This window comes from Pristiophorus japonicus, chromosome 12 (genome assembly GCF_044704955.1).
Source record: "Pristiophorus japonicus isolate sPriJap1 chromosome 12, sPriJap1.hap1, whole genome shotgun sequence".
NCBI lineage: Eukaryota > Metazoa > Chordata > Chondrichthyes > Pristiophoridae > Pristiophorus > Pristiophorus japonicus.
Window position 1 is genome coordinate 75,297,689 of NC_091988.1, and position 288,358 is coordinate 75,586,046.

The 288,358-nt window shown below is 46.9% G+C and overlaps 5 protein-coding genes across 7 annotated transcripts in view; 2 read left to right on the forward strand and 3 right to left on the reverse strand.

The window, feature by feature from the left end:
• LOC139276781 (monoglyceride lipase-like) overlaps positions 1-46,415 on the reverse strand; it is a 104,078-nt gene extending 57,663 nt beyond the window's left edge. Inside the window, exons 1-4 of the mRNA XM_070894785.1 lie at positions 46,298-46,415; positions 45,946-46,060; positions 23,355-23,461; positions 2,996-3,132 (exon numbers count right to left, since the gene is read on the reverse strand). Of these exons, the coding sequence (XP_070750886.1) occupies positions 2,996-3,132; positions 23,355-23,461; positions 45,946-46,060; positions 46,298-46,415 (477 nt within the window). The remainder of the gene's footprint in view (positions 1-2,995; positions 3,133-23,354; positions 23,462-45,945; positions 46,061-46,297) is intronic.
• Positions 46,416-65,462: 19,047 nt separating this feature from the next.
• LOC139277340 (monoglyceride lipase-like) lies at positions 65,463-138,837 on the reverse strand. 2 transcript variants are annotated; one of them, XM_070895685.1, is made up of 8 exons: positions 138,644-138,837; positions 138,308-138,454; positions 122,058-122,164; positions 115,927-116,063; positions 103,245-103,355; positions 99,707-99,796; positions 85,934-86,149; positions 65,463-66,396 (listed from the first exon to the last, which is right to left on the reverse strand). In XM_070895685.1, the coding sequence occupies exons 1-8, from the start codon at positions 138,688-138,690 to the stop codon at positions 66,262-66,264; spliced, it is 990 nt and encodes a 329-aa protein (XP_070751786.1). In that variant the 5' UTR covers positions 138,691-138,837; the 3' UTR covers positions 65,463-66,261. The 2 variants fall into 2 exon arrangements, with proteins under 2 accessions (XP_070751786.1, XP_070751787.1); XM_070895686.1 differs by lacking the exon at positions 103,245-103,355.
• On the reverse strand, positions 109,219-110,514 carry LOC139277341 (uncharacterized). The gene is made up of 2 exons (XM_070895688.1): positions 110,446-110,514; positions 109,219-110,159 (listed from the first exon to the last, which is right to left on the reverse strand). Exons 1-2 carry the CDS (start codon positions 110,501-110,503, stop codon positions 109,465-109,467), a joined length of 753 nt encoding a protein of 250 aa, XP_070751789.1. The 5' UTR covers positions 110,504-110,514; the 3' UTR covers positions 109,219-109,464.
• Positions 138,838-139,710: 873 nt separating the features above from the next.
• Positions 139,711-141,013, forward strand: LOC139276782 (GATA zinc finger domain-containing protein 14-like). The gene is made up of 2 exons (XM_070894786.1): positions 139,711-140,634; positions 140,735-141,013. The coding sequence occupies exons 1-2, from the start codon at positions 139,711-139,713 to the stop codon at positions 141,011-141,013; spliced, it is 1,203 nt and encodes a 400-aa protein (XP_070750887.1).
• A 4,011-nt stretch (positions 141,014-145,024) lies between these two features.
• LOC139277342 (monoglyceride lipase-like) lies at positions 145,025-208,905 on the forward strand. Of its 2 annotated transcripts, none has more exons than XM_070895690.1 (7): positions 145,025-145,231; positions 172,331-172,437; positions 185,988-186,124; positions 193,851-193,961; positions 195,940-196,029; positions 198,458-198,646; positions 208,016-208,905. In XM_070895690.1, the coding sequence occupies exons 1-7, from the start codon at positions 145,065-145,067 to the stop codon at positions 208,112-208,114; spliced, it is 900 nt and encodes a 299-aa protein (XP_070751791.1). In that variant the 5' UTR covers positions 145,025-145,064; the 3' UTR covers positions 208,115-208,905. The 2 variants fall into 2 exon arrangements, with proteins under 2 accessions (XP_070751791.1, XP_070751790.1); XM_070895689.1 differs by having other exon boundaries at positions 145,029-145,231; positions 198,458-198,673.
• Positions 208,906-288,358: the final 79,453 nt, after the last annotated feature.

Here is a 288,358-nt window from a genome sequence, read left to right on the forward strand (position 1 = left end):
AGGGGTAAGCTTAGGACCGAGATGAGGAGAAACTTCTTCACCCAGAGAGTGGTGAACCTGTGGAATTCTCTACCACAGAAAGTTGTTGAGGCCAATTCACTAAATATATTCAAAAAGGAGTTAGATGTAGTCCTTACTACTAGGGGGATCAAGGGCTATGGCGAGAAAGCAGGAATGGGGTACTGAAGTTGCATGTTCAGCCATGAACTCATTGAATGGCGGTGCAGGCTCAAAGGGCCGAATGCACCTATTTTCTATGTTTCTATGTTTCTATGTTTCAGTACTCAAGCTGTGGCCTAACTAATGTTGTATACAGTTCGAGCATAACTTCCCTGCTCTTATAAGGACTAAACGGTGGCACAATTGTAGAACAGTGGAGGACTTCTAAGGAGCTCTTTCATAGTGCGCAACAAATATATATTCCAGTGAAAAAGAAGGGCGGCAAGAGAAGAGATAACCAGCCGTGGATAACCAAGGAAATAAAGGAAAGTATCAAATCAAAGACCAATGCGTATAAGGTGGCCAAGGTTAGTGGGAAACTAGAGGATTGGGAAAATTTTAAGCAACAGCAAAGAATGACTAAAAAAGCAATAAAGAAAGGGAAGATAGATTACGAAGGTAAACTTGCGCAAAACATAAAAACAGATAGTAAAAGCTTTTACAGATATATAAAACGGAAAAGAGTGACTAAAGTAAATGTTGGTCCCTTAGAAGATGAAAAGGGGGATTTAATAATGGGAAATGTGGAAATGGTTGAGACCTTAAACAACTATTTTGCTTCCGTCTTCACAGTGGAAGACACAAAAACCATGCCAAAAATTGCTGGTCATAGGAATGTGGGAAGGGAGGACCTTGAGATGATCACTATCACTAGGGAGGTAGTGCTGGACAGACTAATGGGACTGAAGGTAGACAAGTCCCCTGGTCCTGATGAAATGCATCCCAGGGTATTAAAAGAGATGGCGGAAGTTATAGCAGATGCATTTGTTATAATCTACCAAAATTCTCTGGACTCTGGGGAGGTACCAGCGGATTGGAGAGCAGCTAATGTAACGCCTCTGTTTAAAAAGGACGGCAGGCAAAAGGCAGGTAACTATAGGCCGGTTAGTTTAACATCTATAGTGGGGAAAATGCTTGAAACTATCATTAAGGAAGAAATAGTGGGACATCTGGATAGGAATAGTGCAATCAAGCAGATGCAGCATGGATTCATGAAAGGGAAATCATGTTTAACTAACTTACTGGAATTCTTTGAGGATATAACGAGCATGGTGGATAGAGGTGTACCGATGGATGTGGTGTATTTAGATTTCCAAAAGGCATTCGATAAGGTGCCACACAAAAGGTTACTGCAGAAGATAAAGGTACGCGGAGTCAGAGGAAATGTATTAGCATGGATAGAGAATTGGCTGGCGAACAGAAAGCAGAGAGTCGGGATAAATGGGTTCTTTTCCGGTTGGAAATCAGTGGTTAGTGGTGTGCCACAGGGATCAGTGCTGGGACCACAACTGTTTACAATATACATAGATGACCTAGAAGAGGGGACAGAGTGTAGTGCAACAAAATTTGCAGATGACACTAAGATTAGTGGGAAAGCGGGTTGTGTAGAGGACTCAGAGAGGCTGCAAGGAGATTTGGATAGGTTAAGCGAATGGACTAAGGTTTGGCAGATGGAATACAATGTCGGAAAGTGTGAGGTCATCCACCTTGGGAAAAAAAACAGTAAAAGGGAATATTATTTGAATGGGGAGAAATTACAACATGCTGTGGTGCAGAGGGACCTGGGGGTCCTTGTGCATGAATCCCAAAAGGTTAGTTTGCAGGTGCAGCAGGTAATCAGGAAGGCAAATGGAATGTTGGCCTTCATTGCGAAAGGGATGGAGTACAAAAGCAGGGAGGTGTTGCTGCAACTGTATAAGGTATTGGTAAGGCCGTACCTGGAGTACTGCGTGCAGTTTTGGTCACCTTACTTAAGGAAGGATATACTAGCTTTGGAAGGGGTACAGAGACGATTCACTAGGCTGATTCAAGAAATGAGGGGGTTACCTTATGATGATAGATTGAGTAGACTGGGTCTTTACTCCTTGGAGTTCAGAAGGATGAGGGGTGATCTTATAGAAACATTTAAAATCATGAAAGGGATAGACAAGATAGAGGCAGAGAGGTTGTTTCCATTGGTGGGGGAGACTAGAACTAGGGGGCACAGCCTCAAAATACGGAGGAGCCAATTTAAAACCGAGTTGAGAAAGAATTTCTTCTCCCAGAGGGTTGTGAATCTGTGGAATTCTCTGCCCAAGGAAGCAGTTGAGGCTGGCTCATTGAATGTTTTCAAGTCAAAGATAGATAGATTTTTAAGCAATAAGGGAATTAAGGGTTACGGGGAGAGGGCGGGTAAGTGGAGCTGAGTCCACGACCAGATCAGCCATGATCTTATTGAATGGCGGAGCAGGCTCGAGGGGCTAGATGGCCTACTCCTGTTCCTAATTCTTATGTTCTTAAGTTCTTATATTCTATACCTCGGCTAATAAAGGAAAGCATTCCATATGCCTTTTTTAACTACCTTATCGACCTGTCCAGCTATCTTTAAGGATCTCTAGACATGCACTCCGAGGTCCCTATGGACCTCCTCTGCATTAACTACATCCCACAATTTGGTGTCATCTGCAAATTTTGAAATTGTACTTCCAGTTCCCGAGTCTAAATCATTCAAGTAGTGTATGCACCTGTGAGGATGCTCACAGGTTTAGTGGCTTAGCCAGTCACGTGATGTTCACAAGACTCAATAAAACCCCAGCCCATTGGGTTCGGGGGATCCACGATGAGGCAGGTGGTTGTGAGCCTGGTGGATGAACTGGTAATGTGTAGTGTGATTGTTAAACCTTTGCTAATATACCAACTAGTTCTTAATAGCAATGTGCTGCTATGAATTCTTAAGTAGAGAACCCATGAAGAAAATACATTACAGTTCATTATTTTGTTCCGTTGGGTCACTTACCATAGAATGTGCTAAAATGAAAACCTTTAGGCCTGGGTGACTTTTCGTCATCATGTCAAAGTGCTGCAGGCAGTCCCGGACATATACTTTGAAACCAGACACAGCCATGCGCTTGCCTTCACTCTGTCCATGGCCAACTGCGTAAGGAGGGAAAATGAGAATGGATAGAGGCATTAAACAATGGGGTGGAGAGATCCCTCAAAAGCTCGGGGGTCGAAATTCCATTTCTACCGCCACCGGTTACCGCGCGCGGTAGGTGGCTAATGGGCGGCAAATGCCTACAGTAAGCGCCGTTATTGCTGCGCAGAAATTCAGTCAGCTCTTTGGCAGACGCGGCAAGAGCTAATGCTGCGCCGGCTAACGCCACTCCCGTGGTGGTGCCATCCAGCATGTGGCGCCTCCTTGGCGCTTCGATCACCATATTTAGTTTGAACGTCAGCCTTCCCGGCAGGCGTTCTTACAACCTGGAATCAGTGGTGAGTAAACAGCGGAACTCGGGCGGAATCGGTCGGAGAGCAAGGGAAGTTTTTTCTTTCTTTATTTCTTCATTTTTTCATTAGTTGTACCAATGGGGAAGGTTGTGTGTGCGGGTCGGAGAAGTTTGAGGGTTTTTTTTCCTTTCTTCCATTTTCTTCCCATTTTCCAGCTAGCATGGTGGCAGCCTCCCAATGCGAAGGTCAGTCGGCCTGCTGAGCTCCCGCCCGAGGATGAGTGTGCAAAGCCACTTTTTAGTGCCGCTCTCTCATCTTTGGGCGTTAAAACTGAATTTGGCAGTTGGAGCCTGCACCTACACCCATAAAATCAGCACTCAGGCGGTGATACCGCCTCAAAAATGACGGTAGTGGATTCCAACCCCTCGGTGAGGAGGACAGAGCAGGACGGTGATCAGGTCACTCTTCTTGGCTGGGGTAGTGTTGGGGAAGCCGCTGCAACGAGTCCTGTGTTCATGAGGAGACGATCAGCTAGGGTCGCCTCTCCTGATCGATATTGGTGATACCCTGCTGAAAATGCGGACATTGGGAAGATAAACTTGTGCTTTTACAGCGCCTCATCATAAATCTGAAAATCACCTTAAAGCACGTCATGACAATCAATGACTCGAAGCATGGGAAGCTATCATAATGTAAAGGAAGGAAGACTTATAAAGTATGTGCAGCACCGAATCAGGCCATTCGGCCCAACAGAGTCATGCACTCTTGGCTATAAGTCAGAAGATCATGGGTTCAAGACCCACTCCGGAGAACTGAGCACATGCCCGCATTCTCCACTATTCTTTTATGTTTCTATAGTCCTTACTACTAGGGGAATCAAGGGGTATGGTGAGAAAGCAGGAATAGGGTACTGAAGTTGCATGTTCAGCCATGAACTCATTGAATGGCGGTGCAGGCTAGAAGGGCCGAATGGCCTACTCCTGCACCTATTTTCTATGTTTCTATGTTTCTATGTTTCTATAACCTAGGCTGACATGCATTCATTTCTACAGCGCCTCCCATCACCTCAAGACATCCCAAAGCTCTTTACAGCCAATGACATATTTTTGAAGTGTAGCCACTGATGTAGTGGAGGAAATGCAGCAGCCAATTTGCGCACAGCAAGCTCCCACAAACAACAATGTGATAATGATCATCTGTTTTTTAGTGCTGTCAGTTGAGGGATGAATATTGGAACAGAACACCGGGGAGAATTCCCCTGCTCTTCTTCCAATTGTGCCACTTACACCCACCTGACAGGACAAACCAGGGTCACCATCTCCAGTTGGGCTTTTCCTGTAGGTTTCATCACGTAACCTCCCACTTCAAACTGCCCGCACCCACCATCTTCAATCTTTTTGTAACCAATAAATATAAGTGTTCAAACTAAATGAATAAAAAACAATATTTTTTAGTCCCCTCTATGATTTTTTTCCTAGTTTGCTTGCATAAGAACATAAGAAATAGGAGCAGGAGTAGGCCATTTGGCCCCTCGAGCCTGCTGCGCCATTCAATAAGGTCATGGCTGATCTGATCTTGGACTCAACTCCACTTCCCCGCCTACTCCCCATAACCTTTGACTCCTTTATCATTCAAAAATCTGTCTATCTCCACCTTAAATATATTCAATGACCCAGCCTCCACAGCTCTCTGGGGCAGCATCGTACTGGAGATTAATCTTCAATTTCTGGAGACCCAAGGGCAATCCTAGAGAATTGGCAAGACAGGACCTCAGCTTAGCGTCTCATGCGAAAGACGGCACCACCTACAGTGCAGCACTCCCACAGCACAGGTAGTGTTGGCCTACATTTTGTGCACAACTCTCTGGAGTGCGACTTGACCCACAACCCTGTATCTCAGAGGCTAGAGTGCCAACCAGGCTGTGCCTTCAGCTGCCTGGGCTCTAAACTCTGGAATTCCTTCCCTAAACCTCTCCGCCTCTCTACCTTGCTCTTGCCTCCTTTAAGACGCTCCTTGAAACCTTTTGACCAAGCTTTTGGTCACCTGTCCAAATATCTCATGAGGCTTTGTGTCAAATTTTGTTGGACAGCGCTCCTGTGAAGCGCCTGGGGCTGTTTTACTATGTTAAATGTGCTGTACCAGTGCAAGTTGTTTTTGTTATTGTTGAAGTCTCACTCTAGAAACTTGAGCACAAAACCTAGGCTGACACTCCCAGGGCAGTAGTGGGGGAGCGCTGCACTGACAGAGGTGCCGTCTTTCAGAGGAGATGTTAAACTGAGGCCCCATCTGTCCTCCTAGGTGGATGTAAAAGATCCTGTGGCACAACGCTGCCTATGCTTCCAAAAGAAAAGCACTTCATTGGCTGCAAAACGTTTTGCGATGTCCTGAGGTCGTGATACAGGGCTCTGGTGAGACCACACCTGGAGTACTGCGTACAGTTTTGGTCTCCTTACTTAAGGAAGGATATTCTTACATTGGAGGCAGTTCAGAGAAGGTTCACTAGGTTGATTCCTGAGATGAATCGTTTGTCTAATGAAGAAAGATTGAGCAGGTTGGGCCTATAATCATTGGAGTTTAGAAGAATGAGAGGTGATCTTATTGAAACGTATAAGATTCTGAGGGGGCTTGACAGGGTAGATGCAGAGAAGTTTCCCCTTGTGGGGGAATCTAGAATGAGGGGACATAGTTTCAGAATAAGGGGTCGCCCATTTAAAATAGAAATGAGGAGCAATTTCTTCTCTCAGAGGGTCGTGAATCTGTGAAATTCTCTACCCCAGAGAGCTGTGGAGGCTGCGTCATTGAATATATTTAAGACGGAGATAGACAGATTTTTGAACGATAGGGGAGTTAAGGGTTATGGGGAGTGGGCAGGGAAGTGGAGATGAGGACAAGATCAGATCAGCCATGATCTTATTGAATGGAGGAGCGGGCTCAACGGGCTAAATAGCCTACTCCTGTTCCTATTTCTTATGTTCTTATGTTATTTAAATGCAAGCTTTTTCTGTCAGGTGAGGATGAGATCGGGTTCTGCTGCGATGCCCTACACGGTTAATTGTCTGCCGTCACTCACATGTCTCGACTCAGATGCAAAGAGCAGAGCCCTGGCAAGGATCAGCACCTTCAGGCTGCAGAGGTGCCCACTACCCACGCTCAGCCAACAGGGTCCCGAAGGTAAGCTCCCTTGGATTGGTTCAGGTCTCCAGCCAATGGGAAGACCTGTTGCTGCCAGTATCAGGAGGGTTTAGCGCTGTACAAAAACTGGTGAGGGGAGATGAGGAGAAATGTTTCTTATGCAGCGTGTTATTGTGATCTTGAACGCGCTACCTGAAAGGGCGTTCGAAACAGCTTCATTTTCAAAAGGGAATTGGATGTAGGGTTTAAAAGGAAACAGTTGCAGGGCTATGGGCCACATTCTTCCCGACTCTGCTGTCCTTGTCCTAACTCGCACCAAGTCCTGCTTACCCATCACCCATGTGCTCGCTGACCTACATTGGCTCCCGATTAAGCAATGTCTCGATTTCAAAATTCTCATCCTTGTTTTCAAATTCCTCCATGGCCTCGCCCCTCCCTATCTCTGTAATCTCCTCCATAGAAACATAGAACCATAGAAAATAGGTGCAGGAGTAGGCCATTCAGCCCTTCGAGCCTGCACCACCATTCAATAAGATCATGGCTGATCATTCACCTCAGTACCCCTTTCCTGCTTTCGTTCCATACCCCTTGATCCCCTTAGCCGTAAGGGCCATATCTAACTCCCTCTTGAATATATCCAATGAACTGGTATCAACAACTCTCTGCGGTAGGGAATTCCACAGGTTAACAACTCTCTGAGTGAAGAAGCTTTTCCTCATCTCAGTCCCAAATGGCCTACCCCATATCCTAAGACTGTGTCCCTTGGTTCTGGACTTCCCCATCATTGGGAACATTCTTTCCGCATCTATCCTGTCCAGTCCTGTCAGAATCTTATAAGTTTCTATGAGATTCCCTCTCATCCTTCTAAACTCCAGTGTATAAAGGCCCAGTTGACCCAGTCTCTCCTCATATGTCAGTCCCGCCATCCCTGGAATCAGTCTGGTGAACCTTCGCTGCACTCCCTCAATAGCAAGAACGTCCTTCCTCAGATTAGGAGACCAAAACTGAACACAATATTCCAGGTGAGGCCTCACCAAGGCCCTGTACAACTGCAGTAAGACCGCCCTGCTCCTATACTCAAATCCCCTAGCTATGAAGGCCAACATACCATTTGCCTTCTTCACCACTTGCTGTACCTGCATGCCCACTTTCAATGACTGATGAACCATAACACCCAGGTCTCGTTGCACCTCCCCCTTTCCTAATCTGCCGCCATTCAGATAATATTCTGCCTTTGTGTTTTTTCCCCCAAAGTGGATAACCTCACATTTATCCACATTATACTGCATCTGCCATGCATTTTCCCACTCACCTAACCTGTCCAAGTCACCCTGCAGCCTTTTATTTGTTTTACTGGTCCGCCATTTCTTTGTTCCCCATTATAAATTCACCTGAATCTGACTGCAAGAGGCCTACGTTTGTTTTCACTGATCATTTTCTCTTCACATATCTATAGAAGCTTTTGCAGTCAGTTTTTATGTTCCCAGCAAGCTTCCTCTCATACTCTATTTTCCCCCTCTTAATTAAACCCTTTGTCTTCCTCTGCTGTATTACAAAATTCTCCCAGTCCTCAGGTTTGCTGCTTTTTCTGGCCAATTTATATGCCTCTTCCTTGGATTTAACACTACGCATAATTTCCCTTGTTAGCTACGGTTGAACCACCTTCCCCGTTTTATTTTTACTCCAGACCCACAACCCCCCGAGATGTCTGCGCTCCTCCAATTCTGGCCTCGTGAGCATTCCTGATTATAATCGCTCAACCATTGGTGGCCGTGCCTTCTTTTGCCGAGGCCCTAAGCTCTGGTATTCCCTCCCTAAACCTCTCCGACTCTCTAATGCTCTTTCCTCCTTCAAGATGTTCCTTAAAACCTACCACTTTGACCAACTTTTGGTCACTTGCCCTAATTTCTCTTTATGCGGCTCGGTGTCAAATTTTTTCTCTGATAATACTCCTGTGAAGTACCTTGGGATATTTTGCTTTGTTAAAAGTGCTATATAAATACAAGTTGTTGTTGTTGTGGCAAATGAGGTCCACTACTTCCGTTGAAGGATTCTTTTCTCCTTTGGTTCTGCAGTTTTCTTTCATCGTTCCTGTTTTCATTGAATCATTGTCTGTCCTAACCCATCCTTTCCCAGGGCCCTAATGTAGTGGGACTCCTCACCTCCCTCAGTCACCCCTTCCTTCTCCAATCAACACTTCGTGGAAAGCCTTTCAGCAACCCAAGCTTGCATCACCTAATTAGCATCACTTGATTAGTTTTCTGCACAACTCTTCTCAACCTTGCTAGTGTCCAGCACTGTGGATCTTTCAATAAATGATCAGCCTCTTCCTAACAGGGACTATGGGCCACTTCAGTCAGATGTACTTCTCCTTTAAGCATATTTGAGCTGTATCCAGGGTCTACTTTGTGAACGTCACACATCATGGATCTTGTCCAATGTTTAGATAGTTGCGTCTATTTGTATATAAAGTCTCTGCTGAAACATTTTCCTGTCTTGTAACCCAATAGTCGATGATAAAATGCACATTCCAGCGGAGACCCATCCTCCTCTCATGTCAGTAGCAGAAATCCAGGCTTATTTTCTCATCGACAGCCATTGAGGCTAATTGTAGCTGACCGGACTGCGATCAATAACACAGCACAACAGACCTCTCTAATCTTTACGGCTACTCATTGGAACCAACTTTGGTGCCCGTGAGGGATTGTTACAGTCAACTCTCTGGTCTTATGTTACTGGCACACATTGCTATTGAGGGAGTGCAGCGAAGGTTCACCAGACTGATTCCCGGGATGGCGGGACTGACCTATCAAGAAAGACTGGATCAACTGGGCTTGTATTCACTGGAGTTCAGAAGAATGAGAGGGGACCTCATAGAAACATATAAAATTCTGACGGGGTTAGACAGGTTAGATGCAGGAAGAATGTTCCCAATGTTGGGGAAGTCCAGAACCAGGGGTCACAGTCTAAGGATAAGGGGTAAGCCATTTAGGACCGAGATGCGGAGGAACTTCTTCACCCAGAGAGTGGTGAACCTGTGGAATTCTCTACCACAGAAAGTTGTTGAGGCCAATTCACTAAATATATTCAAAAAGGAGTTAGATGAGGTCCTTACTGCTAGGGGGATCAAGGGGTATGGTGAGAAAGCAGGAATGGGGTACTGAAGTTGAATGTTCAGCCATGAACTCATTGAATGGCGGTGCAGGCTAGAAGGGCCGAATGGCCTACTCCTGCACCTATTTTCTATGTTTCTATGTTTCTATGACCTTTGAGCAACATGACACTGTGGTCTGTGTCCGCCTCATCATCTCCACCTTGCATTAATATAGTGCCTTTAACATAGGGAATGATCTTATGAGGGTTGACTAAAAGCTTGGTCAAGAGGTAGGTGTTAAGGAAGAGAGAGAGAGAGTTGGGGAGGTTTAGGGGGACAATTCCAGAGCTCCATGCCTAGACAGCTGAAGGCACGGCCCTCAGTGATAGGACAAAGGGAATGGGGAAGGTGCAGGATGCCAGAATTGGAGGGACGCAGAGTCCTCGGAGGGCTGTAGGGCTGGAAGAGGTCACAGTGAAAGGATTTGAATATGAGGATAAGAATTCTAAATAGGTGTTGGGGGAAGCAGCGGCCAATGCAAGTCAGCAGGGACAATGGGTGAACGGGACTTGGTGCGGGAGTTAGAAATAGAGGAATATTCACAGTATCAACAAACATTTACATAGCATTTACAGAACAGAAACATTTGGCTCAACATTTGGGTCTGTGCCAGTGCTTGTGCTGCACATGAACCTCCTCCCACCCTACTTCATCTCACCCCATCAACACGTCCCTCTATTCCTTTCTCCTTCATGCGCTTGTTTAGCGTCTCCTTTAAATGTATCTGTGCTATTCGCCTCAACCACTCCCTGTGGCAGCGAGTTCCACATTTTCACGCTTGTTTGATAAACAAAAGGGCTTGGTGGTATCTGATGTGAGCGCGAGAGCTGAACGAGACCATAGCTGGGATAAACGACGCGGCAGGCCCAAGCGCCGAGACAGCGGACCAGTGAGGGACCAGAACTGGGATAAAGGAATCAACTCAAAACATGTAAAATTTGAAAGAGTGACGTCAGAGTAAAAAACCTAAAGCTATATCAGCACAAGGGAAGGAGCTGATTGGTGAGTGTTTTTTTTAAGTTTTAAGTTTATTTCTTCTAAGTTAGTTCTTAGTCTATTAAGTAGAGGCATGGCAGAGCAGCGCAGTCCCGCGGAGTGAGCATCTAGTACCATGTGGGAACTACAGGATGTTTCCCGTGTCCCGGTCAACCACGTGTGCAGGAAGTGTCATCAGCTGGAGGAGCTCGAGCTCCGGGTTTCGGAACTTGAGCAGCAGTTGGAGGAGCTCGAGCTCCGGGTTTCGGAACTTGAGCAGCAGCTGGAGTCACTATGGTGCACCCGCGAAGCTGAGAGCGTCGTGGATAGCATGTTTCAGAAGGTGGTCATCCCCAAGCTTAAGAGTGTGCTGGCAAAGAAGGAATGGGTGACTGTCAGGCTGACAAGGAGGACCAGGCTGTTAGGGCAGGAATTCCCTGAGTGCATGTCGCCCATTAACGGTTTTTAGTTCTGGATACTGGTGAGGGTGCTGGTTCCTCTGGGATGTGCAGCCAGAACCAAGTCCACAGCACCATGGGTGGCTCAGCTGTACAGGGGGAGAGGGGGATGAAGAAGAGTGGGAGAGCAATAATGGAATTCGATAGTCAGGGGAGCAGACAGGCGTTTCTGTGGCCGCAGACGTGACTCCAGAATGGTATGTTGTCTCCCTGGTGCCAGGGTCAAGGATGTCACTGAGCAGCTGCAGAATATTCTGAGGGGAGAGGGTGAACAGTCTGAGGTCGTGGTTCATATCAGTATCAATGACAAAGGTAGAAAGAGAGATGAGGTCTTGCAGGCAGATTTTAGGGAGCTAGAAGAGAGATTAAAAAGCAGGACCTCAAAGGTAGTAATCTCCGGATTACTCCTGGTGTCACGGGCTAGTGAGTACAGAAAAATAGGAGGATAAAACAGATGATTGCATGACTGGAAGGATGGTGCAGGAGGGAGGGCTTTAGATTCCTGAGACATTGGAACCATTTCTGGGGGAGGTAGAACCTGTACAAGCCGGACGGGTTGCACCTCAATAGAGCCGGTACCAATAGCCTCGTGGGGGGTTGCTAGTACTGTTGGGGAGGGTTTAAATTAGCTTGGCGGGGGGATGGGAACCTGAGAATAGATTCAGTAGGGAAAGAAGCAATCCTGGAATTGGAAAGCAGAAAAGTAGAAAGTAAATTTGGAACACAGAGGAAACATGGACTAGAAAATAGACAACAAGGACGTTTGACAATGCAAATAGGATAAGGAATAAGGCGGATGATCTGAGAGAATAGATAGACACGTGGAAGTACAATATTATAGCTATTACAGAGACATGGCTGAAAGAGGGGCAATTTGGCAACTCAATATTCCTGGTTATAGGTTTTTCAGTTGGGATAGAGAGGGTGGTAAAAAAGAAGGGGGGTATTGATTAAAGAAACAATTACAGCTGTGAGGAGGGATGATATGTTGGAAGCATCATCAAATGAGGCCCCATGGGTCAAATTGAAGAACAAAAAAGGGACGATCACACTGTTGGGAGTGTACTATCGATCCCCAAACAGTCAGAGGGAGATAGAAGAGCAAATATGTGGGTAAATTTCTGAGAAGTGCAAAAACTATAGGGCAGTAATAGTAGAGGATTTAAATTACCCTAATATTAACTGGGATAAAATTAGTGTGGAAAGTATAGAGGATGCAGAATTCCTAAAATGCATTCAGTAGAACTTTTTTTAGCCAGTATGTAGCAAGCCCAACAAGGGAGAGGGCAGTTCTGGATTTAGTTTTAGGGAATGAAGCTGGCCAGGTAGAAGGGGTATCATTGGGAGAGCATTTAGGTGCTAGTGGTCATAATTCAGTTAGATTTAGGATAGTTATGGAAAAGGACAAAGATAGACCAGTAATAAAAGTTCTCAACTGGGGAAAAGCCTATTTTGCTAAGCTGAGAGGTGATTTAGCCAAAATGAACTGGAAACAGCTACTTTAAGGTAAATCAGTGTCAGAGCAGTGGGAGGCATTCAAGGAGGAGATCCTGAGTGTTCAGAGCAAGTATATTCCCTTAAGAAAAAAGGGTGGTGCTAACAAATCTAGAGCCATCTGGATGTTAAGTGACATACAGCGTAGGATAAAGAAAAAAAGGTAGTCTTATGGCAGATACTGAAGGCACAATACTGCAGAAACTCTAGAGGAATATAGAAAGTGCAGGGGTGCAATTAAAAAGGAAATTAGGAAAGCAAAGATGGAGCATGAGAACATTTTGGCAAGTAAAATCCAGGAAAATCCAAAGATATTTTATAAATGCATTAAGAACAAGAGGATAACTAAAGAAAGAGTAGGGCCTATTAGGGACCATAAAGGTACTGTATGTGTGGAGGAAGAAGATGTGGGTATGGTTCTTAATGAATACTTTGCTTCTGTTTTCACAAAAGAGAGGGACGATGCAGACATTGCAATCAGGGAGGAGGAGTGTGAAATATTAGATGAAATAGACATAATGAGAGAGGAAGTATTAAGGTGTTTAGCAGCTTTGAAAGTGGATAAATCCCCAAGCCCGGATGAAATGTATCTCAGGCTGTTAAGAGAAGCAAAAGAGGAAATAGCAGAGGCTCTAACCATCATTTTCCAATGCTCTTTGGTTACAGATGTGGCACTGGAGGACTGCTAACATAAGAACACAAGAACATAAGATATAGGAGCAGGAGTAGGCCATTTGGCCCCTCGAGCCTGCTCTGCCTTTCAATAAGATCATGGTTGATCTGATCATGGACTCAGCTCCACTTCCCTGCCCGCTCCCCATAACCCTTTACTCCCTTATCACTCAGAAATCTGTCTATCTCTGCCTTAAATATATTCAATGACCCAGCCTCCACAGCTCTCTGGGGCAGAGAATTCCATAGATTTACAACCCTCTGAGAGGAGAAATTTCTCCTTATCTCAGTTTTAAATGGGCGGCCCCTTATTCTGAGACTATGTCCTCTAGTTTTAGTTTCCCCTATGAGTGAAAATATCCTCTCTGCATCCACCTTGTCGAGCCCCCTCATTATCTTATAAGTTTCAATATTACCTCTCATTCTTCTGAACTCCAATATGTATAGATCCAACCTACTTAATTTATCCTCATAAGTCAACCCCCTCATCTCCAGAATCAACCTAGTGAACCTTCTCTGAACAGCCTTCAATGCAAGTATATCCTTCCTTTAATACAGAGACCTAAACTGTATGCAGAAGTCCAGGCGGTACTGTTGTTTAAAAAGGGAGAAAGGGATAGACCGAATAATTATAGGCCAGTCAGCCTAACCTCGGTGGTGGGAAAATTATTGGAAAAAATTCTGAGGAACAGGATAAATCTTCATTTAGAAAGACACGGATTAATTAAGGACAGTCAGCATAGATCTGTTAAAGGAAGGTCATGTCTGACTAACTGATTGAATTTTTAAAGGAGGTAACCAGGAGGCTCAATGAGGGTAGTGCGTTTGATGTAATGTATATGGATTTTAGCAAAGCTTTTGATAAGGTCCCACTGGTCATGAAAGTAAAAGTCCATGGGATCCATGGCAAAATGGCAAGTTGTATCCAAAATTGGCTCAGAGGCAGGAAGCAAAGGGTAATGGTCGATGGGTGTTTTTGTGACTGGAAGGATGTTTCCAGTGGGGTTCCGCAGAGCTCAGTACAATGGCAAATGGAATTCAATCCTGACAAGTGTGAGGTAATGCATTTGGTGAGGGCTAACAAGGCAAGGGAATAAACATTAAATGGTAGGACACTGAGAAGTGTAAAGGAACAAAGAGACCTTGGAGTGCATGTCCACAGATCCCTGAAGGTAGCAGGCCAGGTAGATAAGTTGGTTAAGAAGGCATATGGAATACTTGCCTTCATTAGCCAAGGCATAGAATACAAGAGCAGGGAGGTTATGCTTGAACTGTATAAAACATTAGTTAGGCCACAGCTAGAGTGCTGTGTACAGTTCTGGTCACCGCATTACAAGAAAGATGTGATTGCACTACAGAGGGTACAGAGGAGATTTACCACGATGCTGCCTGGACTGGAGAATTTTAGCTGTGAGGAAAGATTGGATAGGCTGGGTTTGTTTTCTTTGGAACAGAGGAGGCTGAGGGGTGACATTATTGATGTATATAAAATTATGAGGGGCCTGGATAGAGTAGATAGGAAGGACCTATTTCCTTTAGCAGAGGGGTCAAGAACCAGAGGGCATAGATTTAAAGCAATTGGTAGGAGGTTTAGAGGGGATTTGAGGGGAATTTCCTTCACCCAGAGGGTGGTGGGGGTCTGGAACTCACTGCCTGAAAGGGTGGTAGAGGCAGAAACCCTCACCACATTTTAAAAGAACTTAGATGCGCACTTAGATGTGCCGTAACCTTCAGGGCTACGGACTAAGAGCTGGAAGTGGGATTAGGCTAGATAGCTCTTTGTCGGCCGGCGCGGACATGATGGGCCGAAATGGCCTCCTTCCATGCTGTAAACGTCTATGATTCTATGGTATTAGAAAGGCTGGCTGTACTTAAAGTAGATAATCACCAGGAACGGATGGGATGCATCCTAGGATGCTGAGGGAATTGAGGGCGGAAATCGCAGAGGTACTGGCCATAATATTCCAATCTTCCATCGATACAGGGCTGGTGCCAGAGGACTGGAGAATTGCAAATGTTACACCATTGTTTAAAAAATGGTGCAATGATAAACCCAGTAACTACAGGCAAGTTAGTTCAACCTCGGTAGTGGGGAAGCTTTTAGAAACAGTGATCAGTGACAAATTAAGTCACTTGGATAGGTGCGGATTAATTAAGGAAAGCCAGCATGGATTTGTTAATGGAAATCGTGTTTAATCCTGGGCTTCATAAATAGAGGTATAGGGGCCTATTTTCATCAAGGTCTCCACCCGTCCAAGTGCCACCCAATGTGCCACCGATAACCGCCGAGGTACCGGACGGTACTTTGGGCGGGATATTCAGGAAGAAAGTCCTTCGAAGGTCGGCGGGTGGCAAATAGAAGACGTATGCCGCCAATCTGGGCGGCAGCGGGCGGGAGGTCGCATTCTCGGTGGCAAGGTGCTTGCCGCCCAAGTGCCGCCGAGGATGGAGTTGGGCCCACGGAGGGTCGAAGACCTGAAAAAAAAAACAACAGCAAAAAATAAAAAAAGTATCCGAAAACCTTCAGGGACCCCATGCAGGTAAGTCGCTGATGAAAAAAGTATTAAAATGTTCACTTACCTTTTTTTCAGGTTCTTCATACTTACCGTCAGGGACAGGCCAGCCTCTAGCCAGCGGTTCTGCCGCCGAGTCCCGGCGAGTCAAGCCCACAGCAATCTGGGAGCTCGGCGGGCGGGAGCTCAGTTGCGCCACTCAGCCGTCCGCTGACGTCAGTGGGCGGTTCCCGGCAGCTCTCCCCTCCCGCCTGCTCCAGAAAGTGGCACTGGGCAGATCTTTTCGAAGAATGTCGGCGGCAGCGGGTGCTGTGGTGCTGAAAATCAGCCCCATAAAGTGCAAAAGCGTGGAACTTATGATGAACCTGTATAAAACACTGGTTCAGTCCCAGCTGGAGTATTGTGTCTAATTCTGGGCACCGCACTTTAGGAAGGATGTGAAGGCCTTAGAGAGGATGCAGAAAAGATTTACCAGAATGATTCCAGGGATGAGGGACTTCAGTTACATGGATATACTGGAGAAGCTGAGGTAGTTCACCTTAGAGCAGAGAAGTTTGAGAGGGGATTTGATAGCTGTGTTCAAAATCATGAGGGGTCTGGACAGAGTAGATCGAGAGAAACTGTTCCCATTGGCGGAAGGGTCAAGAACCAGAGGACTCAGACTTAAGGTGATTGGCAAAGAACCAAAGACAACATAAGAAATAACTTTTTCACACAGCGAGTGGTTAGGATCTGGAATGCACTGCCTGAGAGGGTGGTGGAGGCAGACTCAATCACTTCTTTAAAGAGGGAGTTGGATAAGCACCTGAAAGAAAAAGATAGCAGGGCTATGGGGAACGGGCGAGGCAGTGGGACTAGCTGAAGTGCTCTTGCAGAGAGCCGGCATGGTCTCGAAAGGCCGAATGGCCTTCTTCCAGCTGTAATCATTCTGTGATTCTATGTAAATAGGTATCTGTATAATTGTCCACTAAGTAAGTCTGACATAACATTGTAACTGTAGCTCTAACCTCAGTCTGTGTCTTGGGATAGGGCTGGAGTCCTCGAAATGGAAATTGTGCATCCAGGCATTTGATAAAGAAAGCGAGAACTTGCATTTCTATAGCGCCTATCCCAAAATGCTTTACAACCAATGAAGTACTATTAAAACGTAATCACTTTTGTAATGTAGGAAATACTGCAGCCAATGTGCGCACAGCAAGGTTCCACAAACAGCAAATTGATAATGACCAGATAATCTGTTGTTGTTATGTTGATTGAGAGACAAATATTGGCCAGGACACCGGGGATAACTCCCTTGCAGTTCTTTGAAATAGCACCATGGGATCTTCTACATCCATCTGATGGGGCAGACAGGGCTCGATTTAACGTCTCGTCCGAAAGAGGTCACCTGCGACAGTGCAGCATTCCCTCAATACTGTGCTGGCAGTGTCAGCCTAGATGATACATTCAAGTTGAACCCCCAACTTTCTGGCTCAGAGGTGAGAGTGCTGCCATTGTGACAAGGCTGACACCCCCCACACAGGGGACTGCTGTATCTCATCGGTCCACCCTGCAGCCAATACTCTTCACAGGGGTCCGAGGCACTCTGTAACTGCCTGCCCTCTCCCACAGACTTGAGCCTTGTCAAAGACTCACCCTCCCCAACCTGCCCTTACATTCAATGAACCCACGCCCTGGCCCATACACGGGATGTTCATCTGTAAGACATCTAACACCGTGTGGGGGTAGGGAGCGGTGGGGGGGAGGGGCGATTCCCTATGCGTCCTGGTTGTAATAGAGCTCCCCCGAGTGGACTACTGCTCCACTTAGTGGACGACTGATGTACTAGAACTACTGGTGTAAATAATAATGGATCATGATGCAAGGTCACATGATGACAGGGTTTCTGTAGAGCCATCTTGTGTAGTGTGCTGTGTTAGTGATGTCGTAAAGATATATCACATTGGCAACAGAGCAAAGGATTTCTGGATTCCCTAGCTGAAATTTTTGTTGCTGGATGTTCCTGCCAACCAACAGAGAGACTTTGAGAGGTTCTTTGTTTTGCAGAATGACTTTATCAATGAGTTTATGATTTTACCACACATTGCACAGAGGGAACACACTAGAAAGTGATGTTAAAATGCATGTTAAAGTGAAGGATCCACAAATGGTAGAACTGATCTGTGCGACATCAAGTGGCTCACACATGCTAAGCCCAATAATTGTTTAACCCACTTGGGGAAGGGGGAGGTTTTGGGTCAGATGTCTGATTTACACCCAGCCTGATTTTACGTTCCATTGGAGCTGCCTTTCTGCATCTCCGAGTAATCGCCAGAATGGGAATTGACGACATCTGCGATTGGTTTGTTTGTTTAGCTTTTTAGCCACAAATGCTGTGCCATGTCAGCTGTGGCTCAGTGAGTAGCACACTCGCCTCTGAGCCAGAAGGTTGTGGGTTCGCGTCCCACTCCAGGGACTTGAGCACAAAAATCTAGGCTGACACTCCCAGTGCAGTGCTGAGGGAGCGCTGCACTGTTGGAGGTGCGGTCTTTCGCATGAGGTGTTAAACCGAGGTCCTGTTTGCCACTCTCAAGTGGCTATAATAGATCCCATGGCACTATTTCGAAGAAGAGCAGGGAGTTATCCCTGGTGTCCTGGTCAATATTCATCCCTCAATCAACATAATAAAAAAACATGTTATCTGGTCATTATCACATTGCTGTTTATGGGAGCTTGCTATGCGCAAATTAGCTGCCGTGTTTCCCACATTACAACAGTGACTACACGCCAAAAGTATTTCATTGGCTATAAAGCACTTTGAGAATACGGTGGTCATGAAAGGTGCTATATAAATGCAAGTCTTTCTTTTATGTGAATACAGTGAGAAACAGAAATGGGATAAAGAATATCTTAAGAGTGTTTGGGAACTTTATGTACTGATCATTGTACTTTAGTATTATTACTCGAGTCATTCCTGCACTCTACTGACCTCCTATTTCTCCTCAGCTCTAAATGAGCCCATGAAGCAAATACATTACATTGGCTTACATAACAACACTGATTAAACTTCAAAAGTAATTCATTTCTTGTGGCTTTTTTTGGAGTGCCCTGAGGACATAATTTGCCTATTTACTTTCTTTCTTACTGCATCCTGAATGGATTGAAATCAAGACCTCAGCCTCCATCTCCTAACCCAACTGATTGTTGCCCACTACCTCAACACTGCAGCTCTCCTCACCTCCCTCTGTCCTCTCTTCCTCCTACAATCTACAGGTTTTCAAAACTTTTTTTCCTGCTTTATCTTCTTTTCCGCCCTACTCTTGCATCCTCCGTGGAGTCCCTATACCTGGGGCCTTGGTTAAAGGATACTCAACAATAAAAGTCGAGTTAGTCCGAGAACTGTGTTAGGCTGGTTGTGAGGATGTGGAACACACAGCCCGAGAAGGCTATTGCTGTGAAGTCAATTGACAGGTTTAAGACAGAGATGGACACTTACTTTCCTCCACCATCTGGAACGGGGTTACCCGCATGGCTATGCATCAGTGGTGTGTCCTAGCAGGCTGACCATCCCCCGGCCTGCGAGCACCATCGGAGCAGACTGGGGAGCCGAAAGAGCAGTATGGCAGCATACCATGCCAGGGAGCAGTACATGCTGGAGCAGGAGAGCAACGGCAGTGAAGAGGGTGACTGGATTGGACATCACCAAGGTCCAGGTCTGTGACTGGAGCATGGGCAGGTATAGCAGGAGCGGCGAGGCCAGGGCGAAGGAACAGCGAGAGATTGCAGAGGGATGTGATCAGGGCTCAGGAGAGGCGTGAATTCGGGGCCAGGGGCCCAGGGGTAGCACAGGCCAGCCTGTTAGGTATGGAAGAGCTCCACAAGACTGTGAGCTAAAACTGATGTGACCTTCGTCTCTTTAATACAACTTTAATACAACTCCAGAGTGCCTAAGCAGCATGGCAGACAACCTTTTATACTCCCTTGCACGAGGTGTGCAGGTGACCCTTGGGCCTCCAACAATTGTGCCCTCTGATGGAAGTCTTACACAGTTACAATGTTTACATACATAACACAGCCCACACTTTGATATATGTGCACACTAGGCCCATGCAGCAGAGCTGGTCTCCAGTTGTCCTGGTTTACGCTTGCCACTGGACCAAGACCTAGCTCTGTCAAGCCCGTGTAGCGGCTGCTGTGCAACGGTCACCACATGTTAAAAAAATCCACGCACAGGCATCTTCCACCCTTCAAGTTTTAATTCGGGACCTGGAATATCAGGTCCTTCATCGAAACGCCTGTGAACTTTCTGACAGGGAAGCAAGTCATCTTTGTTTCGAGGGACTGACTATGATGATGATGATAATGGACACTTACTTTGAAAGTAAGGAACATGAGGAAAAGGCAGTCAATTTGGATCAAAAAGATAGAGTTGCTATGGCTATCAATAATGGCGGAGCAGGCTCAATAGGATGAACCTATTCTTGTTCCTGTGCTGCTACAACATCTTCTGTGAGCAAGCTGTTATGTATGCAACACCTTGTAACCAGCATTCTACCGCCACCAGAGGGCGTATCTGTTGGAATCCCAAGGGATCCCAGCATCCCTTGGGAACACTGCATAAAAGCAGGCCTCCCATGCTGTGCCAGCACTCTGGAGTCAGAATAAAAAGACTAAGGTCACACTTAAGTCTTGAGTACTCAGTCACATTGCCTTATTTGGGACATAACAACTGCCGACGAGTAATAGATAATGAACCATCATGCAAAAATGAAGAGAACTGTTGGTATCTTGGAGAAATTCCCAGAAGGTGATGATTGGGAAGCCTTCGTAGAATGACTCGACCAATACTTCGTGGCCAACGAACTGGAAGGGAATGAGAACGCTGCCAAATGAAGGGCGATCCTACTCACCGTCTGCAGGGCAACAACCCTATGGCCTCATGAAGAATCTTCTAGCTCCGGTGAAACCAACAACCAAATCGTATGAAGAACTGTGTACGCTGGTCCAGGAACACCTAAATCCGAAGGAGAGTGTTCTGATGGCAAGGTATCAATTTTATACATATCAACGGTCTGAAGGCCAGGAAGTGGCGGGCTACGTCGCCGAACTAAGGCATCTTGCAGGACATTGCGAATTCGGTGGATACCTGGAGCAAATGCTAAGAGACTTTTTTGTGCTTGACATTGGCCATGAGGTTATCCTTCGCAAACTATTGACTGTTGAAACACCGAACCTGAGCAAAGCCATAACGATAGCCCAGGCATTTATGTCCACCAGCGATAACACCAAACAAATTTTGAGGCATAAAGATGTTTTGGCAAGTACTGTACACAAAGTAACGTCGTTTTCAGGCAGGAATGCATATGGCAGAATGTAGCTACACGACCTCAGATGACCCAGAGTCAAGTGTGAATGCGAGACAATTAACACCTTGTTGGCACTGCGGAGGTGATCATCGAGCCCATCAATGCCGCTTCAAACACTATGCGTGCAAAGGCTGCGGAACAATGGGACATATCCAGCGAATGTGCAGACGAGCTGCAAACCCTGTAAACTACCATGTTACAGAGGAAGACTGATCCATGGCGGATCAAACTGAACTAGAGACTCGAACCGAGGAGACAGAAGTGTACGGGGTACACACCTTCACCACGAAATGTCCACCAATCGTTAAAAGTTGAACTGAACGGAATTCCAGTATCCATGGAATTGGACATGGGTGCGAGTCAGTCCATCATGTGCAAAAAGGCCTTCGAGAGGCTGTGGTACAACAAGGCACAAAGGCCCAAGCTGAACCCTATTCGTACCAGCTAAGAACTTACACTAAAGAGCTGATCCCTGTACTTGGCAGTGCAGCAGTAAAAGTCACCTATGATGGAGCGGTGCGCGAATTACCACTATGGATTGTACCAGGAGATGGTCCCATACTGTTCGGCAGAAGCTGGCTGGGAAAAATCCGCTGGAACTGGGATGACATCCGAGCGCTTTCATCCGTCGACGATGCCTCATGTGCCCAGGTTTTGCCTATGAAAGGCAGGGAAACGTTCATACACGAACTACACAGTACCCACCCAGGCATAGTAATGATGAAAGCTATAGCCAGATCCCATTTGTGGTGGCCCGGCATCGACTCAGATTTGGAGTCTTGCATGCGCCAATGCAACACTTGCTCTCAACTGAGCAATGCACCCAGGGAAGTTTGTGGTCATGGCCCTCCAAACCGTTACTTTGCTGGCCCATTTCTAGGCAAAATGTTTTTGGTTGTTGTGGATGCTTATTCAAAATGGAATGAAAGCACATACACCGCCACCATCGAAGGCCTGCGAGCCATGTTTGCCACACATGGCCTGCCAGATGTCCTTGTCAGCAACAATGGGCCGTGCTTCACCAGTGCTGAATTCAAAGAATTCATGACGCGCAATGGGATCAAGCATGTCACATCTGCCCCGTTCAAGCCCACACCTAATGGCCAGGTAGAACGGGCAGCCCAAACCATCAAGCAAAGCTTGAAACACATGTCGGAAGGTTCCCTGCAGATCCGTCTGTCCCGAGTCCTGCTCAGCTACCGCACAAGACCCCACTCGCTCACCGGGGTTCCCCTGCCAAACTACTCATGAAAAGGGCACTCAAAACAAGGCTCTCTCTAGTCCACCCTGATCTTCATTATCATGTCGAGGACAGACAGCATCAACAAAGCATGTACCATCATCGTGCAAATTTGTCACGTGATATTGAAGTCAATGGCCCTGTATTTGTACTCACCTATGGCCATTGTCCCAAATGGCTTCCTGGCACTGTCGTAGCCAAAGAAGGGAGTAGGGTATTTGAGGTCAAACTTGCAAATGGACTAACTTGCAGAAAGCATTTGGATCAAACCAAACTGCGATTCACAGATAGCCACGAGCAACCTGAAGAGGACATAACCAACTTTTGACCCTCCAATACACACACAAGTGGCAACCAACATCATGGTTGGCCACGAAGCTGAACCCATCATCCCCAGCAGCCCAGCAGTAGCCCAGCGAAGGTCCAACCAACTCACCTGCACCTTTGTTTGTACCGAGACGATCGACTAGGGAGCAGATTGTCTCACCCTGTAAATAAGTGTACTATTGACTTTGGGGGGAAGTGATGTTATGTATGCAACACCTCGTAACCAGCATTCTGCTGTCACCAAGGGCGCATCTGTTGGAGTCCCAAGGGATCACAGCATCCCTTGGGAGCACTGCATAATAGCAGGCCTCCCATGCTGTGCCAGCACTCTGGAGTCAGAATAAAAAGACTAAGGTCACACTTACTCAAGACTACAGTACTCAGTCACATTGCTTTATTTGAGACATAACACAAGCCATGCCATGTTTTGTTTGTGATTCATTAAACATTTTGTGACAGATCAATTTGAGTAAAGTGTGTGTTCAGGGATTCATGGTTGAGGAAGAAGGTGAAATCGACAGTAAAAGACTGCATATTGGAGTGATTGTTTTTTGTGTACGGCAGTCTCTCGCTTTCAAAAGAAAGTGCTGCAATTAAACATCTGCAGACAGTACTTACTGTGATCATGCGTAAATACGAACAGGGATTGATTCACGAGCATCTTAGCAACTTCCATGTAGCGGCCGCTGTGTTCTGCTGTACCATGTAGTATCAGCGCTAGAGCCCTGGAAGAATTTGGTGGAAGAAGAATTGAGCAGTGGAACAGCAAGCATCATCTTCACCATAATACAAGTCACGCTAAAACTCTGTCATTCAACAATGATTTCACTGCCGTAATATCGCCAGTCCCCATCCCTGCCTCAGCCCATCCGGTGCTGAAATCCTCTTCCATTCTTTTGTTACCATTATTCCAAGTCCCATTTGCCCATCACCCCTGTGCTCACTGGCCAACCTTGGCTTTCTGTCCAGCAATGCCTCAAATATAAAATTCTCAACCTTGTGTTCAAATCCCTACATGGCTTCACCCCCTCCCTAGATCTGTAAATTCTTTCAGCTCAACGACCCCCCACAAACTCGGCGTTCCTCCAATTCTGGCCTCTTGTGCATCCCCTGATTTCCTTTGCCCCACCATTGGTGGCCGTGCCTTCAGCTGTCTTGGGCCTAAGCTCTGGAATTGGCTTCCTAAACTCTCCGCCTTGCTACCTCTTTCTCTTCCCCTAAGATGCTCCTTAGAACCGACCTCATTACCTGTCCTAATATCTCCTTATGTGCCTTGCGTCAAATTTTGTTTGATATTCTCTCCTGTGATGCACCCTATTCCAGTACAGCTACAATAATGTGGAAAACTGCCCATGTATGTCCTGTCCACAAGAAGCAGTTCAAATCCAATCTGACCAATTACCGCCCCATCAGTCTACTCTCAATGATCAGCAAAGTGATGGAAGGTGTTGTCGACAGTGCTATCAAGCAGCACTTTCTTACCAATAACCTGCTCACCTATGCCTAGTTTGGGTTCTGCCAGGGCCACTCGGCTCCAGACCTCATTACAGTCTTGGTCAAAAGAGCTGAATTCCAGAGGTGAGGTGAGAGTGACTACCCTCGACATCAGGGCAGCATTTGACCGAGTGTAACATCAAGGAGCCCTAGTAAAACTGAAGTCAATGGGAATCAAGGGGAAAGCTCTCCACTGGCTGGCTTCACACCAAGCACAAAGGAAGATGGTTGTGGTTGTTAGAGGTCAATCATCCCAGTTCCAGAACATCACTGCAGGAGTCCCTCAGGGCAGTGACCTAGGCCCAACCATCTTCAGCTGCTTCATCAATGACCTTGCCTCCATCGTAAGGTCAGAAGTGGGAATGCTTCCTCAGATAATGAAGCAGTCCATGCCTGCTTGCAGCCAGACCTGGACAACATTTAGGCTTGGGCTGATAAGTGGCAAGTAATATTCACGCCACAGGAGTACCAGGCAATGACTATCTCCAACAAGCAAGAGTCTAAGCACCCTGCCTTGACATTCAATGGCATTGCCATCGGCAAAACCCCCATCATCATCATTCTGGGGGGCCACCATTGACCAGAAACTTAACTGGACCAACCACATAAATACTGTGGCAAAAACAGCAGATCAGAGGCTGGGTATTCTGTGGCGAGTGTCTAACCTCCTGACTCTCCAAAGCCTTTCCACCATCTACAAGGCACAAGTCAGGAATGTGATGAAATACTCTCCACTTGCCTGGATGAGTGTAGCTCCAACAGCATTCAAGAAACTCAACACTATCCAGGACAAAGCAGCTCGCTTGATTGCTGCAGTGTGTACCATCTACAAGATGCATTGCAGCACATCGCCAAGGCTTCTTCGACAGCACCTCGCAAACCCGCAACCTCTACCACCTAGAAGGACAAGGGCAGCAGGTGCATGGGGACACTCCCACCTCCAAGTTCCCCTCCAAGTCACACACCATCCTGACTTGGAAATATATCGGCCGTTCCTTCATAGTCGCTGGGTCAAATCCTGGAACTCTCTCCCTAACAGCACTAGGGGAGCACCCCTTCACCACACGGACTGCAGCGGTTCAAGAAGAAGGCTCACCACCCCCTTCTCAAGGGTCAATTAGGAATGGGCAATAAATACCGGCCTTGCCAGCAATGCCCACATAACATAAACAAATAGAAACATAGAAACTTAGAAACTTAGAAAATAGGTGCAGGAGTAGGCCATTCGGCTCTTCGAGCCTGCACCACCATTCAATAAGATCATAGCTGATCATTCACCTCAGAACCCCTTTCCTGTTTTCTCTCTGTTGTGTTCCTAACACAGATAAGACTGCACATAGGGAGGTTAAAGTAACAGTGACCTCAGTCTTTAATAAGACACTCCAGAGTGAGTAACAGGCCTTAGGGGCCGGCTTGTATACAGTGCTCCCAAGGGATGCTGGGATCCCTTGGGACTTCAGGGGATGCGCTCCCTGGTGGCGGAACATGGGAGTGCATGCTTTACAGATACACAACATTACTCCCCCGCAAAGTCAAAGTGAAAACTATTTACAAGGTGAGGCGGTCGGGAGCCTTTCTTTCCCTGGTGGACCGCCTCGGTATAAATGTCTGTTCTGGTGTGTTGGCTGTGCCCTCGTTGGGCTAGCGTGTTGTTGGCCCTGCAGGGCTGCTGGGTGAGCCTGGCCTTGCTGGGCTGTTGGGCGTGATGGGTTCAATTTCCTGGTTCGGCGTGGTGTTGTTGATCCTTTGGGCATGTGTTGTGGGCTCGAAAAAGGTGGTGTCTGCTGTGGGTTGTTCAGGGCAGTCTGTGAACCGCAGCCTCGTTTGGTCCAGGTGCTTTCTGCAAATTTGTCCATTGTCTAGTTTGACTACAAACACCCTACTCCCTTCTTTAGCTATCACTGTGCTCGCGATCCACTTGGGATCATGTCCATAGTTTAGCACATACACAGAGTCATTCAGATCAATTTCCCGTGACACAGTGGCGCGACCATTGTTTACATTTTGTTGCTGCCGCCTGCTCTCTACCTGATCATGCAGGATGGGGTGAACCAGCGAGAGTCTGGTTTTAAGTGTCCTTTTCACGAGTAGCTCAGCCGGGGCACCCATGTGAGTGAGTGAGGTCTCGTGCGGTAGCTGAGCAGTACCCGGGACAGGCGGGTTTGGAGTGAGCCTTCTGTGACTCGTTTGAGGCTCTGTTTGATTGTTTGTACTGCCTGCTCTGCCTGCCCATTGGAGGCTGGTTTAAACGGGGCCGAGGTGACATGTTTGATCCCATTGCGGGTCATGAATTCTTTAAATTCGGCACTGGTGAAAAATGATAAATCACCTGTCATGGCCCGCCAGATTAGGACTTGGACCAGCCAAGATACTCCGCTGTCCCTAGTAAAAAAACTGTGTACTGCATGGGAGCTGGGCCAGCATCCCCATTGAAATGCAAGAGCTAAAGCAAAAGGACGAGCTGTCCATTCAGGCAGACTGCCTGTTGTGGGGTAACTGCGTAGTGCTACCCAAAAAGGGCAGGAAGATGTTCATCGCGGATCTCCACAGCACACACCCGGGTATAGTAATGATGAAAGCGATAGCCAGATCCCACGTGTGGTGGCCCGGTATCGACTCTGACTTAGAGTCCTGTGTACGGCAATGCAGCGTATGTGCTCAGTTGAGCAACGCCTACCCAGAGAGACACCACTAAGTTTATGGTCCTGGCTCTCCAGACCATGGTCAAGGATCCATGTCGACTATACGGCCCGTTTCTTGGTAAAATGTTCTTGGTGGTGGTGCCCGTTGTCACTGACCAGTATGTCAGGCAGGCCATGGGTGGCAAACATGGCCCTCATGCTTTCAATGGTGGCAGTGGCAGTGCTTCCCGACATTATTTCACATTCAATCCATTTTGAAAAAGCATCCACCACCACCAGGAACATTTTACCGAGAAACAGTTTTTTACTAGGGACAGCGGAGGATCTTGGTTGGTCCAAGTCCTAATCTGGCAGGTCGTGACAGGTGGTTTATCATTTTCAACGCTTCCATGACCATCAATAAGTCTGCGGGCTGCGCCACCATCAACAAGTTTGCAGGCTGCGCCATTTCCACCCCCGTGATGGGCAGTGATAAGCTCTTTGATGTACGTTCTCAGTTTTGTGTGGATGGGGCTCAGGGCTGGTCTGAGTGCCTTGTAGCACCGTAGTCTCTCAAACATCTTTTTACTCATGATGGATTGGCTAGCGCCAGTGTCCAGTTCCATGGCTACGGGTAAGCCATTCACTTTTACGTTTAGCATAATAGGTGGACATTTCGTCGAAAATATTTGCACCCCATGTACTTCAGCATATGCCTCCTCTCTCTGAGGCTCGAAATTGCTTTGGTCCACCATGGACCGATCTTCCTCTGCCACGTGGTGGTTAGCAGGTTTTGCAGAGCTCGTTGGAGGTGCCCCATTGTTCCACATCTCTTGCAAACATACCCTTTGAAGCGGCATGAATAGGCTGAATGGAAGCCTCCACAACGCCAACAAGGTGTGAATTGCCTTGCATTCATCCTTTGTTGGGGACTCTGAGTCATCTGGGTCACCTGAGGCCTGCTGGCAATTGCAGACTCGTGGTTTCTGCCCTGTACATTTCTGCTCGCAAACACAGTTCAAGTTAATTTATGAACATTGCTCGCACTTGTGTGCTGAGAGATTTGTTTGGTGTTATCACTGGTGGACATAAATGCCTGTGCTGTCGCAATGGCCTTACTGAGGGTCGGTGTCTCTACAGTCAAAAGTTTTCGTAGGATGGTCTCGTGGCCAATGCCTAGTACAAAAAAATCTGAGCATTTGCTCCAGGTAGCCATCAAACTCACATTGTCCTGCAAGTCGCCTTAGTTTGGCGACGTAGCTCGCCACTTCCTGACCTTCAGATCGCTGGTACGTATAGAACCGATACCTCGCCATCAGCACGCTCTCCCTCGGGTTAAGATGCTCCCGAACCAGTGTGCACAGCTCCTCATATGACTTATCTGAGGGTTTCACCAGAGCCAGAAGATTCTTCATGAGGCTGTAGGTTGTGTCCCGCAGACCGTGAGGAGGATCGCTCTCCTTTTTGCAGCACTTCCTTCTCCATCCAGTTTGTTGGCTACAAAGTACTAGTCTAACCATTCGACATAGGCTTCCCAGTCCTCACGCTCCGAGAACTTCTGCAGGATGCCCACAGTTTGCTGCATCTTTGCGTTGGATTCGGGTACTCGTCGTCAGTTGTTGTGTTCCTAACACAGATGAGACTGCACACAGGGAGGTTAAAGTAACAGTGACCTCAGTCTTTATTGAGACACTCCAGAGTGAGTAACAGGCCTTTGGGGCCGGCTTATATACAGTGCTCCCAAGTGATGCGCTCCCTGGTGGCGGAACATGGGAGTGCATGCTTTACAGATACACAACACTCTCCATACCCCTTGATCCCTTTAGCCGTAATTGCCATATCTAACTCCCATTTAAATATATCTAACGAACTGGCATCAACAACTTTCTGTGGTAGAGAATTCCACAGGTTAACAACTCTCTGAGTGAAGAAATTTCTTCTCATCTCAGTCCTAAATGGCTTACCCTTTATCCTTAGACGTGACCCCTGGTTCTGGACTTCCCCAACATCGGGAACATTCTTCCTGCATCTAACCTGTCCAATCCTGTCAGAATTTTATATGTTTCTATCAGATCCCCTCTCATTCTTCTAAACTCCAGTGAATACAGGCCCAGTTGATCCAGTCTCTCCTCATATATCAGTCCAGCCATGCCGGGAGTCAGTCTGGTGAACCTTCGCTGCACTCCCTCAAGAGCAAGAATGTCCTTTCTCAGATTAGGAGACCAAAACTGAACACAATATTCCAGGTGAGGCCTCACCAAGGCCCTGTACAACAAGACCTTCCTGCTCCTATAGTCAAATCCCCTAGCTATGAACGGCAACATGCCATTTGCCTTCTTCACCGCATGCTGTACCTGGATGCCAAATTTCAATGACTGATGTACCTTGACAACCAGGTCTTGTTGCATCTCCCCTTTTCATAATCTGCCGCCAATGAGATAATATTCTGCCTTCATGTTTTTGCCACCAATGTGGATAACCTCACATTTATCCACATTATACTGCATCTGCCATCCATTTGCCCACTCACCTAACCTGTCCAATTCACCCTGCAACCTCTTAGCATCCTCCTCACAGCTCACACCACCACCCAGCTTAGTGTCATCTGCAAACTTGGAGATATTACACTCAATTCCTTCCTCTAAATCATATATATTGTAAATAGCTGGGGTTCCAGCACTGAGCCCTGCGGCACCCCACTAGTCATTTCCTGCCATTCTGAAAAGGATCCGTTTATCCCGACTCTCTGCTTCCTTTCTGCCAACCAGTTCTCTATCCACGTCAGTATATTACCCCAATATCATGTGCTTTAATTTTGCACACTAATCTCTTGTGTGGGACCTTTCCAACAGCCTTTTGAAAGTCCAAATACACCACATCCACTGGTTCTCCCTTGTCCACTCTAATAGTTACATTCTCAAAAAACTCTAGAAGATTTGTCAAGCATGATTTCCCTTTCATAAATCCATGCTGACTTGGACCGATCCTGTCACTATTTTCAAAATGCGCTGCTATTTCATCTTTAATAATTGATTCCAACATTTTCCACACTACTGATGTCAGGCTAACCTAACCAGTCTGTAATTCCCCGTTTTCTCTCTCCCTCTTTTAAAAAGTGGTGTTACATTAGCTACCCTCCAGTCCAGAGTCGATAGACTGTTGGAAAATGATCACCAATGCATCCACTATTTCTAGGGCCACTTCCTTAAGTACTCTGGGATGCAGACTATCAGGCCCGGGGGATTTATCGGCCTTCAATCCCATCAATTTCCCTAAAACAATTTCCTGACTAATAAGGATTTCCTTCAGTTCCTCCTTCTCGCTAGACCCTCAGTCCCTTAGTATTTCCGGAAGGTTATTTGTGTCTTCCTTCGTGAAGACAGAACCAAAGTATTTGTTCAATTGGGCTGCCATTTCTTTGTTCCCCATTATAAATTCACCTGATTCTGACTGCAAGGGACCTACATTTGTCTTCACTAATCTTTTTCTCTTCACATATATATAGAAGATTTTGCAGTCAGTTTTTATGTTCCCATCAAGCTTCCTCTCATACTCTATTTTCCCCTTCCTAATTAAACCCTTTGTCTTCCTCTGCTGAATTCTACATTTCTCCCAGTCCTCAAGTTTGCTGCTTTTTCTGGCCAATTTATATGCCTCTTACTTGGATTTAACACTATCCTTAATTTCCCTTGTTAGCCACGGTTAAGCCACCTTCCCTGTTTTATTTTTACTCCAGACAGGGATGTACAATTGTTGAAGTGCATCCATGCGATCGTGAAATGTTTGCCATTGCCTATCCACCTTTAAGTATCATTCGTTAAAAATTACGTTAAGGACACCATATCAATGCAAGGTGTTGTGATGTAATCAGCTGGTGATTATCAGTCTAGGTGGTCCCTGCGTTTGTTTGCACCCAGTCTGATCCACTGAGAGTGTCAGCCTGGATTTCTTGCTCAAGTCTCTGCCACACTTCAGCACATTATATGTACAGGTATGTTATATTACAAGGCTTTCTTAGAAACTGTCCAAAATACACATGTAGCAAGGTGCTTGCTAAAGAGAGCGTGTTTCACAATGTTTCTCTGTTGGTGAGAAATATACATGAGCAACAACTTGTACTGATATTCGCATCTTTTATGTAGTAAAATGACCCAAGCTGGTTTGCAGTGTGGGGGCACCACGCAGGCGATGGGGGTAGAGTCAGGGACGGTGCTGAAGGAGCGGCTGAACAGTTACTTTTCGAGGAGATTTTGAAGATGATAAGAGATGAAACAATGTGGCATTAGGAGCATTTCTTTAAAGTTGATAATAGGATCACTATAAATGATGCAGAAATCCTCAGTCACCCTGATTCTTGTTGTTTAGCCCAAGGTAAGAAGTGGGAACCTCAGCAGATTCTCAATTGCAACCCCACTATTTTAAGGCAGAAGAACGAGAGTCTGGGGAAGGAGGGAAAGGGCAGAGGGAGGGAAATAGAGCATGAGAAACAGACAGAGGGACAGAGAAAAAGAGACAGAGAGCCCGACAGAGGGACAGAGAGAGGGACAGAGAAACAGATAGAGGGATAGAGAGAAATGGACAGAGGGAGGGTGTTATGTATACAATAAATGTTTAAACTGAGTACTGATTAACTAAGCAAGTTACAACCTTGCTTCTGCTTTATTTCGGCCCAAAGTGCCTGACACACAAAATGGCTGGCCTTTTATACGAGCAGCGCCATCTGGCCAGAATGTGCAGAAAGCCCATAGTGAGGCTAGTTTATGAGGCAGAGGAACCAGACGAGAGGTCTGCAAGGCAGGGTGATGCTTGGGGCAAAGCCATGAACGCTGAAGTCCAGCAGGTTCATGTGGCAGAGGTCCACAGCTCGTATACCAAAACGCCACCTATGATGATGAAAGTTCTATTAAATGGCATCCCGGTACGCATGGAGCTAGACCCAGGAGCCAACCAGTCACTTATGAGTGCCCAACAATTTGAAAAACTATGGCCACTCAAAGCTAACTGGAATGCATTGACACGCAGTTATGGACGTACACCAGAGAGATCATCCCAGTACTAGGCAGTGCAAACTTGGTGGTCATACACAATGGTTCGGAGAACCGGCTGCCACTCTGGATTGTCCCGGGGAATGGTCCCGCGCTCTTGGGGAGGAGCTGGTTAGCCGAGATGAACTGGAAATGGGGTGATGTGCATGCCATTTCATCTGTGGAACGAAGTTCATGCTCACAGGTCCTACAGAAATTCGAGCCACATTTTCAACCAGGTGTCGGGACTTTTAAGGGCACCAAAGTAGTGATATGCATCACCCCGGAAGCCAGACCAGTGCACCATAAAGCCAGAGCCGTGCCGTATGTGATGCGTGAGAGAATTGAGAGTGAGTTGGACAGGCTGCTAAGAGAGGGCATAATTTCGCCTGTTGAATTCAGTGACTGGGCAAGCCCTATCGTTCCTGTCCTTAAAGCAGATGGCTCGGTCAGGATTTGTGGCGACGACAAGGCCACCATCAACCGAGTGTCACTACAGCACCAATATCCGCTTCCGAGAGCGGAGGATCTTTTTGCCAGGCTGGCAGGTGGCAAGCTGTTCATCAAGTTGGACCTCACTTCGGTCTACATGACTCAGGAACTGGCTGAAGAATCCAAGCTTCTGACCACCATCACACGCATAAGGGGCTATTCGTTTACAACAGATGTCTGTTTGGCATTCGCTCAGCGGCCGCTATCTTCCAGAGGAACATGGAAATCTTGTTTAAATCCATCCCTGGAACAATCGTATTCCAAGATAACATCCTAATCACGGGTCGAGAAACCGAGGAACACTTCCACAACCTGGAGGAGGTGCTACGCTGACTGGACCGGGTAGGCTTGCGACTAAAGAAGACCAGGTGTGTGTTTTTGGCCCCAGAGGTTGAGTTTTTGGGCAGGAGGGTTGCCGCAGACGGGATCTGGCCTACCGAATCCAAAACAGAGGCCGATCCATCATGCGCCCAAGCCCGGCAATACATCAGAGTTGCGGTCATTTCTGGGACTATTGAACTACTTTGGGAACTTTCTGCCGAACTTAAGCACATTGTTGGAGCCACTGCACATGCTCCTGCGTAAGGGTTGTGAATGGTTTAGAAGGGATTGTCAAGAACGGGCTTTCAATCGGGCGTGGAATCTGCTTTGTTCTAACAAGCTGTTGACCTTGTACAACCCCTGTAAGAAACTGTTTTTAACGTGTGATGCATCATCCAATGGGGTTGGGTGCGTGTTACAGCAGAGTAATGATGAGGGCCAACTCCAACCTGTGGCTTATGCCTCCAGGTCACTCTCCCAGGCAGAACGGGGATATGGGATGGTTGAAAAGGAAGCACTCGCGTGTGTCTACGGGGTGAAAAAGATGCACCAATACCTTTTCGGCAGAAGGTTTGAGTTAGAAACGGACCACAAACCGTTAACATCCCTGTTGTCTGACAGCAAGGCTGTCAATGCCAATGCATCAGCTCGCATTCAGCAGTGGGCCCTTATGCTGGCTGCTTATGACTACACCATACGGCACCGGCCAGGCACCGAAAATTGCGCTGACGCGCTCAGCAGGCTCCCACTGGCGACCACCGAGGGGGCGTCGGAGCAAAGTGCAGAGATGGTCATGGCCGTTGAGGCTTTCGACACTGCAGGCTCCCCCATCACAGCCCGCCAGATCAAAATCTGGACCAACAGAGATCCCCTCCTATCCCTGATAAAGAAATGTATCCTGACCGGGGTTTGGGCGCCCACACACGGAGCGTGCCCCGAGGAGGTCAGACCGTTTCACAGACGGATGGACGAGTTCTCCATCCAAGCCGACTGCCTGCTATGGGGCAGCCGGGTAGTCATGCTCCAGAAAGGAAGGGAAGCATTCATCAGGGAACTCCACAGCGAGCACCCAGGCATCGTGCTAATGAAGGCCATGGCCCGGTCACATGTATGGTGGCCGGGAATTGATTCAGACCTGGAACACTGGGTTCGCAGATGCACGACATGTGCTCAGCTGGGAAATGACCCCAGGGAGGCCCCACTCAGCCCATGGCCCTGGCCCACCATGCCATGGTCATGTATTCACATAGACTACGCGGGCCCGTGCATGGGAAAAATTTTAATGATTGTTGTCGATGCATACTCGAAATGGATTGAGTGCATCATATTGAATTCGTGCATGACATCTACCACTGTGGAGAGTCTGCGTACGGTCTTTGCGACCCACGGCTTGCTGGACACCCTGGTTAGCGACAACGGCCCGTGTTTCACTAGCTATGAATTCCAGGAATTTATGTCGGGTAATGGTATCAAACACGTCAGGACAGCACCGTTCAAGCCGGCTTCCAATGGCCAGTTGGAACGTGCGGTTCAAATCATAAAACAGGGCATGCTCCAGATTCAAGGACCCTCCCTTCAGTACCGCCTATCGTGCCTCCTGCTGGCCTATAGGTCCCGGCCGCATTCACTCACGGGATTCCTGCCCGCGGAACTACTCATGAAACGCATGCTTAAAACGCGGCTGACCCTCATTCATCCAGCCCTGTCAGACATTGTTGAGAGCAAGCGCCAGTCCCAAATCGAGTGCCATGATCGCAACTCAGTGGGGCGATGCATAGAAATCGATGACCCTGTATTCATTCTCAATCATGCTTTGGGACCCAAGTGGCTTGTGGGTACTGTAATTCGCAAAGAGGGGAATATGGTCATAGTGGTCAGTCTTAACAATGGGCAGATATGCCGCAAACATCTGGACCAAGTAAAGAAAAGGTTCAGCGTGGACACTGAGGAACCTGAGGAACATCATGAGATGTCACCCACACCACTGCCAGTGAATGAGCAACAAGGACATTCACCAGCATGCACTGTCCCTGCGGCCAGCCCGGACAGGCCGGAATCACCTCAGGCAACAGAGACGCATGCCAAGGCCCAACCACCAGAGCCCCAACTGCGGCGCTCCACGAGAGCGTGTCGACCGCCTGAAAGACTCAATCTTTGACCCAAAGACGTTGTGGGGAGGTGATGTCATGTTTGTAACCTTCACATAACTGTAACCTTTATGTAACAACACTGTACACTGTATACACCTGAGTAATGCACACCTTGACCACAGGGGGTGAACTTGTGGGAGACACTCCTCACCTGGTCATCCAGTTATATAAAGGGAGGTCCCACGCAGGGTCAGCACTTCTTGATCCTGGGAATAAAGGTTCAGGTCACGTAGTGACTTTGTCTGCAGTACATGCCTCGTGTGATTCTATAGTAAGGTGTAAGGACACCACACCTTCACTCTCAAAAGCATCCATGATTAACATTAAATCTGCCAGTTGTAGTGTGTCGCAGCTCGCTTGCTCATCTGCAGACACTTGCGCTGGAGATGCTCCACTCTCAGACAGCCTTTGCAACTATATTGCTTAAATCAGTTGCTGGTGCCGATGATTTCCCCCATAATGCCAACATGGCGAAGTCAGATACATTCCCGCTGGTGGACTTTGGGCAGCCACAGGTTTCGCGAACTCAACCGGATAGGCCCTGTCATGTGTCGGTCTGCTGAACGGCGACTCATTCGCGAACGCAGCCGGATAGGCGCTCCCATGTGCCGCTCTGCCGAACACCGAATCAATCACATTTACAGTACTTGCCGAGGTTCAGTTCTTCACCGATATTTGCTTTAAACTCCTGTCCGTCATCATACATGATTGAGCGATCTGGATGGCCCCTTTGTAAATCCAACTCCTCCACCGTCAGAAGTTTGGGCAGGATCACCTCGTGTTTGATACCGATAACAAAGAAGTCCCGCAGCATGTCTGATAACACCGTCCCGAACTTGCACGGTCCCGCTAAACGTCTCAGGTCAGCAACGAATTCCGCCACGCTCTGGCCCTCCAATCGAACGTGTGTGTAAAACCTGTATCTCGAGATGATGATGCCATCGTCTGGCTTGAGGTGCTCCCACACCAATGTACACAATTCCTCGTACGTTTTCTCTGTTGGATCACTAGGCATGAGTAGATTCTTTATCAGACCGTAGATCTTTGAACCGCACACAGTGAGGAACACGGCCCGGCACCGATCTGCATCGTCGACCCCCTTCATTTTGTTGGCCAAGAAGTCATGGTTCAAACGGCTCACAAAGTCTGCCCAATTTTCTCCCTCCACAAATCGCTCTAAAAATCTAATCATGCTTATTTTGCAAAGGTTCTTGTATTCTCATTGCCAAATGTTATGTAAGCAATAAAGATTCAAACTGAGTACTGTTTAACTAAGCAAGGTACAACCTTGCTTCTGCTTTATTTCAGCCCAAATTGCCTGACTCACAAAATGGCTGGCCTTTTATACCAGAGCAGCACTATGTGCGTGCTGCTCAGTGGCCCCCAACAATGTCACCATCTGGTGGCTACAAACAGGATGAGTGCAGCTCCAACAGCATTCAAGAAGCTCGACACTATCCAGGACAAAGCAGCTTGCTTGATTGGCACTCCATCCACTACCTTAAACATTCACTCCCTCTACCACCGGCGTACCGTGGCTGCAGTGTGTACCATCTACAAGATGCTTTGCAGCAACTCGCCAAGGCTTCTTCGACAGCACCTCCCAAACCTGCGACCTCTACCACCTAGAAAGACAAGGGCAGCAGGTGCATGGGAACACTCCCACCTCCAAGTTCCTCTCCAAATCACACACCATCCTGACTTGGAAATATATCGACTGTTCCTTCATCGTCGCTGGGTCAAATCATGGAACTCCCTCCCTAACAGCACTGTGGGAGCACCTTCACCACACGGACTGCAGCAGTTCAAGAAGGCGGCTTAGCACCCCATTCTCAAGGGGCAATTAGGGATGGGCAATAAATGCTGGTCTTGCCAGTGATGCCCACATACCGTAAACGAATATAAATTACGTTAAGGACACCATATCAATGCAAGGTGTTGTGATGTAATCAGCTGGTGATTAACAGTCCAGGTGGTCCCTGTGTTTGTTTGCACCCAGTCTGATCCACTGAGAGTGTCAGCCTGAATTTCTTGCTCAAGTCTCTGCCACACCTCAGCACATTATATGTACAGGTATGTTACATTACAAGGCTTTCTTAGAAACTGTCCAAAATACACATGTAGCAAGGTGCTTGCTAAAGAGAGCGTGTTTCACAATGTTTCTCTGTTGGTGAGAAATATACATGAGCAACAACTTGAACTGATATTCGCATCTTTTATGTAGTAAAATGACCCAAGCTGGTTTGCAGTGTGGGGGCACCATGCAGGCGATGGGGGTAGAGTCAGGGACGGTGCTGAGGGAGCGGCTGAACAGTTACTTTTCGAGGAGATTTTGAAGATGATGAGAGATGAAACAATGTGGCGTGAAATGCTGCAGAAATCCTCAGTCACCCTGATTCTTGTTGTTCAGCCCAAGGCAAGAAGTGGGAACCTCAGCCAGATTCTCAATTGCAACCCCACTATTTTAAGGCAGAAGAACAAGAGATCTGGGGAAGGGGGGAAAGGGCAGAGGGAGGGAAAAAGAGCATGAGAAACAGACAGAGGGACAGAGAAAGAGACAGAGAAAGAGACAGAGGGACAGCGAGAGGACAGAGAAACAGACAGAGGGACAGAGAGAGGACAGAGGGACAGACAGAGGAACAGAGAGAGAGAGACAGAAATAAATAGACAGAGGGACAGACAGAGGGACAGAGAGAGGACAGAGAGACAGGCAGAGGGACAGACAGAGGAACAGAGAGAGAGAGACAGAAATAAATAGACAGAGGGACAGACAGAGGGACAGAGAGAGGGACAGAGATAAATAGACAGAGAAACAGAGAGAGGGACAGAGAGAGGACAGAAAAACAGACAGAGGGACAGAGAGGGGGACAGAGAGAAATGGACAGAGAGAAATCTGAGACAGACATGAGAGAATCAGAGAGACACACGTTAGACAGAGTGAAACAGGAAAGACAGAAAGAGGCAGAGACAGAGAAAGAAAAACACTTAGGGAAACATGAGAGACAGAAACAGAAGCAACAGAAAGAGTCAGAGGCAGAGAGAGACTCGGAAACAGAAAGAGAGACAGAGAGAAACACAATAAACAGAGAAAAGGAAAGACACAGAGAGGCAAAGAATGTGAGAGAAAGACACACACGGATATTAGGGAAACCCGAGGGAAGCAGAAACACGGGAGGCAAAAATAATCAAAGAGAAGAGAGAAACACTATGACCGTTTTAGAGAACCAGGGATAGAGAAAAAGGGAAGGAGAAATAATCACCAGAGAAATAGAAAGAAAGAGACAGGGATATATCAGTGGCAGAAACAATGAAAGAAAAGCCATTGTTGCAGAAATGAGACCAACTTCGAAAAGTACTTCATTGGCTGTAGAGAGCTTTGGGACATCCTGAGGTCATAAAAGGTGCTATAGAAATGCAAGTTCTTTCCTTACTTTCCTTTCCTTTATCCTAGCATAGACTGATGGTCGAACTGAAGACATTCTTGGTCTAGGCGGCTCAGAGATGGTAGGGCCAACCTTCGGAGTACATGTTGTGTTGGGGAGCCTATCGCAGGTGCACTGCCCACGATCTCCCAATATCCACAGGCAGAGGCCCAGCCTTCATCCACCAGTGCAACATCCCCAGGAAATTACCCCACAGCCAGCAAGGAGACAATTTTTTTTTGTTTTTAAATAGTATTTTTTAAGATGTTTGAAACTTTGCTTTCCCTCTGGATCATGGAAACTCAACATTCCTCCCCACTTTGTGCCCTTCAGGAAATGCTTGGTATTGTGTTCCTAACACAGATGAGGCTGCACACAGGGAGGTTAAAGTAACAGTGACCTCAGTCTTTAATAAGACACTCCAGCCTTAGGGGCTGGCTTATATACAGTGCTCCCAAGGGATGCTGGGATCCCTTGGAACTTCAGGGGATGAGCTCCCTGGTGGCAGAACATGGGAGTGCATGCTTTACAGATACACAACACTTGGCACAGCACTCTATTGGCCTACCCACTCTCACATACTTTATGGGCCAACGTGGCATTCTTGAACCGCCTGAAACAATCTTGCAGCAACTTCCAGATCACTTCACTGCATTCTTTACAGTGAAGGACGGGAAATCGTATTCCATCCTTTAAAGTCGTATCTCCCACAATCGGCTCATTACTGGGGGCAGCAGTACTGACACTAACGAGACTGTGGACCCGACAAACCCACAATCCTACTCCGACATCGTAACAACAGCCAAACTCAGCAAGTGTTAGCCATGGCTCAATGAGCGGCTCTCTCGCCTCAGAGTCAGAAGATCAAGGGTTCAAGTCGCACTCCAGAGACGAGAGCGCAAAATCTAGGCTGGCACTCCCAGCTTGGTGCTGAGGGAGCGCTGCACAGTCAGAGGTGCCATCTTTTGAATGAGACGATAAACCGAGGCCCTGCCTGCCCTCTTAAGTTTTGAAGAACAGCGAACATTTATCCTTCAAGTAACATCACTAAAACCGATGATCTGCTCATTGTCATACTGCTGTTTGTGGGACCTTGCTGTGTACAAATTATTGGCCGTATTTCCTACATCACAACAGTAACCGCACTTTATTGGCTGAAAACAGTTGTGAAATGCAAGTTGCTACTTCACCGGTGTTAAGAACAGTCATCGTCAGTCACTCTGACATCTCAGTTACTGTATTGCTGCACCTGTCCAGCCCCAATCCACTCAAATCAAGGCGGTCCGAGCTTCCAAACCCAGTCTGTGTTGATTCAGCTCAGCTCAGCCTGGATGGGAACACCACAATTGGTATTGATATCACTGGGTTGGGGGGGTGGGGGGGTACGGAGGCGGGGGGGTGGGGGGGGCGCAATTAACCAGCTCCCACTCCTGATCGCTAATCAGTGAATCTGCTAGAAAGTGTGTGGGTAAACATTGGAATGATATAGCACAGAAAGAGGCCATTTAGCCCATCGCGCCTGTGCCGGCTCTTTGAAAGAGCCATCCAATTTACATAACAACATAAGAAATAGGAGCAGGGATAGACCATACGGCCCCTCGAGCCTGCTCTGTCACTTAATACAATCATGGCTGATCCAATCATGGACTCAGGTCCACTTTCCTGCCATCTCCCCATAACCCTTTAATCCCTTATCAGTTAAGAAACTGTCTATCTCTGCCTTAAATTTATTCAATGTTCCGGCTTCCACAGCTCTCTGAGGCAGTGAATTCCACAGATTTACAACCCTCTTAGAGAAGAAATTCCTTCTCATCTCAGTTTTAAATGGGCGGTCCCTTATTCTAAGATTATGCCCCCTAGTTCTAGTCTCCCCTATCAGTGGAAACATCCTCTCTGCGTCCACCTTGTCAAGCCCCCTCATATTTTTATACGTTTCAATAAGATCACCTCTCATTCTGCTGAATTCCAATGAGAAGAGGCCCAACCTCTTCAACCTTTCTTCATCTCTGGAATCAACCTAATGAAAATTCTCTGAGCTGCCTCCAAAGCAAGTATATCCTTTCGTAAATATGGAAACCAAAACTCTACGCAGTATTCCAGGTGTGGCCTCACCAATACCTTGTACAACTGTAGCAAGACTTCCCTGATTATATGCTCCATCCCCTTTGCAATAAAGGCCAAGATTCCAGTGGCCTTCCTGATCAATTGCTGTACCTGCATATTAACCTTCTGTGTTTCATGCACAAGTACCCCCAGGTCCCGTTGTACTGCAGCACTTTGCAATTTTTATCCATTTAAATAATAACTTGCTCTTTGATTTTTTTCTGCCAAAGTGCATGACCTCACATTTTCCAACATTATACGCCATCTGCCAAATTTTTACCCACTCACTTAGCCTGTCGATGTCCTTTTGCAGATTTTTTGTGTCCTCCTCACACATTGCTTTTCCTCCCATCTTTGTATCATCAGCAAACTTGGCTACATTACACTTGGTCCTTTCTTCCAAGTCATTAATATAGATTGTAAATAGTTGGGGTCCCAGCACTGATCCCTGCGGCACCCCACTAGTTACTGATTGCCAGCCCAAGAATTAACCATTTATCCTGACTCTCTGCTTTCTGTTAGTTAGCCAATCCTTTATCCTTGTTAATATATTACCCCCAACCCCGTGAACTTCTTTCTTGTGCAGTCACCTTTTATGTGGCATCTTGTCAAATGCCTTCTGGAAGTCCAAATACACCATATTCACTGGTTCTCCTTTATCCACCCTGTTCATTACATCCTCAAAGAATTCCAGCAAATTTGTCAAACATGACTTCCCCTTTATAAATCCATGCTGACTCTGCTTGACCGAATTATGCTTTTCCAAATGTCCTGCTACTGCTTCTTTAATAATGGACTCCAACATTTTCCCAACCACAGATGTTAGTTAGGCTAACTGGTCTATAGTTACCTGCTTTTTGTCTGCCTCCTTTTTTAAATAGGAGCATTACTTTTGCAGTTTTCCAATCTGCTGGAACCTCCCCAGAATCCAGGGAATTTTGGTAAATTACAAGCAATGCATCCACTATCCCTGCAGCTACTTCTCTTAAGACCCTAGGATGCAAGCCATCAGGTCGAGGGGATTTATCTGCCTTTATCCCATTATCTTACTGAGTACCACCTCCTTAGTGATTGTGGTTGTGTTAAGTTCCTCCGCCCCTATAGCCCTTTGACTATCCGCTGTTGGGATAGTGTTTGTGTCCTCTACCGTAAAGACTGATACAAAATATTTATTCAGAGTTTCTGTCATCTCCATGTTCCCCAGTACTAATTCTCCGGTCTCGTCCTCTAAGGGACCAACATTTACTTTAGCCACTCTTTTCCTTTTTATATACGTATAGAAACTCTTGCCATCTGTTTTTATATTTCATGCTAGTTTACTTTCATAGTCTATCTTCCCTTTCTTAATCATTTTTTTTGTCATTCTTTGCTGGCTTTTAAAAGCTTCCCAATCTTCTGTCCTCGCACTAGTTTTGGCCAGTTTGTATGCCATTGTTTTTAATTGGATACTGTCCTTTATTTCTTTAGTTAGCCACGGATGGCTATCTTTTCTTTTACACCCTTTTCTCCTCACTGGAATATATTTTTCTTCAGAGTTGTGAAATATCTCCTTAAATGTACACCACTGTTCATCAACCGTCCTACACTTTAACCAGTCCACTTTAGCCAACTCTGCCCTCATACCTTCATAATCTCCTTTATTTAAGCTTAGTACGCTGGTTTGAGATCCAACCTTCTTACCCTCCATCTGAATTTGAAATTCAACCATGCTATGATAACTCATTCCAAGGGGATCCTTTACTAGGAGATTCTTTATTAATCCTGTCTCATTACACAGGACCAGATCCAAGATAGCCTGCCCCTTGGTTGGTTCCGTTACATACTGCTCAAGGAACCCATCCCTTATGCACTCTATGAATTCTTCCTCAAGACTATCCTGACCAATTTGATTTGTCCAATCAATATGGAGGTTAAAATCACCCATGATTATTGCTGTTCCCTTTTTGCAAGCCCCCACTATTTCCTGGCTTATACGCCGACCAACAGAGTTGCTACTGTTAGGGTGTCTATAGACTACGCCCACCAGTGACTTTTTCCCCTTATTATTCCTTATCTCCACCCAAACTGTTTTAACATCCTGATCATTTGAGCCAATATCGTTTCTCACTATTACAGTGATTCCATCCTTTATCAATAGAGCTACTCCACCTCCTTTTCCTTTCTGTCTGTCCTTCCAGATTGTCAAATACCCCTGAATATTTAATTCCCAGTCCTGGCCACCAATTTAGTCCCATTCGATGTTTCCTTTAAGCTGCGCAGCCGGCTTGCCAGCTTTTCAATGTGAAAAACTACACATGTGCAGTACTTTGAACTGGTCGCGCACCCCTAAAAAAAGATGGAACATTGGTCCCAGTCCCCGCTCTTTCCCCACAGCCATGCAAATATTTCCCTGCAAGTATATATCCAGTTCCCTTTTGAATGTGACTATTGAATCTGTTTCCACTGCCCTTTCAGGCAACGCATTCCAGATCACAACAACTCGCTGCATAAAAAATATCCTCATCTCCCCTCTGTTTTCTTTTTGTCAATTATCTTAAATCTGTGTCCTCTGGTTACTGACCCTCCTATCAGTGGAAACAGTTTGTCCCAATCCACTCTATTGGAACTCCTCAAAATGATCTATTTTCTTCATTGCACTTCTAATTTCCTACATTTTAACAGTGACTACATTTCCAAAGTACTCCATTGGCTGTAAAGTACTTTGGAACATACTGAGGTTGTGAAAGGCGCTATATAAATGCAAATTGTTTTATACAGGAAATATGCAGATGGCTACAATGGTGAAAAATTGAGGGAGAGGAAGAATCATTAAAGAACTATATACCTCGCCCTGACACCCTTTGTGCAAAGTAATTTAATGCCAGTGAAATATCTGACTGTATAATGAGCGAGGCATGAATCGTTCATCCTTCTTACTGATTATCCCACCATGTTTTGCTCGGGGGACAAAGAGATTTATGTTCAATGTCAGCCACTCTTAATCGGATAAGCAGGATCTGCCTGTCAGGCACTCTCAGTTTATACAAAATAATTTTATAACGTTGCAAAAACACGCTTTAAAGTTAGTCCAAATAATTCATGGTTAAATGATAACTTAAAAATCATAGCCGCAATATATCTGCCTTTTATAATTTAAGCTGCTATTATCAACTGCCGGCTGTAGTTCATTGGGTAGCACCCTCACCTCTGAGTCAGAAAGTTGTGGGTTCAAATCCCACTCCAGGAACTTGAGCACAATAACCTAGGCTGACACTGCAGTGCTGAGAAAGTGCTGTCTTTTGGATGAGATGTTAAACCGAGGCCCCGTCTGCTCTCTCAAGTGGGCATAAAAGATGGGGAGTTATTTACATTTTTAAACCTCAATCAACATTACGAAAAAAACAGATTATCTGAGCATTATCACATTGCTGTTTGTCAGAGCTTGCTGGGATCAAAATTGGCTGCTATGTTTCCTACATCATCATAGGCAGTCCCTCGGAATCGAGGAAGACATGCTTCCACTCCAAAAATGAGTCCTTATGTGGCTGAACAGTCCAATGCGAGAACCACAGTCTCTGTCACAGGTGGGACATGTTTGCCGCATGCTCTTTCCGCTGCCTGAGCTTGATTTCTGCATGCTCTCGGTGATTGGCGCCCTCCCAGATGCACTTCCTCCACTTAGGGCGCTCTTTGGCCAGGGACTCCCAGGTGTCAGTGGGGATGTTGCACTTTATCAGGGAGGCTTTGAGGGTGTCCTTGTAATGTTTCTTCTGCCCACCTTTGGCTCATTTGCCTTGAAGGAGTTCCGAGTAGAGCGATTGCTTTGGGAGTCTTGTGTCCGGCATGCAAACAATGTGGCCTGACCAGCGGAGCTGATCAAGTGTGGTCAGTGCTTCAATGCTGGGGATGTTGGCCTGGTCGAGGACACTAGTGTTGGTGCGTCTGTCTTCCCAGGGGATTTGTAGGATCTTGCAGAGACATCATTGGTGGTATTTCTCCAGCAACTTGAGGTGTCTACTGTACATAGTCCATGTCTCTGAGCCATGCAGGAGGGCGGCTATTCCTACAGCTCTATAGACCATGAGCTTGATGGCAGATTTGAGGGCCTGGTCTTCAAACACTCTTTTCCTCAGGCGGCCGAAGGCTGCACTGGCGCACTGGAGGCGGTGTTGAATCTCATTGGCAATGTCTGCTCTAGTTGATAAGAGGCTCCCGAGGTATGGGAAATGGTCCACGTTGACCAGGGCAGTGCCGTGGATCTTGATGACTGGGTGGCGGGGGGGGGGGGGGGGGGAGGGGCAGTGCTGTGCGGCGGGGACAGGTTGGTGGAGGACCTTTGTCTTATGGATGTTTAGCATAAGGCCCATGCTTTCGTACGTCTCAGTAAGTATGTTGACTATGACTTGGAGTTCAGCCTCTGTATGTGCACAGACGCAGGCGTCATCCGTGTACTGTAGCTCGACGACAGAGGTTGGGGTGGTCTTGGACCTGGCCTGGAGACGGCGAAGGTTGAACAGGTTCCCACTGGTTCTGTAGTTTAGTTCCACTCCAGTGGGAAGCTTGTTGACTGTGAGGTGGAGCATGGCAGCGAGGAAGATTGAGAAGAGGGTTGGAGCGATGACGCAGCCCTGTTTGACCCCGGTCTGGACGTGGATTGGGTCTGTAATGGGCCCGTTGATAAGGATCACGGCCTGCATGTCGTGGAGAATGGTGACAAACTTTTGGGGGCATCCGAAACGGAGGAAGATGTTCATAGACCCTCGCGATTGACTGTGTCAAAGGCCTTTGTAAGGTCAAAGAAGGCCATGTATAAGGGCTGGTGCTGTTCCCTGCATTTTTCCTGCAGCTATCGTGCTGTAAAAATCATGTCCGCTGCATGTTGGCTGTTGTGTTTCCTACATTACAACAGTGACTATATTTCAAAATTGGCTGTAAAGTGCTTTGGAATGACTGAGGGTTGTAAAAGGCGCTATAGAAATGCATTTTTTTTCTTTAAAAGGTTGTTTAACAACTGGCCAGGAGTCTAGAACCAGGGGGTCCCAGTCTGCAGATAAGGGGTTGGCCATTTAGGACTGAGAGGAGGGGAAATTTCTTCACTCAGAGGGTGGTGAATCTTTGGAATTATCTACCCCAGAGAGCTGTGGAGGCTCAGTGGTTGAGTATATTCAAGACACAGATCGATAGATTTTTGGATATCAAGTGATATGGGGATAGTGCAGGAAAATAGAGTTGAGGTAGAAGATCAGCCATGATCTGATTGAATGGCGAAGAAGGCTGGAGGGGCCGACTGGCCTCCTTCTATTCCTAATTCTTATGTTCTTATGTAAGAAGGAGATAACACACGCTCGGTGGGGATTTGCAACGTCGCCTGATACCCGAGAATGTTGCTCCGCAGTCTGATCAGTTTCAGTCCTGCTCCACTTGCTCCCAACTCTTTCCTCCCCTTTTTAAACTGGCGGACTGGGATGAAATTGACACGGGTCAACTATATCTTCACAATACATGATGGGGGAAAACTCACTCAACAACCGAGTGAGTGCCCTTAAGTTTGACCAGAACCAAAAAGCCTTTTCCTGTATATTTAATAATAAGGTAAAGCTAACCTGGGCGGCGTTTTAGGTTCCCAGTATCTGCAGAATAAGTAATTCCCATCTGCATTGACAAAGTGCGGCAGGTCCTTGTAAAACACGCCTTGAGGAGTCACTCGGTTTTCGGGCACTGCACAGCAACAGCAGCAGCAACCTCTCGCACACATGTCATTAAAAGAGATCAAACAAGTCAAAAAGTTACATATTGGTTGTTGGAGTTTTTGCTTAGAAGTAGAAAAGTCAACTTTGTAGCCATAATAACCTCGTGGAGACGCGCCCTTTGCTACAGTGACACATCTTTCAGGCCATGTGTGCAACACACGCGCCACAGAAGACGTTTGAAATGGAAATAGAACACAGCACAGACCTTGAATCAATACACGTAACGGATCGCGAAGCAATCGCAGAACACATGGGAACTCTTCTATCGGGTTCAGGACTTGCTGCTGTGCCAGGTCGCTTATCCCGCTCGCATCACATTTCATTTTCTATCTTGCTGCGATTTCTTTTCACATTTCTTTCTCAGGAAGTCTATACTGGCCTTGGAGAGGCTGCACACCAGAACCACACCACGAGCTAAAAGGGTTCAATTACGACGACAGGTTGCACAGAGTAGGCTTGTATTCCCTTGAATGCAGAAGATTAAGGGTTGATCTAATGTTTAAGATGAATAAAGGATTTGACAGGGTAGGTAGAAAGATTTGGATTGATATAGTGCCTTTCACGACCACCATATGACCCAAAGCGCTTTGCACCCAATGAAGTACTTTTGAAGTGTAGTCATTGTTGTAATTTCGGAAACGCAGCAGCCAATTTGTGCACAGCAAGCTCCCACAAACAGCAATGTGATAATGACCAGATAATCTGTTTTTGATATTTTGATTCAAAAGGACACTGGGGATAACTCCCCTGCTGGACAGGGTAGATGCAGAGAGGATGCTTTCACTCATGGGGGAATCTAGAACTGGGGGACATAGTTTAAGCATAAGGGGTCACCCATTTAGAACTGAGATGAGGAGGAATTTCTTCTCTCAGAGGGGCGTAAATCTGTGGAATTCTCTGCCCCAGAGAGCTGTGGAGATGGGGGTCATTGAATATATTTAAGGCGGAGATAGACAGATTTTGGACAGATAAGGGAGTGAAGGGTTATGGGGGAGCCCGCAGGGAAGTGGAGCTGAGTCCATGATCAGATCAGCCATGATCTTATTAAATGACGGAGCAGGCTCGAGGGGCCAAATTACCTACTCCTGCTCCTATTTCTTATGCTCTTCTTCGGAATAGTGCCACAGGATCTTTTACGTCCACCTGAGAGAGCAGATGGGCCCTCGATTTGACGTCTCATCTGAAAGACGGCACCTCCGACAGTGCAGCACTCCCTAGGTACTACACTGGAGTGTTAAACTGATATCTGTGATTAAGTGGTACTTGAACCCACAGCTTTGTGCATCAGAGGCAAACAAATACTGTCCACTGAGCCATGCTTTAAATTATTAGAAAAGGCTGGTTCATATGGTGTCTAATCACACAAAAAACATTCAAAATGCTTCATTATAATGATAAACTTTCAACATTGCATTGACTTATTGTAAGGCCAAAAGTGGCAGCTATAACAACATATATCGAAGAACCAGCAGGGAAAAATGAGAACATTCATTTTACACAGCGAGTTGGAATGCACTGTCTGAAAGGTTGGTGAAAGCAGATTCAATAATAACTCTCAAAAGGGAATCAGATATATACTTAAAAAGTGAAAGATTGCAGGACTATGGGGAAGGAGCACAGGAGTGGGACCAATTGGACAACTCTTTCAAAGAGCCGGCACGATGGGGGCTGAATAGCCTCCTGTAAGAGTCTGATTCTTGATTCTATCTCCGTAACATCTCCCTTCTCTGCCCTGCCTTAGCTCATCCGCTGCTGAAGCCCTCATTCATGCTTTTGTCACCTCTAGACTTGTCTATTCCAACGCTCTCCTGGCCGGCCTCCCAGCTTCCACCCTCCATAAACTTGAACTCATCCAAAACTATGCTGCCTATATCCTAACTCGCACCAAGTCCTGTTCGGTCATCACCCACCGCTCCCCCCACACCCCCCCTCATGCTCACTGCCCTACATTGGCTCACAGCCAGGCAATGTCTCAATTTTGAATTTCTCATCCTGGTTTTCAAATGCCTCCATGGCCTCGCCCGTCCCATGCTTTGTAATCTCCTCCAGCCCCACAATGTCCCGAGATCTTTGCACTCCTCTATAATATAGAGCTCCCCCTAGTGGACTACTGCTCCACCAAAGGAAATACTGCGGTAATGCAAATCCTGATGTACAACAATAAAAGGGTCACAAGTCACATGATGACAAGTTCTCTGTAGAGCCATCTTTTGTGCAGTGTGTTTGATGTAGTAAGGAATATGTCATATTGGCGATGTAGGATAGGATAATTGGATACCCTAGCTGAAGTTTTTGTTGGTGAATGATCCTGCCAACCAACAGAGCGACTTTGAGAGGTTCTTTGTTTTGCAGCACAGTTAAATTTCCAAGGTAAATTACAAGCACAGTTGGCTGAACTGAAGAGTCCAGATGGCCGTGCCAATGGGAATAATAGGGTGCTTGGGTGAGTTCCATCATGATTGAGAGACTTTCGGACGTATGTGGAGCGGCTAGAAATGTTTTTCACCACAAATAGTGTTGTCGAAGTCCCCGATGATGGGTGGTGTTAGAAAGAAGACGGGCTATTTTCTTGACTGAATCATGCCCCGAGGGTATGAACCCCTGAAAAATTTGCTGGTTCCCGTCAAGCCAGAGCATGCCACTGACGGATATTCTAACCAAGTTTGAACAGCTCTTCGAGGCCTGCCAGCTTATTGGAGCCTGCCAGCTCTCCTGGGTCCCTTGCACACTGATTGGCTGACTGACTTAACTGACAGTTGGTCCAACCAATCGGCGTACAAACGTGCTTACCCCAGCAACAACACTTAAAGGCGCAATCCACCTAAACAGGTGACCTCCCCTCATCCGGCAAAATCCCTTGTTTGGGACAGGCCAGGTACGAGGGTGCTGGATAAGGGAGCTTCAACCTGTATTACAAGTAGAGTACCAGTAGCAAATCCTACATCAGATGAACAAGTCCAAGAGAAAGTCAGAATTTAAATATAAGTCTGAGTCAGGCAGACAAACAGTCTGAAGTTGTAGAGAATCCAAATGTAGATTAAGGGCATCTCTTGGAGGAAAACTCTCCTTAGGCTCAACCTAGAATGAGTCTAAGTTCTGCACAAGTTTGGAAAGTTCTGATCGAGAGCGAAGGTATCCTCTTCGAAACAGAAAGCCAGTGTGCAGGGGTACAAAGAAGGCTTCTCTCCTTCTAAGGTGGACTAACTGATATATTTAATCGATACCTGCCCGTCAGTTGGGGTAAAAGGAGGCTTCTCTCCCTCAAAGTGGACTAACCGATATAGTTAATCGACACCTCGCCCAGCTCCCACTGTATAAAGAACACGGAAGTAAACAAACGAAACCTCAGATTTACCAGTTTTATTACGAGCAATGCACGGGAAGGTTCAGCCTAAAACCTCGGAAATACAAGAGGTTTCAAGTACAATTTATACAGGTTTTGGAGAGGAGCACCCTCCTACAAAATCCTTGATAGGTCAAATTCTATCAGCAAAGTTACATTGATTTGTCGACTCTTATCAAACTGTCTCATAGAAACATAGAAACATAGAAAATAGGTGCAGGAGTAGGCCATTCAGCCCTTCGAGCCTGCACCGCCATTCAATAAGATCATGGCTGATCATTCCCTCAGTATCCCTTTCCTGCTTTCCCTCCATACCCTTGATCTCTTTAGCCACAAGGGCCACATCTAACTCCCTCTTGAATATATCCAATGAACTGGCATCAACAACTCTCAGCGGCAGGGAATTCCACAGGTTAACAACTTTCTGAGTGAAGAAGTTTCTCCTCATCTCAGTCCTAAATGGCCTACTCCTTATCCTAAGACTATGTCCCCTGGTTCGGGACTTTCCCAACATCGGGAACATTCATCCCGCATCTAACCTGTCCAGTCCTGTCAGAATCTTATATATTTCTATGAGATCCCCTCACATCCTTCTAAACTCCAGTGAATAAAGGTCCAGTTCATCCAGTCTCTCCTCATATGTCAGTCCAGCCATCCCTGGAATCAGTCTGGTGAACCTTCACTGCACTCCCTCAATAGCAAGAATGTCCTTCCTCAGATTAGGAGACCAAAACTGAACACAATATTCCAGGTGAGGCCTCACCAAGCCCCTGTACAATTGCAGTAAGACCTCCCTGCTCCTATACTCAAATCCCCTAGCTATGAAGGCCAATATACCATTTGCCTTCTTCACCGCCTGCTGTACCTGCATGCCAACTTTCAATGACTGATGAACCATGACACCCAGGTCTCGTTGCACCTCCCCTTTTCCTAATCTACCGCCATTCAGATAATATTTTGCCCCCAAAATGGATAACCTCACATTTATCCACATTCTACTGCATCTGCCATGCATTTGCCCACTCACCTAACCTGTCGAAGTCACCCTGCAGCCTTTTAGCATCCTCCTCACAGCTCACACCGCCACCCAGTTTAGTGTTATCTGCAAACTTGGAGATATTACACTCAATTCCTGCATTTAAATCGTTAATGTATATTGTAAACCCTGCGGCACTCCACTAATCACTGCCTGCCATTCTGAAAAGGACCCGTTTATCCCGACTCTCTGCTTCCTGTCTGCCAACCAGTTCTCTATCCACGTCAGTACATTACTCCCAATACCATGTGCTTTGATTTTGCACACCAATCTCTTGTGCGGGACCTTGTCAAAAGCCTTTTGAAACTTCAAATACACCACATCCATTGGTTCTCCCTTGTCCACTCTACTAGTTACCTCCTCAAAAAATTCCAGAAGATTCGTCAAGCACAAATTTCCCCTTCATAAATCCATGCTGACTTGGACCGATCCTGTCACTGCTTTCCAAATGCGCTGTTATTTCATCCTTAATGATTGATTCCAACATTTTCCCCACTACTGGTGTCAGGCTAACCAGTCTATAATTACCCGTTTTCTCTCTCCCTTCTTTTTAAAAAAGTGGTGTTACATTAGCTACCCTCCAGTCCATAGGAACTGATCCAGAGTCGATAGACTGTTGGAAAATGATCACCAATGCATCCGCTATTTCTTTGGCCACTTTCTTAAGTACTCTGGGATGTAGAATATCAGGCCCCAGGGATTTATCGGCCTTCAATCCCATCAATTCCCCTAACACAATTTCCCGCCTAATAAGGATATCCTTCGGTTCCTCTTTCTCACTAGGCCCACTGTCCCCTCGTACATTCGGAAAGTTATTTGTGTCTTCCTTCGTGAAGACAGAACCGAAGTATTTGTTCAATTGGTCTGCCATTTCTTTGTTCCCCATTATAAATTCACCTGAATCCGACTGCAAGGGACTTACGTTTGTCTTCACTGATCTTTTTCTCTTCACATATTTATAGAAGCTTTTGCAGTCAGTTTTTATGTTCCCTGCAAGCTTCCTCTCGTACTCTCTTTTCCCCCTCTTAATTAAACCTTTAGTCCTCCTCTGTTGAATTCTAAATTTCTCCCAGTCCTCAGGTTTGTTGCTTTTTCTAGCCAATTTATATGCCTCTTCCTTGGTTTTAACACTATCCTTAATTTCCCTTGTTAGCCACAGTTGAGCCACCTTCCCCGTTTTATTTTTACTCCAGACAGGGATGTACAATTGCTGAAGTTCATCCATGTGATCTTTAAATGTTTACCATTGCTTATCCATCATCAACCCTTTACGTATCCTTTGCCAGTCTATTCTAGGCAATTCTCGCCTCATACCGTCAAAGTTACCTTTCCTTAAGTTCAGGACCCTAGTTTCCGAATTAACTGTGTCACTCTCCATCTTCATAAAGAATTCTACCATATTATGGTCACTCTTCTCCAAGGGGCCTCGCACAACAAGATTGATAATTAGACCCTTCTCATTACACAATACCCAGTCTAGGATGGCCAGCCCTCTAGTTGGTTCCTCGACATATTGGTCTGGAAAACCATCCCTAATACACTCCAGGAAATCCTCCTCCACCGCATTGCTACCAGTTTGGTTAGCCCAATCAATATGTAGATTAAAGTTGCCCATGATAACTGCTGTACCTTTATTGCACACCCCTTATTTCTTGTTTGATGCTGTCCCCAACCTCACTACTACTGTTTGGTGGTCTGTACACAACTCCCACTGCCCTTTGGTATTCCGCAGCTCCACCCATACCGATTCCACATCATCCAGGCTAATGTCCCTCCTTACTATTGCATTCATTTCCTCTTTAACCAGCAACGCCACCCCGCCTCCTTTTCCACTCTGTCTATCCTTCCTAAATGCGTGGTATATGCAATTGCCCATCTTTTATGGTGTGTTTCCATGACTTGCACTTTACCACAGTATAATAGACACCTAAACTGGCTTCCTTATTTCTTCCTCAGAGACTTCTGATCAACAACTATTGATTTTGCTATTTATGAGGTTACAGATTCAGTTTAATGCATTATACATTTATGCTATACCTACATAAGCAAGTGTTACATACATAGGCAATTATACACACCCCGCTAATACTGTTAAGTTCACTACCTTCAGCATAATTCTGACCACCTATTTGCAACTCTTACAATTTATCCCTTACAATTCTCCCTCAATAGCCCTTGGATATATGCCCAAGTTAGGCCATTTCCCAATTAATACTCATGGGTGAGCTTCCAGGGTTGTCCTTTCGCTTGGGTAGCGCTACTTCCCGAGCTGCAGGATCTACCTGTTGGCTTTCCCATCAAGGTTATATGAAGTAAGTCCTTTCTGCCGGACTGTCCGATTTCCCTTTATTCAATGTTTTAACTATAGTACGGGCTAGGGCCTGCCTCATACGTCAGTTACATCTTTTTACATGATAATACTGGCAAGATGAATTCCCTTGCACTACAACCAGTACATTTAGTCCAGCATTGTTCATGTATAAGTCCTTTTTAGCCCAATTTTCTCGGTGTTCGAATTATGCCCCGCCTGAGGTATGCTCTGTTTCTTCTATCTTTCCTCCACTTGGGGTCTTCTCTATTCTGACAAATTTATGCCCCACCTGGGGTATCCTCAAATGTTGTCGAATGGTGTCCAATTCAGTCGAGTTTGCTCCTCTTTCAGTTCGAGTATCAGTTTTCCTTGTGGTCCGATGGCCTTCACATAACCATCTCAGGTAATGTCCATTATTGTCCCATCGATCTTTCCTCCTTAAGCTCAGGGGTTATAATAAACCCGTTTATATCTGTCTCGTCAAGCAGAGTAACGCAGAAGTCAATATCCATAATGGTGCATGAGCTGTTCCTTTCTTCATTTCAGTTGCCGTGGTGCTCACACATCAATCTCCATTTCCTCGTGGAACAGCGATAATTTAGTCCTGTGTCAGGGAGTTGATACTCAAGGTGCACCCGTCCACTTGGTTATATCCACAGTCATCTTTCATCATTCGTAGTGGATTTCAACATAAAGCAACTTGATTATTTTTCTAACAATCATCTATGTTGAGACTCTTAGTACAGTTGTTCTCTTCAGTTACATTTCTGGTTTGTCATGGTACCGCACGCGAGTTTGATTTCATATTTATCCTACATTGTTTGGTATAGAGGATCTCCCTTTGTCACATCATACTGTGGTATAGTTAATACAAAACCTATTATATTTAAATATCCAGTTACACATCTGGCCTTTGGGACCCAAGCATGACTGTTTCTCCGCACCTCGCAGGCATGAGTCATGTTTTTGTCCAAGGTCCAGTTGGTAAATACATCAAGTGTTATCCAATCCGGCACCTTTCCATTCTGAAGCTGCTCTAGGTTATGTTGTATTCCATTGAGCAACCATGCTCCATATCCTGTACATACTAGTTCTGTCTGTATGGTTTTACTTAAGTTCCGTTCTGCTCTATTCATCGAATTTATAGTTCTGGCGTGGTATCACAATGTGGGCCACATGTAATAATTCCCTTTCTGTGCCATTACCCAGTTGTGCCAATATCTTTTCATTATCCTCATCCCTTTCCAGCAACCCCTGTAAGGTTCGTGTTAGGGTGTTAACTCGATTATCTATTGTGTGTAGGTCTATAGTGTTTACCGTCGCAACTCCCTCCGCGTATCCCGCTGCGTATCCTGTCGTGTATCCCACTGCGTACCATTTCTAGTATCCATCTTTTTCCCTGGTCCCATTTTTTACCTGACCCTCTTTCCACATTAAACTTCGTGGTTTTTGATTCAGGGCCTTTAAGTGCTCGCAGGATCAGGTTTCTATACAGGCTTATAGTGTTTAACCCGCAGAAGTTGGGGGTGGTTATAGTGTTTAAATTTAGGAATACAGTAATCATTCGTTGACATACCCCAAAGTGTATCTTATCCTTGATCTGCCTTATCAATCCCCCTTTTGCCCCAGCGTTCGTAGTTGGACACGTTTGTGGTGCTGGGGGGTGTGATGTTCGGGGCCCTGGTAGTGCTCACTGTTGCTAAAGTAGTGGGTGGGTCCGTGTTGGTGGGTCTATCTCAGGAGATATCCCTCCACCACCATTCATAGATGTTGAGTGAAACCTGCACCCACTTCCCCCGGGTACAGTATCTCTGTCCCTCCTGATTATAAAACACACCGTGGACTTATTCCCACTAAATATTGGTCCCGTATTACTGGCCCATCTCCAATGTTGTTTTGTTTCCTCGTTACGTTGTTTTATGCCTGTTATTTAAGTCTACTGTTGCTCCGTGCATCACCATCAGTGTTTTTGATTCTTTTTAAACATATGTCGCCCGAGTCCCTGTAATACAGGCCTTGCCGTCCCTCAGCCTGTTGTCCTTGATATGAGGCTGCATCACCCCACGTTGTTTCCACGAGCATTAGAGTCCTGCAAAAAAAATATTTCCTGGTCGTCACTGGTTAGTTAATGACCATGTTTTTTTTAACTGGATCCAGTGTTTCCACTTGCCGATACCCCTTGTAACTACCATTATTATCTGATAGGGTCCGGTCCATTTGGGTGCCAGCCTGGACCTCTCTGGGGTAATCTCCTGACTGCCTATTTGGGGTGTTGGGACCTTCTGTTCCTTAGTGTTGTTCTCTAAGTCCTTGATTTGCTAATCTCTAGTCTGTGTCTTTAAATCATGTAACTGCTTACAGAGTTCCATTATAAATTTCAGTACCCTGTCTTTTTTTTAGTTCAAAGGGTGTCAGTCCTGTCGTCTGACTAGGGATTGCCTTGAGCTTCATTAGAACTCGGGGTATCCTGTCTACCCATCCCTTTCCAGTCTCTTTGATATGGGATATTTTTGCCTGATCCCTAGTAAAGCGCAGGCCCGTTTCATTATCTTCCCTGTGAAGTGTGTACCTTGATTTAAGTCTACTGTAGTGGCACTCTTTCTTCTGCTAGGATCCTGGCCACGGTTTCTGCTGAACAATTTTTAGTGGCGAAAGCCTCTACCCACTTCGTAAACTGGTCTATTACTTCTAGGCAGTATGTCTTCCCTTTGTTGCTGGGTAACGGTCCAGTAAAATCTATCTGCAAGTTTTTCCAGTGTCCTTTCGGTCAGGGCTGATGTCCCATTCTGACCTTTACTTTCCCCCCTGGGTTGTATTTTGCGCATATCACGCACCTTCTACAGTGGTCCTCTATATCTCTACCCATTTCCTTCCACCACCAGCATCTGGACATCAAGCTTATCATGTTGGTTCTACCTGTATAAATTTACCTGTGGTATAAATGTAATAGGCTCCCTTGGATGCATTCCGGGGCCACCACATTCCCATTATTTCTTCCATATCCCGTCAGTCCCTTGTTGGGCCCCTCTTTGCTTCCATCCCTCCTTTTCCTGTGGAGTGGCTTCTCCCTGTACCTTAAGCATGTTTACTTCCTCAGGCCCGATTGTACATACTCAGACTTGGGCTTCCCGGGCCAGTGTACCTGTCTCTGCCACTCGCTTGGCTGCTTCATCTGCCCATGCTTTCCCCTGTTGATGTTGATCGCACACTCTTGGGGTAGGAGGGAGGCTTCCACTAATCTTTTAACAATCTCCTCATGTTTAATCGGCCCTCATCCCGAGGTCATGTATCCCCATCTGCTCCAGGCTATCATATAATCATGCACTTCTCCAAAAGCATATCGACTGTGTATAGATGTTTACTCCGTTTCCCCTAGCCAGCCTCAGAGCTTCAGTGAGAGCCACTAATTCAGCCACTTGAGCTGATTGACCGCCTTCAAACCATCCTTTCCTTTTGAACTGTCCACTGCTATCTACCATGGCCCATCCGGGGTGTCCCATATAGCGCCGAGACCCATCTACATATAGATCCATGTCTGCCTTCTCAAGCCTGACTACTTCCCTCGTCTTCTCCTGTTGGGCTACACTGATGCTCCCTTCCATGCGTAATTGTTACCGTCCCGTTGGGGGAGTAAGAGCATGCTTCCCACCTTGCCCTTCGCGCGTCGGAGACTGTTTTTAGCCTTCCCGTGTTAAGCAATTCTATTAAGATATGCTGCGTATGTGTCCCGACATTATGATGGCCCTGGCCTATGCCTGTCCCCCTATAATGATCTTTACTGTGGTGGGTATAGATGTGGAAGGGCCTAATCTGGTCGGTTAATCCCAGGGCTGGAGCACTTGTGAGAGCTTGTTTTAACCTTACAACCACAATCTCCTGATCTCGTAGTTGAATAGCCCTAGTACTTGCCTGACCCCTTTCACGGTTCCTGGCCTGGGCATTGATCGAATTGCTTCCTTTCTGTCCTTAGGCATCTGTCATGTATCCTAGATGTTACTTCGCTCCTTCCCACCTGCACCTTTCTGGAATTTATTTTTAATCCTGCACTCTGTATAGCTCCTAGCAGTGTAGTTGAAGCTAGTACGTGTTGTTGTTCTGTGCTGGAGGCAATAAAGATATCATCCACATACTGCAAAAGGTTGCTCCCTTATTTGCCTGTTGGAGACCTCGCCTTCCTGCGCCTCTTCCCTTATTGCAGCTAAAACATCAGGCGAACTGCGCAGGGGTGTGTCTCCTCCCTCTTCGTCTCTGCTGCTATATTTAATGTCTTCTCCCTTTGTTTTGACTTTAACTCTTCTACATGTTCTGTCCATTCCAAAGTTTCATTATAATCATCTCCTATCTTAAATCCTAACTTAATTATCTTTTGATGTGCCTCTCCTAGTTCGTCTTTAAACATTTTCAAGAAGGCTGCATCATTTTTGTCGGGGTCATCAGCCCCAGAGTGGTTTTTGTATTCAATCCACTTTCATTCCCCATACTCCCCTACCCTTTTGCCTGCCTTTTGAGTCACAGTATTCTACTCCAATCTTTTGTCAGAATTCTGTGTTTTACTATTTTGCTTTAGGGGTTGGTAACTTATTCAATAGAATTTGTCTCTCCTGTGGGCTGAGGGGTACCTCCTGTGTGGTAATGTGGGCTGCTCTACGTCCGTTGATGGGAATGGTGGTAGTGGTTATCGGTGCCGCTGATAAACAGCCATTATCATGTGCCGGGGGCCACTCTACTCCGCACTCATTATCCCAGTCTGGTTTACTGTTAGGTTGGGTTTGTGGATTGCACTTACCCATCGTTGGGTACATTAGCTCTATTACCGTAGGTGATGGTGCTATGGCTGTGCACTGCACTATCCGTCTGGTCCTGTCTTTATCTTGTCCAGCTTATTTATCTCAGCTTCTAACTCTTGAATTTGTTTTGTTTGAGTATCTATCTGTCCGCTGTAGCAGGCAAGTATTATTACATAGGCTTTCTTCATTTTAATTTTATTCTGACTATCCCACCATTTCCTCTGTTAGGCGAGTCTTCTTTCTTTTATTAAGAAATCCAAATTAATAATGTCCAGTATAAAACAGCTGTCAAATGAAAGGGTTAACTCCTTTATAGGTTTGTAAGAAGGCTTGACTTTATTACGTGACTTTGTGTAATCATCCAAAAATTTTTCCCCAAGTCTTTGTGCTTTCAAAACTTGGTTAGAAATTAGGAATCCGTTAAAACAGCAGAAATCATTAGTAAAGTTGTCATAATAAAACCTTCTCATCGGGAAAGACAGCTTTTTAGATTAAACTCCAATTTCTCTAAACTTCCAATTCAAATACTTGCCAAAGATTTTTTCATTGATTTAAAACGAGACCACACATTTTTAATAGCTATTTTGTTTACTGAAATCCAATTTTCACACAGGCTATTTACATTCTAGCATTTCATTTTTACGGTCCCGTTCACTGAGCAAATCTTGTGTTTTTTTTCTCTCGGCACAAATCTAAACTTCCGTGCCAGTTCCATCTTTTTTAAGAATTCTCTAATTCCCAGTTTTTTCCTTCCTTTGCTGAGTTCGCATAACTTAGATTTTTTTTTCCCCTTTTGAATCCGAACTTAATACATTTTTGATGACCTTCCTCTAGTCCATAGTTAAACATCTTTGTTTCTCTTTCTCGGCACAAAACTTCTGTGTTGGGTTTAACTCATAAGTTTTTATATTTAAACCAATATCTTTTTCACAGCAATTTAAATCTCCTTTCTTCAAATTAGGTTTTGTATTTTGATGATCTTCCTCCAGTCCATTTTCCTAAACATCTTTGTTTCTCTTTCTAGCAATTGCAGCTTTCAAGGTCGCATTTTTATCTTTTGATAAAAACATGCTGTTCTTTGTAAATTCAATTTAAATCTCCTTTTCTTTTATCGCAAACACTTTTTTCCCAATTAGACATTCAGTTTTTCTCAGCTAGCATATATACCCGGGACCTTTTTGGGCCACATTCCAGAGACCCCTCTTGGTCTTCACTTTATCCAGTTTCCTAAACATCCTGGGGTCCCGCCCCCCTTTTTAGGTTGTATTCCTTCTTGTTTGTGCTGCGCATGATCAATACCGGCTTCTCCGTGTTATTACTGGGTCACGCTTCGGGACATACAACTTATTTTTCCTCTAACTGGGATCGTCTCTCCCTTAGGTTGTATTACTTCTTTTTCAGGCAATACACCTATTCCCAACCTTGGTTTCCATCCTTCTGTGGTTCTCCATAACTTGTCCTACAGTTTACCCCTTCTAAATCTTTATACAGATTACCTCCTTCCCCGTCAATGCTACAGCTGCAGGTGGTACAAAATCATACTCACTGCCATTCAGCTGTCATATCATCCAGGTCGGCGGGTCTGCATCCTGCCAACGATACCAAATGTAGGTGTACAAAGGAGGCTTCTCTCCTTCTAAGGTGGACGAATTGATATAGTTAATCGACACCTGCCCATCAGTTGGGGTAAAAGGAGGCTTCTCTCCCACAAAGTGGACTAACTGATATAGTTAATCGACACCTTGCCCAGCTCCCACTGTATAACGATCACGGAAGTAAACAAACGAAACCTCAGGTTTACCGATTTTATTACAAGCAATGCAGGGGAAGGTTCAGCCTAAAACCTGCGAACTACAAGAGGTTTCAAGTACAATTTATACAGGTTTTGGAGAGGAGCACCCTCCTACAAAATCCTCGATAGGTCTAATTCTATCAGCAAAGTTACATTGATTTGTCGACTCTTATCAAACTGTCTCTAAGTGGTATATGCAATTGCCCATCTTCTATGGTGTTGTTCCATGACTTGCACTTTACCACAGTATAATAGACGCCTAAACTGGCTTCCTTATCTCTTCCTCAGAGACTTCTGATCAACAACTGCTGATTTTGCTGTTTAAGTATTACAGAGGTTATGAATTCAGTTTAATGCGTTATACATTTGTACTATACCTACATAAGCAAGTGTTACATACATAGGCAATTATACAGACCCTCCTAATACTGATAAGTTCACTACCTTCAGCATAATTCTGACCACCTATTTGCAATCCCTTACACAGTGGTTAAATTTGATTTGTAAATATGGAAAAATAAGTTCATAGCTTTTGTTGTGTGCACCATGCAAGTTATGTATAATGATTATTTTGTTATAATTACTTCTTCATTAGACGGGAGAAGTGTAATATAGAGCTCCCCCTAGTGGACTACTGCTCCACCTAGTGGACTACTGTGGTAATTCAACTCCTGATGTATTACAATAAAAGGGTCATGTGTCACATGATGACAAGTTCTCTGCAAAGCCATCTTGTGTGTAGTATGTTTGTGATGTCGTAAGGAATATATCACAACCTCCAATTCTGGCCACTTGCGCGTCCCCGATTTTAATCGCTCCATTGGCGGTTGTGCCTTCAGCTGCCTCGGTCTAAGCTCTGGTATTCCCTCCCTAAACCTGTCCACCTCTCTACCTTTCTTTCCTCCTTTAAGATGCTCCTTTTTTTGGTCATCTTCCCTAATATCTTCTTATGTGAGGCACCTTGCGACATTTTACTACGTCAAATGCACTAATGAGTTTTTCTCCTGGCTGGAGAGTCTAGAACCAGGGGTCACAGTCTCAGGATAAGGTGTCAACTTTAGGACTGAGAAATTTCCTCACTCAGAGGGTTGGGAATCTTTGGAATTCTCTAACCCAGAGGGCTGTGGATGTTCAGTCATTGAGTATATTCAAGACTCGTGTCTGTGCACACTTGGAGGTCGAACTTCAAATTATCATCAACACCTTCACCAAAGCGTGCAAGAGTATGGGCCTCACACTAAACATCCGTAAGACAAAGGTCCTCACCAACCTGCCCCTGCCACACAGTACTGCTCCACAATTATCAAAATCTATGATTTTACAACAAGGACCATTTTCCATACCTTATGACTCGAACGGTCAACAAGGACAGATGTCAATGACAAAGTTCAACACCATCTCCAGTGTACCAGTGCAGCCTTTGGTCGCCTGAGGAAGAGACTAGGACCTCAAACTGGGCACCAAGCTCATGGTCTACAGAGCAGTGGTGATACCCGCCCTCCTATATGCTTCAGAGACATGGACCATGTACAGCAGGCACTGGAGAAGTACCATCAAAGATCCTGCACCAACATCAATGTTCTCGATCAGGCCAATATCCTCAGCATCAAAATATTGATTACGCTCGATCAGCTTTGGTGGATGGGCCACATCGTCCGCATGCCCGATACGAGACTCTCAAAACAAACGTTCTACTCGAAGCTCCGACATGGCAAGAGAGCTTCGGGGGGGGCAGAGGAAACGCTTCAAGGACACCTTCAAAGCCTCCTTGAAAAAGTGCAACATCACCATCGACACCTGGGAATCCCTGGCCCAAGACCGCTCAAAGTGGAGGAGAAGCATCCGGGAAGGTGCCAAACACCTCGAGTCTCTTCGCTGGGAGCACGCGGAAGCCAAGCGCAAACAGCGGAAGGAGCGCACGCTAACCCAAGCATCCCACCCACCCGTCCCTCCAACCACCGTCTGCCCCACCTATGACAGAGGCTGTAGGTCCTGTATTTGACTTTTCAGTCACCTGAGAACTCATTTTAGTGTAGAAACAAGTCATCCTCAACTCTGAGGGATTGCCTAAAAAAAGAAGATATTCAAGACTGAGATTGATAAATTTTTGGAAACTAAGGCAATTAAGAGATATGGGGATTGGGCGGGAAAGTGGAGTTGAGTTCAAAGATCAGCCATGGTCTTATTGAATGGTGGAGCAGGCTCGATGGCCCTATGACCTTCTGCTGCGCCTAATTCTTATGTTCTTAGATATATAAATGCAAGTTGTGTTGTATGATTCTATGAACTCATGATTCTGAGTTCACTAGCCTCCTGTTCTCCCTTAATCTCTCCCTCCATGTAAACTTCCTAACTCACGCTCAGCCCTTCGACTTTGCCATCTCTCGGGGCCTCGCTACTCCCATCGTGTCAATCGCAGATAAGGCCATCTCTGACCACTTTGTCGTATCGCTCCCCACCCACATCCCCCTTTCAGCTGCCTCCCCACCTCCCTCGCTCTACCTCCTTTTGTATCCGCCCCTGGAAAAAAACTCTCTCTTGACTCTCTTACAACTGCACTTATCAACTCCCAACTGTCTAGCCTTTGGCCCTCCATCCATGACATCTCTGCAGCTACTGATCTGCTCAATCGCACTCTCACCACCACCTTTGATGCCCTAGTCCCTGTTAAAATAATTACTCTCTCTCACCCTCGCCATTCCCCCCGGTATATCCCTGAGCTTCACTCCCCTAAGTCCAAGAAACGCAGACTTGAACGGATATGGTGGACAACTGGTTTAGCCATTCACCGCCAGATCTGGCTTGACCACATAAAACATTATCGGGTCCTGCTCTTGTCTGCCAAAAATCACTCATTATTCCAGAAACATTCTGGAATGTAAAGATAAACCTTGGCTTCTATTCTCCACTGCAAACTGCCTTTTTAAACCCCTCCCCCCAGACTCCATCCTCACCTCTGACAATAAGTCGGAGGAGCTCATGGACTTCTTTGTCTCCAAGATTGAGACCATTCTCTATCTCTTCCCTTCTTTCCCCAATGGGCCAAACTTCCTCCAAGGATCCCCCCTGCCCTAGCCCTGACCTCACATCTTTCTCCAGTTTCTCTCCGATCTCCCATCATGACCTTTCCAAGCTCATCCTGTCCATTAGACCCACTTCCTGCTCCTTTGACCCTATTCCCACCAAACTGCTGACCACCCAACTTCCTTTCCTGGCTCCTATGTTAGCTGACATTGTTAATAGTTCTCTTTCCTCAGGCACTGTCCCCTCTCCCTCAAATCTGCCATCATCACACCTCTCCTCAAAAAATCAACCCTCGATCTCTCCGTCTCTGCAAACTATCATCCCATCTCCAACCTCCCTTTCCTCACCAAAGTCCTTGAATGTGTTGTCACCTCCCAAATCCATGCCATCTTTTCCGCAATTCCATGTTTGAATCCCTCCAATCTGGTTTCCGCGCCTGCTACAGTACTGAAACGGCTCTCGTCAAAGTCATAAATGACATCCTTTGTGACAAAGGCAAATTATCCCTCCTTGTCCTCCTTGACTTTTCTGTAGCCTTTGACACAGTTGACTACTCTATCCTTCTCCAACGCCTCTCTACTGTCGTCCAGCTAGGTGGGACTGCACTCGCTGGTTCCATTCTTATCTATCTAATCATAGCCAGAGAATCACCTGCAACGGCTTCTCTTCCCGGCCCCGCATCATTGCCTCTGGTGTCCCCCAAGGATCTATCCTTGGCCCCCTCCTATTTCTCATCTACATGGTGCCCCTTGGCGATATCATCCGGAAACACAGAGTCAGTTTCCACATGTACACTGATGACACCCAGCTCTATCTCACCACCACTTCTCTCGACCCCTCCTTGGTCTCATAATTGTCAGACTGCTTGTCCGACATCCAGTACTGGATAAGCAGAAATTTTCTCCAATTGAATATTCAGTCCCCATCACAAACTCCGTTCCCTAAACACTGACTCCATCCCTCCCCCCAACTCCTGTCTGAGGCTGAACCAGAATGTTTGCAACTTTGGTGTCGTATTTGACTCTGAAATGAGCTTCCGACCACGTATTCGCCGCATAAATTAGACCGCCTATTTCCACCTCCGTAACATCGTCCACCTCTGTTTCAGCTCATCCGCTGAAACCCTCACCCATGCCTTCATTACCTCTAGACTTGACTATTCCAACACACTCCTGGCTAGCCTCTCACATTCTAAACTATCCAAAACTCAGCTGCCCATGTCCTAACTCGCACCAAGTCCCATTCACTCATCACTCCTGTGCTCGCTGACCTACATTGGCTTCGGTTAAGCAATGCCTCGATTTCAAAATTCTCATCCTTATTTTCAAATCACTTCATGGCCTCGGCCCTCCCTATCTCTGTAATCTCCTCCAGCACCACAACCCCTCGAGATGTCTGCGTTCCTCTAATTCTGCCCTCCTGAGGATCCCTGATTATAATCGCATTGGTGGCCGTGCCTTCTGTTGCCTAGGCTACAAGTTCTGGAACTCCCTGCCTTAACTTCACCGCCTCGCTACCTCTCTTTCCTCCTTTAAGATGCTCCTTAAAACATACCTCATTGACCAAGATTTTGGACACTTGCGCTAATTTCTACTTATGCGGCTCGGTGTCAAATGTCTATTGCATAATACTCCTGTGAAGCGCCTTGGGACGTCTCACTATGTTAAAGGTGCTATATAAATACAAGTTGTTGTTGTTGTTGTTGTGTTGGTAAGTGTAGGTAATCAAATGTAATGTTATTTTAGGGTTATAAAACAGGGGTAGCAAGTCCATTTTCGAAAGATACCAGCAGGTAAAGAAAGTCTTGTTTAAGAGAAGTGGTTCTGAGGTAAACAATTGCAAACTGTTTACATAGATAGTCTGTTTTCAAAGGGTTTGGGTAATAGATACGTCACACAGTTTAATCTATGATATTTTACTTGGTTGTAGTCAAAGTATGGTGTATGAAGGATCATGGTTTTCGACAGTTTGTCAGAGTATACCTGAAAGATACAGAAACCGAAAAAGTCACTCTCTGTATATAGTTAAAGGCTGATCACTTTTACTGTGTATCAATAAAGTCTGTTCAGTATACTCCCTGTGCTTACTCGAAACGTGTTGTTGTGAACCAGAGGAGAAAGGGGGTTGACTGCTTAATAGGGCAGTGGCAGCAGATTCAACAGTAACTTTCAAAAGAGAATTGGATAAATACTTGTAAAGAAAGGCTTGAATTTCCACAGCACCTTTCCTGACCACCGGATGTCTCAAAGCGCTTTACAGCCAATGAAGTACTTTTGGAGTGCAGTCATTGTTGTAGTGTAGGAAACGCGGCAGCCAATTTGCGCACAGCAAACTCCCACAAACAGCAATGTGCTAATGAGCAGATCATCTGTTTTTGTTATGTTGGTTGGGGGATAAATATTGGCCCAGGACACCAGGGAGAACTCCCCTGCTCTTGTTTGAAATAGTGCCATGGGATTTTTCACATCTGCCTGAGACAGGGCCTCGGTTTAATCTCTCACCTGAAAGACGGCACCTCCGACAGTGCAGCACTCCCTCAGCCCTGCACTGGGAGCGTCAGCCTGGATTTATGAGCTCAAGTCTCTGGAATGGGACTTGAACTCACAACCTTCTGACTCAGATGCAGAGAATGCTACCCACTGAGCCACAGGTGACACTGTGAGGAAAGGGCCAGGGAATAGGACTAATGGGATAGCTCTTTCAAAGAGCTGTTGGGCTACACAGCCTCCTCCTGTGCAGTGTGATTCTATTCTAACTGAGGAGGGCAGCAGCATTCAAATCTTAGTCGAGACCCAGATTCAGATGTAGGGACCCCCTGAGTGAGAGCTGCTGAGCCATCAAGAGGACCAGATGTAAAAGCGTGGCAAAATGTTTTTTAAAAGCATAAACCTGATCCACAAATTGAGCAGGAAGAGAATTGGGCAGCAATTTTTCCCTTGTTCTTCCTCCATCGTCACCACCATCGCTCACCTCCAGCAGATCAACAGACTGCTCAACTCCTCAGTGATGTTTGGTGCTGGGGCCACTTCCTTTGATAGTCTCAGCAGAGTGCGAGGGAGCTCTGCAGTCTCACATACCAAAGTGTTGGGGTGAGGTACTCCAATAGAAGCTTGGCTGATGAGAGTCTACCACGTGCAAGTAGCAAGAGAGAAAGACAGAAAGAAAGGAAGGCCTAACTTGCATTTATATAGCGCTTTTCTTCAGGCTATCCCAAAGCCAATGAAATACATTGGGAGTGTAGTCGCTGTTGTAATGTAGGAAACGCAGCAGTCAATTTGAGCACAGCAAGCTCACACAGACAGCAATGTGATAATGACCAGATAATCTGATTTAGTGATGTTGGTTGAGGGATAAATATTGGCCAGGACACCGGGGATAACTCCCCTGCTCTTCTTCAAAGTTGTGCCGTGGGATCTTTTACATCCACCTGAGGGAGCAGACGGGGCCTCAGTACTGCACTGGTGTGTCAGCCTAGATTTTTATCTCTGGAGTGGGTCTAAGAAGTGACCATTGTTTGGATGTGAACCTACTCTTGCCCTTTATTGCACTCCCAATCCATCCACTGTGACATGTAATTCCAATGCTGGGGGAGCCTGCGACTACAGTGCTGTCCCTTGGATCGGGGTAAGAAAAGACGGCTTGTGTTAGTGAGCAGCAGATTGGGACAAAGAAACGTCGATTGAGATCAGGAAAAGTGTTTCTCCACACACAGAAACAATGGGTGCACAAGGAAGGAAATAAATCTATTCACGGCTTTCAATGGCTCTTTATTAAAAAAAAGGTTTAATTTTGTTAATTAGATGGTTTGTAATTGGTTTTACTCCCCCCCCCCCCCCCTCCTCCTCCTCTCTACAACTCATTCAACCCCAATATAAATTAATAAAGTTTCTGCATAACATTTTCCGTTTGTTCTGGTAGCCTGTCGTTGAACCAATTTTCAATCAATGTGAACATTTCACGAACAATAATAGGTGACTCTTTGTGGAGTTGGTGGTAACAATTCATGAAGACCTGGAAGAAATTCAGAAGGGAAAGATTTAAAACTGAGATTAGAAGGAATTTCTTCTCACAGAGGGTTGTAAATCTGTGGAATTCGCGGCCTCAGAGAGCTGTGGAAGCTGGGACATTGAATACATTTAAGACAGAAATAGACAGTTTCTTAAACGATAAGGGGATAAAAGGTTATGGGGAGCGGGCAGGGAAGTGGACCTGAGTCCACGATCGGATCAGCCATGATCATATTGAATGGCGGAGCAGGATCGAGGGCCACATGGCCTACTCCTGTTCCTATTTCTTGTGTTCTTATGACTGATTAAATAGCAGCACTGACAGACTGACAGTGATAGAGTGCATTATCACGCCTCAGAAACATCGCATTGGTGCTCCACATACAATGAATCACTTTTGTGGTGAAAAACAAAATAAAGACTTACATTTCTATAGCACCTTTCACAACGTGGGGACGTCCAAAGCGCTAAACAGACAATGAAGTACTTTTTGAAGTGCAGTCAGTGTTGTAATTTAGGAAACGCGACAGCTAATTTGCGCACAGCAAGCTCCCACAAACAGCAATGTGATATTGACCAAATCATTTGTTCTGGTTGTTGGTTGAGGGAGGAATATTGGGCCAGCACATGGAGGAGAACTCCCTTGTTCTTCTTCAGAATGGTGCCATGGGATCCACCTGAGAAGGCAGATGGGGCCTCCGTTTAACGTCTCATCTGAAAGACGGCACCTCTCTCAGTGCAGGGCTCCCTCAACACTGCGTGTCAGCTTAGGTGATGTGCTCAAGTGTCTGCAGTGGGATTTGGATGGACTGATTTCTGTCACTTAATATGTTAAACAACAAAAGAAACACGTGAATGTGGCAGGAATTCTATCGGAAAATGTAATATCTTAATGGTACTCCGCACAACAGGAACTGATACTTGGTGCCAGATCAGGAGGAGATTTGGTCTCTGGTGGGTTAAGTTAATGACTATTTACTAATTAAGACGTATTCGCTACTTGTTGGTGAGGGCTGGGGTTTTTATCCCTCAGACTGGAGCACAGAAGCAGACAGAAATGGATTACTCCGATTTTTTCAGGGAATGCTGTAATTGTTCCTCCCTACGTTTTCCTCTGCTGTTCCCCCAGGTGACGATTCTTCACTCACTGCTCCCCCCACATAGTGATCGGACTGAAATCAGAGGCTCCATAAGTTGGAGAGGTGGAATATTATTTCCACACAGCACCCACCTCCCTCCCACAACTCAACCCACTTTTCTCCCTCCTTTGCTGAAGGCACTGAATCTTGGTGGGGTAGAGTGCCTGATAGGAAGACGAGGAGGCCAATCAGCCCCTTGAGCATAGCTGATCTGTACCTTAACCCCATCTTCCCGCCTCGGTTCTATATATCTCTTCATACCCTTGCCTAACAAAAATCTATCAATCTCAGTTTTCAAATTTTCAGTTGACCCCCAGCTTCAACAGTTTTTTGGAGGAGAGAGTTCCAGATTTTCACTGCCCTTTGTGTGAAGAAGTGATTCCTGACATCACTGCTGAACGGCCTGGCTCTAATTTTAAGGTTATGCCCCCCACCCCTGCTCTCCACTCTCCCACCAGATAAAATAATTTCTCGCTATCGACCCGATCAAATCCTTTAATCATTGCAAACAGTTCAATTTGCTCACCAGTTAATATTCTAAACTCGAAGCAGGTGGTGAAGAAGGCAAATGGCATGAGGATTTGAGTATAGGAGCAAGGAGGTCTTACTGCAGTTGTACAGGGCCTTGGTGAGGCCACACCTGGAGTATTGTGCACAGTTTTGGTCTCCTAAGCTGAGGAAAGACATTCTTGCTATTGAGGGAGTGCAGTGAAGGTTTACCAGACTGATTCCTGGGATGGCAGGACAGACATATGAAGAAAGACTGGATCGACTTGGCTTATATTCACTGGAATTTAGAAGAATGAGAGGGGATCTCATAGAAACATAACATTCTGATGGGATTGGACAGGTTAGATGCAGGAAGAATGTTCCTGATGTTGAGGAAGTCCAGAAACAGGAGTCACAGTCTAAGGATAAGGAGCGAGCCATTTAGGACCGAGATGAAGAGAAACTTCTTCACTCAGAGAATTGTGAACCTGAATTCTGTGGAATTTTCTAGCACAGAAAGTTGTTGAGGCCAGTTCGTTAGATATATTCAAAAGGGAGTTAGATGTGACCCTTACGGCTAAAGGGATTAAGGGGTATGGAGCGAAATCAGGAATGGGGTACTAAAGTTGCATGATCAGCAGAATGGTGGTGTGGGCTCGAAGGGCCGAATGGCCTAATTCTGCACCTATTTTCTATGTTTCTATGTGTTATGTCTTGAATAAAGCAATGTAACTGAGTACTGTAGACGTGAGTAAATGTGACCTTAGTATCTTTATTCTAACTCCAGAGTGCTGGTGCAGCATGGGAGGCCTGCTTATATACAGTGCTCCCAAGTGATGCTGGGATCCCTTGGGACTCCAACAGATATGCCCTCTGGTGGCAGTAGTGTGCAGGTTACATGGGTTTGCATACATAACAGCACTCCCCCCTCCCCCCCAAAGTCAATAGTACACTTATTTACAGGGTGAGACGATCTGGGGCTTTCTGCTCCCTAGTCAATCGTTTCGGTACAAATGCAGGTTCAGGTGAGCTGATTGGTTCTTCGCTGGGCTGCTGCGCAACTGGCCTTGCTGGGCTGCTGGGGATGATGAGTTCAGCTTCGTGGTCAACCGTGATGTCAGTTGCCACTTGTGTGTGTGTCGGAGGGTTGAAGTTGGTGGTGTTCTCTTTAGGTTGCTCGTGGCTGTCTGTGAATCACAGTTTGGTTTGGTCCAAATGCTTTCTGCAAGTTAGTCCATTTGTGAGTTTGACCTGAAACACCCTACTCTCTACTTTGGATATGACAGTGCCAGCAAGCCATTTGGGACCATGTCCATGGTTGAGTACAAATAAAGGGTCATTGACTTCAATATCGCATGATAAATTTGCACGATCATGGTACATGTTTTGTTGATGCCGCCTGCCCTCGATGTGATCATGGAGATCAGGGTGGACTAGAGAGAGCCTTGTTTTGAGCGCCCTTTTCATGAGCAGCTCGGCTGGGGGAACCCCGGTGAACGAGTGGGGTTTTGTGTGGTAGCTGAACAGGACTCGGGACAGGCGGGACTGCAGGGACCTTCCGACACACATTTCAAGCTTTGCTTGATGGTTTGGACTGCCCGTTCTGCCTGGCCGTTAGATGTGGGCTTGAACGGGGCAGATGTGACGTGCTTGATCCCATTGCGGGTCGTGAATTCCTTGAATTCAGCACTGGTGAAGCACGGCCCATTGTCGCTGAAAAGGACATCAAGGTAGGCCATGCGTGGCAAACATGGCTCGTAGGCTTTCGATGGTGGTAGTGGACGTGCTTACAGACATTATTACATACTCAATCCATTTTGAATAAGTGTCTACAACAACCAAAAACATTTTGCGTAGAAACGGGCCAGTGAAGTCAACGTGGATCCTAGACCATGGTTTGGAGGGCCATGACCACAAACTTAGCGGTGCCTCCCTGGGCAAGACTCCAAATCTGAGTCAATGCCAGGCCACCACACATGGGATCTGGCTATAGCTTTCATCATTACTATGCCTGGGTGGGTACTGTGTAGGTCGCGTATAAACGTTTCCCTGCCTTTCTTCGGCTAAACCATGCGATTACCCCACAAAAGACAGTCCGCCTGTATGGATATTTCGTCTTTGCGCCGCTGGATCGGCTTCATCTCTTCATGCATTTCCGCTGAGACGCTGAACCAGCTCCCATGGAGGACACAGTTTTTTTTACAAGGGACAGTAAAGGATCCTGGCTGATCAAGGTCCTGATCTGGCGGGCTCTAACGGGTGACTTTTCGTTTTCAAATGCATCCATTACCAAGAGCAAGTCTGCAGGCTGTGTCATTTCCACCCCGGTGGTGGGCAATGGTAGCCGACTAAGGGCATCAGTGCAGTTCTCTGTGCCTGGCCTGTGGTGAATTACATAGTTATATGCAGACAACATGAGTGCCCATCTTTGGATGCAAGCAGAGGCATTGGTATTAATACCTTTGCTCTCTGAGAATGGTGATATGAGCGGCTTACGGTCAGTTTCTAGCTTGAACTTAAGCTCAAACAGATACTGGTGCATTTTTTTTACCCCGTAAACGCATGCCAGAGCTTCTTTTTCAATCATGCTGTAGGCCCTTTCGGTCTTGGACAAGCTCCTGGATGCATATGCGACCAGTTGCAATGTTCCCGATTCGTTTGCTTGTTGTAACACAGACCCGACCCCATATGAAGACGCATCACAAGCTAACACTAAATGTTTACAAGGATCATACAGGACAAGCAGTTTGTTGGAACATAACAGATTTCAGGCTTTCGCAAAAGCAGTCTCTTGTGATTTCCTCCATACCCAGTCATCTCCCTTGCGTAGCAACACATGTAGAGGTTCTAGCAAGGTGCTTAACCCGGGTAGGAAATTACCAAAATAATTGAGAAGTCCCAGGAACGACCGCAGCTCCGTCATGTTCTGTGGTCTTGGTGCGTTCTTGATGGCCTCCATCTTGGCATCGATGGGTCCGATGCTGTCTGCCGCGATTCTTTTCCTGAAGAACTCGACCTCTGGCACCAGGAAAACACACTTCAAGCACTTCAACCTGAGTCCCACACAATCTAGCCAACTTAGAACCTCTTCCAGGTTCTTCAAGTGTTCGATGGTGTCCCGACCTGTGATCAATATGTCATCCTGGAAAACCACGGTGCCGGGAACCGACTTTAGCAGACTCTCCATGTTCCTTTGAAAAATAGCCGCGGCCGATCGAATCCCAAATGGGCATCTATTGTAGATGAACAGACCTTTGTGTGTGTTGATGCAGGTGAGGCCTTTCGAAGATTCCGCCAGCTCCTGCGTCATGTAGGCCGAGGTCAGGTCCAACTTGGTGAACGTCTTCCCTCCTGCCACGTCGCAAATAAGTCATCTGCCTTAGGTAGTGGGTACTGGTCCTGCAGCGAAAAACGGTTAATCATTACTTTATAGTCCCCACAAATTCTGACCGTGCCATCGCCCTTGAGAACCGGAACAATCGGACTGGCCCACTCGTTGAACTCAACCAGCGTGATGATGCCCTCTCGTTGCAGCCTGCTAGCTCGATCTCCACTTTCTCTCGCATCATATATGGCACCGCCCTTGCCTTGTGGTGGATCGATTGTGTACCGGGAATCAAGTGGATCTGCACCTTTGCCCCTGAGAAACGTCCGATGCCTGGCTAAAACAACGATGGAAACTTGCTTAGAACCTGGGCACAAGAGGCATCGTCGACGGATGAAAGCACTCGGATGTCGTCCTAGTTCCAGCTGATTTTTCCCAGCCAGCTTCTGCCGAACAGTGTGGGGCTGTCTCCTGGTACAATCCATAGTGGTAGTTTGTGCACTGTTCCGTCATAGGAGACTTTTACTGCTACATTGCCAATTACAGGGATCAGCTCTTTAGTATAATTTCTCAGCTTGGTATGAATAGGGCTCAGCTTGGGCCTGTGTGCCTTGTTGCACCACAGCCTCTCGAAGGCCTTTTTGCTCATGATGGATTGACTCGCATCATGTCCAATTCCATGGATACTGGAATTCCATTCAGTTCAAATTTTAACATGATCGGTGGACATTTCATGGTGAAAGTGTGTACCCCGTACACTTCTACCTCCTCGGTTTGAGTCTCTAGTTCAGTTTGATCCGCCATGGATCGGTCTTCCTCTGCAACGTGGTGGTTTGCAGGGGTTACAGCTCATCTGCACATTTGCTGGAGGTATCCCATTGTTCCACAGCCTCTGCACGCATAGTGTTTGAAGCAGCATTGATGGGCTTGATAATCACCTATGCAGTGCCAATAAGGTCAATTGCCTCGCACTAACGCTTGATGACGGACTCTGAGTCATCTGAGGTTCTGCCATATGCATTCCTGCCTTAAAATAACGTTACTTTGTGTACAGTACTTGCCAAAACATCTTTATGCTGCAAAATTTGTTTGGTGTTATCGCTGGTGGACATAAATGCCTGGGCTATCGTTATGGCTTTGCTCAGGTTCGGTGTTTCAACAGTCAATAGTTTGCGAAGGATAACCTCATGGCCAATGCCAAGCACAAAAAAGTCTCTTAGCATTTGCTCCAGGAATCCATTGAATTCGCAATGTCCTGCAAGGCGCCTTAGTTTGGCGACGTAGCTCGCCACTTCCAGGCCTTCAGACCGTTGACATGTATAAAATCAATACCTTGCCATCAGAACGCTTTCCTTCGGATTTAGGTGCTCCCGGACCAGCGTACACAGTTCTTCATATGATTTTGTTGTTGGTTTCACCGGAGCAAGAAGATTCTTCATGATTCTTCATGTTGCCCCACAGACGGTGAGGAGGATCGCCCTTCGTTTGACAGCAGTCACACTCCCTTCCAGCTCATTGGCCACGAAGTATTGGTTGAGTCGCTCCACAAAGGCCTCCCAATCATCCCCTTCTGAGAATTTCTCCAGGATGCCAACAGTTCTCTGCATTTTCGCGTGATGGTCTCGTTATCTTGCCGCCAGTTGTTATGTCTTGAATAAAGCAATGTAGCTGAGTACTGTAGACGTGAGTAAGTGTGACCTTAATCTCTTTATTCTAACTCCAGAGGGCTGGTACAGCATGGGAGGCCTGCTGATATACAGTGCTCCCAAGGGATGCTGGGATCCCTTGGGACTCCAACAGATACGCCCTCTGGTGGCGGTAGTGTGCAGGTTACATAGGGTTGCATACATAACACTATGGGGCCAAGTTTCGGCCTGAGTTGCTCCTGTTTTTTTGGAGCAACTGGTTTAGAATGGAGTATCTTAGAAATTTGAATTCTCGGCATTTAGTTTGCTCCAGTTCTAGTCAGTTAGAACAGTTTCACTTTGGAACAGAATTATTTTTTCAAAAGGGGGCATGTCCGGCCACTTACGCCTGTTTTCAAAGTTTAGGCAGTGAAAACTTACTCCAAACTAACTTAGAATGGAGTAAGTGAATATTTTTGTACGTTCGAAAAAACCTTGTCTACACTTTAGAAAATCAGGCATAGGTTACAAATTAGGCGTAGGGAATGGGGGGGGGGCGTTTAAAGGGAAGTTTACAAACATTAAACACTTCAGTTTTACAAATAAAGAGCCATCATCAATAATAAATGATAAATACATCAATAAATCAACCAATAAATCAATCAAAAAAAATAATTTTAAAAAAATCAATAAATAAAACATTTTCTACTTACCGACTGCAGCACCAGGAGTCCTCCAACAGCGTGCTTGGACGGCCCCCCCAGTGTGTCTCTATCTCTCTGTCTGTCTGTGTGTGTGTCTCTCACTCTCTGTCTGTCAGTGTCTGTGTTTCTGACAGCGAGGAGAGGGGGAGAAGGGGGGTGGGAGGGGGAGGTGGAGAAGCGGGGTGGGGGTGGGGGGAGGGAGGAGGAGGAGGGGTGGTGGGGGGCTGGGGAGAGTGGGGTGGAGGAGCAGGAGGAGGGGGGTGAGGGGGAGGAGGAGGAGGAGGAGGGGGGTGGAGGAGGATAGGAGGGGCGAGGAGAAAGGGAGGAGGAGAAGGGGGGAGGAGAAGGGGGGGAGAGGGGAGGAGAAGGGGGGAGGGGGGGAAAGGGGGGGAAAGGGGAGGAGAAGGGAGAGAGGATGACGGGAGGGAAGGAGAGAGGATGGAGGGAGGGAAGGAGAGAGGAGGGAGGGAGGGAGGGAGAAAGGGAGGGAGGGAGGGAGAGAGGGAGGGAGAGAAGGAGAGAGGAGGGAGGGAGGGAAGGCGAGAGGAGGGAGGGAGGGAAGGAGAGAGGAGGGAGGGAAGGAGAGAGGAGGGAGGGAGGGAAGGAGAGAGGAGGAAGGGAGGGAAGGAGAGAGGAGGAAGGGAGGGAAGGAGAGAGGAGGGAGGGAAGGAGAGAGGAGGGAGGGATGGAAGGAGAGAGGAGGGAAGGAGAGAGGATGAAGGGAGGGAAGGTAAGAGGAGGGAAGGAGGGAAGGAAAGAGGAGGGAGGGAAGGAGGGAGGGAGGGAATGAGGGCGGGAAGGAGGGAGGGAGGGGAGGAAGGGGGGGAGGGCGAGGGGGGAGGGAGGGGGAGGGAGGGGGAGGGAGGGAAGGAGAGAAGGGAGGGAAGGAGAGAGGAGGGGAGGAGGGGGGGAAGGAGGGAAGGAGTGGGGGAGGGGGCAGAGGGGGCAGGAGGGGGGTAGAAGGGAGAGAGGATGGAGGGAGGGAAGGAGAGAGGAGGGAGGGAGGGAAGGAGGGAGGGAAGGAGAGAGTAGGGAAGGAGGGAGGGAGGAGGGAGGGAGGGAGGGAGGGAGGGGGGGAAGGGAGAGAAGGAGGCTGAACGGCCGAGCCCAAGACTTCGGGCTGGATTTACAGGTAGGTGGCGTCGGGTCTCGGGGGGGGGGGGTCGCGGAGGTCCTGGGGGGGGGGGAGGTGGGGGAAGAGTCGCGGAGGTCGGGGAGGGGGAAGAATCGCGGAGGTCCGGGGGGGGGGGGCGCGGAGGTCGGGTCGCCGGGGGGGGGGGCGGGGGTCGGGTCGCCGGGGGCAGGGGGAAGCAGAGGTTGAGTCTCCTGTGGGGCGGGCGGTGAGAGCGGGGGTCGGGTTGGGTCCGAGGAGCCTTATCCACGCAGCCCCAGTGAGGCCATTCGGCCAGGGCTAGGGGCTGTGTGCTTCAGGCCCCCGCCACAGTTTTGGGCTACTGCACAAGCGCGCCTGTGCAGAGATCCCGGCACTGTTTTCAGTGCAGGGACTTGGCTCCGCCCCCCACAGCTCGTGCTGCGCCGCGCCCAGCTCCAGAGGACCTGCAGGGAGCCGGAGAATAGGTACGTTTTTTTTAGGCGCACTTTGTGGTGCGAAAAACGGGCGTCCAGGTCTGGGCTGCGCCATTTTAGGCACGGCCCGAAACTTGGGCCCTATGTTTCTATGAATACAAGCCTAGTCACTGCCACCTCTCCTCATAATTTAATGTTTTTAGTTCCGGTATCATTCTGGTCAATCACAGAATCACAGAAATTTACTGCATGGAAGGAGGCTATTTTGGCCCATTGTGTCCTACAAAGAGCTATCCAGCCTAATCCCATTTTCCAGCTCTTGGTCCGTAGCCCTGTAGGTTACGGCACTTCAAGTGCATATCCAAATACTTTTAAAAATGTGGTGAGGATTTCTACCTCTACCATCCTTTCAGGCAGTGAGTTCCAGACCTCCAGCACTCTCTGGGTGAAGAAATTTCCCCTCAAATCCCCTCTAAACCTCCTACCAATTACTTTAAATCTGTGCCCCCTAGTTGTTAACCTCTCTGCTAGGGGAAATAGGTCCTTCCTATCCACTCTATCTAGGCCCCTCATAATTTTATACACCTCAATAAGGTTTCACATCAGCCTCCTCTGTTCCAAACTTAGCCTACCCAATCTTTTCTCATATCTAAAATTTTCCAGTCCAAGCAACATCTTCATAAATCTCCTCTCTACCCTCTCTAGTGCAATCACAACTTTCCTGTAATGTGGTGACCAGAACTGCACGCAGTACTCCAGCTGTGGCCTAACTAGTGTTTTATACAGTTCAAGTATAACCTCCCTGCTCTTGTATTCTATGCCTCGGCTAAAAAGGCAAGTATTCCGTATGCCTTCTTAACCACCTTATCTATCTGACCTGCTACTTTCTGGGATCTGTGGACATGGAATCTGGGCTGCACCCACTCCAAGGCCAATATATCCTTCCTGAGGTGCGGTGTCCAGAACTGAATGTAGTTCCCTAAACTGAATGGCTCAGTACCACACTGAACTCTCCCACTGAAACACTGGAGGAGCAATAAGGGGTGGTTTATTTAAAATGGAGATATGCGCAAGTACAGACCCATCACTTAGAATGTCTAGGTTGTAAATTGGCAGTCGTTTAGATCAGCCAAAGCACGATGGCCATTCGCCATTTGCATTAACACCAATTTCAAAGTTGCCAGTTATAGCATCTGAAGAGCTCCATTTATTTCGGGCAGAAACAGCTGTGCTTATTCACCTGTGAAGTTGTGCCGAAAATTCCGGCCTCACCAAATCCATACGAAGTGCGCACGAACCTGTCGATGCCTTGCAAAAGCCGGTTTTCGGGGTGCGATTCACATGCGCCGAAAACCGACTTTTCCGATCTGTCAAGGTTTCTCTTGACAGGTGCTCCACATCCCTGGGAGAAGGACATCCACGCGGGAGAGATTGGGCAATTTACCCAACTCATGACCAGCGAATGTCCTTAAAACTTTTACGCCTGGTAAAAGCAGCCATATAGCTTACTTTTACCAGCGTAAGAGTTTTAAAACATATAAAAATTAAATGTAATCATACATTTTTATGTTAAAAACCCTGTCCATTAAGTTGTGCTTACTCACCTGTGTATATGAGTGAAGAACACAGGTAAAGCTGTTGCATGTTTGTAATAATGTATTCATGTTTAACAAAATTAACACCACCTTCAACTTGCATTTATATAGCACCTTTCACATAGTTAAAACGTCCCAAGGCAATTCAAGCCATTTTTTTTACAAGAGCATTATTGGACAAAATTTGACACCGAGCCACATAAGGAAATGTTTGGACAGGTGACCCAAAGCTTGGTTGAAGAAGTAGATTTTAAAATGCAACTTATAGGAGGAGAGCGAGGCAGAGAGGCTGAGGAAGGAAATTCCAGAGCTTTGAGTCGAGGCAGCTGAAGGCACGGCCACCAATGGTGTGGCAAAGGAAATTGGGGATCTGCAAGAGGCCGGAATTGGAGGAGTGCAGAGACCTCGGGTGGGTTGTCAGACTAGAAAAGGTTACAGATAAAGGGAGGTGGAGAGGCCATGGAGGGATTTGAAAACAAGGATGAAAATGTTACCATTGAGGTATTGATGGACTGGGAGCCAATGTAGGTCAGTGAGCACAGGGGGTGATGGGTGAGCAGGACTTGGTGCGAGTTAGGACACGGGCAGCGAGCACAGTGGGTGATAGGTGAGCGGGACTTGGTGAGAGTTAGGACATGGGCAGCGAGCACAGCGGGTGATGGGTGAGCAGGACTTGGTGCAATATTTATTGGCTTTATTAAGATGGGTGAAGTGGCACCTTGCACAAAATGCATTGTCTTTTATACAGTTCATTGGGAGAAGCTGAACTAAGCACCAAAAACTGAAGGACAAATCAGGCATGTGCTTTACCTTGGGGAGAAATTCTTGTCGCATTTTTCTAACTGCTTTTATAGAATCATACAATGGTTACAGCATAGAGGGAGGTCATTTGGCCCGTTGTGCCCATGCCAACTCTTTGCAAGAGCACCTCAGCTAGTCCCAATCCCCACCCTACCTTCTACATCAGTGAGAGACTTAAGAGTTATGTGGATAGACTGGAGAAGCTGGGGTTATTCTCCTTGGAACAGAGAAGGTTGAGAGGAGATTTGATAGAGGTGTTCAAAATCATGAGGGGTCTGGACAGAGTAGATAGAGAGAAACTGTTCCCATTGGTGGAAGGGTCGAGAACCAGAGGACACAGATTTAAGGGGATTGGCAGAAGAACCAAAGGCGACATGAGGAAAAAGTTTTTTATGCAGCGAGTGGTTAGGATCTGGAATGCACCGCCTGAGAGGGTGGTGGTGGCAGAAAGCCACGATCGAATCCGCCTTCTGCAATATCTCAGCATGCCACACATTGCTGCATTAGACATAGAAACATAGAAACATAGAAAATAGCTGCAGGAGTAGGCCATTCGGCCCTTCGAGCCTGCATCACCATTCAATATGATCATGGCTGATCATGCAACTTCAGTACCCCACTCCTGCCTTCTCTCCATATTGCAGCAAGAATTTCTCCCCAAGGTAATGCACATGCCTGATCCCTTTAGCCATAAGGGCCACATCTAACTCCCTTTTGAATATATCCAACGAACTGGAATCAACAACTTTCTGTGGTAGAGAATTCCACAGGTTCACAATTCTCTGGGTGAAAAAGTTTCTCCTCATCTCGGTCCTATATGGCTTACCCCTTATCCTTAGACTGTGACCCCTGGTTCTGGACTTCCCCAACATCGGGAACATTCTTGCTGCATCTAACCTGTCCAATCCCGTCAGAATTTTATATGTTTCTTTGAGATCCCCTCTCATTCTTCTAAATTCCAGTGAATACAAGCCTAGTCGATCCAGTTTTTCTTCATATGTCAGCCCTGCCATCCCGGGAATCAGTCTGGTGAACCTTCGCTGCACTCCCTCAATAGCAGGAACGTCCTTCCTCAGATTAGGAGACCAAAACTGCACACAGTACTCAAGGTGTGGCCTCACCAAGGCCCTGTACAACTGCAACAAGACCTCCTTGCTCCTATCCTCAAATCCCCTCGCTATGAAGGCCAGCATGCCATTTGCTTTCTTAACTGCTTGCTGTACCTGCATGCCTACTTTCAATGACTGATGTACCATGACACCCAGGTCTCGTTGCATCTCCCCTTTTACTAATCTGTCACCATTCAGATAACAATCTGCCTTCCTGTTTTTGCCACCAAAGTGGATAGCCTCACACTTATCCACATTATACTGCATCTGTCATGCATTTGTCCACTCACCTAACCTGTCCAAGTCACCCTGCAGCCTCTTTGCATCCTCCTCACAGCTCACACTGCCACCCAACTTAGTGTCATCTGCAAACTTGGAGATATTACATTCAATTCCCTCGTCTAAATCATTAACATATATTGTAAATAGCTGGGGTCACAGCACTGAATCTTGCGGTACCCCACTAGTCACTGCCTGCCATTCTGAAAAGGACCCGTTTATTCCTACTCTTTGCTTCCTGTCTCCCAACCAATTCTCTATCCACGTCAATACATTACCCCCAATCTCATGTGCCTTAATCTTGCACACTAACCTCTTGTGTGGGACCTTGTCAAAAGCCTTTTGAAAGTCCAAATACACCACATCCACTCATTCTCCCTGGTTCACTCTACCAGTTACATCTTCAAAAAATTCTAGAAGATTTGTCAAGCATGATTTCCTTTTCGTAAATCCATGTTGACTTGGACCGATCCTGTCACTGTTTTCCAAATGCGCTGCTATTACATCTATAATAATTGATTCCAGCATTTTTCCCACTACCGGTGTCAGGCTAACCGATCTATAATTTCCTGTTTTTTCTCTCCCTCCTTTTTTAAAAAGTAGGGTTACATTAGTTACCCTCCAATCCATAGGAACTGATCCAGATTCCATAGAACGTTGGAAAATGGCCACCAATGCATCTACTATTTCTATGGCCACTTAATACTCTGGGATGCAGACTATCAGGCCCTGGGTATTTATCGGCCTTCAATTCCATCAATTTCCCGAACACTATTTCCTGACTAATAAAGATTTCACTCAGTTCTCTCAGTTCCTCCTTCTCGCTAGAACCTCGGTCCCCTCGTATTTTCGGGAGGTTATTTGTGTCTTCCTTAGTGAAGACAGAACCAAAGTATTTGTTCAATTGGCCTGCCATTTATTTGTTCCCCATTATGAATTCACCTGATTCTGACTGCAAGGGACCTACATTAGTCTTCGCTAATCTTTTTTCTCTTTACATATCTATAGATGCTTTGCAGTCAGTTTTTATGTTCCCTGCAAGCTTACTCTCATATTCTATTTTCCCCCTCCTAATTAAACCTTTAATCCTCCTCTGCTGGATTCTAAATTTCTCCCAGTCCTCAGGTTTGCTGTTTTTTCTGGCCAATTTATATGGATCTCCCTTGGATTTAACACTATCCCTAATTTCCCTTGTTAGCCACGGTTGAGCCACCTGGCAGGTCACTGAAGCCCCGTAAGCACGTAGGATGGACTTTATCAGCTTCCCTCTGACCACAGAGGCTCAGACTGACAGGGCTCTAGGATTCTACCGAATTGCTAACTGCCCAAGGTGCAGGGAGAAATACATTGTACGCACATTGCCATGCAGGCACCTTCTCAGGACACAACCAAAAAGTATTTCACTCCCTGAAGGTTCATCTTGTTGTTGACCACAACCAGATAATTATGGCAGTGAATGCCAAATTTCCGGGCAGCATCGATCAGGCTCACATCCTGCGTCAGAGCGCTATATCTGAAATGTTTACCAGTCAGCCACAAGGTCAATGCTGGATGCTTGGTGACAAACTATGTGGCCTAGCCACCTGGCTGATGACCCCCCCTGCGTGACACCAACGCCGAGGCCAAGAAGCGATACAACCAGAGCCACAGAGACACTCGCAATATGGTCCAGAAAACCTTTGGTGTACTTAAGCAGCGCTTTCGGTGCCTGGAGCATTCAGGAGGGGAGCTACAATACAACCCTGATCAGGTAGCTCAATTCGTGGTCGTGTGCTCCATGCTGCACAACTTGGCTATCAGGAGGGGGCAAGAATTGCCAGAAGGGACTGATGATCCACATCAGGAGAAAGAGGAAGAGGAGGACGAGGGGCTGGACGCTGACCTAGGGCCAGACAATCAGGCTGACAATGCAATATTGCCTATGCCCCCCTCCAGACCATGGGAAAAGGCCCATGGTGGCTACATAGCTGCAAGACTCTTACATCAGCAGCTCATAAATGAGCGCTTTGCTTGAAAGAACGTTGCTGTTATTGACAAAGCTGAAACACTGCTGTGTGTGTAGCTCAGGCATCAATGGTGGGCATCACCTAGGTGCCAGTTAAAGTTTAAGTTGATTGAAGTTAAGTTTAATTATATTCTTTCATGTTAAAGAATCACCAGTGTGTAACGGCCCAGCTATCTGAGACAATGCGCAACAAGGTTATGTTAAATAAAAAACATTTAATACTACCATTGGTCTGAAATCATAAGTATAACGGTCAAAAACACCCCACCCCCACCCCACCGCACAACACTTTTTAGAACATTGACATCAATCAAATGGTCAACATGTTCAGCAACACCGAACACAAATGCAAACCAACAGGGTGATCCCCTCCCTCCATACCTTACAACAAATTACATACACAGAGATGGAGATATAACAAAGCCATCACCTGCGGACATGCACCTCACTTTCCTTCCTCCCTCCCCTTCTTCTCCCCGCCTCTACCCCTTCCCCTCCTTGTTCCACGCCGCCTGGCTGAGGCGCTCCTCAGGCAGTGCCTCATTGGGGAGGTTGAAGGCAGAGCCGGTGGTTGCACGGATACGGGAGCGGGTAATACTGAGGTGGGAACATTCTTGGATCCAGAAGCAGGATCTTGGTCCTGCCTCTCATGTGTCATTGGCACTGGGGGTGCGGAACCTAGGGGTGGAGTGCCGCGCTCCGGGACCACTGGGAGGCCTGGCCAACAGTGTTCCTGGCTATCGCCTCCAGGGCCTCCGTCATCCGCGGAACGTACTCCGTCATGGTGCCGGAGATGCTGGCCAGCTGTTGGGCTATGCCCCCCCAATGCCTGTAGGTCTGGTGACCTATGTCAACAGTCCTCCTGGACAACTCTACCATGTCGCCCCTCTCATCTGGCACTTGTGGAGCAGACCTGCCCTGTCCACGAAACCTTTGCAGGGTCGGCGCCATCCTGGGGTGCCCTATGGCGAGGCACTTGGGCCCGGTACCTCCAGAGTGGAGGTAGGAATGGCCGGAGAAGCACTAGATGGCCTTGGGGTCGAATGCCTTCTGGAGCCTGGCGATGCAGGCTCCTCAAAGTCTACGCTGTCATCTATTGACAGCAGATTGACAGGTGAGAATCGGAGCTCCTCAGCACAAGATGGAGGATCATCTGGCGAGGCCGGCCCCTCGCCCCCACCTTCTGGGCTTGGCGGTCTTGCCTTGGGATGCGCTGCTGGCTGAGCTGCAAAACACAAATGAGGTTATTAGAGGAGAAGGGGGTGCTAGGGTGAATCCAGCGCTACACACAGCATATGCACGACAAAAGCACCACTGCTATCAAAATAATCACGGCCATCACATTTCATGACCGTCAACACATTCTGCATTGCAATGATTCTTATGAGGCCAACATTATTTAGAGGACGCTTTTAACAATCATCTATCATATATTATTGTTCGGATATGAGTGAGTGTGGCATCTATTGACTTCACATCACGCAATGCTGTATACTTTACTCACGTGGCATCACTTCAGGGTCTGCAGCTGCCTGTATGGCTGTCCGGGGGTGGGTCCCCACTATTGAGAGCATCTGCTCCTCGATCTCAGTGATGTCGCTGATGACTGGTGGCCCCCACCCGTTCGCCTCTTCTCGGCCCTATTCTTCGATAGCTTCTTCTGTAAAAGGTAACAGGGCGACTTGGCATGAGATCATTGCATGATATCACTGCTAGGTACTGTCACAGAGACTAATACAACACATAACCGACAGATATAATCATGATTATTATGATAATGATCATTCTTTACCTAAAGACGTACACCGTGACTGCAGGCTTTGAGTACAACATTCCCGGTAAAAGTGAAAGACCTCACAATTGATTATAGTCACTCATGACTCTTACAAATCAAATTATTTAAATATATAAGTACATGTAAATAAATGTAATACTTACTCTGGTCGAACTGACAAGGCCATTCCATTGCTTGCGGCATTGGTTGCCCTCACGCACCTCATTGGTCGCCGACGAGACCACCTCAGCTATCTCGACCCATATCTTCTTGTAAGCCTTTGGGGTGGGCTTCGCACGCCCTCCCTGGGTCAAATCACCCCAGTGTGACTTGACCTCCTGCATGAAGGAGCATTTGTTCCTCTCCCAGCTCACTGCTCTCACCAGGGTCAGTCTCCACAGTGTGCTGTGTCACCTCCTCCACTCCCTCCATTATAGGCACCAAATTCAAGAAAAGATCTGGCTGGTAACAGCTAACTTTTTTCGCACAATTTGCTATAAAGCTCAAAACTCTCCTTCCTACCTCCCAAAGCAGCCAAACAAGCACCCACACCACACCCACACATGCCTTTACTTCCTCTCTGCTCCCTCTCTCTCTGTCTCCTCTTATGCGCATGTAATGATGACCCTTGGCCTCATGAATCGTGGGAAATGAGTGTTGCCATGCCGTTGCTAAGGACGGCAACACTTTACGGCAGAAGGTCAGAGAGATTTAAAGCTAACGACCATTTCAGATTGATCGTGGTAACGCCCAATTTTTAAAATGGAAACTAGGGGCTTTGAAAACAGGCGACAATCCGGCGAACCCATATTTACCGCCCACGTCGGAAATAGGCGATCTGCTTGTAAGTGGAAAATCTAGCCCCATATACCTGTAGAAACTCATTGTTTTTAGATTTCTTGCTAGTTTACTCTCATAAACTATCTTCTCTATTATTTTTTTAGTCGTCCATTACTGGTTTCTAAAAATTTCTCAATCCTCTGGCCTTCCACTATTCTTTGCAACATTGTATACCTTTGTTTTCAATTTGATACCATCCTTTACTTCTTTAGTTAGCCACGGATGGTTCATCCTTCTCTTAGAGTCATTCTTTCTCACTGGAATATATCTTCGCTGAGATTTATGAAATATCTCCTTAAATGTTTGCCACTGCTCATCTACCGTCTTACCCTTCAGTCTATCTTCTCAGTCCACTTTAGCCAACACTGCCTTCATACCTTTGCAATTGCCTTTATTTAAGTTCAGGACACTAGTTTGAGACCTAGTTTTCTCACCCTCGAGAGGATCCTTTACCATGAGATCATTAAGAAATCCAGTCTCATTACACATTACCAGATCTAAAATAGTCTGCTCCCTAGTTGATTCCACAACATATTGTACTAGGAAACCATCCTGAATACATTCTAAGAACTCTTCCTCAAGGCTACCTTTGCCAATTTGATTTGTTCATGCACACCCTTTAGAATTGTACCCTTTACTTTATATTGCCTTTCCTCGTTCTCCCTACCAAAATGTATCACTTTGCACTTTTCTGTGTTAAATTTCATCTGCCATGTATCTGCCCATTCCATCACCCTGTTTAGTCCTCTTGAAGTCTATCACTATTCTCCTCACTGTTCACTATACTTCCAAGCTTTGTGTCATCTGCAAATTGTGAAATTGTGCACTGTACAGCCAAATCTAAGACATTAATATATATCAAGAAAAGCAGTGGACCTAGTACCAATCCCTAGAGATCTTCCTCCAGTCCCAAAAACAACTGTTTACCGCTACTCTCTATTTCCTGTTACTTAGCCAATTTTGTATCCATGCTGCCACTGTCCCTTTTATTCCATGGGCTTCAACTTTGCTGACAAGCTTATTATGTGACACTTTATCAATTGCCTTTTGGAAATCCATGTACAACACATCAATCCTCTCTGTTAACTCAGGAAAAAACTTAATCAAGTTAGTTAAACGCGATTTGCCTTTAACAAATCTGTGCTGGCTTTCCTTAATTAATCCACACTTGTCCAAGTGACAGTTAATTTTGTCCCTGATTATCATTTCTAAAAGCTTTCCCACTACCAAGGTTAAACTGACTAGCCTGTACTTGCTGGGTTTAACCTTACACCCTTTTTTAAACTAGGGTGTAACATTAGCAATTCTCCAGTCCTCTGGCGCCACCCCCGTAACCAAGGACGATTGGAAGATTATGGCCAGTACCTCTGCAATTTCCACCTTTACTTCCCTCAGCATCTTCGGATGCATTCCATCTGGTCCTGGTGACTTATCTGCTTTAAGTACAGCAAACCTTTTTAGTTCCTCGTCTTTATCAATTTTTGTCTCATCCAGTATCTCAACTACCCATTCTTTCACAATGACTTTGGCAAAATGCTCTACCTTGGTGAAGACAGATGAAAAGTACTCATTTAGTACCTCAGCCATACCCTCCGCCTCCATGCGTAGGTCTTCTTTTTGGTCCCTAATCGGCCCCACCCCTCCTCTTATGACCCATTTATTATTTATTTGCCTTTTGAAGACTTTTGGATTCTCTCTTATGTTAGTGGCCATTCTATTCTCATACCCTCTCTTTGCCCCTCTTATTTCTTTTTTCACTCCACCTCTGAACTTTCTATATTCAGCCTGGTTCTCACTTTGACATCCTTTTTTATGTTCAAACTTTGCTGAGGAATGAAGTGAACGAGTAAAGAATTGATGGGATGGATTCTATACCCACCATATAAGTGAACCGTGCCAGCAGGGGGCTGTGGGGACGCTGCAGGTGAGGGAAGGAACGAAGCGGGGTCGCATTGACCGGCTGTCTGGTGTCGGCTATCAGCAGGGGACCCCAAGGCTGGCCGGCACTGGGTCACTAACACCATCCACGGACTGGGCATACGTCATACCGGCGTCACGCATAATGGGTTAATGGCATTCGTGCTGGGGAACAGAATATGTTGAATACATTTAAGGTGGAGATAAACAGATTTTTGAGCGATAAGGGAATAAAGGGTTATGAGGAGCGGGCGGGGAAGTTGAGTTGAGCCACGATCTTATTAAATGGCGGAGCAGGCTCAAGGGGCCAAATGGTCTCCTCCGGCTCCTATTTTATATGTTCTTATGTTCTTATAAATGGACTGTAAAGAAGACCCCAGTTTAACTTGGACTCCTAGGGAAAAAGCATAACCTTGAATTCCTTGTCCATGCTGGCTGCAATGTTGAAGATGAGGTAGGAGCCCATAATATCACACACTTTGTCTTCTTCACTGTGTAAAATCAGCATCGGTGTGAGGATGGTGGGTAGCACTTTCTCCACATTGATCACCGCATTTAACACGGCTGCAGCGAATCTCACCCTCACGGGTCCATGGTAGTTGAGAGGGTCATTGATGTAGTCCAGCACCTGCATGAACCAATACAAGTTACATCACACATTGGGAGCTTCAACAGAGGCACAATAAAACAGAGAGCAAGGGTTAAGGGCAGCTACTCAGACCGGTCAAAGGTGGGACATGGTCCTCCTCAGGGATCGGAGTCGGGACCACCGTGGTTCACAATTTACATTTACGATTTGGATTCGGGAATCGGAAGTAAATTTTTAAATTTGAAGATAACACCAAATTCTGGAGGTGTAGTTGGCACAAAGGAAGAATGCGAGAAAATACAGGAACACATTAATAAGCTTGCTGGTTGGGCATTTAATTGGCCAATTAATTTCAATATAGATAAATGTGAGGTGGTGCATTTTGGTAGGAAAAGAAAGGAGGTTAGAATAAAAATAAGAAATAATCAGGATAATACCACAGGTAACGATAGAGAGATGGCAGAAATAAGAACATAAGAAATAGGAGCAGGCCCCTCGAGCCTGCTCCACCATTTAATAAGATCATGGCTGATGATCTGATCATGGACTCAGCTCCACTTCCCCGCCGGCTCCCCATAACCCTTGAGTCCCTTATCATTCAAAAATCTGTCAATCTCCATCTTAAATATATTCAATAACCCAACCTCCACAGCTCTCTGGGGTAGAGAATTCCACAGATTCACGACCCGCTGATGGAAGAAATTCCTCTTCATAAGAACATAAGAACATAAGAACATAAGAAATAGGAGCAGGAGTAGGCCATACGGATCCTTGAGCCTGCTTTACCATTTAATACGATCATGGATAATCCAATCATGGACTCAGGTCCACTTCCCTGCCCGCTCCCCATAACCCCTTATTCCCTTATCGGTTAAAAAACTGTCTATCTCTGTCTTAAATTTATTCAATGACACAGCTTCCATAGCTCTCTGAGGCAGCGAATTCCACAGATTTACAACCCTTTGAGAGAAGAAATTTCTCCTCATCTCAGTTTTAAATGGGCGGCCCCTTATTCTAAGATTATGTCCCCTAGTTCTAGTCTCCCCCATCAGTGGAAACATCCTCTCTGCATCCACCTTGTCAAGCCCCCTCATAATCTTCTACATTTCGATAAGATCACCTCTCAATCTTCTGAATTCCAATGAGTAGAGGCCCAACCTACTCAACCTTTCCTCATAAGTCAACCCCTCATCCCCGGAATCAACCTAGTGAACCTTCTCTGAACTGCCTCCAAAGCAAATTTATCCCTTCGGAAATATGGAAACCAAAACTGCATGCAGTATTTCAAGTGTGGCCTCACCAATACTCTGTATAACTGCAGCAAGACTTCCCTGCTTTTATACTCCATCCCCTTTGCAATAAAGGCCAAGATTCCATTGGTCTTCCTGATCACTTGCAGTACCTGCATACTAACCTTTTGTGCACAAGTACACCCAGGTCCCGCTGTACTGTAGCACTTTGCAATCTTTTTCCATTTAAATAATAACTTGCTCTTTGATTATTTTCTGCCAAAGTGCATGACCTCACACTTTCTAACATTATACCCCATCTGCCAAATTTTTACCCCCTCACTTAGCCTGTCTATACCCTTTTGCAGATTTTTTGTGTCCTCCTCACACATTGCTTTTCCTACCATCGTTGTATTGTCAGCAAACTTGGCTATGTTATACTCAGTCCCTTCTTCCAAGTCATTAATATAGATTGTAAATAGTTGGGGTCCCAGCACTGATCCCTGCAGCACTCCCCTAGTTACTGATTGCCAACCCAAGAATGAACCATTTATCCCGACTCTCTGTTTTCTTTTTGTTAGCCAATCCTCTATCCATGCTAATATATTATCCCCAACCTCGTGAACTTTTATCTTGTGCAATAACCTTTTATGTGGCACCTTGTCAAATGTCTTCTGGAAGTCCAAATACATCACATCCACTGGTTCCCCATTATCCACCCTGTTTGTTACATCCTCAAAGAATTGCAGCAAATTTGTCAAACATGACTTCCCCTTTATAAATGCATGCTGACTTTACCTGACCGAATTATGCTTATCTAAATGTCCTGTTACTGCTTCTTTAATAATAGACTCCCACATTTTTCCAACCACAGATGTTAGGCTAACTGGTCTATACTTTCCTGCTTTTTGTCTGCCTCCCTTTTTAAATAGGGGTGTGACATTTTCAGTTTTCCAATCTGCTGGGACCTCCCCAGAATCCAGGAATTTTGGCAAATTGCAACCGGTGCATCCACTATCCCTGCTGCTACTTCTCTTAAGACCCTGGGATGCAAGTCATCAAGTCCAGGGGATGTATCCACCTTTTGTCCTATTATCCTACTGAGTACCACCTCCATAGTGATTGTGATTGTGTTAAGTTCCTCCCCCGCTATAGTCCCTTGATTACCCACTGTTGGGATATTGTTAGTATCCTCTACCGTAAAGACTGATACTGTCATGTATTCAACTATCATTGTAATCCATGTATAAACTGATCTAAATTGTACACCATGAGAACACTGACCACTACGTGGTGAACTTGTGGGAGACACTCCTAACCTAGACTTTCAGGTATAAAAGGGGAAGCTCCACCCATCTTCTCCACTTTAGTGCTGGCAAATAAAGGTTACAGGTCACAGAGTGACCTTCTCTCTAGTATGGCCCTCATGTGCATTTGTACTGTATAGTAAGGACATATTATTGGCGAGGAGAAACTGGGATTTAAACCATGCGAGCATGGCCACTAGCAGCAAAGATGAGAGGTACTGTGTTGGTGATGATGGGGACGATTTTATTGAGAGACTACAGCAAAGTTTCGTCACTAAGGAATGGCTGGGACAAGATTCGGCCGACAAACGCAGGGCTCATCTCCTGACGGTTTGTGGATCCAGGACATACTCCCTGATGAAGGACCTTCTAGCGCCAGAGAAGCTGGCAGACAAGACTTTTGAAGAGCTCAGTAAGTTGATCGGGGAACACTTTAAACCGGCGAGCAGCATGCACATGGCGAGACACCGGTTTTACACGCACAGGCGGCGAGAAGGGCAAAGCATTCCAGACTTCGTGGCAGACCTCCGGCGACTGGCGAGCCTATGTAAATTCCGAGTAGTCATGCCCCAGATGGGCAGAGAGGTGTTCATCCGAGAACTCCACAATGAGCACTCGGGCATTGTCATGATGAAGGCAATTGCCAGGTCACACATTTAGTGGCCAGGGATAGATGCAGACCTGGAACTTTGTGTTCACAGGTGCAACACGTGTGCCCAGCTGGGCAATGTGCCCAGGGAAGCCCCCCTTAGCCCCTGGTCCTGGCCCGGCAAGCCATGGTCACGCATCCATGTGGACTATGCAGGTCCTTTCATGGGAAAAATGTTTTTAGTTGTAGTAGATGCCTACTCCAAATGGATCGACTGTGACATTCTCAATTCAAGCACATCCTCTGCCACGGTAGAAAGTCTACGGGCAATGTTCGCCGCCCATGGTCTACCGGATGTCTTGGTCAGCAACAATGGCCCGTGCTTTACAAGCATTGAATTCCAGGACTTCATGGCAGGAAATGGTATCAACCATGTCAGAACAGCACCATTCAAGCCGGCCTTAAACGGCCAGGCGGAACGAGCAGTGCAGATATTCAAACAGGGGATGCTCAGAATCCAAGGCGGTTCCCTACAAAGCCGCTTATCACGCCTCCTGTTGGCCAATAGATCACGACCACACTCGCTCACAGGTGTTCCACCCGCAGAGCTGCTAATGAAAAGGACGCTCAAAACCAGGTTATCCCTTATACACCCCACCATGAAAGAAATTGTTGAGAGCAGGCGCCGGTCAGAATGTGACTACCATGACGGGAATGTGAGGGCGCGATGTATTGATGTCAATGACCCTGTCTTTGTCCTCAACTACGCTGCAGGGCCCAAATGGCTTACAGGCACTGTGATTGCCAAGAGGGGAATAGGATTCTGGTAGTTAAACTTACCAATGGACAAATCTGCAGCAAACACGTGGATCAAACAAAAAGGAGGTTCAGCAACCCCATAGAAGAAGCAGAGGAAGAACACGATGTTGCATTCAATCCACCACAGGTGATCGAACACCGGAACCAAGTGGAGGAGAGCCCAGTCACTGTGGGCAGTCCGGACAGGCCTGAGGCACCGCAAACAGCAGACACTCAGGCCAGTGCCCAACAACCAGAGCCCCAACTCAGGCACTCTACAAGGGAGCGTAAACCACCAGAGAGACTTAACCTGTGATCCCAATAAGACTTTGGGGGGAGGTGATGTCATGTATTCAACTGTCATTGTAATCCATGTATAAACTGACCTTAGTTGTACACCGTGAGAACACTGACCACTAGGTGGTGAACTTGTGGGAGACACTCCTAACCTGGACTTTCAGGTATAAAAGGGGAATCCCCACCCATCTTCTCCACTTCAGTGCTGGCAAATAAAGGTTACTGGTCACAGAGTGATCTTCTCTCTAGTATGGACCTCGTGTGCATTTGTACTGTATCGTAAGGACATATTAGATACAAAATATTTGTTCAGAGTTTCTGCCATTTCCATGTTCCCCATTTTAAAAGCTTCCCAATCTTCTGTCCTCCCAATAGTTTTGGCCACTTTGTATGCCCTTATTTTTAATTGGATACTGTCCTTTATTTCTTTTGTTAGCAACAGATGGCTATCTTTTCTCTTATACCCTTTCCTCCTCACTGGAATATATTTTTCTTGAGAGTTGTAAAATATATCCTTAAATGTACACCACTGTTCATCAACCGTCCTACACTTTAATCTATTTTGCCGGTCCACTTTAGACAACTCTGCCCTCATACCTTCATAGCCTTCTTTATTTATGTACACTGTTTAGAGACCCAGCTTTCTCACCCTCCATCTGAATTTGAAATTCAATCATGCTATGATCACTCCGTTTTAAATGGGCGACCCCTTATTCTGAAACTATGACCCCTAGTTCTAGATTCCCCCTTGAGGGGAAACATCGTCTCTGCATCTACCCTGTCAAGCGCCCTCATAACCTTATAAGTTTCAATAAGATCACCTATCATTCTTCTAAACTCCAATGAGTATAGGCCCAACCTACTCAATCTTTTTTCATAAGACAACCAATGCAATTACTGTATATCTCTCCTGAAATAAGGAGATCAAAACTGTATGCCGTACTCCAGGTGTGATCTCGCCAACAATAATTATTTTACGTCAGTATTTACTTGGGAGATAGAACAGGTGGACATGACATTGGATGATGAGATTAGTAATGAGATAAGTACAATAAAATAAAATGAGGGGAAACGTTCGACTCTGGAATTTAGTGAAAAATCCCCTCTTAACAAGCTCAGTTGCTGTTAATGGCAGAATCTTCATTAATACTCCTGATGGCAGGAAGCAAAGTTTGGGCAACCGTGGACTTATGCAACTTAAGCTTGGTGTCACATATTCGCTGCTTCCCCTCATCGTCCCTCCGACCCCTCTCAAAGCTGGTGGTCCGGTGGTGGTGTCCTAAAGGTGGTCCTTGGCCCATCCTTCCTCACTCTGTATCCACACCCTGCTGGCTGTCTGATTTCATATCAGCTGTGGGGAGCTTGCACTGAAGTTAGGAGCAAAAGATGCCATTTGAGTACAACATGCTGGAGGAGTTTGTTCAAATTCATTCCCGGGATGTGGGTGTTGCTGGCAAGGCTGGCCTTTATTGCCCATCCCTAATTGCCCTCGAGAAGGTTGGTGGTGGCCTTCTTGAACCGCTGCAGCCCCGTGTGGTAAAGGTGCTTCCACAGTGCTGTTAGGGAGGGTGTTCATGGATTTTGACCAAGCGACGATGAAGGAACAGCCAATACATGTCCCAGTCGGGATGGTGTGCGACTGGGAGGGGAATGTGGAGGTAACGATGTTCCCACGCACCTGCTGCCCTCGTCCTTCTACCTGGAGGAAGTGGCGGGTTTGGGAGGAGCTGTCGCGTGGAGCACCAGTTGACAGTGGGAGCTGATAGAAATCTACAGTATGGTGCTGCTGGATCCATTATTTTGGATAAAGTTGCTTTGTTAGGAGGGAGAATATAACGCGCGTATAAGAGGACCCTGCCCACACTTCTAAGTATTGGTCATGGTAGAATAGTTTGTTTTGTTCTTCACAGTAGAGGAGGAGGATACAATACCACAGGGGAGACAGGAGATTAATAAAGGGGAGAAAATTACAGGGAACATTAGAAACAGATACTGGGATGGATAAAATAATGAGATTGAAGTTCTGGAAATCTCCAGTGAGATCATTGCTAGAATCGATCATGAGGGACAGAATAAGAGAACACGAGGAAAGGTATGAATTGATTTGGGAGAGTCAGCATGGTCCTATACAGGGTACATTGTGCTTAACTAACCCACAGAGCTCCTGGACAGATTGAGGATAAAGATGCCCTCTGCATTGATTTTGAGAAGGCATTTGACATGGTTCTGTATGAATTTATGATCACATGAAATTGGAAGCAGCACGATGGAGAAAGTGGTTGGGAGGTAGAAGGTAGAAAGTTGGGATAAAGGGAACATCCTTTGGTTGGCAGATAGATAATAAAAGAGATTTAGGTGTCCAGGTAACTATGTCATTAAATGTTAACTCTTAGGTACAAAAATGAATCAAAAAGGGCTCAAGGAGTGCTGGGCCTTACAAGAAGTGTTAGATATAAAGGCAGGAAAGTGCCATTGCATTTATACAGAGCAGGAAGCTCAGCTCATTTTGAATACGTGGGTAATTTGTACAATTTAGCACTCCTGGTGCAGACCTTTCCATGGCTGGAGAACCAGCTGGGAGTTTGGGTGCCAAGGTCAATGGCCCTAATTCACGGCCTATACACCATCGTCTGCCTCTGAGGAAGGATATACCGGCCTTGGAGAAAGCCCATTCCGGCTTTGTGAGGACACTAGCTGGGATGAAAGTACTACGATGAGAGACTGGCTAAATTTCGGTTCGAGATTAAAGGGTAATCTGGTTGAGTTGTTTAAATTAATGAAGTCAATTCACAGGAGAGAGAGAGTGGAGAGCACCAGTTCAAACTGTCACAGGACAGGAGAGTGGAGAGCACCAGTTCCAACTGTCATAGGACGAGAGAGTGGAGAGCACCAGTTCCAACTGTCATAGGACGGGAGAGTGGAGAGCACCAGTTCCAACTGTCATAGGATGGGAGAGTGGAGAGCACCAGTTCAAACATTCACAGGACGGGAGAGTGGAGAGCACCAGTTCCAACTGTCATAGGACGGGAGAATGGAGAGCACCAGTTCAAACTGTCACAGGACGGGAGAGTGGAGAGCACCAGTTCCCACTGTCACAGGACAGAGAGTGGAGAGCACCAATTCCAACTGTCACAGGAGAGAGAGTGGAGAGCACCAGTTCAATCTGTCACAGGACGGGTGAGTGGAGAGCACCAGTTCCCACTGTCACAGGACAGAGAGTGGAGAGCACCAGTTCCAACTGTCACAGGAGAGAGAGTGGAGAGCACCAGTTCCCACTGTCACAGGACAGAGAGTGGAGAGCACCAGTTCCCACTGTCACAGGAGAGAGAGTGGAGAGCACCAGTTCCAACAGTCACAGGACGGGAGAGTGGAGAGCACCAGTTCCAACAGTCACAGGACGGGAGAGTGGAGAGCACCAGTTCCAACTGTCACAGGACGGGAGAGTGGAGAGCACCAGTTCCAACTGTCACAGGACGGGAGAGTGGAGAGCACCAGTTCCCACTGTCACAGGACGGGAGAGTGGAGAGCACCAGTTCCCACTGTCACAGGACGGGAGAGTGGAGAGCACCAGTTCCAACAGTCACAGGACGGGAGAGTGGAGAGCACCAGTTCAAACTGTCACAGGACGGGAGAGTGGAGAGCACCAGTTCCAACAGTCACAGGACGGGAGAGTGGAGAGCACCAGTTCCAACAGTCACAGGACGGGAGAGTGGGGAGCACCAGTTCCAACTGTCACAGGACGGGAGAGTGGAGAGCACCAGTTCCAACTGTCACAGGACGGGAGAGTGGAGAGCACCAGTTCCAACAGTCACAGGACGGGAGAGTGGAGAGCACCAGTTCCAACTGTCACAGGACGGGAGAGTGGAGAGCACCAGTTCCAACTGTCACAGGACGGGAGAGTGGAGAGCACCAGTTCCAACAGTCACAGGACGGGAGAGTGGAGAGCACCAGTTCCAACAGTCACAGGACGGGAGAGTGGAGAGCACCAGTTCCAACTGTCACAGGACGGGAGAGTGGAGAGCACCAGTTCCAACAGTCACAGGACGGGAGAGTGGAGAGCACCAGTTCCCACTGTCACAGGACGGGAGAGTGGAGAGCACCAGTTCTCACTGTCACAGGACGGGAGAGTGGAGAGCACCAGATCCAACAGTCACAGGACGGGAGAGTGGAGAGCACCAGTTCCCACTGTCACAGGACAGAGAGTGGAGAGCACCAGTTCCAACTGTCACAGGACGGGAGAGTGGAGAGCACCAGTTCCAACTGTCACAGGACGGGAGAGTGGCGAGCACCAGTTCGAACAGTCACAGGACGGGAGAGTGGAGAGCACCAGTTCCAACTGTCACAGGACGGGAGAGTGGAGAGCACCAGTTCCCACTGTCACAGGACGGGAGAGTGGAGAGCACCAGTTCCCACTGTCACAGGACGGGAGAGTGGAGAGCACCAGTTCCCACTGTCACAGGAGCATCCAGTCGGGCCCCGGTAACTGCCCCCAAAGGAAGTGGAGTGTGGGAAATTGCACTCCGCTTCCATTGAGGGCTGGTAAGGCCAATTCTGCGGCGGGAGCAGGACTTCCACGGTGGGGGCTAAAATGCCCTGCCCCAGAAGGTTACCGCCCCCAAGGTGCGAGCCTGTGCGGGGAGGCAGAGGGAAGTTGAGGGGAGACGGGGGCGGGGGATGGAGAGGAGAGTGGTGGAGGTGGGGGGCGGAGAAACCCAGGGCGGGGGACAGGAGGGGCCACATTGCAGCGGAGGTCTGGGGGGGCGGAGTGTGTTGGAGGGGCAGGCCTGGGGGCTCTGTGCCTCGGTGCGGGGAGTGTTCACAGTGGGGTGGACGGGTTGACTGCACAGATGGCGGTTGGTGGATGTGGTGTGGTTGGCGTCGCGGGGGCCTGGCTCCGGGGTGGCCGGGGCTCGGGGCTCGACATCCGGGGGCTGTTCGGCATTTGGGAAGGATTCTGACGGGACAAAGCGGGTTGGGTGCGGGGGGAGTGTTCCCGGTGTTGGGTGGATCCGGAGGCGGGGGGGTGGCACGCTCTTGGGATGGGGCGTGGGCTGTTCGGAGCTGGGATTGGAAGAGACTTCTTCACTTGGGAGTTGTTGGCCTGTGGGGTTCCCTGCCGCGGAGAGTTGTTGATGTCAGTTCAATGGATGTGTTCGGGAGGGAGTTGGATGTGGTCCTTGCGGCTGGGGAGATCGGGGGGGTGTGGAGGGGGCGTGGGGGGGAGGTGCTGGGGTGGGTGATCAGCCATGATCTTGTTGAATGGCGGTGCAGGCTCGAAGAGCCAAATAGCCTACTCCTGGGTAAATAGGAGCAACTCTTTGATAGAAAATACAGAACAAGTGCCCATGAATGTAGAATTTGATTTAAGATGAGCAAATTAAAAGTGAATGCAGGAAAATCTTCACGCAAAGGTTCTGAGAATGTCGAGCTTACTATCCCAGAAGGCCATAGATACAGAATCAATTGTGATGTTTAAAATAGAGAGAGACGCTTACTGTGGGACAAAGGCGACTAGGGGATGTGGACAGAAGGCAGAGAATTTCGATTACATAGAAACATAGAAAATAGGTGCAGGAGTAGACCATTCGGCCCTTCGAGCCTGCACCACCATTCAATATGATCATGGTTAATCATGCAACTTCAGTACCCCATTCCTGTTTTCTCTCCATACATCTTGATCCCTTTAGCCGTAATGGTCACATCTAACTCCCTTTTGAATATATCTAACGAACTGGCCTCAACAACTCTCTGCGGTAGAGAATTCCACAAGTTCACAATTCTCTGAGTGAAGAAGTTTCTCTTTATCTCGGTTCTAAATGGCTTACCCCTTATCCTTAGACTGTGATCCCTGGTTCTGGACTTTCCCAACATCGGGAACATTCTTCCTCCATCTAACTTGTATAATCCCGTCAGAATTTTATATGTTTCTATGAGAACCCCTCTCATTCTTCTAAATTCCAGTGAATATAAGCCTAGTCGATCCAATCTTTCTTCATATGTCAGTCCTGTCATCCCGGGAATCAGTCTGGTGAACATTTGCTGCACTCCCTCAATAGCAAGAATGTCCTTCCTCAGATTAGGAGACCAAAACTGTAAATAATATTCAAGGTGTAGCCTCACCAAGGCCCTGTTCAATTGCAGTAAGAACTCCCTGCTCTTATACTCAAATCCTCTAGCTATGAATGCCCACATGCTATTTGCCTTCTTCACCGCCTGCTGTACCTGCATGCCAACTTTCAGTGACTGATGTACCATGATACCCAGCTTTCGTTGCACCTTCCCTTTTCCTAATCTGTCACCATTCAGATAATATTCTGCCTTCCTGTTTTTGCCACCAAAATGGATAACCTCACATTTATCTACATTATACTGCATCTGCCATACGTTTGCCCACTCACCTAACCTGTCCAAGTCACCCTGCAGCCTCTTAGCATCCTCCTCACAGCTCACACTGCCACCCAGCTTAGTGTCATCTGCAAACTTGGAGATATTACATTCAATTCCTTCGTCTAAATCATTAATGTATATTGTAAATAGCTGGGGTCCTGAACCTTGCAGTACCCCACTAGTGACTGCCTGCCATTCTGAAAAGGTCACATTTATTCTTACTCTGTGCTTCCTGTCTGCCAACCAGTTCTCTATCCACGTCAGTACATTACCCCAATACCATGTGCTTTAATTTTGCACACTAATCTCTTGTGTGGGACCTTGTCAAAAGCCTTTTGAAAGTCCAAATACACCACATCCACTGGTTCGCCCTTGTCCACTCTAATAGTTACATTCTCAAAAAGCTCTAGAAGATTTGTCAAGCAGGATTTCCCTTTCATAAATCCATGCTGACTTGGACCGATGCTCTCACTGCTTTCCAAATGCGCTGCTATTTCATCTTTAATAATTGATTCCATCATTTTCCACACTACCGATGTCAGGCTAACCGGTCTATAATTTCCTGTTTTCTCTCTCCCTCTTTTTTTAAAAAGTGGGGTTACATTAGCTACCCTTCAATCCATAGGAACTGATCCAGAGTCTATAGAATGTTGGAAAATGACCACCAATGCATCCACTATTTCTAGGGCCATTTCCTTAAGGATTCTGGGATGCAGACTATCAGGCCCTGGGGATTTAATGCCCTTCAATCCCATCAATTTCCCTAACACAATTTCCTGACTAATAAGGATTTCCTTCAGTTCCTCCTTCTCGCTAGACCCTTGGTCCTCTATTATTTTCGGGAGGTTATTCATGTCTTCCTTAGTGAAGACAGAACCAAAGTATTTGTTTAATTGGTTGCCATTTCCTTGTTACCCATTATGAACTCACCTGATTCTGACTGCAAGGGACCTACATTAGTCTTCACTAATCTTTTTCTCTTCATATTTCTATTGAAGCTTTTGCAGTCAGTTTTTATGTTCCCTGCAAGCTTACTCTTGTACTCTATTTTCTCCCTCCTAATAACCCTTAGTCCTCCTCTGCTGGATTCTAAATTTCTCCCAGTCCTCAGGTTTGCTACTTTTTCTGGCCAATTTATATGCCTCTTCCTTGGATTTAACACTATCCCTAATTACCCTTGTTAACCACAGTTGAGCCACCTTCCACTTTTTAGTTTTATTCCAGACAGGGATGTACAATTGTTGTAGTTCATCCATGTGATCTTTAAATATCTGGCATTGCCTATCCGTCAGCCCTTTAAGTATCATTCACCAGTCTATCCTAGCCAATTCGCGACTCATACCATCAAAGTTACCTTTCTTTAAGTTCAGGACCCTAGTCTCTGAATTAACTGTGTCACTCTCCATCTTAATGAAGAATTCTACCATATTATGGTCGCTCTTCCCCAAGGGGCCTCGCATGACCAGATTGCTAATTAATCCTCTCTTATTACACTAGACCCAATCTAGGATGGCCTGCTCTCTAGTTGGTTCCTCGAGATATTGGTCTAGAAAACCATCCCTTATACACTCCAGGAAATCCTCCTCCACAGTACTGCTACCAGTCTGGTTGGCCCAATCTATATGTAGGTTAAGGTCACCCAGGATAACTGCTGTACCCTTATTGCATGCATCCCTAATTTCCTGTGTGATGCCATCCCCAACCTCCCTACTAGTTTGCTGGTCTGTACACAACTCCCACTAACATTTTCTGCCCTTTGGTGTTTCGCAGCTCTACCCATATAGATTCCACATCATCCAAGTTAATGTCCTTCCTTACTATTGTTAATCTCTTCTTTAACCAGTAAAGCTACCCCACCTCCTTTTCCTTCCTGTCTATCCTTCCTGAATATTGAATACCCCTGGATGTTGAGTTCCCAGCCTTGGTTATCTTGGAGCCATGTCTCCGTAATCCCAATTACATCATATCTGTTAAGAGCTATCTGCGCAGTTAATACGTCCACCTTATTACGAATGCTTCTCGCATTGAGACTCAGAGCCTTCAGGTTTGTTTTTTAACATTCTTTGTCCTTTTAGAATTATGTTGCAATGTGGCCCTTTTTGATTTTGCCCTTGATTTCTCTGCCCTCCACTCTTGTTTTTCTCCTTCCCACCTTTTGCTACTGCCCCCTTTTTACTTCCCTCTGCCTCCCTGCATAGATTCCCATCCCCCTGCCATATTAGTTTAAACCCTCCCAACAGCACTAGCAAACATTCCGGTCCTGCCAGGTGCAGACCCTCCGGTTTATACTCATCCCACCTCCCCAAGAACCGGTTCCAATGTCCCAGGAATTTGAATCCCTCCTCCTTGCACCACTCCTCATGCCACATATTCATCTGAGCTATCCTGCTATTCCTACTCTGACTAGCACGTGGCACTGGTAGCAATCCTGAGATTACTACCTTTGAGGTCCTACTTTTTAATTTAACCCTAGCTCCCTAAATTCAGCTTGTAGGACCTCATCCCGTTTTTTACCTATATTGTTGGTACCTATATGCACCACGACAGCTGGCTGTTCACCCTCCCCCTCCAGAATGCCCTGCAGCAGCTCTGAGGCATCCTTGACCCTTGCACTGGGAGGCAACATACCATCCTGGAGTCTCATTTGCGGCCACAGAAACATCTACCTATTCCCCTTACAATAGAATCCCCTATCACTGTAGCTCTCCCAGGTTTAGAAAGATGAAGAGCTGCCATGGCCAACAAAATGGTAGGCTCGATGGGTCAAATGGACATTTCTGGATTAATTACCAATGTAACTTAGTTGAGAGAAAATTAGCCTCTGCTTAATAGACACAATGTAGTGGATTAAGTGAGGGAGGCCATCAAAGTGCCTCTTGCCGGTTCATGCTGTGTCGGTGAGGAGTTCATGAACTCAATCAAGTCTTCATGCAAAATCCATTAAATTCTTTATTCAAATTGGAGAATGAAAAATTTACTGCAAACCCACCTCATTTTCTTCTTTTGTTAACAAATATGGATCCAAGTGTCCCAATGCTACATTAGGCAGAAGGCGATAGAACACTCTGGCAATGAACACCTGCAGTGGAGAAAGCAAAGCAAGTCTGGGTAAGTCTATGTCCTTGTTTGGATCCATGCTTCATCAATCACTGGAAGGATGCCATTGTCCTTGAGCAATCGAAATGAACGTTAAAGGGCACACCTGGAACACTGTGAGCAGTTCTGGGCACCACATCTTAGAAAGGATATATTGGAGAGAGTGCAGCATAGGCTTACCAGAAAGGTGCCCTGATTCCTGTTGTTAAATTATGAGGAGAGATTACACAAATTAATCCCTGGAATGTAGATGGTTAGGGGGTTATTTGAACAAAGTTTTCAAGATATTAAAGAGAACCGGTAGGCTAGATAGAGAGAAACTATTTCAACCGGTTGGGGATTCTAGGACTAGGGGGCATAGTCTAAAAATTAGAGCCAGGCCTTTCAAGAGTGAAATTAGGAAACACTTCTACAAACAATGGATGGCAGAAGTTTGGAACTCTCTTCTGCAAACAGCAGTTGATGCTAGATCAATATGTTAATTTTAAATCTGAGATTGATAGATAATCTGTTTATTTGTGATGTTGGTTGAGGGATAAATACTTACCAGGACACTGGGGATAACTCCCCTGCTCTTCTTCAAAATAGTGCCAAAGGATTCTTTGACGTCCGCCTGAGAGAGCAGACAGGGCCTCGGTTTAACGTCTCATCCGAAAGACAGAACCTCCGACAGTGCAGCGCTCCCTCAGTACTGCACTGGAAGTGTCAGCCGAGATTTTGTGCTCAAGTCTCTGGAGTGGGTCTTGAACCCACAACCTTCTGACTCAGAGGCAAGAGAGAAGAAATAGTAATTAAGCCCAGCTCATTATGATATCCAGCTCCTTTTTAGAACCTGTTCTGTCCTTCATACTCAAAACCCACATCGTTCTATTCTTTGTTGAATCGGCAATTGCCTCAGCTTCAGTCTGTAGATGGATGACACACAAAATGTGGTAAAAGATTGCAACTCACTTCTGAAAACAGCTGGATGATTCTGGGTCAATTGGTCATTTTAAATCTGAGAGTGATAGATTTTTGTTGACTAAAGGTGTTAAGGGATGTGGGGCAAAGGCGGGTATATGGAGTTAGGTCACAGATCAGCCATGATCCCATTGAATGGCGGAACAGGCTCACGGGGCCGAACGGTCTATTCCTGTTCCTATGTTCCTGCAAATTTGAGAGCCTGGTTCAGAGCGCGTATCAGGAACTCAGGCATGAAGGTTATTGACCCTCATAGGACTCCCCATCCATTGGATGAAAATTCCTGGGCGAGACCCTTGACTTCTACAGTTAAATTCCTGATACGCACTTGCCACTAGCTCCAGCTGTAACTCAGGAGATCAAATTCACAGAGCAAGAAACAAGTTAGATTTTGGGATATATCAAAATACCATTGGAAGTTACAATTTAAAAAAAAATTGTTCCTGGGATGTGGGCGTTTCTGGCAAGGCCAACATTTATTGCCCATCCCTACTTGCACTTGTGAAGGTGGTGGTGAGCTGCCTTCTTGAACCGCTGCAGTCTGTGTGGTGAAGGTGCTCCCGCAGTGCTGTATTGACCCTGGAACTCCCTCCCTAATAGCACTGGGAGACATGAGTTCAAAGACCTGAGTAGCCTTTTATTATCAGTGACTTTTCTTTGAGGACAAGTTAATAAAGGTAGGCCTTGCTTTTGTTTAGAAAAGAGGAGAGTTTGAGGGTACAAGGACAACTGATAAAAGTCGACAAGGGCAAATTGATTCAAGTGCCAGTGGGGGTATGTACTTAAAAGTGAGAAAGTTAAGAGTGTGAAGAGAAGTCCGACAGAACTTCTTCATCCAAAGGGACATAGATTTATGGAATAGGGCGACAGGGTAGACCAATGTGTCAGCGAGGCTGAGGTAGTGGCCAAGGCAACACTGACAACACACACAGCTTGTCAATCCAAATCTCACTTTAGAATTCTGGCACATGATCTCAGCTGTCACACCTCATTCAATACTGAGCGAGTGGATGAGGCACAAAACTGAGTCCTCGTCTGCCCGTTCAGGTAGATGTTTAAGATCTCTTTGTGGTTTTCAAAGAAGAATAGGGGAGTTCACCCAGTGTCCTGGCCAAATTCCTCCCTCAACTATTATCCACACCCTGCCCCACCAAAAAACATGCTAACTGATCATTCATTTCATTGCTGTTTGTGAGGACATGTTCAAATGACTGGACGAGTAATGCAGAGGCCAGGACTAATAATCCTGAGAACGTGAGTTCAAATCCCACCATGAACATTTCAATTCAGTTTATAAAAACCTGGAAATAAAAATCCGGTCTCATTCATAGAATCATAGAAGTTTACAGCACGGAAGGAGGCCATTCGGCCCATCTTGCCCGTGCCGGCATGACAAGCAGCTATCCAGTCTAATCCTACTTTTCAGCTCTCAGTACGTAGCCCTGTAGATTACGGCACTTCAAGTGCACATCCAAGTACTTTTTAAATGGGGTGAGGGTTTCTGCCTCTACCACCCTTTCAGGCAGTGAGTTCCAGACCCCTACCACCCTCATTGAAAGTAATCACAGAGCTGGCGGATTGTGGTAAAAACCCACCTGGTTCACTGATGTCCTTTAGGGAAGGGAACCTGCTGTCCTTACCCATCCTGGTCTACATGCGACTCCAGTCCCACACCAATGTGCTTGATTCTTAACTTCCCCCCTGAAGTGGCCTGGCAAGCCACTCAGTTGTATCAAACCGCTGCACCACATGGATTGCAATGGTTCAAGAAGACCCATCACCAGCACCTTCTCAGGGCAACTGGGGACGGGCAATAAATGCCGGCCTTGTCAGTGACGCACGAATCCCTAAAATGAATGGCCTGAAAATTGCGGCCTCTCTGGGTGTGTACGATGTACGCACGCACCCGAAGAGATCTCGCAAATGCCAGATCTCGACGCGTGTTTTGCATGCACCGAGAACCGGCTTTTGCAATGTCAAAATGTGAACGCTGCCAGTGGGGAAGGGAGGGAGACGGGACCTGGGTTCCCGACGGATTTTTGCCGCCGTCCGCCCACCTTGCTGCCGATCGCCGGGACAGTCTGGGGCAAGTTGTAGGTGGAGCAGTGGTGGACTTTGAGTGGAGCGAGGGAAGGCACCAATGCCCCAGCCCTTGTTTTATTTTAAAGACACGCTCATGTCATGACTTAGAAAAAAAGAATCTCTTTCTCTTCAAGACTTTTCTGCAGCGGGGTTGCGAGGTGTGATATGGACCGGCGCACTGAAGAGAAAGCCACCTCTCGCTGCCCGTCTCCTGGGTGAAGAGCAGCTGCTTGTCCAGGGTTCCCTTTGGGTGCCGGTGGAACAGAATCCCACCCATAATTGGGGCCTTCAGGAACGGGGAATTTGAAATTGGTGAAACTGTGCCCGGGGGCAGGAGAATTCTTTCAATAGACAATTCAGGGCATTTGAAGAGTCTGCTGTGCTTTTACCTTCACAGGCGTTGCGGCCTCGGGATTCATTAACAGCAAGGGTGCCATAAAAATTACCCCAGCAATGTCTTCTGGTCTCTCGTCTATTATATAGATTGCTATCAATCCTCCCTGAAAGGCAAGAGGAGATAGAGTTAAGATAGCAGCGCGGTTAGGCAAAGCCCTTATTAAGCTCAGGTGGAGATATTATAGCTCAGTGGGCGAAGGTACTGCTCAATGTAGTGCAAGGCCACACAGGTCGGAAGGGGACAGCTGTGATTCCTGGTCCGTACTGGGACAATCTTGGCCAGAAGTGAGGGGGTTGACTTAGGAAGATAGGTTGAGTAGGTTGGGCCTATATTCATTGAAGTTGAGAAGAATGAGAGGTGATCTTATCGAAATATATAAGATAATGAGCGGGCTCGCTCGACAAGGTGGATGCAGAGAGGACATTTCCACTCATAGGGGAATCTAAAACTAGGGGGCATAGTCTCAGAATAAGCGGCCGCCCATTTAAAACTGAGATGAGGAGGAAGAGAGTTGTCAATCTATGGAATGCTCTGCCCCAGAGAGCTGTGGAGGCTGGGTCATTGAATATATTTAAGGTGGAGACAGGCAGTTTCTTAACCAATAAGGGAATAAAGGGTTATGGGGAGTGGGCAGGGAAGTGGAGCTGAGTCCATGATCAGATCAGCCATGATCGTATTAAATGGCGGAGCAGAATAAAGGACCAAATGGCCTACTCCTGCTCCTATTTCTTATGTTTTTATGTATCTAACCTGTGCTGTATCTGCCCTGCGAGTATTTGTTGGGACAGTATAGAGGGAGTTTTATTCTGTATCTAACCTGTGCTGTACCTGCCCTGGGAGTGTTTGATGGGACAGTATAGAGGGAGTTTTACTCTGTATCTAACCCGTGCTGTCCCTGCCCTGGGAGTGTTTGATGGGATAGTGTAGAGGGAACTTTACTCTGTATCTAACCCATGCTGTACCTTCTCAGGGAATGATTGATGCTGACAATAACTTTTCAAAATGGAACATGTTCCATTTCACAGAATTAACAGCCCCCAACTTGATGAACACAAAATTGATGTGAAAAAAAATTAACCATCTGAGCTCGTGTGTGAATTAAAAGCAGAATATGGGTGTAACTTGGGAATAAAACATAACACAAGAATTAGGAGCAGGAGTCGGCCATTCAGCCCCTCAAGCCTGCTCTGCAATTCAATAAGATCATGGCTGATCTTCCACCTCAACTCCACTTTCCTGCACTATCCCCATATCCCTTGATTCCCTTAATATTCAAAAATTTGTGTACAAGGACACCCAGGTCCCTCTGAACACCAACATTTTGCAATCTCTCACCATTTAAAAAATACACTGTTTTTCTATTTTTCCTACCAAAGTGGATAACTTCACATTTATCCACATTATATTCCATTTGCCATGTTCTTGCCCACTCACTTAGTCTGTCTATATCCCCTTAAAGTCTCTTTGGATCTTATACACAATTTACATTCCCACCAAGCATTGTATCATCAGCAAACCTGAATATATTACATTTGGTCCCCTCATCCAAATCATTGATATAGATTGTGAGTAGCTGAGATCCAAGCTCTGATACCTGCGGTACCCCACTAGTTACAGGCTGCCAACCCGAAAATGACCCGTTTATTCCTACTCTCTGTTTTCTAACCGTTAACCAATCTTCAATCCATGCTGGTATATTACTCCCAATCCCATGAGCCCCAATTTTGTTTAATAACCTCTTGTGTGGCACCTTATCGAATTCCTTCTGAAAATCCAAATACACCACATCCACTGATTCTCCCTTATCTATTCTGCTAGTTCGAACCTCAAAAAACTCTAACGGATTTGTCATACATGATTTCCCTTTCATAAATCCGTGTTGACTCTGCCCAATCCTATTATGACTTCTAAGTGCCCTGTTACCACATCTTTAATAATAGATTCTAGCATTTTCCCTACTACTGCTATAAGACTAACTGGTCTGTACTTCCCCATTTTCTCTCTCCCTCCTTTCTTAAATAGGGGGTTACATTTTCTACCTTCCAATCCAGGGGAACCATTCTAGAATCTATGGAATTTTGGAAGATGACAACCAATGCATCCACTATCTCTATAGCCACCTCTTTCAAATCCCTAGGATATAGGCCATCAGGTCTTGGAGATTTATTGGCTTTCAGTCCCATTCATTTCTCCAGTACTTTTTTTTTACCAATACTCATTTCTTTCAGTTCCTCATTCTCGTTAGACCCTTGGTTCTCCACTATTTCCGGGAGGTTTTTTGCTTCTTCTTCCGTGAAGACAGACACAAAGTATTTTTTTTAATTCTCTGACAATTCCTTATTTCCCATTATAATTTCGCGAATCTTTTCCTTTTTCCATATATATAGAAGCTTTTACAGTCTGTTTTTATGTCTCTTGCTAGTTTAATCTCGTATTTTATTTTCCCTTTCTGTATCAAAACCGACTCTCCTCTCCCAAGGAACCTCGCTGACTCTCCATCCCTCAGCTCTTACTGTTTCTATCGACTGTATCCTTTCAGTAATTGGGACCCTGCTGAGTCGGCATTGTATCGTTCTACATTGATTTGTTTTCTTTCCCCCCCCCGAGACAAAGTGTTGCTCTTCAACATGGACGAGCTGGGCATTTCAAACAGAACTCCAGCCTGAGCACAGCCACTTCAGTTGATTATATTCTGAAGCCTCTCTGTCCTGGGAGAGTGACCTGCATGTGACACTCTCCCACTGCCAACCCCCCCACCCTTTCCCTTACAATCAGGCACCAGTCCCGCTGGGCTCCACTTGCACTCCTCGTGCGGACTCAATGTTTGAAAACCTCGGCTCTACATCAGCGATTCTCACTAACTGTTTGTTCAAACCAGTAACTTGCTCCCGGGCCACTTCCAGTAATGATGCGTGGGTCTGTGGCCTGCAACTCTCCCACACAGTGAATTCCTGATCTTAACCATGTCCCAGTGATTAAAGAAAGACTTGCATTTATACAGCGCCTTTTGCCAACAGTGACTACACTTTAAAAGCACTTCATTGGCTGTAAAGCATTTTGGAACGTCGTGAGATCATGAAAGGCGCTTTATAAATGTAAGTCTTTCTTTGCTTCCTCTTTTTCCAGGCCTGTTTATTTCGGGGCCATAAATCTAAGATAGTTGCCAATAAATCGAATAAGGAACTCAGGAGAATTCAAGAGTGGTTAGAATGTGGAACTTGCTACCACATGGAGTAGTTGAGGTGAATAACATGAGTGCATTTAAGGGGAAGCTGGATGAACACATGAGGGAGAAAGGAATACAAAGACATGGTGATGGGGTGAGATGAAGAAGGATAGGGGCATGGACCAGTTGGGGCAAAAGCCCTGTTTCTGTGCTGTACATTCATAGAATTGTGGAATCATAGAATGGTTACAGCATGGAGGAAGGCCATTCAGCCCGTCGAGCCTGTGCCAGCTCTCTGCGAGAGCACCTCAGCTAGTCCCACTCCCCTGTCCTTTCCCCGTAGCCCTACAAAGTTTTTTCTTTCAGGTACTTATCCAATTCCCTTTTGAAAGCAGTGATTGAGTCTGCCTCCACCACCCTTTCAGGCCATGCATTCCAGATCCTAACCACTCGTTATGTTAACAATTTTTTTCTTATGTCGCCTTTGGTTCTTTTGCCACTTACCTTAAATCTGTATCCTCTGGTTCTCGACCTTCCGCCAATGAGAACAGTTTCTCTCTATCTACTCTGTGCAGGCCCCTCATGATTTTGAACACCGCTATCAAATCTCCTCTTAATCTTCTCTGCTCTAAGGAGAACAACCTCAGCTTCTCCAGTATATCTCCGTAACTGAAGTGCCTCAACCCTGGAATCATTCTCGTAAATTTTTTCTGTATCCTCTCTAAGGCCTTCACATCCTTCCTAAAGTGCGGTGCCCAGAATTGGACACAATACTCCAGTTGAGGCCAAACCAGTGTTTTATACAGGTTCATCATAATTTCCACGCTTTTGTACTCTATACCTCTATTCATGAAGCCCAGGATCCCATGCTTTTTTAACCGCTGTCTCAACCTGCCCTGCCACCTTCAACGATTTGTGTACATATACCCCTAGGTCTCTCTGTTCATGCACATCCTTTAGGATTGAACCCGTTAGTTTATATTGCCTCGCCTCATTTTTTCTACCAAAATGTATCACTTCACACTTTTCTGCATTAAATTTCATCTGCCACGTGTCTGCCCATTCCACCAGCCTGTCTCTGTCGCCTTGAAGTCTACCACTATCCTCCTCACTGTTCGCTATACTTCCAAGTTTTGTGTCATCTGCAAATTTTGAAATTGTGATTGTTCACCCACATCCAAGTCATTAATATATATAAAGAAAAGCAATGGCCCTAGTACTGACCCCTGGGGAACACCACTGTATACCTTCCTCCAGTCCGAAAAACAACCATTCACCACTACTCTCTGTTTCCTGTCCCTGAGACAATTTCGTGTCCAGGCTGCCACTGTCCCGCATTGCCCTCATCAACCCTCTCTGTTACCTCATCAAAAAACTCAATCAAGTTGGTTAAACATGATTTGCCTTTAGCAAATTCATGCTGGCTTTCTTTACTTGTCCAATTGACTGTTAATTTTGTCCCTGATTATTGTTTCTGGGTTTATCTTTACACCCTTTTTGAACAAGGGTGTAACATTTGCAATTCTCCAGTCCTCTGGTACCATCCCTGTTGCTAAGGAGGATTGGAAGATTGTGGCCCGTACCTCTGTGATTTCTTCCTTCACTTCCCTCAGCGGCCCAGGATGCCTCCCATCTGGTCCTGGTAACTTATCTACTTTAATACAGCAAGCCTTTCTAGTACCTCGTCTTTATCAATTCTCATCCCTATCCAGTATCTCCTCTAACTACATAAGTACATAAGTACATAAGTAATAGGAGCAGGAGTATGCCATAAGGCCCCTCGAGCCTGCTCCGCCATTCAATAAGATCATGGCTGATCTGATCATGGACACAGCTCCACTTCTCTGCCCGCTCAAAAATCTGTCTATCTCCGCCTTAAATATATTCAATGGCCCAGCCTCCACAGCTCTCTGGGACAGCGAATTCCACAGATTTGCAACCCGCTGAGAGAAGAAATTTCTCCTCATCTCAGTTTTAAATGGGCGGCCCCTTATTCTAAAACTATGGGCTAGAACCTTCACTTTTTTTGCATGCTTAACGCCCACTTTACCACTGAAATGACGTATAACGCCCATATATCGCCCATTTTGGCACACAATGGAAAGTGGCGGGCTTTTCTCGGAAACTTATTGCCGAGCATTATTTTCCCAATGGGCTTAACGACGAGAAAAAATATTACTGCCCGCCCAACTTTTTTGGGGCGGAATTAGCAGAATGGGCGATTTCAACGCCCATATTATCACCCAGTGTTACTTTCCTCACGGAATTAACGGCGAGATTCAATATTAACGCCCGGTGACTGCTTTTTGTCGTAAAGAGCATATTTACCCAAACTAGTGGCCATGGAGATCGCCCACTGTCAATTTCACCAGCTCGCACACATATCATCCAGAATATCGGCCCGCTCAAAAAACCGCCCACAAAAAAGTGGAACTAACTGGGATGGATGCCAGTGGTGTGGCTGGCATTTGTTAACTCCCACTCTTACGTGAGGAGCTGATATCGGAAAGATTTACCTGAAAGAGCGCTGATGTGAGTGACAACGCTGACACACTGCTGTGTGTGTGCAGCTCAGACATCAATGGTGCCCATCACCTTGGTGCCAGTTAAAGTTTACGTTGATTGATGTTATGTTGTATTTAACCCTTTCATGGTAAGGAATCACCAGTGTGTAATGGTCCAGCTATCTGAGACAATGCGCAACAAGGTTACGTTCAATAACAAAAGTTTAATACCAACATTGGTCTGAAATCATAAGTATCACAGACAATAACACCCAACCCCCGCCAACACCCAACTTTTTCCACCATTGCCATAAATCACATGTTCAACATGTCCACCAACACAGAATACAAAGGCAAAGCAGGAACGTGGTCCCCAGCCCCAATACATTACAACAAATTGCATACATTCAGATGGAGATATAACATAGCCATCATCTGCGCACATGCACCTCACTTTCCTTTCCCCCTCTCCTTCTCCACACCTCTACCCTTTCCCCTCCTCGTTCCACGGCGCCTGGCCGAGGAGCTCCTCAGGCAGTGCCTCATTGGGGGGGTGAAGGCAGATGCGGTGGTTGCACGGGTACGGGAGCAGGAGGTGCCGATGGGGCAACATTCTCTGATGCAGAAGCAAGATCTTGGTCCTTGCTCTCATCTGTCGTTCGCAGGGGTGAGGCGGAACCTAGGAGTGGAGTGCTGCACTCGGGGACCACTGGGAGGCCAGTGGCAGCAGTGTTCCTGGCTATCGCAGCCAGGGACTCCACCATGCATGGAAAGTACTCGGTCATGGTGGCCAGCTGTCGGGATATGCCCCCCAGTGCTTCGATGAGCTGGTCACCAATGTCTGCAGTCCTCCTGGACAACTGTACCATCTCTCCGCTGTCATGTCGCGCTCGTGGAACAGACCTTCCGCGTCCACGAGGCCTCCGCGGGGTCGGCGCCATCCTGGGGACAAATGGGGTGCCCAGTGGAGAGGTGCTTGGGACCGGCACCTCCAGATTGGAGGCGAGAATGACCGGAGGACCACGAGATGGCCTTGGGGTGGAATGGCTTCTGGAGCGTGGCAATGCAGGTTCTTCGAAGTCCGCGCTCTCATCCGTTGAGAACAGACCCAGCGGATTGATGGGCGACAATCGGAACTCCTCAGCACCAGATCTAGTAGGATCGTCCGCCGACTCCTGCCCCGCGCCCCCACCTTCTGGCCTCTGTGTCCTTGCCTGGGGCTGCGCTGCTGGCTGAGCTGCAAGACATAAATGAGGTTATTAGAGGAGAAAGGGGTGCTAGGGTGACAAGGTAAGTCCAGCGCTACACACAGCATATGCACGACAAAAGCACCACTGCGCTCAAAATCATCACAGATGTCACATTTCATGACCATCAACACATTTGCATTCCAATGATTTTCATGAGGCCAGCATTATTTATATGACACTTTTAGAAATCATCTATCATATATGATTGGTCGGATATGAATTGGTGTAGCATCTATTGACTTTAGATCACACAATGGTGAAAGCTTTACTCACGTGGCATCACTTTAGGGGCTGCAGATGTGTCCGTGGCTGTCCGGGTGTGCTTCCCCATGGGTGTGAGCACTCGCTCCTCCATCTCAGTGATGTCACTGGGGACAGGTGGCCCCCCCACCCGTTCGCCTCTGCTGGGACCTCATCATCGATAGTTTCTTCTGTAAAAGATACCAGGACGACATAGCATGAGATCATTGCGTGATATCATTGCTAGGTATTGTCGCAGACACTGATACAAGACATAAACGACAGATGTAATCATGATTATTATGATTATTATCATTCTTTACCGAAAGACGTACACCATGACTGCAGACGTTGAGTAAAACATTCGCGGTCAAAGTGGAAGACCTCACATCTGCTGATAGTCACTCATGACTGTTACAAATCAAATTATATAAATACATAAGTACATGTAAATCAATGTAATGCTTACTCTTGCGGATCCATCGTTTGCAGCATCGATTGCCCTCACGCACCTCGTTGGTCGCCGACGAGACCACCTTTGCTATCTCGGTCCATATCCTCTGGTAGGTCTTTGGGGTGGGCTTCCCACACCCTCCCTGTGTCAAATCACCCCAGCATGACTCGACCTCCTGCAGAAGGGAGGCATTTGCCTCATCCGAGAACCTCCTGGCCTCCAATGTGTTCCTTTCCCACCTCACTACTCTCTCCAGCGTCAGTCTCCATAGCGTGCTGAGATGCCTCCTCGTCTCCCTCCATTATGGGGCAAATTCTGTCAAATATGTGGCTGGTAACAGCTAATTTTTGTTTGCCTACTTGCTAAAGTCTTCCTCCTTCCTCTCAAAGCAGCCACACCACACCCAGACACACCTTAAGTCCCTCTGAGCTCCCTCTCTCTTTGTCTCCTCTTCTGCGCATGTCATGGTGACCCTTGACCTCCAGAATCGTGGGAATCGAGCGTTGCCATGCCGTTGCTAAGGACGGCCACACTTTACAGCAGAAAGCCAGAAAAATTTTACGCTACCGCCCATTTGACTTCGCTCGCGGTAACGTCCATTTTCAAAAATGTAAACTAGCTGTTTTGAGAATGGGCGAGAAGCTGCCGATCTGAAAACCCTTTTTTACCGCCCACGCCGGAAATAATGCCCATTTTTGGGCGATAACCACAAAAGTGGGGGTTCTAGCACTATGTACCCTAGTTTTAGTTCCCCTATGAGTGGAAATATCCTCTCTGCATCCACCTTGTCGAGCCCCCTCATTATCATATAAGTTTCAATAAGATTGTTATGTCTTCAGATGCTCCAGTAATGACTACACAAGACAATGTGTTGTGCTTGAACTGTAATGACCTTAGTCCATTTAATGTAACTCCAGAGTGAGGATCACACCTGGTGACCTGCCTTTTATACTCGGGCTGGCACACCTGTACAGGTAACCTACAAGTCTCCCACTGCGGTGCACTCTAGTGGCACACCTTGTAATAGTACAAGCAGTAACAATGTCGGATACATGACATCACTCTCCCCCAAGTCTTTAGTGCAAATCGCCTTTGCATTGACTGTGCTCTGGGCTTAGTTCTATCTGGTTGACCCTTGGAGGGTCGTTTCCATCTTGGGTGAGTAGGTGGTGTTTCGTTGGCAGTAGATTTGCTGGTGGTTTCTGTTTGTGTGTCCATGACCACTTCATTCTCTCCCCCCCGCCCCCCCCACATACAGATTGTGCCGTTGGCTCATTACATTCATTACATTCAAGTCCAAAAAAAATTTGCATTTACAGTATTGCATTCGTGGTACCGTGGTGAGGTAAGTACATTTGAATGGTGGAATATACCTGGAGTCAGTGCTGGGGCCAGCCCGGTGCGTGAGGACAAACTAGTGCCAGAACTGCTGGATGGTATCCAGGTAGTCTGATGGCAGCACGGTGGGAACCCGGCTGGCTCAAGTTGCCTGCTCTTGGAGCTTTTGTCGTTGCTCCTAGCATCGGGCAGGTTCACCAATGCCTGTGACCTCCCTGTCCTCTCCTTGCGCCCCAGGTCGCTGCTGCTCCCTGAGGAGCAGTCGTCTAGCAGTGTACAGGGAACTGCTGACTCGCTTGCCTGGGCGTAATTTGGATTGGGATCCTGGCTGGTTCCAGTCCCATTTGGGAGACCCATTGTGGGTGACCCTTCGTTCCCGGGTGTAGTCTTGGTGATGATAGGGTCTGGGGGCTGCGCCTTAGTACAGTTTGCTCTTTCAGGCTCGTGGCGTTTGGTGCCATCTGGTGCCTGAAAGGTGGAGCCTATCGGGGGCAGGGTATTGATACCGTTGCCGTTGCCCTCCTGAGATCGCTTGCTCTGCAGCTTGTATATATCAGTTGCTTGTGGCCACACTCCGTGGTGCATCACTCTGGTCCCAGGGACGCAGGCTACAGCATTGGGTAGCTCGCTGAACCTGTGTGCTCCCGATGGATGTTTGCCTGCTGCATTGACTGTATGCAGTTGAAATTCTACATTGCACAACGTTTCATTACTTATTGTACATAACCTGTAGCTCTGATTGCAATCGCGCGACTTTACTTTGCTTATTGCATATACACAACTCTGATCATCAATAACACATTTTACATCTAACTCACAGTTGCTCTTACATTGATTGTGAGTATGGAACTGTCCCTTTAAGAATGGTGAGTTGCAGGCCTCCTTTAAGAGAGCTTTACTATCTTTACCCCAATCCTCTTCTTCGGTTGATGCCACATGTTGCTCCATCAGCGCTGCACTTCGTGGTCTGGCCGCCGCCATCTTTTTCTTCAGCGCCTCACCTCGTGGTTTGGGCGCCATCTTTTTTTCACCAACAATGTCGACTGCTGTGATCCTCCTCTCCCCGGATTCCCCCACTGAAGCTGAGAAGTCGCCTCTGGGTCCGATTCTCTTCCTCCGGAATCCTGCCACTGGAGCCTAGAAGGTGCGTTCGTGTCGTCTCGGCTGGATCACCTCCAGGCAGGCATGCTGAGTGGTCTGTGCCCCGGGTGCTGTGTTGGCCTGCTCTCTGGTGCCGGATCCGACCTCAGGTGAGGGCTTGTTTTGCCTCTGAGTGCAGGGGATGTCGATCGCTAGAGGGATGAAGTCTTCCCAGCTCCAATGGATCTTCTCCATCCACCTTCTTCCGAGTAGCGTTGGTCCATCACCTGCAACAATCCATAGGGGTAACTTGTGCACTGTGCCATCATGGAGTACCTTTACATCCGCACTACCAACGACTGGGATAAGTTCATTGGTGTAGGTGCACAGCTTTGCCTGAGTCGGGACCAACTTGGGTCATTCAGCCTGATTGTCCCATAGTCTCTCAAAGGCTTCTTGATTCATTACTGGGTGGCTCGCCCCCATGTCCACTTCCATGAAGACTGGAACGCCATTTATCTCGACTTCTATCCTCAACGGAGAACATTCGGTGGTGCAGGTAAACATGCCATACACCTCATCGTGGGGCTGAGCTGCCTCTCTGAGTATCGCTTCATAATCCACGCTGGATTCATGGCCATCTGCAGACTCTTCGTCGACACAGTGAGTCATATTTGTTTTACACATTCGCTGGGGGCGGCCCTTTGTGCTGCAGCTTTTGCATACATAGTCTTTAAAATGGCACTGGTGAGCCCTGTGATTTCCTCCACAATGCCAGCATGGTGCTACTCGATTAGCACCCCTCGGCAGACTCGAGGGCCTGTTCTCCCTCCCCTGTTCGACACGTTCTACAGACCAGCCTCTAAAAGGTGCCACTCTGTGCATAGTACTTGCCGGGTTTAAGTCCTGATGATGCATCATCCGCCTAGAGCCGCAGGTCGAGGTCATGAATGCTTGCCTTACGGAGATGGCCTTCTGTAGTGTGACTGTGGTGTCCACAGATATTAGTTTATGAAGAAGGCCCTCATGGCCGATTCCAATGACAAAGATATCTCACAGCACTTCGGTGAGGTGGTCGCCAAAATCACATGGTGCCACCAGCCTCCTGAGGTCTGCAGCATATTTTGCGATCTCCTGGCCTTCGGGCCGTCGGTATGTATAAAACTGGTGTCTGGCTGTGAGGATGCTCTCTTTGGGCTTGAGTTGTTCTTGGATTAGCTTTACAAGCTCCTCGTATGTCTTGGTCGTTGTCTTCCCTGGTGCCATCAAGTCCCTGACAAGGCCATAAACAGTGGGCCCACAACTTATTAGCAGGATAGCTCTGCGCTTATCAGCCAGTGTGGCCGGATTATTGCCTGCCAGGTCGTTTGCTGTGAAGAGATGGTCGAGCCTCTCCACAAAGGCTTCCCTATCATCACCATCGGCGAACTGCTGCAACGTACCAAGAGTAGCCATTTTCACGTGAAGGTCCGTAATCTTGTCGCCAATTGTTATGTCTTCAGATGCTCTAATAATGACTCCACGAGACAGTGTGTTGTGCTTGAACTGTAGTGACCTTAGTCCATTTAATGTAACTCCAGAGTGAGGATCACACCTGGTGGCCTGCCTTTTATACTCGGCCTGGCACACCTGTACAGGCAACCTACAAGTCTCCCACTGTGGTGCTCTCTAGTGGCACACCTTGTAATAGTACAAGCAGTAATCATGTAGAATACATGACAAAGATCACCTCTCATTCTTCTGAACTCCAATGATTTCTACCCCTGACCCACACCTACCTCCTCCTTTACTATGTCCTTGGTGAAGACAGATGCAAAGTACTCATTAATACCTCAGCCATACACTCCATGTGTAGCTCTCCTTTTTGGTCACTAATCGGCCCCACTCCTCCTCTTACTACACGTTCCCACTCCTGATCAGTGGCCAATGAGGTGAGGTGAGGACAGGATTGGGCTCAGGTGTGATACCCACACGGTCGAACAGCTCTCAGATGTCTGAGGGGTGAAATGGGTCAACGCCAGGAGCACGAAACCGGCTGATCGTGAATCGGCCGCCCGTCCCACACCGTAGCCGATCTTTGTTTCCATTGGGTGGGAAGCGACGCAGAGAGGGCTGGCGATTGGGCCCCTGAACGTCTCGGCTCATGTGTACGGCGAGTGAGCAGCCGGCACCCATGGAACTGTACCCTGGAGGAGGAGAGGAGAGAGAATCGAAGGTAGAGGGGATCAGTGATGGCCGGTGTGTCACTCTGCTAGTCTACAGAGCAGCGCCTCGCTCTTTCCGTGACTCCTTGGGAAGGCGGGAGGTGGTGGGTGACGGTGGGCCGGAGGGGGGGGAGGGGGGTGCGGTGGGGGGGAAGAGGTGGCGAGGTGAAGGGATGTAGAAAGAGAATTCCAGACTCTTGGGATGTGGAGGCTGAAGACTCTGCCACTGATGGCGGGGTGGGGTGGGGAACGAGCAGAGGGAATGAACTCCCAGGGGCATAGCTTACAAGGCATAATGTGGTAGAGCTGCTAATGTAGCACTGGAGACAACCTACAAGCAGTTATTTACCTGCCCTCTTCTCATATAGATATATAGAAAAGGTAATAAAATAGAATAATGTGCAAATTCATTCCATTTTGTTCCAACGGGCCACTTACCATGGAATGTGCAAATAGGAAAAGCTTTAGGCATGAGTGATGGGTCTTCACAATGTCAATGTGCTGCAGGCAGTCCCGGACATATACGCTGAAATCAGACACAGCCATCCGCTTGCCTTCACTCTGCCCATGGCCAACTGCGTAAGGAGGGAAAAGAACAATAGATAGAGGCATTAAACAATGGGGTGGAGAGATCTCTCAAAGGCTCAGTGAGGCGTACGGACCAGGAGAGTGCTCAGATCACTCTCCTCAGCTGGGGCTAATGTTGTAAAACTACTGTCACATAAAGAAAGGAAGACTTGCATTTATATAGCGCCTTTCATGACCATCGGACATCTCAAAGCGCTTTACAGCCAATGAGGTCCTTTTTGAAGCGCAGTCACTGTAGTAACATGGAAACTTGGCAGCCAATTTGCTCACAGCAAGCTCCCTCAAACAGCAATGTGATGATGACCAGACAATCTGATTTAGTAAATATTGGCCCAGGACACTGGGGAGAACTCCCCTGCTCTTCTTCAAAATAGTGCTGAGGGATCTTTTACATCCAGCTGAGAGGGCAGATGGGGCCTCAGTTTAACGTACCACCCGAAACACGGCACCTCAGACAGTGCAGCGCTCCCTCAGTACTGCACTGGAGTGTCCGTGAAACTCGAGTGCACAACCTTCTGATGAGGCAAGAGTGCTATCCACTGAGCCACGACTATGTTATCCCTTCATAAACTGATGCTCTAGTTAATCAGAGAAGCTAACCTCAGATCTTATTGTCTGCGATACAAGGCTGGAGGCTCCGATCTAATCGGTATTGGGGAATTTTTTGACACTTTTTAAAAATGTAACTGGGACTTTCCCTTCGTCAGTAACTGGCGGGGATGTGGAATGAGGCATCACATAATATAATTACGTCACTAGCGACCCTGAAGAATTCTGTGCTTTCAAAAGAAAATTGACAAGTATTTGGGTTCCCCCTGTGGGTCATTTCACCGCCGTGGAGAAGTAGCCCGCCCCCAAAGCACAGGAAGATCCCAGGTTCGCTCGCTGGGCATTGCTGAGTCTACCCTTATCAGCTTGGGCGGCAGTTGGGGTGCTCTAAACGGCCTCAGTCCCACCAGAAGTCCTTCTCCAGTGACCCCTGATGGGAGGTGTGTGTTCGTGGACATTGGGGTTGAGTACAGGGTGGGACTTGGTCCTTTCCCAGTCAAGCAGGCCCACAACACTGCCTGTCTGGCCTCACACATGGGGTCGACTCAATTGGAGCCTACGGAACTACACTCGGCAGGAGTCAAGGCCATCTTGGGGCGGGGGAATAAACCTGGGAGCAAAGAGAGGCCCCTCCACCATAACCCTGGAGTTGCTCCTTCAGCCACTTCACACCTGCCCTTTGAAGCTCCCCGCCTAGTTCCCTCTGCCTAGCCACTTTATTCCCAACTGTTAAAATCCTCCTCAAAACACAGCTCCAGACCCCCAGTCATCTCCATGTTACCCTTCCCTTCCCCACAACTTGCTCAGTGTCTAATGTTCTGCCTCCCTGACATCGACAGGCTTTGAGACTTCTTCCTACGTGTATGGAGTACTATAGAAACGGACGCTGTTGTAAAACATAAGAGCCCGGATTTAATGTGTTTTTATTCGTTCCTGGAATGTGGGTGTCGCCGGCATTTATTGCCCATCCCTAACTGCCCTGAGAAGGTGGTGGTGAGCCGCCTTCTTGAACCGCTGCAGTCCGTGTGGTGAAGGTGCTCCCACAGTGCTGTTAGGGAGGGAATTCCAGGATTTGCCCCAGCGACGATAAAGGAACGGCCGATATATTTCCAAGTCAGGATGGTGTGTGACTTGGAGGGGAACTTGGAGGTGGGGGTGTTCCCATGCGCCTGTTGCCCTTGTCCTTCTAGGTGGTAGAGGTCGCAGCTTTGGGAAATGTTGCCAAAGAAGCCTTGGTGATTTGCTGCAGTGCATCTTGTAGATGGTACACACCGCAGCCACGGTGCGCCGGTGGTGGAGGGTGTGAATGGGTGGTGGATGGGGTGCTTGTAGAAAATGGAAAGGATTTGAGGAGTTTGGAGGTGAATACCCAGCCTCTGACGTGCTCTTGTAGCCACAGTATTTATGTGGCTGTTCCAGTTAAGTTTCTGGTCATTGTTGACCCCCCAGGATGTTGATGGTGGGGAATTTGGCAATGGTAATGCCATTGAATGTTAAGGGGCCGTGGTTGAACTCTCTCTTGTTTGTGATAGTCATTTCATAGCACTTATGTAGCGTGAATGTTACTTGTCACTATCAGCCCAAGTCTGAATGTCGTCTAGGTCTTGCTACCTGCTGGCACGGACTGTATCATTATCTGAAGAGTTGTGAATGGAACTGACCACTGTGCAATCATCAGCGAACATCCCCACTTCTGATCTTATGATGGAGGGAAGATCATTGATGATGCAGCTGAAGATAGTTGGGCCTAGGACACTGCCTGAGGAACTCCTGGGACTAAGATAATTAACTTCCAACCACCACAAACATCGTTTTATGTGCTAGGTGTGACTCCAGCCAGTGGAGAGTTTACCCTTTGATTCCCATTGACTTCAGTTTAACTAGGGCTCCTTGATACCACACTCGGTCAAATGCTGTCTTGATGTCAAGGGCAATCACCTCACCTCTGGAATTCAGCTCTCTGTTGTCTATGTTTGGACCAAGGCTGTAATGAGGTCTGGAGCCGAGTGGTGATGGCTGAAACCCAAACTGAGCATCGGTGAGCAGGTTATCGGTGAGTAAGTGCCACTTGATAGCACTGTTGACGACACCTTCCATCACTCTGCTGATGATTGAGAGTAGACTGATGGGGCGATAATTGGCCAGATTGGATTTGCCCTGCTTTTTGTGGACAGGGCATACCTGGGCAGTTTCCCACATTGTCGGAGAGATGCCAGTGTTGTAGTTGCTTTGGGTCACATTCGAGGTGTGCGGGGATCTCCATAGATTCCTCAGCATGAGACCTGGACCAATTTATCTCCCAAGCCTCATTTGCATTTATCTGCACAATCTCCTGCCCGAGCACTCATCCGTGTTTTTGTTCTCTCCAGACTCGACTATTGCAAAGCTCTCCCGTCGGCCCTCCCACCTTTCACCCTCCACAAACTTGAGCTCATCCGAAACTCTAACTTCTATTCTCTGCGTAAAGATTTTTACAGCACAGAAAGAGGCCTTAGGGCCCAGCTTGACTGCACTGACTCCTTGATAGAGTTATCCCATTTGTCTCACTCCCCCTGCTCTTTTCCCCATGGACCTGCCAATTTTTCTTTATCGAGCATATCATTTACTTATCCTTTTCAGGTATATATTCAAATCACTTTTGAATATTTCATCCCTAATCGAGTAAACAACACTGAATGCGTCAAATTAAGTTTTACACTTGATGTTGTTAGCCTGTTCTGACATTATTAAAATAAGTGTGCTTCCCGTTGATAGACCGTACAGAAATTCAGACAGATCTGAGTCGATATTCTGTTTTAAGAGCCCAGGTTATACAGATCAAAGTCAATCCAAGTGCTGAGCTTGCTGGCTGCACATCAGGTACCTGAAAGAACTGAGATTTTATACTGAAATAATAGCTGCCAGGCTGAGCTGTACAGATCGGGAAGATCCCAGTTTGTGCCTGCACTGTGCTCCTTCCCAAGGGACTGCACCTTGAGGTGGTGGGAAGGCCTGAGCATTCCTATGACCCAGCCAGCAGGATAACTCCTGGTCAGGCTGCCCAAGCCAGACAGGTCGACAGGTAGGAGCCAGACTAAAGGCCAGTCTTCCAGCTCTCCTGGTACGGCTTTGCGAGTCAGGCTGATGACCGGCCCACTATCAAAATGGCTCGTTTCAGAAATAACACAGAGAAATCTGCTACACACCTACAGATACACTGGTGGCTCAATGAATAGCACCCTCGCCTCTGAATCAAAAGGTTGTGGGTTCAAGTCCCACTCCAGAGACTTGAGCGCAAAATCTAGGCCAACACTGCAGTGCTGAGGGAATGCTGCATTGTCTGAGCTGCTGCTTCTTGGAGGAAATGTTAAACCGAGGTCCCATCTGCTCTCTGAGGTGAATGTAAAAGATCCCATAGCATAACAGTGACTGCACTTCAGCATAGAAAGTGCTTCATTGGCTGTAAAGCATTTTGGGACATCCTGAGGTTGTGAAAGATGAAAAATATACAAGTTTTTCTGTCAGGTGAAAATGAGATCGGGTTTTGCTGCGATGCCCTACACGGATGATTGTCTGCTGTCACTCACATGTCTCGACCCAGACGCAAAGGGCAGAGCCCCGACAAGGATCAGCACTTTCAGGAGCTGCAAAGACGCAGGCTGCAGAGGTGCCCAGGTGCCCGCTCCCCACACTCAGCCAGCAGGGTCCCGAAGGTAAGCTCTCTTGGATTGATTCAGGCCTCCAGCCAATGGGAAGACCCGTTGCTGCCAGTACCAGGGGGATTTAGTGCAGTATAAAAATTGGTGAGTGGGAGATGAGAATCACAGAAACTTACAGCGCAGGAGGAGGCCATTCAGCCCATCGTCCCCGCGTTTTGTACGGAACCCTGTAAGTTCCTCATCCTCAAGCACTTGTTCAACTTAAAATTATTTATCAAATCAGCTCCCACCACATTTTCAGGTAGAGCGTTCCAGATCCTGACAACTCTGAGTGAAGAAATGTCTCCTCATCTCTCTGGATCGTTTGCAATGATTTTAAATCTAGTTGTTCATCCACCCACCAGAGGGAATTGGTTTTCTCGATCTACTCTATGAAAACCTCTCACCATTTTGAAAAACTCTATTAGTTGACCTATTGACCCACATCCCCCGTAAGTTGCCCTGCCTCCTGCGCGGCCCAGTCAGATTTCTGCGCATGCGCAGCACCCAGTGTAAGAGTCGGTGAACTGCCTGCACGGGATCTCTCCACCTTATTGCCGACTCACTTAACCTGTCTACATCCCTTTACTGTTTCTTTGGGAGCAAAATTGATCCATTTTGTGATGCCCATTAGCGCCTTCAGGGGATGCTAACGGAATGTAAATACTCTTTGCCCAGGGTTGGGGACAGGTGAGGTGGGGTGGGGGGTGCTACCGGCCAGTGCAGCGCCACGCCTCACAGGTAGCGTCCCGCACCAACCCCTTTCCGTCCCGCGGTGGATGTTGCCCCATGAAGCTGGCGCGAGCGGGTGTCAGCGCCAGCTTTGCGGGTCGAGAAGCGGGTCGACATCCGCTCGCGGGGCAGAAGTTAAAGGGGAGGTCGCCAGCTCCCTGCGCTGCCATCTCGCTCGTTTTACTGACTCTCGGTTGTATCGTTTCCTCCCCTAGTGTGGTCCGGGCTACCATCGTGCAGCGCAGCTCTCCGTTTTGGGTACCGGGCTGCAGCCCTGGTACCACGCTGCCCTGGTGGTGAGCAGAGGCCTTGTCGAGTGAGCAGTGGCCCTCCCCTTTGAGCATCCGCGTAGCGCTGGAACCGCCGCTAAAGAAATGGGGCACGCGAGATTGCGCTGCACTTCTTGTGAGGGGCAGTGAGCCCAATTCATCAGCTAGATCGGGGCTTCCACGCCGGGCGCAGGAAGTACTATCCCGAGCAGGTTACCGCCCCCAATCGGGGCACGGGCCAATTGCACCCTCTTTGTGTCCTCACAGCTTACTTTCCCAGCTTGTTTTCTATCATTAGCAAACTTGGATACATTGCATTCAGTCCCTTCATCTAAGTCATTGATATAGATTGTAATTAGCTGAGGTCCAAGCACTGATCCTTCTGGCACCCCACTACTTACAGCCTGCCAACCCGAAAATTACCCGTTTATCCTGACTCTCTGTTTTCTGTCTGTTAAACGGTCCTCTATCCATGCTAATATATTACCCCCAACCCCATGAGCCCTTATCTAAGCCATGTTTTTGTGAACGATCCAGTCCATGTTTTTTTTAGAGGTCCATTCAACGTTTTGTGACAGATCAATTTGGGTAAAATGTGAGTTTAGGAGTTCATGGTTGAGGGAGAAGGTGAAATCAACAGTAAAGAACAACATATTGGAGCAATTGTCTAGTGTGTACGGCAGTCACTTGCCTTCAAAAGAAAGTCTGCAAATAAACACATTCCTGATGTTACGAGCCGGCAGACAGTTCTTACCGTGATCATGCGCAAATACAAACAGGGATTGATTAACGAGCATCTCGACAACTTTCGTGTAGCGGCCGCTGTGTTCTGCTGCACCATGTACTATCATCACTAGAGCCCTGGAAGGATTTGGTGGAAGAAGAATTGAGCAACGGAACAGCAAGCATCATCTTCACCGTAAAACAAGTCACGCTAAAACTCTGTCATTCAACACTGATTTCACAGTCGTAATAGCGCCAGTCCCCACCCCTGCCTCAGCCCATCCGGTGCTGAAACCCTCCTCCATGCTTTTGTTACCTTCATACTTAAATCTCTCTCTCTCACCTCTTTCTCTCTCTGTGTCTCTCATCCTCTGTGTCCCGCTCAGTTTATGAAGGAATCTCTCAGCTGTGCTTTAATTGCTTGGGATAAATGCTGACAGACCTGCTGTGTTTCTCCAGCATTTCCTGTTTTTATTTCAGTTTTTCAGCATTTGCTGTTTATTTTCAATGTTTTTCTCCTCTCTCAGCCTGTAAGCATTGTAAATCGGGGAGATTCCGGGCCAGCCTGCGTAGCCCTGTGACTATTCAGATAACTTTCTGTATGTGTTGTGTGTCTCCAGTGACTTTGATGCAGTGTTGTGGTTTCCTCAAATACCAGAGTGCCCCAGTCAGTTTAAAACCTCAGCTACATTCGGGAAACGAAAACACACAATATTACAAAGGAAAAGTAAACCAAGTTTACTGTCTGGGGGCGGGGGAGATCTAAAATAAGAACAGTTCTGAGGCCCATTGTGTCACAGCTTTTGGCCTTTATCCCAAAGGGACAGATGAGATTCAGTGAGCGGGCGAAGCTGGCAGATGGAGTTCAATGTGGGAAAGTGTGAGGTCGTCCACTTTGGACTCAACAAAGATAGATTACAGTATTTTCTAAATGGTGAGAAGCTGGGAACTGTGGAGGAGCAGAGAGATTGAGGGATCCAAGTACAGAAATCACTTAAAGCTGGTGGACAGGTGAAAAAAATAATTCAAAAGGCTAATGGAAGGTTGACCTTTATCTCGAAGGCTGGAATACCAAGGGGTGGAAATGATGTTACAGTTTTACAAAGCTCTGATCAGACCACATCTGGAGTAACTGCGTTCAGCTCTGGGCACCGTCCCTCAGGAAGGAGATATTGGCCTTGGTGGGGAGCAGCGCTGATTCACCAGAATTATACTGGTCGGGCTATAAAAGAGCTGGAGCGGCATTCCACTTCAACCTCCAGCGTGAGCTGCTCCAAGTGTGCGACGTTTTTGAGATGGGAGACTGGGTGACGTCATCAAAACCCTGGTCGCCGTTTTGGAGCGTGGGCAGGAACATTGGTAGGACCCAGGTACAGAGGAGTGGGAAGGTTGGGGCGGATGAGCGGCGAGTGTTTGTGGCGAGATGCGGTGAATGTTTATGGCGGAGGAGCGGTGAGAGATCGTGGCGGATGTGCGACAGATGAGGTTCGAGAGCCCAGGGGCAGCACGGGCCAACCCACATTGCGATATGTGTGCGCACTAGGTCTGTGCAGCAGAGCAGGTCTCCAGTCATCCTGGTTAACCCTTGCCACTGGATAAAGGCCTAGCTCTGTCAAGCCCGTAGGTGGCTGGTGTGCAATGGTCACCACACGTTAAAAAAATTCACGCACAGGCATCTTCCACCCCCTCAATTGGAGTTCAGGACTGGAACATCGGGTCCTTCATTGAAACACCTGTGAACTCGTGGAAGCAAATCATCCTCGTTAGAGGGACCGCCTATTATGATGACTCAATTATTCCATGTCTCGCTCACCCATCACCCCAGTGCTCACTGGCCAACATTGGCTCCCTGTCCAACAATGCCTCACAAATAAAATTCTCAACCTTGTGTTCAAATCCCTACATGGCCTCACCCCCTCCCTATCTCTGTAACTTCTTTCAGCTCTATGACTCTCCACAAACTCTGTGTTCCTCCAATTCTGGCCTCTTGTGCATCCCCCGATTTTCTTTGCCCTACTATTGGTGGCCGTGCCTTCAGCTGTCTTGGCCCTAAGCTCTGGAATTTTCTCGCTAAACCTCTCCACCTCTCTACCTATCTCTCTTCCTCTACGATGCTCCTTAAAACTTACCTCCTGATCACCTGTCCTCATATCTCCCTCGGTGTCAAATTTTGTCTGATATTTGCTCCTGTGAAGCCCCATGGGATGCTTTGTTACGTTAAAGGCACTATATCAATGCAAGGTGTTGTGATGTAATCAGCTGGTGATTATCGGTCCAGGTCAGGAGTGTGATGGAATACTCTCCACTTGCCTGGATGAATGCAGCTCCAACATTCAAGAAGCTCAGCACCATCCAGGACAAAGCAGCCCGCTTGATTGACAACCCATCCACCACCTTAAACATTCACTCCCTCCACCATCGGCGCACCATGGCTGCAATGTGTACCATCTACAAGATGCACTGCAGCAATTTGCCAAGGCTTCTTTGGCAGTACTTTCCAAATCTGCAACCTTTACCACTTAGAAGGGCAAGGGCAGCAGGCACATGGGAACACCCACACCTGCAAGTGCCCCTCCAAGTCACACACCATCCTGACTTAGAAATATATCGGCCGTTCCTTCATCGTCGCTGGGTCAAAATCCTGGAAGTTCATCCCTACCAGCACTGTGGGAGCACCTTCACCACACGGACTGCAGCAGTTCAAGAAGGTGGCTCACCACCACCTTCATAAGGACAATTAGGGATGGCCAATAAATGCTGGCCTTGCCAGCGACGTCCACATTCCAGGAACGAATAAGAAAAAAGGTGTTTGTTGCATTCGTTCACACCCGATCTGACACAACGATAAGCAGCTTTACCAACTTTTCCGTGTTCGGGGGAGTGGGGAGCAGGAAGTGACGCCTGACTCGTGAGATCGTGGTGTCCTGGCCTCCTGCCTCAGATCGGGTTCCAGCTCTGTAGGCCGAGCCAGATGTTCTGTGCATTTCTCTCGCTTTCTACCACTTCAGAGCCATGGGGCAGTTTGAATCTATTCAAGAGTGACCCATCTAAACCCACTCATACAATGTTTCCTTCATCTCTCTGTAAAGGCAGCGAGAATGAGCCTTGGGAATGAACCCCTGTACATGTGTGCTGGAGCGGAAAGAAAGGATTCCCAGATCCTTCATTTCTTTATATTCCCTGTCAGTCCTCCCTGCCAAGAGAATCTAACAGAAGGAGGCCTTTCAGCCCATTGTGCCTCTGCCTGGTCTTTGAAAGAGCTGTCCAATTAGACCCACTCCCCTGCTCTTTCCTCGTAGCCCTGCAAATTTTTCCTTTTCAAGTATATAGCCAATTCCCTTCTGAAAGTTTCGACTGAATCTGCTCCCACCACGCTTTCAGGCAGCGCAATCCACAATCTTCGGACTCGGCGTGAAAGTGCTCTCACTGAGCCACAGCTGACACAGATGACATTATAGCAAATGACGAAAGTTAACCCACCTAAATGTTAACTCTGTTTCTCTCTGCACAGATGCTGCCTAACCCGCTGAGTATTTCCAGCATTTTCTGTTTTTATTTCAGATTTCCAGCGCCAGGCTGGGCAATGGCACTGCTGTGAGTGGTGATGTGCTTGAATGCAATGTTTTTTAAAACTGGGCAATATTTTCCTCTGTTTCCTAATGTAAGTGAATTGTAGACATGGGGTAAACACCTTTTTATATTCACCCTTATCTTTTGCTGGAATAAATGAATAAAGTATATTTACTCTCTCTTCTCCCTCGCCCTCTTCCTCCCTCTCCTTCCCTCTCCCCCTCTCCCTCTCCCTCCCTCTCTCTCCCCCTCTCTCCCTCCCTGTCCCTCCCTTTCCCTCTCTCCCCCTCTCCCTCCTTCTCCCTCTCCCTCCCTCCCTCCGCAGCCTTAGCTGGTTATAGAAGTGATTAACTGAGTGGTACAGATCCACAGTCTGTGCTGAGTGTTGTATTTGGTCTCCCAGCCCCTGCGGTGGAGGAGTAAAATCTCCCAGGTCTCCCTGTTCCTGGTTACTTCCCTGGAACACCAGCTGGGCGACGTGTGTGTGCACTTTGGGCGAGGACAGAATCCAGGGTCAAGCAGCCTAGTCTCAAAACGTCTGGAAAGACCATGGGCTGGTTACCTCCGGTACATGGCAGGCAAGTAGTTAATGCCTTCGGCGGAGAGAGGGGGGCAGGGAGGGGGAACAAACTTGGCAGGGGAAAGGAGGTAACAGAAAGAATCGAGCTGCTGGATTTGGCTGCTGCCCATGCTGTTAGGGGCCTTGTTTATTGCAGATTACTAAACAAATGTGGACAAACTAATGCTAAGTGCTGTACAGTGTTTGTAATGTACGATACAGAAAGAGCGGATTTGCATTTATATAGCTCCTTTCACGACCTCAGGACATCCCAAAGCGCTTCAAAGCCAATCGAGTACTTTTGAAGTATAGTCACTGTTGTAATGTAGGAAACGCGGCAAGCCAATTTGCGCATAGCAAGATCCCACAAATAGCAATGTGATAAATGGCCAAATAATCACTTAGTGGTGTTGGTTGAAGGATAGATATTGGCCAGGACACTGGGGAGAACTCCCCTGCTTTTCTTCGAAATAGTGCAGTGGGATCTTTACGTCCACCTGAGAGAGCAGACGGGGCCCTGGTTTAAGGTCTCATTTTGTAAAACAGCACCTCCGCCAGTGCAGCACTCCCTCAGTGAACCACTGAGAGCGTCAGCCTGGATTTCGTGCTCAAGTCTCTGCCACACCTCAGTACATTATATGTACAGGTACATTACAAGGCTTTCTCAAAATACACATGTAGCAAGGTGCTTACTAAAGAGAGCATGTTTCACAATGTTTCTCTGTTGGTGAGAAATATACATGAGCAATAACTTGTACTGATAGTCGCACCTTTCATGTAGTAAAATGACCCAAGCCGGTTTGCAGTGTGAGGGCACCACGCAGGCGATGGAGGTAGAGTCAGGGACGGTGCTGAGGGTGCGGCTGAACAGTTACTTTTCGAGGAGATTTTGAAGATGATGAGCAATGAAACAGTGTGGCGTGAATTAGGAACATTTCTTTAAAGTTGATAATAGGATCACTACAAATGCTGCGGAAATCCTCAGTCACCCTGATTCTTGTTGTTTAGCCCAAGGCAGGAAGTGGGAACCTCAGCCAGATTCTCAATTGCAATCCCACTATTTTAAGGCAGAAGAGCGAGAGATCTGGGGAAGGAGGGAAAGGGCAGAGGGAGGGAAAAGAGCATGAGAAACAGACAGAGGGACAGAGAGAAAGGGACAGAGAGAAAGGGACAGACAGAGAGCCAGACAGAGGGACAGAGAGAAATGGACAGGGAGACAGACATGAGAGAATCAGAGACAGAGACACACATTAGACAGAGTGAAACAGGAGATGAAGAAAGAGGCAGAGACAGAGAGAGAAAAACACTCAGACATAGTAGGGAAACCTGAGACAGAAACAGAAGCGGCAGAAAGAGTCAAAGGCAGAGAGAGACTCAGAAACAGAAAGAGAGACAGAGAGAAACACAATAAACAGAGAAATGCAGGAAAGACACAGAGAGGCAAAGAGCGTGAGAGAAAGACACACACGGATATTAGAGAATCAAGAGAGACAGCACGAATTGGAGACAGAAACATGGGAGGCAAAGATAGTCAAAGTCACAGAGAAACACTATGGCGGTTTTAGGGAACCAGGGATAGAGAGAAAGAGAAGGAGAAAGATTCATCAGAGAAATAGAAACAAAGAGACGGGGACATATCAGGAGAGAAAGTCAAGAAGTAGAGATACAAATATAGTGTACAAAATACATTTTCTGTGTTTAGTCACACGCTGCCCTACATATGTTTCTATTTACAACATCAAAACATCAACAGTTTAATTGTTTCCGTACTTTACTCCCACATGTGCAGAGGACTGAAAGTCCTTAAAACAACACTAGGGACTGTGGTTAAAATGAAATTTGTGCAGCACTGAGACCTGTGCCATATTTGACTCGATCCCATCTCCGTACTCTTGGACCCCCCACCCCATAATACCTGATCCCACCCGTATTCTCTGACCCCCCACCCCGTATTCTCTGACCACACCCCCGTAATCCCCAACATCCATCCTGTAATCTCTGACCCCCCCACCTCATAATCCATGACCCCCACCACATAATCTCTGACCATACCCCCGTACTCTCGGACCCCCACCCCGTAATCCCTGACCCCACCCAATTAATTCTCAGTACATAAGAACATAAGAAATAGGAGCAGCAGTAGGCTATTTAGCCCCTTGAGCCTGCTCCACCATTCAATAAGAACATGGCTGATCTGATCTTGGCCTCAACTCCGCTTCCCTGCCCGCACCCTACAACCCTTGACTCCCTTATCATTCAAAACTCTGTCGATCTCCACCTTAAATATATTCAATGACCCAGCCTCCACAGCCCTCTGGGGTAGAGAATTCCACAGATTCACGACCCTCTGAGAGAATAAATTCCTCCTCATCTCTGCTTTAAAGGCCGACTCCTTATTCTGAGACTATGCCCCCTAGGGGGCCAGTATAAATAATTATTTATTATAAAAGCTGTAATACAATTTAACTTAAATCAAAATGACAAGAGGAGCACCCCTGTATAAGATTATAACACATCCCCCAGATCGTGGAGATCAGAGGGCATGTAACAAAAATGCATTTCAGATTTAAACAGGTGACAACAACTGTTGCCCAATGCTTCTTGGTCCTCTATAGTTCATATTTTGAAAGACAATTGCATAACTCCAGTCAGTATTTTTCTCATATTAGATTAAGCAGCTATTTCTGGAGTCGGTTCCCCAACCAGGTTTCAGACTTTGCTCTTTGCTCCTGCATTGTCAGGCTTAGCAGGAACCAGTTATCAACCAAAATCTCTTGGCTTTCAATGCCTGCATTCAATCATGTAAAAATTGCCTACAGTCAGCAACTTCGTTAACAGTTAAAATTTTGATTTGTGGTCAAATTGAACAGTTTCTCAGTCTTTTGGCCTGAATAATTCACCAAATAACTTGCAACCTGTCATTCTATAGTGCTCATAGCGGCCTTTGGCCTTGCCATTCTCATCTTGGGCACTTAATCTCAGTGTCAGCCAGTGGCTCAGTGTCTCTTTGGCCTCTGAGTCAGAAGGTTGTAAGTTCAAGTCCAGAGATTTGAGCACATAAATCTCGGCTGACATTCCCAGTGCAGTGCTAAGGAAGAGCTACACTTTCGGAGATGCTGTCTTTCGGAGGAGACGTTAAACCAAGATCTGCTCTCTCAGGTGGACATAAAAGATCCTACGGGAACTATTTCGAAGAAGAGCAGGGAGCTCTTCCTGGTGTCGTGACCAATATTTATCCCTCAATCAACATCACTAAAAACAGATTATCTGGTTATTATTACATTGCTTTTTGTAGGAGCTTGCTGAGCACAAATTGGCTGCTGCATTTCCTACACCAGTGACTACACTTCAAAATGTAATTCATGGGCTGTAAAGCGCTTTGCGACATCCGGTGGTCATGAAAGGCGCTATATAAAGGCAAGTTTTTCTTTCTGCCTCCCATCTTTGTATATTGTACTTGTACATGAAACAACAAAAGTTAGTATGCAGGTACAGCAAGTAATTAGGAAAGCAAATGGAATTTTGGCCTTTATTTTAAAGGGGATGGAGTGTAAAAGGAAGTCCTGCTCCAACTGTACAGGGCGTTAGTAAGACCACACCTAGATTACTGTATACAGTATTGGTCTCCCTGTGGTCATCCCCTCCAAAACAGATACACCGCCTTGGGTGCTGTTGGGGAGGGCAGCAGCAGCCAAGTTCATGGCACCATGGGTGGCTTTGCTGCACAGGACGGCAGGAAAAAGAGTGGGAGAGCTATAGAGGTAGGGGATTCTATTGTAAGGAGAATAGATAGACGTTTCTGCGGCCGCAATCGAGACTCCAGGATGGTATGTTGCCTCCCTGGTGCAAGGGTCAAGGATGTCTCGGAGCGGCTGCAGGACATTTTGGAGGGGGAGGGTGAACAGCCAGTTGTCGTGGTGCATATAGGTACCAATGATATAGGTAAAAAATGGGATGAGATCCGACAAGCTGAATTTAGGGAGCTAGGAGTTAAATTAAAAAGTAGGACCTCAAAGATAGTAATCTCAGGATTGCTACCAGTGTCACGTGCTAGTCAGAGTAGGAATTGCAGGATAGCTAAGATGAATACGTGGCTTGAGGAGTGGTGCAGGAGGGAGGGATTTAAATTCCTGGGATATTGGAACCGGTTCTGGGGGAGGTGGGACCAGTACAAACCAATGGCAGGACCGGAACCAATGTCCTAGGGGGAGTGTTTGCTAGTGCTGTTGGGGAGGGGTTAAACTAATATGGCAGGGGGGTGGGAACCTAAGCAGAGAGACAGAGGGAAGTAAAATGGGGGCAGAAGCAAAAGATAGAAAGATGAAAAGTAAAAGTGGAGGGCAGAGAAACCCAAGGCAAAAAGCAAAAAGGGCCACATTACAGCAAAATTCTAAAGGGGCAAAGTGTGTTAAAAAGACAAGTCTGAAGGCTCTGTGCCTCAATGCGCGAAGGAGTATTCGTAATAAGATGGACGAATCAATGGCGCAGGCAGCTATTAACGAATATGATATAATAGGGATTACGGACACATGGCTCCAGGGTGACCAAGGCTGGGAACTCAACATCCAGGGGTATTCAACATTCAGGAAGGATAGACAGAAAGGAAAAGGAGGTGGTGCAGCGTTGCTCTTTAAAGAGGAAATTAACACAATAGTAAGGAAGGACATTAGCTTGGATGATGTGGAATCTGTATGGGTGGAGCTGCGGAATACCAAAGGGCAGAAAACATGAGTGGGAGTTGTGTACAGACCATCAAACAGTAGCAGTGAGGTTGGGGACAGCGTGCAATAAAGGTACAGCAGTTATCATGGGTGACTTTAATCTACATATAGATTGGGCTAACCAAACTGGTAGCAATATGGTGGAGGAGGATTTCCTAGAGTGTATTAGGGATGGTTTTCTAGACAATATGTCGAGGAACCATCGAGAGGACTGACCATCCTAGACTGGGTGATGTGTAATGAGAAAGACTAATTAGAAATCCTGTTGTGCAAAGCCCCTTGGGGAAGAGTGACCATAATATGGTAGAATCCATTATTAAGATGGAGAGTGACACAGTTAATTCAGAGATTAGGATCCTGAGCTTAAGGAATCTTGTGTGGCTATACGCCACTTGTCCCTCTAAGAAATTGGCTACAATAGACTGGCGAATGATACTTAAAGGGCTGACCGTGGATAGGCAATGGCAAACATTTAAAGATCACATGGATGAACTTCAACAATTGAACATCCCTGTCTGGAGTAAAAATAAAACGGGGAAGGTGGCTCAACTGTGGCTAACAAGGGAAATTAAGGATAGTGTTAAATCTAAGGAAGAGGCATATAAATTGGCCAGAAAAAGCAGCAAACCTGAGGACTGGGAGAAATTTAGAATTCAGCAGAGGAGGACAAAGAGTTTAATTAGGAGGGGGGAAATAGAGTATGAGAGGAAGCTTGCTGGGAACATAAAAACTGACTGCAAAAGCTTCTATAGATATGTGAAGAGAAAAAGATTAGTGAAGACAAACATAGGTCCCTTGCAGTCAGAATCAGGTAAATTTATAATGGGGAACAAAGAAATGGCAGACCAATTGAACAAATACTTTGGTTCTGTCTTCACGAAGGAAGACACAAATAACCTTCGCAAATACTAGGGGACCGAGAGTCTAATGAGAAGGAGGAACCGAAGGAAATCCTTATTAGTCAGGAAATTATGTTAGTGAAATTGATGAGATTCCCAGGGCCTGATAGTCTGCATCCCAAAGTACTTAAGGAAGTGGTCCTCGAGATAATGGATGCATTGGTGATCATTTTCCAACAGTCTATCGACTCTGGATCAGTTCCTATGGACTGGTGGGTAGCTAATGTAACACCACTTTTAAAAAAGAGAGAGAAAACAGGGAATTACAGACTGGTTAGCCTGACATCAGTAGTGGGGAAAATGTTGGAATCAATTATTAAAGATGAAATAGCAGCGCATTTGGAAAGCAGTGACAGGATCGGTCCGAGTCAGCATGGATTTATGAAAGGGAAATCATGCTTGTCAAATCTTCTAGAATTTTTTGAGGATGTAACTAGTAGAGTGGACAAGGGAGAACCAGTGGATGTGGTGTATTTGGGCTTTCAAAATGTTTTTGACAAGGTCCCACACAAGAGATTGGTGTGCAAAGTTAAAGCACATTGTATTGGGGGTAATGTATTGACGTGGATAGAGAACTGGTTGGCAGACAGGAAGCAGAGAGTTGGGATAAACGGATCCTTTTCAGAATGGCAGGCAGTGACTAGTGGGTTGCCGCAGGGCTCAGTTCTGGGATCCCAGCTATTTACAATATACATCAATGACTTAGGTGAAGGAATTGAGTGTAATAGCTCCAAGTTTGCAGATGACACTAAGCTGGGTGGCGGTGTGAGCTGTGAGGAGGATGCTAAGTGTCTGCAGGGTGACTTGGACAGGTTAGGTGAGTGGGAAAATGCATGGCAGATGCAGTATAATGAGAATAAATGTGAGGTTATCCACTTTGGTGGCAAAAATAAAGGCAGAATATTATCTGAATGGCGGCAGATTAGGAAAAGGGGAGGTGCAACGAGACCTGGGTATCATGGTACATCAGTCATTGAAAGTTGGCATGCAGGTACAACAGGCGGTGAAGAAGGCCAATGGCATGTTGGCCTTCATAGCTAGGGAATTTGAGCATAGGAGCATGGAAGTCTTACTGCAATTGTACAGGGTCTTGGTGAGGCCTCACCTGGAATATTGTGTTCAGTTTTGGTCTCCTAATTTGAGGAAGGACATTCTTGCTATTGAAGGAGTGCAGCGAAGGTTCACCAGACTGATTCCTGGGATGGCAGGACTGACATATGAGGAGAAACTGGATCAACTGGGCCCGTATTCACTGGAGTTTAGAAGGGTGAGAGGGAATCTCAAAGAAATATATAAAATTCTGATGGAACTGGACAGGTTAGATGCAAGAAGAATGTTCCCGATGTTGGGGAAGTCCAGAGCCAGGGGTCACAGTCTAAGGATAATGGGTAAGCCATTTAGGACCGAGATGAGGAGAAACTTCTTCACTCAGCGAGTTGTTAACCTGTGGAATTCTCTACCGCAGAGAGTTGTTGATGCCAGTTCATTAGATATATTCAAGAGGGAGTTAGATATGGCCCTTACGGCTAAAAGGGATCAAAGGGTTTGGAGAGTAAGCAGGAAAGGGATACTAATCTAAATGATCAGCCATGATCTTATTGAATGGTGGTGCATGCTCGAAGGTCCGAATGGCCTACTCCTGCACCTATTTTCTATGTTTCTATGTTTCTATGTTTAAGGAGGGATATACTTGCATTGGAGGCAGTTCAGAGAAGGTTCACGAGGTTGAGCAGGTTGGGCTTATTCTCATTGGAGTTTAGAAGAATGAGAGGTGATCTTATTGAAACGTATAAGATTCTGAGGAAGTTTGACAGCGTAGATGCAGAGAGGATGTTTCTCCTCATGGGGGAGTCTAGAACTAGGGGGCATAGTCTTAGAATAAGGGGGTCATCCATTTAAAACGGAAATGAGGGGGAATTTCTTCTCTCAGAGGGTCGTGAATCTTTGGAATTCTCTACCCCAGAGATCAGTGGAGGTTGGGACATTGAATATCTTTAAATTGGAGATAGACAGATTTTTGAAAGATAAGGAAGTCAAGGGTAATGGGGAGAGCGCAGGAAAGTGGAGTTGAGGCCAGGAGTGGATCAGCCTGATCTCATTGAATGGCGGAGTAGGCTCAAGGGGCCAAATGGCCCACTCCTGCTCCTATTTCTTATGTTCTTATGTTCTTCTTGGCTCAGTCTCCGTCTCCTTGCTTATTTCTACTCGGGCCATGTTCGGTGCTGTACAAATACAAGTTCTTGTTGTAATTTCCTTGCTCTGATACTGAATGACAGTAGGTTACTTCTGGCAACACATGTGCCTAACCCCCCCCATCCCCTTCCCACCCAGCTCACCAGCACTTCATTCAACCAGCATGTGAACAGGGCTGGAATCTTCCTAAAACTCAGCTTCTCTTGCACACCAGGAGAACAGCTGAGACTCTCAGCTGACAGAGATTCCTGTTGAATGCAGAGTTCGTAAGCTGGGCAGAGCACTGGAGCAGAAAGGCATAGCTGTGTGCCTCAGCTGTGCCACACAAGTACAGTTTAATCCTCAACTTTATTGAACCTCATCCAGCCATCAGGATATTTTTCTGCATGTAGATTAAAAACAAAAAATCAAGCACAATGCGCAAATACATTAAAAGCAGCGCCTTTGTAGTTGACTCCTATGGTAATGGAAATGGTTAGTGCTATTTTTCTGATATAGACGGCTCCCTGTGATAAGCCTGAATGGTAGTAGTTGTGGGGTCTGTACATGATACAAGGGTAGATGCTGAGAGGTTATTTCCGCTGGCTGCAGAGCCTAGAACCAGGAGTCACAGTCTCAGGATAAGGGGTAGGCCATTTAGAACTGAGATGAGGAGAAGTTTCTTCACTCAGAGGGTTATGAATCTTTGGTATTATCTCCGTCATTGAGTATATTCAAGACTGAGATTGATGGATTTTTGGGCACTATGGGAAACAGGATCAGGTGGGAAAGTGGAGTTGATGTCGAAGTTCGGCCTGCTCCTATTTCTTAAAGCTCCATCTGCCCTCTTGGGTGGATGGTTAAGGTCCCATAGAACTTTTTGGAGAAAAGCATGGGAGTTCTCCCATTGTGTCCTGGACAACTTTAATTCCTCAGCTAACACTAAAACAGAAGATCTGTTCATTTGTCTCATTGCTGCATGTGGGAGCTTGCAGTGCACAAATTAGCTGCCGCCTTTCCCTATATTGAATAGTGATTACACTTTATGAAGTATTTCATTGGCTGGTAAGTGCTTTGGGATGTCTTGAGGTCAAAAAAATGCTATAGAAATGCAAGTTATTTCCTTATTTTCCTTTCCTAGCACAGGTGCAGTAATACAGCCCTAGCACAGACTGATGATCAAAAAAAGAAAGACTTGCATTTATATAGTACCTTTCACGATCACCAGACACCTCAAAGCTCTTTACAGCCAATGAAATACTTTTGGAGTGTAGTTATTGTTGTATAATGTGGGAAACACAGCAGCCAATTTGCGCAAAGCAAGCTCCCACAAACAGCAATGTGATAATGACCAGATAATCTGTTTTTTATATATTGATTGAGGGATAAATATTGGCCAGGACACCGGGGATAACTCCCCTGATCTTCTTCGAAATAGTGCAATGGTATCTTTTACATCCACCTGAGAGATTAGAAGGGGCCTAGGTTTAATGTCTTCTCTGAATTGAAGACATTCTTGGTCTAGGTGACTCAGAGATGGTAGGGCCAATCTTCGGAGTACATTGTTGTGTTGGGGAGCCTTGCCTGCATATCGCAGATGCACTGCCCACGATCTCCCAATATCCACAGGCAGAGGCCCAGCCTTCATCCACCAGTGCATCATCCCCAGGACATTACCCCACAGCCAGCAAGGAGACAATTTTTTTTAAAATAGTATTTTTTAAGCTGTTTGAAACTTTGCTTTCCCTCTGGATCATGGAAACTCAACATTCCTCCCCACCTCGTGCCCTTCAGGAAATGCTTGGCACAGCGCACTATTGGCCCATCCACTCTCACATACTTTATGGGCCAACGTGACATTCTTGAACCGCCTGAAACAATCTTGCAGCAAATTCCAGATCACTTCACTGCATTCTTAACAGTGAAGGACGGGAAATCGTATTCCATCCTTTAAAGTCGTATCTCCCACAATCGCCTCATTAGTGGGGGCAGCAGTACTGACACTAATGAGACTGTGGACCCGACAAACCCACAATCCTACTCCGACATCGTAACAACAGCCAAACTCAGCAAGTGTCAGCCATGGCTCAGTGGGCGGCTCTCTCACCCGGAGTCAGAAGGTCAAGGGTTCAAGTCCCACTTCAGCGACTAGAGCGCAAAATCTAGGCTGAAATTACAGTCTAGTGCTGCACTGTTGGAGGTGCCTTCTTTCTGATGAGACAATAAAGCAAGGCCCTGTCTGCTCTCTCAGGTGGATATAAAAGATCCCATAGCACTATTTCAAAGAAGTGAAGGGGAGTTCACCAAAATTTATCCCTCAGGCAACGTAACTAAAACAGATAATCTGGTCATTATCTCATTGCTGTTTGTGGGAGCTTGCTGTGTGCAAATTGGCTGCCATGTTTCCTATATTACAACAATGACTACACTTCAAAAGTACTACTTTGTCTCTAAAGCTGAGGTTGTGAAAGGCGCTATAGAAATGCAAGACTTGGAAATATAGCTCCGTTCCTAAATACCTGGAACTCCCTCCCTAACAGCACTGTGGGAGCATCTTCACCACACGGACTGCAGCGGTTCAAGAAGGAGGCTCACCACCACCTTTTCAGGGGCAATTAGGGATGGGCAATAAATGCCAGCCTTGCCAGCAACACCCACATGCCGTGAAAGAATAAAAGAAAGTTCATTCTTCATTGTAGTTCACTGTATTACTGCACCTATCCGGTCTCTAATGCACTCAAATTAAGGCAATCCGACCTTCCATCCCCAGTCTGTGTTGAATTAGCTCAGCTCAGCTTGGATGGGAACACCACAATTGGTGTCGATATCACTGGGTTAGGGGGAGGGGAATCAACCAGCTCCCACTCCTGATCGCTAATCAGTGAATCTGCTGGAAAGTGTGTGGGTAACCATTGGAATGGTATGGGACAATTTAGCCCATCGCGCCTGTGAAAGAGCTATCGAAAGAGTCCCACTAACCTGTTCTTTCCCCTTTGCCCTGAAAATACGTTTCAAGTATTTATCCAATTCCCGTTTAAAAGTTACTATTGAATCTGCTTCCTCCACCCTTTTAGGCAGCGCGTTCCAGATCACAACAAACTGACTTCATGAAATAATTTTCCTTATCCCCCCCCCCCCCGGTTCTTTTGCCAATGATCTTAAATCTGTGACCTCTGGTTACTGGCCCTCCTGTCAGTGGAAACAATTGCTTCCCATCACAACCCCTCAGAATGTTGAACACCCCTCTTTCCTACCTTACAACAATGACTAGATATCAAAGTACTTCATTGGCTGTAAACCGCTTTGGGACAACAACAACAACTTGCAAAGTTTGTAAAGTACCGGGAGCATTATCAAACAAAATTCCACATAAGGGCGATATTTGGGCAGATGACCAAAAGCTTGCTCAAAGGGGTAGGTTATAACGAGCGTCTTAAAAGCAGAGAGAGATAGTGAGGCAGAGAGGTTGATGGAGGGAATTTCAGAGCTTCTGGCCTCGACAGCTGATGGCATGGCCACCAATGGTGGAGCCATGGAAATCAGGGGATGCTCGGGCGCGGAGGTCTCGGAGGGTTGTGGGGTTAGAGGAGATAACAGAAATAGGGAGAGGCGAGGCCATGGAGGGATTTGTAAACAAAGATGAGAATGTTCAAGTTAGTTACAATGGTGAATAGTTGAGGGAGAGGAAGAATCATTGTACAACCATATACCTCGCACTGACTCCCTTTGTACAAAGTAATTTATTGCCGGTGAAATATCTGACTGTATAATGAGTGAGTCATGAATCGTTCATCCTACTTATTGATTATCCTACCATGTTTAACTCGGGGTACAAAGAGATTTATGTTCAATCCCAGCCACCCTTAATCGGATAAACAGGATTTGCCTGTCAGGCATTCTCAGTTTACAGAGGGCGAAGGAACAAAATTATTTCATAACCTTGCAAAAACACGCGCAAACGATGCTTTCAAGTTAATCCAGGAAATTTCCGAATAAATAATAATTTAAAAATCATATCCGCGAATGGCTGGGCGTTATATATAATTTATAAATTCTATTATATGGAGACGGTTTAACTAGGAGATAACACACACTCTGTGGGGATTTGCAACGTCGCCTGATACTCGAGAATGTTACTCCGCTGTCTGATCAATTTCAGTCCTGCTCCAATTTGCCCCCAACTCTTTCCTCCCCTTTTTAAACTGGGGGGGGGGGGGGGGTATCAAATTGACACGGGTCAATTGCACCTTGAAACTTACTCAACAACCGCGTGCCATTAAGTTAAACCAGAACCAAAAAACATTTTCCTGTTAATAATATATATATATATATACATATTTAACAATAAGGTAAAGCTAACCTGGGCTTTGTTTTAGGTTCCCAGTATCTGCAGAATATGTAATTCCCATCTTCATTGACAAAGTACGGCAGTTCCTTGTAGGGCACGCCTTGTGGAGTCGTACGTTCCTCACTTTCATCCAACATTTTAACACAATAACAGCAATTCCTATCAACCGGGTGATCAAAAGGCATAGCAAGTCAAAAAGTTACATATTTGTTTGAAGAAAATCAACTTTGTAGCCATAATAACCCCGTGGAGTCGCGCCCTTTGCTACAGTGACACATCTTTCAGACCATGTGTGCAACACACGCGCCACAGAAGACGTTTGAAATGGAAATAGAACACAGCACAGACCTTGAATCAATACACGTAACGGATCGCGAAGCAATCGCAGAACACATGGGAACTCTTCTATCGGGTTCAGGACTTGCTGCTGTGCCAGGTCGCTTATCCCGCTCGCTTCACATTTGCAATCTTGCTGCGATTTCTTTTTACATTCCCTTCTCTGTAAATTGCAGAAACCAGAGCGAGTGCCTCTGGCGGTGTGCTGATGCTGTCTCTTTTGCGAATTTGGTATTTTCTTTCGACAGAGGGAGGGACAGAGCCGGGTACAAGGAGGAGGCAGTTCTTTGTGTCAGTGTATGTACGTCCCTTACCAATGAATAAATAAGGAGACATTAACACTACACCAGCGTTGTCCAACATGTTAGCCACCGGACACATGTGGCTAATTCGCAATCCGGATCTGACCAATAACATTTCTGATATGAAAATTAAATATAAAATAAACAAAGGACTCTGCGTTCTGCCGGTGATCTCAATAGTCCCATTCACACAAAGTATTCATGTGAAGAATTGCATTTTAACACATGATTTGTGTGAGCTCCTGGACTGGATCCAACGGGAAGTATTTGACAAGATGCTCCAGCCATGCGTGAGGGGCAGAAAAACGACCAACACCATCACCACCAACAACACCAACCACATTAACACCATCAACAACAACAACACAGCTACATTAACACCATCAACAACACTATTAACACCATCAGCAACACCAACAACAACAACACCAATAACACTCATCATAGGCAGTCCCTCGAACGGGGATGACTTGCTTCCACGAGTTCACAAGTGTTTCAATGAAGGACCCGATGTTCCAGTCCAGAACTCCAATTGAGGGGGTGGAAGATGCTTGAGTGTGAATTGTTTTAACGTGTGGTGGCCGTCGCACACCAGCCACGACACGGGCTTGACAGAGCTAGGTTTTGGTCCATTGGCAAGGATTACCCAAGACGACTAGAGACCTGCTGTGCTGCATGGACCTAGTGCGCACACATATCGCAGTGTGGGCTGGCCCGTGCTGCCCCTGGGCCCTCGGCTCTTCTGGGCCCCGAACTCTCATCTGTCGCAACTCCGCCATGATCTCTCACTGCTCCTCTGCCATAAACAATAACACTAACACCAACAACACTAACACCAATAACATCACCAACAAAAGGAACAACAACAACATTAACACCAACAACACTAACACCAATAACACCACCAACAAAAGGAACAACAACAACATTAACACCAACAACACTAACACCAATAACATCACCAACAAAAGGAACAACAACAACATTAACACCAACAACACTAACACCAATAACACCACCAACAAAAGGAACAACAACAACACTAACACCAACAACACTAACACCAATAACATCACCAACAAAAGGAACAACAACAACATTAACACCAACAACACTAACACCAATAACACCACCAACAAAAGGAACAACAACAACACCACCAACAACGACAACACCAAAAATAACACTAACAACAAGAAAAACAAAAACACCAACAATAAAAACAACAAAAACACCGACAACAACAACACCAGCAACAACAACAAAACCAACAACAAAACCAACAACAGCACCAACTCCAACAATACCACCAACAACACCAACAATAGCAACAATGCGAACAACAACACCAACAACGACAACAAAACCAACAACAACACCAATAACGCCAACAACAACACCAATAACAAGAAAAACAAAAACAACACCAACAACAAAAACACCGACAACAACTTCAGCACCAACAATACCACCAACAACACCAACAACAGCAACAATATCAACAATACCACCAACAACACCAACAACAACAATACAAACACCACCACCAATAACACCAACAATATCCACAACACCAACAACCTCAACAGCAACACCAACAACTCCAACAGCACCAATAACAGCAACACCAACAAAACAACACCACCAACAACACCAACAACAAAAACAACAACAACACCGACAACAACAACATCAACAGCAGCAACAGCAGCAACAACAACACCAACACCATCACCAACAACAACAACAGCTCCACCAACAACACCAACACCAACAACTACACCAACAACACCAACACCAGCAACAACACTACCAACCACAACACCAACACCACCACCAACAACAACAAAACCACCACCACCAACAACACCAACAGCAACAGCAACACCAACACCACCATCACAACCCCAAAGACACCAACAATTACAACACCAACAAAACCAACACCAACTACACCAACACCAACAATTTCATAACCAAGAACTACAACATCAACAACTACAACAACACTAACTACAATAACACCAACACTAACAACTACAACAATACCAACAACGCCAATAACAACACCAACAACTAAAGCAACACCAACAACAATAACACCAACACCACCACCAACTACAACACCAACAGCACCAATGACACCAACAACACCAACAACACCAACAACAACACCAACAACACCAAAAACAACACCAACAACAGGCTCCTCTTCCTCATCTTCCTCCTTCTTTTCCTCCTCCCCCCCTCTCTCCTGTTGTCGTCCTGCAATCCCCATTGGCAAATCCTGTCCCATCATGATGACTAAGTTGTGTAGCATGCAGCACATCACAATTAACTCAGAGACTTGCTGACAGGAGTATTGCAGGCAGCCTCCAGAGTGGTTCAGGCATTGGAAGTGCTGCTTGAGCACTCTAATTGTCTGTTCGACGATGTTGCGTGTGGCTGCATGGCTCTCATTATAGCGATGCTCATTGTAGCTGGAACATGTGTGAGACACTGCTCTCACGCAAGATGAAAGCATCATGGATGGTCCCTGGATATTGGGCATTGACTGCCATGATGCGGTGAGTATGGTCGCAGATGATCTGTACGTTCATGGAGTGGAATCCCTTTCGGTTTCGGTAAACCTCTGGATTCTGAAAAGGTGCTTGCAGAGCAATGTGCATTCATTCAAGGGCACCCTGAACCTTGGGGAAGCCAGCAAATCATCCAAAACCTACAGCCCTCTCATTTTGGGTCTCCTTGGTCATTGGGAAGTTTATGAAGTCCATCCTGCGTCCATACAGTGCAGTAGTCACCTGGCGAATGCAGCAATGTGTAGAGTGCTGCAAGATGGAGCATATGTCTGCCGCTGATGTCTGAAAGTGCCGGAGGCATAGAAGACAAGTACCGCTATCACCTTCACCTCGACGGGCAGTGCAGTCCTGTTGCCGCTGGTAGGCTGTAGGTCTGGTTGTATGAGCTGGCATATCTCTGTGACCACCTCTTTTCGGAAGCGCAGCCTTCTACCGCACTGTGCCTCAGAGAGCTGTAGGTATGAGCGATGTTCCCTGTAAACTCGTGGGGGGTAAGCCCTCCACCCCATACATCTGTGACCTCTTCAATTATGTTGAAAATGATCATCACTAAGCCTTCTTCCAGCTCGACGCCGTATAAATTTAGCAGCCATGATTAATGGCTGACATAGCATGACCCCATCTTTTAAAATGTCCTTAAATGTCCTTTAAAACAAAGTAAACTCACATAAACTTCACAATCAAAAGTATGCAGTAACGCAGTGTTCTTCTCCCAATGCTTTTAATCACTCAGAACTCCGACTTTCTCCTCCATTTTCAAGGCGGCGCCATTAGCGCCTGGTGCATGCTGGGTCTGACTGCTTTTTGCTGGCGGGTTCCCGGGCGGACGCTAAATCAGGCAATATGCTCAACCGTTCCGCCCGGGGCGCTAGCACAGCGATGCATGATGGTCAAAACAGCAGCCCCACTGCAAAACCACTGGCGAAAATTCCGTCCATACATAAAATCGTGTGCGTCTCGTTTCACACCAAAAAATTGTTTTTGCAACCCGCCCAGACATTAAAAGGGGCGCACATCATCTGAAAATCCAGCCCCAAGAGTGGAGTGGAGCACTAAAGGAAGCGTTCCACACTTCTCTTAGGGTGCCACACTACCGCGGGACGCTAACGAAGTTCTGGCGCTGTAATACCAGCATCCTGGTGCTTAAAGGGGAAGTTAGCTGGAGCACCTGAACACTGAGAAACAAATGCAAGGGAGCTAATTTGAACATCAAGAAGAGCGTTAGACAGTAAAGAAAGTGAAATCAATGGAAATAAAGTGCAAGCAAGTGCAAGTTCCTTAACTGATAAAGATCCAACTGCTCATCCCTTTAATTAGCGCCCTGAGAACTTCTCTGACAGCTGTGAATGCCTGCTTTTTCTGCCGCGATTAGCGCCAGGCGGTAAGGCAGGCGATCTCATTGAAGTTCATGTCCGGGGTACTAATGGGGCATTGCACAGTGACTGATGTCAGCAAGTGGGTGGCACTAGAGGGCACAGCCACACCTGCACTCAGTTTGCGGGAGACGCTGTTAGCACGGCGCCCGGCAGGTAAGCACTTAGCGATGCATTAGCGCCCCTCTCGGACACTAAAGACTGGCGCTATTCAATTGAATTTATCGCCCAAAATTGTCTTTCTTTTCTTTAGAAGATGACTTGCCCATTTCTCTCTGCATAAGGCCAAATTAACACTTGACAATCAAAAGAACACTTGCACACTCTGCTTCTCATCTCACTTTTTTACCAACAGAAAGGTTAAAGTTCACATGCATGTCCTGTGCAAACAGGAATATTGAGATTATGTGTCCAATGGGAGCTTCTATTACTAATTTTAAATATTTATTAATCAGATATGCAATTAACCACATCTGGATTTCCACCAGTCTCTGGCTCTGACGGTGGAGTATGTTTTGTCTAGCCCAGTGCTGTCCAGTAGAAACCATTGAGTGGCCACAGCTGTGGGTGACACTGTTTTAGCCAGTGGAAAAAGCCTCACATCCAATACAGGTAAATGTACTTGACTTAACAAACATCTTCCACCATTCAGTAACCAAGGAAGTGAAGCACGCACAACGATCAAAAAAACACTTGCACACTCTGCTTCTCATCTCACTTTTTTACCAACAGAAAGGTTAAAGTTCACATGCATGTCCTGTGCAAACAGGAATATTGAGATTATGTGTCCAATGAGAGTGTCTATTACTAATTTTAAATATCTATTAATCAGATATGCAATTAACCACATCTGGATTTTCAATTAGCCAAATCTGGATTCCCAATTATCTACATCTGGATTCCTAATTAACCTCACTAAAAGGGGGCACTTGTCGTCCGGAGGAGGCAGGAGTCCCCAGGGAGTACTCTCTATGCAGGAATCCTCCCTTTATTTATTGGGGACTTGGCCAGTAGGGTGAGGGTTAGGGTTACGGTTAGGGTTAGGGTCCCGTGCAATCGTTTTTTAAGTCGGTTCACGGACTCCCAGGCCGTCTGTAATTTTTGTGGTCTGGAAGAGTCCGTGTTCCATGTTTATGCGGAGTGTGTCAGGTTTCAGCCCCTGTTCCATTATTTGAAGGGGCTGCTCCTCAAATTCTGGTTGCACTTCAGTCCCATGCTCCTGATCTTTGGGCATCCTGTGCGGAGCGGAGTGGGCAGGTCGGAAGGCCCCCTCATCGGCCTGCTCCTGGGCATGGCCAAGGGGGCCATTAACCGGTCCAGGCAGCGGGCGGTCGAGGGGGTATTCAGCCTGACTGCCTGCCTCTCTTTCGTGATTACGTTCGAGCTGGGGCATCCCTGGTGAGAGACTGGAGTGCATCATCAGCCCCACCAACCAAATTTTAATTTGAAACATTAATGTAAAAAGTTAATTTGTTTTAATTTGTCGGTTTTAGTGCCCCTTTATTGTTTTACCCCAAAAATAATTGTGGAGCTGTTGCACTGAGTGGCTTAGCCAGTCACATGATGTTCACAAGATTTCAAAAGGGGGCACTTGATTTAAAGTTATGCTCAAAATAGTTGTGACTGGGGCGAATGTATTGGATTCATCAGTGTAGTGTGTAATGTGTCCTTATTTATTCAAGGTTTAAGGGGACGAAAGCTGGCGTGTGTACATACATGAGCACAAAGTGCTGCCTTCTCCTTGTACCCGGGTCTGTCTCTCTCCCTCTTTCTGAAACAAAATACCAAATTAGCAAAGGAGGCAGTCGCTCTGGTTTCATACTCTGCAATTCTGAGTGAGAGGGAAGGGAGCGTATTTTTTAAAGACCGTCTTAACAGGCTTTTAGGAGGTTTGTGGGCAAGTGAGGGTGAAGGGACTTGAAACAAAAAGCAGGCGCGTCTTGATATCGCAATAAGAATTCCCGTGTGTTATCTGATTGTTTCGCGATCCGTTGCGTGTAATAATTTGAGGTTGGTGCTGTGTTCTGTGGCGTGTGTTTCACACATGGATTGTGATGTGTCACCGGAGCAAAGGGCGTGACTCCATGGAGAGTTATTATGGCTACAATGTTTCTTAATCGTTCAAAGAAAGAAGGGCGATGTAACTCGTCGACTTGTTCTGTCTCCCTCTTTTAACAAGATGTATGCTGAATCACTCTGTTGCTATTGGTGTTGCCTTGGGAATTCGCAGGAACCGGATGACCGGGTGACTCCTCAAGGCGTGTTTTACAGGGACCTGCCGCATTTAATCAACGCAGATGGGAATTACTTATTTTGCAGATATTGGATGCCAAAAAGCCAGCCCAGGTTAGCTTTACCTTATATAAATAAAGATATATATAAAAACAGAAAAAGACCTGCTGGTACTTGTGCATGGAACACAAAAGGTTAGTATGAAGGTACAGCAAGTGATCAGGAAGGCCAAATGGAATCTTGGCCTTTATTCCAAATGGGATGGAGTATAAAAGCAGGGAAGTCTTACTACAGCTGTACAGGGTATTGGTGAGGCCACACCTGGAATACTGCGTGCAGTTTTGGTTTCCATATTTACGAAAGTATATACTTGCTTTGGAGGCAGTTCAGAGAAGGTTCACGAGGTTGATTCCGGAGATCAGGGGGTTGACTTATGAGGAAAGGTTGAGTAGGTTGGGCCTCTACTCATTGGAATTCAGAAGAATGAAAGGTGATCTTATAGAAATGTATAAGATTATGAGGGGGTTTGACAAGGTGGATGCAGAGAGGGTGATTCCACTGATAGGGGAGACTAGAACTAGAGGGTATGATCTTAGAATAAGGGGCCGCCCATTTAAAACTGAAATGAGGAGAAATTTATTTTCTGAGGGTTGTGGATCTGTGGAATTCCCTGCCTCAGAGAGCTGTGGAAGCTGGGACATTGAATACATTTAAGACAGAAATAGACAGTTAATTAAACGATAAGGGAATAAGGGGTTATGGAGAGCAGGCAGGGAAGTGGACCATGATTGGATCAGCCATGATCGTATTAAATGGCGGAGCAGGCTCGAGGGGCCATATGGCCAACTCCTGCTCCTATTTCATATGTTCTTATGGTCTTTGCAAGCAGAGAGTTAGCTTGTGAAGTTTTGTGCCTCAGTAACTTTCATACTTGGTTTGTATAGTATGAATGTCTGAATAAAAGACCCGATCCTGCCTTTTCTACAACTAAGTGTATGTGTAATTCGATGTTTAAAGCAACAAAGCAAAAAGAGCAAGACAGCCTTACTATTGGTGACCCTGACGTGATTTTCAAAAGTTCGTTGGTTGAGTTGTTGGAAGAAATGTTTCCCACACATCAGTTTGAGGGGTGAGCATTCTCCTAGTTGTTGTGACCTAAAGGGATCTCCAGTTAATAATGGAGAACCAGGGTATATTCCAGATGTGATCTGGTCATTTATTAATGAGTGGATTCAGTCGAAAGGGGGACCTTATGGGATGACAGGAGGATGGCGAGAGACACAGTAGTCCTTAATGGAGAGTGTCCAGTTAAAAAGGATAAAAGTGTTTAGGTTAAAAAGTGATAAAAAGAGAGAAGCGTTAGTGTTGCAGTGTCTAATGCTGGTGATTCAACAGTTAGGAGAAGAGGCTGAGGCTAGAGATAGAGAAGTTTCAGAACTCACAGAGCAGCGAACATCAGCTAGGAAAGAAGTAGAGAACTGGCGATTTCAGACATTTGGGGCACTGTTCTGATGCTGGATCAGCATCTTGCTGATGAATAGAACCGTAACCAAGATCTAGAGAAAGAAATATCTAAGCTGCAGCAGATGGTGGTATTAAGTTGCTCAGCGGAGACAGCAATTGATAAAGCCGGGTGGTATTCGGAGGATTCCCCAGGTCTGAGAGTTGAAAAGGAGATTAAGGGACAGGGTGAATGCCCACGATTTCTATCCGCAGCTCCTTTGTCTTTTCTGACGTCGGAGCCTCGAACACGTGTGATTTGCGTGGCAACGTTAGGTACAGAGGCAGAACAGTTAGATGCTTCTTCGGTTCTGTTGTGTATGAATAAAGAATCTGACTGGATACTGTGAGCTCAAAGTAAAGTATGACCGTAGTCTTTTATTGCAGGTTTCCAGAGTGCCTCTCCAGCCTGGAGGCCTCCTTTACATGTGCTCCCAAGGGATTGTGGGATCCCTTGGGACTCCAGGGGATGAGCCCTCTGGTGGCTATACAAGGTATATACAGGTTTACATATATAACAACACCCGCCCCCCCTCCCCCCCCCCCCCCACCCACCGCCAAAGTCAACAGTGTAACTATTTACAAAGTGAGTCGATCTGGGGCCTTTCTTTCCCTGGTTGATCGTCTCGGTGCAAATGCTGGTTTTGGTGAATCGTTTGTTGGGCCCTCGCTGGGCTGCTGTGCAGCTGGCCTTGCTGGGATGCCTGGTGTGGTGAGTCCTGCTGGGCTGCTGCGGGTGATGGGTTCTGCGTCGTGGCCAACCGCGGTGTCGGTTGTCACTGGTGTGTATGTTGGGGGGGTCAAAGAAGGTAGGGTCCAAAGTGGGTTGCTCTGGATAGTCCGTGAATCTGAGTTTGATTTGGTCCAAGTGTTTCCATTTGAATGAGTCCATTTGAAAGTTTGACCCGAAATACCCTGTTCCCCTTTTTGGCTACAATAGTGCCGGGAAGCCACTTGTCCATAGTTTAGCACAAATACAGGATCATTGATTTCAATTTCACGTGACACATTTGCGCTATCATGATATGTACTTTGTTGAAGCCGCCTGCTCTCTACCTGTCCATGTAGATCAGGGTGAACTAAGGAGAGCCTTGTCTTAAGTGCCCTTTTCATGAGCAATTCAGCAGGTGGCATCCCATTGAGTGAGTGGGGTCTCGTGCGATAATTAAGCAGGACTTGGGATACGTGAGTCTGCAGTGAGCCTTCAGTTACCCTCTTGAAGCCTTGCTTGATAGTTTGCCTGACCATTGGATGCTGGTTTGAATGGGGCAGATGTAACATGCTTGATCCCATTACAGGTCATGAACTCTTTGAACTCAGCACTGGTGAAACATGGCCCGTTGTTGCTCACAAGGACATCAGGCAGCCCATGCATGGCAAACATGGCCCGCAGGCTTTCTGTGGTGGCAGCGAACGTGCTTGCCGACATGATCTTACATTCAATCCATTTGGAGTACGCATCTACAACCACAAGGAACATTTTACCCAAAAACGGGCCTGCATAGCTGACATGGACCCTGGACCACGGTTTGGAGAGCCAAGACCATAAACCTGGCGCCTCCCAGGGTGCATTGCTTAACTACGCACATGTGTTACATTTGTGCACGCAGGATTTGAAGTCCGCATCGATACCGGGTCACCACACGTGGGATCTGGCTATTGCTTTCATCATTACAATACCTGGGTGAGTACTGTGGAGATCACTGATGAAAGTGTCACTGCCCTTCTTGGGGACCACTATCTGATTATCCCACATTTCATCTTTGCGTCGCTGGTACCTCTTTATCTCTTCCCGCATTTCCACTGGGACACTGGACCAGCTCCCGTGAAGCACACAATTTTTTACTAGGGTCAGTAAGGGGTCCTGGCTCATCCAGGTTCTAATCTTTCAGGCTGTGGCAGGTGATTGCTCACTCTCGAATGCTTCCATAACCATGACTAAATCTGCGGGCTGTGCCATTTCTACCCCCGTGGTGGGCAATGGCAGCCTACTGAGTATCGGCACAGTTTTCTGAGCCTGGCCTGTAGCGGGTGGTGTAGTTGTATATGGACAACATGAGCGGCCATCTCTGGATGCAGGCCGATGCATTCGTATTTATCCCCTTACTTTCGGAAAAAAGGGATATCAGTGGCTTATGGTCAGTTTCCAATTCAAATTTGAGCCCAAACAGATATTGATGTATTTTCTTTACCCCATAAACACACGCTAACACTTCTTTTTCAATCATGCTGTCAGCCCTCTCAGCCTTAGACAGACTTCTGGATGCATAAACAACCGGCTGCAATTTCCGGAGATCATTAGCTTGTTGCAAACACACCCGACGCCGTACGACGACACATCACATGCTAGTACAAAACTCCTACATGGATCATACAACACAAGCAATTTCTTTGAGCATAACAATTTTCTAGCTTTTACAAAGGTATTTTCTTGGCTTTTGCCCCATACCCATTCATCTCCTTTACGTAGTAAGGTGTGCAGTGGCTCTAACAGTGTGCTGAGACCCGGTAAGAAGTTACCAAAGTAGTTCAAGAGTCCAAGAAATGACCGCAGCTCCGTTCTTGATTCCCTCCGTCTTCGAATCAGTAGGCCTGATGCCGTCTGCTGTGATTCTTCTCCCCAGGAACTCCACTTCAGGTGTCAGGAAAACGCACTTCGAGTGTTTTAACCTGAGCCCCACGGGGTTGAGTCAACTAAGAACCTCCCCCAGGTTCTGCAAATGCTCAATTGTGTTCCGACCTGTAACCAAGATGTCGTTCTGGAAGACCACCGTGCGCGGGATCAACTTCAGTAAGCTTTCCATGTTTCTCTGGAATATCTCCGTGGCTGATCGAATCCCAAACAGGCATTGGTTGTAAATGAAGAGATCTTTGTGCGTGTTGATGCAGGTGAGGTCCTCCAGCTCCTGCGTCATGTAGGCCGAGGTCAAGTCCAGCTTCGTGAATGTCTTTCCTCCCGCCAGCATTGCAAAAAGGTCATCAGCCTTTGATAGTGGGTATTGATCCTGCAGGGAGAAACGATTGATAGTTACTTTGTAATCAACACAGATTCTGATGGTGCCATCTGCCTTGAGAACTAGAACAATCGGACTGGCCCACTCATTGAATTCATTCGGTGAAATTATGCCCTCACATTGCAGCAGGTCCAGCTCGATCTCTACCCTTTCTCTCATCTTATACGGTACTGCTCTCACCTTGTGATGGATGGGTCATGCCCCTGGAATTAGGTGGATCTGCACTTTTGCTCCTTGGAACTTCCCGATGCCTGGTTTGAACAGCGAAGGGAACTTGTTTAAGACCTGGGCACACGAGGCGTCGTCAGCGGGTGATAGCGCTCGGACAACATCCCATTTCCAGCTCATCTTTCCCAACCAGCTCCTGCCAAGCAGCGTGGGACCATCGCCTTGTGCACCACTTGATCGTAGGAGACCTTTACGGTAGCACTGCCGATTACAGGAATCAGTTCTTTTGTGTAAGTTCTTAGTTTCATGCGAACTGGAGTTAAGACTGGCCTTGAGGCCTTGCTGCACCACAGTTTATCAAAAGTCTTTTTGCTCATAATGGACTGGCTCACGCCTGTGTCCAGCTCCATTGACACTGGGAGTCAGCATTATCAGGGGACACTTTGTGATAAATGTGTGCACCCCATATACCTCTGCCTCCTCGGTCTGAGGCTCTGGTTCGTCGTGATCCGCCATGGATCTGTCCTCCTCTGCAACATGGTGGTTTACAGGATTAACAGGATTGGCAGTTCGCCCGCACATATGTTGGGGGTGTCCCATTGTTCCACAGCCCTTGCAGACGTACCCTTTGAAGTGGCATGAATGGAAACTGTCATGTATCTTACATTATTATATATATCACTGTATCCTAACATGCTATACATGACTGTAATAAGATATGACTTGTAACCACCAGCATACCTTATCACCAGGGGTGCACTTGCAAGAGACAGGTATATAAGGACAGGTCTCAGGCAAGTGCAGCATTCCAGAGCTGTGAAATAAAGGTGCAGGTCCAGAGTGACCTTGACTTCACTACATGCCTCGTGTGAATCTGTATTGAGGAGACAGGACTTTACAGTGGCGACGAGTTACGGGATTACAGAATCCACAGAATGGCGAACAACGGATCAGATGAAAAGTACGATGCTGGAGACAATTGGGAGGACTTTATAGAAAGGCTCCAGCAAAGCTTTGTAACCAAAGACTGGTTAGGAGACAACAAAGCAGACAAGAGAAAAGCCCATCTCTTGACCAGCTGTGGCTCGAAAACATACGCTTCAATGAAGGATCTGCTGGCACCCGAGAAACCAGCAAGCAAGTCGTTTGAAGAGTTGAGCTCACTGGTAAGAGACCACCTGAAGCCAGCAAGCAGCCTACACATGGCCAGACACAACTACAGACGCTGTGTGGGCCAGAGCATACCCGACTTCGTGGCGGAACCTCAGAGGTTGGCTAGTTTATGTGAGTTCTCCGATGAACTGAGGAGAGAAATGCTGAGAGACTTTTTCATTGAAGGAATAGGCCACGCAGGCATATTCCGAAAGCTCATAGAGACCAAGAACCTGACCTTAGAGGCAGCAGCACTGGTTGCACAGACATTCTTGGTTGGGGAAGAAAAAATGAGGTTGATTTACAATGCAGGTACGACAACTAACAAAATATCGGAACAAGAAATTCACAGCATTAAACAAGCTGCTACCCCCACACACAGACAAAACCGGGAGAACAGGCTCTCGACAGCAGGCAGTGGTGCCAGAAGCCATCAAGGGCCACAGGAACGGCCGTTCACACCTCATCAACCCACAATGCGAGCAATTAACTACAAACTGAGAGAAGCTCAAGAGAGATCAGCCAGACGCAACTCATTCTTTGGGAACAATGGTGGAAGCAGTCTGTGCTGGAGGTGTGGGGGTGGGCACTCATCAAGGGGATGTCGATTTCAGCAGGCTGTTTGCAGGAACTGTGAATATACAGGGCATTTGGCCCGCATGTGCAAAAAAATGGCAGCTCGGCTGGTATATGAATCGGATGGGTCGGAAAGCGGACCAAAAGGTGGTGGGGACAGTACCCGAGACACCAATGTACAGCGGGTCAACACAATCAATGGCCGCTGCTCCTACAACAGGACGCCTCCTATAATGATGAGGGTCCTACTCAACGGGATACCTGTTAACATGGAGCTGGATATGGGAGCGAGTCATCTCTCATGGGCGCTCAACAATTTGAACAACTGTGGCCGCATAAAAGAGACAGACCAAAGCTCACAAGGGTTGACACCAAACTAAGGACCTATATCAAAGAAATCGTACTAGTCCTCGGCAGCGCCATGCTCTCTGTCACACACAAAGGGACAGGGAACTGACTTCCCCTGTGGATTGTCCCCGGAGATCCCCCAGCACTGCTGGGGAGAAGCTGGCTGGCAAAATTAAACTAGAAATGGGATGATGTCCATGCCATGTCATTAGAGGAACGGACCTCCTGCTCAACAGTTATAAAGCGCTTTGAACATCTCTTTCAGCCAGGTGTGGGCACTTTCAAAGGGGCCAAAGTCAAAATCTACATCACACAGGATGCTAGACCGGTCCATCACAAGGCTAGAGCTGTACCCTATGTGATGAGGGAAAAGATTGAACACGAACTAGACAGGCTTCTGCGGGAAGGCATTATATCACCTGTGGAATTTAGCAACTGGGCAAGTCCCATCGTCCCAGTCATGAAGCCTGATGGATCCGTACGAATCTGTGGGGACTACAAATCTACCATGAACAGAGTTTCCTTACAGGACCCGTACCCGCTGCCCAGAGTGGAGGACTTATTTGCCACATTGGCTGGAGGTAAACTTTTCTCAAAATTAGACCTCACATCTGCGTATATGACACAAGAATTGACTGAGGAATCCAAGCTACTCACCACCATCAACACACATCGAAGCCTTTTCATGTACAATCGATGCCCATTCGGCATCAGGTCGGCAGCTGCCATATTCCAGCGCAACATGGAGAGTCTGCTCAAGTCCATCCCGGGGACGGTTGTATTTCAAGACGACATACTTATCACGGGCAGGGACACTGACTCCCAGCTCCGTAATTTGGAGGAATTACAAAAGCGGTTGGATCGGGTAGGCCTACGAGTGAAGAAATTCAAGTGCCTGTTTCTCGCAACCGAGGTTGAATTTTTGGTCAGAAGGATTGCCGCTGATGGAATCCGCCCAACAGAGTCCAAAACAGAAGCAATTCACCTGGCACCCAGGCCCCGGAATGTTTCAGAACTGCGCGCCTTTCTCGGGCTACTCAATTACTTTGGGAACTTTATGCAGAACTTAAGCACATTGCTGGAGCCTCTCCACGTGCTACTCAGGAAAGGGTGCGATTGGTTTTGGGGGGACGCCCAGGAACGCGCCTTCAATAAGGCACGCAACCTTCTGTGTTCCAACAGTGTTTTGACTTTCTTTGACCCAGGTAAAAAGCTAGTTCTCACATGCGATGCGTCAGCGTATGGGGTCGGGTATGTTTTGCAACATGTCAATAATGTGGGCAAATTACAACCCATAGCTTATGCCTCCAGGTCACTTTCGCGGGCGGAGCGCGGGTACGGAATGGTAGAGAAGGAGGCGCTCGCGTGCATTTACGGTGTCAAAAAGATGCACCAATATCTTTTCGGGGCCAAGTTCGCATTAGAAACTGACCACAAGCCCCTCGCGTCCCTCCTATCCGAGAGCCTCGGCGCGAATTCAACGGTGGGCACTCATGCTGGCGTCCTACGACTATACCATAAGGCACAGACCAGCCACAGACAACTGTGCCGATGCGCTCAGCAGGCTACCCCTGGCGACCACGGAAGGGTCTGACGAACAGGACTGTGAGATAGTCATGGCAATCAATGCCTTTGAGTCCACAGGTTCGCCCGTGACAGCTCGCCAAATCAGAGCCTGGACGGCTAGCTACCCCACGTTATCCTTAGTAAAAAGATGTGTCCTAACCGGTGACTGGGCAGAGGCTCGCGATGCCTGCCCCAAGGAATTAAAACCCTTTCACAGGCGCATGCATGAGCTATCACAACAAGCAGACTGCCTGATGTGGGACAGCCGAGTAGTCATGCCTCTGCGAGGCAGAGAGGCATTTGTCCGGGAGCTCCACCGCGAGCACCCGGGTATCGTTCTCATGAAGGCCATAGCCAGATCCCACGTCTGGTGGCCTGGTATTGACGCGGACTTGGAGCTCTGCGTCCGAAGGTGCACCATTTGTGCCCAACTCAGCAATGCCCCCAGGGAGGCTCCACTGAGCCCCTGGCCCTGGCCTACCAAACCGTGGTCGCGGGTGCACGTAGACTATGCGGGCCCATTCATGGGCAAAATGTTCCTCGTAGTTGTAGATGCATTTTCAAAGTGGATCGAATGCACCATTTTAAACTCGAGCACAACCTCCACCACTGTCGAGAGCCTTGGAACCATGTTTGCAACTCACGGAATCCCTGACATATTGGTCAGTGACAATGGTCCATGCTTCACCAGCGCAGAATTCCAAGACTTTATAATTGACCACGGCATAAATCACGTCAAGACGGCACCGTTCAAGCCGGCTTCCAACAGCCAAACAGAGAGAGCAGTGCAAATCATTAAACAAGGCATGCTTAAAATCCAAGGTCCCACGCTGCAGGGTCATCTGTCGCGACTGCTGCTGGCATACAGATCTCGTCCGCACTCACTGACTGGGACCCCGCCGCGCAACTGTTGATGAAAAGGACTTTAAAAACAAGGCTCTCATTAATCCTCCCAGACATGCACGAAATCATTGAGGCAAAGCGCCGTAAGCTGACTGAGTACCATGCCAGAAATTCGAGGGGGAGATGGAATGAGATAGGGGACAAAGTGTTTGTACTAAACTATGGCAGGGGTCCCAAATGGCTTGCAGGGATAGTAACGGACAAGGAAGGAAACAGGCTACTGGTGGTACAAATGGACAATGGCAAAACCTGCTGGAGGCATGTAGACCAAGGCAAAAGCAGATTTACAAACAGCACTGCGGAACCAGAGGCAGACTACAATGTGGAACTCGCACCACACCTGGTGAACAGACGGAGGGAACAACCTGAGGAAAGGGCAATCCCAACAGACAGCCCAGGCGAGTCAACAACAATCACACCAATCGAAACAGACAGCCCAGGCGAGATACCAGCAACCACACCCAAAGAAAAACAGACACCAAGGCAAACAACTGAACCACAACTCAGACGCTCCACGCGAGAGCGCAGACCACCTGAGAGACTGAACCTATAAAGACAATAAGACCTTGGGGGAGGGTGATGTCATGTATCTTACATTATTATATATAACTATCCTAACATGCTATACATGACTGTAATAAGATATGACCTGTAACCACCAGCATACCTTACCACCAGGGGTGCACTTGCAAGAGACAGGTATATAAGGACAGGTCTCAGGCAAGTGCAGCATTCCAGAGCTGTGAAATAAAGGTGCCGGTGCAGAGTGACCTTGACTTCACTACATGCCTCGTGTGAATCTGTCCTGAGGGTACAGGACTTTACAGAAATTATGATCACCGCCGCAGCGCCAACAAGGTGTTAATGGCCTTGCATTCATCACCTTTGATGGTAGAATCTGAGACATCTGTGGACGTGCAGCTGCAGGTATATGAGGCTGCTCTGTACGTCGCGATTTGAAAACAACATCACTTTGTTCACAGTACTTGTAGCAGCACTCATGTGCTGAGAGATTTGCTTAGTATTGTCACTGGTGGCGATGAATGCCTGGGCTATCGTTATGGCTTTACTCAAGGTTGGGGTCTCTACTGTCAAAAGTTTGCGTAGTATCACTTCATGGCCAATGCCAAGTACGAAGAAGTCTCTGAGCATGTGCTCCAAATGTCCTTCAAATTTGCAATGTCCTGCCAAGGTGTCTTAGCTCGGTGACATAACTCGCGCCTTGCTGGCCTTCAGACCTTTTGTAGGTGTAGAACCGGTACCTCGCCATCAGAACGCTTTCCTTCGGGTTCAGATGCTCCCGGACCAGTGTGCACAAATCATCATATGATTTCTTTGTGGGTTTCACTGGAGCAAGCAGATTTTTCATGGGGCCAGACGTTGGTGCCCCGCAGACGGTGAGGAGAATCGCCCTTTGTTTGGCAGTGTTCGCTTCTCCTTCCAGCTCGTTGGCCACGAAGTACTGGTCGAGTCGCTCCACTAAGGTTTCCCAATCATCTCCCTCCGAGAATTTCTCCAGGATGCCCACTGTTCTCTGCATCTTTGGGTTCATCATCTGTATCTCGTCACCAGTTGTTATGTATGAACAAAGAGTCTGACTGGATATTGTGAGCTCAAAGTAAAGTGTGACCTTAATCTTTTATTGCAGGTCTCCAGAGTGTCCCTCCAGCCTGTGAGGCCTCCTTAAGTACCTGTGCTCCCAAGGGATTGTGGAATCCCTTGGGACTCCAGGGGATGAGCCCTCTGGTGGCTGTACAGAGTAAATACAAGTTTATATATATAACAGGTTCCTCAGATGCTTAACACCCCGCCACATTACACACGACCTTCCAGTAATGTGGAGAGTGCAGGAAGCACGTTCGGGCGGACAAGGCGAGAGTAGGATCATGATTCTTCTGCTCCCTATGGAGCTCATGAAAGGAACACTACCTTAAGTGGTTGTGGGGATTCCTGCTTTAAGCGATATTTCACCGGCTGTAAATTACTTTGTACACAGGATGTCAGAAGGACAAGGACAAGGGCAGCAGGCGCATGATAGCACCATCAGCTGTAAGTTCCCCTCCAAGTTACGCATAATATATCGGCCTTCATCATCACTGGGTCAAAATCCTGGACCTCCCTCGCCAGCAGCACTGTGGGAGCACCTTCACCACACGGACTGCAGCGGTTCAAGAAGGCGGCTCACCACCACCTTCTCAAGGGCAATTAAGGATGGGCAATAAATGCCAACCTTGCCAGCGATGCCCGCTTCCCGATAGAACAAAAAAAGTGCGAGGAATATGGTTGTATGATTCTTTCTCTTCCTCAACTTTTCACCATTGCAGCCATCTGTATTGTCGCTGCAATATCGATCATTTCATTAGGATTTAAGTAAAGGCAATTGAAAGTAATATTTTACTGCTCACTTTGGTAAAATGGATAACCCTCCATTCAATGACTGAATACATAGAGGTCGAAGAACATAAGAACATAAGAATTAGGAACAGGAATAGACCATTCGGCTCCTCGAGCCTGCTCCGCCATTCAATAAGATCATGGCTGATCATCGACCTCAACTCCACTTTCCTGCCCGATCACCATATCCTTTGATTCTCCTAGGCTCCAAAAATCTATCTGTCTCAGCCTTCAATTCTGGGGTAGAGAATTCCAAAGATTTACAATCCTCTTAGTGAAGAATATCCTCCTCATCTCTGTCTTAAATGACCTACCCCTTATCCTGAGACTGTGACCCCTAGTTCTAGACACTCTAGCCAGGAGAAACAACCTCTCAGCATCTACCCTGTCAATCCCCTTCAGAATCTTGTATGTTTCAACAAGATCACCTCCCATTCTTCTAAACTCCAGAGAGTATAGACCCATGTTAGACAATCTCTCATCACAAGACAGCCCTCTCATCGCACAAATCAATCTAGTGACTTACAAGTACTGTGCACAGTTCTGGTCATATTATAAAAAGGATACAGAGGCACTGGAGAAGGTGCAAAAAAGATCCACAAGGATGATACCAGAACTAAGAGAATATATTTCTCGGCAAAGGCTGAACAGCCTGCGGCTTTTTCTTTACAAAAGAGAAGGCTGAGGGGTGACCTAATGGAGGTCTTTAAAATCATGAAAGGTTTCGATAAGGTAGATGTAGAGAAGATGTTTCCACTTCTGAGGGAGTTCAAAACTAGAGGCCATAGATATAAGTTTGTCACCACTAAGTCCAATAGGAAATTCAGGAGAAACCTCTTTAACCAGAGAATGGTGAGAATGTGGAACTCGCTACCACAGGGAGTCATTGAGGTGAATAGCATAGATATACTTAAAGGAAAGTTTAAATGAAGGAGAAAAGAATTGAAGGATATTTTGCTAGGGTTAGATGAAGAGGGGTCAGGGGGGTCCTTTGTGAATCATAAACAGACCAGTTGGACCAAATGGCCTGTTTCTTGCTGCAGTTTCAACGTAAACACAGAAACAGACCATTCAACCCAACCAGTTCCTGTCCCATTTACCCTCCATATCAACGTATATTTCTAACCACATTTAACCACCCTGTCCAGAACCTTTCAACTCCTTTCCCTTCAGCAACCTTTGTAGTCTAATCCTAATTGTTGATATAGTTTCCGCCTCATCCACTAACCCTGCAAGTAAATTCCACAGCCTCATGACTCTCTAAGTTTCGTCTGCCCTCTGTTCTAAATCTCTTGCATTTAACATTGAATTTATGGTTCCTCAACTACTGGAAACTGCTTCTATCTACATCGTCCTATCTTTTCACAATGTTAAAAACTTCTATCTCGTTGTCTTGTAATCAGGGGGAAACTGGAGTCATACCGAGCACAAAAGAAGATGGTTGTGGTTGTTGGAGGCCAATCATCTCAGCCCCAGAAGTCAGGAGTGTGATGGAACACTCTCCACTTGTCTGGATGAGTGCTGCTCCAACAACACTCAAGAAGCTCGACACCATCCAGGACAAAGCAGTCCGCTTGATCCACCACCTTAAATATTCACTCCCTCCACCACTGGCACACCTTGACTGCAGTGTGAACCACCTGCAAGATACACTGCTGCAATGTGTCAAGGCTACTTCGACAGCATCTGTTAAACCCGCGACCTCCATCACCTAGAAGGACAAGGACAGCAGGCGCATGGGAGCATCATCACCTCCAAGTTTCCCTCCAAGTCACACACCATCCTGACTTGGAAATATACCGCCATTCCTTCATTGTCGCTGGGTCAAAATCCTGAAACTCCCTACCTAACAGCAATGTGGGAATACCTTCACCACATGACTCAAGTGGTTCAAGAAAGAGCTTACCCTCCATCGTCTCAAAGGCAATTAGGTTGGGCAGTGAATGCCAGTCTTGCCAGCGATGCCCATATCCCATGAATGGGAGGTAATTTTTTACTTTTAGATGCCTTGCCAAATTTTGGAATATTGGGTGCTTTTGCCCCAGTGTGAAGGAGGGCGGTACTGAGGCGCTAATGGCCTCAGCTGGGCACTACAGGAGTGCTACTCACAGCCTCTTACCCAATTACAGCTGAGTTCCATTCAGCAATCAGCCTTCAATCCTTGACTCCGGCTCGATCTGACTCTTAAAGGGGAGGTCATGTCAACCTGCTCCTGCTCATTTGCAGCATTGCTGCATTGCAGTCAGTGATCTCTGGAGCAGAGGAAGATTGTGAAATGGCTGCTGCTAATCCCCCTTCAAGGGAAAGGGCCACAAGATTCAACGAGGTAGCTCTGGAGGTATTGGCAGGGCACTGGAGACCAGGAGGGAGGCCCTGTTCCCTGCATCGGGAAGGAGGCCATCACCGAAGGTGTTCCGTGCCATGTGGCAAGGTGTGGCCTGGGAGGTGGCGGCCAACACTGTGGTGCAGAGAAGTCTCACCCAGTGCCGCAAATAATTCAACGGCCCATGTCGGGTGGTGAAGATGAGTACAAGCTTCCACGTCTCCTCCATATCAGCCTCTCAACCTCTGTCTCTGCACACTATGCAAATCACCACTTCCACACCACTCAACCACCAAGCACCTGCAGATACTCACATGCACATCCTCATCTCACGCCTTGCCTACGTTCACAGCTATTCAACCATGGCAGGCATATCTTCCACTTGCGTAGCTGGACTCTTAATCAAACAAGTTCCTTTCTTTTTCAGGCCAAGATAGCATGTAATAGACAGGAGCAGTAAAGGACTGGAGATGGGAAACCTGAACTGTGGCCCCTCTCTGACCTTGATGAGCGAGTGCCTGCAGGTGGTGGGCCATGGCCGGCGGAGATGTCGACCCCGCTGTGGGCAACAACGGTATCTTTATCCCCTCTCCGTTTCTCATACGACTCCCCCACCCCTGCCACATGAGAAGGATTTATCACTTTCCAAATCCCTCCACTTCTCTCCTGCAGGTACGACGTCTGAAATCCGGAAACCTCGGAACTGAGGCCATTCCGGGTATTTCCGGATTTCGGAACGTCTTTGCCTGGGCCGAGGAAAGAAGGTGGTGGGAGGTCGGTTGGGCAGTCGGACATTGGGGCTGTCGGTGGGGCCGAGGCGAGGTTGGGCCGAGGCGGGGCGAGGTCGGGCCGGGGGAGGTCGGGCTGGGAGACGTCAGGTCAGGAGAGGTCAGGCTGGGAGAGGTCAGGTCGGGAGAGGTCAGGCTGGGGAAGGTTGGACTGAGGCTGGAGGAGGTTGGGCCGAGGCTGGTGGAGGTCGGGGGAGCTTAGGCCGAGGCTGGGGGAGGTCGGGCCAAGGCCGGGTTGGGGGAGGCCGGGCCGAGGTCGGGCCTAGGCTGGGGGAGGTCGGGCCTATGCTGGGATGGGTCGGACCGAGGGAGGTTGGGCCGAGGCCGGGCCGTGGGAGGCCGGGCCGAGGTCGGGCCGAGGCTGGGGGAGGTTGGGCCGATAGAAACATAGAAACATAGAAAATAGATGCAGGAGTAGGCGATTCGGCCCTTCGAGCCTGTACCGCCATTCAATGAGTTCATGGCTGAACATGCAACTTCAGTACCCCATTCCTGCTTTCTCGCCATTCCCCTTGATCCCCCTAGTAGTAAGGACTACATCTAACTCCTTTTTGAATATATTTAGTGAATTGGCCTCAACAACTGTCTGTGGTAGAGAATTCCACAGGTTCACCACTCTCTGGGTGAAGAAGTTTCTTCTCATCTCGGTCCTAAATGGCTTACCCCTTATCCTTAGACTGTGACCCTTGGTTCTGGACTTCCCCAACATTGGGAACATTCTTCCTACATCTAACCTGTCTAAACCCGTCAGAATTATAAACGTTTCTATGAGATCCCCTCTCATTCTTCTGAACTCTAGTGAATACAAGCCCAGTTGATCCAGTCTTTCTCGATATGTCAATCCCGCCATCCCGGGAATCAGTCTGGTGAACCTTCGCTGCACTCCCTCAATAGCAAGAATATCCTTCCTCAAGTTAGGAGACCAAAACTGTACACAATACTCCAGGTGTGGCCTCACCAAGGCTCTGTACAACTGCAGTAACACCTCCCTGCCCCTGTACTCAAATCCCCTCGCTATGAAGGCCAACATGCCATTTGCTTTCTTAACCGCCTGCTGTACCTTCAATGACTGATGTACCATAACACACAAGTCTCGTTACACCTCCCCTTTTCCTAATCTGTCACCATTCAGATAATAGTCTGTCTCTCTGTTTTTACCACCAAAGTGGATAACCTCACATTTATCCACATTATACTTCATCTGCCATGCATTTGCCCACTCACCTAACCTATCCAAGACACTCTGCAGCCTCATAGCATTCTCCTTGCAGCTCACACTGCCACCCAACTTAGTATCATCCGCAAATTTGGAGATACTACATTTAATCCCCTCGTCTATATCATTAATGTACAATGTAAACAGCTGGGGCCCCACTAGTCACTGCCTACCATTCTGAAAAGTATCCATTTACTCCTACTCTTTGCTTCCTGTCTGACAACCAGTTCTCAATCCATGTCAGCACACTACCCCCAATCCCATGTGCTTTAACTTTGCACATTAATCTCTTGTGTGGGACCTTGTCGAAAGCCTTCTGAAAGCCCAAATATACCACATCAACTGGTTCTCCCTTGTCCACTCTACTGGAAACATCCTCAAAAAATTCCAGAAGATTTGTCAAGCATGATTTCCCTTTCACAAATCCATGCTGACTTGGACCTATCATGTCACCTCTTTCCAAATGCGATGCTATGACATCCTTAATCATTGATTCCATCATTTTACCCACTACTGATGTCAGGCTGACCGGTCTATAATTCCCTGTTTTCTCTCTCCCTCCTTTTTTAAAAAGTGGGGTTACATTGGCTACCCTCCACTCAATAGGAACTGATCCAGAGTCTATGGAATGTTGGAAAATGACTGTCAATCTATCCGCTATTTCCAAGGCCACTTCCTTAAGTACTCTGGGATGCAGTCCATCAGGCCCTGGGGATTTATCGGCATTCAATCCCCAACACAATTTCCCCAACACAATTTCCCGACTAATAAGGATTTCCCTCAGTTCCTCCTTCTTACTAGACCCTCTGACCCCTTTTATATCGGAAGGTTGTTTGTGTCCTCCTTCGTGAATACCGAACCAAAGTACTTGTTCAATTGGTCTGCCATTTCTTTGTTCCCCGTTATGACTTCCCCTGATTCTGACTGCAGGGGACCTACGTTTGTCTTTACTAACCTTTTTCTCTTTACATATCTATAGAAACATTTGCAGTCTGTCTTAATGTTCCCTGCAAGCTTCCTCTCGTACTCTATTTTCCCTACCCTAATCAAACTCTTTGTCCTCCTCTGCTGAGTTCTAAATTTCTCCCAGTCCTCAAATTCACTGCTATTTCTGGCCAATTTGTATGCCACTTCCTTGGCTTTAATACTATCCCTGATTTCCCTTGATAGCCACGGTTGAGCCACCTTCCCTTTTTTATTTTTACGCCAGATAGGGATGTACAATTGTTGTAGTTCATCCATGCGGTCTCTAAAGGTCTGCCATTGCCCATCCACAGTCAACCCCTTAAGTATCATTCGCCAATTCACGCCTCATAGCTTCAAAGTTACCCTTCTTTAAGTTCTGGACCATGGTCTCTGAATTAACTGTTTCATTCTCCATCCTAATGTAGAATTCCACCATATTATGGTCACTCTTCCCCAAGGGGCCTCGCACAACGGGATTGCTAATTAATCCTCTCTCATTACACAACACCCAGTCTAAGATGGCCTGCCCCCTAGTTGGTTCCTTGATATATTGGTCTAGAAAACCATCCCTTATGCACTCCAGGAAATCCTCCTCCACCGTGTTGCTTCCAGTTTGGTTAACCCAATCTATATGTATATTAAAGTCACCCATGATAACTGCTGCACCTTTATTGCATGCACCCCTAATTTCCTGTTTGATGCCCTTCCCAACATCACTACTACTGTTTGGAGGTCTGTACACAACTCCCACAAATGTTTTTTGCCCTTTGGTGTTCTGCAGCTCTACCCATATAGATTCCACATCATCCAAGCTAATGTCTTTCCTAACTATTGCATTAATCTCCTCTTTAACCAGCAATGCTACCCCACCTTCTTTTCCTTTTATTCTATCCTTCCTGAATGTTGAATACCCATGGATGTTGAGTTCCCAGCCCTGATCATCCTGGAGCCACGTCTCTGTAATCCCAATCACATCATATCCGTTAACATCTATTTGCACATTTAATTCATCCACCTTATTATGGATACTACTTGCATTAAGACACAAAGCCTTCAGGCTTGTTTTTTTAACACCCTTTGTCCTTTTAGAATTATGATGTAGTGTGGCCCTTTTTGTTTCTTGCCTTTGTTTACTAGGCCTTCCACTATTGCTTTTTACCTTTCTACCATCTGTTTCTGACTCCATATTACTTCGCCCTATCTCGCTGCATAGGTTCCCATCCCCTGCCATATTAGTTTACACACTCCAGAACCGCATTAGCAAATGTTACCCCCAGGACATCAGTTCCAGTCCTGCTCAAGTGCAGACCGTCCCTTTTGTACAGGTCCCACTTCCCCCAGAACTGGTTCCAATGTCCCAGGAATTTGAATCCCTCCCTCTTGCACCACTGCTCAAGCCACGTATTTATTCTAACTATCCTGCTCCCTCTATTCTGATTAGCACGTGGCACTGGTAGCAATCCAGAGATTATTACCTTTGAGGTCCTACTTTTTAATTTAACTCCTAGCTCCCTAAATTCAGCTTGTTGGACCTCTTCCTGCTTCTTACCTATATCGTTGGTACCTACATGTACCACGACAACTGGCTGTTCACCCTCCCTCTCCAGAATGTTCTGCAGCCGCTCCGAGACATCCTTGACCCTTGCACCAGGGAGGCAACATATCATCTCGGTTGTGGCCACAGAAACTCCTATCTATTCCCCTTACAATAGAGTCCCCTATCACTATAGCACTCCCACTCTTTTTCCCACCCTTCTGTGCATGCAGAGCCAGCCACGGTGCCATGAACTTGGCTGCTGCTGCCCTCCCCTGATGAGTCATCCCCCTCAACAGTACTCAAAGCGGTGTATCTGTTTTGCAGATGGGTTGGGCAGAGGGAGGTTGGGCCGAGGCTGGGCCGGGGTAGGTCAGGCCGAGACGGGACCGGGCGGCCGCAGGTCAGGCCTAGGCCGGGGGAGGTCGGGCCGAGGTGAGGCCGGGAGGCCGCAGGTCGGACGACCCTACCACAGATCAGCCGGAATTCCGCAACGTTCTGGATTCTGGAACTCCGGATTTTGGACGTCTCATCCGTGCCACTTCCCCCCACATCAGAAGGTTTTATCACTTTCCAGCTCCTGATACTATCTGCATTCCTTGCTCTGTTCCTGCCCCACTGCCCTCACCTTAATGCAAGTCTTGTGCCATTTATGCTTTCAGATACTCAGACAGAAGCTGTCGATCCTGCACCAAAGCCCCCCCCCCCCCGCCACCCCACCAAGACATTCTGCGGGGAGAGGAAGAGGATGAGGAAGAGCTGAGCACTGCATTATTGCTTCTCTCACCCACAGGCACCAGCACAGATACTGGCACTACGCATTCCTTAGAGGGTAGGCTAGTAGAGGGGTGTGCACTGGGGACAAGCGGGCTTCAGCAAGACCCACGGGAAAGGAAACCTCGGGAGCCATCTCCCCGGAGGGCACTTTCGCATCGAGTTCTGCTCCACAGGATTCAGTTGAGGATTTCGATGGCATTCACACAAAGGGTGATGGCCATGCACTCTGACACCATAGGTGCGATGGCAAAGGTGTCCGTGAGCCTCTCGGCAGTGGTAAGGAGCCTGCCTCCAGCATTGCGCAGAGCTCGCACACCATGGAGCCCATCATTGCCAAACTGCAGATGCTGGTGGTCTCCCAGAGAGACCGTGCGGATCCAGACCTGATGACACGTCATGGGCGACATGGCAGCTTCCATTGCAGCACAGGTGGAAGCAACTCAATGTCTAAGTGCTGTAATTTATATAATGGTTGGTGACATGGAAGCTCAGTCTGCTCTCATGCAGTCTCATCTTAATGCTATACAGCGTCAATTTGGGAAGAAAGTTTCCAAAATAGTTCAGGAGCCCCAGGAATGAATGCAGCTCCGAAGTGTTACGGGGTCTGGGTGCTCTCTGGATCGCTTCCGTCTTGGACGCAGTAGGGCTGATCCCGTCTGCTGCTACCCTCATCCACAGGAATTCTACCTCTGGAGCTAGGAAGACGCATTTCGCCTTTTTCAGTCGCAGCCCTACCCGGTCCAGTCTGCGTAGCACCTCCTCCAGGTTGTGGAGGTGTTCTTCAGTATCGTAACCCGTGATGAGGATGTCGTCTTGAAAAACCACCATCCCTGGAATCGACTTGAGGAAGCTTTCCATATTTCGTTGGAAGATCGCGGCGGCCGAGCGAATCCCGAACGGACATCTGTTGTACTCAAACAACCCCTTGTGTGTCATGATGGTGGTCAGCTTCTTCGACTCACTCGCCAGCTCCTGGGTCATGTAAACTGAGGTCAGGTCCAATTTTGAAAAAAGTTTGCCACCGGATACCGTCGCAAAGAGGTCCTCCGCTCTCGCGAGCGGGTACTGGTCTTGGAGTGACACCCGATTGATGGTGGCCTTGTAATCGCCACATATCCTCACCGACCCATCCGCCTTGAGCACTGGCACAATCGGGCTCGCCCAGTCACTGAATTCGACTGGCGAGATGATGTCTTCCCTCAGCAGGCGGTCCAATTCGCCTTCTATCTTTTCCCACATCACATACGACACCGCTCTGGCCTTGTGGTGTACTGGCCTGGCGTCCGGGTTTATGTGAATCACTACCTTGGCCCCCATGAAAGTGCCAATGCCGGGTTGAAATAATGAGTCAAATTTGTCCAGGATCTGTGAGCATAATACTCGCTCCACAGAGGAAATTGCATTGACATCGCTCCATTTCCAGTTCATGACAGCAAGCCAACTCCTCCCCAGTAGTGCGGAACCATCCCCTGGGACAATCCAGAGTGGCAGGCTGTTCTCTGAATCTTTGTGGGTCACGTCTACCGTGGCGCTGCCTAGCACCGGAATGATCTGCTTTGTGTAAGTCCGTAGCTGTGCATCAATCGGCGATAATTTTGGCCTCCTGGCCTTGGACGCCCACAACTTTTCAAACTGTTTGATACACATCAGGGACTGGCTGGCCTCCATGTCTAACTCCATTGATACTGGGATGCCATTGAGGAGCACTTTCATCATTATCGGTGGTGTCCTGGTGTATGAACTGTATACGTGCTCCACATGAACTCGCTGAACTTCAGCTTCCAGCGATTTCCCCCAGCATTCATTTCTGCAATTTCTGCAGGTATTTTGCTCATCTCTGCAAACTCTGGCTGAGTGTGTGCCTCCACGCCTCCAGCATGAGCTGCGGTTTGAAACAAAAGGTCCCTTGCCAGTCGATCATCCCTGACTGCCCCTGTTATTGCCCTTGAGTGCACCATTAACAGGTGTTGATGGCCCCATTACTGGCCGCATTGTCTCTTGCAATCGCCGTTCAGCTTGCCATTGTCTCTGTCGAACTCCCCCTCTGGGTTTGACTACATGTTGGGGCATGCCCGACTGCCCTTGTCTGCCTGGAGAACTGTGTGCTGCTTTAACAATGTTGAATCTCTGTCCCAACCATTCCTTAACACAGTACCTCTCGTCTGTTCTGCTAGTGGCCATGCTCGCGTGGTTTAAATCCCAGTTTCTTGTCGCCATTGATACGTCCTTACTATACAGTATAAATGCACATGAGGCCCATGCTTGAGAGAAGGTCAGTCTGTGACCTGTCCTTTATTCCTTAGCACTCAAGTGCAGGAAGTGGGTGGAGCTTCCCCTTTTATATCTGAAGGTCTAGGTTAGGAGTATCTCCCACAAGTTCACCACCTAGTGGTCAGTGTTCTCACGGTGTACAACTTAGGTCAGATTATACATGGGTTACAATGCTGGTTGAATACATGACACCATGGAGCCCATCATTGCCAATCTGCAGATGCTGGTGGACTCCCAGAGAGACCGTGCGGATCCATTGCAGCACAGGTGGAAACAACTCAATGTCTAAGTGCTGTAATTTATATAATGGTTGGTGACATGGAAGCTCAGTCTGCTCTCATGCAGTCTCATCTTAATGCTATACAATGTCTTGGTGCTGTCATTCAATCAGTGAGTGCTGGCATCCAGTCTCAGACTGGTCTCAGCTTGATGCCACGCATAGTCTGACTGGTTTCCTGCAGTCAGTGACTTCTGGCATCCAGTCTTGGTCTGCCCTCATGCAATCTCAGTTGGATGCCACGCATGCTTTGACTGCTGCCATCGCCACTGGGTCCACCACAGTCCACCGGGGATTTCACGGTGTCGCAGCAGCCCACCAAACTGTGCGCCAGCAGATTGGTGAACGCTGAGGTGCTGTCCTGGGGGAGTGGCAGTGGGTCAGCGGAGCAGGAACCTGCTGTCCTCTCTCAAAATAAAAGTATTCCTGAGCCACTACCACTCCATCATTGCACTTGTCGCTGGCGTTCACCCAACCAGCCCAGACTGTCGCTGCCCAGCCCGAGGTGGTGCAGCCTATAGCCGGGCCTTCCAGGCCCAGAGCTGGTCGAGGGCCTTTTGCAAGGCCATCTGTTGTCTCTGGCCCTGACATACAGCAGCTTTCCGCCGGCCGTGCTGCAGCCACAGAGGACACGCTGCAGAGGAGCCCTAGATTAGTTAAAGCAAAAATGGGATATAAGGAAATGCACAAGGGTGATTCGTAAATACATTATGGAAGCGTTTATTGGTGCAATATAAATTTGGATTGGAATGTTTAATCTATGCTGTTGTCTCTCATTTCAGTTTTGGGGCTTTGGTATGGAAGGGAAAATGGATGTCGTGATGGGAATGTCTCGAGGGACCGGGAAGTGGGATGGAATTCACTTGATCCGAACACCCTTGCAGAATGGCCATGGACTCGCTGCCTTCTCCATCGCTGTTGTCATTGCTCCTGCTCCCCTTGCTCCACCTCCTCCTCTTGCACCTCCTCCTGCTCCTCCTCCTCCTCGAATGGTGCAGCTATGCCTAGTGTCAATGGCTGTGCCCTCATGATGGCGAGGTTGTGCAGCATGCAGCAGACAAAGACGAATAGGGACAACTGCTGAAGCAAGTACTGGAGGACTCCTCCCGAGCGGTCAAGGCAGCAGAACCGTTGCTTCAGCACTCCGATGGTCTGTTCAATTATGTTCCTGGTGGTGGCATTGCTCTCGTTTTATGAGTCATAAACCAGGTGGAGAGCGAATAGCCCGTGTCTCCGAGCACCCAGCCGCGAGCTTGATGTGGTGGCTGAAACAGAGCTGGCACACCGATCTGGCGTAGGATGACGGCATCGTGGCTGCTGCCACAATAGGGGGCATTCACAGGGAGGATTCTGCGTGTGTGGTCACACACCAACTGGAGATTCAGTGAGTGGCAGCCCTTGTGGTTATGGAAGACCTCAGGATTGTGATGCGGTGCCCATAAGGCGATGTGGATGCAGTAAATGGCACCCTGCACCATGGGGAAGTCCGCTACCCTGCTGAAGCAACATTCATGCTTTTGCTGCTTCTCTCTGGTCATGGGGAAGGAAATGTAGTCCACCCCCCTTCTGTACAGTGCATCTTTGACCTCGCAGATGGAGCAATGGACAGCAAACTGCGAGATGTTGGTGATGTCTCCTGTCGCTCCTTGTTTCTGTTACCTCCAGACTCAACTATTCCAATGGTCTCCTGCCCAGCAGCCCAACTTCCATCCTTCAAGCTCATACAAAACTCTCCCGCCCCGATCCTAATTCGCGCCAACTCCTGTTCAGCTCATGTGCTCACTGACCTACATTGGTTTGCGATCCCTGAATGCCTCCATTTAAAAATTCTCATCCTGGTGTTCAAATCCCTCCATGATCTCATCCTTCCCTAGCGCTGTAAGTCGTTGTTATAAGAAATAATCTTACGTATAAAAGTAAAGACATCTTATTGCAATTATATAGGGCCCTGCTGAGACCGCACCTGGAGTATTGTGTACAGTTTTGGTCTCCTTGCCATAGAGGGAGTGCAACCAGACTGATTCCTGGGATAGGGGGATTGTCCTGTGAGGAGAGATTGAGCAGACTACGCCTATATTCTCTAGAATTTAGAAGATTGAGAGGTGATCTCATTGAAACATACAAAATTCTTACAGGGCTAGACAGAGTAGATGCAGGGAGGATATTTCCCCTGGCTGGGGAGTCTAGAACCAGGGATCACAGTCTCACAATAAGGGGTCGGCCATTTAGGACTGAAATGAGGAGAAACTTCTTCACTCAGAGGGTGGTGAATCTTCGGAATTCTCTCCCCCAGAGGGCTGTAGAGGTTCAGTCGTGGAGTATATTCAAGACAGAGATCGATAGATTTTTGTATATTAAGGGAATCAAGGGATATGGGGATAGTGCAGGAAAGTGGAGTTGAGGTAGAAGATCAGCCATAATCTATTGAATGGTGGAGCAGGCTCGAAGGGCCAAATGGCCTACTCCTGCTCCTATTTCTATGTTCTTATCATAACCAAGTTTTTTCCTGAAATCCTACAACTTTGAGTTTAATTCGTAACTGTCCATGTGATGTTTTATGAAATGCCTTTTGATTGTCTGAGTACACATGGCGTTGGACTTGGGTTGTCATTTCCAAAAAGAAATCAAGATTGGTCGGGTAGGATCTTTCCTGTTTGAAGTCATGTTGATTGTTGTTAACGGGGCTGTTGTCACACAGAAAATTCTCAAAGTGATTTCCTGAGTGTTCATGGACTCCAGGAGAGCCAGTGCACACTCAGAAGGTATCAGTAGATTGGCCAGGTCACTAGGACAATTCCCTGATCTTTTTTGAATACTGCAATAGCATCTTTGATATCCATCTGAACAGGCAGACTTCAGTTTAACGTCTCATCTGAAGGTCATCGCTTCCAAAAATGTAGAACCCCCACCCGGCCCCACTCAGTACTATGCTGGAGTGTCAATCGAGGTGATGTGCTCAAAATCTGGAGAGTGGCTCACTTCCAACTAAGTCAGCATGGGTTTATGAAGGGGAAGTCATGTTCGACAAATTTGCTGGAATTCTTTGAGGATGTAACGAACAGGGTGGATAAGGGGGAACCAGTGGATGCGGAGTATTTGGACTTCCAGAAGGCATTTGACAAGGTGCCACATAAAAGGTTACTGCACAAGATAAAAGTTCACGGGGTTGGGAGTAATATATTAGCATGGATAGAGGATTGGCTAACTAACAGAAAACAGAAAGTTGGGATAAATGGTTCATTCTCAGGTTGGCAATTAGTAACTAGTGGGGTGCCGCAGGCATCAGTGCTGGGACCCCAACTATTTACAATCTATAGTAACGACTTGGATAAAGGGACCGAGTGTAACGTAGCCAAGTTTGATACAAAGATGGGAGGAAAAGCAACTTGTGAGGAGGACGCAAAAAACCTGCAAAAGTACATAGACAGGCTGAGTGGGCAAAAATTTTGCAGATGGAGTTGGAAAGTGTGAGGTTATGCACTTTAGCAGAAAAAAAATCAAAGAACAAGTTATTATTTAAATGGAGAAACATTGCAAAGTGCTGCAGTACAGCAGGATCTGGGGGTCCTCGTGCATGAAACACAAAAGGTTAGTATGCAGGTACAGCAAGTAATCAGGAAGGCCAATGGAATCTTGGTCTTTATTGCAAAGAGGATGGAGTATAAAAGCAGGGAAGTCTTGCTACAGTTACACAGTGTATTGGTGAGGCCACACCTGGAATATTGTGCAGTTTTGGTTTCCATATTTAAGAAAGGATATACTTGCTTTGGAGGCAGTTCAGAGAAGGTTCACTAGGTTGATTCCGGAGATGAGGGGGTTGACTTATGAGGAAAGGCTGAGTAGGTTGGGCCTCGACTCACTGGAATTCAGAAGAATGAGAGGTGAAACGTATAAGATTATGAGGGGGCTTGACAAGCTGGATGCGGAGAGGATGTTTCCACTGATAGGGGAGACTAGAACTAGAGGGCATAATCTTAGAATAAGGGGCCGCCCATTTAAAACTGAGATGAGGAGGAATTTCTTCTCTCAGAGGGTTGTAAATCTGTGGAATTAGCTGCCTCAGAGAGCTGTGGAAGTTGGGTCATTGAATAAATTTAAGACAGAGATAAACACTTTCTTAACCGATAAGGGAAAAGGGGTTATGGAGAGCAGGCAGGGAAGTGGACCCGAGTCCATGATTGGATCAGCCATGATCGTATTAAATGGCGGAGCAGGCTCGAGGGCCCCGATGGTCTACTCCTGCTCCTATATCTTATGAGTCCCGCCAATACAGTTAGAGTTTGCTTCCTCATAACTGGTAAGCTGCTTGACCAGAAACAGAGTCCGCCCTCTTTCAACCACGTAACAACAAGAACAACTTGCATTTGTATAGCGCCTTTAGCATAGTAAAACATCCCAAGTTGCTTCACAGGAGCGTTTATCAAACAAAATTTGACACCGAGCCACATAAGGAGATATTAGGACAGATGGCCAAAATATTTGCTCAAAGAGGCAGGTATTAAGGAGCATCTTAAAAGAAGAGAGAGAGCGAGAGAGGCTGAGGTTTAGTGAGGGAATTGGGGCCTTAGACGTGGCCACTAATGGTGGAGTGATTAAAATCGGGGATGCGCAAAGGGCCAGAATTAGAAGAGTGCAGTGATCTTGGAGGGTTGTAGGGCTGGAGGAGGATACAGAGATGGGGAGGGACAAGGCTATGGACGGATTTGAAAACAAGGTAGATAATTTTTAAATTGAGGCATTGCCGGACCGGGTCCCAATGTAGATCAACAAGCACCAGAGTGATGGGTGAACGGGACTTGGTGTGTGTTAGGATACAAGCAGTAGAGTTTTGCATGAGTTCAAGTTTATTGAGGGTGAAAACTAGGAAACCGCTCAAGAGAGCATGAAATAGTCGAGTCTAGAGGTAACAAAGGCACAGGTGAGGATTTCAGCAGCAGATGAGCTACAGCAGGAGTGGAGATGGGCGATGTGACAGAGGTGGAAGTAAGTGGCTCTACAGTGGAGCGGATATGTGGTCGGAAGCGCATCTCATGGTCAAATAGTACGCCAAAGATTTGGATGGTCTGGTTCAACCTCAGACCGTGACCAGGGAGAGAGAATGGAGCTGGTGGCTTGGGAATGGAGTTCATGGTGGGGACCGAGTAGGCCAACAAGCACATGGTGGGGTGATAGGTGAACTGGACTTGGTGCAAGTTAAGATTCGGGCATCAGAGATTTTGATGCGCTCAAGTTTACGGTGGAAGTTTGAGAACCCAGGAAATCATTTGAAATGTTGCGTCTGAAGGTAAAATAAGCTTCAGCAGCAGATGGGTTGAGGCAGGGGCGCAGACTGGTGATGTTACGGAGGTAGAATCAGCGTTGAATTACAGGATTTTAGCGTGACTCATTTTATGTTGAAGGTGTTCCGCTGCTCAATTCTTCTTTCACCAAATTATTCCAGGGCTCTAGTGATGTTGATACACAACGCAGGAGAGCACTGCGGGCGCTACCAGAGAATTATTGCGATGCTCTTGAAGCAATCCCTGTTCGTATTTGCACACGATCACAGTAAGTACCGTCTGCGGCTCTTAACTCCAACACAACAGTCCATCAGGAAAGTGTTTATGTGGTGTATGTAGCACACAAATCACTGACTCCACACGGTCTGGTATTGTAATAACTGCAGTGACCTTGGTCCTTTATTGTTTAGCTCCAGAGTGCCTCTCAGGTGTGGTGGGCAGCCTTTTATACTACCTCTTGCAGGTACTTTCAGGTTTCCCACCACAGCGCTCTCTGTGGTGCACCATTGTACTTATATTATACATTTAATGTACCTGGACAATACATAACATCTCACTCCGCGCCCCCCCCCCCCCCCCCCCCCACAGTTCCAAAAAGCCATTGCCGGTAACCTCTGTCTTGTTCGTCCAGGTGGGTTAGAGAGTGAGTCCATGACCATCCTATGCAGAGATTATTCAGTGCAAGCATGTGGTGTTTGCAGTCCTTGCATGGGTGATGAAGTGTCGGGTATAACCTCCAACAGAAAACAGGTATACATAGACGGTACATTTGTATGGTACATATAATGTGTGGTACAGCTGGTATGTCAAAAGATTGCAGGTGCACTGAACAGTTGTTTAATCCCAGCTCTGCTGGATAAGGTACGGTGGTATACTGCCCCCTTTTTACTGGGCTTCACTGAGACAGGGTATCACAACTGGTGCGTTGCCTCTGTGCTCAGTAGTCGTCTTAGCGGTTCATCTGCAGCCGCTGAACCCTTGCGTTATTAGTCACGGGTCCGTTAACCCTTTCACTTGTTTTACTTGTACCCTGTGATATGACTCTTTTCGTAAATCATTCATGTCCATCATTTTTAAACACAGTACCCATTCAGCATTGTAAATCCTTCATATCCCTCGTTTCAACCGTTTAAACATTCAGTTACCAACCAGCATCAAAAAAATACATTTCATCGAAAAGAAAATGTAACTCTTATCCTATCACGTCACCATACCAGGTCTCATTACTCCTAAGACTCGCTCTTGCCTTACAAAAGTCTCTTTGTGGGGACCACCAGTGGTGTAGGGTCCTTTTAAGGCTCCCAGGTGCATTACCCTTTTAAGACGCCATCTTGTGGTTCCCACGAGGCTTTCCTTGGGCTCCGCCATTTTAGTCGCTGGCCTATGTTTGCCGAGCACTGCTGCCACGAGGCCCGCCGCCATCTTGAGCTCGCTGACAAAGAAGAAAGAAAGTATAAAATCACACTTGAAGGGGGGAAAATTCTGACCTCGGCTCCAGCATTGCAGGTAGTACCGATAATCCGCATGTTGGTGATGATCCGAGCCCGCTCATTACAACAATCATGGTAGGAGGGACTGCGGTGGAATGATTGCGTCCTTTGGGTAATTGTTGTAGATGTAATGGAAGTAACACATGGCAAAGCAATGGAAGCTTTTAAGGAGGCTGGATCGATTGTGCGATTATACGTGCGGAGAAGGAAGTCTGTCTGGAAAGATCTTAGAAATGAAACTTGTCGCATTCTCCCGGGTCATACCTGCCGCCGCTGTAGCCTCCTCTCCTGCCGTTCCGGCCGCCGCTGTAGCCTCCTCTCCTGCCGTTCCGGCCGCCGCTGTAGCCTCCTCTGTTCCGGCCGCCGCTGTAGCCTCCTCTGTTCCGGCCGCCGCTGTAGCCTCCTCTGTTCCGGCCGCCGCTGTAGCCTCCTCTGTTCATAGAAACATAGAAACATAGAAAATAGGTGCAGGAGTAGGCCATTCGGCCCTTCTAGCCTGCACCGCCATTCAATGAGTTCATGGCTGAACATTCAACTTCAGTACCCCATTCCTGCTTTCTCGCCATACCCCTTGATCCCCCTAGCAGTAAGGACCTCATCTAACTCCTTTTTGAATATATTTAGTGAATTGGCCTCAACAACTTTCAGTGGTAGAGAATTCCACAGGTTCACCACTCTCTGGGTGAAGAAGTTCCTCCGCATCTCGGTCCTAAATGGCTTACCCCTTATCCTTAGACTGTGACCCCTGGTTCTGGACTTCCCCAACATTGGGAACATTCTTCCTGCATCTAACCTGTCTAACCCCGTCAGAATTTTATATGTTTCTATGAGGTCCCCTCTCATTCTTCTGAACTCCAGTGAATACAAGCCCAGTTGATCCAGTCTTTCTTGATAGGTCAGTCCCGCCATCCCGGGAATCAGTCTGGTGAACCTTCGCTGCACTCCCTCAATAGCAAGAATGTCCTTCCTCAGGTTAGGAGACCAAAACTGTACACAATACTCCAGGTGTGGCCTCACCAATGCCCTGTACAACTGTAGCAACACCTCCCTGCCCCTGTACTCAAATCCCCTTGCTATGAAGGCCAACATGCCATTTGCTTTCTTAACCGCCTGCTGCACCTGCATGCCAACCTTCAATGACTGATGTACCATGACACCCAGGTCTCTTTGCACCTCCCCTTTTCCTAATCTGTCACCATTCAGATAATAGTCTGTCTCTCTGTTTTTACCACCAAAGTGGATAACCTCACATTTATCCACATTATACTTCATCTGCCATGCATTTGCCCACTCACCGAACCTATCCAAGTCGCTCTGCAGCCTCACAGCATCCTCCTCGCAGCTCACACTGCCACCCAACTTAGTGTCATCCGCAAATTTGGAGATACTACATTTAATCCCCTCATCTAAATCATTAATGTACAGTGTAAACAGCTGGGGCCCCAGCACAGAACCTTGCGGTACCCCACTAGTCACTGCCTGCCATTCTGAAAAGTACCCATTTACTCCTACTCTTTGATTCCTGTCTGACAACCAGTTCTCAATCCATGTCAGTACACTACCCCCAATCCCATGTGCTCTAACTTTGCACATCAATCTCTTGTGTGGGACCTTGTCGAACGCCTTCTGAAAGTCCAAATATACCACATCAACTGGTTCTCCCTTATCCACTCTACTGGAAACATCCTCAAAAAATTCCAGAAGATTTGTCAAGCATGATTTCCCTTTCACAAATCCATGCTGACTTGGACCTATCATGTCACCTCTTTCCAAATGCACTGCTATGACATCCTTAATAATTGATTCCATCATTTTACCCACTACCGATGTCAGGCTGACCGGTCTATAATTCCCTGTTTTCTCTCTCCCTCCTTTTTTAAAAAGTGGGGTTACATTGGCTACCCTCCACTCCATAGGAACTGATCCAGAGTCAATGGAATGTTGGAAAATGACTGTCAACGCATCCACTATTTCCAAGGCCACCTCCTTAAGTACTCTGGGATGCAGTCCATCAGGCCCTGGGGATTTATCGGCCTTCAATCCCATCAATTTCCCCAACACAATTTCCCGGCTAATAAGGATTTCCCTCAGTTCCTCCTCCTTACTAGACCCCCCGACCCCTTTTATAACCGGAAGGTTGTTCGTGTCCTCCTTCGTGAATACCGAACCAAAGTACTTGTTCAATTGGTCCGCCATTTCTTTGTTCCCCGTTATGACTTCCCCTGATTCTGACTGCAGGGGACCTACATTTGTCTTTACTAACCTTTTTCTCTTTACATATCTATAGAAACTTTTGCAATCCGTCTTAATGTTCCCTGCAAGCTTCTTCTCATACTCCATTTTCCCTGCCCTAATCAAACCCTTTGTCCTCCTCTGCTGAGTTCTAAATTTCTCCCAGTCCCCAGGTTCGCTGCTATTTCTGGCCAATTTGTATGCCACTTCCTTGGCTTTAATACTATCCCTGATTTCCCTTGATAGCCACGGTTGAGCCACCTTCCCTTTTTTATTTCTATGCCAGACAGGAATGTACAATTGTTGTAATTCATCCATGCGGTCTCTAAATGTCTGCCATTGCCCATCCACAGTCAACCCCTTAAGTATCATTCGCCAATCCATCTCAGCCAATTCACGCCTCATACCTTCAAAGTTAGCCTTCTTTAAGTTCTGGACCATGGTCTCTGAATTAACTGTTTCATTCTCCATCCTAATGCAGAATTCCACCATATTATGGTCACTCTTCCCCAAGGGGCCTCGCACAACGAGATTGCTAATTAATCCTTTCTCATTACATAACACCCAGTCTAAGATGGCCTCCCCCCTAGTTGGTTCCTCGACATATTGGTCTAAAAAACCATCCCTTATGCACTCCAGAAAATCCTCCTCCACCGTATTGCTTCCAGTTTGGTTAGCCCAATCTATGTGCATATTAAAGTCACCCATTATAACTGTTGCACCTTTATTGCACGCACCCCTAATTTCCTGTTTGATGCCCTCCCCAACATCACTACTACTGTTTGGAGGTCTGTACACAACTCCCACTAACGTTTTTTGCCCTTTGGTGTTCTGCAGCTCTACCCATATAGATTCCACATCATCCAAGCTAATGTCCTTCCTAACTATTGCCTTAATCTCCTCCTTAACCAGCAATGCTACCCCACCTCCTTTTCCTTTTATTCTATCCTTCCTGAATGTTGAATACCCCTGGATGTTGAGTTCCCAGCCCTGCTCATCCTGGAGCCACGTCTCCGTAATCCCAATCACATCATATTTGTTAACATCTATTTGCACAGTTAATTCATCCACCTTATTGCGGATACTCCTTGCATTAAGACACAAAGCCTTTAGGCTTGTTTTTTTAACACCCTCTGTCCTTTTAGAATTTTGCTGTACAATGGCCCTTTTTGTTCTTTGCCTTGGGTTTCTCTGCCCTCCACTTTTCCTCATCTCCTTTCTGTCTTTTGTTTTTGCCTCCTTTTTGTTTCCCTCTATCTCCCTGCATTGGTTCCCATCCCCCTGCCATATTAGTTTAACTCCTCCCCAACAGCACTAGCAAACACTCCCCCGAGGACATTGGTTCCGATTCTGCCCAGGTGCAGACCGTCCGGATTGTACTGGTCCCACCTCCCCCAGAACCGGTTCCAATGCCCCAGGAATTTGAATCCCTCCCTGCTGCACCATTGCTCAAGCCACCTTTTGATTTCCTTCTACTTCTTTTTTGCCTTCTCTCAGCTGGAGCTGCACCGCTACGCCTCTCTGGACTCCCGCCTCTCTCGACGCTCCCCGGACTGCTGAGCCTTTTATAGGCCGCTGCCTCTCTTGACTCCCGCCTCTCTCGACACTCCCCGGACTGCTGAGCCTTTTATAGGCCGCTGCCTCTCTGGACTCCCGCCTCTCTCGACGCTCCCCGGACTGCTGAGCCTTTTATAGGCCGCTGCCTCTCTCGACTCCCGCCTCTCTCGACACTCCCCGGACTGCTGAGCCTTTTATAGGCCGCTGCCTCTCTGGACTCCCGCCTCTCTCGACGCTCCCCGGACTGCTGAGCCTTTTATAGGCCGCTGCCTCTCTGGACTCCCGCGTCTCTCGACGCTCCCCGGACTGCTGAGCCTTTTATAGGCCGCTGCCTCTCTCGACTCCCGCCTCTCTCGACACTCCCCGGACTGCTGAGCCTTTTATAGGCCGCTGCCTCTCTGGACTCCCGCCTCTCTCGACGCTCCCCGGACTGCTGAGCCTTTTATAGGCCGCTGCCTCTCTGGACTCCCGCGTCTCTCGACGCTCCCCGGACTGCTGAGCCTTTTATCGGCCGCTGCCTCTCTCGACTCCAGCCGCTGTAGCCTCCTCTCCTGCCGTTCCGGCCGCCGCTGTAGCCTCCTCTGTTCCGGCCGCCGCTGTAGCCTCCTCTCCTGCCGTTCCGGCCGCCGCTGTAGCCTCCTCTGTTCCGGCCGCCGCTGTAGCCTCCTCTGTTCCGGCCGCCGCTGTAGCCTCTGCCGCCGCCCGACTTTTTCTCTGCGTGGGCCCCTCCCCAGTTAGTCGGCCATCGATGGACCTCCCGCTCATCGCCTGCAGCTCCCCGCTGGCCCACACCCCAGCAATCGGCCCGCACCTACAAGACTGCTCTTTGGGAACCCGGGGAGCAGCAGTCTGTGGAGGAATGAAGTCTTCCCAGCTCCCACGGACCTTCCCCATCCATCTACTGCCGAGTACTGTCGGCCCATCGCCTGCAATGACCCACAAGGGTAAACCGTGCGTCTCGCCCCCATGAGATACCTGCACATCCGCTCTGCCGAGAACAGGTATCAGTTCCCTGGTGTAGGTACGCAGTTTAGCCAGGACCAGGACCAGCTCGGGACGTGCAGCCAGGTTGACCCACAGTTTTTCAAAAGTTCTCTGACTCATCAACGACGGACCCGATTCCGTATCCACTGCCATACTCACTGGGACTCCGTTAATTTTGACATCCATAATCATTGGGGGCGAATCGTCGGTGCACATATATAGTCCCATCACCTCATCTTCTTCTACCTGCTCCTCGCTGGATGGTGGATCATCCCCCATCTCCTCAGGCACATGGTGAGTCAGATTTCTTTTACACAAACGCTGAAGGTGGCCTTTCGTGTGGCAGGTATTGCACGTGTACTCCTCAAACCTGCACTGGTGAGCCCCGTGGCTTCCTCCACATCGCCAGCATGGTGCTGCTTGATTGTCCCCCCTCAGCGGACTCTGAGTTCCAGGACCCCGAGGTCCGTGCTCTCTGCCCCGGGCAGAGCCACATTCTGCAGTTTTGTCCATGGTGGGCGCTATCCTGTGGACAGTGCCTGCCGGGTTCGAGACTGTGTGGATCATTTGCTTGGTGCTGCAAGTCGAGGTCATATATGCCCGGCTGATGGTGATGGCCTTTGTCAGGGTGACTGTGGGTTCCGTGGCTAGCAGCTTGTGAAGGAGGCTCTCATGGCTAATCCCCATAACAAAAACGTCCCGCAACGTCTCGTCAAGGTGTGCGCCAAAATCACACGGCGCCGCGAGTCTCCTGAGGTCCGCAGCATATTTGGTGACATTCTGGCCCTCAGGTCTGCAGTGATGGTAAAATTTGTATCTGGCCGTGAGGATGCTCTCCTTTGGTTTCAACTGGTCACGAATGAGTGCGACCAGCTCCTCGTATGACTTGTCCTTGGCGCTCGCAGGTGCCAGCAAATCCCTGACGAGACAGTAAACCTCATCGCCACAACTGGAGAGCAATATCGCCTTACATTTCTCTCTCAGTGCGTCCGTGTTCCCCGTCAGGTTGTTTGCTGTGAAGTAGTACTCGAACCTTTCTGTAAAGGCCTCCCAATCATTGCCCGCGGTAAATTCCTTTAGCGAGCCCAGGGTAGCCATGTTTGCGTGAAGTTCGTCCGTGTCCTCGTTGCCAACGTGGTGTATGTAGCACACAAATCACTGACTCCACACGGTCTGGTGTTGTAATAACTGCAGCGACCTTGGTCCTTTATTGTTTAGCTCCAGAGTGCCTCTCAGGTGTGGTGGGCAGCCTAATACTACCTCTTGCAGGTACTTTCAGGTCTCCCACCACAGCGCCCTCTGTGGTGCACCATTGTACTTATACATTTAATGTACCTGGACAATACATAACAGTTTATTTGCAGCATTTTCTGGTGGCCAGTGATTGCTGTACACACAAGGTTATCGCTCTAATATGTTGTTCTTTACTATCGATTTCACCTTCCTCCTCATGAATTAGGGTGACCATAACGGAAAATGTAGCGACATTTCTTTAGCAGCCTATATTTTAACAGTTGCACATAAACACTACAAATGCAAAATGCATGTAATTACTGCGGATGTATCGTCATGCTAATGAAGCGCATCCAGACACCGTTTATAAATAGAATAACACTTAGTTTTTCACACCCACTGTCTACACTGCTGCAGGCAGTTGCTGACACCTGACCTTTTGTCTCTGTTGTGCGCATGAGTCGCCGGCCGCGTTTTTCAAAAACAAACACGCCATATATTAACGGAATTGTTGGCCGTAACCGTCACCGACCGACCAATTGGCTTTGGAATTGCGACCATTTCGAATTGTGGGGCGGGGTGGGGGGGGGGGAATGGAGATGATGAAATCAGAATCCCGCCAACCAATCAGCTCGCGACCGCCTGCGATTCAAACTGGTCCATCCTGAAGCAAACAAAGCGGGATAGGGAAGAAAAGTAGGGCCTTGGTTCTCGAGAGGGGGTGGGTCGGGAGCGCAGCCGAACTCACTGGCGGCGGTGTCCACCCCTCAGTCGGTGCTCAATGGACGTGGACACTAACCAGTACACCAGCCCCTTACACCGCCAAGGCCACCTCGGGGCTGTCGCGTGAACGGCACAGGTCTATGGAGTGTCTTCCTCCGTTTCGGATGCCCCCAAAAGTTCATCACCATCCTTCACCTGCTCCACGATGACATGCAGGCCTTGATCCTTACCAACGGATCCATCACCGACCCAATTCACGTCCGGACTGGGGTCAAACAGGGCTGCTTCATTGCCCCAATCCTCTTCTCAATCTTTCTCGCTGCCATGCTCCACCTCACAGTCAACAAGCTCCCCGCTGGAGTGGCACTAAACTACAGAACCAGTGGGAACCTGTTCAACCTGCGCCATTCCAAGCCAGATCCAAGACCATCCCAACCTCTGTCGTCGAGCTACAGTACGCGGACGACGCCTGTGTTTGCGCACACACAGAGGCTGAACTCCAAGTCATAGTTGACAAATTTACTGAGGCGTACAAAAGCATGGGCCTTACACTAAACATCCGTAAGACAAAGGTCCTCCACCAGCCTGTCCTCACCGCACAGCACTGCCCCCCAATCATCAAGATCCACGGCATGGCCCTGGACAACATGGACCACTTCCCATATCTTGGGAGCCTCCTATCAACAACAGCAGGCATCGACGACGAGATCCAACACCGCCTTCAGTGCACCAATGCAGCCTTCGGTTGCCTGAGGAAAAGAGTGTTTGAAGACCAGGCCCTCCAAACTGCCACCAAGCTCATGGTCTACAGGGCTGTAGTAATACCTGCCCTCCTGTATGGCTCTGAGACATGGACCATGTACAGTAGACACCTCAAGTTGTTGGAGAAATATCACCAAAGATGTCTCCGCGCGATCCTACAAATCCCCTGGGAGGACAGAAGCACCAACATCAGCGTCCTCATTCAGGCTAACATCCCCAGCATTGAAGCATTGACCACACTCAATCAGCTCCGCTGGGCAGGTCACATAGTTCGCGTGCCAGATAAGAGACTCCCAAAGCAAGTGCTCTACTCGGAACTTGTCCACGGCAAACGAGCGAAAGTTGGGCAGAGGAAACGTTACAAGGACACCCTCCCTGACAAAGCATGACATCCACACTGACACCTGGGAGTCCCTGGCCCAATACCACCCTAAGTGGAGGAAGTGCATCCGAGAGGGCGCTGAGCACCTCGAGTCTCAACGCCGAGAGCATGCAGAAATCAAGCGCAGACAGCGTAAAGAGCGTGCGGCAAACCAGTCCCACCCACCCCTTCCCTCAACGACTCTCTGTCCCACCTGTGACAGAGTCTGTGGCTCTCATATTGGACTGTTCAGCCACCAAAGAACTCACTTCAGGAGTGGAAGCAAGTCTTCCTCGATTCCGAGGAACTGCCTATGATGCATGTGTGTTGTGCATCATATCCCAACACTAGAAATTAACAGCTAGGCTATTTGGCTACGGGTTTCGTGAACTGGGGACTGTCCCCGAACAGCGTGGACATATGGTCACCCTCACGTAAATGCAAGATGATGCTCGGTATGGTGATGGGGAAAGAAAGACTTACATTTCTATAGAGTGTGTCACGCCGTCAGGACATCCCGAAACGCTTTACAACTAACAAAGTGCTTTGGGAATAAAAACAGAAAATGCTGGAAATACTCAGCAGGTCACTCAGCATCTGTGGAGAGACAAACAGAGTTAACGTTTCAGGTCGATAACCTTGCTTCAGGTCATCAACATGAAACGTTAACTCTCTTTCTCCACAGATGCTGCCTGACCCGCTGAGTATTTCCAGTATTTTGTGTTCTTATTTCAGATTTCCACCACCCACAGGGTTTTGCTTTTGCAAAGTACTTTTGGAGTGTAGTCGCTATTGAAATGGAGGAAACACTGCAGCCAATTTGCGCAAAGCAAACTCCCGCAAACAGCAATGTGATAATGACCAGATAATCTGTTTTGTTGCGTTGATTGAGGGAGAAATATTGTCCAGGACTTCCCTGCTCTTCTTAGAAAAGTGCCATGGGATCTTTTACGTTCGCCTGAGAATGCAGACGGGGCCTCGGGTTAACAACTCATCTGAACGACGGCACCTCCGACAGTGCAGCACTCCCTCAGCACTGCACTGTTAGCCCAGATTTTTGTGCTCAAGTCGCTGGTGTAGGACTCCCCTTTCAGGTGGACGTAACCATTCTTTCTGTCTTTCCTGGACTGAGCAGAAGGCAGTAAATGTCATGACAACAAGGAATAAATCCTCTTGGGTAGTATTCTCTGGATTACTCCTGGTGGCATGAGCTAGTGAGTATAGAAATAAGAGGATAGAACAGATGAATGTGTGGCTGGAGAGATACTGCAGGAGGGAGGACTTCAGATTCCTGGGACATTGGGATCAGTTCTGGGGGAGTTGGGAACCTGTACAGCCAGACTGGTTGCACCTCAACAGTGCCGGAACCAATATTCTGATGGGGATGGGGTGGGCGGGGTGTTGGTTGATAGTGCTGTTGGGGAGGGTTTAAACTAATTTGGCAGTGGGATGGGCACCAGGATGTAGCAATGGAAAGGAGAAACAATGTGCAAAGGATTGGGAAAGCCAGATAGCACTAGAGTAAGAAATAATAAGGTATTAGGTGGGGGTCAGACTAAGAGAGAATACAAGAAAGTCTAAGATAGGTTTACAGCGCACGTGTGTAATGCACGAAGCGTGGTAAATAAGGTCGGTGAGCTGCAGGTGCAAATAGCCACATGGGAATATGATGTCGTGGCGATAACGGAGACCTGGCTCAAAAAAGGGCAGGATTGGGTTTTAAATATTTCTGGATACAAGGGGAGGCGAAATTAGGCTCCAAGCGGGGCACTAAGGGGCACAAATGGGTTTTCGCCCCGGGGGTAGGGGTGGACACTACCGGTATCTGCACAATGGTGCCAGACTTACAAAACTGTAATCGAACAATGGGCTGCCTTTAAAGAGGAGATGGTTCAGGTACAGGTGAGGTACATTCCCACGAGAGGGGACATAAGAACATAAAATTAGGAACAGGAGTAGGCCATTCGGCCTCGCGAGCCTACTCCACCATTCAATAAGATCATAGCTGATCATCGACTTCAACTCCACTTTCCCGCCCACTCTCTAAATCCCTTGATTCCCCTAGAGTCCAAAAATCTATCTATCTCAGCCTTCAATATATTCAGAGACTCAGCATCCACAGCCCTCTGGGGCAGAGAATTCCAAAGATTCACAAAACTCTGAGTGAAAAGTAGAGCAACTAAAGCCGGAGCTCCCTGAATGATGAAAGAGATAGAGAGTAAGATCAAACAAAAAAAGAGCACGTATAATGGATGTCCGGTTGAGAATATAAGTCAGAATCAGGCTGAATGTAGAAAGTTCAGAAGGGAAGTGCAAAAGAAAATTAGAGGGGCAGCGAGAGAGAGAATGAGAATCGAATGGCAGCTAACATAAAAGGGAATTCAAAAGTCTTCTCTAGGCATATAAATAGTAAATAGGTCGTAAGAGTTGGTGTTGGGCTGATTAGGGACCAAAAAGGAGACATACGCATGATGGCAGAGGTACTAAATGAGCACTTTGCATTTGTCTTTACCAAGGAAGAAGATGCTGCCAAAGTCATAGTGAAAGAGGAGGTAATGGAGATAGTGGATGAGATAAAAATTGATAAAGAGGAGGTACTAGAAAGGCTGTCTATACTTAAAGTTGATAAGTCACTAGGACCAGGATGGGATGCATCCTAGGATGCTGAGGGCAGTTAAGGAGCAAATTGCGGAGGTACGGGCCATAATCTTCCAATCCTCCTCAGATACAGGGATGGTGCCAGAGGACTGGAAAATTGCAAATGTTACACCCTTGTTCAAGAAAGGGTGTAAGGATAAACCCAGCAACTACAGGCCAGTCAGTTTAACCTCGATAGTGGGGAAGCTTTTAGAAACTATAATCAGGGACAAAGTTAACAGTCACTTGGACAAGTGTGGATTAATTAAGGAAAGCCAGCATGGATTTGTTGAAGGCAAATCATGTTTAACTAACTCGATTGAATTTTTTGCTGAGGTAACACAGAGGGTTGATGAGGGCAATGTGGTTGCTGTGGTGTACATGGATTCCAAAAGGCGTTTGATAAAGTGCCACATAATAGGCTTGCCAGCAAAGTTGACGCCCATGGAATAAAGGGACAGTGGCAGCATGGAAACAAAATTGGCTAAATGACAGGAAACAGAGAGTAGTGGTGAACTGTTGTTTTTTGGACTGGAGGAAAGTATACAGTGATATTCCCTGGAGATGGTACTAGGACCACTGCTTTTCTTGATATAAATTAATGACTTGGATTGGGTATAAGGGCACAATTTCAACATTTGCAGATGACACAAAACTTGGAAGTATAGTTAAGAGTGAGGAGGATAGTGATAGACTTCAAGGCGACAGAAACAGGCTGGTGAAATGGGCAGACATGTGGCAGATGAAATTTAACACTAAAAAGTGTGAAGTGATACATTTTGGTAGGAAGAACGAGTAGAGGCAATATAAACTAAAGGATACAATCCTAAAGGGACGGCATGAACAGAGACACCTTGGGGTATATGTACACAAATTGTTGAAGGTGGCAGGGCAGGTTGAGAAAGTGGTTAAAAAAGCATACGGGATCCTGGACTTCATAAATAGATGCACAGAGTATAAAAGTGTGGAAATTATGATGAACCTTGCTAAAAGGACTGGTTCGGTCCTAGCTTGGAGTATTGTGTCCAATTCTGAGCACTGCACTTTAGGAGGGATGTGAAGGCCTTAGTGAGGGTGCAGAAAAGATTTACGAGAATGATTCCAGGGATGAGGTACTTCAGTTACGTGGATAGACTGGAGAAACTGGGGTTGTTCTCCTTAGAGCAGAAGGAGATTTGATAGATGTGTTAAAAATTATGAGGGGTCCAGACATGATAGATAAAGAGAAACTGTTCCCATCGGCGGAAGGGTCAAGAACCAGAGGATACAGATAAGGGGCCGAAATTGCCCCCGTTTATAAGCTCCATTACCGCCTCTAAATTACCGCTGGGCTGGGAGCGGCGGGAACGGGTATCCGCACCGCCGTGTTCCCGCCCCGTCGGACATGCGCTGACCCCACACCGACCAGCGCAAATTGCCCCGTGGGAGTGGCGCCACACCGGTCTGTACCACTGACAGCTTTCCCCTGCGGGAAGATACCGCCGTTAAAGGGAAGGGCGCGCTGCAGTGGCTGCCATTTTATTTTAATTGTTGTTCAACTCCTAGGTTTGGCCGGGCCGCCAACAGGCAGCCCGGCACCTGCTCTTGGGTTCCAGGCCGCTGGCTCGGCCACAATCCTCCCTGGTCGCCCAGTGGACCTAACTAAAATACATGCATAGTCTGCAGCAGCCCTCCCCGAGCTGATCAGCTCCTCCTGAACACAGGAGCAGCGACTAACCCAGCTGAGACAAGTGACCTGAGCACTGTCCTGTTCTGTCTGCCTCACCGAGCCTTTGAGGGATCTTTCCACCCAGTTGTTTAATGCCTGTAAGCCTTTCTTTTTTTTCCTTCCTTACACAGTTGGCCATGGGCAGAGTGAGGGCCCGCGCATGATGGTGCCTGATTTTAGAATATATATCCGGGACTGCCTGCAGCACCTTGACATGTTTAAGAAAATGTACCCGACGCTAAAGCTTTACTTATTTTCAGTGTCCATGGTAAGTGATCCATTGGTAAAAAATTGAATTAATTTGCACGTTATTCTATTTTATCACCTTTTCTATGTGTATAAATATATATATATGAGCAAGAAGGCGGGTAAATAACCCGCTTGTAGCTTTTTCCCAGTGCTCCATTAGCAGCTCATTTACAACATGCCCTGTAACCTATGGTTTTTTGGAGTTCATTCCCTCTGCTCATTTCCTCCCCCACCCCATCTCCCTCCACTCCACCATCAAACTCCACATAGATTCCTGTTTGACATCGAGATGGAAACCAGGTGGGTTTGCTGTGATTTTTTTCTTTTCCTATTTGAATAAAGAATTTAATGGATTCTGTGTGAAGACTTCGTTGAGTTCATGAACTCTTCACCAACACATCATGAACCGGCAGCATGCACTTTGACAGCCTCCCTTACTTAATTTACTACATTGAGTCTTTTAAGCAGAGGGGCATTTTCTTTCAACAACATCATCATCCTAGGCAGTCCCTTGAAATCGAGGAATACTTGCTTCCACTCTGAAAGTAAGATCTCAGGTGACTGAACAGTCCAATGCGGGAATTACAGTCTCTAACAGGTGGGGCAGACAGTGGTTGAAGGAAAGGGTGGGTGGGGAGTCTGGTTTGGCTCCTGCTCCTCCCGCTGCCTGCGCTTTGTTTCTGCATGCTCTCGGCGACGAGACTCGAGGTGCTCAACGTCCTGCCGGATGCTCTTCCTCCACTTTGGGTGGTCTTGGGCCAGGGATTCCCAGGTGCCGGTGGGGATGTTGCACTTTATCAAGGAGGCTTTGAGGGCGTCCTTGAAACGTTTCTGTTGTGTTACTGTAAAGCATGCACTCCCATGTTCTACCACCAGGGAGCTCATCCCCTGAAGTCCCAAGGGATCCCAGCATCTCTTGGGAGCACTGTATATAAACCGGCCCCCATGGCCTGTTCCTCACTCTGGAGTGTCTTATTAAAGACTGAGGTCACTGTTACTTTAACCTCCCTGTGTGCAGCCTCATCTGTGTTCGGAACACATTAGTTTCCCATGCCCACCTGGGGCTCACTTGCCGTGCAGGAGTTCCGAGTAGAGCGCTTGCTTAGGGAGTCTCGTATTGGGCATGCGGGCGATGTCGCCCGCCCAATGGAGCTGGTCGAGTGTGGTCAGTGCTTCGATGCTGTGGATGTTGGCCTGAGCGAGAACACTGACGGTGCATCTATCCTCCCAGCGCTGCCTCCGCAAGATCCTACCTCTCACAACAGCACCACCTTGAGTCCCTGGGGTGGGGGTGGGGGTAGGTGGGTGTGGGAAAGAGTGTCGCATGGAGATCACTTTCCCAAGACAGAAAGGCTTCAGAATGCAGGCGATATAAAATCGACTGAAGTGGCTGTGCTCAGGCTGGAGTTCGATTTGAAATGCCCAGCTCGTCCAAGTTGAAGAGCAACCTTTAGTCTCCGGGTCGAAAGAGAAAAATCAATGTAGAACGATACAATGCCGACTCAGCAGCATTCCCAATTACTGAAGGGATACAGTCGATAGAAACTGTAAGAGCTGAGGGATGGAGAGTCAGCGAGGTTCCTTGGGAGAGGAGAGTCAGACTTCAAGGGTTAAGTTACAAGGAGAGATTTCACAAACTAGGGAGGTATTCCCTAGAATTTAGATGGTTAAGGGGTGATCTGATTAAAGTTTGCAGGATGTTAAGGGGAACAGATAGGGTCGAGAGAGAGAAAGTATTTCCGCTGGTTGGGGAGTCTAGGGCAAGGGGGCATAGTGTAAAAATTAGAGCCAGACCTTTCAGGAGTGAAGTTAGGAAACACTTCTACATACAGAGGGTGGTAGAATTCTGGATCTCCCTTCCGCAAATGGCAACTGATGCTAGCTCAATGTTAATTTTAAATCTGAGACTAATAGCTTTTTGTTAATCAAAGGCATTAAGGGATAAAGGCCAAAGGCGGCTATATGAAGTTAGATCGCAGATCAACCATGATCTCATTAAATGGCAGAACATGCTCGAGGAGCTGAATGGCCTCCACCTGTTCCTATTCTCAGGTTCCGCCCACATTCCGCTTTTAATTCACACACGAGCTCAGGCGGTTCATTTTTTCCCCTCCAATTAACAGTGTCATTTTTTTTCAAATCAATTTTGTGTTCATCAAGTTGGGGCTGTTAGTTCTGTGAAATGGATCTGTGAAATTGACATTGATCAGTCGCAGAGCAGATACAGCACAGAGCACAGAACATGCGCAACACGAGACTCCCTAAGCAAGCGCTCTACTCGGAGCTCCGACACAGCAAGCGAGCTCCAGGTGGGCAGAGGAAATGTTTCAAGGACTCCCTCAAAGCCTCCTTGATAAAATGCAACATCCTCACCGACACCAGGGAGTCTTTGGCCCAAGCCTGCCTTAAGTGGAGGAAGAGCACCCGGGAGGTTGCTGAGCATCTTGAGTCTCATCGCCAAGGGTATGCGGAAATCAAGCGCAGACAGCGGAAGGAGCGTGCGGGAAACCAGGCTCCCCACCCACCACTGTCTGTCCCACATGTGACTGACTGTAATTCACCTGAGAATTCACTTTTAGAGTGGAAGCAAGTCATCCTCAATTTCGAGAGACTGCCTATGATGACAATGATGATGGTGACAGTACAGATTAGATACAGAATGATGCTCCCGCTGCACTGTCACCTGAAACACTTCCAGAGTAAAGCTGCCTCTACACTGTCCCATCAAACACTCCCAAGTAAATGTATGACAACAACAACTTGTATTTATATAGCACTTTAATGTAGTAAAACATCCCAAGAGTGTTTCAAGTCACAAAATTTGACACTGAGCCACATAAGGAGCAGTTAGGGCAGAGGACCAAAAGCTTGGTCAAAGAGGTCAGTTTTAAGGAACGTCTTATAGAAGGAAAGAGAGGCAGAGAGGTTTATTCAGGGAATTCCAGAGCTTGGAGTCGAGGCAACAGAAGGCACGGCCACCAATGGTTGAGTGATTATTATCAGGGATCCTCAAGAGGGCAGAGTTAGAGGAGCGCAGATATCTCGGGTGGGGGAGCTGTGGAGATTACAGAGGTGGTGAAGCATGAGGCCATGGAGAGATTTTAAAACAAGGATGAGAATTTTGAAATTGAAAATTGCGTAACTGGGAGCCAATGGTGATGGGTAAACAAAACTTGGTGCAAGTTACGACACGAGCAGCCGAGATTTGGATGATCTCAAGTTTACGTAGGGTAGAATGTGGGAGGCCAGCCATTGGAACAGTCAAGTCTAGAGATAACAAAGGCGTAGATGAGGGTTTCAGCAGTGGATGAGCTGAGGCAAGGGCAGAGATGTGCTATGTTATGGAGGTGGAAATAGGTGACCTTAGTTCTGCCGTGGAAGCTCATTTCAGGGTCAAATATGACACCAAGGTTGCAAACTTTGTGGTTCAACCTCAGACAATAGTTAGGGAGAGGGATGGAGTCAGTCAGTGGCTAGGGAACAGAGTTTGTGGTGAGACCGAAACTAATGGCTTCGCACATCCCAATATTTAATTGGGGAAAATTTCTGCTCATCCAGAACTGGATGTCAGACAAGCGCGGGTTAGATACTGAGTAAACCTCCCTCTATACTATCCCATCAAACACTCCCAAGGCAGGTACAGCACGGGTTAGATACGGAGTAAAGCTCCCTCTACACCATCCCAGCAAACACTCCCAGGACAGGTACAGCTCAGGTTAGATACTGAGTAAAGCTCCCTCTACACTGTCCCATCAAATACTCCCAGGATAGGTACACCACGGGTTAGATGTGGAGTAAAGCTGCCTCTACACTGTCCTATCAAGCAGTCTGTTAATCCTCATAGAATTGACGCTCTATATTTTATGCATTATGCTGGTAGGGTTGAGATGAAGAGGGGTGGGAGGAGGCTCATGTGGGGCATAAACACCAGGATGGACCTGTTGGGTCAAATGGCCTGATTCTGTGCTGTAAGTACAATGTGATCATAAAGGGGAATGGGACTTGAGGGAGGGAAGCAGACGAGTGAGGATTTAATTCCTTCTGTCAACAACTTTAAGAACGACATGCATTTATATCTTGTGCCTTATCATTCCGCAAATTATAGAATCATAGAAATTTACAGCAAGGAAGGAGGCCATTTCGGCCCATCATGTCCGCGCCGACCGACCAAGAGCTATCCAGCCTAATCCGAATTCCAGCCCTTGGTCCGTAGCCCTGTAGGTTACAGCACTTTAAGTGCACATCCAAGTATTTTTAAATGTGGTGAGGGTTTCTGCCTCTACCACCTTTTCAGGCAGAGTTCCAGACCCCCACCGATGTCTGGGTAAATAAATTTCCCCTCATATCTCCTCTAAACCTCCCCCCAATTACTTTAAATCTATGCCCCCTGGTTGTTGACCCCTCTGCCAAGGGAAATGGGTCCTTCCTATCCACTATATCCAGGCCCCTCATAATTTTATACACCTCAATCAGGTCTCCCCTTAACCCTCTCTGTTCCAAAGAAAACAGACCCAGCATCGCCAATCTTTCCTCCGAGCCAAAATTCTGCAGTCCTGGAAACAACCTTGTAAATCTCCTCTGTACCCTTTCCAGTGCAATTACATCTTTCCTGCAATGTTTGATCAGAACTGCACACAGTACTCCAGCTGTGGCGTAACCAGTGTTTTATACAGTTCAAACATAAACTCTTGTATTCCATGTCACGACTTATAAAGGCAAGTATTCCATATATCTTCTTAAGCACCTTATCTACCTGGTCTGCTACCTTCAAAGATCTGTGCACTCCAAGGTCCCTTTGTTCCTCTACGCATTTCAGTGTTGCACCATTTAATGTGTATTCCCTTGCCTTGTTAGACCTATCCAAATGCATTACTTCACACTTATCCGGATTAAATTCCATTTGCCACTGTTCTGCCCACCTGACCTGTTGATTGATATCTTCCTGCAGTCCGCAGCTTTCTTCTTTCTTATCAACCACACAGCCGATTTTAGTGTCACCTGCAAACTTCTTAATAATACCCCCAACATTGAAGTCCAAGTCATTGATATACACCACAAAAAGCAAGGAATACCCAGTACTGAGCCCTGCTGAACCCCACTGGATACAGCCTTCCAGTCACAAAAACACCCATCGACCATTACCCTTTGCTTCCTGCCTCCGAACCAATTTTGGATCCAACTTGCCACTTAGCCCTGGATCCCATGGGTTATTACTTTCGTGACCAGTCTGCCATGTGGAACCTTATCAAAAGCTTTGCTAAAATCCATATACGCTACATCATCCGCACTACCCTCATTGCAAATTTTGCAAAGTGTTTAATGCACAGCGGATGACTTTGAAGTGCAGCGACTGTTTGGTATGTAGGCAGATGAGGCAGCCATGTTGTGCACAGCAAGATCTCACCGGCACCGTGTTGTGCACAGCAAGATCCCACCAGCAGCAGTGCAAAATGGGTGACCTATATTTTTATTTCTTTTTCGTTGTTTTGAGGAAGGAACGTTGACCAAGACACTCGCTGCTATAAAACTTCAAATACTGTCACTGGGTCTTCAATGCCCACTCCTGAACCGGGCATTAACGGCACCGCCAACAGTGTAGCACTCCCTCAGAACGTGTTGCACCGTTAGAAGCCGGCTCCAGTACCAAACGGGAAACCATTTTATTTTTAGCATGAGCAAACACTGTGAGATCTGGGCGTCACTGGCTATGCCAGCATTTATTGCCCATCCCAAATTGCCCTTGCCAAGTTGATGGTGAGCTACCTTCTTGATTATAACTGAATGGCAGAGGATGGTTAAGAGTCAACCACATTGCTGTGGGTCATATATAAGAAAGAAACAAAGACTTGGATTTATATAGAGCCTTTTACAACCACCGGATGTCTCAAAGCGCTTTACAACCAATGAAGTACTTTTGGAGTGTAGTCACTGTTGTAATGTGAGAAAAGCCGCAGCCAATTTGCTCACAGCAAGCTCCCACAAACAGCAATGTGATAATGACCAGATAATCTGTTTCTTTGTTATGTTGATTGAGGATAAATATTGGCCCAGGACATGGGATAACTCCCCTGCTCTTCGTCGAAATAGTGCCGTGGAATCTTTTACATCCACCTGAGAGAGCAGACAGGGCCTCGGTTTAACGTCTCATCTGAAAGACGGCACCTCCGACAGTGCAGCTGCAGTCAGCACTGCTTTTAGTTTTTTTTCAAAAAATATACTTTATTCATATAAAATTTTCACACTACATTGGAAAATAGTTCAGTGCCTTGCGGTCAGCAATTCCATGCAATTCGTTTGGATGCTGACAGCAGTTCCATATGCACTAGCGTGCATTTCATTTCAATGTACACTTTAGTACAAACCTTAAATCACATTACATGTAGTACTGTGCAAATAAGGGTATTACATGGAGCAGATTTACACTACAGGATACATTTCAATAACGATCATGTGATCAAGTCTGGAGTGAGACTTGAACCCACTGAGCCACAGCTGACACTTTAGTCAGAATGGGTAAGGACGGCAGATTTCCTTCCCTGAAGGACATTAGTGAACCAGCTGGGTTTCTACGACAATCCAGTAGTTTGATGGTCACCATTACTGATGGCCGTTACTAGCTGTTTATTCCAGATTTATTTAATTAATTGAATTTAAATTCCCCAACTACTGAGGTGGGATTTGAACTCATGTCTCTGGATTATTACTCCAGTAATGCAACGTATGAAAGTCTTCCATTTTGTGCCAATATTTTCCCCCACTTTTCTTTCCCCATCTCCTGAAAGCATTTAATTGAGCTGAAGAATGGTATCTTGAATGCAGTTGCCAAACTCTGCCTCTGCCGATCTCTCAGCAGGGTTGTCCAAGGCTGCTCTGACCTACATTAACACCCCACAGCTAGTAGCAGCAAAGTCACTGTGGGCCAGGGGTTAAACCTGGCACCCACAGTGATCAGGATCAGACGTAAGGGAGGGTCACTGGCCACGTGTAACACCCCTGGATCAGCAAGATGATCAGCATCTGCAGGAGTCATTGCCAAATTGACTCTACCCTGGGTCAGCGGGGGTGAAATTTGTCCAGGAAGGCAGCGCAAAGCAGGCAAAAACACATCAGCAGCCAGCGCACTCCACCCGATTTTCTGTTCCATGAACTTAAGTCCCTATGTCTGTAATCTCCTCCAGCCCGACAATCCTCTGAGAACGTTGCGCTCCTCCAACTCTGGCCTTTTATCCATTCCCCACTTCCTTCACTCCACCACTGGTGGCCGTGCCTTCAGCTACCTAGGCACGGGAATTCCCTCCTTAAACCTCTCCGTCTCTCTACCTCTCTCTCCTCCTTAAAGCCTACCTCTGACCAAGCTTTTGGTCACCTGTCCCAATATCTCCTTATGATGCTCGGTTTCAAGTTTTGTCTGATTATGCTCATGTTTTACTATGTTAAAGGTGCTATATAAATGAAAGTTGGCATTGGGGAGAAGCTAAATGGGCGTGGTGTTAAAACAGGCGCTATCGTCCCATTCGCTCAGCCGCCCAACGGCAATTCCACCCACCACTGAATCAAATTGCTGCCCTGGCCGAGATTGTCCCAGTACGGACCAGGAATCACAGCTGGGCCCTTCCGAGCTGTGTGGCCTTGTACTACATTGAGCAGTACCTTCGCACACTGAGCTATAATATCTCCACCTGAGATTAATAAGGGCTTTGCCTAACCGCGCTGTTATCGTAACTCTGTCTCCTCTTACCTTTCAGGGAGGATTGATGGCAATCTACATATTACACGACAGACCAGAAGACATTGCTGGAGCAATTTTTATAGCACCCTTGCTGTTAATGAATCCCGAGTCAGCAACGCCTCTGAAGGTAAAAGTACAGCAGACTCTTCAAACGCTCTGAACACTTCATAAAAAGAATTCTTTCATCTCACTGCCCCGGCACAATTTTCACCAATTCCAATGGGACCCCTTGGAGGATAAGCCATACTCTGAAGTTTCACAGGAATGTGTCACTGGATCTGTCCATCCCAAGGTCTCACTGACTTGCCAAATTGTAACTCGATCCACTTTGACTTCCTGAAGCGACAGAGGACAGAGATCCCCAGAAGACAGCAAGGGCCAGCCAAAATCCTGTACCCCAGTCCAAGTGCATGCCACCCCCAGCCAAAGTGCCTTCTTCAAGCACAAGTGCATCCTCGCCTCCCCCCGACCCCCCCCCGGCCGCCCACCGCCGCTCTCCCTCCACCGCCACTTGGGACTTACGGCTCACTGGAGGCTTGGGGCCCGGTCGGAGGCTTGGGGCTCACAGCTCAGCGGGAGGCCTGATTGGCCTAGCGAGTCTTGGGGACGGGGCGGGGGGGAGTCGGCAGCCTAGCGAGTCCCGGTGTTAAGTATTGAATAATTCCATGAGGCTAAGTACGATGAGCTAGTTCACCGTACTCCAGTTTATTTACTCTCAAAGTGAGGATTCAACATGGCTGCCAACATTATATACACGGCTTGCACGTGTCTGCCAGTGACCATTAGGTCTCCGATAGTCACGCCCTCCGGTGGCAGGTAAAACCCAGTTAACATACATAACACCCAGGGGAGGGAGGGAGTCGGAGAGTCTGGCCTAGCAAGACTTGGGTGTGGGGGGGTAAGGGGACAGGGTAGGAGTGGGAATCGGCAGGCCGAGTGAGTCCCGGGAGCGGGAGGAAGTCAGAGAGTTGGGCCTAGCAAATCCTGAGGGGAGCGAGTCGACGAGGGAATCAGCAGAGTCTCGGGTCTCAGGTCCTGCTTCTCGGCACCACGTGGGCAGAATGATTTGAGGCCCGGGTGGGGCTTGTCGCCTGTCTGTCAAAGAAAAGTGGGGCAGGGCCTGGGTAATAGTTGAGGGAGGAATTTGGCCAGGACACTGGGCGAACTCCCCAACTCTTCTTTGAATAGCGCCACGAGATCTTAAACACCCACCTGAAATCCACTCGCTCAGTATTGAATGAGGTGTGACAGCTGAGATCATGTGCCAGAGTTCTAAAGTGAGGTTTGGATCTACAAGATGTGTGTGTTGTCAGTGTTGCCTTGGCCACTACCTGAGCCTAGCTGACACATTGGCCTACCCTGCCGCCCTATTCCATAAATCTATGTCCCTTTGGATGAAGAAGTTCTGTCCGACTTCTCTTCACACTCCTAACTTTCTCACTTTAAGTACATGCCCCCACTAGCACTTTAATCAATTTTCCCGTGTCGACTTTTATCAGTTGTCCTTCTAACCTCAAACTCTCCTTTTTTTTAAACAAAAGCAAGCCTACCTTTGTTAAATTCTCCTCTTCACTTAAATTCCCGACCCGTAACAGCATAAGAAATAAAAACAGAAAATGCTGGAAATACTCAGCAGGTCAGACAGCGTCTATGGAGAGAGAAACAGAGTTAACGTTTGAGGTCGATGACTTTTCGTCAGAACTATAAAAAGTTAGAGATGTAACAGATTTTATCAGCTTAAGAAACAGCAACAAGAAAAGGCCATTCAGGTCTTTGAACTATTTTTCCCTCCATGAATTTTCTTTCCCAGGGCACAGTTCCAGTGGAGATCAAGGCCAACCCCCCCCCCCGCCCCCACCATCCCCACCCCCCCTCCCCCCGCCACTCCCCCACCCCCACCCCCACTCAGAAGTTTTTATCCTGATGGATGGAGAATCCAGTGTATCAATGATCTTCATTTTTGACATGCATTCTGAACCAGGGGCGCTAATTTATAGATATACCCTTTAACTCTCATCTTCCTCTTGTCTCCACCTTCTCGAGGGCAATAGCATCCAAACAACAACATAGACTTACCCAGACTTGCTTTGCTTTCTTCACTCTAGATGTTCATGGCCAAAGTTATGTATCACGTGCTGCCAAATTTACCCATGGGATACATAGATCCCCGTTTGACATCAAGAGATGAAAGCCAGGTGGGTTTGCTGTTACTTTTTTCTTCTCCTATTTGAATAAAGAATTTAATAGATTCTGTGTGAAGACTTGGTTGAGTTCATGAACTCTTCACCGACACTTTGACGGCCTCCCTCACTTAATCCACTACATTGAGTCTATTACGCAGAGGGGCATTTTCTCTCAACACCAACTTGCATTACATAGCGCCTTTAATGTAGTAAAACTTCCCAAGTTACATCCAAAGCAAATATAGGAACAGCCATTCGGCCCATCAAGCCTGCGCCACCATTTTGTTGGCCATGGCAACTCTTAATCTTAAGTTTTACATTCGCAATTTCCTGCCTTTTCTCCACATTCCCTAGTACCCTGACTTCCCAAGCAAGTATCTTAAAACATATCAATTGATACTGAATCTATGGCTTTCTGGAGTAGTAAGCTGCACATTTTCACAACCAGCTCGCTGCTTTGAGATCTTTAACAGATACGTGAACATGGATCCATCCCGGATTAGTGTACCATTCAAAGGGTAACATCTCTGACAATTCAACATTGCAGCACTCCCTCAGTACTCCACTAGAGTGTCAGCTTAGATTATGTACTCAAGACCTGGTGTAAGAGCCAACAAACTTCTGAGCCAGAGGCGAGAGTGATACCAAACCACATCAGGTAGTGAAAGGAAACTCAATGTTACCAAACCCTCGCTTTCTGAGGGATTAAATGCATTATGAAAAACAGTATAAAAGCGCACATTTTGCTGGTCTTCCCCAGATAAGTATAAAAAAGAAAACACTGCAGCACACGAGTTGAAACTCACATATGAATGTAAGAATTAGGAGCAGTAGGCCATACAACCCCTCGAGCCTGCTCCGCCACTCAATAAGACCATAGCTGATCTTCAATCTCAACTCTACTTCCCCGCCCGATCCTCATATCCCTTGATTCCCCTAGAATCCAAAAATCTATCAATCTCAGCCTTGAATATACTCATCAACTGAGCATCCACGGCCCTGTGGGGTAGAGAATTCCAAAGATTCACAACGCTCTGAGTGAAGAAATTCCTCATCTCAGTCTTAAATGGCCGACCCCTTATCCTGAGACTGTGCCCGCTAGTTCTAGACTCTCCAGCCAGGGGTAACAGCCTCTCAGCATCTACCCTGTCAATCCCGCTCAGAATCTGACATGTTTCAATGAGATCACCTCTATCAAATGAATCAAAACTAACCCACCGCCTCCTTACATGTAATGCCCGGAGAGAAATTCCTTGCTGCAGACTGAAGAGTAAGGGAGGCAAGAAGTTCCACAGTTTGAGACCCTGGGAAACCATGAGCACAATAGACCATGTAGGGTTGAATATTTGGAGCTGAGGAGAAACAAGAGAAGCACTGGCTGTAATAGCATTAATAACATAGAAAGACATGCACAAGAAAGATTGCAACAGAGAGAGAAATTGTAGATTACTGCAACCAGCGAGTTCTTGCAGCACTTACGTTATAACTGTAGCATTGGCTTGAAATGGTTCTGCTTCACGTCAATACTGCTGTTATAGTGTAAATGCAGCCTTACTCTAACACCAGCGCCCAATCTGATGATGATATTGACAACAATCTGCATTTATATCGTGGCTTTAATGTGAAAGAACTTCACAGAAGCATAAACACAAAAACAAAATGACACCAAGCCAAACAAGGGGACATTCGAAGGAGTGACCGAAAGCCTTGTCACAGGAGGAGAGGGTGATGGAGAGGTGGATGTGCTTAGCAAGGTGGAGTTTCAAAAGTGTGGGGCCCATGCAGCTGATGACTGCCAATGGTGGGGAAAGGGGATGAGATTTACAAGTGGCCAGAATTCGAGGAAAAGTGAGTTCTCAGGGTAGGGCTGTTCAGAGCCAGGATCAGTGACTTCTCCTCCAAGTGCTGCAAGGTTGCAGTTAGTGGTGCCTGAGGGTGGAGATGGTGCTGAGGCTGAGGTGAAGAGAAGGTCTTCGCTGAGTTAAAGCCGGAGTCAATACTGAGGTGTAAATGCCAAGTTAGGTGAAGCTTTTGCTGAACAAAATGGAGGAGCAGTGCATTTACCTTGCCATTCTTGCCTGCCCAATTCCCAATGTTATGCCTACATCTACCCACCTCATAATCTGGCTGTCCGATTGCCATTGTTCTGACTGCTTCATGCCTGATGCTCTTCCCATCCATCCTGCTGGTCTAGATGACTCTTCTAATTTAACTCAATTTCTATAACGATCAGATTCCAAACTTGGCTGCCCAGTACGTCTTTGGTTGCATAGAATTACATAGAATGTACAGCACATTTATCACTCTTGTGCCTCTGCCAAGGTATCTCAATTTTAAAAAAAAATTATAACAATCACTCTCCCGTTTTGGTTTCAAATGATTCGCATTGTTCCTCTGTTGAAGACACAACTTGTGATGAAAAGTGTTTTGCTTCTTGCAGGTACGTAACTACATAGTTGACCCTCTCGTCTACCATGGACCTGTGAGGGTGAGTTTTGCTTTTGAGGTGTTAAATGCGTTGACCAAGATCGAGAAACTACTCCCCAGCATCACGACACCAATTCTGATTTTACATGGTGATGCAGACTCACTGTCCGACATCAGGGGCTCTTACATCATGTACGGGAAGGTGAGCAGCCAGGACAAGACATTTAAGGTGATGCATTTTTCTCTAAAAATAAAATGTCCAGGTCAAACTGCTATAAGATATTTAACTCTTTAGGGTGATCAGATGTGAGATCAACCAAAACTTTAAACTTTTCTAACTAATGGTTTTATTAACATTAAGACAGTACAGCTTCACAGATACGACGTTTAGATCAGCAATACAATTCGAAACTTAGTACGGCAGATTCTCCTGCTTTGTGAACACTGAAAGGTTAATAAACCACCAACTTACTGTTCCCATTCTTCTAGTCCGACTTTCAAGACTGAGATGAGGAGGAATTTCTTCACTCAGAGGGTTGTGAATCTTTTAAATTCTCTACCCCAAAAGGGCTGTGGATGTTGATTATATTCAAGGCAGAGATCAATAGAATTTTGGATTCTCGGGTAATCAAGGGATATGGAGGATTGGGCAGGAAGTGGAGTAGAGGGCGAAGATCAACCATGATCTTATTGAATGGTGGAGCAGGCTCGAGGTGCCATATGGCCTAATCCTGCTCCTAATTCTTATGTCCTGATGATGTGAACTGAACCCTGGTCGGTCTCATGGACTGTCATTTAGAACATTCTTGCTGACAAAAATAACCACTTTCTGTAATTTTCCATTATCTCTTTCCTGTGGTTACACAGACGGATGGTACCAAACAGCACCTGGTGTTTACAATGATTTCCCAGAGTCTCTCAAGGCTCCATTATCCAGACAGTCTGCATACCATAAGAACATAAGAAATAGGAGCAGGAGTAGGCCATACGGCCCTTCGAGCCTGCTCCACCATTTAATACAATCATGGCTGATCCGATCATGGACTCAGGTCCACTTCCCTGCCCGCTCCTCATAACCCCTTATTCCCCTTGTAACACTTTTTGAATTTGGTCAACAACAATCATTTGCATTTATATGCTGCCTTTACCATAGTAAACTGTCCCAAAGTGTTTCACAGGAGCATTATCAAACAAAATTGGAATGGAATCCATTATTAAGGAAGTGGTAACTGAGCATTTAGAAGATTATAATATAATCAGGCAGAATCAACATGGTTTTATAAAAGTGAAACCGTCATTAGCAAATTGATTAGAGTTTTTTGAAGATGTAACTAGCAAGATAGATAAAGGGAAACTAGTGGATGTAATATATTTGGATTTCCAACAGGTATTCGATAAGGTGGCATGTAAAAGGTTGTTATGCAAGATAAGGGCTCATGTGGTTGGGGGTAATATGGATAAAGGATGGGTTAACGGACAAAAAACAGAGAGTAGGGATAAACGGGTCATTTTCAGGTTGGCATGCTGTTCCTAGTGGGGTGCCGCAAGAATCAGGGCTTGGGCCTCAGTTATTTACAATTTATATTAATGAAGGGACCGAGTCTAATATATCCAAGTTTGCTAATGATAAAAAGCTAGGTGGGAAAGTAAGCTGTGAGGAGGACACAACAAGCCTGCAATAGGAAATAAACATGTTACCTGAATGGGCAATAAGGTGGCAGATGGAGTATAATGTGGGAAAATGTGAAGTAAGAAGAATGGACAAACAAAATATTTTATAAATGGTGAGCAACTATTAAACAAAAATAAAATACTACGAATGCTGGAAAGCAGAAAATGCTGGAAATACTTGGCAGGTCAGGCAGTGTTGGGGTAAAAGGAAGACTTCTCTCCCTCGAGGCGGACTACCTGATATAGGAAGTTGACACCTGCCCTTTCTGTTGGGGTAAAGGGAAGACTTCTCATCCTTGAGGCGGACTACCTGTTACAGGCAATCGACACCTCACCCTCGCCCTCGGTATAACGACCACGGGATCAAACAAACGAAACCTTCATTTCAACCGGCTTTATTTTGAGCAAATGCAAGGGAAAGTTCAATCGTGGAATCTTCAAAGTACAAGAGATTTCAAGTACAATTTATACAGTTTTTTGAGGGGGGCTACCCTCCTACAAAATCATCGATAGATCTGCTATCAGTGAAGTTACATTGATTTGTCGTCTCTTATCAGACTGGTTGTGAGTGGTACATGCAATTGTCCATCTCCCCTCATATGTTAATTGTGTTTGTTCAGTGATGTGCACTTTGCCTTAGTCTATATGACGCCTGAAGTAACTGTTCCAAAATACTGGCTTTCTTTTCTCTTCCTCCGAGACTTCGAATCAAAATGTTATGTTTATGCAACTGCTAACATCTACTGACTTGTTAAGGTTAAGGATGGTTCATTAACCATCAGGCTTAATTCGTTTTAAGTCTGCTTTACATACATAAGCAAGTGTTACATACAATTGGCAATTATAATCCATACCATCACCGATTCCACAGACCCTCCTAATACTGATTAGTTCACTACCTTCAGCATTGTGTTGTGACCACTTATCTGTCTGCTCTTTGCCTGCTACAACACTATATCCCTTACAGGCAGTATCTGTGGAGAGAGGCACAAAGTTAACGTTTAAAATCGATGATCCTTCATCAGAACTGGGCAGAACACCCAGTTCGGATGAACAGAAACTATTAAATGTTGATGTTCAGAGAGATTTAGTTGTCCTCGTACAGAAAACACAGAGTTAACATGCAGATACATCAAGCAATTATAATGATAGAATCATAGAAGTTTACAGCACAAAAGGAGGCCATTTCGGCCCATCGTGTCCATGCCGGCCAACAAGAGGCTATCCAGCCTAATCCCACTTTCCAGCTCTAGGTCCGTAACCCTGCAGGTTACGCTTCAGGTGCACATCCAAGTACTTTTTAAATGTGTTGAGGATTTCTGCCTCTACCACCCTTTCAAACAGTGAGTTGCAGACCCACTCTGCATGAAGAAATTTCCCCGAAAATCCCCTCTAAACCTTCTACCAAGTTCTTTAAATTTATGCCCCCTGGTTGTTGAACCTTCTGCTAAGGGAAATAGGCCCTTTCTATCCACTATATATAGGCCCCTCATAATTTTATACACCTCAATGAGGTCTCCCCTCAGCCTCCTCTGTTCCAATGAAAACAAATCCAGCCTATCTAATCTGTCCTAATAGCTTAGATTCTCCACACCCGGCAACATTCTCGTAAATCTCCTCTGTACCATCTCAAGTGCAATCACGTCCTTCCTGTAATGCGGTGACCAGAACTGCACGCAGTACTCCAGCTGTGGCCTAACGAGTGTTTTATAAGGTTCAAGCATAAATGGAGCAAAAATGGAAAGTGCTGTAGTACAGAGAGACCTGGGGGTCCTTGTGCATGAAACACAAAAAGTTAGTATGCAGGTACAGCAAGTAAGGCAGATGGAATGTTGGCCTTTATTGCAAGGGGGATAGAGTATAAAAGCAGAGAAGTCCTGCTACAACTATAGAGGGTATTGGTGAGGCCACACCTGCAGTACTGAGTACAGTTTTGTCTCCGTATTTAAGGAAGAATATATTTGCATTGGAAGCTGTTCAGAGAAGGTTCACTAGGTTAATTCCAGAGATGAGGGTGGTTGACTTATGAGGATAGGTTGAGTAGGTTGGACCTATACACATTGGAGTTCAGAAGTGATGTGATCTTATTGAAACTTATAAGATAATGAGGGGGCTTGACAAGGTGGATGCAGAGAGGACATTTCCACTCAAAGGGGAAACTAAACTAAGGGACATAGTCTTAGAATAAGGGGCCGCCCATTTAAAACTGAGATGAGAAATTTCTTCTCAGGGTTTTAAATCTATGGAATTGTCTGCCCCAGAGAGCTGTGGAGGCTGGGTCATTGAATATATTTAAGGCGGCGATAGACAGATTTTTGAGCGATAAGGGAGTAAAGGGTTATGGAGAGCGGGTAGGGAAGTGGAGCTGAGTCCATGATCAGATCAGCCATCATCATCATCATCATTATCATAGGCAGTCCCTCGAAATCGAGGAAGACTTGCTTCCACTCTCGGTGACGGAACAGTCCAATACGGGAATTACAGTCTCTGTCAAAGGTGGGACAGACAGTCGTTGAAGGAAAGATTGGGTGGAAATTTATTGAATGGCGGAGAAGGCTCGAGGGGCCAAATGGCCTACTTCTGCTCCTATTTCTTATGTTTTATGTTCTTAAGTATAACCCCACTGCTCTTCTATTCTATGCCTATACAGGCAGCATTCCGTATGCTTTCTTAACCTCCTTATCTACCTGGCCTGCTACGTTCAGGGATCTGTGGACATGTTCTCCAAGGTCCCTCTGTTCCTCTACAATTCTCAGTATCCTACCATTTAATCTGTATTCCCTTTCCTTGTTAGCCCTCCCAAAATGCATTACATAGACTCATAGAAACATAGAAAATAGGTGCAGGAGTAGGCCATTCGGTCCTTCGAGCCTGCACCACGATTCAATAAGATCATGGCTGATCATTCATCTCAGTACCCCTTTCCTGTTTTCTCTCCATACGCCTTGATCCCTTTAGCCGTAAGGGCCATATCTAACTCCCTCTTGAATATATCCAATGAACTGGCATCAACAACTCTCTGCGGTAGAGAATTCCACAGGTGAACAACTCTGAGTAAAGAAGTTTCTCCTCATCTCAGTCCTAAATGGCTTACCCCTTATCCTAAGACGATGCCCCATGGTTCTGGACTTCCCCAACATCGGGAACATTCTTCTTGCATCTAACTTGTCCAGTCCCGTCAGAATTTTATATGTTTCTATGAGATCCCCTCTCATCCTTCTAAACTCCAGTGAATACACGCCCAGTCGATCCAGTCTCTCCCCATATGTCAGTGTTGCCATCCCGGGAATCAGTCTGTTGAACCTTCGCTGCACTCCCTCAATAGCAAGAACGTCCTTCCTAAGGTTAGGAGACCAAAACTAAACACAATATTCCAGGTGAGGCCTCACTAAGGCCCTGTACAACTGCAGTAAGACCTTCCTGCTCCTTTACTCAAATCCTCTAGCTATGAAAGACAACATACCATTTGCCTTCCTCACTGCTTGCTGTACCTGCATGCCAACTTTCAATGACTGATGTACCATGACACCCAGGTTTCATTGCACCTCCCTTTTCCTAATCTGCCGCCATTCAGATAATATTCTGCCTTCATGTTTTTGTCACCAAAGTGGATAACCTCACATTTATCCACATTATACTGCATCTGCCATGCATTTGCCCACTCACCTAACCTGTCCTAGCCACCCTGCAGCCTCTTAGCATCGTCCTCACAGCTCACACCGCCACCCAGCTTAGTATCATCTGCAAACCTGGAGATATTACACTCAATTCCTTCATCTAAATCATTAATGTATATTGTAAATAGCTGGGGTCCCAGCACTGAACCCTGCAGCACCCCACTAGTCACTGCCTGCCATTCTGAAAAGGACCCGTTTATCCCGACTCTCTGCTTTCTGTCTGCCAACAAATTCTCTAACCACATCAGTATATTACCCGCAATACCATGAGCTTTAATTTTGCACACCAATCTCTTGTGTGGGACCTTGTCAAAAGCCTTTTGAAAGTCAAAATACACCACATCCACTCCCAGGGGGAGTGTTTGCTAGTGCTGTTGGGGAGGGGTTAAACTAATATGGCAGGAGGATGGGAACCTATGCAGGGAGACAGAAGGAAGTAGAATGGGGGCAGAAGCAAAAGATAGAAAGAAAAAAAGTAAAAGTGGAGGGCAGAGAAACCCAAGGTAAAAAGCAAAAAGGGCCACATTACAGCAAAATTCTAAAGGGGCAAAGTGTGTTAAAAAGACAAGCCTGAAGGCTCTATGCCTTAATGCGAGGATTATTCGGAATAAGGTGGATGAATTAGCTGCGCAGGTAGCAGTTAACGGATACGATGTAATTGGCATCACGGAGACATGGCGAAAGGATGACCAAGGTTGGGCACTCTAAATCCAGGTGTATTCAACATTCAGGAAGGATTGTCAGAAAGGAAAAGGAGGTGGGGTGGCGTTGCTGGTTAAAGCAGAAATTAATGCAATAATAAGGAAGGACATTAGCTTGGATGATGTGGAATCGGTATGGGTGGAGCTACGGAATATCAAAGGGCAGAAAACGCCAGTGGGAGTTGTGTACAGACCACCAAACAGCAGTAGTGAGGTTGGGGACAGCATCAAACAAGAAATTAGAGATGCGTGCAATAAAGGTACAGCAGTTATCATGGGCAACTTTAATCTACATATTGATTGGGCTAACCAAACTGGTAGCAATGCGGTGGAGGAGGATTTCCTGGAGTGTATTCGGGATTGTTTTCAAGACCAATATGTAGAGGAACCAACTAAGGAGCTGGCCATCCTAGATTGGGTGTGTGTAATGAGAAAGGACTAATTAGCAATCTTGTCGTGCGAGGCCTTTTGGGGAAGAGTGACCATAATATGGTAAAATTATTTATTAAGATGGAGAGTGACACAGTTAATTCAGAGACTAGGGTCCTGAACTTAAGGAAAGGTAACTTAAATGGTATGAGACGTGAATTGGCTAGAATAGACTGGTGAGTGATACTTAAAGGGTTGACGGTCGATAGACAATGGCAAACATTCAGCGATCACATGGATAAACTTCAACAATTGTACATCCCTGCCTGGAGTAAAAATAAAATGGGGAAGGTGGCTCAACCGTGGCTAACAAGGAAAATTAAGGATAGTGTTAAATCCAAGGAAGAGGCACATAAATTGGCCAGAAAAAGCAGCAAACCTGAGGACTGCGAGAATTTTATAATACAGCAGAGGAGGACAAAGGGTTTAATTAGGAGAGGGAAAATAGAGTATGAGAAGAAGCTTGCTGGGAATATAAAAACTGACTGCAATAGATATGTGAAGAGAAAAAGATTAGTGAAGACAAACGTAGGTTCCTTGCAGTCATAATAATCAGGTGAATTTATAATGGGGAACAAAGAAATGGCAGACCAATTGAACAAATACTTTGGTTCTGTCTTCACGAAGGAAGACACAAATAACCTTCCGGAAATAATAGGGGACCGAGGCTCTAGAGAAAAGGAGGAACTGAAGGAAATCCTTATTAGTCAGGAAATTGTGTTAGGGAAATTGATGGGATTGAAGGAAGATACATACCCAGAGTCTGATAGTCTGCATCCCAGAGTACTTAAGGAAGTGGCTCTAGAAATAGTGGATGCATTGGTGATCATTTCCAACAGTCTATCAACTCTGGATCAGTTCCGATGGACTGGAGGGTTGCTAATGTAACACCACTTTTTAAAAAAGGAGGGAGAGAGAAAACGGGTAATTATACACCGGTTAGCCTGACATCAGTAGTGGAGAAAATGTTGGAATCAATTATTAAAGATGAAATAGCAGCGCATTTGGAAAGCAGTGACAGGATCGGTCCAAGTCAGCATGGATTTATGAAAGGGAAATCATGCTTGACAAATCTTCGAGAATTTTTTGAGGATGTAACTGGTAGAGTGGACAAGGGAGAACCAGTGGGTGTGGTGTATTTGGACTTTCAAAAGGCTTTTGACAAGGTCCCACACAAGAGATTAGTGTGCAAAATTAAAGCACATGATATTGAAGGTAATGTATTGACATGGATAGAGAACTGGTTGGCAGACAGAAAGCAGAGAGTCGGGATAAACGGGTCCTTTTCAGAGTGACTAGTGGGGTGCCACAGGGATCAGTGCTGGGCCCCCAGCTATTTACAATATACATCAATGATTTGGATGAAGGAATTGAGTGTAATATCTCCAAGTTTTCAGATGACACGAAGCTGGGTGACGGTGTGAGCTGTGAGGAGGATGCTAAGAAGCTGCAGGGTTACTTGGGTAGGTTAGGTGAGTGGGCAAATACATAGCAGATACAGTATAATGTGGATAAATGTGAGGTTATCCACTTTGGTGGCAAAAACACAAAGGCAGAATATTATCTGAATGGTGGCAGATTAGAAAAAGGGGAGGTGCAACGAGACCTGGGTGTCATGTACATCAGTCATTGGAAGTTGGCATGCAGGTACAGCAGGCAGTGAAGAAGGCAAATGGCATGTTGGCCTTCATAGCTAGGGGCTTTGAGTATAGGAGCAGGGAGGTCTTACTGCAGTTTTACAGGGCCTTGGTGAGGCCTCACCTGGATTATTGTGTTCAATTTTGATCTCCTAATCTGAGGAAGGATGTTCTTGCTATTGAGGGAGTGCAGCGAAGGTTCACCAGACTGATTCCCAGGATGGCAGGACTAACATTTGAAGAGAGACTGGATCGACTGGGCCTGTATTCACTGGAGTTTAGAAGGATGAGAAGGGATCTCATAGAAACATATAAAATTCTGACGGGACTGGACAGGTTACATGCAGGAAGAATGTTCCTGATGTTGGGGAAGTCCAGAACTAAGGGTCACAGTCTAAGGATAAAGGGTAAGCCATTTAGGACTCAGATGAGGAGAAACTTCTTCACTCAGAGAGTTGTTCACTTGTGGAATTCTCTACCGCAGAGAGTTGTTGATGCCAGTTCATTGGATATATTCAAGAGGGAGTTAGATATGGCCCTTACGGCTAAAGGGATCAAGGCGTATGGAGAGAAAGCAGGAAAGGGGTACTGAGATGAATGATCAGCCATGATCTTATTGAATGGCGGTGCAGGCCCGAATGGCCTACTCCTGCACCTATTTTCTATGTTTCTATGTATGCCCAGTCCGTGAATGGTGTTAGTGACCCAGTGCCAGCCAGCCTCGGGGTCCCCTGCTGATAGCCGACACCAGACAGCCGGTCAGCAGAGCCCAGCCCAGCTTCTCTCCTTCACTCATCTGCAGCTTCTGCACGGCTCCCTGCCAGCGCTGTTCGCTTTTACGGTGCATGTAGAATCCATCCCATTTGATTTTACAGTCAGAAATTTATCACACTAAAAAATGCACCAAACTAAAAAAAAGAGACATGCCCCAAATCATTTGAGACTCAGTACAGTCATAATGAAGGCTCAGTTGATAGCACTCTTACCCGTGAGCCACAAGGTGATGATTGAAGCCTTGAGAATATAATCTAGGCTGATGCTCCAGTGAGGTACATGGAATGTACAGTACAGAAACAGGCCATTCGGCCCAACACGTCTATGCCAGTGTTTACGGTCCTTTGGATGAGATGTTAGATCAAGGTCCCGCCTGTCTATTCCAGTGGTTCGAGGGGACTGTAAGGTTCCCGTAGCACCATTTGAAAAGTGGCAGAGCATCCCGTCCAACGCTCCTCCCTGACGCGACATCACTAAGCACAGATTAATGGGCCATTCATCTTATTCGCGGTTGTGGGGATCACACTGGCTGAAAAAATGGCTTCCTTTATCGTCTTCATAACGAGAGAAGTAATTCCGCGTATGTGGAGCACGATTGAGATATTTCTGAGGTATTGTTTCAATGACAATCTTTGTGTTGCTATTTAGTCACTGTCGTCTCTCCCTTCTGAATTTCTTCCAGGTCTTTGAACAATGTTTTCATGAGCTCCAAAACGAGATGCCATCAGTCATTGACGAAGTGTTGCAAATAATGGAATTGTGGCTGGAGAAGAGGATATGAAATTGGAAAGTTTAAGGAGCCTGTTTAATTGATACTGGTGCTGAATGTGTTGATTGGAGGAGGAAGGGGAATAAAACCAATTTCAAATCATCTAATTAGCAAAATAAAAGCTTTAAAAAAACCTCATGAAAAAACAAGTATCTTTTCAGCCACTTTTGGAGCATAAATGTAACTCAAGATTAGGTACAACAGAGCCATTGAAAGCCGTAAATAGATTTATTTCCTTCCTTGTGCACTCATTGTTTGTGTGTGTGGAGAAACACTTTTCCCGATCTCAATCGACATTTTTCTGTCCCAATCTGCTGCTCGCTAACCCAAGCCGTCTCTTCCTACCCTGATCCAATGGACAGGACCAGAGTCACAGGCTCCCCCAGCATTGGAATTACATGTCACAGTGGATGGATTGGGAGTGCGATAAAGGGCAAGACTAGGTTCACATCCAAGCAACGGTCACCTCTTAAGACCCACTACCCGCCGTGGTAGACCCTCGACAGCCAAGCTGCTATTGGAGTACCTCACCCCAACACATTGGTATGCGAGACTGCAGAACTCTCTCGCACTCTGCTAAGATTATCAAGGGAAGTGGCCTCAGTACCAAACGTCATTGAGGATTTGAGCAGTCTGTTGATCTGCTGGAGGTGAGCGATAGTGGTGACGAAGAAGAGGAATAACAAGGGAATAAAGAGTTGCCCTCTTTTAAATATTTTCATCAGCCTTACATTTTCTCATATTGACATTTTATATCCTGGGAAGTTATCGACTGTACTGCACTGATCCACAACTATTAAAAAAACACAAATGGACTAATGAATGTGATTTTATTTCACATTTACAATGAACTGAATCCCCTGCACCAGTGTGGCTTTTATTGTGGGTAGGTGAAGGAGGTAGATTTAAAGTGTCAGTTTGTCTCAGTAGGCAGGACTCTTATCAAGAGATCCGGAGCTGTGGGCTCAAACCACGCTCCAGGATTAAGCCCATCATCCAGGTCGAGCGAACGGAGACTTTGCTCTTTGGGTGAGATGAAGGCCACATACTCAGGGAAAAGTCTATTGCCAATATTTGAAGAAGAGCAAAGTGTTGTCTCGTACCCTGGCCAAAATTGGACCTCTTGCGACCAACACCACCAAAAACGGATTAATTCATTTCATTGCCACTTGTGGGATTTTGCTTCGTCAAAAATGACTTTTGCAAACATAACGTCACTCGCTGCACATCAAAGTAATTTTTAACAGATATTAAGGTGCTATAAAAAGGCAGGTCTTCAAGATTAAGGGAGATATTAACTGTTTCTCGTTTTGCTTCCTCCTAAAAAATCTATTTGCAAACAAGAATTATTTTTGATTCTCAGGATATGAGCATCGTTGGCAAGACTGCCATTTGTTAGCAATCCCTAAATGCCATTAGAAGGTGTGGGTGGACATTCTCCTTGTTACAACAGAGTGGCTTGCGAGAAAAAGACTTGCATTTATATAGCACCTGTCACAACCTCAGAATGTCTCAAAGCGCTTTACAGCCAATGAAGCATTTTTGAAGTGTAGTCACTGTTGTAATCATCATCATAGGCAGTCCCTCGAAATTGAGGAAGACTTGCTTCCACACTAAAAGTGAGTTCTCAGGTGGCTGTACAGGCCAATACAGGAATTACAGTCTCTGTCACAGTTGGGACAAACAGTGGTTGAAGGAAAGGGTGGGTGGGGAGTCTGGTTTCCCGCACATTCCTTCCGCTGCCTGCGCTTGTTTTCTGTATGCTCTCGGCGACGAGACTCAAGGTGCTCAGCGCCGTCCCGGATGGTCTTTCACCACTTTGGGCAATCTTTGGCCAGGGATTCCCAGATGTCGGTGGGATGTTGCACTTTATCAAGGAGGCTTTGAGGGTGTCCTTGAAACATTTCCTCTGCCCACCTGGGGCTTATTTTCCATGTAGAAGTTCCAAGTAGAGCGCTTGCTTTGGGAGTCTTGTGTCGGGCATGCAGACAATGCGGCCCGCCCAACAGAGCTGGTTGAGTCTGGTCAATGCTTCGATGCTGGGGATGTTGGGCTGATCGAGAACACTTAACGTTGGTGCGTCTATCCTCCCAGGGGATTTGCAGGATCTTGCGGAGACATTGTTGGTGATTGGTTCTAATGTAGGAAAAGCGGCTGCCAATTTGCCCACTTCAGGGGACAATTAAGAGTCAACAAAATAGTTGTGGGACTGGAGTCACATGTAGACCAAACCGGGTAAGAACGGCAGGTTTGCTTTCCTAAAAGGACATTAGTGAATCCGTTGCGTTTGCAATCCGGCTGCTTAAGTGTCACTTGAACTGATACCAGATTTTTACTTCCAGAGAAAAGCGGAATAAAAATTCACAAACTACCATGGTAGAATTTGAACTCACATTCTCTGGATTACTTCGTCCAGTGACATAATCTTTACATTAGCGTACCCAACTCAGGTTAAATAACCCTGACTGATTTTTTTCCATGACCCACCCCCTCACTGCAACTGTAGCATTCCCTAATTGCCACTCAAGCCAAAATCAGCAAACTTGGCACAGACAAGGGCTCGAACTTGCCCTCCATGGTAAGTTATGGCCTGGCCTGGGTGTCAATTATCGCAATTTACATCAGTGAGTATTAACACACCTGAATTATGTCAGTTGGAGACAATGACACGAAGAGGCAACACAGTGTAAATCATTGCTTGAACATAAGCCACTGAGGTGTTACCATATTATTATCTTTGCAAGGTCAGTGTGCAGTAAACCCATTAAACCTATTTGTCTTCTCCATCTAAACAAACATTTGTAACTCTTGACCATCTCAACAAATTGTGTACAGTTTTGGTCTCTTTAGCTCAGGAAGGGTATACTTGCCATTGAGAGAGTGCAACGAAGGTTCACCATACTGATTCCTGGGATGGGGCAATTGTCCTATGAGGAGAGATTGAGTCGACTAGGCCTATATTCCCTAAAGTTTAGGTGATCTCAGTTAAACATACAAAATTCTTACAGGACTTGACGGAATAGCTGCAGGGAGGATGTTTCCTCTGGCTGAGGAGTCTAGAGCCAGGGGTCACAGTCTCAGAATAAGGGATCAGCTATTTACGACTGAGATGAGGAGAAACTTCTTCACTCAGAGGGTGGTGAATCTCTAATTCTCAACCACAGCGGGCTGTGGAGGCTCAGTCTCTGAGTATATTCAAGATGGAGATCGATAGATTTTTGGATATTAAGAGAATCAAGGGATATGGGGATCGTGCAGGAAAGTGGAGTGGAAAGAAGAAGATCAGCCATGATCTTATTGAATGGCGGAGCAGGCTCGAGAGGCCGAATGGCCCACTCCTGCTCCTAATTCTTATGTTCTTGTGTGCTTGCTCTCCTGAACCTACCTTAATTGCCTTTTGAATGCAATTTTTAAAAATGTTCTTGGGATATGGGTAACACAGACAAGGCAGCATTGACTGTGGGTACCCTGAGGGTATCATCATAATTATCATCATAGGTAGTCCCTCGGAATCGAGGCAGACTTACTTCCACTCTTAACATGGGTTCTTTGGTGGCTGTACAGTCCAATTCGAGAACCACAGTCTCTGCCACAGGTGGGACAAACAGTCGTTGAGGGAAGGGGTGGGTGGGACTGGTTTGCCGCACGCTCCTTCCGCTGCGTTTGATTTCTGCATGCTCTTGGCGACGAGACTCGAGGTGCTCAGTGTCCTCCCGGATGCACTTTCTCCACTTAAGGTGGTCTTTGGCCAGGCACTCCCAGGTGTCAGTGGGGATGTTGCACTTTATAAGGGTATAAATCAACCATACAGTGTGGGACTGGAGTCACATGTAGGCCACACCAGGTAGAGTTAGTAGGTTGCCTTCGCTGAAGGTCATTAGTGAAACAATTCCTGGTGCTTACCAGATTTATTGAATTCAATTTCACAACTTGCCATGGTGGGACTTGATTTCTGTGTTGGTGATCCAGTACAATAAACATTACATTACTGTGTCTGTTTATTGTTGTGTTCCTAACACAGATGAGACTGCACATAGGGAGGTTAAAGTAACAGTGACCTCAGTCTTTATTAAGACACTCCAGAGTGAGGAACAGGCCTGAGGGGCCGGCTTATATACAGTACTCCCAAGGGATGCTGGGATCCCTTGGGACTTCAGGGGATGTGCTCCCTGGTGGCAGAACATGAAAACTATTTACAAGGTGAGGCGGTCGGGAGCCTTTCTTTCCTTGGTGGACCACCTCGGTACAAATGTCTGTTCTGGTGTGTTGGCTGTGCCTCGCTGGACTGGCGTGTTGTTGGCCCTGCAGGGCTGCTGTGTGAGCCTGGCCTTGCTGGGCTGTTGGGCATGATGGTCCGGGGTGGTGTCGTTGATCCTGTGGGTGTGTGTTGTGGGCTCGAAAAAGGTGGTGTCTGCTGTGGGTTGTCCAGGGCAGTCTGTGAACCGCAGCCTCGTTTAGTCCAGGTGCTTTCTGCAAATTTGTCCATTGTCTAGTTTGACTACAAACACCCTACTCCCTTCGTTAGCTATCACCGTGCCCGCAATCCACTTGGGACCATGTCCATAATTTAACACATACACAGGGTCATTCAGATCAATTTCCCGTGACACAGTGGCGCGACCATTGGTTACATTTTGTTGCTGCCGCCTGCTCTCTACCTGATTATGCAGATTAGGGTGAACCAGCGAGAGTCTGGTTTTAAGTGTCCTTTTCATGAGTAGCTCAGCCGGGGGCACCCCTGTGAGCGAGTGGGGTCTCGTGCAGTAGCTGAGCAGTACTCGGGACAGGCGGGTTTGCAGTGAGCCTTCTGTGACTCGTTTGAGGCTCTGTTTGATTGTTTGTACTGCCCGCTCTGCCTGCCCATTGGAGGTTGGTTTAAATGGGGCCGAGGTAACATGTTTGATCCCATTGCGGGTCATGAATTCTTTAAATTCGGCACTGGTGAAACATGGCCTGTATGGCTTTCAATGGTGGCGGTGGCGGTGCTTCCCGACATTATTTCACATTCAATCCATTTTGAAAAAGCATCCATCACCACCAGGAACATTTTACCGAGAAACGGGCCCGCATAGTCGCCATGGATCCTCGACCATGGTCTGGAGGGTCAGGACCACAAACTTAGTGGTGTCTCTCTGGGCGTGTTGCCGTACACAGGACTCTAAGTCAGAGTCGAAACCGGGCCACCACACGTGGGATCTGGCTATCGCTTTCATCATTACTTTACCCGGGTGTATGCTGTGGAGATCCGAGATGAACATCTCCCTGCCCTTTTTGGGTAGCACTACGCGGTTACCCCACAACAGGTAGTCTGCCTGAATGGACAGCTCGTCTTTTCGCCGCTGGAATGGCTTGATTAGCTCTTCCATTTCAACGGGGATGCTGACCCAGCTCCCATGCAGTACACAGTTTTTTACTCGGGACTGCAGAGGATCTTGGCTGGTCCAAGTCCTAATCTGGCAGGGCGCGACAGGAGATTTATCATTTTCAAACGCTTCCATGACCATCAACAAGTCTGCGGGCTGCGCCATCATCAACAAGTTTGCAGGCTGCGCCATTTCCACCCCCCGTGGTGGGCAATGGTAGCCGACTGACAGCATCCACACAGTTCTCGGTGCCTGGCCTGTGGCTGATGGTATAGTTATAGGCTGATAGCGCGAGTGCACACCTTTGTATGCGGGCTGAGGCATTAGTATTTATCCCCTTGTTTTCAGCGAACAGGGATATGAGGGGCTTGTGATCAAATTTGAGGCCAAACAGGTACTGATGCATTTTCTTTACCCCAAACACACATGCTAATGCCTCTTTCTCAATCATGCTGTAGGCCCTCTCGGCCTTAGACAAGCTCCTGGAGGCAGAGGCGACAGGTTGCATCTTTCCCGCAACACACCCGACTCCATACGATGACGCATCACATGCTAGCACAAGTCTTTTACACGGGTTAGACAATACACGCAGCTTGTTGGAGCATAAAATGTTTCTGGCTTTCGTAAAGGCAATTACAAGGTTTCTTCCCCATACCCAGTTCTCACCTTTTCGCAATAACACATGTAGGGGCTCTAAGAGGGTGCTTAACCCCGGTAGGAAGTTACCAAAATAGTTGAGGAGTCCCAGGAACGACCGCAGCTCCATGATGTTCTGTGGTCTGGGCGCGTTCCTGATAGCCTCTGTCTTGGCGTCTGTGGGTCGAATGCCATACACCGTGATCTTTCCCCCCAAAAACTCCACTTCTGTTGCCATGAAGACGCATTTCGACCTCTTCAGCCACAGCCCTACGCGATCCAGTTGCTGGAGGACCTCCTCCAGGTTTTGTAGGTGCTCGATGGTGTCCCAACCCGTGACCAATATGTTGTCCTGAAAAACCACCGTGCGTGGTACCAACTTGAGTAGGCTCGCCATGTTTCTCTGGAAGATCGCTGCAGCCGACCGAATTCCAAACGGGCATCTGTTGTAGATGAACAATCCCTTGTGCGTGTTGATGCAGGTGAGGCCCTTCGAAGACTCCTCCAGCTCCTGTGTCATGTAGGCCGAAGTCAGGTCGAGCTTGGTGAACGTCTTGCCTCCTGCCAGAGGCGCAAATAGGTCATCTGCCTTAGGTAGCGGGTATTGGTCCTGTAGCGAGAAATGATTAATAGTTACTTTATAATCGCCGCAAATCCTGACCAGGCCATCACTTTTGAGTACTGGAACAATCGGGCTGGCCCACTCGCTGAATTCCACTGGGGAGATGATGTCCTCGCGTTGCAGCCTATCCAGCTCGATTTCCACTCTGTCCCTCAGCATGTGAGGTACCGCTCGCGCCTTGTGGTGAATGGGTCATGCCTCTGGGACCAAGTGGATCCGCACCTTCACCCTGGAAAAGTTTCCAATGCCTGGCTCAAAAAGGGAAGGAAATTTGTTAAGAACCTGGGTACATGAGGCCTCATCGACATGTGATAGCGCTCGGATGTCATCCCAGTTCCAGCGGATTTTGCCCAGCCAGATCGTTCTAGGTAGTGTGGGGCCATCGCCCAGGACAATCCAGAGTGGCAGTTCGTGCACCGTGCCCTCGAAGGTGACCTTGACCATGGCGCTGCCCAGCACAGTGATGAGCTCTTTGGTGTACGTTCTCAGTTTCGTGTGAATGGGGCTCAGGGTTGGTCTGAGTGCCTTGTTGCACCACAGTCTCTCAAACATCTTTTTACTTATATTGGATTGGCTAGCGCCACTGTCCAGTTCCATGGCTACGGGTAAGCCATTCAATTTTACATTTAGCATTATAGGTGGACATTTCATCGAAAATGTGTGCACCCCATGTACTTCAGCATCTGCCTCCTCTCTCTGAGGCTCGAAATTGCTTTGATCCACCATGAACCGATGTTCCTCTGCCACGTGGTGGTTAGCAGGTTTTGCAGAGCTTGCAGCTCATCTGCAATCTCGTTGGAGGTGCCCCATTGTTGCACAGCTCTTGCAAACATATCCTTTGAAGCGGCATGAATAGGCTGAATGGAAGCCTCCACAATGCCAACAAGGTGTGAATTGCCTTGCATTCATCCTTTGTTGAGGACTCTTCGAGTCATCTGGGTCACCTGAGGCCTGCTGGCAGTTCCAAACTCGTGGGTTCTGCCCTGTATATTTCTGCTCGCAAACACAGTTCCAGTTAATTTATAAACATTGCTAGCACTTGTGTGCTGAGAGATTTGTTTGGTGTTATCACTGGTGGACATAAACGCCTGTGCTATCGCAATGGCCTGACTGAGGGTCGGTGTCTCTACAGTCAAAATTTTTTGTCGGATGGTCTCGTGGCCAATGCCCAGTACAAAAAAGTCTCTGAGCCTCTGCTCCAGGTAGCCATCAAATTCACATTGTCTTGCAAGTCATCTAAGCTCGGCAACATAGCTCGCCACTTCCTGACCTTCAGATCACTGGCACGTGTAGAACCGATACCTCACCATCAGCACGCTCTCCCTCGGGTTAAGATGCACCCGAACCAGTGTACACAGCTCCTCATACGACTTATTTGTGGATTTCACCGGAGCCAGAAGATTCTTCATGAGGCTGTAGGTCGGTGCCCCGCAGACCGTGAGGAGGACCGCTTTCCTTTTTGCAGCGCTTCCTTCTCCATCCAGCTCGTTGGCTACAAAGTACTGGTCTAGCCATTTGACATAGGCTTCCCAGTCCTCACCCTCCGATAACTTCTCCAGGATGCCCACAGTTTGCTGCATCTTTGCGTTGGATTTGTATGCTCGTCGCCAGTTGTTGTGTTCCTAACACAGGTGAGACTGCACACAGGGAGGGTAAAGTAACCGTGACCTCGGTCTTTATTAAGACACATCAGAGTGAGGAACAGGTTTTGAGGCCAGCTTATATACAGTGCTCCCAAGGGATGCTGGGCTCCCTTGGGACTTCAGGGGATGCGCTCCCTGGTGTGGAACATGGGAGTGCATGCTCTACAGATACACAACATTTATATTTTTCCTTCAGTGGCCTTGCATGCTATGATATTAACCAAGTTTAGTACCCTTTGTGTGAACAAGTTCCACCTGGCATTACCTTCTCACTCTTACACCTTCTGTTCCTATTAACCAAGGCCTTTCCTCCACAAGTAAATAAATTTGCCCTGACCAACACTGGCAATCCCCTTCATAACCTTCAAAAATACAATCCCGTTGCATCAAAATCTCCTCCTTTTCCTGAAGGGAAGCTCACACCACCACACTAGTGCAATACTTTCATTTGTTCCTCCACGATCTATCTTCACCTTCCCTCTCATTACGAGAAATTGACAGGAGATTTTGGAGACATGTTAGGTCTAAATGTACTTAAATCCATTAGAAATTGGAATGAGAACTGTAGAATAATTTTGTACCTTCACAGCACATTTTATAAGATTGATAAAGCGAAGCATCCACAATTTTATTTTTCACTTACACACATGCAATTTTTTGCAACTTCTTTTGCAACAAACAAACCTCTTAAATACAATTTTTAAAATATATTGTAATATTCTATAACTACTTCTTTATCAATAGCTTCCAACAGCTCTCTGAACATTGATGTTATATGCCCTGTTGCATCCTGGCATGGTCGTGGCTGGGTGAAGACGTGGCCATTTTATTACATCCGCACCTTAAATTAGTCCAATTAGAAACAAAAATGTAATTGGTTTACTTTCAGTGAGAGACCAAGTGAATTTGCCAATGCGCGCACCAAGGGACAAAAGGACTGGAGTCAAAGACGAGGAAAATCAGGTAGCAGAAATAGCTAGGTGATACTAAACTAGAATCATAGAATGGTTACAACACGGAAGAAAGTTATTCGGCCCATCGAGCATGTGCTGGCTCTCTGCAAGAGCACTTCAGCTAGTCCCACTCCCCCGCCCTTTCCCCATAGCCCATGCATACAAAATTATTTCAGGTACTTATCCAACTCCCTTTTGAAAGCCATGACTGAGTCTGTCTCCACCACCATTTCAGGCAGTGCATTCCAGACCCTAACCACTCACTGTGTAAAAAAGTTTTTTCTTATATCGCCTTTGGTTTTTTTGCCAATCACCTTAAACCTGCATCCTCTGATTCTCTACCCTTCTGCCAATGGGAACCGTTTCTCTCGATCTATCATGTCCAGACCCCTCCTGATTTTGAACACCTTTATCCAATCTCCTCTCAATCTTCTCTGCTTTTTGGAGAATAACCCCTGCTTTTCCAGTCTATCCACGTAACTGAGGTCCCTCATCCCTGGAATAATTATCGTAAATCTTTTCTGCACCCTCCCTAAGGTCTTCACATCCTTCCTAAAGTGCAGTGCCCAGAATTGGACACAATGCTCCAGTTGAGGCCGAACCAGTGTTCTATATCAATTCACCATAATTTCCATGCTGTTGTACTCTATATCTCTGTTCATGAAGCCCAGGATCCCATAAACTTTTTAACCGCTGTCTCAACCTGCCCTGCCACCTTCAACAATTTGTGCACATATACCCCCAGGTCACTCTGTTCATGTACCCCCTTTCAGATTATACCCACTAATTTATATTTCCTCTCATTCTTTCTACCAAAATGTATCACTTCACACTTTTCTGCGTTAAATTTCATCTGCGTGTCTGCCCATTCCACCAGCCTGTCTCTGTCCTCTTGAAGTCTACCACTATCCTCTCACTGTTCACTATACTTCCAAGATTTATGTCCTTTGCAAATTTTGAAATTGTGCCCTGTGCACCCACATCCAAATCATTAATATACATCAAGAAAAGCAGTGGTCCTAGAACCGACTCCTGGGGAACACCACTGCATACCTTCCTCCAGTCCAAAAACCAACCATTCATCACTACTCTCTGTTTCCTGTCAACTAAAGCCTGTAGATTGTAAAAAGGGGGAGGCAGCGGGGGAGAACTGAAGGCAGTGAGGAGATCGGCAGTAATGAGGTCCTGTTAAGAAATGGACTTGAGTAGAAGATGAAACATAGAAACATAGAAACATAGAAACATAGAAAATAGGTGCAGGAGCAGGCCATTCAGCCCTTCTAGCCTGCACCGCCATTCAATGAGTTCATGGCTGAACATGAAACTTCAGTACCCCCTTCCTGCTTTCTCGCCATAACCCTTGATCCCCCGAGTAGTAAGGACTTCATCTAACTCCCTTTTGAATATATTTAGTGAATTGGCCTCAACTACTTTCTGTGGTAGAGAATTCCACAGGTTCACCACTCTCTGGGTGAAGAAGTTTCTCCTCATCTCGGTCCTAAATGGCTTACCCCTTATCCTCAGACTGTGACCCCTGGTTCTGGACTTCCCCAACATTGGGAACATTCTTTCTGCATCTAACCTGTCTAAACCCGTCAGAATTTTAAACGTTTCTATGAGGTCCCCTCTCATTCTTCTGAACTCCAGTGAATACAAGCCCAATTGATCCAATCTTTCTTGATAGGTCAGTCCCGCCATCCCGGGAATCAGTCTGGTGAACCTTCGCTGCACTCCCTCAATAGCAAGAATGTCCTTCCTCAAGTTAGGAGACCAAAACTGTACACAATACTCCAGGTGTGGCCTCACCAAGGCCCTGTACAACTGTAGCAACACCTCCCTGCCCCTGTATTCAAATCCCCTCGCTATGAAGGCCAACATGCCATTTGCTTTCTTAACCGCCTGCTGTACCTGCATGCCAACCTTCAATGACTGATGTACCATGACACCCAGGTCTCGTTGCACCTTCCCTTTTCCTAATCTGTCACCATTCAGATAATAGTCTGTCTCTCTGTTTTTACCACCAAAGTGGATAACCTCACATTTATCCACATTATACTTCATCTGCCATGCATTTGCCCACTCACCTAACCTATCCAAGTCACTCTGCAGCCTAATAGCATCCTCCTCGCAGCTCACACTGCCACCCAATTTAGTATCATCCGCAAATTTGGAGATACTGCATTTAATCCCCTCGTCTAAATCATTAATGTACAATGTAAACAGCTGGGGCCCCAGCACAGAACCTTGCGGCACTCCACTAGTCACTGCCTGCCATTCTGAAAAGTACCCGTTTACTCCTACTCTTTGCTTCCTGTCTGACAACCAGTTCTCAATCCACGTCAGCACACTACCCCCAATCCCATGTGCTTTAACTTTGCACATTAATCTCTTGTGTGGGACCTTGTCGAAAGCCTTCTGAAAGTCCAAATATACCACATCAACTGGTTCTCCTTTGTCCACTTTACTGGAAACATCCTCAAAAAATTCCAGAAGATTTGTCAAGCATGATTTCCCTTTCACAAATCCATGCTGACTTGGACCTATCATGTCACCATTTTCCAGATGCACTGCTATGACATCCTTAATAATTGATTCCATCATTTTACCCACTACTGAGGTCAGGCTGACCGGTCTATAATTCCCTGTTTTCTCTCTCCCTCCTCTTTTAAAAAGTGGGGTTACATTGGCTACCCTCCACTCCATAGGAACTGATCCAGAGTCAATGGAATGTTGGAAAATGACTGTCAATGCATCCGCTATTTCCAAGGCCACCTCCTTAAGTACTCCAGGATGCAGGCCATCAGGCCCTGGGGACTTATCTGCCTTCAATCCCATCAATTTCCCCAACACAATTTCCCGACTAATAAAGATTTCCCTCAGTTCCTCTTCCTTACTAGACCCTCTGACCCCTTTTATATCCGGAAGGTTGTTTGTATCCTCCTTAGTGAATACCGAACCAAAGTACTTGTTCAATTGATCCGCCATTTCTTTGTTCCCCGTTATGACTTCCCCTGATTCTGACTGCAGGGGACCTACGTTTGTCTTCACCAACCTTTTTCTCTTTACATACCTATAGAAACTTTTGCAATCCGCCTTAATGTTCCCTGCAAGCTTCTTCTCGTACTCCATTTTCCCTGTCCTAATCAAACCCTTTGTCCTCCTCTGCTGAGTTCTAAATTTCTCCCAGTCCCCAGGTTCGCTGCTATTTCTGGCCAATTTGTATGCCACTTCCTTGGCTTTAATACTATCCCTGATTTCCCTAGATAGCCACGGTTGAGCCACCTTCCCCTTTTTATTTTTACGCCAGACAGGAATGTACAATTGTTGTACTTCATCCATGCGGTCTCTAAATGTCTGCCATTGCCCATCCACAGTCAACCCCCTAAGTATCATTCGCCAATCTATCCTAGCCAATTCTCGCCTCATACCTTCAAAGTTACCCTTCTTTAAGTTCTGGACCATGGTCTCTGAATTTACTGTTTCATTCTCCATCCTAATGCAGAATTCCACCATATTATGGTCACTCTTCCCCAAGGGGCCTCGCACAATGAGATTGCTAATTAATCCTCTCTCATTACACAACACCCAGTCTAAGATGGCCTCCCCTCTAGTTGGTTCCTCAACATATTGGTCTAGAAAACCATGATGGGGCTGAAATTCATCAACTCACCACCCCTGCTACTTGCACCTGTGCAGCAGAGTGAGAGAGCTGTAAGAAGAGCATCCATTGTACAGCGGAATGCTAATGAAAGATTTTGTCACTGGAGGTTTGGAGTGTTACAGGTGTCGACAATGAGGCGAGACTACCTGCTCTTAAGAAAAACAATTGACAATACCTGGCCTTTTTATGGAAAGAAAAGCACAGATGAGCAAAAAAAAGACTTGCGTTTATATAGCATCTTTCACAACCACCAGACGTCCCAAAGCACTTTACAGCCGATTGAGTACTTTTGAAGTGTAGTCACTGTTGTAATGCAGGAAACGTGGTAGCCAATTTGCACACAGAAAGCTCCCACAAACAGCAATGTGATAATGACCAGATAATCTGTTTTGGTGATGTTGATTGAGGGATAAATATTGGGCCAGGACACTGGGAGAACTCCCCTGCTCTTCTTCGAAAAACTACCATGGGATCTTTTACACCCACCTGAGAGAGCAGATGGGGCCTCGGTTTCATGTTTCCACTGAAAGACGGCATCTCTTGAAAGTGCAGAACTCCCTCAGCACAGCACTGAGTGTCAGCCTAGATTTTTGTGCAGGAAGGATTAGCACTCAGTAATACCAGTTAACTGTATATGGCGTAGGGTACTGTAGTAACAGCCAGGAAATAAATCATTTTTATTTTCATGGCGCTACTTATAGATACAGTTACAACGTCCCGAATCCGGAATTCCAAAAAACGGAATTGTCCAAAAACCAGACATTTTTGCAGCGGCCAAGGTGGCGACATCGGGCGAGGAAACCAGTAAAAAACGTAGTGCCAGGGGACCGCGGGCAGCGAGGAGCGGAGGATCGGCGGGAATCGGTGGGTGGCCAGGAGCGGAGGATTGGCGGGAATCGCTGGGTGGCAAGGAGCGCCAACAACGAGATCCAAAAACCGGCATGGATTCGGTCCCGAGGATGCCTTCGGTACCTTGCTTAAGTGCCCATTTTTCACTGCCTTCTGCTGCCTAGGCGTTAAGCTCAACAACTCTCTCCTAAACCTCTGCCTTGCTCTCCTGCCTTAGAACACTTTTAAAAACCTACCTCTTTGACCAAGCTTTTGGTTACCTGTCCAAATATCTCCTTATGTGGCTCAGTGTCAAATGCTGTTTGATAACCCTCCTGTAATGACCAGATAATCTGTTTTGTTATTGAGGGCTAAATATTGGCCATGACACCGGGGAGTACTCCCCTGCTCTTCTTTGAAATAGCGCCATGGGATTTTTTATGTCCACTTGGAAGAGCAAAGGGAACCTGTTTAATGTCTCGTCTGAAAGACAGCACCTCCGACAGTGCAGCTCTCCCTCAGCACTGCACTGGAATGTCAGCCTAGATAGAAGTGCTCAAGTCCCTGGATTGGGATTTGACTCTACAACCTTCTGACTCAGAGGCAAGTGTGCTACCCACTGAGCCACAACTCACAGCATGAGAATAAGTCCTGGGATTTCAGGTCTGAAGCCAACATCAATAGCGTCTTTACCAATTGAACTTAGGGCTGGGTATGGATTCCCGTGTTCGACAAGTTTTACTTCAGCAAAGCGAAGATGACTACATAATGCACAGCAATTTGTTTTTTATATCGCAACTTTAAACATAGAAAACATCCCAAGGTGCTTCACATAAGCGGAGGGGAAAGAAAAAAATGAAATAAAATAAAATGAATAGGCGCTGAGCCACGATGAGCTCGGAGAGGTTGTTTGGCTAAAAAGTTTTCAAAAGCGAAGAGAGAAGTGGAGAGGCAGCGGAATTAAGAGGAGTTCCAGACAGTCAGACCGAGTTTACACAGTGACACAAGTTTAAGATTAGGGTGAATTACAATGAAGTTTATATTAAAAATAGATATTGCATTTTTCATCATAGGCAATCCCTCGAAATCGAGGAAGACTTGCTTCAATTCCAAAAGTGAGTTCTCAGGTGACTGAACAGTCCAATACAGGAATTACAGTCTCTGTCACAGCTGGGACAGACAGTGGTTGAAGGAAAGGGTGGGCGGGGAGTCTGGTTTGCCGCACGCTCCTTCCGCTGTCAGCACTTGATTTCTGCATGCTCTCGGCAATGAGACCCGAGGTGCTCAGCGCCCTCCCGGTTGCTCTTCCTCCACTAAGGGCGGTCTTGGGCCAGGGATTCCCAGGTGTCGGTGGGGATGTTGCACTTTATCAAAGAGGCTTTGAGGGTGTCCTTGAAATGTTTCCTCTGCCCACCTGGGATTCGCTTGCTGTGTAGGAGTTCCGAGCACAGCTCGCTTTGGGAATCTCGTGTCGGGCACGCGGACGGTGTGCCCCGCCTATCGGAACTGGTCAGTGCTTCGATGCTGGGGATGTTGACCTGAGCAAGAACACTGACGGTGATGCGTCTATCCACCCAGTGGATTTGCAGGATGTTGCGGAGGCAGCGCTGGTAGTACTTCTCCAGCGCTTTGAGGTGTCTACTCTATATGGCATTCATTACATAGTACATTACTATATCTCCCTATCTATGTAGATATAAAAAGTACAGAAAAAAAAATACAATAATGGTTTTTTTTAATTTAAAAAAATTGTCAGGAACCGAAACAAATTAGTTTGTGACACCATTACATGGTCACTATTACAAGGCTGAGATATTTATTTTCCAAATTCTGGTACGATGTAGAAATGTGATGCTATTAATTTTACACAATTAGTCAGAGCTGTGTTTGCTCTTCTTACAGGACTGTCAAATCCCCTCTCTGCTCTACCAAAAATAATCAAGGCCACGCTATTGCTGAGGATTTCAAAGCCCAGGATTTGTTTGGAGGGAGGGACGGGGCGAGGGAGGGAGTGCACATATGAATCTTGACCCCACCTTCCCCCAGTCATTCTCTCATTTCCATAGCTTCCACGCTGACTGCTGGTGACAGAGTGTGCAAATGACCTGAGCCAAAGCTACTCTTTGACATAGACCAGGCATTTTGGTGATCCCTTTCAATCCCACTCCTGTGGGGAAGCACCTTGCCTGTATGCTGTAGTAACGCAAAAGGGATGTACAACCGCAGGATACGCCAGTGTAGTGGTCATGTTGCTGGACTAGTAATCCAGAACACAAGTTCAAAATGCACCACTGTAGTCTGAGAATTTTAATTCCGTTTTAAAAAGCTGGTATCAGTAAAAGTAACCATGAAGTTGTCGCATTGTCGTATAAACTAATGTCCTTTAGGGAAAGAAACCTACCGTTCTTACCCAGTCTGGCCCATATGGAACTTCAGTCCCACACCAACGTAATTGACTCTTCGTCGTCTTCTGGAGGTGGCCTGACAAGCCACTCAGTTGTATCAAAAAACTACCATCGGTTCAAGAAGGCCCACCATACCTTCTTAAGGCAACTAGGGAATCCAGAACACCAGTTCAAGATAAAGTGCAACAGGAGGAGGGAGTACAAGAGGAACAGGTTAAACTGGGGAAAGGCAAATTTAGGACTGATATCAGAAATAATTTTTTCATGCATAGTGTCATGTATTCAACCAGCATTGTAACTCATGTATAAACTGACCTAAGTTGTACACCGTGAGAACAATGACCACTATATGGGAGACACTCCTAACCTGGACCTTCAGGTATAAAAGGGGAAGCTCCACCCACTTCCTGCACTTGAGTGCGAAGGAATAAAGGACAGGTCACAGACTGACCTTCTCTCAAGCATGGGCCTCGTGTGCATTTATACTGTATAGTAAGGACGTATCAATGGCTACAAGAAACTGGGATTTAAACCACGCGAGCATGGCCACGAGCAGAACAGACGAGAGGTACTGTGTTAAGGAATGGTTGGGACAGAGATTCAACATTGTTAAAGCAGCACACAGTTCTCCAGACAGACAAGGGCAGTCGGGCATGCCCCAACATGTAGTCGAACCCAGAGGGGGAGTTCGACAGAGACAATGGTAAGCTGAACGGCGATTCACGTCATTGCAAGGGTCAATGCGGCCAGTAATGGGGCCATCAACACCTGTTAATGGCACACTCAAGGACAATAACAGGGGCAGTCAGGGTCGATCGACTGGCAAGGGACCTTTTGTTTCAAACCGCAGCTCATGCTGGAGGCGTGGAGGCACACACTCAGCCGAAGTTTGCAGAGATGAGCAAAATACCTGCAGAAATTGCAGAAATGGACACCGGGGTAAATCGCTGGAAGCTGAAGTTCAGTGAGTTCATGTGGAGCACGTATACAGTTCATACACCAGGACGCCACCGATAATGATGAAAGTGTTCCTCAATGGCATCTCAGTATCAATGGAGTTGGACACGGGTGCCAGCCAGTCCCTGATGGGTATCAAACAGTTCGAAAAGTTGTGGGCATCCAAGGCCAGGAGGCCAAAATTATCGCCGATTGACGCACAGCTATGGACTTACACAAAGCAGATCATTCCGGTGCTAGGCAGCGCCACGGTAGTCGTGACCCAAAGATTCGGAGAACAGACTGCCACTCTGGATTGTCCCAGGGGACGGTCCCGCACTACTGGGGAGGAGTTGGCTTGCTGTCATGAACTGGAAATGGAGAGATGTCAATGCAATTTCTTCTGTGGAGTGAGTATCATGCTCACAGATCCTGGACAAATTTGACTCATTATTTCAACCCGGCATTGGCACGTTCATGGGGGCCAAGGTAGTGAGTCACATAAACCCGGACGCCAGACCAGCACACCACAAGGCCAGGGCGGTGCCGTACGTGATGCAGGAAAAGATAGAAGGCGAATTGGACCGCGTGCTGAGGGAAGGCATCATCTCGCCAGTCGAATTCAGTGACTGGGCGAGCCCGATTGTGCCGGTGCTCAAAGCGGATGGGTCGGTCAGGATATGTGGTGATTACAAGGCCACCATCAATCGGGTGTCACTCCAAGACCAGTACCCGCTACCGAGAGCGGAGGATCTCTTTGCGACGCTATCCGGTGGCAAACTTTTTTCAAAATTGGACCTGACCTCAGCTTACATGACCCAGGAGCTGGCGAGTGAGTCAAAGAAGCTGACCACCATCACGACACACAAGGGGTTGTTTGAGTACAACAGATATCCGTTCGGTATTCGCTCGGCCGCCGCGATCTTCCAACGTAATATGGAAAGCCTCCTCAAGTCGATTCCAGGGACGGTGGTTTTTCAGGACGACATCCTCATTACGGGTTACGATACTGAAGAACACCTCCACAACCTGGAGGAGGTGCTACGCAGACTTGGACCGGGTAGGGCTGCGACTGAAAAATACAAAGTGCGTCTTCCTAGCTCCAGAGGTAGAATTCCTGGGGATGAGGGTAGCAGCAGACGGGATCAGCCCTACTGCGTCCAAGAGGGAAGCGATCCAGAGAGCACCCAGACCCCGTAACACGACGGATCTGCATTCATTCCTGGGGCGCCTGAACCATTTTGGTAACTTTCTTCCCAAATTGAGCACGCTGCTAGAGCCGCTACACGTGCTCCTACGCAAAGGCCGCGAATGGGTCTGGGGGGACAGCCAGGAAAGGGCTTTTAATAGAGCACGCAATTTGTTATGTTCCAACAATCTGTTAACGCTATATGACCCATGTAAGAAACTTGTGTTAACGTGTGATGTGTCGTCCTATGGTGTCGGGTGTGTGTTGCAGCATGTCAATGTCAAGGGTCAGTTACAGCCGGTAGCTTATGCTCCAGAAGTCTGTCCCAGGCAGAAAGGGGCTAAGGGATGGTAGAAAAGGAGGCGCTCGCATGTGTATATGCGGTAAAGAAAATGCACCAGTACCTGTTTGGCAGGAAATTTGAGCTGGAGACAGATCACAAACCCCTAACGTCCCTTTTGGCCGACAACAAGGCCATAAATGCAAACGCATCGGCCCGCATACAGAGGTGGGCACTCACGTTAGCCACCTATGACTACACAATTCGGCACAGACCGGGCACTGAAAACTGCGCCGATGCACTCAGCAGGCTCCCACTAGCCACCACTGAGGGGGCTACCGAGCATGCTGCTGAGATGGTCATGGCTGTTGAAGCTTTCAGAAGCGAAGGCTCACCCGTGACAGCCCGTCAGATTAAAGTCTGGACAAATAGCGACCCGCTATTGTCTCTAGTCAAGAAATGTGTCCTGAATGGGGACTGGGCAGCCACATACAGGGCATGCCCTGAGAAATTTTAACCATTTCACAGGCGCAAGGATGAACTCTCGATTCAGGCCGATTGCCTACTGTGGGGAAACCGCGTAGTCATGCCCCAGATGGGCAGAGAGGTGTTCATCAGAGAACTCCACAATGGGCACCCGAGCATTGTCACGATGAAGGCAATTGCCAGGTCACACGTTTGGTGGCCAGGGATAGACGCAGATCTGGAACTTTGTGTTCGCAGGTGCCACACGTGTGCCCAGCTGGGCAATCCGCCCAGGGAACCCCCCTTAGACCCGCAAAGCCTTGGTCACGCATCCATGTGGACATCGCAGGTCCTTTCATGGGGAAAATGTTTTTGGTTGTAGTAGATGCCTTCTCCAAATGGATCGAGTGCGATATTTTAAATTCAAGCACATCCTCTGCCACAGTAGAAAGTCTACGGGCAATGTTCGCCGCCCACGGTCTACCGGACATCTTGGTCAGCGACAATGGCCCGTGCTTCACAAGCACTGAATTCCAGGACTTCATGGCAGGCAATGGAATTAACCATGTCAGAACGGCACCGTTCAAGCTGGCCTCAAACGGCCAGGCAGAATGAGCAGTGCAGAGAATCAAACAGGGGATGCTCAGATTCCAAGGGGTTCCCGCTTATCACGCCTCCTGTTGGCCTACAGATCCCAACCACACTCGCTCACAGGGGTTCCACCCGCAGAGCTGCTAAAGAAAAGGACGCTCAAAACCCGGTTATCCCTTATACACCCCACAATGAAAGGAATTGTCGAGAGTAGGCGCCAGTCACAATGGGCCCAAGTTTCCACATGATTTGGGCCTGATTTTTAGGAGCAACTGGTGGAGAACGGACTATCTTAGAAATCGCAATTCTCCACATTTTTTTTTCTGCAGTTCTAGTGAGGTAGCACAGTTCTACTTTAGAACAGAATTTTTTCTTCAAAAGGGGGCGTGTCCGGCCACTGACGCCTGATTTCAAAGTTTCTACAGTGAAAACGTACTCCAAACTAAAGTAGAATGGAGCAAGTGAAGATTTTTGTAGAACTGAAAAAACCTGTTCTACACATTAAAAAATCAGGCACAGGTTACAAATTAGGCGTCCAGAACGAGGTGGAGGGGGGGGGGGGGGGGGGGAAGGGAACTCATTAAATTCTACAATAAATCCTTATTTATACTTCTACAAATATTATACAAATAAATCCAATTTATAATGAATAAACATTTATAAAGAAAGAAAAGATTAAATAAACCATCTTCCTACCTGTGTGAAAGTGCTTCAGCCATCGTTCGAAGGAAACCGCCATTTGTTGCCGCGCAGGGGAGGGAGGGGAAGGAGACAGCGGCCTGTTGCCGGCAGGGGAGGGAGGGGAAGGAGACAGCGGCTTGTTGCCGTGGAGAGAGGGGAGGGAGGGGAAGGAGACAGCGGCTTGTTGCCACGCAGGGGAGGGAGGGGAAGGAGACAGCGGCTTGTTGCCATGGAGGGAGGGGAGGGAGGGGAAGGAGACAGCGGCTTGTTGCCGTGGAGGGAGGGGAGGGAGGGGAAGGAGACAGCGGATTGTTGCCGTGGAGGGAGGGGAGGGAGGGGATGGAGACAGCGGCTTGTTGCCGCGCAGGGGAGGGAGGGGAAGGAGACAGCGGCTTGTTGCCATGGAGGGAGGGGAGGGAGGGGAAGGAGACATCGGCTTGTTGCCGCGCAGGGGAGGGAGGGGAAGGAGACAGTGAGAAGGGAAGCCTCAGTGCTGATGTGCTGATGGCAATGTGGTTTTATTAAAAAATGTTCAAAAATTAAACAGCTACAAATAACTACAAAAATGGCCGAGTGCCAATGTTTTTTTTCACACCGAGCATGCGCGAACGCTCCAACGCGCACGCGCAACGTTGCCAGCAGGAAAAAAACTAATTTAAATAGTACCCGCCCCCTCCCACTTACAAAATCGGCGCGAGTGTAGGCTCCGCCCCCCTGGGCGCCGCGCCAAACAGACAAGGAGCTGCAGAGCGCTCGACAATAGCGCGTTTTTTTTCTGGCGCCGTTTTAGGCGCGAAAAACGGGCGCCCAGCTCGGAGGGGCGCCCGTTTTTTATCCTGTGGAAACTTGGGCCCAATATGACTACCATGACAGGAATGCGAGGGCGCGATGTATTGATGTAAATGATCCTGTTTTTGTCCTCAGCTACGCTGCAGGGCCTAAATGGCTCGCAGGCACTGTGGTTGCCAAAGAGGGAAATAGGATTCTGGTAGTTAAACTTACCAATGGACAAATCTGCCGCAAACATGTGGATCAAACAAAAAGGAGGTTCAGCAACCCCATAGAAGAAGCAGAGGAAGAACACGATATAGAGTTTACTCCACCACAGGTGACCGAACACCGGAACCAAAGGGAGGAGAGCCCAGTCACTGTGGGCAGTCTGGATCGGCCTGAGGCACCGCAAACAGCAGACACTCAGGCCAGCGCCCAACAACCGGAGCCCCAACTCAGGCGCTCTACAAGGGTGCGTAAACCACCAGAGAGACTCAACCTGTGATCCCAATAAGACTTTGGGGGGGGGAGGTGATGTCATGTATTCAACCAGCATTGTAACCCATGTATAAACTGACCTAAGTTGTACACCGTGAGAACAATGACCACTAGGTGGGAGACACTCCTAACCTGGACCTTCAGGTATAAAAGGGGAAGCTCCACCCACTTCCTGCACTAGAGTGCTAAGGAATAAAGGACAGGTCACAGACTGACCTTCTCTCAAGCATGAGCCTCGTGTGCATTTATACTGTATAGTAAGGACGTATCACATAGATTGATCAAAACTTGAAACAGACTTCTGGGCAGGGTAGTGGAGGCAGAAACATAGAAAATAGGTGCAGGAGTAGGCCATTTGGCCCTTCGAGCCTCTACCACCATTCAATATGATCATTGCTGATCATGCAACTTCAGTACCCCATTCCTGCTTTCTCTCCATTCCCTTTGATCCCTTTAGCCGTAAGGGCCGCACCTAACTCCCTTTTGAATATATCTAATGAACTGGCCTCAACAACTCTCTGTGGTAGAGAATTCCACAGGTTCACAATTATACTGCATCTGCCATGCATTTGACCACTCACCTGAGTTAGCTGAGTAGTCAAGTGCATGGCAGATGCAGTATAATGTAGATAAATGTGAGGTTATCCACTTTGGTGGCAAAAACAGGGAGGCAGAATATTATCTGAATGGTGATAGATTAGGAAAAGGGGAGGTGCAATGAGACCTGGGTGTCATAGTACATCAGTCATTGATAGTTGGCATGCAGGTACAGCAGGCGGTGAAGAAGGCAAATGGCATGTTGGCCTTCATCGCGAGGGGATTAGCCTCTTTGCATCCTCCTCACAGCTCATACTGCCACCCAGTTTAGTGTCATCTGCAAACTTGGAGATATTACATTCAATTCCTTCGTCCAAATCATTAATGTATATTGTAACTAGCTGGGGGCCCAGCACTGAACCTTGGGGTACGCCACTAGTCACTGCCTGCCATTCTGAAAAGGACCCGTTTATTCCTACTCTTTGCTTCCTGTCTGCCAACCAGTTCTCTATCCACGTCAATACATTACCCCCAATGCCATGTGCTTTAATTTTGCACACAAATCTCTTGTGTGGGACCTTGTCAAAAGCCTTTTGAAAGTCCAAATACACCACATCCCACTGGTTTTCCCTTGTCCACTCTACTCGTTACATCCTCAAAAAATTCGAGAAGATTTGTCAAGCATGATTTCCCTTTCATAAATCTATGCTGACTTGAACCGATCCTGTCACTGCTTTCCAAATGCGCTGCTATTATGTCTTTAATAATTGATTCCAACATTTTCCCCACTACCGATGTCAGGCTAACCAATCTATAATTCTCTGTTTTCTCTCTCCCTCCTTTTTTAAGAAGTGGTGTTACATTAGCTACCCTCCAGTCCATAGGAACTGATCCAGAGTCTATAGAATGCTGGAAAATGATCACCAATGCATCCACTACTTCTAGGGCCACTTCCTTAAGTACTCTGGGATGCAGACTATCAGGCCCTGGGGATTTATCTGCCTTCAATCCCATCAATTTCGCCAACACAATATCCTGACTAATAAGGATTTCCTTCAGTTCCTCCTTCTTGCTAGACCCTCGGTCCACTAGTATTTCCGGAAGGTTATTTGTGTCTTCCTCAGTGAAGACAGAAGCAAAGTATCTGTTCAATTGGTCTGCCATTTCTTTGTTTCCTGTTATAAATTCACCTGATTCTGACTGCAAGGGACCAAAGAACCAGTTTGATGCTGCTATACAGGGCCATAGGATTTTCTTTCTGTACAGGTGAGCTATAATGGGCCACAGAAGCTTCCTCGTCTGTATTTATCTTGTGATCTCTTGAAGAACACGTCAACTTAACTCGAGGGACCGAATGGCCTACTCCTGCTCCTAATTCTTTTGTTAAAACACAAAGTAGAGACACAAAAAAAACTACTAACCATTAAGGTGATGCCTGGTCTTTTTCAATGTGGTTTTTCTACATTTTAAGAAGTACCTTTAGTTGGACTTGCTTAGTTAAACATCTGTCCTTGTCCTCACCCACAATGCTTAAGAGATGCTCTTTTGAGGTACACTTCTGGTGGCTTCAGCATATCGATAAAATTAACCCTGGAATGACCTTGGATGAGCAAATGGACACGGCTGCTGAGACTACGGTGTCGTACGGCTCTCTAAAAAAAACAAGAATTGCTGGTGTCATAAAGGTTTTTATTATTAATTGATGTCGCTGGGGATTTCAGGAAACTTTCATACTGTGTGCAAAATCTCCCAGCAGGACAATTATAGATTCTGATTCCAAACATGGGTTGTGTCTGACTAGTGTTTGGAGCTGTAGAACACTAGCATAAAATACCCACCAGTAGCTACTGGAGGTGGCAGGTGGGATCAATTTGAGGCGATGAATTCAAAGCATCACACAAGAGTTGCAATGCCTGAGCATAAGAGCTTATTGGCATAAGTGTGATTTTTCCTAGTGTATTGGCACCATTTTACTAAATAGGCCGAGAAATTAAGACAGAAATAGACAGTTTCTTGAGCAATAAGAGGACAAGGGGTTATGGGGAACGGGCAGGGAAGTAGAGCTGAGTCCATGATCAGATCAGCCATGATCTTATTGAATGGCGGAACAGGCTCGAGGGGCCGCATGACCTACTCCTGTTCCTATTATGTTCTTATGTAAATCATAGACTCTTTCTCCTCTCCCCAATGTGCGTACAAAGATTTCCAAACTCCACGCAGCTCATCTAAAACCATGTAGAGTCTGCAAGGAAAATTTCAACCATCACAGGTCCTGGCCATGTTTGAGTGGCTGAGACACTGCCAATTTAGTGCCAAAGTGCTCGCTAGGTACTGCATTGACTGAGACTACCCAATATGGCCCAAAACCCATTTTACACATTAAGCCCCTCAATAGCCAGCAGACCCCGTTGGTCTGGGGTGAATTGCCTCTCATCACATTCTATGAAATGATCGCCAACGAGGAAAGCAGTTTCTTCCTCCAGGAGCTCATACTTCACAGTTTGTGCTGCTAACAACATATTGAGGTTTATAATTAACTCAGCTTATTAACATTCATTTGCATGGAGAGCAGATGACACAACATTTTAAATGTGAAGCCGCCCTGGCTTATCTTTGAATTTCATCACTCGAATTCTACCACATGTGACAAATCTGCATTAAAGTCAACCTGGAAGCAAGCGCCAAATAATGAAATAGAAGAGAAAAGTGCAACAAATGTCCTTACATTTAACCTGCAATCTACTTTGAAGGAGCCGTTTCAACATCTTCAGCTAATATGTCCCTACTATACAGTACAAATGCACACGAGGCCCATACTAGAGAGAAGGTCACTCTGTGACCAGTAACCTTTATTAGCCAGCACTGAAGTGGAGAAGATGGGTGGAGCTTCCCCTTTTATACCTGAAAGTCCAGGTTTGGAGTGTCTCCGACAACTTCACCACCTAGTGGTCAGTGTTCTCACGGTGTACAACTTAGGTCAGTTTATACATGGTTTACAATGACAGTTGAATACATGACATTACCTCCCCGCCAAAGTCTTATTGGGATCACAGGTTAAGTCTCTCTGGTGGTTTACGCTCCCTTGTAGAGCGCTTGAGTTGGGGCTACGGTTGTTGGGCGCTGGCCTGAGTGTCTGCTGCTTGTGGTGCCTCAGGCCTGTCCGGACTGCCCATAGTGACTGGGCTCTCCTCCACTTGGTTCCGGTGTTCAGTCACCTGTGTTCTTCCTCTGCTTCCTGTTCTTCATTGTGTTCTTCCTCTGCTTCTTCTATGGGGTTTCTGAACTTCCTTTTTGTTTGATCCATGTGTTTGCGGTAGATTTGTCCATTGGTAAGTTTAACTACCAGAATCCTATTCCTCTCTTTGGCAATCATGGTGCCTGCGAGCCATTTGGGTCCTGCAGCGTAGTTGAAGACAAAGACAGGGTCATTGACATCAATACATCGCGCCCTCGCATTCCCATCATGGTAGTCACATTGTGACCGGCGCCTGCTCTCAACAATTTCTTTCATGGTGGGGTGTTTAAGGGATAACCTGGTTTTGAGTGTCCGTTTCATTAGCAGCTGTGCGGGTGGAACCCCTGTGAGCGAGTGTGGTCGGGATCTATTGACCAACAGGAGGCGTGATAAGCGGCTTTGTAGGGAACCCCCTTGGATTCTGAACATCCCCTGTTTGATTATCTGCACTGCTCGTTCCGGCTGGCCATTTGAGGCCGGCTTGAACGGTGCCATTCTGACATGGTTGATACCATTTCCTACCATGAAGTCCTGGAAGTTAATGCTTGTAAAGCTGACCAAGACGTCTGGTAGACCATGGGCGGCGAACATTGCCCGTAGACTTTCTACCGTGGCAGAGGATGTGCTTGAATTGAGAATGTCACACTCGATCCATTTGGAGTAGGCGTCTACTACAACCAAAAACAAAACATTTTTCCCATGAAAGGACCTGCGTAGTCCACATGGATGCGTGACCATGGCTTGGCGGGCCAGGGCCAGAGGCTAAGGGGGGCTTCCCTGGGTGCATTGTCCAGCTGGGCACACGTGTTGCACCTGCGAACACAAAGTTCCAGGTCTACATCTATCCCTGGCCACCAAAAGTGTGACCTGGCAATTGCCTTCATCATGACAATGCCCGGGTGCTCATTGTGAAGTTCTCTGATAAACGCCTCTCTGCCTCTCTGGGGCATGACTACTCGGTTTCCCCATAGTAGGCAATCGACCTGAATGGAGAGTTCATCCTTGCGCCAATGAGATGGTTTAAATTCCTCAGGGCATCCCCCATATGTGGCTGCCCAGTTCCCATACAGGACACATTTCATGACTAAAGTAACGGGTCTCTATTTGTCCAGACTTTGATCTGATGGGCTGTCACGGGTGAGCCTTCGCTTTCAAAAGCTTCAACAGCCATGACCATCTCAGCAGCATGCTCGGTTGCCCTGTCAGTGGTGGCTAGTGGGAGCCTGCTAAGTGCATCGGTGCAGTTTTCAGTGCCCGGTCTGTGACGAATTGTGTAGTCATAGGTGGCTAACGGGAGTGCCCACCTCTGCATGCGGGCCGCGCATTCGCATTTATGGCCTTGTTGTTGGCCAAAAGGGACGTTAAGGGTTTGTGTTCTGTCTCCAGCTCAAATTTCCTGCCAAACAGGTGCATTTTTTTTACTGCATATACACATGCAAGCACTTTATTTTCTACCATCCCGTAGCCCCTTTCTGCCTGGGACAGACTTCTGGAGGCATAGGCTACCGGCTGTAGCTGACCCTTGGCATTAACATTCTGCAACACACACCCGACCCCATAGGACGACGCATCGCACGTTAAAACAAGTTTCTTACATGGTCATATAGCGTTAACAGATTGTTGGAGCATAACAAATTGCGTGCTCTATCAAAAGCCCTTTCCTGGCTGTCCCCCCAGACCCATTCGCGACCTTTGTGTAGGAGCACGTGTAGCGGCTCTAACAGTGTGCTCAATTTGGGAAGAATGTTACCAAAATAGTTCAGGAGTCTCAGGAACGAACGCGGCTCCGTCGTGTTACGGGGTCTGGGTGCTCTCTGGATCACTTCCGTTTAGAACGCAGTAGGTTTGATCCCGTCTGCTGCTACCCTCATGCCCAGGAATTCTACCTCTGGAGCGCGGAAGACGCACTTCGTATTTTTCAGTCGCAGACCTACCCGGTCCAGTCTGCGTAGCACCTCCTCCAGGTTGTGGAGGTGTTCTTCAGTAGCGCAACCCGTGATGAGGATGTCGTCTTGAAAAACCACCGTCCTTGGAGTCGACTTGAGGAGACTTTCCATGTTTCGTTGAAAGATCGCAGCGGCCGAGCGAATCTCGAACGGACATCTGTTGTACTCAAACAATCCCTTGTGTGGCGTGATGGTGGTCAGCTTCTTTGACTCACTCGCCAGCTCCTGGGTCATGTAAGCTGAGGTCAGGTCCAATTTTGAAAAAAGTTTGCCACCGGATAGCGTCGCAAAGAGGTCCTCCGCTCTCGGTAGCGGGTACTGGTCTTGGAGTGACACCTTGTAATCACCACATATCCTGACCGACCCATCCGCCTTGAGCACCGGCACAATCGGGCTCACCCAGCCACTAAATTCGACTGGCGAGATGATGCCTTCCCTCAGCAGGCGATCCAATTCGCCTTCTATCTTTTCCCGCATCACGCACGGCACCGCTCTGGCTTGTGGTGTACTGGGCTGGCGTCCGGGTTTATGTGAATCACTACCTTGGTCCCCATGAAAGTGCCAATGCCGGGTTGAAATAGTGAGTCAAATTTGTCCAGGACCTGTACACATGATATTCGCTCCACAGAAGAAATTGCATTGACATCGCCCCATTTCTAGTTCATGACAGCAAGCCAACTCCTCCCCAGCAGTGCGGGACCGTCCCCCGGGACAATCCAGAGTGGCAGTCTGTTCTCCGAATCTTTGTGGGTCACGACTACCGTGGCGCTGCCTAGCATTGGAATTATCTCCTTTGTATATGTCCGTAGCTGTGCGTCAATCGGCAATAATTCTGGTCTCCTGGATGCCCACAACTTGTCGAACTGTTTGATACTCATCAGGGACTGGTTGGCCCCTGTGTCTAGCTCCATTGATACTGGGATGCCATTGAGGAGCATGTTCATCATTATTGGTGGCGTCCTGGTGTATGAACTGTATATGTGCTCCACATGAACTCGCTGAACTTCAGCTTCCAGTGATTTCCCCCAGTGTCCATTTGGCCTTGTAGGGCTTGCATCAGGCCCGTGCTCATCGTACATCAACCTGGCTGCAGGCTTCCTGCACATACGCGCCAAGTGACCGCTGACGTTGCAGTTTCTGCAGGTATATTGCTGATACCTGCAAGCTCTGACTGGGTGTTTGCCTCCACACCTCCAACATGAGCCGTTGTTGGAAACTAAAGGTCCATTACCAGTCGATCGTCTCTCATGGTCTCTGTAACTTTCCTTAAACGCACCATTGACCGGTGTTGATGGCTCCATTACTGGCCGCATTGTGCCTTGCGATGACATGAATCGCCATTCAGCTAGCCATTGTCCCAGTTGAAATCCCCCTTTGGGTTCGACTACATGCTCGGGCATATCCAATTGCCACTGTCTGCCTGGAGAACTGTGTGCCGCGTTCACAATGTTGACTCCCTGTCCATTTGCTGCCTTTAAACCAAGATTTTTGTCAAACATCATTCTGGTCTCTTCCTCCCCTGAGATAAATGGCTGGGCCATCAAAGCCGCCGTTTCCAGGGTCAAGTCTTTGGTCTCAATCAGTTTCCTGAAAACCCCAGCGTGCCCGATGCCCTCAATAAAAAAGTCTCACAGCATCTCCACTCTGCATCTGGGAACTTACATAGGCTCGACAGTCGGCGGAGGTCTGCCACGAAGTCTGGAATGCTTTGTCCTTCTCGCCGCCGGTGCATGTAAAACCGGTGCCTCGCCATGTGCATGCTGCTCGCCGGTTTAAAGTATTCCCCGATCAACTTACTGAGCTCTTCAAAAGTCTTGTCCGCCGGCTTCTCTGGCACTAGAAGGTCCTTCATCAGGGAGTACTTCCTGGATCCACAAACCATCAGGAGATGAGCCCTGCGTTTGTCGGCCGAATCCTGTCCCAGCCATTCCTTTGTGACGAAACTTTGCTGTAGTCTCTCAATAAAATCGTCCCAATTATCACCAACACAGTACCTCTCGTCTTTGCTGCTAGTGGCCATGCTCGCGTGGTTTAAATCCCAGTTTCTCGTCGCCAATAATATGTCCTTACTATACAGTACAAATGCACACAAGGCCCATACTAGAGAGAAGGTCACTCTGTGACCAGTAACCTTTATTAGCCAGCACTGAAGTGGAGAAGATGGGTGGAGCTTCCCCTTTTATACCTGAGCGTCCAGTTTAGGAGTGTCTCCCACAAGTTCACCACCTAGTGGTCAGTGTTCTCACCTTAGGACAACTTAGGTCAGTTTATACATGGTTTACAATGACAGTTGAATACATGACATCAGCAGCTGCAGTTGTGTCTGCTGATGGAAGATAGGCCAAAAAGGAATTTTTAAAAAAAGTATATATATATATGTATACACACACATACATACTAAATTAGATAAAATAATAAAGTGGGATATTCTCTGTAGTTGTTCTGTGATAATGAATAACAATCTTGAAGCATTCAAACTCGGGTTGCAAGTATGAATTCTCATTTTGTGAAGTATAGACTAAAAACTAAACTGCGCTGCAAAAATTAGGATATTTAAAAAAAACACATTTTGTTAGTCTGCTTAGACTGGAATCCAAACAGACCAAAAGTGGATTCTCTATAACTAGCTCCCCTGGTGGTTTAATGGGGATGGGCATGCGGTGAGCTGGTATTGATCCCTCCGGACCAGAGAGATCCCAGGTTCAACCACCACTGCCTGCTGAGTTAGCTCATCCAAGTTGGGCTAGAGAGGGGAAAACATCGGCTAACACGTGAAGAAATGTAAGAGGAGCAGGAAGAGCCGTTGGTGCATGTGGGTTTGTACCCGAGCAAGAGTCAGCGTCTTCAGGAGAAAATGATGGGGTGGGCGGTGTCATGTATCTTACATTATTATATATAACTGTATCCTAACATGCCATACATGACTGTAATAAGATATGACCTGTAACCACCAGCATACCTTACCACCAGGGGTGCACTTGCAAGAGACAGGTATATAAGGACAGGTCTCAGGCAAGTGCAGCATTCCAGAGCTGTGAAATAAAGGTGCAGGTCCAGAGTGACCTTGACCTCACTACATGCCTCGTGTGAATCTGTACTGAGGGGACAGGACTTTACAGTGGCGACGAGTTATGGGATTACAGAATCCACAGAATGGCGAACAACTGTGGCCGCATAAAAGAGACAGACCAAAACTCACAAGGGTCGACACCAAACTAAGGACCTATATCAAAGAAATTGTACTAGTCCTCGGCAGCGCCATGCTCTCTGTCGCACACAAAGGGACAGTGAACCGACTTCCCCTGTGGATTGTCCCCTGAGACCAGCCAGCACTGCTGGGGAGAAGCTGGCTGGCAAAACTAAACTGGAAATGGGATGATGTCCATGCCATGTCATTAGAGGAACAGACCTCCTGCTCAACAGTTATAAAGTGATTTGAACATCTCTTTCAGCGAGGTGTGGGCACTTTCAAAGGGGCCAAAGTCAAAATCTACATCACACAGGATGCTAGACCAGTCCATCACAAGGCCAGAGCTGTACCCTATGTGATGAGGGAAAAGATTGAACACGAACTAGACAGGCTTCTGCGGGAAGGCATTATATCACCGGTGGAATTTAGCGACTGGGCAAGTCCCGTCGTCCCAGTCATGAAACCTGATGGATCCGTATGAATCTGTTGGGACTACAAATCTACCATGAACAGAGTCTCCTTACAGGACCAGTACCCGCTGCCCAGAGCGGAGAACTTATTTCCCACATTGGCTGGAGGTAAACTTTTCTCAAAATTAGACCTCACATCTGCGTATATGACGCAAGATTTGACCGAGGAATCCAAGCTACTCACCACCATCAACACACATCAAGGCCTTTTCATGTACAATCGATGCCCATTCGGCATCAGGTCGGCAGCTGCCATATTCCAGCGCAACATGGAGAGTCTGCTCAAGTCCATCCCGGGGACGGTTGTATTTCAAAACGACATACTTATCACGGGCAGGGACACCGACTTCCATCTCCGTAATTTGGAGGAAGTACTAAAGCGGTTGGATCGGGTAGGCCTATGAGTGAAGAAATTCAAGTGCCTGTTTCTCGCAACCGAGGTTGAATTTTTGGTCAGAAGGATTGCCACTGATGGAATCCGCCCAACAGAGTCCAAAACAGAAGCAATTCGCCTGGCACCCAGACCCCGGAATGTCTCAGAACTGCGCGCCTTTTTCGGGCTACTCAATTACTTTGGGGACTTTATGCAGAACTTAAGCACACTGCTGGAGCCTCTCCACGTGCTACTCAGGAAAGGGTGCGATTGGTTTTGGGGGGACGCCCAGGAACGCGCCTTCAATAAGGCATGCAACCTTCTGTGTTCCAACAGTGTTTTGACTTTCTTTGACCCAGGTAAAAAGCTAGTTCTCACATGCGATGCGTCAGCATATGGGGTCGGGTGCGTTTTGCAACATGTCAATAGTGCGGGCAAATTACAATCCATAGCTTATGCCTCCAGGTCACTTTCGCGGGCAGAACACGGGTACGGAATGGTAGAGAAGGAGGCGCTCGCGTGCGTTTACGGTGTCAAAAAGATGCACCAATACCTTTTTGGGGCCAAGTTCGCGTTAGAAACTGACCACAAGCCTCTCACGTCCCTCCTATCCAAGAGCAAGGCAATAAACGCCAACGCCTCGGCGCTAATTCAACGGTGGGCACTCATGCTGGCGTCCTACGACTATACCATAAGGCACAGACCAGGCACAGACAACTGTGCCGACGCGCTCAGCAGGCTACCCCTGGCGACCACGGAAGGGTCTGACGAACAGGACTGTGAGATAGTCATGGCAATCAATGCCTTTGAGTCCACAGGTTCGCCCATGACGGCTCACCAAATCAGAGCCTGGATGGCCAGCGACCCCACGTTATCCTTAGTAAAAAGATGTGTCCTAACCGGTGACTGGGCAGAGGCTCGCGATGCCCACCCCGAGGAATTAAAACCCTTTCACAGGTGCATGCATGAGCTATCACTACAAGCAGACTGCCTGATGTGGGGCAGCTGAGTAGTCATGCCTCTGCGAGGCAGAGAGGCATTTGTCCGGGAGCTCCACCGCGAGCACCCAGGGATCGTTCTCATGAAGGCCATAGCCAGATCCCACGTCTGGTGGCCTGGTATTGACGCGGGCTTGGAGTTCTGCATCCAAAGGTGCACCATTTGTGCCCAACTCGGCAATGCCCCCAGGGAGGCTCCACTGAGCCCCTGGCCCTGGCCTACCAAACCGTGGTCGTGGGTGCACGTAGACTATGCGGGGAAAAATTCATGGGCAAAATGTTCCTCGTAGTTGTAGATGCATTTTCAAAGTGGATCGAATGCACCATTTTAAACTCGAGTACAACCTCCACCACTGTGGAGAGCCTCGCAACGCATGGAATCCCTGACATATTGGTCAGTGACAATGGTCCGTGCTTCACCAGCGCAGAATTCCAAGACTTTATAATTGACCACAGTATAAATCACGTCAAGTCGGCACCGTTCAAGCCGGCCTCCAATGGCCAGGCGGAGAGAGCAGTGCAAATCATTAAACAAGGCATGCTTAAAATCCAAGGTCCCACGCTGCAGGGTCGCCTGTCGCGACTGCTACTGGCATACAGATCTCGTCCACATTCACTGACTGGGATCTCCCCCGCGCAACTTTTGATGAAAAGGACTTTAAAAACAAGGCTCTCATTAATCCTCCCAGACATGCACGAAATTGTTGAGGCAAAGCGGCGTAAGCTGACTGAGTACCATGACAGAAATTCGAGGGGGAGATGGAATGAGATAGGGGACAAAGTGTTTGTACTAAATTATGGCAGCGGTCCCAAATGGCTTGCAGGGATAGTAATGGGCAAGGAAGGAAACAGGCTACTGGTAGTATAAATGGACAATGGCAAAATCAGCCGGAGGCATGTAGACCAAGTCAAAAGCAGATTTACCAACAACATTGCGGAACCAGAGGCAGACCACAATGTGGAACTCGCACCACACCTGGTGGACAGACAGAGGGAAGGACAATCCCAACAGACAGCCCAGGCGAGTCAACAACAATCACACCAATCGAAACAGACAGCCCAGGCAAGATACCAGCAACCACACCCAAAGAAAAACAGACACCAAGGCAAACAACTGAACCAACGAGAGCGTAGACCACCTGAGAGACTGAACCTATAAAGACAATAAGACCTTGGGGGAGGGTGATGTCATGTATCTTACATTATTATATATAACTGTATCCTAACATGCTATACATGACTGTAATAAGATATGACCTGTAACCACCAGCATACCTTACCGCCAGGGGTGCACTTGCAAGAGACAGGTATATAAGGACAGGTCTCAGGCAAGTGCAGCATTCCAGAGCTGTGAAATAAAGGTGCAGGTCCAGAGTGACCTTGACTTCACTACATGCCTTGTGTGAATCTGTACTGAGGGGACAGGACTTTACAGGCGGGGGGTGGAAATGGGGAAGGCACAGGAAGGAGTTACTTGAGTGGATTTGTTGCGCAAGCAGTAATTTCGCTAGTCGTTTGACTAGTCGTTGCCTGCGACGGTTCCTGAGTTAAATATCAAATTACACACTAGACAAATGACAGTATCGTTAATGTTGGTTTAATACAGGAAAAATACAAGACTCACGACTTATACTCTATAATTCGCCGATACATAAGAAGTACAAGACTCATCACTTATACTCTATAGTTCCCCAATACAGAAGAAGTACAAGACTCACTACTTATTCTCGATTTAACTCTGCTTAACTCTGCAGAAAGGCATTCCAAAAAGTGTTCCTTTCCACTTAAAATACTAACTCTGTTCAACTCAGCATACTCTCATAGTTACCCAATACATCCCAGGTGATCAATCTGGTCCTGACACTGTTCCTTCAAGGGTCACTCCCCTGGTCCCTGCTTCTGTCGAGTGTTATTCCTGGGTTCTTGCTCTGGACTGTACGAGCTTGTCTATATTTATACCTTTTTTGTCCCTCAGTTAACCATGTGTGTTGCTATTAATTGCCTGCTTGTTTTTACAAGATACAGAGACATTCTGCTGTTATCGCAACTTGTCTCTCGCCTCCAAAAGTTATTACCAAGTCGGAGTCTCCCTTCCTGTGTGTGAACATTATCGTGATCAATTAAATTCTTTCTTACCACCCCTTGCAGTTTCCACAGCACTCCCTCCTGTCCGTTGGCCTTCAATCTGTTATTCCTACACCCAACCTTTTGTTCGGTCATTAGCAATTGCCGGAACTTTGTTAATTGGCATTCAGTATATATACACTATCTCTTACCCAGGGCGACTCTTTTGAATTTGGCTTTATTATCCCGTGGTTTTCCCTGCTGTTTTTACAACCCTACCTCATCCCTTATCTCATTCACCCTGAGGTTAACGCCTGCTTGCTTTTTATGCAAGAGAGTTTATTAGTTTTTTAGACCCCAGGTCTCAACAAACTTCTTAATCCTTTCTAATATTTCCACAGGATTCCTATCCACATTCCCATTAATGCTCCTACAGGAACTGATCCAGAAATGGCTCTTCACAAAAATGTGTGGGGAGAATGTGGAAAGCTCTATTCCCCCATAGTCTACAAATAGAAAGTCAATTGATGCGTTTAAAAAGGGAGGCGGATACTTACTTGGAAAGCAAGAGTACCATGGGATATTTTGGGAAAGGTAAGAATAAAGGATTAAAAGGATAGAGCTGCCATGACTAACAAAATGGCAGAGCAGGCCCAATGGGCCAAATGGCCTACTCCTGTCCTGGCCCTATGTAAATGGCAGCACAGAATCTGGGGCAAAGTGCATGATCAAAACAACCCTGACATTTATCAAGAGGTTAGACGAAATGAGAACGGGTGCAAAAGTCAATTTACGGGAGGACACAGCATTAACCTTAGAGAGAAAGCAGGGACATTATGCCCCACTCCACCTCTTCCATTTAGTCTATTTAGTTAGATCACAAGAGCCTATCCCCAGATATATCACAGGGCTTGCTGCTTCTTTAGGCATTTTTAAACATCATAGTAACGTCACTGACTCCTGACACATGGATCCCATGCAATAGATAGCACCACCAAAAAGGAGCTGCTCGGCATAAATCCCGACAGCAGAGATTCAGTTTTTCGAGAGGTCTCCCAATCTGCCAACAGTCCCAAGTCCCTCTCCCTCGGTGGGCCGAGCAAACACACTGGGCCAGTGCAATGCGACAGCTGAATTGCTGAACCGCGGCACAAAATAGCGTCACCAGGCTGATGCACAAGACCAGTGCTTATTTTCTTTTGTAAAGACGCACCTTCACGGGAATTACAAAATTACGAAGGACCAGAATCAGAAATAGAAAAACAGAAAATGCTGCAAATTCACAGCAGGTCAGTCATCGACTGGAAAAACAAAAAGAACATTTCGAATGAGGACACTTGATTGGATGTTTGTGGTGTTTGAAATGATACAATGAACTCCGTACTGTGAGCCAGTGACTAGGTGTAACCTGGTCAGTCTTTAATGGCTTCCAGAAGTGAAGTTACAAAGGTGAAGTTCAGATTATATACCGGGCCCAGCACGAGTGTACCTATGACCCTAGGACCTCCGACGGTAGTGCCCCCTGATGGTGGGCAGACCTTATGTACATACATTACATCATTCCCCCTCCCCCCCCAGTTCTTGGCAAAAGTCCATATTACAAGTTCAGAAGGCTGGAGCCCTTCGCTCCCTGGTTGACCATCTCAGTACAATCCCAGTACTTTCAGAGTCTCTCACGACTTGGGACTGGGCGTTGACCACAGTGGGTTCTTCTGATGGCTGGACATGAGTTGGTTGGTCGTCCAAGCTCGCGGTGTCTTCTTCTAACTGTTTCGGTTCTTCAGTGTGTCTTAGCTTGATTTGATCAATGTGTTTCCTGCACATCTGCCCATTCTTAGGCTTAACCATATACACCCAGTTACCCTCCTTATCCGTAACATTGCCCAGAAGCCACTTGGGCCCTTGACCATGGTTAAGTACATACACTGGGACACTGGGTCATTTACAGATATGTCGCGTGACACTGCGGCGCAGTCATGATACAACTGCTGGCGTTGACGTCGGGTTTTGACATGATCGTTAAGGTCAGGATGAACTAGAAAGAGCCTGGTTTTGAGGTCTCTCTTCAGCAATAGTTCTGCAGGCGGGATCCCGGTGAGCATGTGTAGCCTTGTCCGGTAATTGAGCAGTATGCGTGACAGACGTGTCTGCAAGGAACCGTGAGTTATGCGTTTCAGGCTCTGTTTGATGGTTTGAACTGCCCGCTCCGCTTAACCATTGGACGTCGGTTTGCACGGGGCTGACCTCACGTGTTTTATGCCGTTGCGTTTCATGAACTCTTGAAACGCCAGCCTCGTGAAAGACGGTCCGTTGTTGCAGACAACGATGTCTGGCAGACCATGTGTGGCAAACATGGCTCTCAGGATCTCAATGGTGGCAGTGGAAGTGCTGGATGACATGATCACACATTCTATCCATTTGAAGTATGCATCCACCACCACAAAAAACACTTTACCGAGGAAGGGGCCTGTAAAATCGATGTGGATTCTAGACCACGGTTTGGATGGCCATGACCACAGACTGAGCGGAGCTTCCTTTGGGGCATTGCTTAACATCAGGCAAGTGCTGCACTGATGCACGCATGATTCTAAGTCCGAATCAATGCCAGCCCACCAAACATGGGACCTGGCGATGGCCTTCATCATGACAATACTAGGATACGTACTATGTAACCCCCATACAAATCTCCCCCTGCCTTTCTTGGGCATTAAAACACGATTACCCCACAGTAAACAGTCGGACTGGATGGAAAGCTCATCTTTGCAATGGCTGTATAGTTTGGTTTCATCACCCATTTCCTTGGGGATGGTCGATCAGTCCCCATTAAGAACAGGACATTTTACAACCAATAGAGTCAGATCCTGGCTGCTCCAGGTCTTAACTTGTTGAGTAGTGACAAGCGACCCTTCACTCTCAAAGGCATCCATGACCATGAGTAGCTCTGCGGGCATTGGCATTTCCGCCTCCGGTGTGGGCAACGGTAACCGGCTCAAAGCATCAGCGCAGTTGTCGGTGCATGGTCTATGGCGAATAACATAATCATAGGCAGATAAGGTGGGCAGAGGCCCACCTCTGGATGCGGGACGACGCATTGGTATTGATACCTTTATGTTCCGAGAACAACGATATAAGGGCTTATGATCGGTTTCCAGCTCGAAGCGAAGCCCAAACATTTTTTTTACCCCATAAACACATGCTAAAGCCTCTTTCTCTAGCATGCCATAGGCTCTTTCCGCCTTGGACAGGCTTCGAGACATGTATGCAACTGGTTGTAGTTTGCCTGACTCATTGGCTTGCTGGAGTATGCAGCCGACCCCAAAGAACGATGCATCACAGGTCAAAACTAGTCGCTTGCATGGGTCATACAGTACCAGTAGCTTGTGGGAACACAACAGATTTCTAGCCTTCTCAAAGGCTCTGTCTTGAAGTTCACCCCACACCCAGTTGTCTCTGTAGTGTATGGAGAAAGAGTCAGACAGAACATTGTGAGCTCAAAGTAAACTGTGACCTTAGTCTTTTATTGCAGGTCTCCAGAGTGCCTCTCTAACCTGTGAAGCCTCCTTAAATACCTGTGCTCCCAAAGGATTATGGGATCCCTTGGGACTCCGGGAGATGAGCCCTCTGGTGGCTGTACAGAGTAAATATAAGTTTACCTATATAACAATCTCCTTTCCTGAGCAGATTGTGCAAAGGCTCTAATACTGTGCTCAATTTGGGTAAGAAGTTACAGAAGTAATTGAGAAGACCCAGGAACGAATGCAGCTCCATCACATTCTGGGGCCTGGGCGCATTTTTGATGACCTCTGTTTTCACGTCTGTAGGCCTGATTCCGTCTGCAGCAATCTTTCGTCCAAGGAATTCGAACTCTGGTGCCATGAAAACGCACTTTGAACATTTCAGCCTGAGTCCCACTTTGTCCAGTCGACGCAGAATCTCTTCCAGATTGTGTAGGTGCTTGGCGGTGTCACGACCTGTGACTAGGATGTCGTCTTGGAATACCATAGTCCTGGAGATGGATTTCAATAGGCTCTCCATGTTTCTCTGAAATATGGCTGCCGCCGAACGAATGCCAAAAGGGCACCTGTTGTAAATAAACAATCCTTTGTGCATGTTGATGCATGTAAGTTTCTTTGATGATTCAACCAGTTCCTGTGTCATGTAGACTGACGTTAGATCCAATTTGGTGAATGATTTTCCCCCGGCTAGCGTTGCAAACAGGTCATTAGCTTTTGGTATGGGTGATAATCTTGTTTCGAAACTCGGTTGATCGTGACCTTGTAGTCTCCACAAATCCTGACCGTGCCGTCATTCTTTAACACCGGAACAATGGAGCTGGCCCATTCATTAAATTCGACCAGTGAGATGACCCCCTCACATTGTAGCCTGTCCAATTCGAGCTCGACCTTTTCTCCCATCATGTGCGGGACCGCCCTGGCTTTGTGATGGATGAGCCTTGCTTCTGGGCCTAGGTGAATCTGCACCTTGGCTCCCTTGAAGCTGCCAATTCCCGAGGGAAGTTTGCTCAGCACTTGAGCACACATATCATCATCCACTGATGACAAAGCTTTGATATCGTACCATTTCTATTTTATTTTCTCGAGCCAACTCCTGCCGAATAGCGATGGGCCGTTGCCTGGGATAATCCATAATGGTAGATCATGAACCGCTCCCTCGTACGACACTCTTACTGCTGCACTACCGATCACTGGTATGAGCTCTTTGGTGTAGGTACGCAACTTTGCATTTATCGGACTCAGCTTGGGTCTCTCTGCCTTGGTCTCCCATAGCTTTTTGAAAGTCCTCTGGCTCATTATCGATTGATTCGCACCCGTGTCTAATTCCATGGATACCGGCACTCCGTTTAATTTTATCTCCATCATTATCGGCTGGCTCTTTGTTAGTAATTTTACCTCCATCATTAACGGTTGGCTCTTTGTTAGGAACGCACGTATGGTATCCACTTCCTCCTCGGAGCTTTCAAATGCCTCGGGCTGCATCGCCAGATCCACGCTGAATTGAACATCATCCATGTGGTGTGTCGCAGCACACTTGCTCTGCTGTGGACATGTCCGCTGAAATGCCCCGTCTTCACACACCTTCTGCATACATACTGCCTGAGGTGGCACTGATGGAGTCGGTGATTGCCCCCGCAACGGCAACACGTTGAGCTCGGATTTTCACCCGATGGTGGGCTTTAAGCGGCTCTTGTTCTCACCTATGCAGTCGAGTAGACCCTCGATGGCGAACTTTGAGCGGCTCCCGTTCTCGCATATGCAGTCGAGTAGGCCCTCGATGATGAACTTTGAGCGGCTCTCGGTCTTGCAGACGCAGTCGAGTAGGCCCCGCCATGTGCAGCTCTGCCGGCCGTCGATACAATTTATTACACAGTACTTGCCGTGGAGTTCATGTTTTGTTGCATATCTGCTTTGTGCTTTTCTGCATCGACATGCAAGCCTGGGCGATGGTGATGACCTTGCTGAGGTCCGGCGTCTCTGCAGCCAGCAGCTTACTTAAGATCACCTCGTGGTTTACCCCGATCACGAGAAAGTCACACAGCATGTCTTCCAATGCAGGCCCGAATTTGCAAGGCCCTGTAAGACGTCTCAGGTTGGCACCAAATTCTGCTACGTCCTGACCTTCTGGACGAATGTGCATATAGAAGCGATATCTGGATATGAGGATTCCTTCCGTGGGTTTAAGGTGTTCCCGAGCTAGAGCACATAGTTCTTTGTAATCTTTTTCTGTAGGAAGAGTGGGTGCGAGCAGATTCTTGATGAGTGCATAGGTCGTGGGGCACAGATGGTGAGAAGAACTGCCCTGCGCTTCTCTGCATCCTTGTCGTTGTTTAGGTCGTTTGCCACAAAATACTGGTCAAGACGATTGGTGAAATCTCCCCAATCCTCTCCCTCATTGAATCTCTCGAGAATTCGGACAGTACTCGATTGTGCTGTGCTCGCCATACTTTTGCATGGGTTCGTATTTGCCTCGTCGCCAGTTGTGGTGTATGAAATGATACAAAAAACTCTGTACTGTGAGCCAGTGACTAGGTATAACCTGGTCAGTCTTTAATGGCTTCCAGAAGTGAAGATACAAAGGTGAAATTCAGGTTATTTCCCGGGCCCAGCACGAGTGTACATCCGACGGTAGTGGCCCCTGTTGGTGGGCAGACCTTATGTACATACATTACGTCATTCGCCCTGATTTTTCTCTTACAGCTGTTGACAGATATGCTGGGAATATTCAGCATTCACTATTCAAACGGTCGTTAAGATTCTGGTTTCACAAGGCCAGGAGTTAGGATTCCAACATTTGGTGACATTTCAGATCTCCAGCACTGTTTCCGAGGGTTTCTTTCAGTTCTCAGCAGTTTCTGACAAGTCTGTGGCCAATTGAAAGTACTGGCCTAGATGATAGAAGTTGCATGGATCGACACATCTATCGGGGAGGTGGGAAGAATGAGGAGAACCGCAAAAAAAAAGTGCTATGTCGGAAGGATGGAAAACACATTTGTGGGCTACTTCTTATTGCTTTAAACTTCCATTAATGTAGACCAACAAAATGGGACACTGTCTCTAATAAATGTCCTTGATTCTTATCGCATTAAGATATAGTCAAGTTTACGAAAAATGAAAAGTATTGCCCGAGCAAAGGCTCGTTGATCGCAGTGCTGATCTCCAACATGATCTCTATAGTCGGTCACAACAGAAAAGCAATTTTTCTTTAACACTCAAGTTCCAATCTAGCCAGGAGTTCTTCCAGAGCTTTCAGCCTCTGGTTAGCCTCCTCGATGGCACTGTAAGTCTGCACATTGCTGGTGACATGGAAGCGTATGTTATCCACGAGGGGGATAGAGTCTGTTATGTATGTAACCCTTAGCAACCTGTATCATACCACCACCAGAGGGCCTACCTGTTGGAGTCCCAAGGGATCTCAGCATACCTTGGGAGCACTGTATATAAGCAGGTCTCCCATGCTGTACCAACACTCTGGAGTTTAATTAAACGAGCTAAGGTCACACTTACTCATTGCATACAGTACTCAGTCATATGACTTTATTATGAGCATAACTGAGTCAGTCTCCTGTCGAGTCTCGAAAGCTGCAGCATCCTCTTTCATCACCTCAGCAAACTCCTCTGACTCCACAAACTTCAAAGTATGAACAAAACAAAAGGCGGTTGAAAAAAGATGTAAATTTTCCAACCCACCCCATCACAGCACTCCCACCTCTGAGTCAGAAGTTTGTGGGTTCAAGTCCCACTCCTGAGACTTGAGCACAAAAATCTTGGCTGACACTCCCAGTGCAGTACTGAGGGAGTGCTGCACTGTCTGAGCTGCCGTCTTTCGGATGAGACATTAATCCGAGGCCCCGTCTGCTCTCTCAGGTATATCACGACCACTATTCGAAGAAGAGCAGGAGAGTTCTGGTGAATCTGCGTCCTAATAAAAATCTATCGATCTCAGTCTTGAAAATTTCAGTTGACCCTTTGAAGGGAAGATGTTTCAGCTTTTCTCTACCCTGAGTGTGAAAAAGTGCTTCCTGATTGCACTCCTGAATGGCCTAAGCTCGAATTTACCGATCGTGCCCTCGATTCCACCAGTGGAAATAGCTTCTCTGTATTTACTCTATCAAATGCTTTTATCACTTTAAGCGCCTCAATTAGATCACCCTGAACTGTCTAAACTCATGAGAATACAAGTCAAGTTTATTCAACCTGTCCCTGTAATTTAACCCTTTAAGCCTTGGTATCATTCTGGTGAATCTGCACTGCACCCCCTCCAAGGCCGATCTCTGTAATGTCCTCCAGCCCCACAATCCCTCCCCCTCCCACCCCCCCACCACCCCCCAGCCCCCCGCCCCTGAGATGTCTGTGCTCCTCTAATTCTGCCCTCTTGAACATCCCTGATTATAATCGCTCAGCCATTGGTGGCCGTGCCTTCTGTTGCCTCGGCCCCAAGCTCTGGAACTCCCTGCCTAAACCTCTCCACCTCTTTCCTCCTTCAAGACGCTCCTTAAAACATACCTCTTTGACCAAGCTTTTGTTCACATGCACTAATTTCTATTTATGCAGCTCGGTGTCAAATTTTTTCATCTCATAATACTCCTGTGCAGCATCTTGGGGCGTTTCACTACGTTAAAGGCGCTAAATAAATACAAGTTGTTTTTGTTGTTGTTGTTAATATATCCTTCCTCAGGTGCGGTGCCCAAAACTGAATGCAGTACTAAAGTTAGCGTCTGACCAATATTCTGTACAACTGAAGCATCACTTCCTCCCTTTTGTATTTCAGCCCCTTCAGATAAAAGTTTACATTTCACAAGCCTTTTTGATTATTTTTCGTAGTTTTTAGTGATTTGTGTACCTGAACACCCAAATCCCTTTCCTCCTTAACAGTCCCTAGTCTCTAGCCTTTAAGAAAACATTCCGATTTGTTTTCTTGGATCCAAAGTGGGTAACCTCTCACTTCCTCACATTGAACTCAATCTGCTAAAGGTTTGCCCACTCATTTAATCTGTCTCTGTCCCTGTGTAACTTCCTGCTCCTATCTATACAACTTACTGTAACTCATAACTTAAGTGTCACCTGCAAACTTGGATATACAACTCTCTATTCCTTCATCCAAGTCATGAATAAATATGGTGAAAAGCTGAGGCCGCAGTACACAACCCTGAGGAACACCATTTGTGACATTCCGCCAATTAGAGTACTTTCACTTTCTACCTACTCTCTGTCTCCGAACTCCCAACCAATTACTAACCCATGTCATAAGACCACAGATTTTGAGTGTATTAAGAAAACAATGTAGAGCCTGTCCATGCTGATCGTTGTTGAAATTTAACACTTCTATCAATATATCTAAACATTTATCGAAAGACAGACTTCATTTATATAGCGCCTCAGAACAAGTGGGTATGACGTTAAAATTAGATCCAGGCCATTCAAGGGTCATGTCAGGAAGCACTTCTTCACACAAAGGTTAGTGGAGAACTCATTGCCCCAAAAGAGCTGTTGGGGCTGGGAGGTTCGATTGAAAATTTCAAAACAGCGATTGATAAACTTGTCATGCAAAGGTATTAAAGGTGACGGAACCAAGGATGGAGATAGAGTTAAGATATAGATCAGCCATGAACTAATTGAATGGCTGCTGGAACAGGTTCGAGGGGTTGAATGGCCCCCAGTCCTGTTTGTATCTTCCTATCAAATCTCTCAGAAATGTCCCAAAGCAGTTCACATACAATGGGTTACTTTGAAGTGTAATCACTATAGTGGTACAGGGGAATGGGGTAACAGTTTTGCACAAAGCAAGGCACACATATATCATCGAGGTGAATGAATAGATAATCTGCATTTGATAGCACTGGTTGAGGGAAGAATATTGGTCAGAAAATGATATTCAATATTTAGGGGGAAAAAAATCACCTTGAGAAAGAGCAAGCAAATAGATAACCTATTTATTTGAAGAGTGGCCTTTTGAAGCAACCCTGTAACATATATAACTCAGCACCAGTGGCTCAGGAGTGCTTCCAGAGGTAAAGGGACAGTGGCAGCAACAATAGACAGCAACCACCGGAGGCCATTTGTGTCAGGTCCACTATTTTGATTCTGTGCACGGGCAGGGTGAGCAGCCCCTGGGGCGCTGTTACGTGATTAAAGTGCTCATCTTGCGGCATGCAAAATGGCCACCACAGTTTTCTGCATAGCAACAGTTTCTGCCCCAAGACAGAAGGTTGTCGGTTCGAGTCCCACTCCAGAGACTTAAGCACAAAAATCTAGGCTGACACTCCAGTGCAGTATTGAGGGAGTGCTGCACGGTGGGAGGTGCCGTCTTTCAGATGAGTCGTTAAACCGAGGCCTCGTCTGCCCTCTCAGATGGAGGTAAAAGATCCCATGGCACTATTGAGCAGGGAGAGTTATGCCTGGTGTTGTGGCCAATATTTATCCCTCAATCAACATCACAAAAACAGATTATCTGGTCATTATCACATTGCTGTCTGTGGCAGCTGGCTTTGCACAAATTGGCTGCTGCGTTTTTCTACATTACAACAGTGATCACACTACAAAGTGCTTTGGGACATTCTGAGGCCACGAAAGGCTCTATATAAATGCAAGTCGTTCTTTCTTTCATTTATTTGAGACCTTTCTGGGAGATGTAATCAGTATTCCATAAATGCAGGTCTTTAAATCATCTATTAAAAGCATCAAGTGACATTTTGAACCTAAATGGTTAATAGTTCCAGTTCTCTGTAATGCGAGGCCCAGCTGGGGGTTTTCCTCCAAGTATGTTTGACTAGTTAATCAGATAGAAATGTTTTATGGGTCAGGCAAATAGCTGCAGTGTTGGCAGAAAAAATATTTCCACTGCAGAACTAACAGCCCTCAAATGAAGACATTTTTCATTAATTGCTTTTGCTTGCAGTATCCTTGCGTTAAATAATTTTCGAGCATTACTACCTTCCACTTTAACAGTGAGCACTTAATAATTGGAACAATACTTTCCGAATGCAACATTGGTGCCAAGGCAAATGTATCCGCTCAGTTACTAACTACCTCATCCTGTGCCAATTACAATGAGGTCTGAACACACAATAGCCCAGTGACTATAACTAGCCTCAGTTTCCCATGGAATGTTCCTTTGATAAATGGCAATATATCGCTGTGTGTGTGTGTGCGTGAGCGCAATGTGAGCAAGGTTTTCGGATATCGAATTACTAATTTCTCCTCCGCTCCCGTTGGGTTTCTAACCCGGACTATGCGCTGACAAGAATCAAGAGACACAGGAAAGGCAGAATAACAGGCTGTTTAGGTTGGACGGTGAGCACAAAACACAAAGAGACATTTGCAAAAGTCATAAACCTCGAGCAAGTTAGAGATTGGAAGAATATCCCCTCCGGTCACTGCATAAATCTTTTGCCTTGTGATGGTCCCATGCAAAGGTTTGGTTTGGGGCCCTACATCAATAAAGTTGAGATCATTAAACAACAGCACTGAATAATGCATACGTGGAACAGACTACCAGACAAAGCAGCTCATTATGGGTCAGCTGGCAACTTTACAATGGAACTGAATCAATACCTGTTGAAAAAGGCATTGCGGAATATAGAAGCATTAACAGATCAGATCAATTTTAAGATAGTACAGAGTTCTTGTGTGATGGGGGCAGGGGTTCATGATCAGGTGATCGTGCATGGATTATGGAAGGTGTGGGGTTTTATGGGCTAAATGGCCAAAATTTTCTATTTTAAGGTTTTCCGATGTTCTTATGAGTAGGCAAACAAGCTCCTTCTAGGCCTCAGTCAATACGGCTCTTTCACTGACCAGCCAAGGTGGCTTAAGAATGTGTTTCCCTCTGCTATAAAGCACAATCAAGATTGGAAAGGCTCAATATTTGAGGAAGGGGGTAATTGTGAACATAAGCACAAACCCCCCAGCTTCTCCAAAGAATGATTGAATGGGTAAAGGCACCACCTGGTTTGGTACTATGCCATGCAATCCAGGAACTTCAAGAGATTAGTGTGCAAAATTAAAGCACATGGTATTGGTGGTAATGTATTGACGTGGATAGAGAACTGGTTGGCAGACAGGAAGCAAAGAGTAGGAATAAATGGGTCCTTTTCAGAATGGCAGGTAGTGACTAGTGGGGTACCGCAAGGTTCGGTGCTGGGACCCCACTATATACAATATACATTAATGATTTAGATGAAGGAATTGAATGTAATATTTCCAAGTTTGCAGATGTCACTAAACTGGGTGGCAGTGTGAGCTGTGATGCTGCAGGGTGATTTGGACAGGTTAGGTGAGTGGGCAAATGGATGGCAGATGCAGTATAATGTAGATAAATGTGAGATTATCCACTTTGGTGGCAAAAACAGGAAGGCAGAATATTATCTGAATGGTGACAGATTAGGAAAAGGGGAGGTGCAACGAGACCTGGGTGTCATGGTACATCAGTCATTGAAAGTTGGCGTGCAGGTACAGCAGGCGGTGAAGAAGGCAAATGGCATGTTGGCCTTCATAGCGAGAAGATTTGCGTGAAGGAGTAGGGAGGTCTAACTTCAGTTGTACAGGGCCTTGAATATTGAATATTGAGTACAGTTTAGGTCTCCTAATCTGAGGAAGGACATTCTTGCTATTGAGGGAGTGCAGCAAAGGTTCAACAGACTGATTCCCGGGATAGCAGGAATGACATATGAAGAAAGACTGGATCGACTAGGCTTATGTTCATTGGAATTTAGAAGACTGAGAGGGGATCTCATAGAAACATATAAAATTCTGATGGGATTGGATAGTTTAGATGCAGGAAGAATGTTTCTGATGTTGGGGAAGTCCTTAACCAGCGGTCACAGTCTAAGGATAAGGGATAAGCCATTTAGGACCGAGATGAGGAGAAACTTCTTCACTCAGAGAATTATGAACCTGTGGAATTCTCTACCTCAGAAAGTTGTTGAGGTCAGTTCGTTAGATATATTCAAAAGGGAGTTAGATGTGACCCTTACGACTAAAGGGATCAAGGGGTATGGAGAGAAAGCAAGAATGGGGTACTGAAGTTGCATGATCAGCCATGATCATATTGAATGGTGATGCAGGCTCGAAGGGCCGAGTGGCCTACTCCTGCTCTTTTTTTCTGTGTTTCTATGTTTCTACGTTTTCCTGGTCCATGCTGAGTTAGCTAATCTCAACTAGGACAGCAGTTGGGATAATAGAACTTAAAAAGAAATATTAGAAGCATATAACAGGATATGGAAAGTAAACCTGCAATACGTTTGGATAGAAAGTATTGCATTTATATAGCGCTTTTCCTGACCTCAGGACGTCTCAAAGTGCTTTACAGACAATGATGTATTTTTGGAGTGTAGTCACTGTTGTAATGTAGGAAACTTGGCAGCCAATTTACGCACAGCAAGCTCCCACAAACAGCAATGTGATTATTGTGTTCCTAACACAGGTGAGACTGCACACAGGGAGGTTCAAGTAACAGTGACCTCAGTCTTTATTAAGACACTCCAGAGTGAGGAACAGGCCTTAGGGGCCGGCTTATATACAGTGCTCCCAAGGGATGCTGGGATCCCTTGGGACTTCAGGGGATGCGCTCCCTGGTGGCGGAACATGGGAGTGCATTCTTTACAGATACACAGCATCACTCCCTTCCCAAAGTCAAAGTGAAAACTATTTACAAGGTGAGGCGGTCGGGAGACTTTCTTTCCCTGGTGGACCACCTCGGTACAAATGTCTGTTCTGGTGTGTTGGCTGTGCCCTCGCTGGGCTAGCGTGTTGATGCCCCGCTGGGCTGTTGGGCGTGATGGGTTTGATTTCCTGGTCCGGGGTGCTGTCGTTGATCCTTTGGGTGTGTGTTGTGGGCTCGATAAAGGTGGTATCTGCTGTGGGTTGTTCAGGGCAGTCTGTGAACCGCAGCCTCGTTTTGTCCAGGTGCTTTCTGCAAATTTGTCCATTGTCTAGTTTGGCTACAAACACCCTACTCCCTTCTTTATCTATCACCGTGCCCGCGATCCACTTGGAAACATGTCCAAAGCTTAGCACATACACAAGGTCATTCAGATGAATTTCCCGTGACACAGTGGCGTGACCATCATTTACATTTTGTTGCTGCCGCCTGCTCTCTACCTGATCATGTAGGCTGGGATGAACCAGCGAGAGTCCGGTTTTAAGTGTCCTTTTCATGAGTAGCTCAGCCGGGAGCACCCCTGTGAGCGAGTGGGGTCTCGTGCGGTAGCTGAGCAGTACTCGGGACAGGCGGGTTTGGAGTGAGCCTTCTGTGACTCGTTTGAGGCTCTGTTTGATGGTTTGTACTGCCCGCTCTGCCTGCCCAATGGAGGCTGGTTTAAACGGGGCCGAGGTGACATGTTTGATCCCATTGCGGGTCATGAATCCTTTAAATTCGGCACTGGTGAAACATGGCCCGTTGTCACTGACCAGTATGTCAGGCAGGCCGTGGGTGGCAAACATGGCCCTCAGGCTTTCAATGGTGGCAGTGGCGGTACTTCCCGACATTATTTCACATTCAATCCATTTTGAAAAAGCATCCACCACCACCAGGAACATTTTACCGAGAAACGGGCCCACATAGTCGACATGGATCCTCGACCATGGTTTGGAGGGCCAGGACCACAAACTTAGTGGTGCCTCTCTGGGCACGTTGCTCAATTGAGCACATACGCTGCATTGCCGTACACAGGACTATTAGTCAGAGTCGATACCGGGCCATCACACGTGGGACCTGGCTATTGCTTTCATCATTACATTACCCGGGTATGTGCTGTGGAGATCCGAGATGAACGTCTCCCTGCCCTTTTTGGATAGCACTACGCGGTTACCCCACAACAGGCAGTCTGCCTGAATGGACAGCTCATCCTTTCGCCGCTGTAACGGCTTGATTAGCTCTTGCATTTCAATGGGGATGGTGGCCCAGCTCCCATGCAGTACACAGTTTTTTTACTATAGACAGCAGAGGATCTTGGCTGGTCCAAATCCTAATCTGGCAGGCCGTGACAGGTGATTTATCATTTTCAAATGCTTCCATGACCATCAACAAGTCTGCAGGCTGCGCCACCATCAACAAGTTTTCAGGCTGCGCCATTTCCACCCCCGTGGTGGGCAATGGTAGCCGACTGAGAGCAGCCGCACAGTTCTTGGTGCCTGGCCTGTGGCGAATGGTATAGTTATACGCTGATAGCGCGAGTGCCCACCTTTGTATGCGGGCTGAGGCATTAGTATTTATCCCCTTGTTTTCAGCGAACAAGGATATGAAGGGCTTGTGATCGGTTTCCAGCTCAAATTTGAGGCCAAACAGGTACTGATGCATTTTCTTTACCCCGAACACACACGCTAATGCCTCTTTCTCAATCATGCTGTAGGTCCTCTCGGCCTTAGACAAGCTTCTGGAGGCATAGGTGACAGGTTGCAACTTCCCCGCAACGTTAGCTTGTTGCAATCCACACCCAACTCCATACGACAATGCATCACATGCTAGCACAAGTCTTTTACACGGGTTATACAATACAAGCAGCTTGTTGGAGCATAAAAAGTTTCTGGCTTTCTCAAAAGCAATAACTTGTTTTTTTGCCCATACCCAGTTCTCACCTTTGCGCAATAACACATGTAGGGGCTCTAAGAGGGTGCTTAACCCCGGTAGGAAGTTAGCAAAATTGTTGAGGAGTCCCAGGAACGACCGCAGCTCCATGACATTCTGTGGAGTGGGCGCGTTCCTGATAGCCTCTGTCTTGGCGTCTGTGGGCCTAATGCCGTCTACCGCGATCTTTCTCCTAAAACTCCACTTCAGTTGCCATGATGACGCATTTCAACCTCTTCAGCCGCAGCCCTACACGATCCAGTCGCTGGGGACCTCCTCCAGGTTTTGTAGGTGCTCGACGGTGTCCCGACCCGTGACCAATATGTCAACATAAAAAAAACACCGTGCGTGGTATCGACTTTAGTAGGCTCTTCATGTTTCTCTGGAAGATCACTGCAGCCGACCGAATTCCAAATGGGCATCTGTTGTAGAAGAACAGTCCCTTTGCGTGTTGATGCAGGTGAGGCCCTTCGAAGACTCATCCAACTCCTGCATCATGTAGGCCGATGTCAGGTCGAGCTTGGTGAACGTCTTGCCTCCTGCCAGAGTCGCAAATAGGTCGTCTGCCTTAGGTAGCAGGTATTGGTCCTGTAGCGAGAAACGATTAATAGTTACTTTATAATCGCTGCAAATCCTGACCGTGCCATCACTTTTGAGTACTGGAACAATCGGGCTGGCCCACTCACTGAATTCTACTGGGGAGATGATGCCCTCGCATTGCAGCCTGTCCAGCTCGATTTCCACTCTCTCCCTCATTATGTGAGGTACCGCTCGCGCCTTGTGGTGAATGGGTCGTGCCTCTGGGACCAGGTGAATCCGCACCTTTGCCCCGGAAAAGTTTCCAATGCCTGACTCAAAAAGGGAAGGACATTTGTTGAGAACCTGGGTACATGAGGCCTCATTGACATGTGATAGCGCTCAGATGTCATCCCAGTTCCAGTGGACTTTGCCCAGCCAACTCCTTCCAAGCAGTGTGGGGCCATCGCCTGGGACAATCCAGAGTGGCAGTTCATGCACCGTGCCCTCGTAGGTGTCCTTGACCATGGCGCTGCCCAGGACAGTGATAAGCTCTTTGGTGTACGTTCTCAGTTTCATGTGGATGGGGCTCCGGGCTGGCCTGAGTGCCTTGTTGCACCACAGTCTCTCAAACATCTTTTTACTCATGATGGATTGGCTAGCGCCAGTGTCCTGTTCCATGGCTACGCGTAAGCCATTCAATTTTACGTTTAGCATTATAGGTGGACATTTTGTCGAAAATATGTGCACTCCATGTACTTCAGCATCTGCCTCCTCTCTCTGAGGCTCAAAATTGCTTAGGTCCACCATGGAATGATCTTCCTCTGCCACGTGGTGGTTAGCAGGTTTTGCAGAGCTTGCAGCTCGTCTGTAAGCTCGTTGGAGGTGCCCCATTGTTCCACAGCTCTTGCAAACATACCCTTTGAAACGGCATGAATAGGCTGAATGGAAGCCTGCACAACGCCAACAAGGTGTGAATTGCCTTGCATTCATCCTTTGTTGTGGACTCTGAGTCATCTGGGTCACCTGAGGCCTGCTGGCAGTTGCAGACTCGTGGTTTCTGCCCTGTACATTTCTGATCGCAAACACAGTTCCAGTTAATTTATGAACATTGCTAGCACTTGTGTGCTGAGAGATTTGTTTGGTGTTATCACTGGTGAACATAAACGCCTGTGCTATCGCAATGGCCTTACTGAGGGTCGGTGTCTCTACAGTCAAATGTTTTCGTAGGATGGTCTCGTGGGCAATACCCAGTGCAAAAAAGTATCTGAGCATTTGCTCCAGGTAGCTATCAAACTCACATTGTCCTACAAGTCACCTTAGCTCGGCAACGTAGCTCGCCATTTCCTGACCTTCAGATCGCTGGCACGTGTAGAACCGATACCTCGCCATCAGCACGCTCTCCCTCGGGTTAAGATGCTCCCGAACCAGTGTTCACAGCTCATCATATGACTTATTTGTGGGTTTCACTGGAGCCAGAAGATTCTTCATGAGGCTGTAGGTTGGTGCCCCACAGACTGTGAGGAGGACTGCTCTCCTTTTTGTAGCGCTTCCTTCTCCGTCCAGCTCGATGGCTACAAAGTACTGGTCTAACCGTTCAACATAGGCTTCCCAGTCCTCACCCCCCGAGAACTTCTCCCGGATGCCCACAGGTTGCTGCATCTTTGCGTTGGATTCGTATACTCGTCGCCAGTTATTGTGCTCCCAACACAAATGAGACTGCACACAGGGAGGTTAAAGTAACAGTGACCTCAGTCTTTATTAAGACACTCCAGAGTGAAGAACAGGCCTTAGGGGCCAGCTTATATACAGTGCTCCCAAGGGATGTCGTGAACCCTTGGGACTTCAGGGGATGCGCTCCCTGGTGGCGGAACATGGGAATGCATGCTTTACAAATACACAACAGTGATAATGCCCTAGAAATCCTGGCCTCCTCAGATCCATATGGAGTGTGTACGGACCCGGGAAGGCATCGCAAAAGCCGGTTTTCAGCGCTCAATGCGCATGCGTTGAAAACGGGCTTTTCCGATCTGTCAAGCTCCAGCTTACGGACGTGCAGACGTGCACGCGCTCCGATGCGCATTGAGTGGAGGCCTCGGGACCGGGATCTCTCGTGGGCGCAGCAGGAACAGGTAAGTGCGCACCTTTTTTAACTTTTTCATTCGATCGCCAACAGGAAGACCTCGACCGGGATTTCTCGGCCAATGACAGATAATGTGTATTGTCGTTCTGTTGATTGAGGGATAAATATTGGCCAGGACACCGGGGATAACTCCCCTGTTCCTCTTCGAAATAGTGATATGGGATCTCTTACGTCCACTTGAGAGAGCGGTTTAACGTCTCAATCGAAAGATGGCACTTCTGACAGTGCAGCGCTCCCTCAGCACTGCACTGGAGTGTCAGCCTTGATTTTTGTGCTCAAGTTCCTGAAGTTGGACTTGAACCCACAACCTTTTGACTCAATGGCGAGAGAGAGTGCTACTCACTGAGCTACAGCTGACAATCTAGGGCAATAAAAACCTTCAAGTGATTAGAACTTCACACTGTACTGGACGTCCAATACAGCTGGGATCATAAGAAATAGGAACAAGAGTAGGCCATACGGCCCCTCGTGCCTGCTCTGCCATTCAATAAGATCATGGCTAATCCGATCATGGACACAGCTCCACTTCCCCGCCCGCTTGCATAACCCCTTATCCCCTTATCGTTTAAGAAACTGTCTATTTCTGTTTTAAATTTATTCAATGTCCCAGCTTCCACAGCTCTCTAAGGCAGCGAATTCCACAGATTTACAACCCTCTGAGAGAAGAAATTTCTCCTCATCTCTGTTTTAAATGGGCGGCCCCTTATTCTAAGATCATGCTCTCTAGTTCTAGTCTCCCCCACCAACGGAAACATCCTCTCTGCATCCACCTTGTCAAGCCCCCTCATAATCTTATACATTTCGATAAGATCACCTCTCATTCTTCTGAATTCCAATGAGTAGAGGCCCAACCTATTTAACCTTTCCTCATAAGTCAAACCCCCTCATCCCCAGAATCAACCTAGTGAACCTTCTCTGAACTGCCTCCAAAGCAAGTATATCCTTTCGTAAATATGGAAACCAAAACTGCACGCAGTATTCCAGGTGTGGCCTCACCAATACCTTATATAGCTGTAGCAAGACTTCCCTGCAATTATACTCTATCCTCTTTGCAATAAAGGCCAAGATACATTGGCCTTCCTGATCACTTGCTGTACCTGCAAACTATCCTTTTGTGTTTCATGCACAAGTACCCCCAGGTCCCGGTGTACTGTGGCACTTTGCAATCTTTCTCCATTTAAATAATAACTTGTCTTTGATTTTTTTCTGCCAAAGTGCATGACCTCACACTTTCTGACATTATACTCCATCTGCCAAATTTTTGCCCACTCACTTAGCCTGTCTATGTCCTTTTGCAGGTTTTTCATGTCCTCCTCACACATTGCTTTTCCTCCCATCTTTGTATTGTCAGCAAACTTGCCTACATTACACTCAGTCCCTTCTTCCAAGTCGTTAATATAGATTGTAAATGGTTGGGATCTCTGCGGCACCCCACTAGTTACTGGTTGCCAACTAGAGAATGAACCATTTATCCCGACTCTCTGTTCTCTGTTCGTTAGCCAATCCTCTATCCATGCTAATATAACCAGCACCTTATACCGTAATCCAAGTTGCATACATCAATTGAGGAAAAACATAGCTTGGTATTTCAATAAAACTTCATTTATAATCAGTATTATTTTATCGCATCACATTTTTTTGAGCTACCAAACATTATTAATTTTTAGTGTCAGCCCCTCGCCCCTTCACTTCCCATATTTGCTTCCAACGGACCCCCTAGTGTTGGTCACTGTGATTAGCTCAGCGGTGGCGGCACCACCTGGGGATAGCTAAAGTTAAAAGTCACACCCATTATGTTAGCAGTCCAATGACCTTTTCTATGGTTTTAGCCATATATTCCGTGCACTGGTCTTCCAGTCGGGAAAGCCTGAAGAGCTTCGCCGTCTTCCAGATGTTGACTATGTTCTCCTCAGTCAGCATCGTCGCAAGGGTCTTCCCACACAGCCTCTTCAATCCTGGCAGCAGATACATGTCAGCAACACACAGCACCTCGTACACGTTTTCCGGGGATAACTGTAAGCAGGACAGTATACAAAAAGAACACTAGCGTTGTAACACTCTAGTCAAGACCAAGTAACTGATTCCCTTTTTCTATTTTGTTTGCTCTTTCCTCCCCTCTCCTCCTGAAGGCTTCAGCTCCCTATTGGAGTAGCGCTCCACAGGTGACATTAGTTCGGTGGTACCTTGCCCAAGCAGTCATTCTCCTAGACGGCGAGTGCTTTCTAGTGTACAGCCACATTCTGCCCTTGGGAGGTGGTCTGGGAGTGTTTGTGAAGTCTTTGAGTAGCTTGTGTTGCCAGAATCGGGTTCTCCAGACTGCTTACTACCTCCCACGTTACTGGATATGTCCTTAAATCACCCGCTGTCATACATGTCCCACCGAATCTTTACCCACATTTGGTGCAGGGAGGGCTGTACGTCACCACAGGGAAGGGAACGCATCTTCTGCTGATAATTTACTAGGGTTTGGTAGTGTAGAAGTTATGGTCCTAGACTTGGAGCCCAGGGTCACAAGTTCAAATTCCACTCGTGGCACATTGTGAACCTGAATTTAGTAAATCTGGTTAACTTGTGGGCGGACACCAGGGAAAATGACCAGGAAAGCTGCTGGATAAAAACCCAACTGAGTTTCAGGTCTGGCCTACACGTGACACGAGACTATAGTTGTCTCTTGCTGCCCTCTGAAGTGGCCTAACAAGCCACTCAGTTGCAAAGAAAGAGAGAAAGATTTGCATTTATATATCGTCTTTCATGACCTCCGGACCTCCCAAAGCGCTTTTGTAATGTCACTGTTGTAATGTAGGGAAATGTGGCAGCCTATTTGCGCATAGCAAGCTCCCACAAACAGCAATGTGACAATGACCAGATAATCTGTATTTAGTGATAGTGATTGAGGGATAAATATTGTCCAGGACACTGGGGAGAACTCCCCTGCGCTTCTTCAAAATAGTGCCATGGGATCTTTTATGCCCACCTGAGAAAGCAGACATTTAATGTCTCATCCGAAAGAAGGCACCTCCGACAATGCAGCGCTCCCTCAGCACTGCACTGGACTGTCAGCCTAGATTTTTGTGCTCAAGTTTCTGGAGTGGGTCTTGAACCCACAACCATCTGACTCAGAAGCGAGTGTGTTACTCACTGAGCAATGGCTGACACTCCAGTCACTGTCCCACCTTCTCAGGGAAACGATGGAGAGGCAATAAATTTGACTTTGCCAGGAGTAGCCCACAGCCCGAAGAATCCTCCATTGAAAGGATGCACTGGCTTGCATCTTGCTGGGAGAGCTGCTCTCCAAGAAAAGGCAGTGGTCGGTGTCTCCTTGTGTGACCCATCACATCTCAATAGCCTTCCAGAATTACTGATACAATTAGAATGGATGTAGTCATGTGCTATTCTGGCCAAAGTCCCTCCAGCAGCCATTCATTGCCCGCAAATTGGAGTGCAATCGGTGTCTTTGGGATGTGGTACACACGATGAATATTTATCACCCAAAAATTATTTGGTTTTGCTTCCACTGGCCCCCCCATTACAGCCTCAAGCACTCAACTTCCCCAACCATGCAGATAGCCTGAAGACCTACCCCCAGGGTTTCATCAGTACTGGCCGACATTTGATCATTAGAGGCCATTCAGGAGTAAAAATCAACAAGCACTTTTTCCATTAGGCCCCTCAAGCCTGCTGCGCTGATCTATTACCTCAACTCCATGTTCCTGCACTATCCTCATATCCCTTGATTCCCTTAATATCCAAAAATCTAGCGCTCTCTGTCTCAAATACACAATAACTGAGCATCCACAGCCCTCTGAGGTAGAGAATTCCAAAGAATCACAACCCCGAGTGAAGAAATTACTCCTCACCTCAATCCTAAATGGCCGACCCATTATTTTGAGACTGTGGACCCTAGTTCCAGACTCCCCAGCCAGGGGAAACATCCTCCCAGCATTAACCCTAACCCCTAAGCTCTAAGAACTTTATGGTCTAGAAATTTGGGAGTTTAACGCCTGCCGTTAAGGCCGGTTTTCATGAAAAAATGTTTCCCTTGTGCAGCTGAAACTTTAATAGTATAAAACTGGGTCCAATAGATCAGGGCAATATTTGCAACAGGCAATACGTTCTATTTACTCAATCTGAAAGCTGACTTGAGGGACTTTGCAACCTGCTTTCAAGTTCACAAATCATTACTGCTGCCTAGTGGCCAATTCAAATACTGCACTCAGAGCATCACAATTTCTTTGAAACCAGTAAAGTTGCTTGCACCAGACTACATAGGGAGCATCGAACCTTCTACTTTCTTCCTTCTCATTGGTTAAGCCAGTGTTTTTCTCCTTTCTAATTGGTTGTTTTCTACACTGCAACCACCATGACACTCATCCCAACCCAGGCTCAAACTAAGAGGAAAGCTTTTAATTATAACATTGCTTTAAATATTGTGAATTAGACATAGACATTGACATAGAAAATATGTGCAAGAGTAGGCTATTCGGCCCTTCGAGCCTGCACCACCATTCAATAAGATCATGGCTGATCATTCACCTCAATACCCCTTTCCTACTTTCTCTCCATACCCCTGAATCCCTTTAGCTGTAAGGACCATATCTAACTCTCTCTTGAATATATCCAACGAACTGGCATCAACAACTCACTGCAGTAGAGAATTCCACAGGTTAACAACTCTCTGAGTGAAGAAGTTTCTCCTCATCTCAGTCCTAAATAGCTAACCCCTTATCCTTAGACTTGTACCCTGGGTCTGGACTTCCCCAACATCGGGAACATTTTTCCTGCATCTAACTGTCCAGTCCCGTCAGAATTTTATATGTTTCTATGAGATCCCGTCTCATCCTTCTAAACTCCAATGAATTCAGGCCCAGTCGATCCAGTCTCTAACTCATATGTCAGTCCTGCCATCCCGGGAATCAGTCTGGTAAACCTTCACTGTACTCCCTCAATAACAAGAACGTCCTTCCTCAGATTGAGACCAAAACTGAACACAATATTCCAGGTGAGGCCTCACCAAGGCCCTGTACAACTGTAGTAAGACCTCCCTGCTCCTATATTCAAATCCTCTCGCTATGAAGGCCAACATGCCATTTGCCTTCTTCACCGCCTGCTGTACCTGCATGCCAACTTCCAATGACTGATGTACCATGACACCCAGGTCTTGTTGCACCTCCCCTTTTCCTAATCTGCCACCATTCAGATAATATTCTGCCTTTGTGTTTTTGTCACCAAAGTGGATAACCTCACATTTATCCACATTATACTGCATCTGCCATGCATTTGCCCACTCATCTAACCTGTCCAAGTCACCATGCAGCCTCTTAGCATCCTCCTCACAGCTCACACCACCACGTAGCTTAGTGTCATCTGCAAACTTGGAGATATTTCACTCAATTCCTTCATCCAAATCATTGATGTATATTGTAAATAGCTGGGGTCCCAGCACTGAGCCCTGCGGCACCCCACTAGTCACTGCCTGCCATTCTGAAAAGGACCTGTTTATCCCGACTCTCTGCTTCCTGTCTGCCAACCAGTTCTTTATCCACGTCAATACATTACCCCCAATACCATGTGCTTTAATTTTGCACACCAATCTCTTGTGTGGGACCTTGTCAAAAGCCTTTTGAAAGTCCAAATATACCACATCCAGTGGTTCTCCCTTGTCCACTCTACTAGTTACATCCTCAAAAAATTTGTCAAGCATGATTTCCCTTTCATAAATCCATGCTGACTTGGACCGATCCTGTCACTGCTTTCCAAATGCGCTGCTATTTCATCTTTAATAATTGATTCCAACATTTTCCCCACTACTGATCTCAGGCTAACCGGTCTATAATTACCTAATTTCTCTCTCCCTCCTTTTTTAAAAAGTGGTGTTACATTAGCTATCCTCCAGTCCATAGGAACTGATCCAGAGTCGCTAGACTGTTGGAAAATGATCACCAATGCATCCACTATTTCTAGGGCCACTTCCTTAAGAACTCTGGGATGCAGACTATCAGGCCCAGGGGATTTATCGGCCTTCAATTCCATCAATTTCCTGACCACAATTTCCCGACTAATAAGGATTTCCTTCACTTACCCCTTCTTGCTAGACCCTCGGTCCCCTAGTATTTCCGGAAGGTTATTTGTGACTTCCTTCGTAAAGACAGAACCAAAGTATTTGTTCATCTGGTCTGCCATTTCTTTCTTCCCCATTATAAATTCACCTGATTCTCACTGCAAGAGACCTACGTTTGTCTTCACTAATCTTTTTCTCTTCACATATCTATAGAAGCTTTTGCAGTCAGTTTTTATGTTCCCAGCAAGCTTCCTCTCATACTCTATTTTCCCCTCCTAATTAAACTCTTTGGCCTCCTCTGCTGAATTCTAAATTTCTCCCAGTCCTCAGGTTTGCTGCTTTTTCTGGCCAATTTATATGCCTCTTCCTTGGATTTAACACGATCCTTAATTTCCCTTGTTAGCCACGGTTGAGCCACCTTCCCTTTTTAGTTTTACTCCAGATAGGGATGTACAATTGTTGAAGTTCATCCATGTGATCTTTAAATGTTTGCCATTGCCTATCCCCCATCAACCCTTTAAGTATCATTCGCCAGTCTACTCTAGCCAATTCACGTCTCATACCATCGAAGTTATCTTTCCTTAAGTTCAGGACCATAGTCTCTGAATTAACTGTGTCACTCACCATCTTAATAAAGAATTCTACCATATTATGGTCACTCTTCCCCAAGGGGCCTCACACAACAAGATTGCTAATTAGTCCTTTCTCATTACACATCAGCCAGTCTAGGATGGCCAGTCCTCTAGTTGGTTCCTCGACATATTGGTCTAGAAAACCATTCCGAATACACTCCAGGAAATCCTCCTCCACTGTATTGTTACCAGTTTGGTTAGCCCAATCTATATGTAGATTAAAGTCGGCCATGATAACTGCTGTACCTTTATTGCAAGCATCCCTGATTTCTTGTTTGATGCTGTCCCCAATCTCACTACTACTGTTTGGTGGTCTGTACACAACTCCCACTGGCATTTTCTGCCCTTTGGTATTCCGCATCTCCACCCATACAGATTGCACATCATCCAAGCTAATGTCCTTCCTTACTATTGCGTTAATTTCCTCTTTATCAGCAATGCTACCCCACCTCTTTTTCCTTTCTGTCTATCCTTCCTGAATGTTGAATACCCCTGGATGTTGAATTCCCAGCCTTGGTCAACCTGGAGCCATGTCTCCGTGATGTCTCCTGAGGACAGTGAATCATATGTTTCCAACAATAAAATTGAAGGAAAAACTTATTTTTATACGGCACCTGTCACATCCTCAGGACTTCACAAAGTGCTTTACAACCAATGGATTACTTTGAAGTGCAGACACTGTCGGTAAACACGGCAGCCTATTTGTGCACAGCAAGGTCCCACAAAAGGCAAATGAATGAATGACCAGGTCATCTGTTTTTGATGGCATTGGTTGAGGGAGGGATGCTGGTCAGGACATTGTGAGAACTCCCTGCTCTTCTTTAAATGGAAATATTCCCTTTAAGCCGCATGTCCATTAAAATAGAAACAATTGTGCATGCACTGCATTTTGAATGGGCTGCACACTCAAAATTTTTTTTAACATTGGCTGTGGAATCTTTCACTTTCACCTAAGCAGGCAGGTGAAGCCTCGGTCTATCACCTTATGTCCAAAGATGGCACAGGAGTGTCAGTCTGGATTACTTCCTCAATCCGAGAGCTGCACACAACCTTCTGACTCAGTGGACAAAGTCCTGGCAACTGAGCCAAGCTAAATAGCCAAGACTGCATCCAGCTGGCAACTCCACTTCCACCAACTGTCGTAGTTGCCTGTGTCGCAAAGCTCAGGTTTGGCTTAAGGACCAACTTCACTCCCCATCCAACTCTATTTGTGCTCCACATCTGGCTCTTCCTCGGATAGTGGCATCAGAATATAAAATTGACAAGAAAATGCTTGAAACCTTTACGGTTGCATTTTCTGAATTAGAAATGCCTCCAGAATGTCAGCTGTGGCTCAGTGAGTCAGAAGGTTGTGGGTTCAAAAATCTAGGCTGATACTCCCAATGCAATACTGAGAGAGAGCTGCACTGTCAGAGGTGCTGTCTTTCAGATGAGACATTAAACTTTTCCTGTCTGTTTTCTCAAGAATGGCCTCCTCCTGTTCCTATGACACTTTACAGTGTAGGCTTTCAACCTGGGATATCTGGGGTTGGAAATACTGTAGTCTGTATTTTTTCATTCCTGCTTGATAGAGTATTTAAACAGGCTCATTTAGACAGACTGTGAATATTCACAGACCCCCAAGTCAAGGCTGCTACATGCAGTTCGGCATGTTGCATTAACTCATCAATCAACTTGACATTTTCGGATCTTGGGTATTGAGCCAATAAGGTCAAAGAAGGCGAGTTCTTTTCTGTAAATTGATCCAGGTATAAAATACAGCCATTTTGACCATGTGTCTCAGTAAGAACAAAGACCTGGCTTGAAGCCAAGAAGTTTGTTACTCTCTGCCAAGATTAAAAAGTTAAAACTACCATCGGAGTTCATATTTCATTGGAAATTAAGAGATCTAACAATTTTGGCGCTGCGAACAGGATCGCTGAGGAAAGAAACTGAATTTTGGACATCGGACGTACATGTTGAGGTAAGAACTCCTCTTTTTTAAAAAAAGTCCTCGGTCAAAAGTCTAAATTCGCCTCTCCTTCTACGCGATTCCGAAAGCCTCCGGTTTGCGAACCCTCCGGTTGGTAGTCGGCTCGAGGTCCCATAGACGTCTAAACTTCGGCGGTGTGTTAGTTAATTAATCACCGACCTATTGATCGGCTAGCAGGCCTACGACTCGAGACCCCAGTAAAGAACCCTAGTAAAGAAATGGCAGCAGGAGACAAGAACAAAGAATTGCCTACAACTGTTAAAGGTGGGCAGGCACCATCTGAAGTTTCGGTAGATTTAATTCTCAAACAGTTGAAAGAATACATAGAGCAATGATTCAACTTATCTAAAACCTGTATTAAGATCGAACAAAAGTACGGAACCTCCAAAGGACAATGGTCCTTGGACGAGATTAAAAGGGTCTGGGGAAAAACGACCCGTATGAAAAATAAAGAGCGAACTAAATGGTCCCTAGCAGTTATGGGCCAGATCTGAAACTGGAATGATCGAGAACTGACCAGTACAAAGGATCAATTGCAAGCTGTTTGTGCACAGCTGCGACAGAAAAAGCTTGAACTTGAAAAGCTGGAAGCGGAAGTTAAAGATCTTAAAGGTGAAATTAAAGAATGGAAAAAATCATTAGGTCAAGAGACAGTAATAGGAAAAGGAAAATGTATTGATCAATTCCCAGGGTACCCATGTTTGGATAAATTAAAAGCGCAAACCCGAAGACACGACCAAGGAATAGATACGGTTTCTGAATCCTCCGACAATACAGTGTCGGAGGATGATGAAGAATTAGGGGTGTGCTTTGCCCCGTTTAAAAAAAGACGAGTTGTAGTCAAATCAGAATAGACTGCGGATGAGGGCGGAACCAAAAAAACAAAGAGAAGGGTGTACGAAGAATACTTAGTTCATGATCCGGCAGACCCAGAGAAAATTGATAAATGGTCCAAAGAATTGCCCAATCCAAAGAAAGGGGGAGTAAAAACGTGGGACCAATTGGACCGCTTAAGAAATATATATCAACTTCATCCCTGGGACGGAGTGCAAATTTTGACTATAATGGTGCCAAAAACACAGGGAAGAAAATTGCACGACAAGGTAGATGAAGCTTTGGGGCAAAATGAGCAAGAATTAGACACAGGATGGGAGGCGATTAAACACTGGCTGCAAGCCTTCAGTCCAGCTAAGACAGACTGGGGAAAAATTGCAGCCTGCCAACAGAAAGGAACAGAGGAGGTCCTGGAGTATGACGAGCGGTTTAGATGCACGTGGCTAGAACATTCGGGTATGAATAATACGGATGAGGAAATGGATGAACAAGCGTTTGGACCCCTGAAAGCAGCTTTCGTGGCAGGTCTAAAGCCAGAACTGTCCAAAATGCTTAAGGTAGTGTTACCGGACTGGGAAGGTAGAGGAACTACCTTTGCAGCATTGGTGGATCGATGTAACCAATTAGATCGGGATATGGGAGCTAAAGTCCAAGCTGTACAGGCTATGGGATGGAAATCCCAGGATTCCGATAAACAGTTATTAGGAAAATTACCCGGAAAATGTCATTATTGTGGGAAAGAAGGTCACTGGGCCAAGACGTGCAGGGCAAAACAGAAAGGTCGTGGCTGGGGAAGAGGACGCAGCCAGGGATACAATTCAGCCAACAAGCCAGGCTTGTCACAAGATAACGACCTCATAGAAGCATTTAAGCGACTGACAATACAACAACAGAAGGAGTTACTTGGGATAGCAAAAAACGATTAGAGCCCACCCTGGCCCCCCTCCTCGCACTAATATAACAGAGAGGAGATGGGATATATATAACTGTGAGGGTGGGCAATAAGGATGTGGACTGTCTTTTAGACACAGGGGCGGAATTAACATGCTTACCCCAACAATATGTAGACGATAGCCTGCTAACTTCAAACACAGATGAACAGCATGAACAAGATTTACGGGCTTTGCTGGATCACTTTCGGCTGAAAGGACATAAAGCCAGCATCGACAAAGCACAAATATCCCAAGAAGAGGTTGTATACCTGGGACAAAAGATTTCACAAGGAAAGAGAGAACTTACCCAGGATAGAACTGCAGCCATTTGGGCTGCTAAAAAACCCACCACTATTCAGGAACTAAGGTCTTTTTTGGGATTGTGTAACTTTAACAGAAATTGGATTGACTCCTTCACACAGCTTGCTCAGCCACTGAATGATATTTTAAAGGGGAAATGTGCCTCTAAAGAAGCCATCACCCTCACTAAAGAACAGCAAGAGGCCTTCCTGAGTTTGAAAAAGGCTTTGTATTCGGCACCGGCTCTGGGAATCCCCGACAGTGGTAAGCCATTTACCCTGTTTGTCCATGAGAAAGAAGGATATATGACAGCTATACTGACACAAGAACATGGGGATTGGCAAAGACCTATTGGCTATTATTCGGCAAAACTGGATGGGGAAGTTGCCTAAGGGCTATGGAAGCTACATGTCGAGCGGTAATGATCACTGCGGGTCTAGTCCTCGACCAAAAGCTGATTGTCAAGTGTCCCCACACCGTACACGCTTTGCTGTCTATGAATAGTGTGTCTCAGGTGACAGCAGCAAGATGATCCCGCTGGACAGCAGTTTTGGAAGCTCCTAATCTCCATATCGTCCGGGCCAGCCCGGTTAATCCCGCAACTATGCTCCCGATGTCAGAATCGAGGGAGCAAGAGCGGGGAGAATGTGAAGAGCATGACTGCGTGGAGATTTTAAAAGAAACAGAAGAAGCAGCCTTAGCAGCAGAGGAGCCTCTGCACAACCCAGACCTCATCCTGTTTACAGATGGTTCCTCCTTTGTTGACAATGGTACCAGAAAAGCAGGATGGGCAGTTACAACCTTTTATGAGGTAGTGGCAAAAGGATGTTTACCCTCAGGAACGTCAGCACAACAGGCCGAGTTACGGGCCCTGTCAGAAGCATGTCGAATAGCAGAAGGACAGACAGCTAATGTCTACACAGATTCGCATTATGCTTTTGGAGTCGCTCACGACTTTGGTATGTTATGGCGGAAAAGAGGATTCCTCACTGCTGCTGGTACACCGATCCGAAATGGAAAAGAAGTCCGAGACTTACTGGAGGCCATACAATTACCTCAGGAAGTGTCCATCCTGAAGTGTAAGGCCCATACCAAGGAAAATACCACAGAAGCACAGGGAAATGCCCTAGCCGACCAGGCAGCTAAAGATGCCGCCTCACAGGGCGTTCCTCAAGAAGAACCAACACAGATGTGCAGATTGAAAGCACTCAGGACTCTGACACGAGACCTTCAAACAATGCAAGGCGAGTGCTCCCGAGAGGAAAAGTGGACATGGATTGAGGCAGGAATTAAGCTATGCGAAGATGGTGTCTGGAGACAAAGAGTTACCGACAAGCCAGTCGCGCCATAAGCGCTTATGCCTTTTTTAGCCCAACAGATCCACTCGTGGGGACACTTGGCCTCACAACAGATGACGGCATGGTTCCAGAAAAGCTGGTGGGGTCGGGGATTTAAAAAACATGCCCAGCTGGTAACAGACCGCTGTGTGGTCTGCCAGAAAAATAATTCTGGACCCATCACGGTAATGCCCCAGCTGAGGCCCCCTGCCCCTGTCGGACCATTCCAGCATCTGCAGGTTGATTATATATCTCTTCCTTCATGCCAAGGATACACTAACATTCTTGTCATGGTCGACAGATTCTCTAGATGGGTAGAAGCTGTCCCAACTAAAAGAGCCACAGCCAATCACACTGCAAAGGTCTTGTGTAAGGATTACATTCCCCGATGGGGAGTTCCGAGTAGCATTGACTCAGATCAGGGAACATACTTCACAGGTGCTGTCTGCCAAGAAGTCTGTAGGTTACTGAACATTACGTGGGATTTACACTGTCCTTATCATCCACAATCATCAGGACAAATAGAGCGAATGAATCGAACTCTGAAACAACGGCTTTCCAAATATCACCAAGAAGGAACACCATGGCCCCAGGCACTACCAATAGTGCTATGTAGCATTAGGGCAACCCCGAACAGAACTACAGGTCTAAGCCCATTTGAAATTATAACAGGAAGACCCAGGTCGCTGTCAGGAACTATCGATTGACGGAAAGCTGATGTTCACTTAATGAGTGACACTTTGTTATCATACTTTCAGAACTTAACCAATGCTATTAGTTCTGTTTCCCGACAGGTATCGGCAGCTTGGGGTAATCCACCCGAAGGAGGACATGACATCATCCCGGGAGTCTGGATGTATGTGAAAAAGTTGCATAAAAAACCTTTGGGTGCCAAGTGGGAGGGACCTTATCAAGTGTTATTGACCACCCAGGCAGCTGTTAAAGTCCAAGGAAAGAAAGCCTGGATCCACGCTTCACACGTTAAACGAGCACCTGTAACTGAAGCTGAAATCTAATAAGGACAATTACTTTTTGCGAAAATGTATAAATTTACTGTAGTATTGATTGTAGGTATTATAGGCATAGGCCTACTTCTTACTAGTCGACCCTCTGCACCAAAGGGAAATAGTAGGGTAGCAAGGGAATTACATGTAAATACCTTTTTATATATGTCATACATTTATGCCAAACAAGGTAACATTTCTAGTTGTTGGGTGTGTGCGCATATTCCTATTCACTCAAAGGGAGGGATTCCCTTGAGGCCAGTTTCCTTGAATATCTAGGAAATGGCTGAGTGGATAATTAATCAAAATAAAACAGGCAATGCGTTTCAGGATACGGAAAACTGGGCACGTAAATGGAAGTCAGCAGGTTACAATCTGACTACCTTTGAAGGGGGATACCAACCGTGCTACAATAATTCCAAACGGCCCCCATTTTTTGTTATCACTAATACAACGGGAATAGGAAGACCGGGGAAATCAGTCTGTCTGATTAGAAACATCAAAGGAGGCCAAAATATGGGGTATAGTAACTGCTCCCGGAATTATAATATAATCAAGCCACGGAACCGTCCAAACTGGGCCGATGTGGGAATTTTTAACGTAACGGGGATTCTGAATAAAAAAGATGGAAAAGCCTGGACAGGCCCCGGAGTGTTGCTGACAAAGAAACAGCTAACATTCATTGCATATAATGACACCTATTGGGCGTGTGGCCACAAGGCCTACCCTTGGCTGCCCCAGAATTGGATGGGATCCTGCTATTTAGCCTACATTGTGCCTTATATGTATCATATAAAGTCACTGTCGGAACATTTACACTGTCCTAAGAGAGCTATCACAGAAACAGAGAGGTTCTTTGCCATCCTGATCCCTGGGTATGGGACCGCCAAACTGGCAAGGGAATCCATTAACATGGCATCCATTGTGAAACGGGTAGCCAATGATACCTCAGAGGCCCTAGTTAAAATCAATGCAGAAATGGTAGCAATCCGCACAGTAGCCCTACAGAATAGATTGGCCCTTGATTACATCCTGGCTGAAAAGGGAGGTACTTGCGCCCTACTCGGAACTGAGTGTTGCACATATATCCCAGATAGCTCCGAAGAAATTACCCACTTAGCGGAGCATATCCAAAAGGAGGTAGAAAAACTTAAGCAACCCCCATCATTCACTTTGTGGAGTGGAGCCACTGAATGGCTAGGTTCAACAGGAACTTCATTGGTGGAAGGTTTAATTCTATTTGTTGTAATTGTTTTACTTTTATATTGTTTGTTTATGTTGATTAAATGTTGTTGCGACCAGGCGGCTGTAGCTGCTGTCCCGCAGGTGAGACACCTTGCAGGTCCAGCAGACCGTCTGTACGTGGCACAGGGGTATGTTATGCTTAAGGAAAGGTTGTTCACTGGTTGAATTAAGATATTGATTTGGATTAAATTGGAATAAGGTTAATTAACCTACTAAAACCAGACTTCCATTGTGGCCACGATGGAACTCGGGTTGGTGTAAATTTGTGTGGAAGCTACTAGTCCGGACATGTGGCGAAACACATCAACAAATTTTAGAAGGAAACTCTATTAACATGTATGAAATTATTTTGTAGAATGTTTAACCAGTGATACCTGAAGTTTTATGATTCAGTTTGTGAAAGAATCAAAGGGGGGATTGATAGAGTATTCAAACAGGCTCATTTAGACAGACTGTGAAAATTCATAGACCCCCAAGGCTGCTACATGCAGTTCGGCATGTTGCATTAACTCATCAATCAACTTGACATTTTCGGACCTTGGGTATTGAGCCAATAAGGTCAAAGAAGGCGAGTTCTTTTCTGTAAATTGATCCAGGTATAAAATACAGCCATTTTGACCATGTGTCTCAGTAAGAACAAAGACCTGGCTTGAAGCCAAGAAGTTTGTTACTCTCTGCCAAGATTAAAAAGTTAAAACTACCATCGGAGTTCGTATTTCATTGGAAATTAAGAGATCTAACACTGCTTTTATTGATCTCCTTGCACATTATTTCTGCAATGATAGATGTTAATATAAGAACATAACAAATAGAAGCGGGAGTAGGCTATTCAGCCCCTCGAGCCTGCTGCACCATTCAATGAGATCATGGCTGATCTACTACCTCAACTCCACTTACCCGTCCGATCCCCATATCCTTGATTCCCTTAATATTCAAAAATCTAGCGATCTTTGTCTCGAATACACTGAGCATCCACAGCCCTCTGGGGTAGAGAATTCCAAAGAATCACAAACCTATGAAGAAATTTCTCCTCACCTCAATCCTAAATGGCCGACCCCTTATCTTGAAACTGTGAACCCTAGTTCCAGACTCCCCAGCCAGGGGAAATATCCTCACAGCATTAACCCTTACCCCTAAGCTCTGTAAGAATTTTATGGCCTAGAAATTCAGCAATTTAATGTCTGCCGTTTAAAATTTAAAACCAATGCATTTCAGGTGGCCAAGGTTAGTGGGAAACTAAAAGATTGGGAAAATTTTAAACGACAGCAAAGAATGACTAAGAAAGCAATAAAGAAAGGAAAGATAGATTACGAAAGTAAACTTGCGCAAAACATAAAAACAGATAGTAAAAGCTTTTACCGATATATAAAACGGAAAAGAGTGACTAAAGTAAATGTTGGTCCCTCAGAAGATGAGAAGAGGGATTTAATAATGGGAAATGTGGAAATGGCTGAGACTTTATACAATTATTTTGCTTCGGTCTTCACAGTTGAAGATACAAAAACCATGCCAAAAATTGCTGGCCACGGGAATGTGGGAAGGGAGGACCTTGAGACAATCACTATCACTAGGGGGGTAGTGCTGGACAGGCTAATGGGACTCAAGGTAGACAAGTCCCCTGGTCCTGATGAAATGCAGCCCAGGGTATTAAAAGAGATGGCGGAAGTTATAGCAGATGCATTCGTTATAATCTACCAAAATTCTCTGGACTCTGGGGAGGTACCATCGGATTGAAAAGCAGCAAATGTAACGCCTCTGTTTAAAAAAGGGGGCAGACAAAAGGCAGGTAACTATAGGCCAGTTAGTTTAACATCTGTAGTGGGGAAAATGCTTGAAGCTATCATTTAGGAAGAAATAGCGGGACATCTAGATAGGAATATGTTCACTGCGAGAGGGATGGAGTACAAAAGTAGGGAGGTCCTTCTGCAACTGTATTGGGTATTGGTGAGGCCGCACCTGGAGTACTTTGTGCAGTTTTGGTCGCCTTACTTAAGGAAGGATATACTGGCTTTGGAGGGGGTACAGAGACGATTCACTATGCTGATTCCGGAGATGAGGGGGTTACCTTATGATGTTAGATTGAATAGACTGGGTCTTTACTCGTTGGAGTTCAGAAAGATGAGGGGTGATCTTATAGAAACATTTAAAATAATGAAAGGGATAGACAAGATCGAGGCAGAGAGGTTGTTTCCATTGGTCGGGGAGACTAGAACTAGGGGGCACAGCCTCAAAATACGGGGGAGCCAATTTAAAACCGAGTTGAGAAGGAATTTCTTCTCCCAGAGGGTTGTGAATCTGTGGAATTCTCTTATGTTATGTTCTTATGTTCTTATGAATAGTGCAATCAAGCAGACGCAACATGGATTCATGAAGGGGAAATCATGTGTAACTAATTTACTGAAATTCTTTGAGGATATAACGAGCATGGTGGATAGAGGTGTACCGATGGATGCGGTGTATTTGGATTTCCAAAAGGCATTCGATAAGGTGCCACACAAAAGGTTACTGCAGAAGATAAAGGTACGCGGAGTCAGAGGAAATGTATTAGCATGGATCGAGAATTGGCTGGCTAACAGAAAGCAGAGAGTCGGGATAAATGGGTCCTTTTCGGGTTGGAAATCGGTGGTTAGTGGTGTGCCACAGGGATCGGTGCTGGGACCACAACTTTTTACAATATACATAGATGACCTGGAAGAGGGGACAGAGTGTAGTGTAACAAAATTTGCAGATGACACAAAGATTAGTGGGAAAGCGGGTTGTGTAGAGGACACAGAGAGGCTGCAAAGAGATTTAGATAGGTTAAGCAAATGGGCTGAGGTTTGGCAGATGGAATACAATGTCGGAAAATGTGAGGTCATCCACCTTGGAAATAAAAACAGTAAAAGGGAATATTATTTGAATGGGGAGAAATTACAACATGCTGCGGTGCAGAGGGACCTGGAGGTCCTTGTGCATGAATCCCAAAAAGTTAGTTTGCAGGTGCAGCAGGTAATCAGGAAGGCGAATGGAATGTTGGCCTTCATTGCGAGAGGGATGGAGTACAAAAGCAGGGAGGTCCTGCTGCAACTGTACAGGGTATTGGTGAGGCCACACCTGGAGTACTGCGTGCAGTTTTGTTCACCTTAATTAAGGAAGGATATACTAGCTTTGGAGGGAGTACAGAGACGATTCACTAGGCTGATTCCGGAGATGAGGGGGTTACCTTATGATGATAGATTGAGTAAACCGGGTCTTTACTCGTTGGAGTTCAGAAGGTTGAGGGGTGATCTTATAGAAACATTTAAAATAATCAAAGGGATAGACAAGATATAGGCAGAGAGGTTGTTTCCACTGGTCGGGGAGACTAGAACTGGGGGCACAGCCTCAAAATACGGGGGAGCCAATTTAAAACCGAGTTGAGAAGGAATTTCTTCTCCCAGAAGGTTGTGAACCTGTGGAATTCTCTGCCCAAGGAAGCAGTTGAGGCTAGCTCATTGAATATATTCAAATCACAGATTGATAGATTTTTAACCAATAAGGGAATTAAGGGTTATGGGGAGCGGGCGGGTAAGTGGAACTGAGTCCACAGCCAGATCAGCCATGATCTTGTTGAATGGTGGAGCAGGCTCGAGGGGCTAGATGGCCTACTCCTGTTCCTAATTCTTATGTTCTTATGTTCTTATTAATGTTGGGGAAGTCCAGAACCAGGGGTCACAGTCTAAGGATAAGGGGTAAGCCATTTAGGACCGAGATGAGGAGAAACTTCTTCACCCAGAGAGTGGTGAACCTGTGGAATTCTCTACCACAGAAAGTTGTTGAGGCCAATTCACTAAATATATTCAAAAAGGAATTAGATGTAGTCCTTACTACTAGGGGGATCAAGGGGTATGGCGAGAAAGCAGGAATGGGGTACTGAAGTTGCATGTTCAGCCATGAACTCATTGAATGACGGTGCAGGCTCGAAGGGCCGAATGGCCTAATCCTGCACCTATTTTCTATGTTTCTATGTTTCTAAGGCCGGTTTTGATGAAAAAATGTTTCCCTTGTGTAGCTGAAACTTTATTAATTTAGAACTGGGTCCAATAGATCAGGGCAATATTTGCAACAGGCAATACGTTCTATTTACTCAATCTGAAAGCTGACTTGAGGGACTTTGCAACCTGCTTTCAAGTTCACAAATCATTACTGCTGCCTAGTGGCCAATTCAAATACTACACTCACAGCACCACAATTTCTTTTAAACCAGTAAAGTTGCTTGCACCTGTCTACATAGGGAGCATCGAACCTGTCTATTTTCTTCCTTCTCATTGGTTTTTCTCCCTTCTAATTGGCTGTTCTCTACACTCATAGGCAGTCCCTCGAAATCGAGGAAGAATTGCTTCCACTCTAAAAGTGAGATGCAGTAAGAACACAAGAACATGAGAAATAGGAGCAGGAGTTAGCCATACGGCCCCTCGAGTCTGCTCCGCCATTTAATATGATCATGGCTGATCCGATCATGGACTCAGGTCCACTTCCCTGCTCGCTCCCCATAACTCCTTAATCCCTTATCGGTTAAGAAACTGTCTATCTCTGTCTTAAATTTATTCAATGTCCCGGCTTCCACAGCTCTCTAAGGCAGCGAATTCCACCGATTTCCAGCCCTCTGACAGAAGAAATTCCTCCTCATCTCAGTTTTAAATGGGCGGCCCCTTATTCTAAGATCACGCCCTCTAGTTCTAGTCTCCCCCATCAGTGGAAACATCCTCTCTGCATCCACCTTGTCAAGCCCCCTCATAATCTTATACGTTTTGATAAGATCACCTCTCATTCTTCTGAATTGCAATGAGTAGAGGCCCAACCTACTCAACCTTTCCTCATTAGTCAATCCCCTCATTTCCGGAATCAACCTAGTGAACCTTCTCTGAACTGCCTCTAAAGCAAGTATATACTTTCGTAAGTATGGAAACCAAAACTGCACGCAGTATTCCAGGCGTGGCCTCACCAATACCCTGTGAAACTGTAGCAAGACTTCCCTGCAGTTATACTCCATCCCCTTTGCAATAAAGGCCAAGATTCCATTGGCCTTCCTGATCACTTGGTGGGCCTGCATACTAACCTTTTGTGTTTCATGCACAAATACCCCCAGGTCCCCTTGTACAGCAGCACTTTGCAATTTTTCTCCATTTAACTAATAACTTGCTCTTTGCCAAAGTGCATGACCTCACACTTTCCAACATTATACTCCATCTGCCAAATTTTTACCCACTTACTTAGCCTGTCTATGTCCTTTTGCAGATTTTTTGTGTCCTCCTCACACATTGCTTTTTCTCCCATCTTTGTATCGTCAGCAAACTTGGCTACGTTACACTCGGTCCCTTCTTCCAAGTTGTTAATATAGATTGTAAATAGTTGGGGTCCCAGCACTGATCCCTGTGGCACCCCTCTAGTTATTGATTGCCAACCCGAGAATGAACCATTTATCCTGACTCTCTGTTCTCTGTTAGTTAGTCAATCCCCTATCCATGCTAATATATTACCCCCAGCCCCGTGAACTTTTATCTTGTGCAGTAACCTTTAATGTGGCACCTTGTCAAAGGCCTTCTGGAAATCCAAATACACCACAACCACTGGTTCCCCTTTATCCACCCTTATGACCAAAGATGGACCTTCTGGCTCTACCTCGGATAGTGGCATCAGAATATAAAATTGACAAGAAAATGCTTGAAACCTTTACGGTTGCATTTCTGAATTAGAAATGCCTCTAGAATGTCAGCTGTGGTTCAGTGGGTAGCACACTCATCTCTGAATCAGAAAGTTGTGGGTTCAAGTCCTGCTCCAGGAACTTGAGTACATAAATCTAGGCTGACACTTAAAGAAGAGCAGGGGAGTTATCCCCAGTGTCTTGGCCAATATTTATCTCTCAATCAATATCACTAAAAATAGATTGGCTGGTCATTATCACATTGCTAACTGTGGGAGCTTGCTGTGCAACCATTGGCTGCCTCGCTCCCCACATTACAACAGTGACTACATTTCAATAAGTACTTAATTGGCTGTAAAGCGCTTTGAGACGTCCGGTGGTCGTGAAAGGTTCTTTATAAATCCAAGTCTTTCTTTTCTTTTATAATGTTTCTCTCTAGTAGCCCCAGTACCACTGCTCCACTAACTTTTTTTTTTCACAAGGTGATTGATTTGCTAATCCCCCTCCCCCACCCCGCCCCCCCACCCCTCCAGGCCTCCATCACCACCAGTGAACGCTTGTCTTCTCTGCCAGATCCCTTCCCTCAATTGTGCTGTTTTACAATGTGTTCGAAATATTTACACCAGCTACTTTGCTTTCATAGAATATCTTACAGCACAGGAGGAGGTAATTCGGCCCATCGTGCTTGTGGAAAGAACTATCCAACCAGGTTTTATTATGCCAGAATTCAAAAACTAATCAACAATGATTCGTATGGACAAGTTCTGGAAAGTTTGGAAGGAGGTGTTGAATAAAAGGCATGAATTTAATCTTGTATAGTTGAGCAGAATCTTTTGGTCTCACAAAGTAATTGCAGAGAAAGATAGAAGCAATTTTGTTTGAAGCATTCTTTTTATACTTGTCTTAAGTTTCGTTATAAAAACCCATACTCTAAACAGTTGGTAAATAGGTGCTCCCCATCTTACAAACAAGGAATGATTTATTCAAGGGTGAGGAGAACAAATTTATTTACTGTCCACCTGCATTGGATAAGGAAAATACTATTTAATTACGTTCCAGGAACCAACCAAGAAACACTCCACCATCTCTAGGAAAATCTCTTAGAAACAACTTTCCAAATTCTTTTAGAACATAAGAATTAGGAGCAGGAGTAGGCCATTCAGCCCCTCGAGCCTGCTCTGCCAATTAATAAGATTATGGCTGCTCAACTCCACTTTCCCGCCCGATCTTCACATCCCTTGATTCCCCTAGAGTCAAAAAATCTAGTGATCTCAGCCTTGAATATAATCAGAGCCTCAGCATCCACAGCCCTCTGGGGTAGATAATTCCAGAGATTCACAACCCTCGGAGTGAAGAAATTCTTCCTCATCTCGGTCTTAAATGGCCAACCCCTTATCCTGAGACTATGCCCCCTAATTCTAGACTCTCCAGCCAGGGGAAGCAACCACTCAGCATTAAGACCTCTAAGAATTTTATACGTTGCAATGAGATTATCTCTCACTCTTCTAAACTCCAGAGAGTATAAGCCCAATCTACTCAAACTCCTCATAGGAGAGCCCTGAGTCAGGGAGATGTTCCAACATTATTTAGCAAAATCACCATGGGTGCTGGCAAGCTGATTTACCTCATCTTCTTTTGTCCTCCAAAAATCTTGGTGATATCAGTGTTGTCCTTGCCCCTCAGCTCCATAAAGCATTCCTGCTGATTGCTATACCCAATCTTACCTCAGTATCATCACTGTAGAGGACTCTGATGAAGATTTCCCCCGTCATGTTGTGGAGCGTCACCATGGGGATACTGGGCTGACTCTGAAGTTCCTCACTTTCAGGGAAATGATCCTGCAACAATGCTCTGAAATAATCGCTGCGACTGCAAAAAAATGCCTGCATAAAAACAAGATACCAACTTCAATCTTACACCCACAAAATTACAGTGTTTACAACACTGAAGATAATGATTCATCCAGTCAGGTCTGTACTAGAGCAATCCAAAACTAATCCCACTGCCCTACTCGCTCCCCGTTGGTAGGGAGAGCAACGCACAAGGTTGAACAGTTTAATGGCTAGAGGGAGGATTGAATGGACTGAATGTTTTCACCCTTTATTTCACACATTTGAACATCTTACTCGTCTCCCAATGTATCCAAGAGGATCCTGGATCACCAGTTCCCAATTCCCAGTGTTGTAACAAATCTCCCGATTGGAGCTAGGAACAGCTCACATTATCTGCTATGTTCCTGGGTAATTTCAAAGCTATACGGCTGTTCAGGATCAGTAAATGCATGTCAAATATATCCCCAAATAACATGCTTTTTAATTTTTTTTGAAAAGTGTGGTGCAGAAATGTGCACATTATTACCTTTAAGCTGTGGCTCACTGGGTAGCACCCTCGCCTCTGAATCAGAAGGTGGTGGGTTCATAGTCCCACTCCAGGGACTTGAGCACAAAAATCTCGGCTGACACTCCAGTGCAGTCTTTCAGATGAGACATTAAACCGAGGCCCCCTCTGCCCTCTCAAGTGGATGTAAAAGATCCTATGGCACTATTTTGAAGAGGAGCAGGGGAGTTATCCCGGCCTCCCAGCCAATACTTATCCCTCAATCAACATCACTAACACAGATTATCTGGTCATTATCACATTGCTATTTGTGGGAGCATGCTTTGCGCAAATTGGCTGCCACGTTTCCTACATTACAACACTGACTACACTCCAAAAGTACTTCGTTGACTGTAAAGCACGTTGGGACATCTGATGGTCATGAAAGGCACTATATAAATGCACATCTTTCTTTCTATAACACGCTAGATGTGCCAATTTTTTAAAGACTAAAATGGGTATGTTGGACGAATGCAAAATTAATTTTTAGTGCTTTCTGAGAAGGAATCAGAACAATTATAGCCAGATCAATGAACTAGTCAGGAAATTATTCTAAAACATCATAATGAATAGGCAGTTTCAGTATTGGCATACAGACCTTGTGACACAGAAAGACGTAGCCTTCTACTCTGAAGCTCAGATCAGGGTAACTGCTAAAGTTGTCTATGCTGTCGAAAGGGACAGAGAGAGAAGGATCAACACCATTATATTACAAGCAAAACTAAAAGGCCGGCATTACATTTCATTCCAGGCCAATGAAATATAAAAATGGCACAATGCATCCTGCAGTGGAGGCTTCCCTGACTAGAAAGACTTTCACCCCGCACACCGTCCTACCCTACCCCGCAGTCAAAATTCAAGCCTGGGCCCTAGTCCTGTAACTATAAGCTTTTAATTGTTTTTAAAAAATTCAATTCCGGGATGTGGGCATCACCGGCATTTATTGCCCATCCCTAGTTGCCCTGAGAAGGTGAGTCTCCTTCTTGAACCGTTGCAGTCCGTGTGCTCAGTAGCAGTTTGATACAACAGAGCGGCTTCGCTAGGCTGCCTCAGAGGACAGTTAGGAGTCAACCACGTCTGCGTGGGACTGGACTCACATATAGGCCCAGACTAGACAAGGATAGCAGGTTTCCTTCCCCAAAAAGGACATCTGTGAACCAGTTGGGGTAACGACATTTTAACAGCTTCATGGGGCTAGATTTTACACATTTGTGCTTACCGCCCAAAAATGGGCATTATTTCCGGCGCGGGCGGTAAAAATCGGTTTTCAGATTGCCGACTTCTCACCCATTCTCAAAGACCTAGTCTCCACTTTTGAAATTGGGCGTTACCGTGAGCGATATGAGATGGGCTGTAACGTTAAATCTCGCTGACCTTCTGCTGTAAAATGTTGCCGTCCTTTACAATGGCATGGCAACGCTTGATTCCCATGATTCACGAGGTCAAGGGTCATCATGGCATGCGCAGAAGAGGAGACAGAGAGAGAGGGGAGTTGAGCAGGACTGAAGGCGTGTGTGGCTGTGGTGTGTGCTTGTTTAGCTGTTGTGGGAGGCACAAGAGAGATTCACCAACAGCAAAAAGTCTACTAAGCACCAAGAACATAGTTTGCACCGAGTTTTTGTCCAACAAATAAAATATAACATGGAAGGGATGGTGGAGGCCCTGGAGCTCGTAGCCAGGAACACTGGTGGCAGAGGGCTCCCAGTGGTCCCGGAGCGTGGCACTGAACCCCAAGGTGCCGCACCCCCATTGCCAACCGCACATGAGAGCCAGCAGCAACATCTTGTTTCTGGCTCGGGGGACGTTCCCACCTCGAGACCCTCCTCTCCCATATCCGTCCAAACAGCAGGTCAACTGTCATCCCCCCCCCAATGAAGCATTGAAGTCAGGAGGAGAAGGGGAAGGGGTAGAGGTGGGGAGGAGAAACAGTTGCTTTTTACAGAAATACTTATGATTTCAGACAACTGTTCAGTTTAAATGTTTTTTATTTAATAAAACCTTGTTGCGGATTGGCTCAAATAGCTGCACCGTTACACGCTGGTGATTCCTTAGCATCAAAGAAATTACACTTAACTTCAATCAACTTAAACTTTAACTGTCACCAAGGTGATGCCCACCATTGGTGTATGGCCTACATACACAGCTTTGTAAATACCACCAACGTTCTTTCAGGCAAAGTGCTCATTGATGAGCTCCTGATGTAAGGCTCTTGCAGCTATCATGCCACCACGGGCCCTTTCATGCGGACTACAGGGGGGCGGGGCCATGGCTTCAGCGTCAGCCTGATTGTCTGGGCCGATGTCAATGTCCACCTCATCATCCTCCTCTTCCTCTCTCTGGTGAGGTGGACTGTCGGACTCATCAGGCAATTCTTGTCCATTCCTGATAGCCAAGTTGTACAGCATGGAGAACACCACCACGAATTGAGCACTCAGGAGCTCGCCTAAGCACTCCAATGGTTTTCTCCACGATATTGCGAGTGGCTCTGTGGCTCTCGTTGTATCACCTCCCGGCTTCAGTGTGGGTGTCATGCAAGGGGGTCATCAGCCAGGTGGTGAGGCCATATCCTTTGTCACCAAGCAGCCAGCATTGATCTTGTGGCTGATTGTTAAACAAGTGAGATACAGTGCCCTCACGCAGGATGTGAGTATCATGGATGCTGCCCGGAAATTTAGCATTCACTGCCAGTATAATTTGCTGGTGGTCGACAACAAGTTGGACATTCAGGGAGTGGAATCCCTTGCGGATCCTGAAAACCTCTGCATCCTAAAAAGGTGCCCGCATCGCGATAAGCATACAGTCTATTGCTCCCTGTATCTTGGGGAAATTTGCAATTCTGGAGAATCCTAGAGCCCTCTCACTCTGTGCCTCCCTGGTCATAGGGAAGCTGATCAAGTCCCTCCTGCGTGCGTACAGGGCTTCAGTGATCTGTCTAATGCAGCGATGTGTGACATGCTGAGACAGACCGCAAACATCGCTAGCTGAGACCTGAAATGAACCTGACGTGTAGAACGATTGTTCCGCGGTGACTTTGACCTCAACAGACAGTGCAGTACTAATGGTGCTGGCAGGCTGCAGATCTCCCCTTATTAGCTGGCATACCTCAGTGATAACCTCCTTGTGGAAGCGCAGTCTCCAAAGGCAGGCGGTGTTGGGCAAGTCGAGGTAAGACTGCTTCTCCCTGTACTTGCGGGAGGTGTAACATCTAGTCCTCCTCATCAGTCTGGCACGTCTTACATTGGGCACATAATGCTGTGGAGCGTACCCTCGGCAATCTCGAGTCTGCAGCATGTAACTGGTCATCACGAGAGGGTGAGAAAGGACAGGCTCTCTGTTTTCCACTGATTGGTCACAAACAATGAATGTCCCGACGAAGACACCTATTCAATTCCAATCAGTCACAGTATAGTCAAGATGTTTGTACAGATGTTCACATCAACTCCAATGACCTCCAGAGTACATCCGAACTCCCCCGAGGTTGAAGCACAGCAGCCTTTTAAAGGATGCGACATGTGATGTAGAACATGGCGTCCATAACGCTGTGATTAATTCCGGTTCGTTCCATTTTTTCTGAGCGTTTTTTTGGGCAAGGGATATTGTGGCTGATATGTGTGCGAGGTGGTGAAAGTGACGCTGGGCGATCTCATGGCCGCTAGTTTCAGCAAATGTGTACTTTACGACAAAAAAGTGGGCGGGCGGTATTATTGAATCTCGGCATTAATTCCGTGCAGAAAATAACGCTGGGCGATATTATGGGAGTTGATTTCGCCCGTTCTGATGATCCCGTCCAAAAAAAGTGGGTGGGCGGTATTATTTTTTCCCAGCATTACGCACATGGGGAAACTAACGCTCGGCATTAAAAATGCCCGTCAGTTCCATTTTGTGGCTAAATGGGTGATATATGGGCGTTATACGTCATTTCAGCAGTAAAATGACGTTAAGTGTTACATTAAATTTTATTATCGCCCAGCGTTACTTTCCGAACGGAATTAATGCCGAGATTCAATAATACTGCTCGCCCACTTTTATTTTTCGTATAGAGCACATCTGACGAAACGCCCAGCGTTACTTTCACCACCTCACACACACATCGCCCACAATATCACTCGCCCAAAAAATCGGCAACAAAAAGTGGAACTGTTCTGAACGAACGCCAGCGGTGTGGCTGCCATTTTTTCAATCGCACTCTTACGTGAGGAGGTGATATCTGAACGATTTGCCTGAAAGAGTGTTGATGTGAGTGACAATGCTGGCACACTGCTGTGTGTGTGCAGCTCAGACATCAATGGTGCCCATCAACTTGGTGCCAGTAAAAGTTTACGTTGATTGAAGTTAAGTTTTATTTAACTTTTTCATGTTAAGGAATCACCAGTGTGTAACGGTGCAGCTATCTGAGACAATGCTCAACAAGGTTATGTTCAATAACAAAAATTTTATACCAACATTGGTCTGAAATCATAAGTATCACAGGCAATAGCACCCAACCCCTGCCCACACCACACTTTTTCCACCATTGACATCAATCAAATGTTCAATATGTCCAGCAACACAGAATACAAAGGCAAAGCAGGAGCATGGTCCCCAGCGCCCATACATTACAACAAATTTCATAAACCCAGATGGAGATATAACACAGCCACCACCTGTGGACATGCATCTCACTTTCCTTCCCCCCTTCCCTTCTTCTTCACACCTCTACCCCTTCCCCACCTCGCTCCACGGCACCTGGTCGAGGAGCTCCTCAGGTGGTGCCTCACTGGGGGAGATAAAGGCAGAGGCTGTGGTTGCACGGGTACGGGAGCAGGGGGTGGCGAGAGGGCAACATTCTCAGATGCAGAAGCAGGATTTTGGTCCTTGCTCTCATCTGTCATTTGCAGTGGTGGTGCGGAACCTAGGGGTGGAATGTCGCGCTCGGGAACTACTGGGAGGCCTCTAGCAGCAGTGATCCTGGCTATCGCATCCAGGGCCTCCGCCATCCACAGAATGTACTCAGTCATGGTGGCCAGCTGTCGGGATATGCCCCCCAATGCTTCGATGAGCTGGTCACCAATGTCTACAGTCCTCCTGGACAACTGTACCATCTCTCCGCTGTCACGTGGCATTTGTGGAACAGACCTGCCGCATCCACGAGGCCTCCGCGAGGTTGGCGCCAACCTGAGGACAAATGGGGTGCCCTGTGGCGAGGTGCTTGGGGCCGGTACCTCCAGAGTGGCGGCGGGAATGATCAGCGCACCACTAGATGGCCTTGGGGTGGAATGGTTTCTGGAGCATGGCAATGCAGGTTCCTAGAAGTCCGCACTCTCAGCTGTGGAGAACAGACCCAGCGGATTGACGGGTGAGAATCGGAGCTCCTCAGCACTAGATATTGGATCGTCCGGAGAGTCGGGCCCCGTGCCCCCACCTTCTGGCCTCTGTGGCCTTGCCTGGGGCCGCGCTGCTGGCTGAGCTGCAAAACACAAATGAAGTTATTAGAGGAAAAGGGGGTGCTAGGGTCACAAGGTGAGTCCAGCGCTACACACAGCATATGCACAACAAAAGCACCACCGCTCTCAAAATCATCACAGACATCACATTTCATACCCATCAACACATTTGCATTCCAATGATTTTCATTTGGCCATCATTATTTCTATGACAATTTTAGAAATCATCTATCATATATTATTGAGCGGGTGCGGCATCTATTGACTTTACATCATGCAATGGTGTAAGCTTTACTCACGTGGCATCAAATCAGGGTCTGCGGATGCATCTGTGGCTGTCCGGGGGTGCTTCCCACGAGTGTGAGCATCCGCTCCTCCATCTCAGTGATATCACTGGCGACTGGTG

Coding starts and splice junctions, on each gene's coding strand:
- LOC139277341 (XM_070895688.1), bottom strand. CDS start 110,503: ATGGGGAAGCACACCCGGACAGCCACGGACACATCTGCAGCCCCTAAA. Junction 110,160..110,445: donor AGCCCCTAAAGTGATGCCAC/GTGAGTAAAGCT, acceptor TATGTCTTGCAG/CTCAGCCAGCAGCGCAGCCC.
- LOC139277340 (XM_070895685.1), bottom strand. CDS start 138,690: ATGTGTTCTGCGATTGCTTCGCGATCCGTTACGTGTATTGATTCAAG. Junction 99,797..103,244: donor AGGCCGCAACGCCTGTGAAG/GTAAAAGCACAG, acceptor TCTCCACTGCAG/GTGTTCATTGCCAGAGTGTT. Junction 66,397..85,933: donor GCATGGACAAGGAATTCAAG/GTTATGCTTTTT, acceptor AATTTCTTCCAG/GTCTTCATGAATTGTTACCA.
- LOC139276782 (XM_070894786.1), top strand. CDS start 139,711: ATGATCTCTCACTGCTCCTCTGCCATAAACAATAACACTAACACCAAC. Junction 140,635..140,734: donor CAACAACAACATCAACAGCA/GCAACAGCAGCA, acceptor CACCAACACCAG/CAACAACACTACCAACCACA.
- LOC139277342 (XM_070895689.1), top strand. CDS start 145,065: ATGTATGCTGAATCACTCTGTTGCTATTGGTGTTGCCTTGGGAATTCG. Junction 196,030..198,457: donor CATCAAGAGATGAAAGCCAG/GTGGGTTTGCTG, acceptor TGCTTCTTGCAG/GTACGTAACTACATAGTTGA. Junction 198,674..208,015: donor GCCAGGACAAGACATTTAAG/GTGATGCATTTT, acceptor AATTTCTTCCAG/GTCTTTGAACAATGTTTTCA.